Here is a 243,793-nt window from a genome sequence, read left to right on the forward strand (position 1 = left end):
CTTCCATTTTCACAGTTCCATTTTTACATTATTTCCGTAAGTTTAGGTAACAAAAATATGTGGTTAGATTTAGAAAAAACACCATGTATTGGCTTTAAATAATTATGATTCTTACAAATGTACAAAGTTATGTGACATTCATTACTACTGTAGCATGCCACATATACCAGCATACCACATTACCATTAAAATATCTCCATTGACTTTTGGTTCACACAGGAAACAAACAACTGGCTCCCAGGTAAAAGTCCTGTGTTTGTTTTTCTCATCCACCTCCACTCCCACCCGTCCTATACAGACTTTTTCACTTTTTATACAGTGGTAGTTGCCAGCAGTGTCAGAAAAAGCTGTCGCTAAGTGGTTATCATATGGCAGTGTCTGTGTGCATGGATGTCTGACACTAACATCCCCTGACAAAGTGGCGGTATTTGATGAGTTCAGTATTAGATGAGTTTGGGAGTTGCCAGTGGTGTCAGAAATAGCCACCGCTCATGTGTATCATACAGGCGCATAGATTGTCTGTGTGCATCGGTGTTTAACATCCACTGATGAAGTGGAGGTATTTGACAAATGCAGTAGTTGCCCGCAGCGTCTGAAATAGCCGCTGCTAAGTACGTATCATATTACCACGAGGAGTGTCTCATTGTTACCGCTACAAAAGGTGCGTTTTTGCATCAGTATCTGATGGCAAAAATAAATGACAAAGCAGCAGTCTTTGATGTGTTAGGAGTGAGACGGGGCAGGAAAGATCAAGGTTGCATAGGCTACGTTCAGGCTACAGGCAAAAGTGGCCCAACTCAGATCAACTGACTTAGATCATTTTTAGTGTAAAAAACAGCAATCGCATGGAATCAGACCTTTTCAATTCTGATGTAGGCATTTCATATATGCTCCCAAATCAGATACACACACACACCTATGTGGAAGTCACAGCCATTGCTCTATAGGTGTCATTTCCACACAGGATTCTGGCGACATGTCGCATGACATGTCATTTTTTTGAAATGGCTGATTCTGTCTTTTTGAAAGCAAAATTTGTCAAAAATGTTATAAAATAGGCTTGCACCCAGAAATGTTGAACATTGCAAATTAGAGCATGTTCAAAAAGGTTTATTTGCACAAAGAAAACATACAGTGTAATGTAAACATTAGGGCTGTACCCAAATATTCGGATATTCAAATATTCGTTTCTATAGGTAGGTATTCGTTATGAAAATGTGGTATTCGATATTCGTTTTTTTATTTATTTATTTATTTATTTAATTTAATTTAATTAAAAAAAAATTTTTACATATTTTTTGGTGCTAAATGTAGTCTTTTTGTTGTTGGTAAATGCAGGTTATCAATAAAAATCAAAATTTTTAAATTGCATTGTTGAGCACGGCACACTTGAGTGCATCCGTCTGAGGCAGCGGATAAATGCCAAGTTTTACCACTTTATCACTATTCCCTCTAACTTGTAGCTGTTTTTTTTGTTATCTTTTGAATTTAATATGAGTTATGGAACCGTTTTTTGTCAACGTTTGTTTCCCCTGTTTTGTACAATAAATTATTGTTTAAAGTTTCAACAAGTTTCTTTTGTGCGTGACACAAGTGTGTTTTGAAAACGGCCGCGGACTGTCACCTGCTCAACGCATCAGTACCTTCAGATGCCATGACAGTAATAGATTATAGATTAATAGATTATAATATTAATGTCAAAATATCATTTACAGACCGATTTAACAGACGATCACTGCTGCCCGACGTTACGGGTCGACCTGCACATCACTACTCAGCTCAGTCTATAAAGGCTGTACACAGCAGTAAGGCTATAGACATTATATTCTATTCAGGCCGGCAAATTAAACAGGATGACTAGCCAATGTGAAAATCAAAAGAAAGCATAGAATAATGTACTGAAGGAGACTGTTGTGCCATCACATTTTTTTGTGGTTTGAGAGCATTTGAGAGACCCTTATCTGCTGAGACTTTCCCCTCTGCCTATAATTTCTTATTTTCTTCTCATTTTCTGTGTTAGGCATGTTTGTGGCTGTGTACCTGCCTAGCACTCAGGTGAGGTCAGAGCTTGATGAAAAGCTAGTGATGAGGTGCCAGACTGTAAGCAGCAGGCATCCAAGAGAAACAGCACTGAAAAAAATGCAAGTATAGTGAGGCAAAATGCCAAATGAGAATGAATCTGCACAAGTTACAATATACAAGTGTATTTCAAAATAAATTGCATTACAATCACTCACAGGCTTTTACTGTGATATTTAAGTAATACATGGAGTTTAACTGTGAGAACACAGTGAAATACAGTAATTCTACAGGAGCATATTGCTAAATCACAGTAATCAAATGTACAAAAACAGAAGTTATAGTTAAATTCACTAATTTACAGGAATATACTACTCAGTACATTCAGCATGTATTGGGCTTTAACTATGAGGTTACAATTAAATATAATTTTACAGCAGCATACTGCTAAATCACAGTAATATACAGGCATAACTACTGTGAGATCACAGTATACAGCTGTTATTTCATACCAATTTGCTGTACAAATGAACAGTAATTTACTGTGAAGGTAATACAAAAGGGGCTCAAGAGCTCCTACGTTTGTTGACGTGGCTGAGATAACATAAAAAGAAAGATGCTACAGGATAATACATATTTGAAAGCAATATAGAATGCCTGGGAGCCTTTTTTTCATATTTTCCATAATATTGTTATATTTTGAATTGTCACCTGCTGCCTGAATTTTGTCTTTTCCTTAACATAAATAAAGACATTTCCACCAAAGATGGCGCATTAAAATTCACCAGAATGCAGGAAATAAAGTTCAGATTTCCTGGTGGAGGAAACCCAGAGCCTTAGACCCACAGACACACTGCACAGTGTACAAGTGAAAAACAGCCCCACAAAGAGAGCAAAAGTGCCCACTCACCAATATCTGCAGGAGGATTATACGTCTGTTGTTGTCATTCATGGCAAGCATTAGCAAATCAATGATGCAGTGTTTATAGATTTAAACAAGGATAAGAGGATGTATGCTGCTCAGTATTGTAATGGAGGAAGATGAATTCTTCCAATTATTTATTTCTTTATCTTCTTAAGCACTTTTGTCAGTTGTAATTAGTCACTGGATTTACTCACAAGGGCCACTTTGGAGTATTGTCATTGTTTAATCACTTTAAGAAAGTTTTTGGGGAAAAGTTACACATTTCTTAAGTAAATATGTGTATTCTATTCTTCCTGATTAATTGAGGGAAAAAAATGAGTTACATACACAGGGAGTTTGCACCACTAAAGTATAGTATAAACTATTGTATTTTTACATTTTTACTCCCGGACCTTGTCACATATGACTCTGTTCAGAAAGGATCTGCACTCCTCTGTAGCTCACTGTGGCTAATACCTCTTAATAATACTAAATTGTTTTTCAGGCACTGTAAGCATGAAACCTTCATGTCAGCAGCATCATTTGTTTTAGGTTTTGAAAAGCAAAAATGGTTGATTTATATTTTACAATCTAATGCCCCATTCAGACAGGATTAACATTAGAGGGGGAGCTGGGATTGAAATATTTAGTGTGTTCTTTGGTGATTGAACTAATTGTTCCAAATGATTTTTTAACCACTGAGCAATTACAGGATGTGGTCTGTAATTGATTTGGACATTTCACAGGACAAAGCAGGAGGCATCAGTAGTTTTTCCAGCCCCCTTTAGATGAAACCACAACCATTTCCACCAAGGCCAGATGATTGGCTGCTAGTGCTGCAAGTTGTACTAGCTGCAGCATGCATGGCACCTTGTCAAACGGCACAGCTTGAGTTTATCAGTGGCTCATCGCTCTCCTTAGAGGCATGGGTTTCGATGACTTCCTACCTCCTTTATGTATGTATGTACATGTACATGTACATGTATGTATGTTATGTGTTTTGTTTAAACAAAACACAGGTTACCAAGTGTGGTAACTACCACAACAAGTATGACTTTTGGCAAGTTTATGGATCCTGATCGCCCTCCTGGAGCCTATGGGATATGGCAAGCCATTTTAACATTTAATCGCTAGACTGGATATTCATTACTGATATCTGCAACATAATTTTGCCTAGTCAAAACTCTTATTCAAGATATCTGTAATTAGATTTTGCCTAGTCAAAACTCGAATTACAGATATCTGTAATTCAGTTTTGACAAGTAAGATTCAAACTATTTTTGCCATTCATGTGTATGGGATTTGTCATTATAGATATCTCCAATGTAGTTGCGGATATCTGCAATTGTTATTGCGGATATCTGCAACTGAATTGTGGATATCTGTAATTCCAGTTTGAGATATCTACAATTTAATTTTGACTAGTCATAATTCAAGTTCAAGATATCTTTAATTATCATCAATTGAAGATATCTACATGGTCCTTTCTAGATATCTTGAATTGAGTTTCAGATAGTCAGAATGACGTTGTAGATATCTTGAATTCGAATTATGACTAGTCAAAATGACGTCGTAGATATCTCAAACTGGAATTATAGATAGTCATAATGTAATTGTAGATATCTATAATGACAAACCCCATACACATGAATGGCAAAAATAGTTTGAATCTTACTAGTCAAAACTGAATTACAGATATCTGTAACTGTAGTTTTGACTAGTCAGAATGACGTCATAGATATCTGTAATTCAGGTTTGACTAGTCAGAATGACGTTACAGATATCTGTAATTCAGTTTTGACTAGTCAGAATGACGTTACAGATATCTTAAATTAAAATTCATACTAGTCACAATGACATTACTACTAGTCAAAATGACGTTATAGATATCTATAATGGTAATTCCAGATAGTCGGACTTAGTGATTAAATGTGAAAACGGCTTGCCATAGGAGCCAGTATCTGCAAGCTGGTCTACAACAGTGGACCCAGGAAGAATCACCTATCACGGGAGTTTACACAAATCAGTTATTTTAGCATACGTCCCTGGCCCTGATAACGCATTTGCAACAGAACGCATTGCAGATTGTTACAGCAAAGCTGTAAATCGCAGCAGTGATCAGCCTGTGTTCCTGCTAGGGGATTTTAACAGATGTGATGTCACCACCTTACTCCCAAACCTGGAACAGTATGTTTCATCACCCACTAGACTTGATAAAACGTTAGACCTGTGCTTTGGTAACATAACGGCTGCCTACATCAAGTCAAGCCCCGCCCACCACTCGGTCGCTCAGATCATAATGTCATTCTGCTGCTTCCAAAATACTGGCAAAAACTGAAGACAGACAGTATACAAACAAAATACGTTAAGGTTTGGAACAATGACACCATTGAGACGTTAAGGGGCTGTATGGAGATCACAGAGGGCTGTGATGGGGACCTAAACCTGCTGACAGATTCTATCTCCTCCTATTTAACTTTCTGTATGGACACTGTCATACCATCAAAACAGGTCAAGCTGTACCCAGACAACAAACCTTGGGTCACATGAGACATGAAACACTGTCTGAATAACAAAAAAGCAGCATTCCTACAGGGAGACACACACAGAGTCAGAGAATTAAATAGTGAGTTGAGAAGGATGACCAGGCTGGCCAAACTTCACTATAAAAACAAAGTGGAGGAAAAATTCACCAATGGCAATGCAAGGGAGGCTTGGCAAGGACTCAATACCATGATGGGTAGAGCCCAGAAACCAGCCCAGATCCAGTGCTCTGATCCTGCCACCTTTGCAGAGCAGCTGAACATCTACTACAGCATATTCAACAAATCATCCCACCACAATGACTGGAACCTCACCAGCACCTTCTGTCAACCAACTGCAGTGGATAAAAGCAAGGTGACATCCATACTGAGCCGCATTAACAGCAACAAAGCCTCTGGTTCAGACAGGCTCAAAGGTAAGATGCTGAGGGAATGTTCTGCTCAGCTGGGTGAAGTCATCACTCAGCTCGTCCAGCAGCTCCTGGACTCCAGCTGTGTTCTTCAGGTGTGGAAGGAATCCACACTTGTACCCATACCAAAGAAGTCCAATTCCAGGGAGATGAAGGACTTCAGACCCGTGGCACTTACATCCATACTTTGTAAGTGTGACAACAACCATGGTGGCAGATGATCTTGATGGCCTCCAGTTTGCCTACAAGGCAAAGCGGGGGGTTGGAGGATGCCTGTCTGACTCTCCTGGACACAGTGAGTAAACACCTAGACGTCTGGGCTGTGTTTTATCCCACATTTTATTTTCCATCTACACAAATAATATAACCTGCAATAACAATGGCATGTCCCTTTTTAAATATGTGGATGATATGGCCTTGGTGGCCCACATTAAGGATGCGAACTCTTTGTCTGCATACCACCAGCAGGTGGACACCCTGATGTCCTGCATTAAGGAGAGCTCCTTGGAACTTAACATCTCCAAGACAAAGGAGCTATGCTGTGCAGGAAGGCGAGCACCTGATCTTACCCACCCTCTTTTTGAGCCCATGACGCTGCAGGGACAGGCAGTGGAGCAGGTAGAGGCATTTAAATACCTGGGCATAATGGTGGACAACCTGCTGTCCTTCTCCCAGCACAGTGACTCTGTAAGAAGGCACAACAACGCCTGTTCCTGCTAAGGAAGCTCAGGAGCTTTGATGTGAGGAAGGACATTTTAACAGCCGTTTACAAGTCACTCATTGAATCGGTCCTCACTTTCAACATCACATCCTGGTTCAGCTTCATCTCTGTCAAGAACAAATCAAACCTTTCCCGGATCATCAACCAAGCAAGTAAAATAACTGGCAAAACTCAGACTCCATTATCAGAACTTCATACCCAAGCAGTCACACGGAAAGCCAACCTCATCACAGCAGATCCCACTCACCTCCTGTACAAGTCCTTCCAGCTCCTACCATCAGGTCACCGCTATATATCTTACTAGGTTTTTAGGAATTGTGTGTTTCTGTGTTGTGTTGTTAGTTGTATGAGCAACTTCTAAGATGATTTTCTGTCACGACAGACAATAAAGCTTTTGTGATTCTGATTGTGTAGCTGTCATATTTTGTGAAGACAGATCTGTAGTGGCTGGACTGCCCTCGACTCTCCATCGATAAAACAAACTGTCTGGCTTTGTAGTCTTCGAGCAGTAGGGAGTGAGGCAGAGGGACCATGGGGTACATCCATAGATGCTCTATCAAGCAGCAGTCTTTTTCAATGGCACTGATAAGAGCAGGCTGGCAGCCACTTGTCAGGCCTGAACATCTATATCTATCAGCCCACTTTTGTCATGCAGAAGTGGGTGTGGCTTCATCTTAAGTGGTTTGAAAAAACAATAGATGCGTTAGAGGAGAGCTGAAGAGAGGGCAGGGAGAGAGAGAGGCATAAGGTAAGGATTTGGTGTCATCCTCCTTTAGAGTTTTAACTCAGTCAGATCTTAACACACAGATGTGAAACACAACATGTATCATTCAGGTGTGACTTACACTTCCCAGCTGGCCACCAACATGGCTAGAAGCTGATATGTGGTTGAATAGGTTGTGATGTCTGGTGACCACAATTTAATGTCAGGACAACATCTAATGCCAATGTGAATGTGACATAGAATACTGACCACATATTATGTTGATATTATGTTGGTTTTAAGTTGTGTTGTGAAATAACCAAAATCCAATGTCTTCCAGACATCTCACACCAATGTTATCTTGATGTAGAATACCGGCATTTAGTCGTAAGGTGCGGAGAACAGAGCCAAACATCAATATTAATGTCCTCAAAAAACAAAATTCTAATGTTGTCAGACATTTAAAACATTGTAAACCTGATTTCATTCCAACCAAAATTTAACGTCTGTCTGACATAAGAGTGTAACCTTTTTCTAACATCATATTGTCGTCCACTGCCAGCTGGGTTCCTAAGGATATCTATCTGAAATTTCATCTGGAAAAACCTCCATGAACTGCTCATGAATCTTTTTTTAAAGTCTGTGGAAACCCAAATCCACAATAGCCTTCTAACTATGTAATTTAGGGTCTTATGTACATAATATTAAACATGTAAAACAATTAGAAATCTGTTTCCATCCAAATTCAAAATATCTGTCTTTTAAGTTTTTGTACATTCTTGAAATTGGGTTTGATTTGGCCATGGTTATCTCTGAGATTTATTACGCAATAAATTCCAAACCAATCATAAATCATCAGTCAGTTGTCTCATCCCGCCCCCCAGTGGCAACGCAACAAAACCTTTCTGCTCCAGCTAAATCGAGAGAGACGGCCGGCCGGCCGGCACCGGTCTCTCCCACTTTGACGGTCGGTGTGTGTGTCAGAGTAAAGACATATTTAATCTATTAAGACTGGATGTGTTTGAATGAAAAAGGCTATTATCAGAAAAACGGAGCAGATTTATGTTTTCAATGAAAACGTATCTCAATGAAGAAAGGCAAAGTGCTAGCCTCCCGTTGTCATTCATCTCAGCTAACGGCCGGGCTCAACCGGGCACGTCTGCAGCGTGAGCCCCGTAGCAGCTCGCCCCCCTGTTAATCAATTACAGTGGCTCCACCGGCAACGGGAGCCGCGCAACAACTCTATTTTACGCGGCTCTTCTATTGTTTATCCGTGACACTGTGTCCGTGGCGGACATTTGAAAGCGAGTAGATGACAAACAGTACAGTAAACTTGTAGATAACTCAAATATATGTAATAACTTAGGTGGAAAATGCTTTAACATTTCATGCAGCCTACATGCAGCCTCTCGGCTCAGCAAACGGTAAACAACCCCGCTGGCTTCTCTACGTGACGCTTCCGTACGCAGTCAGTGGAGCCCAAATGAATACACCGCGACGCTACGCTGTACGTTTGCAGCCGGTGGAGCCTGGCCGTAACATTGCATATAAAAGTTATGCTAACTATTCTACGAAGTAACATTAATATGAATCACAAAACATTTTGAAACTTACCATTCAGTGACCACCTGAAAGGAATCATTTTCAGCTTCTGCTTCGTCCTCTGAATCATCAGAGGGCTCAAACATGTACGGCTGGATTAAATTTGTGGCAGCCATTGCTGAGCCAGGGAGATGTCAATCAAAACGAGGGAGCTGTCAATCAGAGCGTTATCTGCCACGCCCACTCAGTCCTGGCAAGTGGTCTAAACAGCAAAATGAGCTGTTTTTAAACTAGGTTTTCTAATAGTTATTAATGGTTATTTTCACTCAGACTTTTGTGGATGATTAATGAGACACTCGACTTTGATGTAATATATGCATTTTTGCTATTTCAAGCTGTGTTTCCAAAGGCTTTAAAAAAAACTGAGAATCATCACTTTTTTGATAGCTGTCTGTACATTCATGGGTACATTGTTAACAAGAACAAAGAGCTAAAAAGGCATACTTCTAATCGTGCCGGTTTGCTAAAATTATAAAAGAACATGTAGCTCTTTCTGAGGAAAAAAGTCAGAGATCCAAAATTCAAGGATGTTTGTCCAGATGTGATTTAAGGACCAGGGAGTTTACTACAAAACTGGAGGTAATTGCGGCGGTAATTATTAGTGAGGTGGTGGTAAAGAATTATCCACACATGCACTACACCGAAAACACTGACCAGTGCATGTAATATTAAAATCCCCTTACTTCTCCTACAGAAATAGATGTAGTCTGAATGGGGCTCAACACATTTAAATTTCTCCAGGTTAGCTAGCCCCATTTGTGACCTCAACATGATTAAAGAGAGAATGTTTGTTCAGGGTGATTATTTAAAGCCAACATTTCCACAGACTCTGCAGCCACTGTTGGGTCTGAGCTGAGAGGAGCAAAGCAGAGGCACAGTGTGGAAATATCTGATTAAAAGTTTGGCCCTCGGGCTAACAGGCAGGAACTTAACACCTTTATTGCACATATATAACTTTGATGCAACATGCTATGCTAACCAGCCACTTACTGTCTACTTAAAACATTAATAAGCAGTACACTCTAGCTTCTTGGCTCAGTGTAGGGCAGTACACCTGTGTCATAGGTAAAAAGATGCAGGAAAAATCTAACATTAATAAAGACTCTTTATTTGGACATTATGTGTCATGAAGCAAACAACATGTGAAGCTGTATGTGAAATTACTTTTTGTCATGTTCTCAATATACTGCACTATAAAAATGATACTGTTGAGACTGAGCAGTATCAAAATACATAGCTCCGATATGTGATATCTGAATAGCGGTTTCATTGTGCTGTTATGTTGAGGCTATAGAGAAAAGGATGTGTTGATAGCCAGTAGTGGGAGGGCTTTGTTTCTATTAGCATTTTGGGTTTCAGTGTTCTCTGGGAGTTTGCCAGTGTGTCTCCACAGGGAGGAGAAATTCACCAAAACAAGTTGTTTTTGTAGTGCTGCTGTATTTCATTTTGATAAGAGAAGATGTGTGGGACTGACAGCATGAATACTAATAAGAGTTATTTTTAACTGTTGTTGATTCAGTTTGATGTTGATGTAAGATCTGTTTCCTCAAAAGGTTCTGAATTTGTTGTGTTAGGTGAAAGCATCGTTTTGACAGCTGGATCATGTATAATGCACTGGATGAAAGGTCTATGGAAAGAGCATCAAATGTGCAGCATACTTAAAACATCTTTAGGGCCTTGGTGCTCAGTGTGGGGCTAATTGTGGTTTAGTACTGTGCTTGTGTGTTTCTTAAAGAACATTTTGTATTTAAACTCCCAAATTGCTATATGTTTGGCTAAATACAAAAAATGTTATGCCTTCAAGCCAATGGTAACCGTGGCGATCATTATGTTTTCAGGTTGTTCACCAGTCTGTATGTCCATCCATCTGTTTGTCCCACTCTCGTGAATGTGATTTCTTATTCTAATTTTGCACAAACATCCACTTGAATGTAAACATGAACAGATTTGATTTTGGTGGTGATAGGTCAATGGTCAAGGTCATTTTGGCCTTGTGTGTCTCAGTCTTCTGAATGCGATATCTCAAGATCCCCTCAAAGTAATTTCTTCAAATTTTGCACAAACGTCCACTTGTACTCAAGGATTAATTGATCAGATTTTGGTGGTAAAATGTCTGAGTTCAAATTCACCAGGACCTTGAATCTGTCTCATTCTCGTGAACGTGATATCTCAAGAGCACCTTTAGGGAATTTCTTGAAATGTGGTCCAAACATCTACTTGGACTCAACAATGAACTGATCAGAATTTGGTGATCAGTGGTCAAAGTTCACTTTGAGATAGCATTTGTCTTATTTGGTGAACATGATATCTCAAGAGGGCCTTGAGGGAAATTCCTCAAATTTGGGACAAATGTCCACTGGAACTCAAGAATGAAATGATTAGAATTTGGTGGTTGAAGGTCAAAAGCCAAGGTAAAGTGCAAAACACACCGTCGCCATACGCCGCGCGTCAAAATGCTGCTCGTCAGAACGCCCGCCTCCATTATATTTTATGAACCAACCCACACTGGCGCCAGCCGACACACCGCACCACTCTGCTTCAGCCCACTGCTCTATTTCCAGCGCGGTTGGCGCTCATGGTGGCACTGCGAGAAAAGCCTTTTATGTACGTTTCGGCCACCGTAGTATCAACTCCGGTTGTTTCAGATTTTTAATAAGACGACTTTGATAAGAAACTCACCCGTGAAATCCAAGTTGTTGTTGCCTCAAAGTTTTTCCTCCTCTTCTTCCGTTACTAGCAGTTGGCAACCGTTGGCAACTAGTGTAGGTACAGCCACCTAGCGGGCTGGGGTGGGAAATACACGTCGATGGTGCCGCTGCCAGCGTGTGTTGGGGGGCGGCACTTGACAGCCACAGCGCCGCGCCGGCGGCAGTGTGTGTTGACACAAATGTCTATTAAGATAGAATGATGAAGTGACAACATTATATAACCAAAGGGTCATCTTCACTGTGACATCATAATATTCTCCCAAAAACTTTTTTGGCCATTACTCAGCATCATATCTCAGGAACAGAAGGGGAGACATTTGGTCAGATAGTGAATTGTTGACTCTAATCTTGGGTGTCCACCTTGACACTGTGCTGACTGTATGGATCTTCTGTGCTGCAGGGCTGAAGATGTTTGTGAAGCATCCATGTTTTCACAGACGTGGATGTAAACTGTAACTGCAACTTGATGGGTCATGGAGGCATACAACCGTGAGGCAGTTATTCTAGTTTTTACATCTTTCTTTTCACTGACCTTCTCTGTTTTCCCCTTTTTTTATCTTCTATTCCAGGAGCCCAGCTCTGATTGGCTGCTTTGTGGTCGATAGGAAGTACTTTGAGGAGATTGGCTTGCTAGATGAAGGTATGGAGATTTATGGTGGAGAAAACGTGGAGCTTGGCATCAGGGTGAGTTGCCTTGAGAACTGGTATCTTATTAGCTACACAGCCCCACAAACTCCATGAAGTACAATATATTTCTACATCCCAGCTACAGCCCTGTGCTATATATATTTAGAATATCTGTAACAGTGTAAGTGTAATTTGTGCCCTGTACACCACAGAGACATTAACTATTGTCACCATCCAAATTGAAATATCCTGAATAGCAGGCATGTCAAGCATACAGAAAAAGAAGCGTGACCTTTCCTTTGACAGAATGGGGGCTTTATCAGTCATTCACATTATTCATTCACTCTGACTCAAGCAAACTGAGCTCATTACTAATAATGTAACAAACGCCAGATAAAATTGTGATTTCATGTAATAGAATTACCTTCAAAATGAGTTTTTATGCCTCCGTGCCAGCTAAAGCCATGGCTGAATATATTATGTTTCAAGTTGTCTGTCTGTCTGTCCATCCTTCCATCCATCCTGTTCTTGTAAACACAATGTCTATCAAGATGCCTTGAGGAAATTTCTTAAGATTTGGCATAAATATCTACTTGGTCTCAATGATGAATGATGAATGGTGGCCATAGGTCAAGGTCACTGTGACCTCACATTTGTCTCATTCTCTTGAATGTGATATTTCAAGAATGCCTTAAGGGAATTTCTTCGAATTCCACTTCAAAGGTGGAATCACAAGTCATGTTACCTCAAGAATTCATACGCTAATTATGACAACATTTCACACAAATGTCCAATAAGATAAATTGGTTGAAAAAGTGTTGACATTATATATCCAAAAGGTCAAAGGTCAACTTCACTGTGACATCATAATGTTCTGCAAAAATACTTTTCTGGCCATTTCTCAACACCATAACTCAGGAAAAGAAGGGGAGACATTTGGTGAGACAGTGAATTTGTGACACTAATCTTAGGTATCCATCTTAAAAAAACTGTGGATATGTACTGTATAAATGGAATAGATTTTCGCTGCCAGGCTGAAGAAGAAATGTTAAGCATCCATTTTCTTCACAGACATGGATGTATACTGTAACTGCAACTTGACTGGTCAGTGGAGGCGTACGTCCACTAGGCGGTAATTTTAGTCTTTTTTTTTTTTTTTTTACATAATGTGACATATATTTCATTATGCTGAATGTAAATTTTGGTCTCTGGCAGTAAATGGTATTTAGGTATTTAGATCCTTTTTAGTAAACTTAGTTGCAGTTATTAGCAGTCACTGCAGGGGTTTCATCTCTGATCTGGTCTCTAGAGGCAGAGGGCTCTGCAAAAGCACCACCCTCTTGAGACTGCAAAGCAGTCCCAAAAGGACGCAACTGTTGGAACAGCTCTGAGCATGAACGGACACAAGGGACATCTGAGGGAAACTGCTGACTCAGGCTTAGCGCAGAGTGATTCACAGTACAGGTGTGATTATCAGCCCAGGCCTGACTGACGCTGTTCTGAGTCACTGGGCTAAGAACGCATCAAACTGAAAAATGTATAACTCTCTCAGGCTTGACCATGTCAGGATCAGATTTAGTGGACAGCTGTGGACAATCAATGCCAGGAGAACCTGAAGAGAAATGGCTGAGTGATCACTGTACTGTGCCCTCTGTCCTCAAAAAGAAAAACTCATTCTGCAATGCAGCCACACTGTCATTGACCTTTCCCTTCTTGTGTCCAGTTATGAGGTGCTGATCATTACCCAACTCCCAAACAATGATTCCAGTTCTATCCAGTGTCCAATAAAAGACACTCAAACTATATTTATCAATAAACTGGGAAAAAATAGAAGAAGATGAACCAGAAGACCGCAATTGAGGCAATGGAGGATGAAGCTTGTACTGAGCTATGGTGAAACAAGCTAGAAGCAAATACTAGAGCTTCATATATTTGTGATTTAGAAATCAAAGTCTAGCAAACTCCCTTTCCAAATTTAGTATTTTACTCCTAATACCTCTGAAATATTGATACTGAAAATAGAGAAATTAGATATTGTGACCTGTTGTTCTTGTGACAATTTTATGCCTCCATGTTGGTGATAGCCATGACCAAAGGCAATTTGTTTTTTGGTTGTCTATCCATGTATCCATCTCATTCTCATGAAGACAATATTTCAGGAATGCTTTAAGGGATTTTTTGTTTTAATTTGGCACTAACTTTCCACTTGGACTTATGGATAAACTGATTAGAATTTTGTGGTCAAGGGTCAAGGACACTGTGACCGTGCATCCGTCTCATTCTCATGAACATGATATCTCAACACCACCTTGAGGGAGTTTCTTCAAATTTGGCACGAATGCCCACTTGGACTCAACAATGAACTGATAGTATTTGGTGATCAAAGGTCACTGTTACTGCACAAAACATGTTGTTGGCCATAACTCAATAATTCTACACTAAGTATGACAAATTTTCACACAAATGTCTAATAATAATGTCTAATAAAAGGATAAATGACAAAGTTATTTTATCTCCAAAAGGTCAAAGGACAACTGGACTGTGACATCATAATGTACTGCCAAAACACTTTTCTGGCCATTATTCAACACCATAACTAAGAAACAAAAGGGAAGACATTTGGTTGCTGAACTGATACTGAACTGGTGACGCAAATCTTTGGTGCCCACCTTGAAACTGTACTAAGTGTATAGATCTTCTGTGCTGCAGGTTGAAGATGTGTGCTATGTTTCAACAACAACAACAACAACAAAAAAAAAAAACACTGAATACCTTTTATTAAATTCCTTCAAAGTCTTCATGCCATATATTATGAGTCTGGACAGACATGGATGTGAATTGCAACTTCACTGGTTGATGGAGGCATACAACTGCAACATGGTAATTCTTGTTTTTGTAATTCAAATGGGACCTCCTGGCCTCAATACCGCCAGATTTTTCTCTGGCCCAGCATCTAGTGTCCATTGAAGGTACTGCAGCTTAGGGCACATGTACACTGGTTGTATGATCTGGAGAGATTTTAAACCTATACTGCCCTATCCACTCTGCCTCCAAACTTCGAAATACTATCCCTGGCCATGGTGTGGACAGATTGATGGCAAGACTTGTCATTTTCAACCTTGGCAGCATTTGTTGAAGTATTTCTGGAGCATTTTTGATGTTCATCACTTGTCCATCTAATGAAACAAATATAACAATCTACTCCTATGATTTTTTTTCGTCTTATTGTCAGCCAAAAACATAAAGTAGACCATTCAACACCAATGTTTTTCAAACTCTCTGTGTATAGCTGAAAGTATAGTGCCTTTTTAGTTTATGCCACATTCACCTGTTTACACTCACTCACACACCAATGACACAGCTTCGGTTGTGCACATGACAGTATGGTATGGTAAGATTGGGGAAAGAACTGTTGTTATGACAATTATATTATGGTAAGGTATGGTTAGAATAAGACTAGTGCAGCACAGCCCTGACCTCCACACCCTTACAAGCAGCCTTAATGCATAAAGAGCTTCCTGCATTGGCACTGAATGTTGGCACTGGACCTGCTCTGAGTCATTTTCTTTTTTCTTTGGCCCTTAGTGATATGTAATCTTCATAGGCAGCCAGTCAAATCACACAAATCTCCCACTTTCCATATGGTGTGAAGTCAGTGACCATATCTATAATGACCCTGAGGAGCCATGCTGATGTTGACAGGACAGCTTGTTCTGAGAACAGTGATGGCCAAATGGAGGTCAGATAAAGTTTGGAATGAGGGCATGGAAGCAGTGTTATCAACTAAACACTTTTTTCTCTATATTTGGCAACTTTAAAGACCCCTCTAGCAATTTTCTTTTTTATCATCAAATCAAGCAACTTGTTGGGCAGAAGTTAACTTTTTTCCCACAAACAGAATGTTCTCTCATGGCTGTGACTCACTGCTTGGTGCTCACTGATCATCAGCCAGAAATGAATTTGAATGAGCTGTGAAAGCACGACCCTAACAAACTGTTCCCTATTGTTTTTGAGGGGGGGACATCCTCCCCTTTACAGGAGGGAGTTTTTTCCAGGGTCTGGAACTTTCTTTTCATGACACTTAAGTTCCACAGTCTTTACAAAACCCTAATGAGAAGTTTTTGAAATTGGAAGTAATATATATTTATTTAAAATATTTCATATTTCAATTTGGAACTTTAATTAAAAAATAAATGTAAATGCAAATTAGCACAGGATGTATTCTCAAGACATCTAGGCTCTTGACTTTTCCAGCAGGCTTTAGCTGCTTTCCATTTAAAACAGGTGGCAATACGACATGGAGGCTTCACATGCACTTAACAGCTGAATGAGTTGGCCATCTATCATCTATCTGGTGGTGGACGTTTCTTGGTCAGGGTGGAGATTGGTGAATGCATCTTTCAGTTTCCCCAGTCATTTTCTGCCCCAGCGCCCAATATACAGAGGCAGTAACTCAGTCCATAGGGACTTGGCCTGGGAACCAGAGGGTCGCCTGTTCAAGTCCTGTCCTGACCAAATACAGGTCAGGACTGGTAGCTGGAGAGGTGCCAGTTCACCTCTGGGGCACTGACGAGGTGCCCTTGAACAAAACACCAAACCCCCCAAGCGCTCCAGGCGCCTGTCCATTGCAGCCCATCGACATCTCTCCACTTTGTGCACATGTTTGTGCGTGCGTGTGTATTTCGGACCTGTGTGTTAATGACAACAGAGTAAAAAAATTGAATTTCCCCTCAAGGGGATCAATAAAGTATATAAAATAAACATTAAAAATAAATAAAAATAATCCCTGCTCATGACAATTTAGATACAACCTGGGTCACAACCTGGAAGTAAAGCATACCACAGTGTTGGAAGGGGTACTTTTAGAATGCTTTTCAGTACATACCACATTAGTTTACTCAAAGTAAATAACATATTCTAAATATGACTTTTGGAATGTTTCAAAATCGCTGATTTTAATGGGTCTCATATCTTCATGCCAAAAAAAAAAAAAAAAAACAGACTGTCCTTGCTGTGCGTTTTCTCTGCTATTGACATATAGCATGTGCACGGTACACACTTTTGAGAATGTGTTGAGGTGAAATGCGTGCCTCATATGAATTTTACACCATGTCCTGACAACAGACGAGCTTCACTTTCTGTTAACGCTGAATCTGTTAAATATGCACTTTTGTTACATTATGTAAACAAACAATGACAGAATCAATATGAAGCAAAAGTATAAATCTTGTTTAACATTACCTATCCGCTGTGTACTCAGCTTGACACGTAACCACATAAAAGATGGATCAGTGTTTTCTACATTTCTGCTACTTTTTAAATGGAAAACACTCATTTTGTATTGTGATATTTACTGGAAATTACATGCAATATAAGCAACAGCAAGTAGGTTCTCATTAGGTTATTAATGATGGTCATTTTACCAGATAACTCCTCATATCAGTTTCACGAATCAACCATTCTTCATCTATTGCAAAGCTTTCAAATCAAGATACAGTAATGATTAAAAGGGTATACTGTACAACAAAAGTTAAGTTTGAAACAACAAAGCTGCATCACTTTGTGACCAACTTGGGCATTGCAGCAAAAAAACATTGCAATCAAACTGATTTTGTCGCTGATGCTTGCTCGTGTCACACTCAGTTGGGACATGGACATGGAGCAAATACAACAAATTAAAAAAAATCCCTTCACATATGTTTTTTAAAGTCAGTAACTGTATTCAGAATATCACCAATATAAATTGTGACAGTATGGAAAGCAATTACTCATATGTTGTGTTTAAATACATAACACCTGTGACACTCTACTTGTCTCCCTAACTTGTTCCTGTTAAATTTCCATTCACCTGCACCCTGCCAGTCAGTCACACCCCTTTCATCAAGCCAACTCTACTCACCTGTGCACTTCTCATCAGCACTCCCTGCATATAAGCAGCTGCTGCTTTCCCCTCAGTGCCAGATTGTTCTTCGACTACGTGCAAGACATTCCAGCATTCACTCTTGGCTTGATTCCCCGGTACTGACCCTGCTTGTACCTGACCTGCCTCCGTCATCTCTGCCCTGGTAATTACCTTAGCCTTCTGTCTCCGACTCCAATTATTGTCTGCTCCCTTCCTGGTTCCTGTGTGCTGGGCTCTGTGGCTGCATGGTGCAACGCCAGTTATGCTTACCTCAGCTCTCCTGGTTTGGCTAGCTAAGTCAGTCTTCACTCCACTACCAGCCTCACAAGAGACCCACCTATACTCACTGTACAGTCCACAGTTCTCAGACTGCTCTCAAGTATTGCCTGCCTGTCTGACTCACTCACCACTGGAACTACAAGCAAGCTAAACTCAAAGACCCGTGAACTGTTGCATATCTGTGTGAGCAATAAAAGTCATTACCAACTGTCTACCTGCCTCACTGTGCTGCATTTGGGTCTGCACTCGACCCCTGACAACATTCAATGGACAGCAACAAGTGATACATTTTTTTGTGCTTTATACTGTCTTGTATTTTTTTTCTATACTTGCCCAACAGCACATACCTATAGCCCAGTTCAGACCAATGATTCGCGATTAGACGAAACTGTTTTAGAATGTTGCAGCGGTGTGAGCTGGCTGGTCTGAGATCGACTCACGCCTGCTGATGTTGAATCGCTGGCACCTTGTTTTGGAACGTAGAGCACGTAACCTGTTTTACAACCAAACGGCTTGTAATGGAGTCTGCCAGTCAAGTCAAAATGACTGCAGATGGGGTGTGTGCTTGCTGCAGCAAGTGCTCCCTCCCCACCGAGCCCTCTATTTCCATCCTCACAGTGCCGGTATAGGACAGTTGGTCGCTGCTGTTGCTCGCTGTATGTTCTTATGCCCCCCCCACACACACACATTGTCATTGACTTATTAATTGGAGCTGGTTATTTATATTGTGGTGGTGTATTTATTATGAATATAGTCCATCACCATTTCATCACTACTACAAATGCAACTGTAGCCAGTATCTCACTATCCTCATTCACATTTTAAGAAATTACAGATTATATGCAGCCACAAAATAAGCCTGAAAAGCTGGATATCACAACAGAAGTACAGAACGTTGTTGCATAGAGAAGATACACTGTCTCATCTAGTTGGATTGATGTGAACTGGCAGGTTTTTAGAACGTAAGAAAGTAATTTCCTGTTTCAACTTGTCTTGTCATGAATCTTTGGTTTGACCTGGGCTTAAATGTGATGAGTTTTTCTTAAGTGAACCTACCCTTACAAAAAGTGAAGCTCAGCTGTTTATTTAGCCTAGCAATATCTCCGGACTATAGCAGCTGCAATGGACGACTTTGAACGCAATTTTGAAGAGTTTCTTGTAGCGGACACAGACCCAGAGCCATACCTGTTTGAGCCGGAGCATACAGATGAGAAACTCCATGTGTTTGATGCTGAGCAGGCGAGAAGAGAGGCTGAATGCACAGAATGGGATTCGGTGCTACCATCGCTGGGGAGATATATCACCAGGAGGAAAAGTGCCGCAGAGAGTGCATCACAAGGAGTGAAGTTGTGTCTTCTTTTCCTTGCAGATGACGGTTCGGGTTCATTCTCCCCTGTTGCGTGGTAAGTGTGGTCCATTCGCAAACTTTATAACTAAAAAAACTTTTCACTACTCTCTATCGACGAGCTACTGACACTCTCTGCTGTTTCCTCCTCCTTCTTCCTTCCTTCCGCTGTCTTCGTTGGTTCATTTATACACGCAAAACGCGCTCTCTGGCTGGCTGGATTGTCCGCTCGGTCTGCGGTACATACATGGTGGCGCAAGATGGCGACCTCTCTAAAGCAAGGCCCTTGCTGTATATATGCATAAAAGCATAATTATAAGGCTACAAAAACCAAACAAATTTTATTTTATAGCGATTATACACTTGTATAAACATATTAATGGGTAGAAGATTCAGATTCAGATTGACAATAAACCATGCCAAATATTACACACTGGCCCTTTAAAGGAGACGCTTGTCATGTCTTTGTATGCGCACTGTCCGTGGTGCTGAAATCCCCGCTCCTGCTGACAGCAGACCGGGGGAGAAAAAAAAAAGACATTTCTTTGCTCTGTGCTTTTAGAGAATAGTCCCACTGTGTTTGCAGGGCATATCAGGCTGTGTGATTATGCACAAAAATTGGTTTAGAGCATTGGAGCAATTTCATACAATGTTGGACATTTAACGCCCCCCCCCGAAAATACTTCCGCTGTCCATGGACATAAGGCTAAAATATCCACAAGTGTTTCACTGTAATTGTTCTACCTGAAGAGGGTGTATGAGCTAACAGAGACCAGTGTGTCTTGTGTACTGGACTGGACAGCAGCTGGCACTCATCTAGTGGTCGCACTGTATAGATTTATTAGGCTACATTATAATTAATTATTTGTTATTAGTGAGGATCATTTTAGATGTTGCTTACTGTTTATAGCCTGTACTATTTACAACATCAGCATATAGTTTGTATTCACAAAATACAGTTTGATATTCAAGCAGATGCGCTGGATAAATAGTACACAGCCTATAAATAGTACACAGCCATGGTACTGACTCAGACAGTGACCTGTCTAAGCTTTCAGCGTGGGAAATAATTGTATGTCGAGCGCACATTTATCTCGTGCTCGATTTAACTTATCTCGTGCGCACAAGATACTATCTCATGTACTCGAGTTAGCTTATCTCGTGCACTTGAGTTAGTATCTCGTGCACACTAGATAGTTTTTTTTTTTTTTTTCTTTTTTGGGGACTTTAGGAGTTCCGTACAAACATAACATTTCATTATCAAAATTAAATCACAACCATCAGCAGAAGATGGGTTTGGAGGGTATGATTCTGCAGTAGCTTTTTGCATGCGTGCATGCGTGTGTGTGTGTGCGCGCGCACGTGCATGTTTTGCAACGTATGCCAAACATTTTTTACATGTACAGTACTTAATAATCAATACACTTTGGTTACTGCTTTGAAAATGCTGAATGCAAGCCATATCGTTCCACAGGTCCTGTAAACAGCTTTATTTGTCCCCAGTGAGAACAAATTCACCTGCATTACACACACAGTGCATCTAAGATGATTGCCTGTGGATTGTGCATGTATGAATTTCCTATTGAGACAAAAAACAAAAAAAAAGAGTCAATGCAGCAGTGAGTTTGAAATACTGTTGCACAGATCATAGTACTGCCAGTCCAATCACCTAACACCACTTCATTTAATTTTCTCCACACCATGGACAGCCAGGCTCTCTGGCACCTCGGAGTCTAGCCATATCCCCATGTTGTTCAAATCATAACTGAACACGAGCTTGAAACAAGCAAGTTTGTTGCTCAAGGGCATAAACGTGAATACGAGGTGTTTTACTGATGTTGTAAGAAACTGTACTTTCTGTACATTTCCTGTGAAAACAGGAAGTATATTTCGAAAAGACACGATGCTTGCAACAACGGACTCACCCAGGATGCATAACTCTTCACATTAAAATTGACCCTTGTCTGACCCACCTATTGACGTGGGTCGCAGAGCTGAGTTGGTCAATGTGGGTTAACCCTTTCAAACACTAGATCAACACTGGTTCAACCCTGGTTAAGCCCTCAGTGTGAAAGCAGTGAAAGGGAGTAGGAAGCAGTTTGGTTCAGTCATGTCTGAGTGACTGCAGGAGCTGGCAGAGTTCAAACAAGCAAAGGATACTCATAACATGAGTTATGGCACACTAAATATCCCCTTTAAAATGGCTTTGACCTGATATCATAAACAGTATATGATGTCATGAATATAAATGACTACATCTGCCAAAGGCTTCAGATGCCCCGTTGTTTCTGCACATTGTGTGTCATTGGCAGTAATGTGTCTGTCTCTGGCTCATAAAAAGCTCTTGTGCAGGGCCTTGACTTTCTCCATAGGAGCCTTGAATGTCAGACCTCTACAGTCAAGTATTACAAGTCCAATAATGGCTTTCTCCTTAGCTCCTCGCTGGGCAGTGACCATCAGTGCCTTTGCAAAGTGCAGAGAGGTGATTCTCTAATATAAAGCTCTTTTGGCAAATAATTATTCTGTTTAAGTCCCTCTCCTCCTGTAGAGACAAATTGCTTGAACACCTGTTGACATTGGCTTATTCAGCGAAGCATAAGCAGCAAGGCTGTGAACAGACGCTCTCTCTGCGGGAGGACATTCACCATTGCCGCCTCAAGCCCAGCAGTCTGTGTGTCTTTGACCCACATCTGATGCTCCCTCCAGCTGTCGGCAGCCCTGCCCACATTACACTTTAGCCTATGCGCTGAAAGAGGGCCAAGAGTCATGCACAGTGCTGCAAATCGGTTGCCCTCTGTGGCTATGACAACAAACACTGAACTGAAATGAACTTGTTTTAGTGGAGAGACACTGCAAAGCCACTGTTGAACTTGTTGTGCAGTTGTTCGCACTTCAGGATTGGTTCACGGCGGCTAGAGCTGGACAGATTTACCCTTGTCCATCTGTGTGTGAGGTTTGTGAACGGTTGAAAGGCAATCAAAGGTTAGCAAGAACATCAGCCAGAGTGTTGACATTTCTTTTCTTCCACAAAAATGGGTGCCAAGGGGTATTCGAAGTCAAAACCTGACATCAAATATAGCCCCAACAAGCCCACGGAGGCACACAGACACAGACACATCAAGAAAAAGTTAATATTTCCACTTTTTTACTAAAGTATAAGACTGCACTGCAGAAGAGTCCTTTGCAGATCAATGATTATGTAAATCAGCAGTGATATTTTGACAGAATCAGTTCTGCACACGTGTCTCAAGGGCATTTCTCTCACTAATTCATCATGTGAGTTCAACCCAAGGTTTAAGTCAGAAAACAGCCAGTTTGTTCTATTTCCATCTCCCTCACACCGAACACAGGCGCCTTTTGTTATCAGTGATGTGATTTTTTTTCTCCCAGTTTCTGCAGAGGCGCTCCGCATCTCCGGCCTGAACGCTCCTATTGTGATAAAGATTGCTTTTATGGGGCTTCATCTGTGCTGTGGCGTAATATTGTGCATATTTAATGCTCATTGTCTCATGCCATCTTTTTTTATCACAACGGGCAGTCGTCCTCTGCATGATTTATAATTCACAACTTCATTTTGTTGTTGCCTTTCGCCTCTCATTTTCTCATTAAAACTTTTAAAAACACAAGTCCACCAGTGAGATTTGTTCTGCATTAAACCAAAGAAGACAGACTGAGAGACAATTAGGGATGTAAATGAGCTCTGTTTTGTCTGGCTGACACACATACAAATCAGCCAGACACAAGTTCCAGAAACTGGATGCCAACACACGAACATAAATTGCAACAACTCAAAGTCACGATGATGCACCGTGATGTGTTTTGAGTAAAAGTTGGCACATTACCCAGTTCTATCCCACAGGATAATTCTTTTGATTTAGATAGAAGATAACAAAACAAAATTACAGTGGCAAGCAGCCATGAAAGGGTCCTCACACCTTTCCGCATGCTGGGGTTGTTGGCTGGATGCCTGTTGATGTGGCTGTGCATTTCCACGAGTACGTGGCGCTGAAGATAACTAATTCCAAATTTTGTATCACTTCCTATGTACCATGTGGTGCTAGAGAACGTGTGCTAATTCTACATGTTGTTACTGTACCTCAAGTGTAGACCACTCAATGAAGATTTCATGTAAATCACATGAAGTTTGCCAAATATGGCTGACTTCCTGTTGCCAGGAGGTGGTGCTACAACTATGAGTCAATATTGACATATAGATGTTCTTAGGCTGAGACTCGTGGGGCAGATTGGACTGTGTACATTCAAGTTACAACAACATCCTGCTTCACTGTAAAATGTGCAAAATGGCTGCCATGCCATAGCTATATCTTCCTCAAAAACTCAACATCTTCAGAGTAAAGCATTATCAAGGTCTTGCTATTCTGACCATATTCATTCGATCTGGTAAACCTGGTAGAAGGAGTACATCAGAATGTAAAACATGTCATTTCCTGTTGCCAGTAGGTGGCGCTATGATTCTATCTCAAGCCCTCAGAAACAGTGCCAGGATTTGAAGCTATTAACATTAACAACATCATGTGATGCCATGGGGCTCGCAATACCTTTTTTCCATGGACTCACATAGGGAAAGAGACACCTGTCAATCAGTAGATACATTTAGTAGCAATTTGGAGCATCACAACCTCCGTGAAATTACTTGTTTTACTACAGGGATTTGATCCATTCAGTCCGAAAACATTTTGAAAGTCTGTAAGAGCCACACAATTAAGTCATTTTATTTCCATTTAGTTAGCGGAGGGCTAAACCTGATGGTAGCTGCTCAGCTGGCAAAAATATCTACTGTTCCTCCTCTATGGGCCCAACGATGCAGAAGAACAGGGTAATTTTATATACAGGAAGTCAAACGTTTTTGGCATCATGCCCCACTGAGCAATTTTCATAAGTATGAACAGGGCCCTGCCTCCAGTGCTCTATTTAGCTACCTTTATACATCCATGCTCTAACTTAATATTGGTACACATATGTCTTAAGGCCAGGGCTCTTACCAAGCATGACAAATTTGGGGTTGATTTTACAATGTACTTGAGCCACAACAACTTCCTGTTTCATGGGGAAACAAGAAAAATGGTTGCCACCCCAACACTGTCCTGGGAAGACTCCCAATATTGACCACGTTTGTAGTATTTCTGATTAATTCTGTAGGAAAAGAAAAGTACAGTGCCAGGAAATGTCATAAACACACATAGGGTGAGGTATACCCTAAATCCAGCAGGTTATCAGCTATTCTTAATTTACTGTACAATTTTAGTGTATTTTTGCCAAGGAATGTAATTTAGGGAACTTCTCTTAAAGAATGAATCAGATCAACCTAAAATTTGGTCAGTACAATCTTGAGACCATAACCATGAACATTTGTTAAAGTTTGGATTTTCATGAAATGATATTGCCATTTGCACAGTAAATTCAAAATGGCTGACTTGTTGTCGGGTTTAGGGTATACCTTGCACTGCTTTCAGTGTTTGGGCCCTAAAAAGTAAAGGCTTTTGGAGAGGACGACTCAAGACGCTAAGAGGCTGTTATTCTCTCTCCCCTTTTTTCACTTTCTTTATCTTCTCTCCATACTTTCCATTTTATCTCTTTTTGCCTTTATCCCTTCACCTTCTCTGTTTTATGTTTCACACTCTGAAATCTCCTCTTTCTCTTTCTCCTCACTGTCCGCTTTTTCTCGTCTCATTCTCTATCTTGCTCTGCACACCCACATGCTCAGACATAGATTGTTATGCTCGAAGAATAGCTCCTCATACTCTAACCCTGTGTTGTAAATCCTTTATAGAGAACGTTGAGGTATTTCTGAGGGAAGCGTGTATTATCTTAGAATTTGGCTCTAGTTTGTGCTCCTGCCTGGGCGCTGGGCCAGTGGTACAGTTTTTCTGTTGTTTTGCGGTAGCTCTTTGCTTTGAGAGGATACAGGGAAAGAGGCTGGCCGCTAGGAGGGATTATAGTGCAAACACACAAACAAAGTGAAGGACTGGAATAGAGAGAGCAGGTGTTTGTTTTCAAATCAGCATTCAGCATTCCAGCACTTGTCTGGTAGGTACACTGAGCTCCTAAGGTGCCCGATGCAGAATTTTGAGCAGTGATATCATGGAATTTAGCAAGGTTTACTTCAGAAATGTTTTGCTGTGGCAGAGGCATCAGTTCATCAAATATTGCAGTGGCTACTAGAAAAGGCTATATTTTCTGGAGAAAATTGACATCTGCTCCCTGCTGAAAATTTGCAGTTGAAATATTTAAAATAGTTTCCACAATCAGATGTTGAAGTGGTGGTTGAAACACAGATGGTGAAAGATTCTGAAATGGCAGGTAAAATATAAGAGCTGAAAAAAGTTGCTGTGTTTTTGTGAAAGAGTAGAAAACGACTGAATTTCAAGTGTAAGTGCTGACTACAAGCTGGGATAGACAGTTTAGTTTTAGCATCACTGGGCAAAAAACTCTAAAGAAAAAGAATAAAAACTTCGAGCATATTGTAATTCAAGAAGTGTGAGAGAACACTGCACTTCGAGCCAGAAATGATTAGTTTTGGCCAAGTTACTTTCAGAAAATAATGTATTACATTTTACTATTTACCTTCATTTTAAAGTAATCAATTACTAATAAAAGGTAATAAGAAGAGTGCCATGTTATCTAATCGCAGTTAATTAAAACACCCTAAATTGGTACATATCCCACATATTTTGAAAGGCTTTGATCAAGTGACCAGTGCACTGACAGGGGTGAACAAGGAAGCAGTCTCGAGTGGTCTTGTAAGGAGGCAGGTTAGGGTGGTGGATGGGTCACAAAAACCCAGACTTTCCCTGGTGGGTGTGTGTTCACAACTGTGTGAAATTTTGAGTCATTTTATGGTACATCCTCACCATGTTTATTATCCTAAACCTAACCACAGTAACATTACTTGCCTAAACCTAATCATTGTAACTTTATGTTAATGCATTACTGTACTTGGTGCGCTACAGTAATTCGTAGGATATCATACAAACTATTGTGTGTGCATTTTTGAAGGATATTATATGAATCGTTTTGTGAGGATACGTTGTGCATTCACATGCAGTGGTTACCACATTGTAATAACACTATTGTGATGTAAAGTACAATAGCCTAGATGTTTTTTAATAAGCAAATAACCTTGGACACAGGGATGTGCAGGCAGACAAAGAATCACAGTCTGATTAATTATGACATAGGGATCAATATTTGTGGGCCTATCATATCAGACACAATAAACAATTGCTGACATCAGATAAGCATAAGCAACGGATTGCATGTGAGCCCGTCACTATGACGAGCGCAAATTAATACACCGAGCTAGAAGACCCACCTGCTGGTTCCTGGTGTGCTGGTCAGCTACAACAGCACCGGAGAGAGTTTAACATAAGAAGGGGGGCGGTTGGCATAGCTCCTCCGTAGTAGAGAATGTGAATGGAAAAACATCCAGCATGCTAACGCACCTCTGACCACATTACCCAGATGTGGTGATCACTGGAATGAGGCAAAAGCAAACCGGAGCCCAACTTCTTATCCCCACTGCTTTCAAGCAGCCTTGAGACACAAAAGCAGAGCAGGGTACGTTGTAGACGTTGTAGGTATATGAATAAAAACATATTAACACATAGTACGGCATCACCTCAATTTGCTGATTATTGGCACCTCTATAATGTCGCCCATAATGACATGACAAGACACCTAAACCCTAGGGGAATTTTTTCTGGTGACGCAGTGGCGGAGGTGGTGGGATGTGGATGAATGAAAAAGTAAAAAATAATAAACAGTTTATTTTGGGTTCTAACACACTATGCTACATTTTGAATTTAAAGGGGAACTAATGTTTTTTTCAACCTGGACCCCATTTTCTGATCTACTTTTGTCTAAATGAGTGATAGGATGTTCAATATTTGACATTTCTCCAGTACCAAGCTAGGGCTGACCTGCCTGCAGCCCGTGAGTGCGCGTTATATGAACTAATAGGGCACTCAGACAGCATCAAACAACGTCAAAATGCGTCCACTAAAAGTGCATTTTATTCACACAGATAGGCTCGGATTGTTAGTATAATTATCCAACAACATAACGGAAAGGAGAAATGAACGTCTATGTTTACCTTTAGCTGGATTCGGACATGTTCCTCTGCCTGTTGCTGCTCCCTCTCTCTCTCCTCATCCGCTCTTCAGTTTCAGTGAGTTCTGTGTCTGTGTACTCAGTGTTCAAATAAATACGGGCGGTCATCAAATTCAGATGGCTCATCCAGATCCAATTGGTCAAAATCGGGTAAAAATTCCTCACCTTCCCCCATCTTCTCTGTATGACATGATAAAGGCCTTGAAGTTTTTAAAGACCTGTATAAGGATGGTATTTTTTCTAGCTTTGCAGACTTTTCAAGTGAGTTTCACCTCCTACCTTCTCATCTCTTCTGCTACTTTCAAATTAGACATTGCATAAAATCCTTGTTTCCTTCCTTTCCTTCTCTACCCCTGAGTCAACTGTTGGATGAGTTTCACTGTTTTGACCCCTTTCAAAAGTCACTACTTTAAAAGATTTATGGCACTCTCCTCTCCTACGATAGTACACCTGCTACTGATGTTAAGGTCGCTTGGGAGCATCAACTTGGGTTGAATTTGGATGATTCCTTGTGGGATGCCGCCCTTAGTAAAATCACTCCATCTAATCACACTCCACTTCTCCAAAGCTTGATTGTCTCATATCTACCCTAATATCACCAACAATTGTGACAAATGCAGTGCCTCACCCTGTTATTTATCCCACATGTTTTTTTCTTGTCCATGATTGTCCTGTTTTTGGCAGGACTACTTCCATACTATGTCAAAAATTCTCTTAAGAACTATAAATGTCTCTCCCCATATTGCCATTTTTGGGTTTCCCAAGGACTATAACTGATACACCCCCCAACAATTAGAAGTTCTAGCTTTTACTTCTTCACTGGCAAGACGCCATCTTCTTCTCCACTGGAAGTCTACTACAGCTCCCTCCAGCACTCAGTGGCTCAGTGATATCATGTCCTTTCTAAAGCTAGAGAAGACTAAACACTCAATCAGAGGTAAATCTGATCACATTTAAGTGGCAGTCCTTTCTTACATTTTTTAACTCTCTTCAATCCCTGTCTCCCAACTGATGGACCCTGCCCCACCCTCTTTTTTTTCCCTTTCTTCCTTTTTATTTATTTATTTTTTTTATAATTTTTTATTTCTAATTCTCTTTTAAATTATGTTTCCCTTTTTGGTGGTTTAACATGATTGGTATGATTGCATCTGTCAAACTCGACTCTTGTCCATTAGGATGTACAGTACTTTGTATATACATTATTATTGTAATCAACATTATTGTGTTTGAGAAAAAGAAAAAACTGACATTCATTATTGTACTGACACTGCTCTGTTTGACCATGTGCTACACCCTTTCATAAATATATTAATAAAAAAATGCAGTTTATGAGCTTTGATTAACATAGAGACTCTGCTCTGACTGGATGATTGCATAATTCTTGCAAATGGTATTAGAGCACTATTAGGGGGCAGAGAAGCATGATTTTTTTCACAGATTATCTGTCTCATACTGCTTTCAGGATAAAGTGACAATTATTTTAAAAAACAACATTTTGTCATCTTTGCTAAAAAAGATACCAACTGTAACTGTAGGTTGAAGGCTCAGTTGAAATCTGAAATCTCCAAAGGGGGATAAATTGGGCTGGAAGAGTCACTTGAAGTGTGAGTGAAGTGAAAGCGGAAGTGAAAGTGGAACTGTCAGCTGAAGAGTTAGAAATGAATGCAGAGATGTCAGCTGAAGAGGGAAAGATGAAAACACCTTAAGTTTCAGTGGAAATAACTTCAAGATAATAATGGCATCTGGTCACTTTCACTTGGCCACACATGGAGCTCATTTACCTATGAAATGCCCATGTTTATATATCTTAAACATTGTCCAACTAAAATCTATACAAAAAAATAAAATAAAGATACAACTGTCAAAGCATCCTAGAGGACTGCACACTTGTGTTGCATTCGTGGGGAACTAAATCTGAATATTATTTCATATTTCTTGAGCCTGTCATGAAGCTAGCTAGGCCTGTGTGGATATATTTGACAGCTCCCATTTTCAACAAACTGCAAATCAGGGGAAAGAAAGAAAGAAGCATACACAGTGTGTTGCTGTGAGACCTTTCATTCACACTTATTCTATCAAGCAGGCTCAGTCCCAGCAAGGATTAAATCCCCTGTTCAGAGGATAGAAGTTTAACTGGCATGTAGTTGGCAGGTACTGAAAATATCCATATCTTTATTTAGGGTCCCTGCAGTCACTAATGTGTGTGTTTGTGTGTGTATGTAACAAAGGTGTGGCAGTGTGGTGGCAGCGTGGAGGTCCTGCCCTGTTCGAGGATTGCACACATCGAGCGTGCCCACAAACCCTACACAGAGAATCTGACAGCCCACGTGCGTCGTAATGCTCTGCGGGTGGCTGAGGTCTGGATGGACCAGTACAAGAGTCACGTCTACATGGCCTGGAATGTTCCACTACAGGTAAACAGACAGTACATGTGTGTTGGGAGTTTGACACTGATTGTAATTGTGTGTGGGAGGGGTGTGTGGGTGTAATTGTGTTTGGGCTGTAACGTTTTTTGTATTTGTGCTCAACTGTCACAATATGCCACGGTCCGGTGCATACAGCCACATGCATTATACACGGTAGTTAGACTAATACATGGAGTACTAAACCAAAATTCACAAACGAGCCTTTTGACTTAAAAATATATATAAAAAGTGCTCTATGTGCTGGTTGAAAATCACACATGGTGACAGAACATCTTACATCAAGCTTGTTTATGCAAAAAAAAAAAAAAAAAAACATCTATGGTGCCTCCACGCTGGCAATAGCCACGGCTGGATTCTCATTAACGCAATATCTCAAGAACGCCTTGAGGGTATTTCTTCAAATTTGGCACAGACGTCCACTTGCACTACAAGATAAACTGATTACATTCTGGTAGTCAAAGGTCAAGGTCATTGTGACCTTGTCTGTCTCATCTTCTTTCTTTCTTTCTGTCTTTCTTTCTTTCTTTCTTTTTTATTTGGCTTAAATGTCCACTTGGACTCAGTGATGAACTGATTAGATTTTGGTGGTCCAAGGGTCACCGTGACCTTGCAGCTCATGAATGCAGTATCTTAAAAACATATTTAGGGTGGGGTTTTTTTTTTCAGTTTTGGCTCCAACATCCACTTGGACTAAATGATGAAGTGATTCGATTATGATAGTCAGAGGTCAAGGTCATTGTGACCTTGTGTGCATCTTGTGAATATGATATCTCAAGAATACCTTGAGGGGATTCTCTTTTTAAAATTTGGCTCAAGCATCCACTTGGACTCAATGATGAACTGATTAGATTTTGGTGGTCAAAGGTTACTGTGAACTTGAAGCTGTCTCATTCTCGTGAATGCAATATCTCAACATAAACCTCAACACCTTGAGGGTATTTCTTCAAATTTGGCACAAACGTCCACGTTTGGTCAAGGATAAACTGTTTAAAACTCAGTGGTCAAAGGTCAAGATCATTGTGACCTTGTCTGTCTCATTCTCATGAAAGTGATATCTCAAGAACACCTTTAGGGAATTTTTAAAAAAAAAAAAATTGCTCAAATTGCAATTTGGCTCCACTTGGACTTAATGATGAGTTGATTGGATTATGGTGGTCCAAGATCACTCATCATGCAATATTATCTTGTAAATGTGATATCTCAAGAACACCTTGAGGGAATTTCTTCAAATTTGGCATAATCATCTACTTGGACTCATCAATGAACTGATTAGAATTTGGTGGGGGGGAAGATGTGTGTGAAGTATCCAAGTTTTCACAGGCGTGGATGTTAATCGTAACTTCAACTTGAGTGGTTTGTGCAGGCATACGACCATGGGGCACTAATTCTAGTTGTTTGATAATGATGAATTGTCATTAGATTTGGTGAGAAGTGTACTATGACTCTAAACCTTAAGTTTAGGACTTGGGACCTATCAGTCTTGACCTGGGACTTGATCTGGGACTTGAGTGCAAAGATTTGAGACTTACTTGTGCCTTGCAAACAACAATGTGGTCTTTTATACAGAGAGATGGTAATCAAATGTTTATTTATTCATTCATTCATTTCTGATTAGATTTGTCAGCACTCGCCCAAAACCTGAGGTCCTGAGTAACATCTAAAAACTTTTTAAAATGTCCTTGGTTCAGCCTCTCTTCACTGAATGACGTCCACTCCTTTCTCTCTGTGTTTGCTCTTTAAACATGTTTTGCTGTCTTCCTGCTCAGTTGTTATTTCGAGCTTTGAGTCATTCGTAGGACGCAACAGTGCTGACAGAACCCTGAGGCCTAGAATTCTGGACTTGTTATTTTTGATTTCTTGGAACATTAGAGATTGGGAAGTGAAGCTTATTGTACTTATTGGGTTGCTAGAGATTAGAGTAAAGGTCAAATACCCATAATAAAAACTCAAAAACTTGCATTTTCTCTCTCTCTAGAATTCAGGAATAGACATTGGGGACATCTCTGAGCGAAAAGCCCTGCGGTCCAGACTCCAGTGTCGACCTTTCAGCTGGTTCCTCTCCAACATCTACCCTGAGCTCCGATCCTACAGCAACACCGTTGCTTACGGAGTGGTGAGTTCAGTTTTTTCTTTAGTTCTTAGGCTTCCTAAACATATCCTGTCTGCATCCTTGATTCAAGTAAATTCATTTATCATTATGCTGAAACATAAATTGCTTGTGAATTAAAGTACACTGCTGTTCATCTGATATTGCAGCCCACGGGAATAAGTCCACAAAATCTGGATGCCAGCTCACAATTTGAGAAACACTACACCATACACTTCCCCACTCAGTCCCCACTGGTTGATACACATACAGAAACTCCTCAGAGCAGAACAAAAAATATTCACCACTATTTGAATTCATAATGAAACAGGAACAAGACAGTCCTTGAACTTCAAAAATTAATTTGCCTTTGTTGTGGCAGCTTGCCAGCAAGGAGTTTTAAATATGTGTGAACATATTTTCATTTGTCTTTTCTCTTGTCACACTTCAGCCAAAAGGCAAAAACATTTTTCAAAGACCCTTAATTGTGTGCTCCCACAATTAAGGTTTTTTGTTTTATTTTAGATAAAGCTTTGCTCTCATATTTTTGAATGTTGCTATTGCCCTATTTTTTCTTCTTGTTGAAACTACACTTCTACTTGTGTCACAATATTTTTTTTAACTTTTTATGGGGGTTTTTTTTCATGCCTTCATGTCTGTGATAGCCGATGTCAGAAGTATTACGGCATAGGGTTGTCGAACTTGCGTCCTACCCATTCTCTTGAACATGATATCTTAATAACGCCTCACAGGAATGTCGTCAAATTTGGCACAAATGTCCACATTCACTCAAGGATGAAGTTATTAGTTTTGGTAGTCATAGGTCAAATGTCAAGGTCACTGTGACCTTGTCTGTGTCATTCTTGTGAACGCAATATCTCAAGAATGCCTTGAAGGAATTTCTCCAAATATGGCACGAACTTCAAACCAAGGATGAACCAATTCATCAGTCAGTAAGGTCAAGGTCACTGTGACTTTGCATCTGTCTCATTTTTGTGAACATGATATCTCAATAGCACCTCGAGAGAACCTCTTCAAAGTTGGCACAAACATCCACATTGGGTCAAGGATAAGCTGATTAGGATTTGGTGGTCAAAGGCCATTGTGACCATGTCCATTGCATTCTCGTGATCACAGTATCTCAAGAAAATCTTGAAGGAATTTCTTCAAATTTGGCACAAACATCTACTTAGTCTCAAGGATGAACTTATTAGAATTTGGAACTCAAAGGCCAAGGCCACTTTGACCTTGCGCTAGGCTCAATTTGTAAATATTATATTTTAAGAAGGCCTCAGGAATTTCCTCAAATTTGGCACAGATGTCCACTTGGACTGAAGAATAAATTGATTAGAATAATGTGGTCAAAGGTCAAGGTCAGTGTGACCACAGAAAAAAAATGTTTATGGTCATAACTCAAGAATTCATATGCTAATTTTGTGACAAAACTTTACACAAATGTCTAACAGAATAAAGTAATGAATTCTAGTTTCTAGCATAACATACCGAAACCAAATGGTCGCGATAGCTCAATCAGGTTGAGTTAAGTTCAACACATTTTTCATTAAGCTATAGTGACTCAAAATGTGCTCTCCCAAACTGTTGAGCCAAATGTTAAAGGGATACAGTGCCCTCCAAAAGTATTGGAACAGTGAGGCCAATTCCTTTATTTTTGTTGTAGACTGAAAATATTTGGGTTTGACATCAAAAGATGAATATAAGACAAGAGATCAACATTTCAGCTTTTATTTCCAGGTATTTACATCTGGATCTGATACACAACTTAGAAGATAGCACCTTTTGTTTGAACCCACCCATTTTTCATGAGAGCAAAAGTATTGGAACATGTCACTGACAGGTGTGTTTTGTTGCCCAGGTGTCTCCCAATTACACTGATTATTCAAACAATAAATAGCACTGAATGTCTGAGCTCAGTTTCAGATTGGGTACGATAGATTTTGCCTGTGCAGACTGCATTTAGAGGTGGAACCAACATGAAAACCAGAGAGCTGTCTGTGGGTGAAAAAGAAGCAATTGTGAATCTGAGAGAAGATGGACAATCAATCAGAGCCATTGCACAAACATTGGCCATAGCCAGTACAGCCATTTGGAATGTCCTGAAGAAGAAAGAAACCACTGGTGTACTAAGCAACAGACGTCGAACAGGTAGACCAAGGAAAACATCAGCAGTTGATGACAGAAACATTGTGAGAGCTGTAAAGAAAGACCCTAAAACAACTGTTAGTGACATCAGCAACAACCTCCAGAGGGCAGGAGTGAAGGTATCACAATCTACTGTTCGCAGAAGACTTCATGAACAAAAGTACAAATGCTACACCAGAAGATGCAAACCACTCATTAGCAAGAAGAATATGAAGGCCAGGCTGGAATTTGCCAAAAGGTACAGAGATGAGCCTCAAAAATTCTGGGAAAAAGTTTTATGGACTGATGAGACAAAGATTAACTTTTTCCAAAGTGACGGAAAGGCGAAAGTTTGGAGAAAGAAAAGATCTGCTCATGATCCCAAACATACAAGCTCATCTGTGAAACACGGTGGAGGTAATGTCATGGCTTGGGCTTGCATGGCTTCTTCTGGGACGGGCTCTTTCATCTTCATTGATGATGTAACACATGATGGCAGCAGCAAAATGAACTCAGAAGTCTACAGAAACATTTTGTGTACTAACTTAAAGAAAGATGCAACCAAACTGATTGGGAGATCCTTCATCATGCAGCAAGATAACGACCCAAAACACACTGCCAAAACAACAAAGGAGTTCATCAGGGGCAAGAAGTGGAAGGTTTTAGACTGGCCAAGTCAGTCTCCAGACTTAAACCCAATAGAGCATGCATTTTACCTGCTGAAGAGGAGACTGAAGGGAGTAACCCCCCAAAACAAACAGCGACTGAAAGAGGCTGCGGTGAACGCCTGGAAAAGCATCACAAAAGAAGAATGTGATGTTTGGTTTGGTGATGTCAATGGGTCACAGGCTTGATGCAGTTATTGAAAGCAAATGATTTGTAACTAAATATTAAGTCTCATTCACTTAAATCTATTTTAAGTTTATATGTTCCAATACTTTTGCTCACCTAAAAATTTTGTGTTCCATTACAAATAATGTTATCTTCTAAGTTGTGTATCAGATCCAGATGTAAATACCTGGAAATAAAAGCTGAAATGTTGATCTCTTGTCTCATATTCATCTTTTGATATACCAAACCCAAATGTTTTCAGTCTACAACAAAAGTAAACGAATTGGACTCACTGTTCCAATACTTTTGGAGGGCACTGTATATTCCCATTACTCGCTACAATGGGCGGGGAAATAAAATAAATGAAAATCAATACATACAAATATTGTTGATTTCTTCCCATAGAAACGTCAGATTAGCACTGTCAATCAGCTCCCCAAGAGCTGCCGTTTTACGTAAAATGGAGTCAGTGTAGACTGGATGACAGGGCATTAACATGCAGCTTACGTCTTGCTTCCAATGGGAATTCCCACTGAGTCTGTGTGTCTTTTATCTGTGGTCAGAAATATTCTATAGAAATTATTGTGTTTGGATGGAGACAAAAAAACACTCTGTGTAGCTTCGTCTGTGCGCCTTTACTGAACTCACGACACCTCACACTTTACGGCACACTGTACACAGTGCAGTGAAAACTTAAAGGCACAGGAACACAATACTGAACGTCTTCAGACATAACAGAGATCATACAAAAATTGCTCAGTTATGGTAACGTGATAAGCACCAAAATAGCTCTGAAGTAGCACCCCTCATCATGACTACACATTTCCATTAAAAACCTTACTTTTCCAAGTATTTCAAGCTATAAAACTTTTCCATTAATGCTGAGTCTAATTGCCTGCACAACACGTCATATATGCTTCTCTGCTCTGAGAGCTCACTTCAGATGACAGCAGCGGGGTATTGAAAGGGTGAACCTTTTTTCGCCACTTAATTTCTGCATGGCTATTCCTCTCTTCAGCTAATGTCTGTGGGAGGACTTTGCATAATTGAAAAATGACAGTAATCTGTTGAAAGCTGAGCAGAATTATCCCACCGCCCTAACTGCCCCTGCTGATAGAGGAAGAAAAATGAGTAGTCCTCAGCTGAGTCCAAGTACTAATCATTTATTAATTTCATTTTTTGATTCTGGTTTTTGATTGCAGTCTCATTTTAACCTTTTAAACTTACAACACGAGTACAGAAATAGTTTGAGTCATCTGTCTTCTGCGAGCCTGAGTGCATGCTGAAAATAATCACCACACAACCTATTTCCTTCAGGCTGAAGAGGTCTTATTCTTTCAGCTTTATTGACTCTGTATGACTTCAAGTGTGTCACTGAAGAGGAAAAAGATGTTATGAATTGATTGGGGGGGGGGGTTATGTTTCAGACATTAGTAGCAGCAGCTGAGTCTCGAGCTCTGAAAACAGCTTCCGTGTCACCTCTTGTGTTTGTTGTTCAATAAACACTTCAATCACAGTGCAAGCTGGATTCAGTTATTTGTTGACACTACTGAGCATGTGCGGGGGCTCGGTTTTGAATGCGTTAGATGAAAGCGTTGCCACAGTGACATCTGAGAGATTTCGATATGAAGTTTACATATTTGACAAAAACAAACTCTCATAGGAGATAGCAGTTGGAGAGTGTACAAGTATTCTAGTGTGACACCATCTGTGGATGTTGTTTACACACTCATCTCTAATTTAACATGAAACAAAAGGCTGGAGGAATGCACTGCCTCACACCGTCTAAATACTGACCAAGAAGGGGTTTATACTAATATTTGTCAAGCTGTTTTCAACAGAAGACATTCACAGTGACCTGAACTTGTTTCACCAGTTTGACATCAGGTTGGTGCAGAGGTGTACTGGGACAAAAAGTTGGCCAGGCATTTTAGCTCAGACCGGCAAATATAAGTCATATATATGTATTATGTGATACACAGGTGTAGGTTTCTTTCAACATTTGAGGAGACACATACTCAAGAGTAACGTACAATATACATATATGTATATATATATATATATATATATATATATATATATAACTCATTGAGTCATCACTGAATATGATCCAAGCAATTGTTACCTGTCCCTCAAAGTGAGAAATGTAGTCAGTAGTCAGAGCTCTGGATGTTTTTGGACAGCAGGGCTGCCCAGATTGTCCTTTAACTGAAGGACCAGACTTCGAGCTTTTGTTTTGACAAGCTCTCACCTTGCTGTTGTGCCCTTGAGCAAGATACTAAACCCCCACCAGCTCCAGGACTGCTGCTGTGTAGCTGAGTCTGACCCTCTCTGTGAAATGGGGCAAGAGGAAAGAGAAATTCCCTCTGGCGATCAATAAAGTATCAGATTATTGAACCACTGTAATAAGTGTGACAGCAACTTGAGATATTGTGAAATAGAAAGCTCAGGTCGGCCCTCAATAGTGGATCAGGAACAGTGCAGAAGCCCCCACAGGAGTGTATGTGATGTGACTGCAGAGGAGCATGTAGAGGTGGAGGGATGCAGCAGGTGAACTGAGGGAGAGATGTAGTCAGCCATCTATCTAAACAGGGACAGTGGGACAACTTTGATGAGACCAAGTATTCAACAGTCTTTTTCCCCTCCTGTTCACTCATCATAAACTTTGAATATTTCACATTTGGGACTCGGTTTAGTATGAGTCTGGACCCAGCGGAGAAGCAGCCAATAAGCCTTTTCATTCATCTTTGAAAATTAATGTTTGTATGTTTGCTGTCGTTTATGAGGAATGGTAAGGGAGGCCCAGGCTCCGCACACAGAGGTTGAATAGATAAACAGGCATTTCTATTCAAACCAGCTCTTTTAAAGGTCACTTGAATGGCAGACTTAAGGTGGCCACCACAGAATATTTACAATGCTTTGGAAGTAAAGGTGCAAAACGTGAGACTCTACAGCAACAGATCCTGAACATTTCAAAGGCACATTCAGTCTTTCTGAATGTGCAATCAAGTAAGTGCTTTCACTAAAATAACACCAATCTTCTTAACACTATTGCTGGAGCTGTTATTAATAATGCATTAGTGATTATTTTCACCTTAACACTAAGAAAAATGAATTGATTAGGGGTCCCCAGCAGTGACAAATCCACAGATAATTATTACCCACCTCTGAAGCTCTACCAAACTTTTTAGCCTCTTTTATTTCATGGTTTTGGTTTTACAGCACATACGGTTTGGTATTACTGTTACGGCTGTCATCACCTTGTTTCCAGCAGCAGGACAACAGCTGTTTTCAGGAAAAGCTCTGATAAACCTACTGTACTCTGGCCCCCAGCACCACACAGCACACACACACAAAGCCAATGAACATCATTCTCAGGAATGAAGACAAAAAGAGGGCAAAAAATGCCCGAGAGCATTGGGCTAACATCAATCAAGTGGCTAGAAATATGACTCCAATGGAATGATAACATCCTTCCCTGTTGGAAGGATTGCTTCGGTAGGCAACTTTTTGGTAATGCAAGCAGTAACTGACAGCAGCTTGTCTGTCAGCTTATTTTAGAGTTCTTTTGTATCCTAGTGGCCAAGCATCATTTTTTAAGGTACAGAACAAACCTCCTGACTTGACTGGAATAACTTGAAAACTGTAATTAAGAGAAACTTGGTAATGTTTAATGGATTACTCTTGCTTGTATTAAAGTCATTTTGTGTTTTGTGTGGCCTGTAGTTGGTGGTAAAAATTAAACCTGTCATATTTTTTAGCCAATTGGAAGTGGCAGAAAGACATTAAACACAACACTGACATCAGCACTTTATAAATTAGTGTTAGCAAACATTTGCTTTTACACACACAGCAGACAACCCCGGTCTTACTCCGAAGTTGTCTAATACAGGTGCTTGGGCAGTGACTTCCGGCATCAGACACCCGCAAGAAAAAAACATCGTCAACAAGATGTGCGACCAATCGTTGTTATTGTGGAATGGCACCTGGCAGCGTCAGTGGGAAATGCAGTGGGACAACAATGTAAGTTAAGGGGACAAAAGTTCATGTAGGGCAGGTAGGAGCATTGGTGGATGGGTCCAACAACCACTGACATTCACTCGGGAGGCTAGTGTTCGCTTTCCGTATGATTGTAAAGCCAAACTCTGTTCTTTTTCCCAAACCCAACTACGTGCTTTTGTTGCCTAAACCTAACCATGTGCATTTGTTGTTGAAGAAAAAAAATAATTTGCAGTGTTGTACCGATGTAGTGCGTTTATTTTGAAAGCGACTGTATGCAAACTGTACATTGCCTGTGTCCACACCACAAGAACTAGGAACAATCATTCTTCAGAGTAGGTACTTTCCCAGCATAAGTGGAACCATGAATGATGTAAGTGTTTGATGACTGGTCAAGAAATAAGTGTTCGTTGGTCAGACGCAGCCAGTGCAGCACTGGCAACCACCATTTTTAAAATCGTTAGACGTGTTAACAACGGACAACACAAAACACCAACAACAGCTTGTAACAAAAAAATAGTAGAAAACACAAACAAATGAACTGACAATGAAGTCCAGATTTTACTAAGCATGTTCACTGGTGGAAATACAACGCGATTTTGACTCTTAACAATGAAAGAGGTGTTGCTACACCAACTGCTGACTAGCTTACAGTACGTTCTTATTGGTGGTGTGAAGGCAAACAGAAAAAATGTCCTTGAAGGTGTGTAGCTCTCAGGGGAGCTCCCCAGTGGGCAGTTCCTCTCAGGTAGTAGTCCATAGAACTGTCTGTAAACACCTTTGGAGTCATGTTTCTGCCACCTGGTGAATGTAAATTGTATTTAACCTCCTCCTTTCAGCTCTCCACCAGAAAATTCAATTATAATACAATTATTCAACGTTATATCTCAGGAACAGAAGGGGAGACATTTGGTCATATACTACTGTAAATTGATGACACTAATATTGAAACTGTGCTGACTGTATAGATCTGCTACAGGGGTGAGCATGTGTGTAAAGCATCCATGTTTTCACAGACATGGATGTAAAATGTAAGTGCAACTTGACTGGTGCCACGGGGCGGGATTTCTAGTTTGGTACCATTTCGCTGTAAGTTCCAGGCGTAAGGATGGGAATTGAGAACCGGTTCCTGTTAAGAACCGGTTCCAACTGGTTCAATTCATCGACATCATTAGCCTTTATGCTTAACGATTCCCTTATCGATTATTTTCATTACGCCGAATTTTTACGTAGATGATGCACGTCACGCTCGTCAGTCAGCAGCACATTCAACAACAAAGAAGACGTAATGGCGGACAGACAGAAGCGGTCGAAAGCGTGGCTTCACTTAACCAAAAAAGACTCTAACATGCAATTTATGCAGCACCATAATTACATGCAAGGGTGGAAACACCACCAACATGCTGAAGCATTTGTCGTCGCGTGGCATTAAATATCAAGAGTGCCATGTGTTCGACAATCTCCGGTCAACGAGAGCAGAGCAGTGCCAGTGATGTCCTCTACCTTGTTATCGATAGCACTACACATTCAATGGAAGATTCTGTAACTTAATTGACGTAGATGAAAACAAATGCTGTACAAATATTTTTTCATTTGTTCCATTTTAGACAATAGCGGTGGACTGAGTATTTCTGCTGCCTGCAGTGTCGCTCCCCCAGCTCCACGTCCACGGGCAAAATGCCTCAACAGAGATCTAGGATCCAGTGAGCATGTAGGACAAAGATTTTAATTTATTTTTATTTTTTTTATATGTCCAGAGATCTAGGATCCAGTCACCAATTTCATATTTGTTTACTTACACAAGCACTTATCTCTTGTTTAGAATAGAAACTCAATAAAAATTGAAAACCTGTAAGGTCTACTTTTTCTACACAGAAAATTCACAGGAGGAATCGATGAGGGAATCGATAAAGAATCGGATCGATAAGCAGAATCGATAATGGCATTGATATCAATAAAATTCTATCAGTTCCCATCCCTATCCAGGCGTGTTGTAGAAAGTGGAGTTACAACACTGCAGACTACTGATTGATCAGAGAGAATCATCACTTGCTAGACATCCTGCACAAACCCACCATGTTTAAATAGTCAAGCTACCACAATAGCAACTGTTATTTGTTTTTATTCACTTGACCCAGATTTTTTTCAAAAAATGGCAGCCCACAGAACTACGTCATATGCTTCACTGTACAATTTACAAAAAGCAGGTGTTTCTCTGTGTGCTTGACATTGAAATGATTCAGCAAGTGTCATGCTGAAAATGATGTCATGTTGATGATGATGTCATGGCAGTTTCACACAGCTTTGCTTTAGCAATTAGCCAAGAATCCCACCTTCACTGATGGAGTGTTATCAGCAGTGGAAAACAAACAGAGAAAAGTACCTGGTGCCAAAAGTGAGTCGAGTTGAGCCAATCCATGCAGTGGAAATGAGGCATAAATGTCAGAGATAAACCTTTGCTCTACTACAACACAGCCAAAGTAAATGAACTTGTAAGTTCAGATCAAACATTTGAAATAACTAGCAATAACCGAGTTGGTCACATTGAAAACATTACAGCTGAAGTCATTCAAACACCACAAATGTAATCCAGGCCAACTCTGACCACTGTTCCAAACCAGAACTGACTTTGTTTGATTTTGAATTTCAGACTTGGCCTAAAAGAGTGTCTAGAAGAAAATTGCAGTGATTTTCAAAAGTGGTTCCATGTCTTTCATTCTAACTGGAGCATGAGAACCAACACATCATCATTTTTTCATAGCAGACTTCTTCCCATTCCCTTCAAGCGGCACTTGTGACATTTGACCTTCTCTTCAAACTGCCTGACACAATCTGCAGACAGAGACATTGATGGAAAAGACTCATTGGCCACGCAGATACAAGATTTGTATATGTCAGAGAGTTCCCAAATCAGATTCTCTTTATGTTCTTTTCTCAGATAAATATTTTTAGGGTGAAGGGTTCTCCAAGCTGTTTTTTTTAACTTAACAATACAAAAAGAACCAAAATCGTAAAGTTGAAATAAACCTGAAATTTCCTTTAGAATATACTTACATGACCCTTTATAGTAATGTCTGAAGGAACAAGGACAAACTGGAGAAAATTGATTGTCCTGTGTTAATTAACATATAGGGTATTGTACAATTAGCCATTAATTCTCTGTGGAATGTAGCCAAATTAAAGGAGTAACATGCCATCCAAAAAGTACAGATGCTTTTCCTTTTTGAAATATTACTCTGCAGCTCCCAAAACAGCTGAAGGTTAGTGCAAAGTGTTGTTATGACTTTCTCCTGGCAGGCAGTAATTAGCCTGCAGTGGTTCCATTTGTCTTCACTTTAGCCACACAACTAGAGCCGTGTAGTGCACTACTCAGTCATAATGGAATAATTAATAATGCAGAGACAGAGAGAAAGACGGGGGGGGGGGGGGGAGAGAAAGGCAAACTTAGTTGCTTTCTACATATATATGAAGTTTTGAAACTTTAAAATCACATTTAGAACTGAAACATATGTAGGAATATTTAGACATTTCTGAAATATGCTTCGGGGCTGAGATGAGAAAATGATATCAATCTTGTGTCATTGTGGTGATTATGGGGCTGGAGTCTAACTGTGTTCAGCCTAGCTTGGCAAAAAGCTAGAAGTGGGGGGGGGGAGCTAGCCTGGTGGCATTTATTGTTTGTCCGACCCACTTTAGATGACACCACACCCACTTCCACATGACGAAAGCAGGCTGTCAAACATCAAGGCCCAGTAATTGGCTGCCAGCCTTCTCCTAGCCAGTGCCACTAAAAGACACTGCTACTAGTTAGATAGGGCACCCGGGGATGTACCCGGCAGTCCTCCGCCTCTCATTGCTGCTCAGAGACTGCAAAGCAGGAAAGTTTGCTGTTCCGGTGGGGAGTCAGGGGACAGTCCAGCCACTGAAGGTTCATCCCTGCAAAATATTACAATAGTTGCTTGGAAAAATAGTGATATGGATAGTTAAAGGGAAACTTTTGCAGATTTTCAACCAGCTCTGTGTCATTGCAGCATGCATCTGTGTGTGGGAGTATTGGGTGCTCATGGAACAGGGGTGAAGACAAACACCATTTATCTGCACATACTGCACACATTGCCCACACTGCGATGAGAGAGCTGGTTGAAAAATCTCCCTGTAATGGCTGTACCAACATAAATTCAGCCAACGACTGTTAATTACTAAAACCAGATTCTCACAAGGTAAACAAGACACATAGATGAATAAAGGAGGTAGAGGGGCACTGAAAGCCAACATTCTGCCTCCAAGGAAGGGACGAGAGGGAGTAGAGTTATGTAGTGTTTTTTGTAAAAAGTAGTGTTCAAACCCATGGACTAGCTGAAGCTATGCCGTTTCATAGGGCGTCCAGTTATAAGACGCCTCTTTGAGCCAGCACCCTATTTCCTGTATGCCACAGCAGTAGCCAGTCATTGGGCCTTGACATCTGGCAGCCTGTTTTCATCATGCAGAAGTGGGTGTGGTTTTATCTAAAGTCGGTTGGAAAAACGATCTGGCTCTGTACGAGGGAGACAAAAAGATCTTCAAACACCTCTAAAGGCCTTTACATGATGGGGACATGACCACTAAATGACACAAAAATGTGAAATACTCACTTGTGAATATTTCATATGCAAATTTACAACGGTTGCAACAGGTGCGCCATTGTCATAGAGTTCCACAATACATCTAACATGAATAGTTGATGTCTTTATTCCCTACAGCAAAAGCTCCGAAAAATCAACCTTGTTCTGAAAAGAAATGCCATTGCTTCGCACATCAAGTTCTTGATGTGTGAATAAAATTTCACCAAACGAACACCCACAATGTATAAAGGCCTCAGAGCTGAATAATTCCCCTTAAGTAACCCTAAAATTATTTTTTCTACATTGTTTATGTAAGGGTTAAACAAAAAGATGGAAAACTCACACCGCTTTACAATTGATGGTAGGTATGATTTTAGCATCTAGCATAGCTGTTCAACTCTGCATCCAGTGTAAGTGGCTCATTACTTTCTTACTTTAACTACCAACTCAGTGTACAGACATCAGACTGATACTGCTCTTTTCATTCCTCTCTCAGACAAAAAAACAAATGTGTATTCTTGCGCAGATATTCAATTATTCCTTCAAAGAAATCTGAAGAGTAGTTGCTATTAGTCTGTAGATAGTCTCGCTCACCAGACCTTTCTCAAGAAAAGAAAGGTCTGGCTGGGCTGACTCTCAATGTGAGATTGGAGGAAAAAACGCCCCGGCTGCTTGTACTTCTTTCAACCAATCACAGTCGTTCTGGACGGTGCCACAACAATGGTGCGCTTGCAAAAATATTGCCAGGGGGAAACAGGTTTTGGTGTAACACGCCCACAAAAATATCATCTACAGGACGCGAACCATGGCAGAAAAATGGCTACATCCCCGCAAGATCAAACACTGCAAAAGTTAGTAAAGGACGTGTTGAAAATGGTTGAAAACTGCTACACAACTGGAGGTGGTAGGGCGGGACTTCAGCGGGTGGCTCGTTCCGCCCAATGAGAGGCTGATCTCTGCAGCGAGCTTCCGCCCACTCAGACTAGTGTGCAGATGTAAGTGCCAAGACTGCAGCTCCTCAAATGTCCACTTGAGGCTGGCTCCAGGAGCGAGTCAGTCCCCATAGACCTTCATGTTAAAATGCCCAACCTTACAGCAGAAATAAACATGTTTACAGCCTGGTACAAAAAAAAACAGTTTTGGTCTCTCTCGCTAATTTCTACAATCATGACAACTGTACAGGGGGTCAAATTTTATATCACTCACCTGTTTACAATATTTTAAGTCTTAAAATCATGCATAATCAAGGGCTTGGTCATTTAAGTGACAGGCTGTCTGTGAGGTGTCACCACAGTGACTCAGACCCACCCCTCATTTCTCCAGCTCCAGTCTCTCATCCAAATAACTTCTGGCTCCAAAAAATGACCACTGAAATGATGAACTTGAGGCCTTAAAAACAGGAGACAAACTAATTGGTGACATCATGGTGGTTTATATGAAGGCCTTTCAAAGGAGATGAGCTGCTTTTTTTTTTTCTTCCCAATGTTTTTGTGATGAAATCACAGGCTGTCGAGCACTGACAGCCTGAAATTGCGTTAGTTAAGGAGAGTGATTTGTTTAATAGTGCCGCAAATTTTATGACTAAATGTGTGTAGGGGAGAGGGGTTTTCTTTTGCATTCTACTGTCATAAGTCATATGTGCGCTTGTTAAATCCCATCTGTTTAGAGTTTCATCATAATTAGAGATATATAGGATATATCAATTTTTCATTTTCACCCGGCCTCCCCTCACTTTGTTTAATCTCTTTTCTTTTTCCAGTTGAAAAACAGTCTGAGAGACAACCTGTGTTTGGACCAAGGACCTGACACTGACAATGTTCCCATCATGTACCTCTGTCATGGTATGACACCGCAGGTCAGTGGGCTCTCATTCTATTCTTTCTATTCTATCCAGTCTCTTCAAATACATGAAAAAATATCTAATAGCACAGAGGGATCTTAGGAGAGGTTGTCAGCAGTAGATAATTGGACTACTTCACTGTTATTTTAAACGAATGATTTAAAAAAGAGTAACCATTGCATAAAGTTGCATTAGTAGTTGCAGTAGCAGAGATGGGTGAATGATATCTCTTTATTCTCTACAAAACAGAAAGGCTGTATAAGAATACATACAGTTTGTTGTCCTAGTTTTAAACAGTTATGCATGAAATAACAGGGGCAGCAGTAGCTCAGCTCAGTCCATAGGGACTTGGGTTGGGAACCGAGCCGGTTCAAGTCCCCGTCTGGACCAAATGCGGAGCGTGGACTGGTGGCTGGAGAGGTGCCAGTTCACCTCCTGGGCACTGCCAGGGTGCCCTTGAGCAAGGCACTGAACCCCCCAACTGCTCGGGGTGCCTGACCAAGGCAGCCCCCTCTCTCTGACATCTCTCCACTTTGTGCATGCATAGGTCCTGTTTGTGCATGTGTGTGTATTTCGGACCTGTGTGTTAATGACAACGGAGTGAAAAAATTGAATTTCCCCTCAGAGGGATTAATAAAGTATATAAAATTAAATTAAATTAAAGTTAAAATCAACCTATTTCCATTGTTATGAAACATTTCATTGATATATTATAACTGAAAAGTTTTTTATGAATAATAATGAGCCAAATTATGTATACAGTGGAAACTCAGCAACATTTATGTTCATTTAGAGTTCTGTCTGTGTCTACCTCATGAATGACAGAATGACAGTCCGACAGTAACTCAACTTTGAGATCTGTTTTGGTCTCTATAAATGCCTGAGGGAAATATTTGGCACTTAAGCTGTGAAATGCTCCACTAGTTGTTAATATAACTTATTCTGCATGTTGTTAAGTATTGGGCAGGTAGGGTACAGTTGGTTTATAAGAGCTTTTTTCTGAAAACAGCCTGCTGGTCCCTGGAAACGATGTTGATAAGAGCAGCGTTGTGGGCCATCAACACCAAAACAATTAAATAAAGGTGCTAAAATGCTTTGACAAGCTAAAGCTCTATCTATGCCAATCCTCAATGCCTATGTGCAGTTTCATATAGATTGACCACATCAGTGAGTAGAAAACCGTGGGACAGACAGAGTAACTGACTGACAGAATGACACGCTGATAGTTTCCATGATTATGTACAGCATACCATACCATGACTTAGTCATACCAAAAATTTAGAAAAAAGAAAAAAAACAACATTCGGCCACAGGGGGAGCCACAGCGATCGGTCACATTTTAGCCATTTTTAAGCATTTTTCTGTTGTTATAGCGCCACCCAGTTGCCAATTAGAGTTAAATTTCTCCAGTCACCTTGAGGCGTCCTGTTCTACATATCTACCAAGTTTAGTAAAAATCGACATGGCGGTTAGGCCTAAGTAAGAAATTGGCTCTCTAGCGCCCCCATTTTGTTTGATGGGGTCAATAATGGAGGGGTCCCCTCAGATTACGTGTGGGTCATATGCCTACAAAGTTGCGTGGTGATCGGTGAAACCCTTGAGATGTTATACACCTTCATGTGATGAGCCACGCCCTCCGCAATATTCATTGCCTTATAGAAGCTCAGTTTTAGTAAGTTTTCCAACTTTTGCCAAGAGGGAACTTTAGATATTGGTCCCTAGATTATGTTCCCAGAGTTTCATGCAGATCAGTCAAACTTCCTAGGAAAAGATCGATTTTAAGTGTTTTTCAAAAAATTCAAAATGGCAGAAAATCTATATAACTGGAAGTTATGGCTTCTTGTTGCAAATTTGTTCCTCATGAGGAGAGGCTTCTCTGTGCAAAGTTTCATGTCTCTACGACATACGGGGCATGAGATATGCCCATTCAAAGTTTGCAACTTCAGTTGGTTGCTATAGCGCCCCCTTTGGCCATTGATGTAATATTACTTCATTCACATCCTCCCATGACCCTCTACCACTGTGCCAAATTTCACATGGATTGACCAAGTCAGTGAGAAGAAAAACGTGGAACAGACACACAGACAGAGTTTTCCTCATTATATAGTAAGATTCTCCTTGAGTTTATCAAAACAAGCAACTGTATAGTTTTACACTCTGTTTAAACTGGAGTATGGTGAGGGACTGCATTTCTAGGATTTGGGGACATTGAGGGTTTAGCCTGAACCTCTGTAAAAGGGTCTGGGGGATACTCCCTCGGCAAGTACTTTTGATGAACAAGCTATATTTATATGCTTTTTATACCCCGAGCTGGTGATAGCAGTAGCAGGAGGCATTATGCTTTTGGGGTTTTCCATCTGCCGGTCTGTCCATTTGTACATACATACATACAGCTTGTTTATAATTTTTGTCATCATCAGACCACTCATTCTTCCTGCCATATCGGGTTACTTTAGGTTGATGTCACCATGTTACCAGATCTCAGCAAGACATAAATAAGTAAAATGTGAGAATACTTGACAAAAACAAGGCCCATGTTAGCTGTGGAGTTAGGGGAGCTGCTAAAGCCAAGGAATGGGGAAAAATAATGAGTGCTGTTATTGCTAAGTCACCTGTCACTGAAATAAAGAAGGAACGGTTCAATATGAAAATGACTTAAAAAAACATTTCACCACAGCAAGGCGATCGATGCCTGCAACATGAGGGGTTCAAGGGGAAGTCTCCACCATGGAGACGGACAGCAGAATACATGTCATAATAGATAATGTTGCACTTTCAGAGCAACAGAGGGTATTCCTCTGGACAGTGTCTTGCATAAACCTGCAAGTGAAGATTCGGCCAATAGGCCTGACATTAATGGTAGGCTATGATGTAAAATCATTTCTGTTTTTTAAATGTATACAAGGAACCACATAAACATTATCAGCTGGTATAAAAGAACATGGGTTAGAAATCAAATGTATCTCCCTCTGATCCTGGCTCTTCTTCCTTTGTCAAAATGTTGTAAATGTAAGTTCATTAGAAGGAACTGTGGAAGTAGAAGGCAGGAAACAATTGCATTCAAAAATCTTTTATTAAGAACAAGATCAGTTAGAGTCTGCACCACAGGCAGGACCATCTGATGATTAGTGTCACTTAAGAGCAAATCTATCCATATGAGTGGTTCTCTCTAGGCTTATCATTACTGTGCTGTTGTTTTGATGAGGTTGGGCCACAATCTAAAGATAAGTTGAGCCTCAATATACTCCTTTGTCACCTGAGGAGAAAATACCAGACTATCTTAAAGAATTACTGAGTTTTGTAAGTTGTTGAATTAGGGGAAACGTATAAACTTGGTGAATCACTGATTACAACAAATTCAGAATTGTTTGCCCCTCCTTGTGAATTCAGCCACCGCGGTGTGAGGGTTGTCAGAAAATATCTGGGGCAGCTGTGTTAATGCACGCCATTTGGGGGCAGCTGTGTTAATGCACGCCATTTGGTGGCAGTATATTTTGGCCTTGAGGAGAGCAGGAGGCAGCTCACAGAGTGGAGCTGTAGCAACTCGAATTCAGCCTCTGGGGGTCTGATCCAGATCGTCCCGACTCCCCTGCCAGCAAACTTTGTATTATTGCAGTTACACAGGTTAAGGCTCATTTGTGCTCCCTTTACAAATGAAAGTAGATCCGTCCATTTCAAACATTGTAAAGGTCTCTGCTGTCATACTTGCACGCATCCTTTATGATGGCATTAATGGCAGCTAATAGATGGCACTAGAGGGCAGAGTAAAAAGTTTCACACAACAACAAACAAAGTGACAGCGGAGGAGGTCATATTAATGCACCTTTAAATGGAGGCAGTGTTGTAGATGCTAGCGGTCTGTGCAGCCATTATATACAACCCAATAAGTGGACGGAGAATTCTTTTCACTATTCTCACAGTATATTACGATACCGATTGTTCCATTCTGCCATTATTTAAATGTCTTCATTGTCTCCTACGGTCATATCTTGCTTGAACTACGCTATACTGTCCCCATGATCTCCGGTGGTGCTACTCCGTTTCATCTGTATCTGTAAGCTCTCAGAAACGTGCACAAATGCGGATGACAGGAATGCAGATTATGGTCAGAAGAAGGCTCCGTCTGTATCTAACGTCGAGCATAAACGAGCCCTAAGACCCATTGCTGCTGCTGGCCATCAGCCAGCTGTGAAAATTGAAATTTGGATTTGATCTACCTGGGCAGGCTGCCCAGGTAGAGCCTATGTGCTGGGACTGAACCTCGGACAGCTCCGACCCAAAGACTTGGATTATGAATAGTCATTCAGACCTTTATTTTATGTAAGAATATTGGTTTGTAAAGCTTAAAACATTCCCAAGTCAAGAGGAAATTGCACTGTTTATGGTTAGTTAATAAAGTGAAATAGTTTTGAGAAATTATGGTGACTCTCTGCATATATTGGCATCAGTAATGTTGAGCTATGGGGGCCTGTAATTTACATAAAAGAAAAAGTCACATTTCCATAATGAGTACGCTGGCTAATTAGAGCAGAGATCTAGAAGGAAATGCTAGCTGGTAATATATCACTATGCTATAATAATGCTGCTTTGTCATGTGCTGTTTTTCTTGTGGAGCTAAACTCTTCAGCCTTCACAGCTGAAATATCAGAGAAAGTAACCCTGGAGTCACTGAGGCCAATCAACAACTCTATCCGCCTTCTGCAGCTTTAAAGCCATTTAAGTCTAAGGGGCAGTGGAGGCTGCACTTATTGCCCCTTTAATGGAGGCACTGAAAACCACTTTAGACACCAAGGGAGTGTGACTATGTATTTCCACTTTTCACCACTTTGAAATGCTCTGTAGCTTGACAAAATTAAGAATTCATGTTTGACTGTCTGCATTATATCCCGGCTGCCATTAAGAAGCTTGCATGATTACAGCTAGATTGCACTCCATTCCCAGCCCCGCATTTACAAGAGCTTTCTAAGGACACTCCAAGCCTCGCCTCCATTGTCGGTAAAGTTAATAGCTTTGACCGGCGCCTTGACGGCAGAAACATCCAACTCTATCTGGGTCATACTCAGCAATCCAGCATCAGCTGCTGAAAAAGCTGTGCTGGCGTTTCTCTCTGTCTCTCCTGTCTTTTTGCCTTCCATATTTCCTCTCTCCTGGAGACAGCACAATCAGCAGGTGCTGATAAAGAAATTGAGTTGTATTAGTACATTATTATCTCCCTCACTGTCTTAATTTATTTATTTAAACACGAAATTGACATAGGCAAGGCCACAGTGAAGGGTCTTAAACTTATTCTATTCACAATAAGAAGTTTCATTCTGAGTGTGCTGCTGTTTTGCTTAAACTGGGCGTAAAGCTTGAGACACTTTGTGAAAGTTTTCACACTTGTGAAAATGTGGATAGGACAGACAGATTGCAGGTAAATGTATTCAGTATGTGGCAGAGCAGATTGTGGGCACTGCCCACAGTGAGGCCTGAGGGCCCATTTTATTCCTGCCTTCTGGGATGAAGAATGATGCAACTCTATTTGCAGTTTATTCATCTGGCCTATATGGTGCTTATTCATTGAAATCTGGGTCCTTTGTCCTCATAGAACAGTGTGTAAGATTTAAGGAGATTTGGTGGCATATAGCGGTGAGGATTGCAGATTGCAACCAGCTAAAATTTCTCCATGGTGGAATTCCTCCATTGTTCATTGTTCAGGAGGTTTTAACTGTGAGTAGAAATATCCGCAGACGTCTCTTCCTTTCCAAAACAAACGGAACAGGTAATTAAAATTGGTAAAAACACTGAACAAAGTAGTTTCACATTACAAATCAGTGTTTCTCCTATGTTGTTCAGTGCATCGCAAAGGGTTGAACAGCCCAGCACCTGCTGATGTGTGCTCACCTTTTTAATCTGATAACTTAAGATCCAGACATTCAGGAGGTTTTTACCTGGAGCCGAATTACAAGCAGATGTCTCTTCCTCTCCAAAACAAATGGACTCAGTGATTTAAATGGGTAAATACCCAGTTTCATGTTTTAAAAAACAGTGTTCTCCTACACTCTCATTAAGGAGGGGCTGCTAAGCACCATTGCCGACGCAAATGTGCAAATGGCCTTGTCTAGAGCCAGCATTTGGTTTGTCCGTTCTGGGCTACTGTAGAAACATTAAGGCCCAAACAGACTTGGGCATACTATAAGCGGAACGGACTCCGCGAGGAATGTCCACAGTCATTCGGGCTTCCATAGTCGAGCGCTCTTCCACGTTGTAGTTTCCTGTAAAAATGGCCGTGAAAAATCCCCGTGATGTGAAAAATATGTGCCGAGCAGTCTTTTGTGTGACACTGGTGCACGGAGCGGAGTCTGCGCAGTCGTAAAATCTGAGCTTTTAGTCCGGGACTCCGCGAAGTCCGCCGGAGTCTGTTTGGGCCTTTACAGTGCAACATGATGATGTCCACAAACAAGGACCCAGTTCCTATGTAGATATAAATGGCTCATTCTAAGGTAACAAAAGCACAATGATTCTTATTTTCAGGTGATTATACACTAAAGAAAACATACTCATTACATTATATTCCATTACAGCCAACGCATGCCCCTAAATTCTACACATTGGACCTTTAAAACTCATATTTTAAGACCCAAGCTAGTTCAAAGCCAAACATGTGCCTCTCCAGTTAGTGTAAGTGAACAGATATTTAGCAGCAGCTGAGTTATTTTGAGATATTAAAGGCAGAGCAAATGAACACATAATTTGTTTACTCGTGTTTAGGAGGAATTTCATCTTAAAAGAAAAATGACTTCTAGGATGACAATTTACCCACTGCGCTGTAACATGTCTCCAGATAACAGGGGTATTTTGGGGCTTTTATGAGGCAAAGTCAAGATAGTACCAGAATATTACTGCACAGTGCCGGATCAGCAAGGGGAACTAATCACTTTATAGACGAAGATATTTGGGCTTTTAAAATCATAGGTGCATATACATACATCACGCTGCACATGGAATGAAATGGAAGTTATTATCTATCCTGTATTGCTTCACTCTCACAGTCATTTGTGCATCAATGATCTCTTGGCATTAGTCAAATGAATTTTCAGGTCTCTGTGACTAACCCTGCTCAAAACTGACACATGGTAAAACAATTTCAAACTTGGTTTTACCACCAAAGCTGCTTCATTGATCTTGAAATCACTGGTGAATGCCAAAAAGATGCCATGTTTAAAAGTTGTGAGACTTCAGAGATAAGCAGCCCCAGGATGCAGAGCAAAAAGCAGCAGGAACTGTTTCATAGCCAACATCAAAGGCTGAAATATTCCTCTGGTCTTCTATCATGCCTTTATCGCTTTTCATTCTTTATTCCTGTGGAGTATCTTTTGTAATGTTATTCCCTCCAGTCCTTATTCCCCTTTCAAATCCTTTTATTCTGATTCACCCAATCCTTTAGATTACTTCTGGGTTCTCTTCCTTCTGAATAGAACCAATCCATTTCAGTGGGTGTGTGTGGGTGTGGGTGTGTGTGTGCTTGCGTGCACATGTCCATGTCCAATGGGATGGATGGTGATGGCTTTGAATACCTGATGAACTGTTGAATGTCAACGATGCATAACGTTCCTCAATTTCCTTTTCAGTCACTTCAGATGAGGGAGGGAAGCCTGGAAGGATATGCAGAAGAGCATGAGAGAGAGAAAGAAAGAGAAAGAGATAGAAATCTGTGTAAGTGAGGGATTTCATTTGCAAATGTTCAGTTGAGCACTTCTTTACAAATGGCAGTAAATAACCACCACTATCAAACTCATGCCAACATCGGGTGAAACTGAAACTAAACGAGACTGCTGGGTCTGGATTGAAAGTCTGTCCAATATACAACTTAAAACTAACTTAAAAGGGGGAACAGACTTCAACACAATACCGGCATGTCTCCCTTGGGTTTCATTTAAGTGACGTCATTAGTCACCAATGTCTGTCTGCAAATATCAAGCGTGTTCAAAATATATCTTAATTAGAACAACTAGCAATGACTGAATCTGAAGACTTATGATCAGAGTTGTTACATCAACTTTATTTACATATCACACATCATAATTTCTGTCTGCCAACACCCAACACCAACTGATCCAGACAGGAGCAAACCCAGTTCAACATGGTCCTATCAGTAGCCAGGCCCAAATCACATTCATGACTGGCTCAACAGTCATAATGTGTGTCCACTCTAAAAGACAGTTTTTTTTTTAAGATAAGATAAACTTTATTGTCCCAAACAGGAAATTTGTCTTGGGCACATAGTGCAGCATAGCTACATAGCCGTTACAACCATTATACAAACAAGACACACAGAAGACAACCAGGTAGTACGCAAGGCGCAGATTTGAATAACATAATAGTGTAATCAGGACTACTAGATGAAATAAATACAACAACTTTTTCATATCAGGTAAGGCTAAAATGATAAAAGCTCCTTAGGGTTGCACTAGCCCAGGAGGTAATCATAAAAAGTGCAGTAAAAAACCTGTAGTATAAATAATGCAAATAAAATACAGTAGTGCAAATTAAACTGTCGCAAATAAAAACTAAAGTGGCAGTAGGAACGTACCAAGTGTGCAACAGGTCAGTAGTCACAATAGCAGCCCTGCTCTGCCAGGGACACACCGCAGGGCCAGCAGATGAAGAGAGTGGCATAACCACAGGAACATTACAAAATTATTTGTAGGAAACGAGCATGAAAACCCCAGGGTCAAATCCATTGTTAACTATCCTTATCATCCTCAGTGTGCTTTTGTATGTGTTACTCCACACCGTCACATTGTAGAAAATCAAATAGCCCACACAAATGTACCTCCAGGATGTCGTGTTATCTGTAAATGCTGAAAATGTCTCTAATAAGCCATTATAACATCATACCAATATGTTCTCTGCCTCAACCTCGACTGTTTATGAACAGGAAACCCATCTTTACATTATATTTGGTCATTTGAAGCCAATGCAAGAGGTGTGTGGGTGACAACATTTATTTGACAAAATCATGAGAAATTGCAGTGCAAACTAAGCAGGCCAAAGAAATCTGATCTGTGCCTCAATATTGGTGTAGCCCTGCTAAAAAGATTGGTTTGTGGCTGGATCAATAAAGTCTGAAAATTAGACCTTTGAGGCTATTTACCAGGGCAGCATTCATGTGTGTGTGTGTGTGTGTGTGTGTGTGTGTGTGTGTGTGTGTGTGTGTGTGTGTGTGTGTGATCCTTATATTGCTGTCTTTGTGAGGACCTGTATGACTCTTTTGCAAAATGAGGACACACTAACTAGTCCTCACTTCTTTGCGAGGTTATATTGGGAGTAAAGTTTAAGGTGAAGGCATACTGATATGCGGTAACAGTTTTTGCAGTTGCCAAGACACAAAAACTGGTACTTGGTGCCCAATTATTTACACCACTAAATCATGTAGCCTGTTTATCAAATATGCTACACCATAAGCACATTAACTTAACGCCTGTGTGTGTTGTTTCCTAAACACTGCCATTGAAATACCACAACCCTTAATTATGAATCACCTGCAACCAGAATGCACATCTGAAAACACCTGAAACAGTTCCATCACTTACAATTCAGAGGCTGACACTAAAAATTGGGTTCAGGTGGGCTCTTTGATTAGCACACCAATGGTGGCCTATTTTGGAGAGAGTGTTAAGGCAAATTTAAACTTGTGTGTCAGCTCTATGAAGAGCCTACCCCGTTTTGAGCATTTATACACTTGCAGTGGTGTGTCTGTGTAGATCTGCAGTTAAACCTCCAAAACATTGGTCAGCAGTGGGGTTTCTGTGATGTGGTGTAAAGTTAAGTTGATTCAGAACACACATTTAACATACACATGGCTTAATAGCAAAAATTTAAATAACAATTACGCAAACTGGCTTCATTATTACTCACAGGATTCACAGACAAAGCACTTGTCCTTTGCTGGACACATTTGACCCCCAAAAATACGTTATTAGCACAGGCCTATGACATTTTAAATTGTATAAATTAGCTTTGCGGCTAGCGGAGATTTTCTCTACTCGTATGAAGCCAGGAACAACAGCCACATTAAACAAAGGTAATGTTACAAAATTTGGTTCCATTGCACAAGGTTCACCAAAAAAACAACTGACTTATACTAAACACGTTTTCCCCACAAATATACCATGCTAATGTTATTAGCACAAGCCTATGGCATTTTAAATTGTAGAAATTAGCCTAGTGAGTAGTCGAGATTTCCTCTGCTTGTGTGAAGCCAAGATAAATCACACACAAGACTTAAAATGCTATCGTAAGGAGGTTTTATTGTCTTCAGAATTTACTGGGTTTTTTTCTGTGAAATAAAGTAAATAAAAGCTCCATTCCCACAGAGGGAAATGGTTTTCAGCTTACAAAAATAGAGCGGAGGTCTGGGTCAGAGAAAGCAGCACGATTACAACCTGTCCTACTAATGTAAGTAAATTTCTGTTTGTCATTTGATATGCTGAACCAACCTGTTCTCACTCAGAAGTTGTCGAAAAACCGGTGCTTGGTCAGCAACTTCCAGCGTCAGACACCAGAGAAAATAGCTGTCCTTTCACATTGGCATGACACATGACTAGCCTGGTAGTGTCAAATTTCCTATGAACATGGAAGTGTATTTTGAAATCAGACAATGCATGCAACAGGCTGAAGTTGTGTCCCAGAATGTCAACAACTTGCGCACACAGGCTACCTTGCACGTCGTATCTCGATGTAGAAAGTCCATGATCAAACATTGAAATGTGACAAGGGGCCTCATTTATAAAACTGTGCACAGGAAGGTGACTAAAGGTGACATATGAACAAAGCACAGACAGTGTTTACACACAAAAATATCCTGATTGATAACACAGTGCACACGCATGTCCCACGCTGGTTTCCCTCTATAAATCATGAGTTTTGTGTCTTGCCCCACCCATAGATGCCTAGAAATGGCCAGTGAAACACCCTGAATCAATATTCCTTAACAAGAAACTGCATGAAGGAGAGCACGGCAAACACAGCAAGAAAAGATGAAAAACGAAACTTCACCTTTGCGTTTAAAAAGGGGGCTCAAGATCAGAGTGAGAATGTGCAGGTTGAAGTTTGCCTCACCAGTTAGTCATGCAGTAACATGTGAATTTAATGTGTTAGATTATGCATTAAGCCATCATGGAACTAATGATGGCTGGTAGCAACCAAAAGCAACCTAGCTCACTAACGTTAGCTATCGCTACTGTACGTTCACACCAAAAGCTGCCAGAGCTGCAAATGCGACAGGTCTAATTCATTTTCAGTGGACATGTGGCGACTAGAGGCGTTTTGAGCTGCAAAAGCGATGAGTGGCGGCAGTTTGGCAAATTAAGCTGCAAATGAATGTTAAAGACTGGTTAACTTTATGCAAATTAGCTATGACGCATTTGAGCTGCAAATGACAGGCAACCAATCGGAATCTAGTGGAACCCAGAGAACATCCTCAGAAACTTTTAGTTCCTACCACACATTCATTCCTACTTCAAAACAAGCAGCAAGCTGTCAAACTGATATATGTTCAGCCTGAAGTAGCGCTGGAACCTCTCCCCATCCAGCCGCAGTTCCCGCACCAGCAGATGATATTCCCCATGCTGTTCACGGCCCCGGAGGATATCGTGAACCCAGCCCCGACGGCAGCTACGTCCACGCAGCTTGACAGCACAAAGTACAAGAGTGTCTTCTTCTATGTTGAATCGCACAAGTGCACATACCTATACAATTTCTTTGTGTTCTGGAACGCTTGTTATTAGCGGGAATGCAATTAATTTGCTCTCCTTACTTCCACTTTAACTACTTGCACTGTAGGCACTCGAACCCAAACCACTGACAGTGTTTTCCCTAGGTTTACAGCTTTGGGGGGGGGAATAACTAATCATGAATGAGCGACTTGGGCTGATTTCGCTGGCACAAATATTTTACCAGCGGCGCTGCTAGAGCGAATTCAGCTATTTTGCAGCTCTGGCAGCTTTTGGTGTGAATGTACAGTTAGCCTTCCTCTGTATAGTAACATTAAGCCCTAGACAAATATAAGTTGTCAGTCCACTTTTGTTCAGGTACGACTGTTGGTAAAAGAAACTTAAACATCATCATATATTAAATGTGTACAACAGGTTTAAATCAAGCTGCTCTCTCATCTGTCATCAGTGCAATGCATTTTGGGTTGCATACTACTTTTTGCAATGTATTTTTGGAAATTGAGTCCTCTTTATAAGGTATAAAGAGTGGAAAGATAAGTGAAAATATAAGAAATTTAACAAGAGTATTTACAAATATATATATATATATATATATACTAACCTAAATAGATAGTACATAGAATATATACAGTCAAGGTGAAATGGGGTTATTGCACAAGTTAAATTATTGCACATGTTGACAGTGGGTGAAATAGTCTCAGGGCCACTCAGAGGGAGGAGTTGTACAGTTTGATGGCCACAGGCATCCTGTGGCGCTCAGTGATACATCTTGGTGGAATGAGTCTCCCACTGAAAGTACTCTTGTGCCTGACCAGCACATAGTAGTCCAAGATAGTTCGTAGCTTAGACAGCATCCTCTTCTCTGACACCACCATCAGAGAGTCACACTCCGTTCCCACGACGTCACTGGCCTTACAGATCAATTTGTTGAGTCTGTTGGTTTCCGCCACCCTCAGCCTGCTGCCCCAGCACACAGCAGCATAGAGGATAGCACTGGCCACCACAGACTCATAGAAAATCCTGAGCATAGTGCGGCAGATGTTGAAGGACCTCATGGCGCATTCCAGGCAACCCGTAACTCATGTTTTTACAGCTTTCTACCCGTGAAAGTGCACTGGAACGGCAGTCAAACCCGTAACTTAACCCACCCATGAACTTGTACCAGATCAATGTACTCCAAGTTACGCTTTCTGACATCACACAGCCCTCTAAACCAATGACCGTACTCCTCTAAACAACAATGGCAGCTCCATGGATGCGGTGTTGATGTAGGTGATACACGGTGAGAAAGACAAAAAATAACCCTAAAGTTATAAAGTTAACGCATTATTGGCAGCCGCTCTAACAGCTAGTTTCCAGTGCAAGAATATATCAATACAAAATACATTTCCAAACACACAGATAATGTAAAATAAAAGGCATGATAGCATCTGTGACCTTATGCGCCGTTTCTCCTCCTCCGTTTCGCTCAAATGGGCAAGGAACCGACACCTTCAGTGATAGAAGTGATCGTAAACAAACATAAACCCCGCACGGTCCGCCATGTTGCTTTGAGAGTTTGCCGTGACTTGTCTGGAATGCTATGAAGTCGTGAGTCGTGACTTGAAGTGGTGACTTACAGGCTCAGAAACTTGCCTGGAACGCAGCTTCATTCGCCTCAGAAAATAGAGACGGCTCTGGCCCTTCCTGTAGAGAGCGTCACTGTTCTTAGTCCAGTCCAATTTATTGTCACTGTGTACCCCAAGGTACTTAGTCCTCCACAATGTCCACACTGACCCCCTGGATGGAAACAGGGGTCACCGGTGTCTTGGTCCTCCTCAGATCCACAACCAGTTCCTTTGTCTTTGCCACGTTGAGCTGCAGATGGTTCTGCTCACACCATGTGACAAAGTTATCCACAACAGCCCTGTACTCATCCTCATCACCCTTGGTGATACATCCAACTATAGCAGAGTCATCAGAAAACTTCTGAAGATGGCAGGTCTCAGTGCAATAGCTGAAGTCCATGGTGTAGAGGGTGAAGAGGAAGGGAGAGAGGACAGTCCCCTGCGGGGCCCTGGTATTGCTAGGCCAGCAGTGTCAAATCTGTTAAAAAAACAGATTCAGTTCATTGGCCCTGTCCACGCTGCCTTCAACTCCTCTGTGGTTGTTGGTCCTGAAGCCAGTGATGGTCCTCATTCCACTCCAGACCTCTCTCATATTGTTCTGCTGGAGTTCAGCTGAAGATGTGCGAAGCATAGCTGACTCGTGTAAAATTCTACAAATGAAAGTAAGTGTATGATATTTATTTATGTTAAAAACTGATAGAAGATTTAGATGATTAAAGAGAGGGGCTGAGTGTTCTACCCTGCTGCTTAATGTGGCACTTCTACAAAAACTTTTTTGTAGACTATAAGGCTTTGGAAAGTCAAAGGAATAAGTAGCTCCCCAAATGCAGTAAATGACATAAGGATTAATTAAAGCAACACAATGGAGGATTGTGCTTTTTACCTCATGGGGTCCCCTTACAGAGGAAAACTGGTATTGTTACAACTGTCGCAAAAATCTTTTTGCGCGTGCATTTGTTGACAAGCCAGTGATACCGCTGAAGTTCCTGAAGCTGGCCGTGTACCGCGTGATCATCATGTCTTCAGAACAGGTAAAGTAGCCTTATAGCATTTTGTACATACATGATTAGGCCAATTGCTTTACTTATTTATTCATTTTCAAAACTCAGAAATGAGTTGCTCTCTGTATGTCAGGGCTGACCTCCTCCTCACAGCACGCGCGCACGCACATATACACAAACTCAACAGAGTGAAGTCAGACAACAGCAAAGAGGCCGCGGTACAAATGAAGGGAATATAACTTCAGGATTACTTGTTACGTAACTAAGTGCAATAAAACTTCTGCCAGCCAAGCCAATACTTTATCATTACATGTGATCAGCATGTAGAAAGCCATATTTCAATCTGCTCTGTCCGCAGTCTCTCATTCACCACTATTATGATTTTACGATCGTGGTCGACACAAGCACATCGTGCTAGTGGTGCGAACAGCAAACTGTTAAAAACAAACTAAAATGAAAGCTGTCTGTATATAGGCTAACACTTTATCTTAAAATGTACCTGAGGCAGCCGACCTGCAGACAGTGAGTCTCCTAAGTAGAGGGTGTCATCCAACCTATTGTGAGTTGATGTACCATCACAAGGATCTTGGATATATATTTTGAGGGCTCAAAAACTCCATTGTGTTGCTTTAAGTTATAACAAAGAGTTAATAAACATTTCTGACAGCCAAACATTTAATTTTCCAAAAGAGTTTCATCAATCAGGACTCTAAGAAAACTTGAGGATGAGACCGGAGTAATTCAGTTATTTTCAATGAAGGGGCAAAGAACAACATTTTTTGTTTTTGTTGTGAATGTGATCAAATCTGATATTACATGATGCACTTTCATCTGTCATCCAGCAGAGTTTCGCTGGCTGTTGGGCATTTGCTTGAAGTACAGGCTGTAATCCAGCGTTTTTGTGTTGAATTTTATGCTGCCACTACAAACACAAAAAGTATAAAAGCAGATCAAGAGACAAAGCCACCCCTCTCTCTTAAACTGAGAACAAAATCTGATCAAACTGTAAAACTAGGCAGTGCTGATTGAATATATATCAAGATTATGTTACTGCATTGTCTATTGCCTACACTGTTTTTAGAAACTAATTTTAGTACTGTGGTCAGCTGTAATAGAGAGAGTTTGTGAATTGGAAGGAGGCGTCATACTGTGTGCTACAAAGTGAAAACTGAGGCTGAAAAAACTGTGAATGAATGGTAAAACAGCGCTGATTAAATATAAAGCAAGATTCTTTTGCCGTGTTGCCTGTTTCTCAACTCAAATGCTTTCAGAAACTAGCTTTCTTTAGCTTCCTGTTTAAATGCAATGTGAGATTGTTTCTTGTCAGCCAGCAACATTTGTTTCAATTGGATGTGTTGACATAACATCACCCACCAGCGGGACCGTTTATTAGTCTGGTGTGGTGCAGTACATTCTGGACGTTGGAGCTTTCTTCCTTTTGAGCAAAGGCTTCCTTTTTTTCTGTTTTGTGGTCACATAGCACCAATTTTAAAAGTATTTGCATCTTTCTACTGCATTGACATTCTAGTTTTATTAAAAGGTCATCTTTCCAGCAGTGAAATACTTCTTTAAGTGATCAGTTGTTTAATTGGAACTATTTGGAATTTCTTTCTAAATCAGAGTTAGCTTTTTTTCAAAAGTACAGGCAAATTAGCATGTGAGGAAAATAAATTGGTATCATCTGCAATATGTACTGAGAACATAGAGGATGATGCTGCAGCCAGGTTACTTACATAAATAAGAAATAGGAGAGGTCCTAAAATTGATCCCTGTGAGACACCACATGTTATACTGGCCCTATCAGATGTCCATCCATTAATCCATTCCAAACAAGCATCTCCGGTGAAAAACCCGGGGGGGGTAGTCAGGTTTTTTTGACCCATCCTCCACCCCAACCTTCCAAGCTTCCTTACAAGACTGTTTAGGACTGCCTCCTTGTTTACCATCAGCGTATTGGTCACAATATCACAGCCTTTCAAAATATGTGGGATATGTACAAATTTTGGATGCATTACTTATTACTAGATATTGTTAATGGTAGTAGTACTTGGGACCAGAGGAGGTATTGTAAGTATTTTTGATTAAGAAATTTTTTAAACATCCACTTCTTGACTTCACTTAAGCAGGACATAAGACAAGGAACATTGTTGGTGCCAGGCTCTTCTGTTTAGAAATGAAAATATATACTGTGTTAATGCATAATTTGCCAGAGTAGAATGTACATGGTAAATAAGAGGGGACCAAGGATAGACCCCTAGGGGACCCCACAAAAGGGAGGTGCATGAGAGACATCTCCAAGCAAAATACAGGTAGAGAAGGACCAGTTTGACAGATGGGAGAAGAACCAGTCCAGAACCACATCACTTATACCAACAAAGTTTTTCAGGCAATAGTAAAAAAAAAAAGAAGAAGAAGAAAACGAAAAAGAAAAACGGTAAGATTACAGCTACTAATTAAATGTAGTGGATAAGAATTCTCTCAAGTATAGTAATAGAATGTGTGAGTGTGTGCAGTGTTGTGCCAATGTGTGGGTGTGTGAGTGGGTGTCAACACAGTGGAAATTACCAGGATATTGGGCTTGTAAGTAAATTAAGGTAAAAATGAACAAGCTGCAGTCTTGTAGCAGATTCGATTTGTAAAAGGCTAAAAAAAAACTGCCAGGCCTTGATGAAGAGAAACCTAGTTGTAAAACAACTTTGAAACACAACCTTGCCACTTGGAAGGCTAAAAAACTTTTCTCCAACAGTGACTTTACTTACTTTAAGGAGACTTTAGAAGACATTGATTTATTATTGTAAGGAAAGTTGGGAGTGTATTAATGATTTAAAAAAAAAAAGAGTTATTTCACCAGGGAGTCCCTTTGATACAAAGAAAACGCAAACCAATTACCAGACTTTAAAAACTTTTGACAAATAGTACATGTGTGTTTGTCAGAGGAACCCAATTACTGACCTTTCTAATAATTTAACCTTTGACAGAATTGATCTGTGAAGACGTGTTTGTTGGTGTCTAGTCATCAGTGGGAAAGAAAAACAATCACACCCTACTTGTGGGTTCAAATTCCATTTACGTATTTACAGAATCTTATTCCAAGGTGTGAATTTGCAACGAGCTTTTACTCTCACAGAAAATAAATGCAAAAGGCACAACAAGCAGTAGAGAAGAGCCTGCCGGTTAATTTTCCGGGTCATTAAAAGGCGGTGGTTATAAAATACAGATATTGAAATGGCTGTCGTTGCACTGAAGTAAAGCCTATTAAAACTGTGACCAATCTGATCAGTGTGCGATACCATAATGAGCTCTGTGTGTGTGAGTGAGTGAGTGAGTGAGTGAGTGAGCGAGCGAGCGAGCTGTAGTAGGAGCAAGAAAGCTTTTTTCACTTTGTTATGTGTATCTATAAATAACAGCTTTTCTGGAATTAACCTCATTGCCTGCTCTCTCTCTTAACCTCTCCTCCTGTAGCTCTTTCTGCTCCACTCGACAGGAAGAACCTCTTCATTATGTACTGAGACAACTTTGCAGCTGGTGCTGTTTGTGTGTGTGCGTGTTTGCCTTTTCCTTCTCATCACCAGAGCAGATGGCTGTGGGAAACACCATTGATTAGCCTGTCTAACTACATTCCAAGCTTTCAGTAATAAGCTCACCAAGAGCATATAGTCATTTTCATAAAAGATGTCCAGGGAGAAAACAACTGGGTCTGTCTGTAAGCAGCCCAGTCGCCAGAAGAAAAGGTTAGTATTGTATATGTTTCTGTAAACCATGAATACATTATGTTTGCATGTTTCACTACCATCATATCAACGTTACTATAGACGTATATGAGCTGACTTGGAGGATGATGTGACACCAAGGTGAGACAGCTGCCAAGCAGCAGGTCAATGACCAACAAACAACAAAACCAGTTGTTTTTTAGCAACCTGTCGCTGTCCTGCACCTTTCTAACCCCCAAAAGAGGTTAAAATGCTCCTGTTTTTCCAGCAGCTTTTACAGCCCCGAACATGGGTGTTTTTAAGGGACACATCACCGTGATTTATGCGGCTTTTTAACCTTCAAATTTGGATGTTTTTTAGCAAACTGTCACTGTGTTTCCAGTGGCCGTTTAATGCCCAAACATGGGTGTTTTTCAGGACCCATCACATTGTTTCCTGTGGCTTTTTAACCCCCAAATGTAGATGTTTAATAGGGAGCTGTTGCTGTGTCTCCAGTGGCTGTTTCACCCCCAAATATGGGTGATTCTTAAGGGACTCGTTGCTTTTTTTCCAGCGGCTTTTTAGCCTCCCAGCACGGGTGTTTTTTAAGTGTCTCGTTGCTGTGTTTCTTGTAGCTGTTTAACCCCCAAACGTGGGTGTTTTTTTAGGGCACTATTGCTGTGTTTCCTGTGGTTTTTTACCCCCAACCTTGGGTGTTTCTTTAGGAAACTATAACTTTGTTTCCAGCAGGTTTTTTGCCCCCAAATGTGGATGTTTTTTAGGGACCCATTGCCTTGTTTGCAGTGGCTATTTAGCCCCAAAACATAGGTGATTTTTGGTAAACTGTTGCTGTGTTTCCTGTGGCTTTTTAATCCCCAAATGTGGGTGATTTGTTGACGAAACAGTGCTGTGTTTCTGTGGCTTTTATACCCCAAAATGTGGATGTTTTTAAGGCTGTTTTTTCGACAACTTTATAGCCCCTAGTCATGGGTGTATTTTAATGACTGGTCGCTGTTTTGTCCATACTGTAGGGATTGTGTTACAAAAAGTGCTTGTTTTTACAGAAACATTGCTGTTTTTTCTGCTGGGATTTTAAGCCAAAACATTTGTGCCCACACCTAACCACACGTTAACCACAGCATTGTTGAAATATAGTTTTCAACATATCAGCTACATGATAATGTGCAAATGCAGCCGAAACATACAGTGCCTACATGTTTTCCAGCAGTTAGGTTGGGTGCCCCACAGGAAAAACTTTAAATGTATCACTGTGAGACTTGGGGGGTTCCCTTGATCCAGTACAACAGAATGTATCGGCTTGCTAGAAGCAGAAGTTTGAAGTCAGCTGCCCAGCAGATAAAGAGAACTGCCCCATAGGTATATGTTTTGAGGAAAATTGAGCAAAACAGAAGCTCCCAGGCTATATTTTTTCAGTACCTGGATATCAAGAGACATTGCCAGTTACAATAATTAATATGAATATTTTCTGAAACAATGAATGCTCCCTGTATGATGAATCTTTGAAGGCTTTATGAATACAAAATTGTGAGTTTCTAGTTTTTGGGATGAATGCCTGTCGGGTCATCTGAAGTTTGAGTCTTGCTTGACATAAAAGCAATTAAAAGTCCAGTTCTAGCTCTCTTTTAGAGGACACCTCTCAACATGTAGCATGCACTGTATGGTATACGTATGGTGCTGTGCATTGACAGTGAACAACTTTTGTTTGAAGTATGTGATAGCACTGAAAATTATTGATTTGATCACAACACAGCACGCTGTTTGTCTTAACAAAGACTTAGCTCTGATCAAATTGTCTTCTGCTGAAGGTAGACATTAAATACCAGAAAATCAGCCAGGCTTACATTTTTTCTTCTGTCCAAGCTTGTAAATGTGTACATCTGTCAGGAGAGATTCCTATCTGTCTAACAGAGCACTGTGCTAATCCTTCTATTAGAGGTTTTAAGAAGCCGTGACAGGAGAGGAGATAGCATTAAGCCCTCTCTGTTGGGAATGAGCTTCAATCTATTGACAGATGCGTGTTTAATCGCTCTTATTAGCGTACATGCACATACACAGAGAAACCAAAATCTCACTCAGATGCATTCTCACATACTCAACTCATACACACATCAATCTGCTCTGTTGTCTGTCTCAGGGTGTTTTTAGCAGCAGCTTAAAAGCTCAGTGACTGGTTCACAGTGTGATAATGGCTCCTATCTAGAAATGTCCTGTTCCTGCAAGACGGTCATCATTCTCATCAATTACCTCCTCAGGGCTTCCACACACTCCTCTGCAAACACACACACTCACAGACTCTGAGCACACAGCCAGTGTTTCAGTTTGTTCTGGGGAGTGCTGTTCTGTACTCACTCTGTCGTTTCTCCTTGTTCTCAACACTTTCTGCTTGTTTGGATTTCGTGTCAACCTTGATCCTTCTCATTTGCTGTACTCATGTCAGGTTGTCTGGGATTCTTTGTCTTCTGACGGTCTGTTCAACTTGGGGATGAGCATGGCTCATTTTATGGTTTGAATTTCTTAAAATACTTAAGGTGTGTTTGCTTTACCTCTGTAGACATTTTTCCAGCTTCAAAACTGGGCCAACATTTGCATTCATTACCATGTCCTTGTGTTTTGTTTCTTCAGGTATGCAAAGTTTCCTCAGCTAATATTTAGCCTGAATCTACTTTTCCGTCCCTGACCTCTCTTCTCCCTCCTTCTTCACTTACCACTGAATATTTCCCCCTCCTTTTTTCTCCTTTTTGTTTTTCTTCTTAATTAGATCAGTTACAGGTGGCCTGTTTGTTTCTCGCTACATTAAAGTGAGAATGTCGTTTAGAGACCTGGTACATTTTGCAGGTGAAGTAAAAAAAAAAATACACTTAACATTCAAAAAATACCCTACTTACACTACTCTGCTAATGACCATATTCTCTGTAAATATAGACTACAACTCGACATCTGCAGAAGTGCATTATTATAAAATGCTGAAGTATCTGCTGTCTCAGTTTTGGTTCTGTGTATTTTACCAAAGAGAGGAGAGAATTGTATCAATCGTGAAGAAAATATTTGTACCCAAGATGCTTGGCATGCAATGTTGCCCTCAGTTATGGGGTGCCACAGGGGCCTATTCTTGGACCACTACCGTTGCATTACACATAACACACATTCTTTCTAATCTGTACTTGAAACCTGAACAGTGTAATCTTTGAAAAAAAGAAGTAACAGATTATTTATCTTATGAATAAAAGTTTATTTTCTAAACAATGATATGCGCCATTGCTCAATTCAATAAACTCAGGGACTTAGCAGCTATAGCAACTCATATGCCAGAAAAAAATTTGTTGGCTCATACACTATGTCATTTAAGAAACGTCAAAAGACTATGTACGAAATGTGTAACTGTAATGTATAGGTAGTTTTCAGAAATGTATAGTGCCAATGGTTTTCCTCTGTTTCCTGGGCTGGCTATAGCCTTACTTGTTTTTGGTATGACCAGGAGCTTTAGCTAATGTTAGGTAATGTCAGCAAATTTTATATAGATAAAGCACTGTAACTGACATTACCTTGTTGGCTCTTGTGTATTTTAGTTTATGATACCCAACATTTTAGCATGTCCCAAATCAACACTTGAGTGGCTTTACAACAAAAGTAAAACACACCATACACTGTACCTCACCTGGAGACACGTTTGTTGTTTCTTCTAGTGGTCCTGTTCCACCAGCTCTCAGTCAGGTCACCTGATGATGCCTTTAAACCAAATAACTCACAATCATAGGCTGTATATGAAGACGGACAACAAAGGAGCATCCCAAAAGTAAAAGCAAAACATGTTCATGGCTACAGTATAAGCCATGAACTCTGCCCCTTTTATCTTATTGGATGTGACATGGGCAAAAAAAATCTGAGTAGATTACATATCAAATAAATTTTCCCAAGGATGGTTTCTGTCATTTTAGGTAGTTCTTAAACTGCAGATGTATGTTCAATTGTTAAGTTTGGTTTTAATAGTGAACAGTGATCTCTACTACACAGACTCTAGCTCCAAATGCTGTCACCAGCACAAGAATGCGGCTGCCATATTCAGGATACTTTGGCTCCTTTTTTGAACAATTGGAGAAAGTGGAAACAAGTCGTCCTGACAACCTTCCAACATGACTTGTTAAATAGTACATCTCAGAGGTGTGGACTACATTCACGTGACTTGGACTCAAGTCCAACTGAAGTCTCAAACTTGATGACTCGACTTGATCAACAAGAATGATTTGTGACCTCACTTGGACCTGACTTGAAAATATTTGATACTTTCCCCCAAGCCCAAAGATTGAAAAGTATTTTATTAAAAAATTGTATTAAATCCACATTGTTTGAACCAATCCAACAGCATCCAATCAACTTGCAGGAGAGAACTGTGAAGAACTAACGTTACATTACTGAGTGCCAGTTGGGAAAAATTATGCCAAAGATAATTTTGTACAAAACTAGGCAGCTGTCACCAAAAACAAGTTCCACTATGCAAAACATCAAAAATTAGACATAGACTATATACAGTGGTGGAAAAAAGTTTTTGGACACCCCATGCATTTGTGAAATATTGCATTAAGAATCACTCTTAGGTCTTCAAGTGCAATTTCTTTTAGTACAGTCACAGCCAAAATACTAAATAAATCCAAAAAAGCCATTAAAAACTTAAAATTGATTGGTTCCATAAAAATACATAAGAAATTTTGAGTATTGGGTCATTTTGGTACCAGTGATGAAGGTCGTTCTTTTTATTAAAAGACACAATTTTTGTTGCCAAGCTTCATGTCTACATAAAGCCAGCACATTGGAAAGTTCTTCAGACACAAAAATGGCTAAAACAAGGAACCTAACGCAGGAAACATGCCTGAAGATAAAGATTCTCAGCCAGGAAGGGTACAGCTGCCGCCAGATAGCCAGGAAGTGCAGATGCAGTCCTTCAGCAGTTGGATACACTCTGCAGAAATACAGACAAACCAACAGCTTGGAAGACAAACCAAGATCTGGGTATCCAAGGGTTTCTTCAGCAAGAAATGACCGCATCCTGATCCGCATGTGCAGGCAAAACCACCGAATGACATCACAGAAGCTTCAGCAGCAGTGGTCAAACCAAACTGGTGTCCAGTGTTCCACCCGCACTGTATGTGGCCGACTTTTAGATCATGGCTTAAGGTCCTACAAGGCTATCAAGAAGCCCCTGATCAATGAGAGACAGAGGTTAGACCGGCATCGTTGGGCCCAGGCACACAAGAATTGGACAGCCAGGAATTGGAAGAAGATTTTCTGGTCAGATGTGTCCAGTTTCCAGCTTTATCTTCCTCCTACTAATGTGAGGGTACGCAGAAGGCCAGGCGAAGCATCATCTCCAGCATGTACAGTACCTACTGTCAAGCATGGTGGAGGCAGTATCATGGTTTGGGGATTCATGAGTGCTGCTGGTGTTGGTCATCTCACTGTCTGTGATGGCACATTGAACTCTACCAAGTATTGTACCATTCTCGAAACCCACATGCTCCCTTCTGCGCATGCACTGTTCCGTCGAGGTAAAAACTGGATGTTTCAACAAGATAATGCCCCTTGCCACACATCCAAGGCCAGTAGAACTTGGCTGCAGGAGCACAGTATCCAGGTCTTAGAGTGGCCAGCTCAGTCCCCGGACATGAGCCCCATTGAAAATCTGTGGTGGATTATCAAAAGGTCTGTTTCAAAGTATAAACCAAAGAATTTAGAAGAATTAAAAGCAGTAATTCAAGAAGAATGGGACAAGATTACCCCTCAACAGTGTGAAAGGCTCGTGGGGAACATGCCAGCCAGGATTAGAGCTCTACTACGTGCCAGTGGCAGGACTACTAAATATTAATTTGATGATGTGATGGTTTATTTATTTTTTGATCAGTTTTGAACACATTCTCTGTTATTTGTTGACTTTGATACCGACAATGTTGAGAACTGACATATTGAAACTGTCAAGAATTTAGTTTTGTTAGTTTTTCTTGCAAACAATAAACAAAAAAAATATAATTTGTATTTGTTTGTATCTGTCTAATGCAGCCACACCTTTTGAAACACAAAAAAGATTTTTCCACAAATATTTCATGATAATATTTGAGATTGTGTAAAATTTTAAGGGTGTCCGAAAACTTTTTTCCACCACTGTATATTATATATTATTATTCAGTTGTTAAAAAGACATTGCCTTTGGTGAAGAGCCAGCCTGTTCTCATTCTGACGTTGTCAAATACCACCACTTTGTCAGTGATTAAGACATCAGACACCAACAGGAAGAGCCAGCTTTTACAGCATTAGGATACGCTGCTGAGTGGCATCAGCTTGAAACACTGCCAGCAGCAACATAATATAAGAACATGGGATGTCTCCACTGGGCGGAAAGGGAGGGGGGGTGGATGAGTCCAGCAAACCTTGGACTTTCAACTGGGAGCCCGCTGTTAGCCTCCCAAATGAATGAAAACTGGTGCTTGGTCAGTGACTTCCGGCATCAGACACCAACCACAAAAACGTCCTTTCACATCAGCATCCCTTGTAAGTCTGAGGAGGGCAGGTGGGAGGGTTGGTGGATGGGTCCAACAACCACCAACTTTCACCCAGGAGAGCAGTGTTTGCTTCCTGTATGATTGTAAAGCCAAACCTTGCTTTTTTTTCTCCTGACCCTACCACATGCATTGTGCAAAACATAATCGCATGCATTTGCTGTTGGAGAAAAATACGTCAATTTGCGGTCTTGTACAGACGTAGTGAGTTTATTTTGAAAGATACTGTATGCAAACTGTATATTTCCTGTGAAAACTAAAGTATACTTTGAAAACACACAATGCATGTAACAGGCTGAAAGTGACATGGCGTCCCAGAACATCAGCAACCAACACACCCAGGGTACCTTGCACGTCATTTCTTGATGTGGAAAGTCCATGACCAAATGTCGATATGTGACAAGGTCAGAGTGAGAATGTGTTGGACAAAGCATTGATATGTGACAACTTGGGATTAAAACCCTTTGGAAGAGCACATGATGACTTGTTTAGGACTTGCAACTTGAATTTTAAGACTTGGGACTTGAGTGCAAAGACTTGAGATGTACTTGTGACTTGCAAAACAATGACTTGGCCCCACCTCTGGTGCATCTACAGTGATTGTATGCATCAAGGAAAGAAACAATACATAATTTGTGTAGTACCCAGTTCTTCTTTAGATTGTTTGATGGTGCTGACATATACTTGCATATAAATAAGATTTAAGGACATTAAAGTTACTGCTGCTTTGTTAGCTTTTTTTGTTGTTGTTGCAAAACCCCAACTTCACTGGTTTGATTCCAGCTTGCAGCCTTTTTTGCATGTTATATCCCTCTTTCTGCCCACATTTCAGTCTGACTCTCCACTGTCAACTATCCAGTGAAGGCAGAAAAAATGCCCCCTTAAAAAAAGGAAAAAAAGAAAATTCTCACAAAAGCACAGCAGAACTGACTGACATTTTGATGTTTCTCCATAGCTGAAGATAAAAGGGTCTTCCTCTCAGCCACTGAGGCTGAACAGAGGCTCTTGAGGGTCTTCATCAGACATGTTAGAAAAAGTCCTTCCCCCTGAGTCTCTGTTTCTGTTTTCCAGCAGAATGTCTACTATACAAGCTCGCAGCAGCTTCACCTGGGAGTACTAAGTCCAACGATTGACGATGATGACAACAAGTGTTTGGTGGATGTGAACAGCAGACCTAGGCTGCTGGAGTGCAGCTACGCAGCCACCAAACACATGAAGCTCACCTGGACATTCACTCAGGTAAACCACACTCAAACAGAGGACCACATCTGTACATGTTCAGTGCAGTCTTTGCAGCCAGACCTTCCATGCACCAAAAGACAGAATAAACTCCAGCTGTGTGCATGTTTTACCCCCGTCAGGCCCTCTGGTTAGATGTACTGTATGTTGCCTTTGATCTTATTGGTTTGCTGTTTGGTATTCTGTATGTAGCTGTAACTTCCTGCTGGTTGTCTGCTGGACCAAAGCTGCGTGGTTTTAGAGTGCATTTCTTAAATAATTGAGTAGGATTCATGCCTCCTCCTGTCCACTGTGTTTCTTCCTCTAAGAGGAGCCTCTTCTGGGTTCGTTAAAGCATGGATCATTCTTCTGTTTTTTTATGCGATAGGGGTTTTTAAAGCACATCTACTTTCAGTAATGAGCTTTCATACATCCACAGTGTCTGACTTTTAACAACCTTCTGTCTTATTTTTAATCTTCACAGTTTTAATGTTGTCTTAGAACGTGACAGATAAGTGCAGGGAGCTGGATAATTAGTATAAAGCAGACACTACTGTATTCATGCCTTAGGCATCTCTGGTCTGTGTGTGTGCATCTGTACGAGACTGTGTGTGTGTGTGTGTGTGTGTGTGTGTGTGTGTGTGTGTGTGTGTGTGTGCACACGCTGTTTTCTTTTCCCAGACAGACTGAATAAGAGGCTTACACTATCGTCTAGATCCTCTCTCTCTCTCTCTCTCTCTCACCCATTGTCCAGTGTCCTCAGAGAACAATACCTCACCATACTTCAGCTCTCCAGTTTCCTCATTGTCTACAGCAACTGGACACACCGGCAGGGAAACTTGCCCTAAGCACTGGCCAGAATCAGAAATCTCATTTCTAACTTATGTCAGAAGTCAAAGCGATGAAACCCATTAGGTGCATACCACTGGGGTTTTTGGAAAGAATACTCCATTTTCTTCATAAAAGGTTGGTGGAGTCAAATAAAGCCCAATATTGAACTAAACAGAGCACGCTAACACAGACGATGAAATATTAGATGTATCAAAGATTCAAAAGGGAAGTGAACGTGAAATGAAATGAAATAATCATATTCGTCAGGTCAAACTAGTTCTCGATCAGAGGAAAGGATTAAAAGTTCAAGTTAAAACTTGCGTGCAAAGCAAAGTAATCTTAGGGTTGAAACCTGGCAGCCCAGTCACCAGAAGAAAATTTTGCCAGTGCACTTTTCTGCAAACCACCAACATGTTTGCACATTTTATACTTATCATATCAACATTTCTTAAGTTATGAGCTGACTTTGTCATCAGGAGGTGGAGGGGATGGTGGATGGTGTGTCTCCTAGGCAATATGCCTGCCAAGCTGCAGACCACTGTTCAAGAGGAACAATCAACAAAACCTGCACTTTTTTAGCAATCTGTCACTGTGTTTCCAGCAACTTTTTAACCCCCAAATATGGGTGTTTAAAGGACTCATCATTGTGCTTCTTGTAGCTGTTTAGCCCCCACACATGGGTGTTTTAAGGGAACTGTCGCTGTATTTTCATGGGTGATTTTTAAGGGACCCATGTTTTTCCAGCAGCTTTTTAGCTGCTTTAGTTTGGTGGAGTCAAATAGAGTCCAAGATTAAACTGAACAGAGCAAGGTTACACAGATGATGAAATGATGTATCAAAGATTCAAAGGAAAAGTGAACATGAAATGAAATGAAATGAAATAATCACATTCCCCGTATCATATCAACATTTCTAAAGTGACGTAGTTATGAACTGACTTTTCATCTGGAGGTGGAGGAGTTGGTGGATGGTGTGTCTCCTGGGCAATATGCCTGCCAAGTTGCAGACCATTTTTCAAGACCAACAAACCGATCATGATTGAGTGAGTTACTGCTATGTTTTTCAGCAGCTTTTTAGGCATCAAACATGGGGTTTTTAGCGGCGGATAGTGGCATGAAACATGATTGTTTTTTACAGAGACATTGCTGCCCCTACAATTATTTATTACAAGTATTTTAACCTAAACATGATCTTCCCCTAACCATAACCAAGTTGTGTTTGTGCATAAATCTAATCACATTAATCACAGCATTGTTGAAAATTTAAAGTTGCAATGCATCTACTACATAATAACATGCAAACGTAATGTATCTGTGGTTTGCAGAAATGTACAACTTTTTTTTTTCTGGTGATTGGGTTGACTCTGGCTCACCAAGTACTGTTTTGTAGCTGTTCAGAGAAGGTCTTGAGTTTTCCATCTACCATAAGTAGAATATTGTTTAACCAAGCAAATAATTAAAGACACTTGCACTGTTATCATGACTAATGACTCGAAGGCACATCCACTCATTCATGGTAGCCGTGTAGAGGTACACTATCATATGCAAGGTAATTTATACTAATCAGGATCCTAGCAACCAAATCAGATTAGATCAAATAACATGCATGCATTGTCTTACCAAGTGCTTCACTCCATGAGTGTATACTTCTAATGCCAACAATCAGTCCTGGTACTGGCCTTTAACAGGGTGGACTTTTATGATTATTTTTCTAATTTAATTATGGGAATGGTTTCAAACATAATTTAAGTCCAAATATCTAGCTGCAATTATACGAATCATCGCAGCAGAAATACAGTCTGTACCCAGAGGGCTGCTGGTTAGCCTACAGCAGGACAGTGATGGTTTGCAAACCAGACTCCATGATTAGCCAGCCAACAACTGAAATGATCCTAATACAAAATGAATTATGTTAATTAATGAAAACAACATGATTCCATTAAAAAGCAGCAGAAATTATTACAGTAATATTTCTAATAGTCAAACTAACCACAGATAGGTGTGTTTGCGCAGTATTTTGTGTTTATGCATGCATACATATTTATAATCTTGAGCACTGAAGATGCGTAGGAAGGCCATAAAGAATGTAGGCTGAGGAGCTGACACACAGATGAAGGCACATGGAGATGAGAGAGGAAAGAGGCAGGAAGAAGAAACTCACAGGTGGAGACGGACAAAGAAGAAAAAGTGTAAAGATACAGGCAGCAGAAGACAGAAGGAAGAGATGAGAGCTAGAGAAAGGGAGGGTGAGGGAATATACAGACAGATCAGCGGTGGAATTTAATGAAAAGGGAAGAGTCAGAGAGAGGCAGTGCTGGAAAGAAGCGAAGTGAAGGAGAGGCGGAGGGAGGCAGTGTTTCATGTGAAGCGGGCAGTCAGTATTTGTGAATTATTGATAAGTAGATCTTTTACAATATTGAACTGAGCTTGACCCCAAAGGAGCAGACATCAATAGAGAGAAAGACAGAAGGAAGAGAGTGGGAGAGGGAAAGAGAGAGAGGGAGATATTGCCTCACAAAAATCTGCCAAGAGCAGGTAGGATTTTTTTTATAAATCAGCTGGTGTTTTCTGATATCAGTGGGTTTTCTTTCATCTGCTATTTATTTTGTTGGTCTGCTTTTATTTGTCCCTTGATAGACACCACTTACCTTAAGGTATCCCAATAAAAAGTTTCATTTTGCAAATGCTGAGCACTCACCACGGTTCATTACATGCAGTGCAGAACAGAACACAACAGTGCTACAAGAGTAAGGAGCAGGCTGACTCATAGAGCTTCCTGAGGGAGAATGGTTAGCTTGCAGACATCAAGAGAAACAGCAACTCTTAGTATCGATCACAATACAGTGTATAAATCCAAACAGAGAAGCACTGGAACAGCACTGAAAATACAGCTGATAAGAATAATTTACATGCTTTATGCACTCCTCTACTGTTGGATTGAGATTGACCTCCTTGAAAAAATGACCACATAGGTCGTTTGTACAAGCAGCTTTTTAAGACCCATTTTTACATTTATTGTTAGGCAGGGATCTGTAGTGTCTGTACTTATTATTAGTGGAGCAAAGGAGGAGGTCAGGTGATGTAGTAAAACAACTGTTGTATCCTCATAGAGCACCTCCTGTTAGGAATGCACAGTATTGGATTTTTTTTTTTGCCAATATATAACAACTCAATTGACTGATAATCAATACCTAAATTTAGTGATCATTAAGTCTCTTCTGTAGTAGAATTAACATCATATTATGCATGCATACTCTTATGGTGATGGCCCACCAGCAGATGGAGACATGACATTGAATTCTTTTTAAAGTATAATATTCATTTATTGTGCAAAATAAGAAAAAAACACGCTGGCCAATTCTGATAGTTCATTTAAAAGCTCATATCGGCCAATATTGATGACATGCCAATATTGGCCAATATCAGTGATGTACCAATATTTTCAGCATGTTGGCTGATTTTAATATTTAATTTTAAAACAAATATCGGCAGATACCGATGACATGCCAATATTATTGTGCATCCTTACTTGATATGATTTTCTACACATTTGCAGCCCCCCGAATGATGTTACATACTTAGCATAAAGTTAAATACTTAACGTAAAGTTGGACGTTAGGTATAGGCAAGTAAAGTTACTGTGGTTAGGTTTAGGAAAAGATACCTTAAAATGACTCAAAGTTCACATGGTTCCAAACACCACCCTCCTGGGTAAAGTCCTGGATGAAAGGGGTTTTTTAACTGGTTTTGTGACCCATCCATCACCTCAACCTGCTTCCTTATGAGGCCACTTCTCTGTTCACTACAGTCAGCGCATTAGTCACGTGATCGCAGCCTTCCAAAATACATGGGTTATATACGAATTGCTCATAATGACTTGGGATATGTACAAATTTTGGCGCTTTTCTTTTCATAGGAAAATGTACAAACAGTGCATTAGAGCAGCCTGAGTATGAGTACACTCAACAATGCATTACGTGGTGGTGGGCACAAAATGTGTTAAAATTACTTGCTGGCAACATGAAAACAATGCAAATGTAAAGTCAATGAGGATTTTTTCTCATGGTGGACACACAAATTAAATATAAAGATTTATGGGTCAAACTGCTGCAAGTTTGCCCGTTTTGGCCAAAAACAACTGACACAGGCTACACCATCACTGAACATTTTGCTGGTAACTGAAATACACTGTCAGTAGGTTTGGGCAGTTTCTAATTTTTCATACCTTCATACCTTCCTGAAATTTCACCTGGGTAAATATTATATGACAGTATTAGTGTGTGGCGCCATCCCTGCCCCCACAGGCTACTTTTCCCAAGATTTTTTAAGTTTTACATATAATATATACACAATAGAAACTTGCACAATGTAAAAAAAAAAATAAAATAAAAAAGTAATATTCCTTCACCCTTTTCCTTATTAAACAGAGAAATACAACTGTGCATCTTTTAATCCAAGTTTCTCTCTTTACCCAGACTAACACTAACATTAGCTCAATTGCCTAAATTGTAGACCACACTTCATTCAAACTGCACACAAACAAAATCAAAATCACCAAAACCATCTCACTTAGTTTTGTTCGTCATCTAGTTAGTCAGTAAAACGTTCAACAACTCTGGTTTGGTGGAAATAAACCCTTCATTTAAATATGCTCTTTTACCCGTGGTCTCTCTTTCTCTTCTGTTGCTGGCTGGCAGTTTACAGTCCTATAATGTTATCCCTACCACCAGCTGCCTGTTCCACTGGTAGAGACAAAAGACTGACTTCTTATGGTGCCTGCTGTGCACTACGTATATAATGAGTTTAACAGGGATGAGCATCTTTATGTTTGACGGTATTGAAAATCACACCATCAGGACCCTTGTTGTTAGTAACCATTTTGCTGATACGTTCAGTATCAACTTTTTGTGACCAGATAATTAGCAATATTTCCACATTTTGTCAATAGAAATTGTTTACCTCAAAAGGTATTAGCTGTTTGAAATTAGTTGTATAAACGTGATTACTAGAAGACACGGCTGAATTTTGCACATTTTGTGCAAACCACCACGCAACACTTTGTTAAGAGGTCATGCCCATTTCACATTTCTGTGAGACTGTGTGAAACCAAAAGTCAGTGTTGATGTTTTTCTTGTTATGTAAGGTAGAAACACTATGTAACATCATGTGACGTAGCCTACATACGTAAGTTAAGTTAAATAGCAAACTTATTTTCTTAACCCAAACCACGATCTTTTTTCTAAACCTAACCAAGATGTTTTGTTGCCAAAACCAAAATTGTTATCCAGGTGTTCTGGATACTCTGTCCATTAACGGTCATATACAACATATTCTGACATTTAGTTATGAAGACGTGTTAATCTACTGCCACTGGTAGAGGAACTAATTTAGGAAACGCTCCTGTGGGTTGTATTAGAGGGTATAAACATAGAACCTGTGTGGGTGTACGGGTTGGTTGACTGGTTGTATTTTGACATTTTTCACAGGATAGATGTTGTTTAAACCACACTGTTTATGAGAGATCTGTGTAGTTTCACTGATGTTGGATCATGTTCAACTCTTTATAATCAGTAATGTATAACTGTTCCCAGATGAGCAGCTACTTTCTAAGAGTTTGTGAACACTGCAAATACCAGCTCATATTTTCTTTACACTCTGCACACACAGCTGTGGTTTGAGTCAATTGCATTTTTGGAAACTTTTAATCAGAGGCTGTGTCTGATTTAATTGTCAAACTGGAGTTATTGACTTTTTGCAAATATAACTTTATGCTCTGGGGGGGTTAGACATTTAGAAGGTACACTGTTACACCAACTGGTTTGCGAGATCTTTGAATTTCAGTATCTCAGAACTGCATTCTCTGCAGAAACCCTATATTTCTAACCTCATGAGTTCTTAAAGTTTGCCAGTTAACTTTTGTAAGAGGCATTTTGCAAGGCTGTCTTTTCATGTGCAGCAACTAAACACAGCGCACAGAGTAGGCTAGATAATTCATTAGTGTGTTCATAGGTGAATTTAGGCCATATTTCCAATTGGGTCCAATCCAAATTTATTTATAAAGCACATTTAAAAAGAACAACAGTTGACCAAAATGCAGTCAAAAAATACCAGAAAGTTAAAAATAAATAAATAAATAACAACAACAAAGTAGCAACACAAAGACCAGTTTAAAAGACAAAGAAAAATGATATAACAAGGGAACACTCACAGCTAGAGAAAGGAAAATATGTTTTAAGACAGGATTTAAAAACAGGCAGTGTAGAGGCCATCCTTACATGTAGAGGCAACTTGTTCCAGAGTTTGGGGGCTGCAACTGAAAAGGAGCAGTCTCCCTATTTTTTAGTCTGAAACCCAATTGTGCAACACATTCTCACTCTGACCTCGTCACATATCAACGTTTGGTCATGGATTTTCCACATCGACATATGATGTGCAAGGTGCCTTGGGTGCATTGGTGGTCAACGTTCTGGGACGCCATGTCATCTTCAGCCTGTTACATGCAATGTCTGTTTTCAAAATACATTTCTATTTTCTGGCTCTACTCGGACTTCTGTCACCTTAACTGTTATTGCTGTCCCACCGCATTTTCCTCTGATGCTGTAGGGTGCTGTTAAACAACAATGGCGACTGACTGCATATCATGCTGATGTGAAAGCACAGCCTTTTTTGTCTGTGTCTAATGCAGGAAGTCACTGCCCAAGCATAGGTTCTCTACAACTTCAGATTGAGACCAGCATGAATTGTGTGCTGCTCTACTGTTGGACCTGCTATGAACAAATCAGTCTGTGCAATGAATGAAATTACATAATAGCACCTGTGTGATACAGCTTTGTGAAATACATGCATAATACATAGTATTATATTGTGTAAAATAAAAACAGTAAAACTCATCTCTGATTAAATATTCACAGGAAATAATCTGCTCAAAAATTCATCCATATTTATATTTTTTTTTTACACAATTTGCATTCACTGTTTGGGTTAATTGTACAGTTGATCAGTTGTTCTGTACTATTATTGTTATGCATTGAATATAATATGAAATATCCATGTTACTGTGTCAGGTGTTGTCAGTAAATTCAATTATAACTCAACTCAAAAAAGTTGGGAACCACTGCCTTCAAGCACCTCAGTGTTGTACAACATTAAGTCCAAAGGAATCTAATTCTCGACTGATATATAGAACAATAAATAGACCAAAAAAACAATGTAAATCCTCTTTTCCACCATTAGGATTGTGAACTACACATATAGCCTATCAGGCACATGCATACACAGACTGCAGGTGGTGCTTAAGCACTTGCCCTCTTGGTCTGACTAGATAAGTGCCCTTTTGCAAGACATGTTTTTCAATTTCTTTTTTATATTTTAGTTGTGGGAGAGTCATAAGCCCTGCCCCTTCTCACTCTGACTTCCCCTGTCCTAGCCACCACAGTTAACAGACAATACAAATATGTATAGTATGTGTCCCTCCTTAACAATGAAGACATAGTAAAGACTCTGAGTTTATTTTGTTTGTTGGCCCCAGACCTGACTGTGTTTATAGTTGCCAGCCAGTAGAATACATATAATAAATTCACATATAATATTGTAGGTGTAGTGAAATTCGAAAATTGTGATAAGTGACCAGTTACACTATCATCATTTATGATAACAAGAACCAACCCTATCTACATTAGCTTTGCACCATGTCCTTATGTCTCCTATCCTGTGATAGACTTCCATAGACTCAGATGTTACAGGGCTAGCCACTGCCTTGGGTCCTGGAGGCAGCCAGAGGTACAAAGGCAAAAGGCTGAGGACCTCCATGATCCCCAGGCTCACTATCATCAGAGGGATTTTATACAATTCTCAAAGTTCTTATTTCTTCAGTCTAATTAAAATGAGTTTAGTTATACTGCATGTCTAATCATTGGACATACAGTATAACTGAAGTCGCTTTTAATTAGACTCTAATGTAATTAGTCTAACACCGGTTCTCACATCATTTTAATCATATTTCATAGCTTTCAACAAGTGTACAGCTGTGTAGCTCTCACAGTGTAGTCCCAGCTCATTCTCACTCCCAACTTGTCAAATACCGCTACTTTGTCAGTGACCTGGGCGTTAGATAGCAACACACAGAGGCACCTTTCATAGGGGTATGATACACACTGGGCTGCTGCCAGTAACAACTGAACTCATCAAATACCGGCACTATGTTAGTGGATGTCCGCATTAAACACCAGTGCACAAAGGCACCTTTTGGGGTATTATGAAGCGGCAGTTTGTAACACCACCAGCAACTGCCATGGTATAAAGAGCTAAAAAATCATTTTAGGGCAGGCAGGATGGGTGGTGGATAGGCTGAACAAACTCCGGACTTTCACCTGAGAGGCCCAAAAATCAGCGGAGTTATGTTAATAACGTTTTTCACATAACGTTTGTGTGATGTGGCATAACGTTTAAGCCAAACTATAATGTTTTTTTAAAAACCTAACTACATGTTTTTTTGCTTGAACTTAAGGGAATTAAGGTGCATTGTATGTTTATTTTGAAAAAGACTGTATGCATGGAACAAGCGTAAAATGAGAGGCTGTCCCTGAACATCCCAAAACTCACGCAGGAGAGTACCTCGCGTCATATTTTTGACAATTAGGTCCACTGACAAAGAGGCGGTGTTTGATTAGTTGAGATGAGAACGTGTTCTTAAAAAACTTTGGGGCTGTTTAGCTTTGTAGTTTTGTTATCACTTGTATATGGAGAAATATTATATATTAAACAGTATATTAGTCATTCAGAATGTAATTATGATAGATAAAGGAAACCTTTGAAGCATGATGTAGAGCGGAGATGCCTTACTGTTGCTGCCACACTTGTGTAAAGATAAAATGGTTGTATTTTAGCGCAAGTTTAGCTTTTATATGAACTGCATTTGCACAAGCACTTAATGCTTGGTGCTCCAGTGTTCTACTCTCTTTGTCTTCACACAGAGCTTTTACTTACCACATCCTTTGAGGTGAATGACTTGGTGATGGAGCATCTGGCAGACAGATTGCCTGACTGGATAGCCTACCTGCTGACTGGCTGTCTCATGGTTTTCTGGCTGACTGGCTGTCTGACCAACTGATTAACTGGTGTTCCCGCCTTAATAGCAGGGAATCAATAGTGTGGTCCAACTCTGCACTCTGAAGACTGACAGATGAGCTTACTGCTGGACTGAGGATGAGGTGTGGGACAAATGCCAAATATTTGCCTGTGTATCTGTGCATGTAAAAAGCTGTGGGAACAAGAATGTGTATGTGTTTGTATATTCCCTAACTCAGCTTCTGCACACTTAGTGTGAGCTGTACTCCTCAGGGAAGCACAGGCTTTTAAGTACACTTCTTAGAAGTCACTTAGGAGGTCGAACAGTTAGAGGAAGCCAATTCACTGCTTTCAGCAGAGTGAGGTAAAAGATCATTGTGATTACTTTAGTGAATCTTAAGTTCCTCTGTTGTGCCATACACAGTAAGAGACATCAGCAAAGTCCACAATGATGAGTCCTTCCTGCTGTAGTGTCCCATCAGCAGCCAACTGCAGCAGGCAGTGTAAAAGATGAAATGTCACACCTAGTATTGCAGAGCTCATGCTGTTTCTGACAGGAAAAAAATGTGGAGGATCATTGTATTTTATGCAGTGCAGTTATATAAGGCTGTAAAGGTAATAGCCTTAAATTAAAAGGTTTGGAATTATATCTTTTGCATAGCTTTTAACAAGTCTGGTCCACACTGGAGGTACCTGTCAGCACACCATTGGCAAATCATCACCATGTGAATTTGTTAAAGCCGATGCTTTAGCAACAGTGGCTTATTTACGCTGTCAGCATATAACATTTGCATTCATATGGAGTCATGTTTGTGTCCACCTGACAAATCTAAGTCCAATATTTACTCTCCGTTTAGCTCTATTTTGCTCATCATCAACTTTCATTCGCAGGTCATCAAATACCGATGCATTATCACATCCCCTCCACGTCTGATGGCGATACACAAGGCACCCTTTGGCATATCTACATGACATAGATAAACCCATTGTTAACACTAGGCTTATGTTGTGAAATTGTTGTGGTTAAGTTAAAGCTACTCTTACCCTTCTTGCATTTCACACAGCACTTAGAAAAAAATTTAACATCCACAACTCCCACCTCCCTCCAAAGTCCAATACCCCTCCTCCTGCAACTCTCCCTCCGACCAAAGGGCTACTCTCCCCTCCTCCATTACGTCCTCTAATGTCTATGATAGACGTAGGCGTTGGCAAGGTAATGTTAGATACACTGAAGAGGAGAGCGAGTGTAACATTACAACCAAGATAGTCAAACGCAACCCTGGAGTTTTAAAACTCAACCGGAGTCAGTGATAACTGATGAGTTTTAGAATAAGGTTACAGTGCTAACGTTAGATAGTAGTGTTAACGTTACTAGTAAGGGGAAACGCACAAGGAAGATAACGTTAATGTTTCAGAGGCTACGCTACAGTAGGCTAATGTTATCCATTAGCAACTGGATGCTATGTTGTCATATATAATGTTATGAACTGAACTGAACTGAACTTCATTTATCATTTTAATTCGCAGCACAAAAACAAAATGACATTTTGCGTACCCCAAGCAAAAAGAAACAACATTCAAAAGCAATTTGTGTAACATATAAGAAAGGACATATAGTGCAATAGTAAGATGAAAAGGGTCGACATTCCACAGTCGAAGACTCCACATCCTGAGAGCAGAGCTGGGAGATCCTCGTCACATCACTGCACCATGAATTGTTTGTGTATATTGCCAGACTGCCACCACGGAGCTTACCAGATGATGCAGCCTCCCTGTCTGCTCTATGTAGTGTTAGCCCCGTTAGCTCAACACCGGAGTCTGATATGTTACCATTCATCCATGTCTCAGTGAACACAAGGACGCAGCAGTCCCTCACTCCTCGGTGAGTGGATCTCCACAGTCGGATGTAATCCATTTTTGTGTACAGCAAGCGGACGTTCACCAGAAGGCCACTGGGAACAGCTGGTTTGATGGTGTTAGCTCTTAGCCTAGAGCTAACCACTCCGCGCTTCCCCCGCTCCCACGTTCTGTCACAGTGCTACCAGCATCTCTCCGTCGGGACAGCTCCAGGCGAAACCACGGTTATCTCAGGGCTAGCTCGATGTAGCAGGCCAAGCTTGTTACACATCCTGAGCTCTCTCGGTTGTAGCGTTAGATCTCTGCAGCAGTTTCCAATGTCTGTTAGAAACTTGTGACTGTATTGCACTGAAGAATTTACTTCTTGTTGCACCGTGTTTACAGTTTATATCCACAAGCATCACTGTTACTAGTTTATATCCACAAGCATTCCTGCTACTAGCCGATTTGTTGTCTCACAGAGTCAGGCGGGGGTGGGGGTGAGATGTTACGTCCTGAGACAGACAGGACAGGAGAAAACTCCGACCAATCATTGCATTCGGTCCGAATGCAATGATTGGTCGGAGTTTTCTTAGAACCATATGAGAATGGTATAATTATGAGTTTTTATTTCTGATGGAATTCACTTATAATTTAGTGTACAATCAGCTTATTAATAGCATTTTAACCTAAACAAAGAAAAGTGTAAAATTTCCAGAAAGGTAAGTGTTGCTTTAAGGCAACAGAATTACTTGGTTAGGTTTAGAAAAAATAGCATGTTTTGGGTAAAATAAACTGAGCATAGTGTTAGTTCAGGCAGGACATGATGTCAAGTTCAGTTCACATCAGCCACATCAGCTGATTGATTGAACGGAGTCTGAACCTGATAGACCAAATGATTGTTTTTTGCCAATTGGCAAATTTCATTCAGAGTGCCCTGTTTAAACTGCTTCAGCCTGGATCCTGTTGCTGCTACCTCTGCAAGATACTTTGCAACCTGCCTCCACCCAGCTCCTCCTTTTCATGTTATGTCTGACTTATCAATGTCATTTCTGTTTGTCATTGATGCTGCCCTGTTCTGTTCCCAGGAGTCTTTGCTTCTGCTCTCCCTGCCTTAAGCTTTTCATGAAGGCACCTGGAAGGGCAGATGGTTGTGTTCTCTCGGCCTAAGGCTTTCCACATAGGTGCATGGAAGGGCAGAGAGGTGTGCTCTCTCCACCTTAGGCTTTCTGTGTAGGTGCGTGGAAGGGCAGAGAGGTGTGCCCTCTCTCCGCCTCAAGCTTTCCACATAGGCATGTGGAGGGACGACCCTATGTAAATTACGTAAGATTTTGTTAAAACAACATTGACCTTTGGTTTCACACCGTTAGGGGCAATAGCAAGTGAACCCAAATGCAGACACGAGCGGGAGTCAGGAATCAGTTAATTGTATTTATTGCAGAGCCAGGGATACGGGGGTTGGAGGTTGGGCAGCAGGTTGGGGAGCGGATCCAGAGGAGTTGAGGGAGAGCATGGTCGGGGACAAAGAGGTATAATGATGGCTGAGCAGTTTGGGTAATTCCAGTGGGGATGAGGAGGCTGGGCCGGAGTCAGGAGTGGTGAGACTGAAGACACACAGGGGCAAAAATTAGTCACAGGAAAAACTTTCAAAAAACAGAGCACAAATTCAAGGCTTGAGCGTAACACTAACTATGTAGAGATCACGATCTGGCAGGGTGGAGATGGCAGAGCTGAGTATAAGAAGAGGTCTTGATTATGGCAATGAGGTGCACCTGGTGGCTCCGCCCTGACTCCGGCATACCTGCAGACACACACACATACAGAAAGAGAGAGAGAATGGGGTGGGGGGGGTGGCTACTGTGACGTCGTTCCAGGGGCCGATGTAACACACACAAGACATGAACTGTGCTATCCTGGAAGAAAATCTGGTTTTGTTTGACCCATCTACCTCCCCTCCCACTCAGTGCGGACTTTCTAACTGTTTATACTATGTCAGTTTCTCTCAGTGTCCAAGTATTGTGGGGGGTGGGTTTACATTGGGTTAGTGGAAAACCCAGTGCGGCTCATAAAGATGCTAAATAGTGGCTTCTGCGTTGGTACCACACGCCAAGGAGTGTGACAAAGTGTTGGTATTTGACAACCTGGGAATGAAAATAGGCTGAAATACTTGAATCCGTAGCTGTTAAATGCTTCACTATATTTAGCAGCTAGTTGCTAACTGTGTCTGTCTGCCATTCAGTGCTGGGCAGGAAGTGTTCAATAGGATTTTACAACTTATTCACAAAAAACAGCTGCCTGTCACTGGAAACAATGCTGATATAGAGCCATAAGAGTATATCAAAACAGTAACACTGTGGGCCGTACAACCAGAACAATGAGTGAGAAGAAACTAATAGGCTCCATAGAGCTGACTAAGCTGACTAACCCCTTTCTTATCACATTATCATGATCCATTATCATGAAAAGTACTCATTGGAGCAGCTTCAATATATCTTGTCATGTAGGCATATGAGCAGACTTACTGTCTTTACAATGATGTATTTATCTGTAGGACGCCTCTGCATTGTCATAATGAGCAGGATTTGCTGCAGCAGAAATGGACCTCCTGTACTAAACTAACGACCGTCTCCATTGTCGTATCAAATTAATACACCTTCACGAAATAAAACATGAGAAGTCTTAAGGGGGAAAAGGGCTATTTCACACAACAAATTTAATAAATTACTTATTTTAGGGCTGTGACCGAGTAATTAAATTGATCACAAACAATGTCATACCATCAGGATCTGTCTGACATAGTTTACAGTGATTGATTGATGAAGAGGCATCGACAATTACCACCTCCATTAATTTCCATTCATCCCAAATACATTTTTTTTGTAGACTTTGTAGTGGAAGTACTATCTGTCCAGTCAAGATGAAAATTACACTATTTTCCCTGGAGGCTGACATTAACAAATGTAAACATATAATCTCAAAGTGTGTTAACACATTGGAACTGACATTACAGATACCAAATACAGTGGTTAACCTAACCAGACCTCAGGTTGAATGATCAGACTTAACCCTGCATCAGCTGATTGCTTTGGCCACTTTTGTTTTCTGTTCTTATCTCTTACTATGTATTGATTTTATTTTCTATTTTCTCTATTGCTGTCCTTGTGTCCCTGTGACAACCAAATTTGCCCAAATTTACCAATTTTTTTTTTTTTTAAAGGTTTATTGTATCTCATCTATCTAATGCTTTTCCAGTAACTCAGCTTCATCTCTAATGAGGTGCCAATTCTGTCACTCACTAATGAAGTTTCTGAACCTAATAAGCACTTGGTTGTGAAACAGTTGCTGTCAGTAATGTCAGCAAGCAAATCATTTGCCTGATTGTGTTTTAGAGAGCCCATTAGCTAATGTGAAGTCTGACAAAGTCTTTTGTCCCTTGATGCAGATGAAGATGTAAAATATGGAGAGGCAACAAATGCAGCAGTCATCAACAAACCTGCAGCACTGCACAATACGATTAATATTTAAAGGGACAGTTCACCCCAAGATCAAAAATTAAAAAAATTCACAGTGGTACTGCAATTTCCTTGTTCCATCACATGATGCCAAGGGGCCCAAAAATACTTTTTCCCATAGACTTAAATTTGGAAAGAGATGTCTGTAAATCAGTGAATACATTTTTTGAGCGTTACAACCCCTCCAAAATGTCTTGTTTTAAAATTATGATTTGATCAATATGGTCTTATAATATTTGGTAAGTCTAGAGGAGCCATACGACTGGATTACTATATCCCCATTCAAGTTGGCTGAGTGTTAAACCAGAAGTCAGCCATTGACCATTGGAAGTTGGCTACTCGGCTGCGCTTGGCCATGCTTGCAGGCCGTACGTCTCTAGTGTGCCTGCTCTATGGGCCCCAGAGTGCGGGAGATCCGGTTACTCTCATACCCCGCCACTGAGGAATGAACGGGGCATTGCCTTCAGCACTGTATCCAAGTCTCTTGATACATCCTTGCTTACCCTTCTCGCTCTCTCTGTTTGTCATGAAGCTACTGCTGCAGGAGTGTGAGCTCCGCTCCTGGGACAGAGTCACACATACAGTGAGGAGAGCAGCACACGGAGATGGTCCTTCAGTGCTGCGTTGAATGGCAGCCCCCCCCACCCAACTCCCCTACCATTAAAAACAGATTCTAATTCTGAGGGAAACATTGAATGCTTGTGATAATAGGCCTAGATTCTGAGAAGGCTCTGCAACTATTTCTGCAGTTTTCACTTGCCCCAGCAAATTAATTGCAAAAAAAAAATCACAATATGTATTGCAATTTTTTTAAGATTATTTTGGGGGCTTGTATGCCTTTATTTGACAGGATAGATCATGCGTGAAAGGTAGAGAGTGAGGGGATGTCATGCAGCAAAGGGCCATGGGCCGGAAACAAACCAGCATCCACTGCAGCAAGGACACCGCCCCCGCACATGGGACGCCAGCCCCACCCACCAAGCCACCGGGCGCCCCTCGCAATCTTTTTGTAGCAAAGTTGGGTGCAATCAGACATTTCAGGCCACAACAATTCCAAAACAGTCCAGATTGATAATAGCATTGTATGTAAGAGGAAGAATAAGCAGTTTTTATTTTGGAGTGAACTGTCCCTTTAAGGATGATAAACCGGCACTTTCATCTGTTGAAACTGTCATTAGATCAGCCTTTCTATTTATCTCTCAGCCTCTAAAAAAGATAATATACTTGCTGATTGATTTTTAGAGGCATAATTTCCCGCTGCTTCACACCATCAGCTCTCAACCCTCTGCACTCTCTGTGTCTCTCTGCATCAGTGTGTGAGATCATGTACATGTGTGTATGCAATGCATGTGTGACACCAGAGTGTGGACACTTTGTTCTATCAAGTGATCACACCTTCACAAGCCAGCCAGCCGATATGTAGGTAAACTGCTCTGTGCAGAGGCAGCTGTGCACACAGACAAGCAGGCTGAATGGATCAATATCTGATCCTGAGCTAAAAGCCTTGAGTAGAATGCGATGGTGGTACTGTTATACACAGGTCTGGTTTTTGTTGTCTTTGTAGTGTCGTCAACTGTTCTCATACAGAATGTAGAGTTAGCAGGAAGATTCAGCTCATTTAGAAACACTAAAACACAGTGATATGCTCTGTTCTCCTCTCAGGCCTCTACTGATGGTCATCCCTGTGTGTGTGTGTGTGTGTGTGTGTGTGTGTGTTAGTGGAGATGTAAAGCATATTGATTTTAAAGCAAAGCAGCCTTCCTAAAGCCCACAGCCAGTTTGACACAAAGTGCTTTAGTCTCTCTCAGGGCTCAGGCTCATTAAAACATATTACTGTTCTTGCCACATAACTAAGGACCTAGTTTCAGTGCCAGCCTATTGTTCAAGAAACTAAGATGTACACACAAACAAACACACAATGGAGAGGTAGGAGCTCATATGAAATGATAGTAAAGCAAGCCTCTTATTTAAAGTGACACTGTTTGGAACAAATACAGTGTGCACACACATAGATACCACACAACCACACACAGACACAAACTCATGCATGCACATATTTTCCATTCCCACACCATCTGCCTCAATTCAGTTCACTTCAGTGTGCTTTGCTGGCACAAATATCAGATCAGCAGTATAGCCAAAACAACTAAATACCAGTGGATCAAATAATAAAATCTCTATGGAAATCAAATAGGGTCAAAAGTATTGTAGCTGTGTAAGAAAATATGAATGTAATAAAACATTTTGTATGAATACATTCAAATGTGTGAATGGGTAAAAATGTTTTGTTTGGTTGAATTTAAATGTTCAGAGTTGATTTTTTTTATTCTGTAAGGAGATCTGTGGGTGTGCAAGATATGCACAATAATTTCCTGTGTGAGTGCATTAATGAAATTTAAAAAAATAAAAGAATAATAATTACAGTTACACATCAAAGGTTTACACTTACATGTTTATAGTTTACAGGTACACATTAAAGGTTTACAGGTATGCCAGATTCAGACTACATGAGCAGCCCAATTATAGCCAACATGGCTGTCGTACAGTCGGGCTCAGATCATAAACAACAACGAGTGTTGTACGTTGTTTTGTCTCGGGTAGCTTGTCATTGTAGACCACATTGTGTAGGATGCCTTACAATGCCCTAACACAAAGCCTAGCATGTTTTTCTTATTGTCGTTCACAAATTCTCCCGTCACAGCCGTCACTTTGACTAACAGAAACATGGAGCGATCTGCTGCTATGGACAGCTGTATGGCAACAACACCCCAGCCTTTTAGATATTTCCTCTATAGGGATGTTACCACACAGAGTAAAAAAGGAAAAATGATGGTGTGAAACAGCACAGACACTTTAGCAACGCGGTGAGTCCTGCCATTAGCATCAAGCTAGCAAAGAATGTTATTCTTTATAATGGAGAGGGATATAAAGGAATAAAATTCACAAATAGTGGCGGGGCTTTTACTTACCACAACTGCAGAAGCTACCAGCTTCATTTGAAACAGACTACATTAGAAATGGGCTTTTTGTGGGAATGGGACTTTTTACATTCCTACAATAACAGTTCAGCTGGCAGCCATAGTGACTGAAATAATAATAATAACAATAAAAATAGGACTGGAATAACGATGACATCACACGTCATGAAAGACGACCAGTGATGATTGGTCGTGGACCAACGTGTAGTTTGTCATGTCTGTTGGCCAAGTCACGGCACAATGTTATGACTCCATAATTGCCAAATCTGACATAGTGACCGTCGAAAAAGACAACAATGTCATGTAGTCTGAACCCGGCATTATTACAGTTACATGATTACGGTTTACAGTTAAACATCAAAGGTTTGCAGTTATACATCATATACATTTGTAGTTACATATCAGACTTGCAGTTACACATTTGAGGTTTGTTGGAGGAAAAAACTTAACTCCATTGAATGTAATCCAAGGTTTACAGCTATAAATCAAAATTACAAGTACAAACACTTTTGTTCCACATTTCACGCTTCCTCCTGAACAGCCAATGGGGCATTGTTACCATAGGTCCATTAAAAGCTTGTAATTTTCACCAAAGACGTAAATATATGATAAATTATAGCTGCTGCGCAATGGATGGGGCCGGGCAGTTTTAGGCAAAATTAGGCAATTCTGAGCAACAAGCAGAGTGTAGGAAGATGGAAAAAAAGGTGGTATTCTAAGCATAAGAGACTATGCTCTATCTCACTGAGCTAATTAGCAAGAGAAAACTCTGCGGTATGTATGTTTAAGACTTCTTCTAGCTCATTATACTGATAAGAAGTCATAATCTATTTCATCATAAAATACTGAATGTGTGGTATATGTAAAAGCCCATGTGAAAAATGTAATACACACACACTAAAACAAAGCCTATCACAACATAGAAGTTACATCATATAATTCTGGCATGCCCTTCAAATTGTGGATGAGTGGCTGAAGTGATCAGACTCATAATATACAAAGGAAAGAAAAAACTCAAGAACAAGAAAGTAAGAATAACATTAACTGCTAGCAATTATGAACAAACTGGCCTGATCTAGCTTAAAGCTAAACATTATCCATGGTGACAAAGATGAAAACATTTTTTAAAACGTAAAAGTAGCTATTGGATAGACTCTGCATATTGACTGATAGCTAAGCCAAATAAACAGGGAAAAGAGACAAGGGATAACAGAGAAAAGTGTTGATAAAGAGTATTTGTCTCTCCACTAAACTGCCTGGATCAGAATTATTTTAACCTTAGTATTCTCTAATCCACATAGCATGATGCCTGAACATAGGACTTTCACATTAGAATGTCCGTTCTGCCTTAGCTGAGGCTTGAACTCACAACTTCTGAGACTGAGGTCTGGCTTCTATCTCACTGAGCTAATTGGCAAGTGACAGTTCATGTATGGCTTCACAAACTGACTAGGCAAAGCATCAGGGTGCCAGACAGTAGCCATCCATGCCATGGAAAAGCAAATTTCAAAGTGAAAGTTCCAAAGCTGTAGCACATATGGTTGATTTGTTATGAATTTTCAAAGTTTTGAAATTTAGAGTCTTGCTGTAGCGCCACCATCAGGACTATTGTCTTGTGTTTCCAGTTGAGGACATCTGGCATGGGACTGGACCTTCATGAAAAGTTTGGGTAGATTTCTCATATGGAAATGTTGCAGGAGCTGAGGCTTGAACTCACAATCTTCAACACCAAGAACTATCTTCTATCTCACTGAGCTAATTGGCAAACAGAAATGTCACATGTAGCTTCACAAAAATTCAGTAATTAAGACAAAAATCTGAAAATACACAAATTGCATCTAGACAGCATGAAGATGTTGGTAATTTGTTTGTAACAATGATTTATTGGCTCCGTAAGTGAAAAACTGATGTTTAAAAATGCCATTTTTGCATTGACTCCAATTGTTCGCATGAGAGCAAAATTCAAAATGCTGTAAAAAAAAAAAAAAAAAAAAAAAATCAGTTTTTGAGATAAAATTCTGATACTTTCCAAACATCATCTACCATGACTCCAAAATTTTGTCATTTTTTTAATGAACATTGAAAATGTATTTAGCAAGAATTTGCAAGTATATGTTTACGGTACCATTTACAGTCAAACATTTTGATGCACTGTAGGCTCAATTTTCGATAAATCAAAAATCTGTGTGGACTGTCAGTATCTAGTGTGACCACCATTTGCCTCACGCAGTGCAACACATCTCCTTCGCATAGAGTTGATCAGGTTGTTGATTGTGTCCTGTGGAATGTTGGTCCACTCCTCTTCAATGGCTGTGTGAAGTTGCTGGATATTGGCAGGAAGTGGAACAAGCTGTCGTATACGCCGATCCAGAGCATCCCAAACAAGCTCAATGGGCGACATGTCTGGTGAGTATGCTGGCCATGCAAGAACTGGGATGTTTTCAGCTTCCAGGAATTGTGTACAGATCCTTGCAACATGGGGCTGTGCATTATCATGCTGCAACATGAGGTGATGGTCGTGGATGAATGGCACAACAATGGGCCCCAGGATCTCGTCATGGCATCTCTGTGCATTCAAAATGCCATCAATAAAATGCACCTGTGTTCGTTGTCCATAACATACGCCTGCCCATACCATAACCCCACCGCCACCATGGGCCACTCGATCCACAACGTTGACATCAGCAAACCGCTCACCCACACGACGCCACACACACTGTCTGCCATCTGCCCTGAACAGTGAAAACCGGGATTCATCCGTGAAGAGAACACCTCTCCAACGTGCCAGACGCCATCGAATGTGAGCATTTGCCCACTCAAGTCGGTTATGATGACGAACTGCAGTCAGGTCGAGACCCCGCAGAGGGCGACGAGCATGCAGATGAGCTTCCCTGAGACGGTTTCTGACAGTTTGAGCAGAAATTCTTTGGTTATGCAAACCGATTGTTGCAGCAGCTGTCCGGGTGGCTGGTCTCAGACGATCTTGGAGGTGAACATGCTGGATGTGGAGGTCCTGGGCTGGTGTGGTTGCACGTGGTCTGCGGTTGTGAGGCCGGTTGGATGTACTGCCAAATTGTCTGAAACGCCTTTGGAGACGACTTATGGTAGAGAAATGAACATTCAATTCACGGGCAACGGCTCTGGTGGACATTCCTGCAGTCAGCGTGCCAATTGCACGCTCCCTCAAAACTTGCGACATCAGTGGCATTGTGCTGTGTGATAAAACTGAACATTTCAGAGTGGCCTTTTATTGTGGCCAGCCTAAGGCACATCTGTGCAATAATCATGCTGTCTAATCAGCATCTTGATATGCCGCACCTGTGAGGTGGGATGGATTATCTTGGCAAAGGAGAAGTGCTCACTAACACAGATTTAAACAGATTTGTGAACAGTATTTGAGGTAAATGGTCTTTTGTGTGTATGGAAAATGTTCTAGATCTTTGAGTTCAGCTCATGAAAAATGGGAGCAAAAACAAAAGTGTTGCGTTTATATTTTTGTTCAATGTATTTAGCATCACAGAGACTTGTGGTCAGTGGGATGTTAGGATTCTTAAAATAACATCTGTGCAGATGTGAAGGCCTGACTTTATCTGAGTGATCTTAAATGAAAGATGTCTTGTATTTTTTTCCTTTGAAAATATTAACCTTATAGCCAGACACAATTTATGTAGTCTATGCAGCTGAGGGGACAGGTCTGCTCTGCAGCATCAAACTGATATGATGCTGATTTATATGAGAATTCATGAAAAATTGAGGTTGAACCATGAACATAAAGTACAGATAGCCTGTAAAGCATTTTAATAACTCAATCTACCATAATGAAAAAACAATATGAGACTGAGAACAATCTAATATATGGGTCAGGTAACATTTTTAATAAATCGACATACTATCGGACAGGATGTGAGTGTTTCTGTGACTCCCTGCTGCCACCTGCTCTCATCTACTTTTCAGGCGAGGCGCAGTTCATCTCAAACATCCCTATTGTGCCAATATTAAACTGTAGGCAAAAACAGTAACAATGAGACTTTGCTTAAGATTTTGGAGCTGAGGTTATTTTTGTAGCCATCTAACAACATTATCTCCACTGGAGAGAACATTTTCATAATATTGTGTAGCCGGATGACGCGCCATTCTCAATTATTGAGACACAACAACAATCACTTAAAAAAAAATTTCTCACAGTTTCAAAACCTGTCAGCATTTTAAAACTCTTGGCTCAGCTGCTAGCTCAGGTTAGGGAAAGGTATCTTATGATATCTTTTTTTTTGGGGGGCATTTTTTGCCTTTAATGGACAGGACAGTTAAGTGTGAAAGGGGGAGAGAGAGAAGGGGGGGGGGGGGGGGGATGACTTGCAGCAAAGGGCCACAGGCTGGACTCAAACCCAGGCCGCCGCGGCAACAGGGGTGCCTGCTCTACCACCAAGACACCAACGCCCCATCTTATGATATCTTAAACAGTATGGCAAAATCAACACTATATGTATATGACAATATAATACGAGTATGTGTTATATGGGTAAATTAATTACTGACTGTTTTAATAGGAAGTGGTCATGGCATAAGCAGGATCATTCCTTCCCAAGTTTGTACATTCCATAATTGTAATGGATGAAGCAAAGGCTAAAAACTACTCAATGTATAAACCAGAATAAAACCAGATACACCTGCCAGCCATTAGTATTCTCTGTATCCATGGTATAACAGTCAATAACCTTTTTTGACTAAAGCTTGAGTTTCTTAATCTTTTATAGCTTACATCCCACCAGCTGCTGGATTCAAGTTGTAAAAATTATGAGCCAGTTTACAGCAAAACCACACAGGCATATCATGGGTCAGACATGGCCAGTAAATATTTGACCTTGTGATTTGAATTTCACAGCCTATAATCACAAATTAGTACCAGTTAAATACAGTGAAAAGAGGGCAAGAGACTACACTGCACCAATCTTTGCACCAAACTTTCAGATCCTACCTGTGAATAAGCACCTCATTCATCAAATATACCAACATACAGATGCTTCAGTAAAAAGTATAATGTATTCAAGCCAGCAGTGTCATGCAACATTTTGAACTGCTTCTTGAAAATCTTTTTTTTTTTTTACTTAACTTATTTAGAACCCAATTATGTTCCAAACACACACAATGCAATAGCAGATTTAAAATCTAACGCATTCAAAAATAATAATTAAAAAAAATTTAAAAAAATATTATTAGGACACATTGTTGATATGTGTTATTTCAATGTCAATTTCAATGAACAAAGAGTCTGAATGCAGAAACCAGCTAATAGTAAAAATGACTCTAAATGGTCTTAGCAGACTTTTTTCTACAAAAAATAGTTATTTATTTTTCATGAATGGTTAACTCATATCAATAAGCAACAAAAGGACCTGTCATCTGCCATCTGTCACGGGTAATCTTTAACTGCATGGTCCACTGTGGATTTCGAGGTGTGTTTACGATCATTGTCCTGTTTTAGAGGCCATCCTCTCTTCATCTTCACCTTTTTTACAGATGTTGTGATGTTTTCTCCCAGAATTTGCTGGAATTTAACTGAATCCATTCTTCCCTCTACCTGTTAAATGTTCCCTGTGACACTGGCTGCAACACAAGCCCAAAGCATGATTGATCCACTCCCTGTTTAACAATTGAACAGGTGTTCATTTCATGAAATTCTGCACTCTTTTTTTCTCCAAACCTACCTTTGCTCATTGCGTCCAAAAAGTTCTATTTTAAGTTCATCAGTCCACAAGACTCCAAAAAGCATCAGGCTTGTTTAGATGTTCCTTTGCAAACTTCTGACACTGAATTTTGTGGTGAGGACACAGGAAAGGTTTTCATCTGATGACTCTTCCATGAAGGTCGTATTTGTACAGGTGTCACTGCACAATAGAACAGTGCACCACCACTCCAGAGTCTGATAGATCTTCCTGCAGGTCTTTTGCAGTCAAAAGGAGGGTTTGATTTGCCTTTCTGGCAATCCTACAAGCAGCTCTCTCAAAAGGTTTTCTTGGTCTTCCAGACCTCAGCTTGACCTCCACAGTTCCTGATAACTGACCTGTCTTAATTACATTATGAACTGAGGAAACAGCTACCTGAAAACACTTTGCTATCTTCTTATAACCTTCTCCTGCTTTGTGGGCATCAGTTATTTTAGTTCTCAGAGTGCTAGGCAGCTGTTTAGATGAGCCCATGGCTGCTGAATGTTAGGACAAGGTTTCAGGAGTCAGAGTATTTACAAAGCTTTGAAATTTGCATCACTTGGCCTTTCCTAACAATGACTGTAAACAAGCTGTATTCCGAACAAACTAATTAAGGTCTGAGACCCTGGTAAAAGTTGTCTGAGAGCTCAATTGTCTTTAGGTGCCCAAAGTTTTGCATGGTGCTCCTTTCCTTTTTTCACTTTTCACTTTTTTTTACAAATTGTAAAAAAAAAAAATAATAATAATAATACACAAATCTTGCTTAAAATCTTGAAAAGCATGTTTCATCTTTAACTTCGTTCCTTTACGAGATCAGTTCATCTTCTACTCAATTGACTATTCACAACAAACGAAATGTTGACCAAGGGCGCCCAAACTTTTGCATGTATACTGTACAACTGCGAGGTGAAAAGTCTAGTTATATTTTGAATTGTCATCTGCCACCTAGGTTTTGTGTTTTCCTTTACATAAATAAAGGCAGACTTTAAATCTGTGCCGAGAAAATCACCAGAAGGCAGGAAACAAAGTGTGTAATGCTCACATTTAGGAAATGACCCTTGGAACCCTGGTTAATTGTTCCAGTGTTGAAATTAAGCCTATGCCCTTGAATGCACTCAGATGTGAAAATAATGGATTTGGCTGAGGGAACACAACACTAAATGGAGTGGCTTCTTCACCTCTCTCATCCATTATTTTCACGACCATCATCATCTTGTTGTGCATTATTGCTTGTGTCCTGCAAATCTCCCTCACCTTCTCTTTCTCTTTCCCATTAGGGTGGCTCCATCCAGAATATGGAGTCTCTGCATTGTCTGGAGCTGGTGGAGAGCAGACAGTCAGAGTTCAGCTTTCAGCTGGTCATTCAGGACTGCACAGATCAGAAATGGACCATCACGAACATACTGACTGTCCTGCCACAGTGAACACACTGACACCAGTCGGCTAATGGAACACCTTTGTTGTGATGGACTGCTCGAGTCAGTGAGGAAGTTTGAGGACTTCTTCTGCTGACCCAGATCAACAATCAGTTGTCACAGATTTCTGGTGGAGGAAAAAAAAATGAGTCCAGTTAGAAATGGGAAAAATGCTGAAGTAAGCAGCAAAGTACTTGTCCAAAAAATGAGCTTTAATATCAGACCTATTTTTAAGGAGAATCTGCATAGGAAAAGATGTGCTTCAATCAGACACGGACCATCAGTAACCTAATAACCGTTTTATACCAATGACCTGAGAGAAGAGACACTCACAGATGGAGCCGGGGCTCTTAAAATGTCCCTCTCTGCAATCGAAATGAGAAATATAGCTGCTTGTTTCATGGGACAGGCCCATGAAATCATGTAAGCACTCTGGTTATTGCAGGAGCAGTATTTTGGGTCCCTGTCCACCTTTTATGATTGGGCCTGTACTCCTTCCGTCTCAACGCACAATCACTATAACAAATTGAGTGAGTATTGGTTTCAGTATGTTTGTGTGCAGAGGGAGAAATGCAAGGTGAGTGACTGAACATGCCGCAGAAAAATCTAGCAATTTTACAATGCAAACAGGCTGATTTGTTACACAAATTATGTGGAGGAGACAGATTTCAAGTTATTACTGTTTGACTCAGACTGTGGGCAGGACAGATGCTGCAGATTTCCTCATATCACAAAAAGGTGACAAAGTGTCGTGGAGAATAACCAGTGAGTGATAAAAACTGACATTGTGATAGAAACTGTATTCCTCAGAAGTTTCAGAGTGTGCTGTAGAATTAATTTGATCAGAGGCGGAGCCGTCCATCATGCTGGCAGGCGCCATGTTTGTGGACAGAGCAGAAGATTAATCTGAACAAGAAGATTTTAGATTTCCTAGCTCCTGTAACACCAGCACTTAACACAACTTTGGCTCATGCAGCATTGGTATTACAACCATTCTCATTCCCAGGGTGTCAAATATGGCAGCCTGGTCGGTGGCCCTTGGCCTCTATTACCAACACACAAGGCACCTTTCAGCTAACTCCAGTGTGAGACTGTCTGCAACAATAAAGTAGTAGAGAGTCAGAGAAAGTCCGGACTTTCACCCAGAAGACCAGTGATCGTGTCCTGTGAGGATACCAAAAGTCAACTTGAGTTTTTATGCTTCTGTGCTCGTGAGAGCCATGGCCAGAGGGTTGTCCGTCCGTCCATCCTTCCGTACATATATACATAGATACATACATATGTGTGGATATATGGAGAAAATTCCCATTTTCATGAATTGTGGATTTATCAAGTATGACTTGAGGGTATTTCTTCACATTTGGCATGTCCACTTGGACTCATAGATGAACTAATTAGATTTTGGTCAGCAAAGGTCAAGGTCACTTTGTCCTAGTCTGTCTAATCCTCATGAATGCAATATCTCAGGAGCACCTTGAGGAAATTTCTTCAAATTTGGCACAAAAGTCCACTTGGGCTCAACTACATACTGATTAGATTTTTGTAGTCAAAGGTCAATGTGACCTCATAAAACATGTTTTTGACCATAACTCAACAATTCGCATGCTAATTATGACAAAATTTCCCACAAATTTGTAAAATGATGAAGTGATGACATTTTGTATGCAAAAGATCAAAGGTCATCTTCACTGTGACATCATAATGTTTTCTGCCCATTTTTCAACACCAGAACAAAAGGGGAGACATTTGGTCAGATACTGAATTTGTGACACTAATCATGGGTGTCCATCATGAAAGCATTGTCCACTGTAATGTATATATAAAAGTCTGGACGGACATGGACGTAACTCTAAATGCATCTTACAGAGTCATACAACCACGGGGCGGTAATTCTAGTTTACGTCAAGTAACGTAAATACTGGTGTACTTCATGTGATATAATCATCACATTACTGTAACAAATGTAGTTATTTTAATCCAAATCATAATCATTTTTCTAAACCCAAAGTAGTTTTTGTGGCGGAACCTATGTTTCCTGTGAAGACTGACAGGATTTTTTAAAGAGCAGAAATTGGCACGAAACTGACACAGAAACTGTTAGAGGAGTAGCAAATTTTTGTTTCTTGGGATATTAAAGGCATGAATTACCCTACTCTCTCTTTCCCTCTCTCTCTGATCGGCTTACCCTGACATTCTTATTCTGTTCAATCTCAGTCCTCTTGCCTAAGCCTAACAAACTCAACCAATGAAAGTGACAAGTGCTAGCCAGTCAAAGAATAGGGCAGTTTTTGCCTTTGTTATCCTTGGAAACCCAAATTCGCAAATGGGTAACTACACCGTAATAGTTTGAAGCGTAGGGCCATTAATCACGCTGGCATATATGATCTGCTGGGAGAGAGAATGTGTTGGCAACCATATTAAGCAGACCTGGCTGAAAGAGGAAAGTGATGCAGAAACCCCAGCACAGCTCTGATTTCAAGGCAAGAACATCTGTCCAAAAAACTGGGTAAAGTTCTTTCAAACCTGTGAAAAGCTGAGGGTCAGGGTTGTGAAAGCTACTGCATTAAATATCATGTTCTTGGGGGGCTGATATGACAAATAAGAAGTTAAAGGAAAACTCCACCCTAAAATACTTAATCCACACTGGTGTTTTTACATATTTTGCCCATTTTAAATGTTTTGTGTTTAAATGTTTTATATTGAGTGAACCAAATACTATATATTTCAAAAGAATCAAAGGCTTGGTTGTCCTGCCATAACAGAGATAATAACATTTACACAAGAATATGTCAACAATATGTAGCACAGACTGTATACAACCACACAGTCTCGAGAAGATGTCTAATCAGACAAAATAATTACAGATGCCGGCAGAGGTGTAAGATGGCTGTGTCGGAGCAAAAACTCAAGTTCAGATATTTACTGTCTTATGTCAGAGGTCTCCTCCTTCAAAGTCCTCCTTCTGAATTTAAGATCCAGGACTGTCACCATCCATAACCTCCACTAAGAAATACAGCATTCTTTTCCCTCAGTCACCCCACTCACTTTATGCTACACTGATAATACTTCATCCTAGTTGGATGATCACCAAAATAAGCTTAAACTGGATTTACACCAATTTTCAAAATTCAGGCAGTCCAAGAATATCAGTAAACATGTAAACACAACTCTCTCACAAATCCAAAAATTAGAGTGCTAAAACTAAAGTTTGTGATGTCATTGGGTGTCATGGAGCTGCTCCATAGACAGCGAATGGTGAAATATGTTCTAGATGACACTGGGTGCGGTTACATGATGGCTTCTCATTCGGAATGAAATAAATCTGAATGAAATCATTCAGAATTAAAGTTTTTCCAGGTAGTTTACATGGGAAATATTCATTCCTAATGAGGGTTTACACGGGAGATCCGTTTAATCGCCTTTATTCAGATCTGCGCAAGGTTTGGGTCAGGGGAGGTTTCTGATTGGATAGGGGGCAGGGCGGATGTTACGTGTTTACGTTTACTGGAAGAAAACACTGTAGTCCTCGCTCCGGATAACAAGATGCTTGACGACGCCGTTATTAGTGCCTTTTTCAGGCTTGTTTTGCTTATATTCTTGAAGCAGCAGTACTACAACAACCTTGTTCTGCTAATGCTTCGTCTGTTGAGGAGGAGAAGGGAGGTAGAAGGTCGAAGAAGGGAGAAAGAAGACCGTGCTGTGGCGAATGGAAACCGGTTAGTGCAACAAGTCGCGTGCGCGCCATATATGTCATCGCGCCAGAAGGGCAAGGAAACGAGAATGCGCAGAAAGACTGGAATGAACTTAAGAGGAATGAGTGTATACAAGTGCGAGAAATTCTTTCATTCGGAATTAGAAACAGAATATTCCAGCCCCTTACATAGGAATGAATTTTCAATCGCATTGGCCATTTTCATTCAAAATTAGGTGTTTACAAGATCACTTTTAATAGGAATGAACTTTCATTCTGAATAAAAAGGGAATTAAACTGTCCATGTAAACGCACTCAATGAAAGCCCCCCGGGGAACGTTCTGGGTATGTATGTGTACATTTTTTTGTTTCAGAATTGAGAACACTACAGTAGAATAAAGCTCATTTGGGGTATAAAAAAGAACCCAAACATTTTGTGGGTCCAAAAATCAGGCTCTCATTCAAACTCCCATTCAATTAGGCAGTTTCAAACTTCATTCTTTGTGACCTGGGTGTTCAGTAAGGGGTCTGCGACCCCTAGGGGTCCTCAGAATTACTGCAGGGGGGTTGCCAAATCATTGTCTGATAATTTAATTTTTAAATTAATTAATTAAATATGGAAATTGCCAGAGTTTAACATTGGTTTTTATGCCTGCATGCCGGCCATGTGGGGAGGCCATTAGGGTTGTCCATCCATCCCATTCTCTTAAACATGATATCTCAAGAACACCTTGAGGAAATTTTCTAAAATTTGGCATAAATGTCCACTTGGACTCAACGATGAACTGATTAGATTTTTGTGGTCAGAGGTCAAAGTCACTGCGACCTTGCATCTGTCTCACTCTCATAAACACGATATTTCCAGAACACCCTAAGGAGTTTTCTCCAAATTTGGCATGAACGTCCACTTAGACTCAACAATGAGCAGATCAGAATTTGGTGGTCAAAGGTCAAGGTCAGTTGTGACCCTGCATCTGGATCATTCTTGTGAACTCAATTTTTCAGGAAAGCCAAAAGGGAATTTCTTCATATTTGGCACTTACATCAACTTAGACTCAAAAATGAACTGATAAGAATTTGGTAAAGTAAAGATGAAGTGTTGACATTTTATATCCAAAAGGTCAAAGGCCAACTTTACTGTGACATCATAATGTTCTGCAAAAGAAGAAAAAAAAATACTTTTCTGGCCATAGAGTGTGGCAGGAATGAGTCCTAAAACTCAGAAATGAGTTAGCATTTTACCACTCACAGTTCTGTTGTCTCAGAGTCAATAGGTTTTTTTGATTGGGTTTTGGTTAGATGCCTGAAATAAAGTCTGGGATTAACACAAGCGTTCTGCAACATAAAATATGTCAATACATAAACCACTAATGAACTTTGGAGTTTCTATGAGTGGTAAAAAAGGCAGTTGCCAACAAGAGGCTAAGTGAGACTATAGAATGTCATCACGCCGAGCCGTACCTAGCATGACTTTACAGTCTTGTTATGGTGGTGATGTCATGTGACCATAGTGTAGTTCATTTACAGCCTGACATTAGCTTTTTACTTCTGGCGATTGCATTTAGATTTCAGTAATCATGAAAATGGTGTTCATTTGTGAAGATTGTCTTGCTGAGTAAAACATGAAAGTATCAAAAACGTTTGTTGTCGCAGCAAACCCCATAGGCTTTTTGACAAGGGAACTAGTCATTCCTGGAGCGCTCCATTATTCAATGTCATATCTCAGCAACAGAAAGGGAGACACTTGGTCAGATACTGAATTAGAGACACTAATCCTGGGTGTCCACCTTAAAACTGTGCTGACTGTATAGATCTTCTGTACTGCTGGGGAGAAGATGTGTGTGAAACATCCATGTTTTCACAGACATGGATGTAAACTGTAATTGAAACTTGACTGGTTTGCAGAGGCATAATTCTAGTTACTGCTTTGTTGTTTTTGTTTGAGTGCAACTTTTTAGTATTAAACAAAATACTGCCTTTATGAAGACAGCCAAAAGGCACACACGCAGTAGTTTAGGGGAACACGTCACAGTGTGTCTTTAATGAATCCTCTGTCATCGCAGTTCAGTAAGAGGTGCAGGTAAAGCCTGCTAGCCTTCAGTCCTCCGAAGGACATATCTTTTTAGAGGGCACCAGCTGAAAGGGGACCCAGCTTGTCATTACATCCTCCACCTACATAGCTGCAACAAGGTCAAACCCCTTCTGTGTGGTTTGTTAAAAGGTAGCCTGGGAATTGTAGGACATCACAACTGAATTGATCAGAAGTAGGATCAGATAATGGGTGGCATAAAATAAATGGATTGAATACAACAGATGGATGTTATATCATCCATAACAGATGGACGGTATCCGACAGTGGATGAGCATCCAAGGAGGGATTTTTCCTTTAAAATTTTGCTGCTGCTTTGTTCCCTTAAAACTCTGAACCATGAATATTCACCAGGCAATAATTCAACAAAGGGGATTGTGAGCAGGTAAACTGTCAATTCTACACCTCTCAAATCTACAACCAACCATGGGGGGCATGCGAAACTTTGAACTAACAAATGTAGCTCATCCCAAGAAATACTGCACCCAAAGACATGAAACTGTTTAATTGGTCAATCTTGAGTGCACACGGGGGCAATTTTAGCACAAAAGATGCTGGAGATAAATTATTAGCAGAAACAATGAATGATTTCTTTGCATGGTAATAATTTCTCCACAAAATAGAACTGATGTGCATGCAAAAAGAGAAATATGGCACCCAAAGGCATTTGATTAAACAATACAAGACATATATGTGGGTCTGACTTATGAAGTTAAATATATCTCTCAATTCAGAGCAAACGATGGGGCAATTTTGGCACAAAAAATATACAGAGAAATTACCTTCTTAAATAGAAGACTTTATTTCTTTTAATATAATTTATCCATAACATATAATTGTGTTATGTGCCTGGATATTTTTCTGTGCTTAAAATGTTCCAGTGTTTGCACAGAATTGAGGAACAAACATAAGTTCACATAGACTGGGCATGTGTGACTGAGATTTGAGAATGTCTGGATGCTTGTTTTATGTTTGAATACATTTTTGCTTTTGCTGATTTGACACCTGCATAATACTACTGTTGAATCATTTGCTCTACATTTATGGATCTCCAAAAGTTACACACTGTCATAAAGCTCTGAATTAAATATAACTGTTTTGCAATCGATTGCCCAATTATTCAAAGCCCCAGCCTTCAACAGTTTCTATCAATAATTCAACACAAAAACAGGATGAACCTATTCATTATTAATCCGGCTATTATGTATTCAGAGCTTTCCTTTTTCAATCACAGCCCACTGAGATACCAATAACACAGTGGTAAAGCATTGTAACTTGTGGAGGACTGGAAGTGTGTGTCTCCTATCGGCTACTGTGTAGCATCTGTTACCAAACCTTGTGTTGATCTTCTGTTATTTTTGTGGCTCAGGTTTGTAGATCCTGAAATTTTTAAAAGTATCTCAATTTTTGGGAAGCTGTTAATTTATGAAGTCATGAAAATGTCCATGCTATTTTATTAGTGTGTTTAAACTGGATATTTATAAGTACCAATAGTAAAAAATGATAATGGCAAAACTTGTCCTGCGTTTCTTTTTTAACCTCCGCTTACAATGAATGTTCAGTCACTGATCAACACATCTGACACAGTGGGTGTTGGGTTAGCAAATGGCATACAGACATGTTGAGACAGTGCAGCAAATTAAAGGCCTGTGGTGGAAGAAGTAACACCATTCTCTACGTAAGTAAACGTAGCAAAAGCAATTAGATGCTTTTTACACCCTGGTGTTTATTCCCAGGCATCCAAGAAACGGGCCAGCTGTTTTTGAATTTTTTTGAAATTACCAAACAGTAATTTGGTGCCCCCCTGCAGTAACTCTGAGGAGGCCCAAGGGGGCATGGACCTCCTTTTGAAGACCCAGGCATTAGTTTGTAAAGCCCAGTTTCCAGCAAACACTTTTGGTATGGTACCTTTGGAAACAAAAGTAACCCTTCAGACATGGGACCAAGACTCTCAGCCTGTCTAGCGTTTCCACGACAAACAGTCCTCTTAAATGTGGGCAGGATTGTTGTCACTCACTGCTTAATCTCTCAAGACAGATTCTGCAATTTACATTGTAGAATCTGTCAACAGCCCTGTGTGAAAAATGACTGGGGGGGGGGGGCTTTGAGTTTGAACGATGCTGCACTTTAGCTTATCACAATGGAGGGGGCGTGGCTGCGCCGTGCAGGTGTCCCCAGGAAATGTGTACCTACAGAAACAGCAAGCTCCGCGTCCATAGTGACTGCTCCACCTAAAACGCTGTCTCATCAATGTGAAAATTTTTTTTTTTTTTGCAGCGGATATCTTAGTTACAACATGATTGAGCTAACTGGAGTAGTTTCATGTCGTATCTGACAACGGGAGGCTTTAAACAGATGATGTCCTGATGTTAGCTTTGCTAACTGTCCCTGTCAGCTGCAGCCACTGATGCTTTCTAGACATCGTGATTTCCCATAACTGAATAAATACCACACACAGCAACACAAAACTGCTTTGCTAGCTCAATTATGTTGTAACTAAGATATCCGCTGGAAAAAATATTTTATTCACGGGCCGTTTAATGAGTTATTACCTTATTTTTATAGTCTGTGGTTATTACAGAAACCTATAACGGCTAATGTTAACAGCTAACAGTTAGCCCAGCTAATCTACGATAACCATATTAATTACAAAACACAAAGATAGTAACGTTTGTTCAATCATTGTGTTTATAGACTTAACAAGCATCAGATTAGTCTACACGGTGATATAGTGACGTGAAAAATGTGATATATAGCTAAACTCTGCTGGTTTTCTACCCGAAGTATTTGTAAACAACACGGCGATTCCCTGGAGGCACCGCCGGAAATGAAGGGCGTGAGCGATCACCGAAGCCCGAGGCACTTCCATTAGTCGAAAACTCCGGGCTGTGCCTCCAGAGGTAAAGGAAGAAAAAAAAAGTTTTTCTTTTCTTTTTTTTTTCTTTTTTTTTACCGATGGATTTCCAGATTGCTCACTGCTCCATCCAGCACTCACCGTATTTCCTCATCACAGCACCTTGTTTATCGTACACTGAACAGGGCTTGCATGCCGACATTGTCAGAACAAAATAGAACAGGGTGCAGTGAGTCTCGATGGACTATTTAAAAAAAGTGGGTTTGTGCATTTAGTCTGCTGAAGTAGCCCACAGGAACAACGCTCCACAATGCTTTTTTTTCTCCAAGTGATGATTAGAATACATGCAGTTTACATAATCTGGTCAAAATAAACATATATTTTTAAACGCTTGAAGATCCACTCATTAATAGAAGGGTATGTCACCCAAAAGAGACAACAAAAAGGCTGGAAAGGTTGGTCAAAGTTATCACATTGAAATTTAAGGTGTGCTGATGGATTCATGTCCTCAGTTCATGCATTGAGTAACATAACAAGTAAATGTTCCACCTTAAAAGTTGCCAGCAGTCGGCTCAGTCACTTATTTTTTTCTTATCCTACAGCAGCTGATAGAGACAGCAAATCATCCTTTAATTTTATAGTTACAGTTTACTGATATATGTTAGACTTGCCACGGTATGAACAGTGGTTGCATTAGCTTCAAAACCAGCCACAACTCAGCCCTGAGCAGAGTGACCATCCTCTATTGACCAGTCAACAGACTGCAATGTCCACAGCTCCACCTTTTAGTACCAGATCTGTGCACTAGGTACCCCAACAGAGGAAACGGAGAAAAGCGTACCTAACTGAACGGATCTGTACTGGACTGCTTACTGGAAACTGGGCTTAAGTAGCATTTTAGTGCCGGTCAAGGTCACGGTGAAGTGAATTTTGACTATAACATTAGTACACTGTTAGGTAGTTTAATTAGTACATCATCATTTCTACACTGATGATTTGTTAAATCTTACCTGCATTTATCATGATGATGTGGAAAAACTCACTTGATGCATTTTAGTATTTTTAAATGATGCTTCAATGCTGCAAATACCCAAAATCATAAATGTGTTCATCATTATTTACTCTGTGTTCGTACTGAAAACAATCTGTTAATCAAAGAAAGATTACAGAAATGTCATCTGGTAGAAGAAATGAAAGAAGTTTCCATTCAAACCACCTTGTATTCCCATAGTAGCACCATCTTACAACTCAGGAAGTAACTCTTCCTTTCAACACGTTTTGAAGCAGGTGAAGAGAGGAAACATTGTGCAGTGCTTCTAATCAGTATTAAATCTTAAGTGTTTGAAGTCTCATCCAACCTGTGTCCTTACAGAGTTGTTTGTCTACATCTACTAAATGATATATTCATTTCAAAGATGCAGGTTGTAAATAGGAGCACAGGCATTTTCCTGAGTCTGCCTCTCTGCTGAACTTGGAGTTTCATGAGTATCATGAAACATGTATGAGATGGCACTCTCCGAGTGCCGCTAACATCAATCCCAGTAATGCTGCTGTTTACTCTCCCACTGTCTCATAAAAGTCATCATTTGCATGCACACACACACACATATACACACACACAGACGTGCACACATTTCATGATTAATGTCTCCATTTTACAATGAGGAAATGAAACAAGTGGATGCTAAATATGATTGATGATTTCTGAGGCACTAACGATGTTGGGGGCGAAGCATTCTATGCAATAGATTTACAGTAATGTCATTATAAAAAGGTAGAGGTGTTCCACTGTGTTACAGATTAAACTGCACATATTCAGAGAGCTTTAATACCTGTGTCTTTATGTTGGAACTATTTTCAGACATTGTGGGCAACAAAAATCACGAGGGGGACTGATACTCATCCACCAGAATTTTTTGTCTGATTAAAATATTTTGTGGGCATTTCATTTTTGTTTATCTTTCTTTTTATAGGTAAACAAACTCTATGACACTTCCAATCAAAGTGTATTTCCTGTATGCATATAAGGGAAAAAAATATAGGCATTTTTCAGTTATTACTTTAAAGGCACAGTTTTACACTTCAACTTCAACTTTATTTTGTCCCTAGAGGGCAATTAGTTGTACAGCAAGTAAAAACACACATAAAAAAGCATGAGTGAACACATAAGAATATAAATACTCTAGTCTCACAACTGGGGGGAGGAGGGGAGAACCAAGTTCAGTGAGCTGAAACAACAGTGGACACTGGAGTACAGCCATTGCAATGTAAGAAAAAAAATCTGACAAAAGCAACTGAGAACAAGGGTAAGTACAGTGCATAGTGACCCTGCAAGATGATTAAGATGGATTAGAAGATCAACATCTCTTCATCGTGATGCTGTTTTCAACATCAAACAACCCTGGTATCCATACATCTATAAAAAAAAAAACATGGTCATCAACAACAACCATCAATATCAACATCACCAACACCTGACCTGAGTCAGACTAAAGTCACATAATTGAGGACTTATGACATAACTTGGACTTGCCAGCTGTGAGATTGGATTTATTTAGGGTGCTTTCACCTAACCCGTTTGGTTCTGTTTAAACAAACTCAGATCCGTTTGTGCAGTTAATAAAGTTCGTTTGGGCTGGTGTGAAAGCTGTCAATCGAACCCTGGTGCAGACCAAACAACCTAACTGAGACTACTCAAAAAGATGCATCTCAGTCTGTCTCCAAACGGACTCTGGTGCAGTTTGTAGTGTGAGAGAAAATGAACCAACCACAGGATTTTATATGATGTGATTTTAGCCTGATTTCAACAGCTAAACCAATAATAAATCCATCTGCTGATTGTGAAATCTCTCCGCGATCTCATAACTGATCCTGATAAAGGCCTATAACCTGTTTATGCTAATGCATACATGTAACCATGGTAACACATATGCACGCCAGTGAGGGTATTTTCCCTGACTAAAAAGCTGTTAAGTCTTCCATCATTGTATCTGAGTCTATGTACTTTGTCTGTTCATTAGGTCCATTAAAAAGAGTGTGACAGTGATTCAACAGTATTAAGCCCTGAGTCAATACTGCACAAGACGCCTTCTTTTCATCCTGTCTCTATGTTAGTTATTATTCATAACATGCCATTGATTTGCAGTCTAATAATAGCCTCCTAATAATGCTTACAGTCAGTTATTTCTCTATGAGCTCTTTGTGAAACCAAAGAACATAAATATAAACACTTCAGAAGCATTTAAGTGCTGCTACATAAACTTCTGTCAGTCACCAGAATTTGATTTCCCCACGTGGGTCCTGATGATGCAGGATGACAAACACCAAACTGTCCAGTCAACTAATTACTTGTCAGTCAGTAGAACTTCATTTCTACTCCTCTTTGAAGTTTGCAAAAAGTCAGTGTGAACAGGTACAGAACCAAATCTAAAATGCAACAATTCATCCTTTTTTCCTCTGGTGTGACCAAATGACCCCAACTACAGGTGTGAAAGGAGGTGGCTGAGCCAGCGGCTAGTAGCTAACAGTGTTAACTCCATAAACAGGGATAAACAATGTCAACAGTGCTAAGAGAGCTAATGGTGTTAACCAGGGTGGAACCAGAGAGTCGGTGCTACACTACCGCACTGGAAACGTCCCTATATCAAGAGTAACTGCAGTGAGCTCGCCAGTGACATACACACATGTACTAAACAAAAAGAGCTGCCTGCTGAGAATGACTCACCAGCAGAATTAGAATTAGAATGGACAACTACCTCTATAAACCAAACCTCAAAATTATGGGCATGTCCTCTGGGATTGTTCTTTTCTTTTCTTTTCTTTTCTTTTTTTGGCTTCATAAACATACTCCGAATGCACACATCATGTTTGTAGTTCATTCTGAGTCATAGCTCTAGCTGTCACAACACTAGCTTACACAAAAACCACAGAGGAGCTAGTATACAACACACACCACATTGCTGCTTTATTAATGCTCTGAATGTCACACACAGAAAGGGACATTCAACTTGCTTTGGGGAGCCACTTCTGCAATATGACAGGAGGCTAGGGGCCAGTTAATAAACAAACATTAATAATTAATATAGAAATAATTAGCCGGACCTCTGTTTGGGGTTCCGGAGGATCCTCCCCTGGCACTTTTGATAAACAAGCTGTATTTTGATGCACTCTGGTGTTGTATTAGTATTCAAACTGCAAAAAAATCCCAGTGTGAAGAAATGTATTTTCATTGTGAATTATAAAATGGTCCAGGCACTCTAGGGCCAGATTTGGCTCGAATAATTTGAGATTGACTTGAGTCTTGCTTTGACAAGACTTGGGACATAAGTAAGATTTGGCTCAATCAACTTGAGACTTGACATGGACTTGCTCCAAAGGCTTTATTTTAAGGGTCTTTTTACTGCTAAAATTTCCCAAAAAAGATGCCCAAGTCACTTTGCATTGCACCACTGCTAAACCTTTGACAACACTTGAGACTTGGCTTGGACTTGTCTCAGCTGACCTTACTTGCTCCATCAAGACTTCAGACTTGTTTACAGTTGTCTCATTTGACTTTGTCTAGAGACTTGGTTTGAAAAGACTTGAGACTTCACTCGGTGTTACTGACTTAAAGCTGAAGTAGGCAATTTTATTTTGGCCTCACTGCTCAAAAGTCTCATATTAAACTTTGAGCATATTGTAATTCAAGTTGACTGAGAGAACACTACACTTCTGCACCTCATCTTGGCTCTGTTTTCAGGCTTTAGAAAATCTAGTCCATGACAGTAGACTTTAGCCAATCACAGGTCATTTCAGAAAGAGGGCGTTCCCATTGGCTGTTCTACAAATGCAGATGCACATGCATGTCCCTTTGGTAAAAGCCTAATTCAATGGCAGTAAATGTATGTAGCAGGTGTATTAATGGAAACACACTGAACATGATAACGCCAGAGTTGCGTATAACGTGTTACATAGTTAGAGTACTTTGATTACTTTTTGCACTTTTTGCATGAGTAAACTAACGCGTTAGTTTTCTGTTTGAGTAATCAAATACTTATGTACATTTTCAAACAAGACATCAGTTACTTCCGTTACTTTTAGAACGCTGGTCCTTCAGCTCTGAAACAGCAACGGCTGTCGTTTGGTTCTAATAACAGAGATAACGTTAAACCTATCAGTCTGAAAGAAGCCACGGAGCTTGTGGCTCACTACGTGGTCAGAGAAATGCTGCTGTTGTCTACGGTGGAGTCGGTGGAAAAGGTCGAGGAGGACTCGCTGACGGACAGGTCAGACTCAGGACTTGTATTATGCCTGGTACACACCATACGACTTTTCTGCCCGTTCTGAAAGTCACTATGTCACATTACACGATTGTGGAGTCATAAAATCGTGCCGTGACTTGGCCGACAGACATGACACACTACACGATGGTACTCACCAATTTTCCCTGGTCGTCTTTCACGGCGTGTGTGATGTCATCGAGTTGTGCTTGTTCTTTTTTATTACTTTTACTATTATTTGAGTCACTGTGTCTGTTCATGTGCCAGCCGACATGTTGTTGTAGTCACCTAAAAGCGTCAGCAGATGGCAGGAGCTACATTTGAAGTGCCATATGTAAACTATCAAGCTACTGTATCCTCCACAACCAAGTTCCTACAAATGTTTCAGAATAAAAGCCTTTTTAGCAAATGGAGGGATTCTCTAGCCGAGGTTATAAGGAGCTTTTAATTTGAAACAAGTGTTGAGTTTGAAATGACGGTGCAATATGTTAACTTTATAAAGACAATGGAGCAGATAAAAAGTAAATATATAAACACACAGAGGGATTAATAAATAACGGACCGTCTATAATGTAGTTTGTTTCAAATGGAGCTGGGAGCCTCTGCAGTTGTGGTGAGTAAAAGCCCCGCCGCTATTTGTTAATGTTATTACTTTATGTCCGACCGTGAGGATGTAGCTACCATTGTTTGCTAGCTTGATGCTAATGACAGTAACGTTAACTCAGCGGGTTGACAAAGTGATTCTGCTGTTTCACACCATCATTTCCCCCTTTTACTCTGTGTGGTAACATCCCTAGAGGAAATATTAAAAACGCTGGGGTGTTGTTGTCATACAGTTGTCTACAGCAGCAGATCGTTCTGTGTTTCTACTGGTCAGAGTGACGGCTGTGATGGGAGAACTGGATCTCAGTGAAGGGCAAGTGGTCCATAACTTTAATTTTGGAGACAAAAAAATATAGGCTTAGCACCCTGTGGTCCATTGCCCAATAGGAAATGTAGAATACTCAAAAGTACTTTAAAAGTGCTTGAGTTACTTTCCTCAGGGAGTAACGCAGTAAAGTAACTGGTTACTTTTTAAAAAAGTAACACAGTAAAGTACTTTGATTACTTTTAAAGTAAGTATGCTGTAAAGCCCTGTGAGGCAAATTGTGATTTGTGATATTGGGCTTTATAAATAAAATTGATTGATTGATTGATTGAAAGTAACCCTTACCCAACTCTGGATAACGCACAGTGCAGCATGACCCAGATGTGCCCATCACTGGCACCCTTCTATAATGTAGTCTGTAGTGACATGACAGGACACAATAACCTTCGGGGAATATTTTTTCTGTTGGCACACTGTCACAGGTGGAGTGGTGCGGATCAGTGTGGATGCATGAAAAATGACAACAATAAGCAGTTTATTTTGGGTGGTAAAATGTTACGTGACAATGTAAACTTAATAACACCCAAAATCCTGTTGGTCACGTGTTATATTACTTTGTTCCTGCTAAAAAGTAATACATCACTGTAATGCAATACATTTGTGACGCGTTGCCCCCAAAACTCGCAATATAGGCAAATGCTAAGGGCGGCGTAATCCACAGGGGGCGCCTCAGATGGGGGAAGGAAAAAACAATTAAAATAAATAAAATAAAATAAATTTTTTACTAATACTATCACTGCTATTATTTTGAAATATTACATAAGGCCACAACAACATAACTTCATAGCAAAGCATACTAAATAATAGAGAGGCCTTTTTTCTGCCAGGGGTAGGCTGTTGTGTTGTGTTGTTGTGTTCATGTGCAACTTTGGCTGAGTCACAGGCAACATGAGGCAATGCAACAGTCAGCTTTGGTTGCCACTTGTTCTTTGATGTCAGTTTGGTCTGTCTGGGCCTTAACTTAGCTTTGTCACAACTGATTTGTGACTTATTGTCACAGACCTGAGTATTGGCTTTGGCTTCAACAAGACTTGGGATTTAAATTTGACTTGAATTTGGTCCACACAGTTTAAAAACAGCTCTGTTTAAAGGTCTCCTTTACCCCTGAAATGTAAAAGAATATGTATGCAAGTCAGGAGTGCTTTAAAGAGATGCTACGCCCCTCCATCGGAAAAATGTCTCTGGGTTTCAGTGCAAGATTTTGGTCTCTCATGATGGCCTGAATGCTCCTGGGAAAAAGCTGCAGACTGAAGAAAAAGCAGTAAACTCTTACTGGTGCAGTTTGTCCTCTGTAGTTCAGCTTAACTGGGGGCAGATGTGTGTGCCTCTGCAGCCTCACAGCCTCTGAGGATACATTAATTATCACCTCCAGGCAACATTCTGCTGTCTCGTTAGACCACTGAGGAGCTGGATGGACTCTCTGTTTCTCTCAGTCCCACTCATTCCCTCCTTTACACTCTGTCATTATCCTCTCTGCTGCCCCTCCTTCTTCCTCGCACTCCTCTTCGCTCAGGCCTCTTCCTTCCCTATCATCATTTCATTTACCCCCCCCCCCCCCCTCCCCCTTTTTAATAGATACCATTGTAGAGAGGATGCGTCTTCACTAAGAGGAATCCATCCTTTAACACAGTGCCTCCTTAAAGGATTACAGTGATGCATGAGCAGGCATCAAAACAGCTTTACGCTTTGTCTCTATAAGCGATAAAGCATTTCCATGGATGACTAGCTATAAAAGCTGAAACCTGCCACCTATATTGTTTGGGGGAGTTACTATGAACACCTCATAAACAAGTCTCATAGCCTCTCCTAACATCAAAGGCACTGTAAAGTTAGCACGTCCAATGAGCCGTGAGCATGCACAATAATAAACACACACACACATCCACACAACGCCGTAGCACTAAACGGCGGCTGAGTGATTAAAGACAGTGAGGTATTCCAAGGCCTCGACGGCAGCGGTAATGATGCAGCGTCAACATTTGCTCACACCTCATTGGCTCACGCTTCTGCTGAGCAACTGCTGAGATTTAATTGAAGGGTACACTTCGTTAACACTGTTGCCAGGTGACCACGGAGGCCTAATTTAAGGGCAACGCTTCATCGGACCTGTGCCTGTCCATCAAACAGGTGCATTAGCAAGAGCTTAGCTCTTTTATCTTTGTTGGCAGTGTTGCATGCAAGTGTGGGAGGAAAAGAGAGAGGATGAGATGGGGGGAAAGGAGGGAGGGGAAGAAAAGTAGAAAGAGGGAAAAGATAAGGGGTGCAGGGTGCAGAAAGAGAAGGAAAGGGTATGAGAGTGGAGGATTAAGGGTCCACGGGAGACAAGAGAGACGGGAGGAGACTGAAGTCCTTGGGGATCTGATTATCAGATTAAGCAGCGAATGCTACATCAGCAATATTTCAGTGTGGAAATGAAAGCTCTCCTGGCAGGAAAAGAAGACCAATCTCCTGTTTCTAATTGGATAAAACCTATGCTCAGCAAGGAAATGATCAGAAGTCAGACTCAGAGCAGAATGACATTGAATTCTCAGACGTCATTCAGATTCTCATTTTGTGGGATCAGTTCCTGCGGGTCGTGTGTAGGGAGCTCAAGAATACATTATATGAACATTTTAATTCTCATTCTGTGTGTAGAGCAGAGATAAAATTCAAAGTATTAGTTATCATTGCGGTTAGGCAAACATAACTTCAGCTTGGTGAGTCCTGAGGCAGGTAGAAAATGGACTTCTAAGTGGATTCCTACAAACAAGATGAGATAATAAAATGTGGAAATGAAGGCTTTTACTTTGTTAATGTAGTGGAAACTGGGGAGGGATAATTTGCATTAGCATAAACTCTGTATATGGGTCAATGGTAATTAGACTAATGAGTGAAAATATTCTATTATGAAGTGAAGGCCTGTGTTAAGGTGTGTAGCCTTGATGGAGTCACTCTGTCATTATAAAGCACACTGGGCCTCATGCAAGAAGCCATATATGAACAAATACACAAACACATTCCTTTATTTTTGTTTGTAGCCACAATTTGGTCTTATTTTATTAGGACCTATTGATTTCTGCTCAATTTTTGCTCTTTTCTCAGGCAAGAGAAATTTTACTAACAGAGTGAACACTTATTAGAGAAAAACATCTAATTTTCAAAGTCCACGTATTGTTGTCCAAAACCAGGAAACAAATGTTTTAAATGTGAGGAACATTTTAAAAAATCCAAATCCAATTGGATTAATTAAATACAGGGCTAAAGAAATACTGCGATACTCCATTGATCCCAGTTACTAATTTCAGTTACTGCACGCCCCTCTACTGACCAGTGGTGAAAAAGTAACTAAGCACATTTAATCAAGTACTGTATAGGGTACACATTTGAGATACATTTACCTTACTTGAGTATTTTAATGTCATGCCATTTTCTATTACTACACTCTAAAACAGAAACCACTGATTCAACCTAAAAAAAATTGAGGTCCAACTCTGGCATTATTGAGTAAATCCTATGGGTCTTTTATGATCTGACAAAAACCAATTATTTGAGTACAACCAACATGACTTGCTTTGACCTCATTCATTTATTCATTTGTTTTCTGTAACAGCTTATTCTATTAGAAGTCATGGGGGGCTGAAGCCTGTTCCAGCTGACATTGGTCGAGAGGCAGGATAAACCCTAGACACACACTACGGCCAATTTAGTCACCAATTAACCTGCATGTCTTTGGACTGTGGGAGGAAGGCGGAGTACCCGCTGACATGGGGAGAACATGCAAACTCTGTACAAAAGGGCTCCCCCACCCTGTGGTTCAGGCGACAATGCTTACCATTGCACTACCATGCCGCCACTGTGCCTGGCTCAGGAAGCCTGAGCCAGCCCTAACTATGAGCTTTATGTAGAAGGAAAGTCTTCAACCTTCTCCTAAATGTGGAGACAGTGTCTGTCCCCTGGACTGTAACTGGAAGATGGATCCACAGAAGAGGAGCCTGACAGCTGAAGGCTCTGGCTCCTATTCTACTTTTGGAGACTCTAGGAACCTCAAGTAACCCTACATTCTCGACGCGCAGTGATCAAGAGCTGGCTCAGGCTAAGAGTAGAATTAAGACTTTCCTTCTAAATAAAGCTCGTAGTTAGGGCTGGCTCAGGCTCGCTTTGACCTCGAAAAGCCTAATTAAGTTGAACCAACTTAATGTTTATCCAAAAGTTGTGGTGATGTCTTGTAGTCAAGTTATTTTATTTAAGATAGCTTACTTAACTTATTTTAATTCAATCCTACTAAAAATGTTAAAAATGTTTTAGATTTTGACCAACTTCTTAAAATAACTGTCAACTGACTAAGACATGTTAACAAGCTGAAAACTTGCTGAAAAACTTATTCATTTTAAGTATTATCCATTCACCCCATGAATCATTTTTAGAGCACACTACACTTGAGAGTGAAATATTGTACTTCTTACTCCACTACAATTATTTGGTAACTTTACCACTGCTGCTGGCACAACCTTTACAGTATCACAAATGTTTTTGCCACTGCTGGGTTTTTTTATTTTCCTGTAACACTGGAAAATCATATATTTACTTTGTTTAGGCTTATTTAACAGTGCATGCTTCTTCTTCTTCTTCTTCTTCTTCTTCTCTCCAATTCTTGGACATGTGCCAGAGTCTTTGCACACAGCACAACACCTGCTGTCATATAGTGTTCAGAGGGCGTAACAGTTTACTGATGATCAAATGGGATTCCTCATTCAGAACACCTGTATAAGAGCAATCTTGGATGTTTAAGAATGTTTGGTGCATCTGGAATTGACTTCACTTTTTTTTCCTTCTGACAGAAAATTAAGAGAAACTATAAGAGAAATTTGAGAGAATGTTGCTGCATGAGGCCCATTGAATCCTGTCTGTTCGCCATAATGATAAGGGAAAAAAAAGCAAAAAGAAGGATTGAATATCACCACCAGGTTGTGAAAGCTCTATTGAGCCTGTCACCGCTCTTGAAGACATCACCTCAAAACAAACCAGGAGAGTAAACCTGAAAAACACAGCCTGAAGCAGTCTAAGAAGTCATCACTGAACATTCTTGTATCGATAAACAGGTGAAATGGCTCTGAAAAGGTCAGCAGAGGTGTGGGATTGATGAAGGCTCTGTCAGATATCACTAGGAGGAGTGGGCTTGATGGAGGATATGTCAGAAGACGGCGTGCAGCCCCTCGTTCTGCTGCTGAGCGCACAACGCCCGCGTTGCTGCCTTCCAAGCACAGGCTTTTTCTCCCACATGTAGGGAACTACAGACAGGCATGAAAAGAAGCTGCTGTGAATCGTGCATCACTTCACTGCCTGTGAGGATCTCCTGCATGCAAAAAAAACCCACACCATGGGTGGAAAATACAACACATAAACATTCCTCCCAACTAGTACACAGGGCCTTATATAGTATATAGCAATTAAAGGCAAAATTGCTGGTAAGGTGCTGAGCAGCATTCATGTTGATGGCAGAGATTATGAGAGCTTCTTCCCTGCCCAGAAAGCTTAGAAGTTATTAGTGTTGTAACAACCCTGGCAGGGACCTGCTTACTTTGCTGCCAAGTCCGAGCCGCCTGTTGGTGAGGGGGCTGAGCTGTCACTGGGGAAGCATGAAGCCTGTTTGGACTGGACTCCCAGTCAGTTTTTTTATGCTTTTGAGATATGAGTCAGGACGCTGTGACCAATGGCTTGAAACTAGGTCTGTGCTCAGTTACTATACTCTGTATGTGTTATTGACGTCAGTCCATCAGAGCTAAAGCAGTGATTCACACCATCATCCTTGTGTCAGCATTTACCCAACATGTGCAGAAACAGGATTCTGGCACATGCAGCATCACACTATGTGCTTCATTGACCTCATTTACATATAGGCCTAACACAGATCACAGGTTACAGGTCATTTAAATCTAAGTAGTGCGTCTAGGCTGCTGGAAACGCTGACAGAGTGTCAACAAACTACAGTGTCATGTAGGAATAGTTTTCTGTAAACCGTACTACACCCACCAACCATATGACTGCACAGAAGCTAGCATTACAGCTTGTGCTAGGAGGACACCAGTAATGTTGACGTCTCACACTGTCACAAGCACGAGCCTCTCATCTATGAGTAAATGCATGCTTCCTTCTGCGCAGTGATACGGTTGTAGTTAGAGAGATAATAGTGCTGATGTGGAACTGCTCACAACAAGGTCTCTGGGTTATCTTGAGTAACCAGGTCATGATTTTGAGGAACTGCTAATGGGGTGACTTCTAGCTAACTTTCAGCTCTTTGCTGCATGTTTCTCTCACCACATTTACGTTTATTTCGGCACTGTGTCCATGATTTTCGAAGCCTCCTCTCGGATGCATGCTGCTACTTCCTGATCACTACCGTTTTATACAGTCCCAACCTCACATGCACACTATTGTTGGCTCCAAGGTTGCAGCACATAAATGTCCAGAACACAGAATAAGAAAATGCAGTTGGAGGTCAGAGTCTCTGCCAATAAATACAACACCAAAAACATCTAGTGAGTCACTGGAACTGACTCACTTTAACTTTAATTTTTAACAGGTGTTTTGGGCTAGAAATGTGATTTCATTACAATTCTTCTGATTTTTTTCTCACCAATTTATGACTTTACAATCTCAGAGAGCATTCAAGTTTTTCCATCATAAATGTACAAGCTTTTTCTAGTAAATTTACTACTTTAATCTCTGAAAATATCTGGTAAATTTACGACTTTAATCTTGATAATTCTGAGTTTATTACCCCTTCTTTCCTGGCTCAGTATTTTTTTATCATACAATGACCCTTATACGCCGTCATAAAACTGACTGTAATGTAATAATATTGTTGTTTGGGGTTTTTTTTTAGATGAAACCAGCCAGCAAAAGTGGCTGTGCAGCCATTTTGCCAGCAGTTGACATTTCTGTTGTTCTCTGTCAAGTGGAGGATGCTGTCTTAGGCGTGTTTGAAACAGTGTTCACTGATAGTAAATGATAAATGGACTTGCACATTAACCCATTCACACACTGGTGGCTGAGGCTGCCATACAAGGTGCCACCTCCTACTCAGTTAAACATTAACATGCACTCAAGAGCCGATGGCACAGATACCAGGGGAAATTTGGGGTTCAGTGTCTTGCCCAAGGACATTTTGACAGGCAGACTGAAGGAGACAGGGATGGAACCACTTCTGATTGGTGGAAGACCCATTCCACCTCCTAAACCACAAAGTTATATTATTAGACTGCTCTTAAAAAAATGTATCCCCTTTATCTGGGCATTGCGTGACACTGTTTGGAGTGAACCACACTATTTACTGTTGGATGAGATATGTTGGGTTTTTTTGTATGCTACAAATGACAACTATCAGTATGATTCTGGAACAAAACTATATAAACCATAACAACTATAAAACTATATAGACCTACCATATAAAAATGAATATAAACTTGAGTTAACTAGTCTTAGTTTTCTTGACATATATTATGTTCCCTCCTAATATCTCTCTCTCATCACCACTCAGAAACTTCATCCGCACCTCAGAGCAGTGTTGTGTTAAATTGGATCAGAGCATCAGGACGTTCAGTGGCTGACTGGTTATGTCCACATTCCTCAGAATACATAAGCCAACTCTTTTTTGTTTGTTTGTTTTATTGTTTGCCTGCAGTTGGCTCTAGTTAGATCCAACTCGGGTGTGAAGGTAAATCTGAAAAATACTGTTTTCATGGCCTTGGTGTGTTCAGTCAAAAGCATCTTGAATTTAACTGGATATGTTTGGGGTTTTTTTCAAGGTGACTACTTTACTTTGCACCTAAACATCAATAATGACCACCTACAAACCGTGTAATTATTTGCTCTACACTACATTGCATTACTTTTTGACTTACACACGTCATCCTCTCTCAGTATCACTTCAGCCCCAGTGCTCTGTGGAGCATGTCAGAGATGATGGATACCTCTCATGAGTAAACAGACCTGATGAAAAAAGGTGCACAACTACAGCGCTTCACCAGTGTATTCAAGACCTGGCAGCTAAGAAAAAAAGGAAAAAAAATTATATTAGCAGGTCTGTGAAGTAGCGAGCAGCAGGATATATTACAGCTAGAAGCAGTTTTAAAACAAGTTGGGGCCCTGCCAAGAAAGTCTCAGAGCAATATCTTCAGCAATATGGATGGGGGAATGCATTCTGCTCCGGCTGGCACGGGGCTCTCTGACAATATTTAATATGGTATAGATATAACCTGTTGGGAAATCAAGTGCAGGATGTCTATGGGGCTTAAATGAAACTACAAACTTCAAACAGTGACTGATGTGGAATTCACAAAATATGTACCTCCATTAGTTTCTACCACTTAATACAACCGATATGGTATCTTTGGTTTTTATTGTTCTGAGGGAAATTGACCACAATACTTTTTTTTGCAATATATTAATGAAAGAAATAGAAGCTGATCAAATCAATGCAGTTCATACTGTTTTCATGTATTTTTTTCATATTCTGGTGCCACACACGCACAGGTTGCCTGTACTGAGGTGAACAGTGCAACACTGCCACCACATGGACAAATGTGGAAACAGAAACAACAATTCTGCAGCTCATATGTATGGCTCATGGTTCATACAAAAAAGAACGGAGGGCAAACAAAAAGCTAGAGGTCAAAACTACTTATTAAATTCAGTTATTTACAAATCGTGAGCAACATCAGTGATGTATGCCAGTGCCAAGGTGAAGGGAAAACAGTGCAAGACAATGTAGCAAAGCAAACAAACCAGGAGACCATGGGAGGGTTAGACACAGAGAAAGGCTTACTGAACCGTCCAGCTCTGTAGGCTTGCCTCAGCCCAGGTGAGCCGACTGCACATGGGAGAAGTTTGAAATCTATTCATTTCAACCCAAACCACGTTTTTTTTGTTTTGTTTTGTTTTTTAACCTTGACAAAGAAAGTTCTTTTTGGCAGAAAGTCTACTGGGCACACTCCTCCAACAGAGCAGATTGGAGCAGGTTGTACATGTACGTACACATTTATAAATGCTTTTACAGTGTTAACTCCCAGATATCTGAGAGTACACAAATCCACTCTCAGATACATGGAAATTGAGGTGATAAAATACTCACACAGAGGGGGAGATATAAACACCATGCTCCTTAAACAGGAACTGTTTTGGATAAATACATTGGGAACACTGGCCCCTAAGGGCCTCAATGAGGAATTTCACATTAGACCGTTTCTGTTATTCTGTAATTCTACATTCTGTTATATAAGTGTCTTTCCATGCGTTTCCATGTTTTTCTAACTGGTGTTATGTATCCACTAAAAACTCTTTTAAGGTTAGATAAATAGACAGAGGTGCCTCTAACAGACAGTATTCTTATGGTGGCTATTCAGTCTGAGCTCTTGTGATAATACTAACTATTGGGGATACATGATTTGTATTTGTATATGGATGTTTGTCCTCATGTACCTCTATTTCTATGTGTGGCCTGACTGTGTGTGTATATGCGCACAGTGTAATGCATTCTGCTGCTGGTGCAACTTTGACATATCAAGATGTGTTTGTTAGACATATGTATGACGGCCTCTTTTCCAGACAACTTTGTAAATTTATTTATATGTGAGATATAAATTATGTACATGCTGGTACTTTCCCCTTACATATATTTATCAAAAGTAGCCTTGGTATGATATTGGGGCTGCACATGTACATATATATATTCTCTTGGTTTATTTTTATCATGAATATGGGCAACAGGTGTGGTATGTCATATCATACATCATAAACTGGTTCAGGCACCATAGGTATTTAAGATGGTGACTTTCTGTCATTTATCAGAGGTCTGAGGAAGAGCTGTTGGCTAAAAATGTCACTCTCCTTCTAAACAGGAGCTGCTTGATGTGTGGACTTATTTGTTTTCTACTTTGTACTTCCACCAGATGTTTGTTTGGTCCAGCACCTCATTCCATTGGATATTTGGATGTGTGTGTTGTACTGTTTTTGCAGTGTTGGGGAGTAACCATGCGGGGGCGTACTGTTGACGGGACTTTGACAGGTTACCCTTTGATGACTGCAAATTAAAAGTTAAAAGTTGATGATGAAATACTGAAGTTTAAAAAAAAAAAGGCCTTGGACTTTAACATATGCTGTGCATGCTGGTTAGTTAATGCGAATGGTTTATTTTAATGAGATATCTAAAGTGATTTTGATGAAATATCACTATTTTAAGCTTGGATTTGGTTATGTTCTTTTATTTCTAATAGAAATGGTTGTCGCACAAGATGTGTCCAATGAATGGAAATTTGAAAAACCAACAATCATTTCTGTTTTTACAGTTTCTGGCTATGATAAAGGCAGTTTTTTTTTAATCTGTGGTAAATTAATCAGAAATAGAATTTTTAAAAAAAAAAAAAAAAAAAAAAACCTCCCCAGTGCTTTTTTTTTTTTTGACATGCCTCCCCTTTTCTTTGCACCACCCCTCCCCCCTCATAAGTAACGTAAAGTGTCTTAGCTACATCACTTTGATAAAATAGTAACCTTACCTTACACGATAAATTTCTATCTGTAATCTATTACATTTCAAAATGAAACATCTCAATACTGGAGAGGTGACTGCTAAATAAGTCAACAGCGGAACTAACGAGAATCGTTTTCAGGAAGAGGACTCATATTTCGGTTACACACTGTGTGTGAAGGTGCTTCCTGCTTCCTGACGGGGAGTTTTCGCCAGCTTGTTGAACAGTTTTGGTCATGTTTGGGAATGTTTTGAGCAGACTGGTGACAGAAACATTTAGTGTTCAACGCTATGTAAGGACTGTAGCTGTATTACAGAGGGTAAGAGCCGCCTCTGTGCCGGTCAGGAGCTTCTCTGATGTGAAGGACGAAGTGCAGCAGTCTTTTGACACCTCCCTGCTCGAGTTCCTGGTGTGTCCGCTGTCCAAGAAGCCGCTGAGGTGAGACACACAGCGTTACAGGACAGCCCAAATGTAGAAGAAGTAGTGACGCTCCGATAAAAGCTTTGGGGCTAACGTTCTAATTTTACCGGGGAAGAAAGCCTCGAGGCTTCGGGCTACAAATACAATCACTACAGTGATGTCATGTAAAACCTTCAGCAGCACTTCAGACTTGCAGCCGAGGCACTGACGTCACCACACACACCTCGGTGATTTGAATAGTTTTGGCCTCATATCCGTGCAGTAATGGAAGAAGTGCTGCATTAATTAGACATGGTATTGTTCAATATGTTACAGTTACCTATTAGAATATTACTTGAGTAAAAGTATCTGAAAAGTTCTTAACTATCAAAAGTAATATAATATTAAATGTAGGCTACTGAAGTATTCAAAGTAAAAGTACCAGTAAATGCTGTTAATGAAAGAGCAAGGGTCAGAATTTTGATCCTTCCCATCCTTCCCTAATTTGTAGTAAGTATGCAAGATGCTTAGGGGAAATGTATTGGATTACATTTACATTTTTATTTGTTCCGCTCATGTCCATGTGCAGCCATCAAAATCACAATGAAAACAACTCTAATACATATTTCCATGACTGAAAAGGAGCAGGGAGAAGAAAACATTCTTAGTGTACCTGCCCCTCTCTCAAAACACAAATGATCACAAGAAATAGATGGTCTGTCAGTTATAATTGATAACCAATACTTACAGTAACTTCAGAAAGAAAGAAAAATAAATAGAGAAGAATCGAGAGCCATACACACTGTCCCCTTCAACAAGGAAACAGCTTTTAAATGACAGTTTCATGTAGTCTAATTGTTATTTCGTTTTACATTTTCTTGAACTGAAAAATATTTAGACTACCCTTTAAATCATTCTGTAGAGAATTACAGTTGAACACCCACTACTGAAGTACACATCTGTTTTAACAGCATACATGCAAACTGGTGTTTAAAGTGAAATTTTCCTCTATGCTCCTTGTCGTCTAAAATAATAAACAAATTTTGTAAATGTTCTAGTAACACTTTGAATTTTGCTCTTAATAATGCCTGTAACTCAACTAAGTCTTTACATTTCGATAGTCCTGAGTTTTATAGTAAATATGTAGTCTATATCAAAAGTGGTAGTTGACAGAAATATTAAAACTCAGGTGTTTTTTGGGAGTATCTGCACTTTATCTAAGTACTGTTACATTACACCACTGAGTGAACCTTACTGGTGTAGTTTAGGCCCAGTGTAGGCTCATGGGTTTTACCCTCATGGTTGATCTTTGTGTAACATGTCAAATGAATCAGAATCGTAATTGGAGAATGATGCTGATTTTATTAGCCTACATAATTACTTAGTATCAGAAGGAAATGTTCTCATGCTTATGGTTATGGATTTCCAGGACATCACAGTAGGCGTCATTTCCATATTCCCTAATTGTTCCACTCTCTTCTTATCCCACCAATGTGTCTATATCACATACTATAGTTTTTGTTTGGCTGTAAAACTTTAAAAACTGTCAAAGTGAATTAAGCTCTTATGTGTCTGGCACATCAGAAACTTTTCAGTCGAAGTACTCGGTCAGTGTGGCACTTTATTGTTCGCCTTCTGGGGTGTTGGAGATGTCAGACATAGAGATGTCTGCCTTCTCTACAGTATAATGGAACTAGATGGCACTCAGCTTGTGGTGCTCAAAGTGCCAAAAAAAATAAAGTTCAAAACCTCAACAGCAATGTCTCTTTCAGAAATCTTGACCTGGTAACTAAAGATAATCCACAGACCTTGTGCGGAGTTTCATGTAGGAACTATATTCTTTTTATCAAACTACACCCTCAACTATATCACCTCGCAAAAGAAAGCATGTATCTACTCATGGAAAGGGGCTGACAGTGTGAGATGTAAACGTTAATGTTTTCCCTCTCAGCTAAGCTGTAATGTTAGCTAGCTAAGTGGTGTCAGGTGAGCTAGCAGTAGACACACGCATCCCTTTGCACATTGATACGGTTGATGGGTGTAGTTCGATGGAACGAAAATAGTTCCCACATGAAACTGCTACAACGAGGTCTGTGGATTATCTTGAGTAACGGGGTCATCATTTCTGGAAAGAGACATTTCTGTTGAGTTTTTCAAATATATTTTTTGGCACTTTGAGCACCACAAGCTGAGTGCCATCTAGTTCCATGATATTGGATAAAAGGCAGACATCTTTGCTGTCGATATCTCTGACACTTAGCAACTCACACCAAAACAACCTGGACAAATAAATAGAACTACAGGTTAAGAGGAGACAAATGTATTTTTGATTATGCGGTGAACCGTCCCTTTAAAAAAGTGTTACACTAACTCAGTGGGGTCACTACTGTTGCTAACAATTAAAAATGTAACCTTTGCACGTGCCATTGAGTGATCACTTTTGGTAACGGGAATCGCTATTGATTAGTTCGGTTTTCATTTGCTCCATGGTAAAAACACCTTTTTTCCTCAGCTTGCATGTATTAAATGTTACATGCTAAAAAAATAATTTTGAATACATCACAGCATCATTAAGTGGTGTGCATCATAGAAGAATTATGTTGCTCTTGTCCCTCCACAGGTACGATGCTAAGACCAATGAGCTGATCAACGAGGAGCTTGGTATTGCCTATCCCATCATTGACGGCATCCCCAACATGATCGCCCAGGAAGCCAGACTCATACAGAAAGACACAGATAAAGCTACCTCGACCACACCAACACAAGGGTAGAAGCTCTATCACAACACCTTCAGCTGACCCAAGCAAACACTCTTAGTGTTTTAAAGGTTGTTGGACTGAGTGAGACAATTCACTGTCACTGGATCCCCCACAGCTCAAATTGCAGCTCAGTGAGAACTTATACTGCATTCTTGCCAGCTGGCTGAAACTTCATGTAATATATCCCCTCAGGTATTTATTTACTCCTGTAGCACCCTGTGTCAGAACCCATCTGCAGGCATGTTCTCGCTGTCCATGATGGTGGGGCTGGTCCCAATAGTGTCTCTGTTTGGTTTGTTCTACTCTGCTGCGGTGGATGAGAACTTCCCTCAAGGCTGCACCAGCAGCAACAGTCTGTGTTTCTACAGCCTGCTGCTCCCGGTCACCATCCCTGTGTACGTCTTCTTCCACCTCTGGAGCTGGATGGGGATCAAACTTTTTAGACACAACTAGGTTGTTCTGATTCTGTTCTGTTAAAGGAAAAATCAGCCTTAAATTAATTTGACAAAAGGTGAAAACAGAATGGTTTGACATCACATCAGCACATGACGAGGACAGCTACAGTGGAGTTTATTAGCAGTAAATGTTACTTTCTCTGCAAGCACTAGATTGACATCCTGCAGGAATACACATTTTGAATGAGATACCAAGGATACAGACTCATTGTATTATGAGGCATAACTACACAGGGCAGTTTGAAGGAAACTGAATGCGACAAAAATCTAATGCAACTCTTTCTGTTAAAACAGATCAGTTTTAACCGTAACCATGGGTGGATTTTAACTGGTTGCTACATTTTAAGGTGGAGGGCAGCTGTGTGTAATAACTGGGGCTAATATATTTATTTTTTCCCCTTTTGAATAGTGGTTATCTGGTTGCTTTAAGTACAGCGTGCTAATGTGTTGTAGTCATACCAGCTAAAAAAACAAGCCCTGTAGACAAGTTTTGGTTGCTTCACTGTTATGCTCTGAGTCGTCTTGTGTTAATTCCAACCCTTAATGTAGTTCACATTTTTGAGCAGAAATGGAAGGTTAACTAACTGTTTATGACATGACTAATTCCATGTGTACATTGCTATGGAGGTGAAATGAATAAAAAGAATAGTAAACAACTTAATATTGAAACTTCACTGTGTCATTTTACTGTTAACACTTAAAGAACACATGTAAACAACTGGTTCTGCATAATAAATAAACTTTAATTGATAAAAGACTTTAATTGATAAGTCTTCAACACAAAACAACACACCACAAACAAAACTATGAACTACAATTCGATGTCATAGTTTCCTGAAAACATCAAAAACATTGAATAAAACTGGTATTTGAGGAAGTAACAACCTATACCAACATTACAGGAAAGTCTAACTTGAAAATTCGAACAATGAACAAATACATGAACTCATCATGAATACTAAGAGGTTTCTGTGATTCTTCTCCAGAAGTTCATTTTGGGACAGTTGGTTTGGTGTGCCAAGGCCTTTACTTTCACTTTCCCCAGCAAGTATGTTTACAAACATTAATGACAATCCTGCCTAGTACACCTTTAACATCACAGCTCTCTACACAAAGATTCTTATCTCTCAAGAACAAGGTACAGATAAAGTTTGGCATTAAGAACTAAATTTTAATTTGCCTGTAAATCTGATGCTTGGCTGATCTTAAACCCAAGCCACTGAAATACTGCTCCACACATTAAAGGATAAAGGATTAAAGGAAATTAAGTAAGAATGTGGCAGCCGCTGACTGCAGGTTTGTGTCAGGAACCTTAATTTCCATGCTTTCATATGACCTCAGTGCCCCTTCCTGCTTTTAACCTCTCTGCCCTGAGCGAGTTTCATCAGTGGAGACTCTGGTCTGGGTGACCGTCCCTCTCCTTTTGTCTTGAAGAAGAAGGATTCATTGAGTCTCATCTGGACTGCCCTCATCTGAAGAGCAAAAAGTCAGTTTGTTACTTGACAGTGGCGTGTACTTAAATGACCGTTCTTGCAAATTATTCTGACAAACACAAACACCTTTTTTGCAACTGATTAGCAAGCAAAACAGTTTAAAGGATAAGGAAAAAGACCAAAACACGTTGAGTCCATACGTTCCCTCCTTCCTACTCTGTATGTGGCTCTCTCAACCACAGGCCAATTTTTTATGCCTCCACGCCAGGGACAGTTGTGGCCAGAGGCATTATGTTTTCGGGGTGGTCCGTGTGTACATATGTCCCATGACTGTAAATGCGATATCTCAAGCCTGCCTCAAGGGAACTTCTTCAAATTTGGCACAAATGTCACTATGAACTGATTAGTTTATGATGGTCATAGGTTAGACCTTGTCTGTCTCCTTCCTGTTAATGTGATATCTCAAGAACACCTAGAGGGAATTTCTTCAAATTTGGCACAAAGGTTGACTTGGGCTTGAGAATGAAATGGTTAGATTTTGGTGGTCAAGGGTCAAAGGTCAAGGTCACTGTGACACTGGCTGTCTCACTCTAGTGAACACAATATCTCAAAAACACCTTGAGGGAATTTCTTCAAATATAACACAAACGTTTACTTGGAACTGATTTGATTTTGGCGGTCAAGGTCAATGTTCCCTTGCATCTGTCTCATTCTCATGAACACAATGTCTCAATAACACCTTAAGGTAATTTGACACAAACCTCCACTTGGACTAAAGAATAAACTGATATAAAGTTTGTGTTCGAAGGTCAAAGGTCAAGGTCAATGTGCCCTCACTACATATGTTTTTGTCCATAATTCAAGAATTTATTAATTATGACAAAACTTCACACAAATGTCTAATAGGATAAAATAATGAAGCGATGACATTTTACTTCACTGTGGCATCATATGTTGTGCATTAAACACTTTTCTTGCCATTACTCTATGTCATATCTCAGGTACAGAGGGGGAAACATTTGGTCAGATATTGAACTGGTGTCACTAATCTTGGGTGTCCACCTTGAAACTGTGCTGATTATATAGATCTGTGCTGTTGGGGGTAACAGAGGTTACCACTTCGTATTTATATCCTCTGCTTATGTTAATAATAGCGTGATGATACAGAACAATTAAATAGCCTAGAAACCTATGGCCTTGGACACAGGGACAGGCAGGGGAATATTATGACTATTCTCAAAATCTTGATTTTTTTTTTCTTTAACATGGCCCTGATCCTCCTTCATACTTTTCTCCTCTGTAAACTACATTTGACAGAAAGAACTGACTGAATTCTAAGAAAAAAATATCAAAAAGGTCAGAATATTCTAGACTGTGCAAGACACGATATTTGATGCCTTCACAGGCCTGGGTACGTGCAGTGAGCAGTGAGAGGAGTATCACCTGGATCAGGTCTAGCTTGCCAGTGCGACAGGGGGGTTCGTCTTCACTGGAGACTGTCGTGTCTGCAGACTTGGCCTCAGACTCTGACTGGGGGCTCAGCGTTGTTTCACCTTTACCTTGTGTGCTTCCAGAACAAGGCTGTCGGCCAGAGGGCTCTTTCTTTGCCTCTCCATCTTTCGTGTCTGAGGAACAAGATGGGTGCAGGCTGAGCTCTTTGTGGTTGTCACTCTTGATCTCTTCTTGTGAAGTCACTGACAAACATGTCCCGAGGTTTTGTCTTGCCCTCTCTGGCATGCTCAGATCCAGCGGTTTCAAGTTCTCAAAGTGTACGCTCAATCTTCTTTTTTGGTAGAAGTTGAGGTAGGAGGAGAGTTCAGTGGTGAAGAAGTTTTCTGTCTGTGTGGAAGTGCTTGTCAGGGACATGGGGGGCAACACCGCTGGCTCATCTGACAGATATGAAAGAGACTGCTTTGACTTTACATCACCCAGGGAGGGCTTTACAACAATTGGCTCATCCAGGTATTCATTTTCCACACTGGGTGTTTTATGTGCAGGGTGTGCAACTTTTTTCACCTGATTTAGGTTTGTGTTTAACTCCATCTGTGTCTCAGAGAAGGATTTTGCCTCCTTGGGACTCTGATGTGCTTTGTTTAACCGCTCCTCTTCCTCTGTGAGAAGCACCTGTACTGTCTTTGGCTGTTGCACCTGCTCGTTTGTTTCTCCGTGGTCCTGATGGAAATGTGAGTCATGTGGACATTTGTATGATTGGTCGAGATGCTGTTTTAGCCATACTACAGACGTGTCCAACCTGTTTCGTGGTGCAAACATTTGAGGACTTGTAGATATGGCTTGGTCGCTGGCTTCCCCACTGGAAGGTTCTGAGGGCGACACTCTGAATGTCTTCTGGGTGATGAACAGGTCCTGGCTGTTTATATCTTCATTGGTGCACTGAGATTCATTAGCATGTGTTTGACCCTGGCTGTGTCCTGTCACTGTGACTTGTGAACAGCTCTCAGCATCTCTCACAGCTTCATTCTCCAAGAGGATGCTCTCTATGGGAGAATGCTGAGATGAAGAGCTTAATTGAGGATGTTTGGCACATATGTAGACTGGTGATAAGTCAAACGCCACTTTCTTTTTTCTTTTGGTTTTCTTCTTGCAGTCTTTGCCAGGTTTAAGCTTGTCACTGCTGTGTGGAATCAATGTCCCAGGCTCCATTGTAGGTTTTAATTGTACACTGCTGCCCTGAGGAAATATAAAACTATCATCTAGTTCTGAGTGCAATCTGTTTTTCTTTTTCTTCTTTTCTTTTTTAGCTTCTCTATTTTCTTTCATTGCTTCCTTAAATTTTGAGCTTTTCTTTTTCTTTTTCTTCTGAATGTTCTCATCCATTTTCATGGCTATGTTGTTTTTGCAATTTGCATTTTTCTTGTCCTTTTTGGATTTCTTTTTTCTTTTTCCTTTCCTAGGTGTCCAAGTCCAAGGCTCCCAGAAGAAGTCTGTCTCCTCACTGTCATCCATGGGTCTGTTCAGCAGAAAGAGGATATGTAAATACACTCACTTAAATGAAAGAAAATACAAGATAACAGATGGTTATGCTGCCATATATGCTAATATATAGAATTTCTCTTAATACCTTTTTCTGTAACTACTTCAGTGAAGCAGTGGTATGAGATTTTCATAGTATGTTAACCATCTCAAAAGTATATGGTATAAAACTATTATCAAAATTGGATCATAATTAAAACTAGAAACTATTTTTTAATGGAAGTATGTGTAATAAATCTCCCTTCTGAAAAATAAACAAAACAGATGTGAGATTCTCTGTCCGGCTGTATTCTTTTTCCAATACCGTAGATAAGCAGATGTACACCGTATGATAACCGGCAATGTTCAGACCACGGTATATCTTGAAACCGGTATACTGCTGCGACCCTTAACTTCTCAAAGGGAAACTTTGCCAATTTTCAACCAGCTGTGTATCATAACTATGAGGGTAATATGTGTAAATTACTTTGGTAAACTTTCCTCCATCTAACCAGCACCCAGATCACCCTGCCTCAGCTCCCAGCTCAAATCTGCCAGATGATGCAAAATGTGGATCTTCTCTGGCTGTTGCTCAAACTACAGATTGTACTTCCTCATTTTTGTATGCACCATGCCAGCACAGGCACAGATCGTGTGTTCCAATACCCATACTACCATAGTATAAAATATGCCAGAAGGTAAGTACATCCCAATACATAGTATGTCAAATGCAATATGCCAAAAATACCAGAATGTTCAACTACATCCGGTCTGATTTTCAGTATGCAAGCCAACATGCTTTTCTGGCTATTCTGACTCTGCACAGCGGATGATTCATCACACTGACTGAGCAGCAAATGGATGACAGCTTGAAAACTCATTGACAGCTGAGTGACAGCTGTCAGAATTTGCAATGACAGATGACAGTGCATTCCAGTAACTGATGAGCAGTTGATCAGTAATAATAGGAGTATTGATTGTTTCAGTGAACAAAATAATCAAAAATATTACAAACAACAATGGGACATAACTATAAAGATAACAGTGACAGATAACTGCAGATGTAACTTCACAGTCGCAGATATAATATGTTAGAATCTACAATCTGTGCAGTTATACCAACTTAGAGTTTAACTACAGAAATTAGTAAGAGAAAAAAGTAAGAGCAGCAGAACTCGCCAGGTCGATCTCCGTCTCTGGCGAACACGATAAGTGGCATTTGTTTCATCTCAAATGTAACAGATATAAAAGCAAGAGTGTCAAAGTCCAAGGCGTAATGTTATGAGAAAATCGTATGTCTCGATTGCATACATACTGCATGCAATGGTACGTACTTTTCATAGGCAGCTGCAGTACCCACTAAAAGTAAAAAAGAAAAAGTATGCGATCTGGAACTCACCCAAAGAGTACAGAAGTGGATCAAGAGAGAGAGAGCCACCTCTGTTTCTCTCTCAAACTTAGACCAAACTCTTATTAAACTGTAAAACTGGGCAGTGCTGATCAAATTCTGTGCTGCTTATTTCTCACCTCAAATGTTTTCAGAAAGAGTTTAATGGATATGGTAGTTGTAAGTTTTCTACCTCTTGAGCAAAAGTAAATGACACAGCTCTTTTTCTCTGTTTTCTCTGGTTATGTTGCACCAATTTTAAAAGTATGTCTGTCTTTTTACTGCATAAACAGCCCAGTTTTATGAAAAGACTATTTCTAGAAGTGAAATGCTTCTTTAATGTTGTTATTTACTAAACATATATATGTGCAAGCATCTCTCACCAAGAAGCTATGTGCCAAAACACTGGTGTCATACCCACAGAGATGTCTTGTTTTTGCAGTTACAGCCTTATATTTCTGGGATACTTTTCAACTGACAGATCTTTCCACACCTACCAGACATGTAATTACAAATAAATAGAAAAACTGATAAAAGTGATCATGTACAGAACCACAAAACTTACTGTTTTCGCTTTACCTGCTTTTATTTTTTTGTCATTGGTTTTATTTAGTGGGACTCCTTAGTCCATTGTTTTGCTTTCTGTTTAAATGTTGGTTTGTCCCATCTGTATCTATTACCTAGGTCTTTTTTTATGTCATTGAGGGAAGACTAGATATCAGAAACACCACTCAATATGTATGTATGTATGTATATTGTATGTATAATAATAATAAAAATTGAATTTGAACTTGAATTCTGCTACGGGAATGGAGATAATCAAATGTCACAATATTTTTACCAAATACCTTGATATCAATATTACACCTATACTGTAGGGTCGACTATTGGTGCTTTAATCAAAATATTTACACATTGTGGCTTTTGATAACCATCAGTAATGTGGATAGAATGGCTAAATAGGTAAAGGCAAATAATAGAACAGAAACGCCTTTAAAAGCAGGAAAAAAAGATATACAGATATTACAATATCTAAAATCTAAGCCGATATCTAGTCGCATATCATGATGTCAATATAATGGTGATATATTGTCCAGGACCAGCCCTAGAAAGCCCAGCCCAGGAAAATTGCATATTTCAAACGAGTGCTCAGATGCTTAGAAGTAGTATGTTTGGTGTTGCTACATTAACACAGTAAGATAAAGCTGGAGTTGGCTGCTAAACTTGACCCTCACCAACATTTTAGCGAGTTCACATCAATTTTTATAACCATTTGTTATGCTTCTCCACTCATTTATTCATGGTTTTCCTTTCATTTGTCATCTGTTTGTATGTATAGACACTGTAGTTTCCATCCTGCGTCTGCTTCTGTGTATTCACTTGACCAGCAGCTTTATGTTGCTTTGTCTATTACATGAATTTGCATGCAATTTAGTTGTGTAAGAGCGTGCCTATCAGCAGATCTTTTATGCATAACTGTCTGAGATGTGTTCAGGGTCTGTATTGGTGTTTTGCTCCCTACTCGAGTTTTAATAAACAGGAATATTTTGTTTCATGATCATGCCCAGGCACAAGGTGACAGACATGATGAATGTGCACTGCTTCTGTAAAGATAAACTCAGTCAAATGATAACTATACTCTATAGGAAAGATCAGTATATTCTATTTTCCCGAGGATACAAACTGTTTGCATAATGTTTGATAAAGATTTGTCTTTTGACTCTCATATTAAAAAAAAAACTTCAAGTTGCACTGGCGCCCTGTAAAATCTAAAACTGAATTTATAATCCCTCTCCTCACAGAAAGCTCTAAATGGTCAGGCTCCGTCATATCTTAGAGAGCTCATAGTACCCTATTATCTCACCAGAACATTGTGCTCTGAGAATGCAGGGTTACTCGTGGTCCCTAAAGTCTCCACAAGTAGATCAGGAGCCAGAGCCTTCAGCTATCAGGCTCCTCTTCTGTGAAACCATCTTCCTGTTTTTGTCCCGGAAGCAGACACTGTCTCCACATTTAAAACTAGACTTAAGAGTTTCCTTGTTGATAAAGCTTATAGTTAGGGCTGGCTCAGGCTTGCCTTGGACCAGCCCCTAGTTAGGCTGACATAGGCCTAGTCTGCCGGGGGACCTCCTGTGATACACTGAGTCTCTTCTTTCTCTCTCGCTCTCGCTTTCAGATGCTTAAAAGTTGGTTCTTCTTCATTTGCTGACATTCATGTCCTGTTACTGCATATCTATCGCAAACTTGGCTTCTTCTACAGAGCCTTTGTGCTCCACTGTCTCACAGGTTCCCTCGATTCGCAGATATGCTTGGATGGTGGATCATAGTTAAGCTGCTGCCATGGTCCTGCCTGATGCCTGCTACTACTTCTATTATTATTTGTCATACTTCTACCATTAATTTATGATGTTTATTGACACATCTCATTTCTACCATTTTCCCTGGTTAAGGTTTTTTTGGGGGAGGTTTTCCTTTTCCGTTGTGAGGGTCCAAGGACAGAGGGACGTCCTATGCTGTAAAGCCCTCTGAGGCAAAGTGTGATTTGTGGCTTTATAAATAAAACTGAGTTGAAATTGAATACCCATAACAGCTCTACTGGCTTTTAATTCCAGCACTGTTTATCTATGACAAAACATTGGGTTTATTGAGCTCTCTGGTACAATATGCATTACAGCTTCAGTCTATGAGTAGACAGATATGGAAGATCACTTCCTATAGGTAAAACCAACCAAGGCCTGCTTTAATTTATTCTAGCTATCACCTTGAAGCAGAGCTGATACGGAACACATCAGGGTCACGTATGTTGGTTGCCTATCGGCACTAGCTAACTATTTTAGCGCTTTTTTGCTGTCTTGAGAGATAGACTACATTTAGATTTAAGACGCTAACACGCAAGTGGAGTCTGAAATAATGTAACTTAACTGTATCAAGTCGCAGAGCTGATGCTACTTTAAATACTTTTTGGTCCTTTTTTACTGCATTTTTCGTCATCTTTTACAGTTAAGTCGGGACTGAGAACTTGTGTCGCAATTACAAAACACAATGGTTTCAGCAAAACGAGACTGAAAACCTGACAGGTTTAGCTTGTATTTTCGCAGTTGAAAAGGGAAATGACTTTGTATCTTACCAAACGAGTAAGTTTGACCCATATATTTGCTGTAACATAAAATGTCATTGCACTAAAACGGTTTTTTTTTTTTTTCGGAATAAAAATTACCTCAGAAGGCAGATTCAGCTCCAGCCAGCAAACTCCACTTCAAAGAGACCGACACTGTTACTTCGAGTTCATGTTGCATTCATGTGCCTCTCGTAAGGCTCGGCAACAAGAGAGAGCAAGGACGTCCCTCAGTTGAAAGACGCAAGAAGCTTACAATATTTGAGGAGTTTTACAACTATAGAGTAGCTTTGAAGAAAGACAGGCAAAACACTACAATGTAAATTATTTATTTTTTTGTTTTTTCATCCAAGTACATATAAAGTTAATCCATGTAGACAGAATACCACGTTTTACCAAGACACCACCATGTAATATCTAAGGTGACGTATATAACATCTAGAGAACAAAATGTCTTCTCAGGCTCGAATCCTAGGCCAAAATTCAACATAGACTCTTTCTCTCTTTCAGAATTAAAGTAGTTGGTGTTTTACAAACTGTTCACTGTAGAACCATTAGATGTCGCAATTTACCATCAGCTACTCACTCAGACATAAGTCAGTGTCAAGACTGAGGTGATAGTGAGTGTGGATAAACAGTGACAGAATCAACTGACTGACATTTTATCTGTATCTATCTCTATGTAACATCTTTATACCATTACATGTGGATTATCAAGAGTTGGCAGGTAAATCTTTGAGACAACAGAGCAGACAGTTGTGTGGGCTACTTTGTAATCATTTCCTGTTCATTTTTGCACAGCAGAAATCTGTTAACTTGTTGCCCAATTCCATTTCCAGACATGTCTTACATTAACAGACAAAGCAGGGATGATTAAAGCTGCATGCAGGTGGAATGAAATTGATATACAATAATGACCCTTCACCATTTTTGACACATCACATCTGATCTTAGCCCCAATATATTATTGCAATGTGTCTGCCACTGAGTCTGCAAGATACAAAAACTGATTTTATTGTCTACATTTTGTAAAGCAGGGACTTATTTAAGAATGATGTACTTGCTTATGTCATGTGATAACAACTCCAATTACTTTATTTAAATTAATTTATTTATTCATTTATTTTTGTCACATTGGTATTTACAAGGTCAACAATGAACCTTAAAGTTAAGTTCTGTCCATTATCAAGAAAGTCCCTGTTTTAGTTTTGTTCTTAGTTGTGAATCTAAACTGATACTTTATGAATGTTGATCATTCATTTTCTGTTTTGTAGTACAAGTTTTCAAAATGCTGTTTTCACAGAAATTATCTTTTCATAGTATAGTGTTTTTCATATGGTGAAAAAGATGTCAAAAATTCAGACTCCTATTTTTGAGACGTTGTTAATACATTGAGATAATGTACTTTGTCTTTGCTGGGCAGTAGACACAATGGACCTTTATATAGAGGTTGAATTAGTCATGCTGGTTTTTGGGTTCTCTCTATTTATTTTTTTTAATCAGTTATTTAACAAAGTAAAAGTCAAAATTCTATTTTATTGCAAATATAGTTTATGTACAACTAGGAGAAGTAAAAAGAACAGGATATAAGATCAGCCTCCATGTGGCTAAATTTATCCTCTCCCTGAGCTCCACCTACACCTCATTGGGAGCCAGTTAAGCCAAGACACAGCTTTTTTTTTTTTTTTTTTTAGAAAGTCATACTTCGGAAACCATTTATCTTAGATCCATAGTGAATATTCTCAGTCATGCACTGCATCCTGAAACATATGCACATATTTTAGTTGCAGACATTACTGTCATCCTCTCACTTTAAAGACACTACAAGTAAAAACTGGCTCAACTCATCCCGTTCTTCCCCACACACACATATATACAGTATATGGCAATATACTAGGGGAATGAAAAGGAATCATTTGTTTTCTGTGGGTGTTTTCATGGGAATGTGGATCTATTCGATCAGTTTGGGGACTGCCTATGATTTGTATGTTTCACATTTTACATACGTCCGTCATGCAGTGTAGGACTCAGGTGGTCTTGGTCTTGACTTGGTCTCTTCCACTCAAAGTCTTGGTCTTTTCTCAATCTTTATCAAGTGGTAACCTCCGGGGCTGAAAAGTGAAGCCAAAACAGTAGTGCCAAAAACTGCAATTCCTCAAATGGCCATTTGAGGCTGGCTCCAGAAGCCAGTAAATCCCCATGAGCCTCATTTCCACCAAACACTTTTGATATGATACCTGTGCAATCAAAAGTAACTCTTCAGACATGGTATCTAGCATATGGTACTCTGTTGGTACCCCAACGGAGGGGTGACATAAAATGAGGACGGTAAGGAACAGTTCTTTCGGTACCATCTACAACTTTTCACAGTGGAAACAGGAAAAAAATGCATACTGAACTGAACTGAATCACATCAAACTGCTTGGTGGAAACAGGGCTAAGACCCCAGTGTTAAAATGCTCAACTTTACAGCAGAAATAAACATGTTTACAGCCTGGTACAAAATACAGTTTTGGTCTCTAAGGCTACTTTTAATACACATGACAACTGAACAGGGTCTGATTTTTTTATGTAAGTCACCCATTCACATTTTATTAAGGCCTAAAGTCACGCATAATTAAGCGTGGGTGACAGGCTGTTTGACGATAGTGTCCTTGGCTTCTCAGTCAGATCCACCCCTCCACAGTACCAGCCTCTCACCCAAATTTGGTCACATCTGGCTCCAAAAAACCAAGTTGATGACAGCCAAAGTGCCAAACTTGAGGCTTCAAAACAGAAATCTACATACAAATGGGTCACGTTCCTGTAGATACGTCCATTATTTTTACAGTCAATGGGCTTGATACACCCTGGTCTTGTCATGACTTGAGGCCCGTTTCCACTGAAGAAGTTCCTGGTACTATCTGGGGGGCAGGAACTACTACAGGAACGTCCTCTTGCTCGGCCCTCTCAACCGCCGTGTCTCCACTGAGAGAGCGGAGTAGGAGGAAGGTTCCTGTAAAGTTACCGGGTTCTGTATGTGACATAATCGTTGCGTGACCATTTTGCCTGGGGCGACGTAGGGGCGTAGGGATGCCGTTAGCCGATAGCAGTGTCTGCAATAACTCCGGTCACGGTCCGTGAAAAAAATATTTTTTCCAGCGGATGTCTTAGTTACAACATGATTGAGCTAACTGGAGTAATTTCATGTCATATCCAACAGCGGGAGGCTTTTAAGAGATGACGTCCTGATGTTATCTTTGCTGCTGCTGTTAGCTGTCCCTGTCAGCTGCAGCCACTGATGCTTTCTAGACATCGTGATTTCCCAAAACTGAATTAAATACCACACATAGCAACACAAAACTACTTTGCTAGCTCAATCATGTTGTAACTAAGATATCCTGGAAAAAATATTTTTTTCACAGACCGTTTACTGAGTTATTACAGACACCGCTAACAGCTAACGGTTAGCCTAGCTAAACCACGATAACCATGTTGTTATTTTTAAAACGTCACATCCCGCCTTAAGTATATCCAATTAGCACCAAGTAACCCCCAAGCCCCAAGTATTTATTTATTCAAGTACCAACGTATCGATACCCTGATGAGGACGGTCTAGTCATCGATATTCTTGTATTAACAATTAATCAAATGACTGCATGTATTATTATTTTTATTATAACATATATGTATTTTTTTTTAGGTTAACCTATCAGTGGGTTGGCGCAGCGTCTTCAGTGATGCAGGTACTGTGCTGGACCATTGTGGTGAAGAGAAAGCAAAACTTTCAGTTTACTGGTCCATCTATTTCCCAGCCCTCACCTGTGGTCGAGAGCTATGGGTGATGCCTAAAAGAATGAGGTCACAGATACAAGCAGCCAAAATGAGTTTCCTCTGAAGGGTGCCTGGGCTCAGCCTTAGAGATAGAGTAAGGAGCTTGGACAGCCGCAGGGAGCTAAGAGTAGAACCACTGCTCCTTTGTATCGAAGGGGGTAAGTTGAGGTCGTTTGGGCATCTGATTAGGATGCCTCTTGAGCACCTCCTGTTAGAGGTGTTCCATCCCAGAACACACTGGGGGGATTACATATGTCGTCCTGCCTGGGAATGCCTCAGGGTCCCCCAGGAGGAGCTGGAAAGTGATGTTGGGGAGAGTGGCGCCTGGAATACTTTGCTCAGCCTGCTGCCCCCACAACCAGGCTTCGGATAAGCAGTTGAAAATGGATGGATGGATGGAGGTTAGCCTTGAACCTATTCTGAAATGCTGAAGGCCAAAAACAACAAAAATAGTAGATAGTAATGGTAAATAATAGTCTTATGCTGAAACTTTGCCACATTCTGTAGAACCTTTGTCATACAATGTAGACGCTAAAAACTCTCTGCTATTTTTGTTCCAACCAGGAGTTTAGTGAGATTATGAGTAGGTTTTCTGCTGCCCTGCCGCACTAAATGACCATAATACATCTGTGGGGGTTGACTGGATGATTAACACATAGTGTATGACTCAGGGACTACTGTGCCACAGGCTAGGATTTCTGGCCCTTCAACTCACTGTCAAATCAATCCCCCACCTCTGCTCCGGGCGGAGGGGACTGGCTACACACTGACGTAGATGCCAGTAAACAGGAACAATGCGAACCCTGGAACACCTCTAATAGATGTTATTTTTAGCAGTTGGGTTTTGGGGTGTGATAGGATGCTGACTGAATGTACCTGTGTGTCTCATGATCTCAAGTTTGCTCATTTGAAGACCTATTACATTTTTCCCAAATCCATTAACATGTTGGAGCAGTAATAAGATCCATATAAGCTGTCATCTTAATGCTCTCACTCTGCTTCTAGATTACTCCTGTTGGGGGCATTTCATTTTCATCTGTGGGGAGTTTTCTGTTGCCACGGTGATCACATGCAGCCAAGCAGCCAAACTACAAAAGCTCAGAGGAAGAGAGGGGAAGGGAGGGGCTGTGTTCCCTTCAGGTGTTTAGTTTTTGAATTGCCTCCCTCTCCCTCACTTCTATGTGTACATTCATGTGGAAACATTCCTTAAATGAATCTTTCACCAAACAGGTCAAACTCATGACTGTTACAGCCTCACACAAGCTAATCCTAGCCAAATTGAAAGATTCTGAGTTGAAATATGCTGAGATGTGGGGTAGCTTCCTCAGATTTGTTAATGGAGGGAATCACTAGATAACAAAATGTAATATTGTCAGAATGAATGTATGTCATACGGCGTAGGCCTACTGTGTTTTGTGGGGAGGAGGAGAAGTGACCTATCATGCTGTGCTGGTGTGTTTTCCCTTTCTGTCTGTGTTTGTGTACTTTGTTACCTGCAGACTATCACATTAAAAAAATATGTTCTGTACTTTAATTTTGCAGGATGTCTGACAAAAAAGAGGGGTATAAATTTTCAGAGAGATAAATTTTTCTTTCCTGTCATGCATAATCCTGCAGGGAGGAGGCAGTGGAGATGGAGTTTAGAGTTTCTTCAGATATGTAAAAGCAACATGCAGACATACACATAACATATATGTGGCATGCAAAAGTTTGGGCACGCTGCCTGCTCAGTACTTAGTAGTGCTCCTTTTGGCAAGTATCACCATTTCTGAACACTATATGTAACCAGCTAAGATTTTTTTCAGTTCTTGTTTGGGGGATGTTAACCCATTCATAATTGCAAAAGGCTTCTAGTTCTGTGCGATTCTTGGGCCATCTTGCATGCACTGCTCTTTTAAGGTCTATACACATATTTTTAATGATGTTTAGGTCGGGGGACTGTGAGGGCCATGGCAAAACCTTCAGCTTGTGCCTCTTGATGTAGTCCATTGTGGATTTCAAGGTATGTTTAGGATCATTGTCCTGTTGTAGAAGCCATCCTCTCTTCATCTTCAGCTTTTTTACAGATGTTGTGACATTTGCTTTCAGAATTTGCTGTAATTTAACTGAATCCATTCTTCCCTCTACCTGTGAGATGTTCCCCGTGCCACTGGCTGCAACACAAGCCCAAAGCATGATAGATCCACCTTCATGTTTAACAGTTAGACAGGTGTTCTTTTTATAAAATTCCGCATCATTTTTTTCTCCAAATATACCTTTGCTCATTGCATCCAAAAAGTTCTATTTTAATTTCATCAGTCCACAGGACTTGTTTCCAAAAAGCATCAGGCTTGTTTAGATGTTCCTTGGCAAACTTCTGACACTGAATTTTGTGGTGAGAACACAGGAAAGGTTTTCTTCTGATGACTCTTCCATGAAGGTCGTATTTGTACAGGTGTCACTGCACAATAGAACAGTGCACCACCACTCCAGAGTCTGATAAATCTTCCTGCAGGTCTTTTGCAGTCAAACAGGGGTTTTGATCTGCCTTCTTAACAATCCGATTCCTATGAGCAGCTCTCTTGGAAAATTTCCTTGGTCTTCCAGACCTCAGCTTGACCTCCACAGTTCCTATTAAGTGCCATTTCTTAATTATTACGAACTGAGGAAACAGCTACCTGTAAACACTTTGCTACCTTCTCCTGCTTTCAGTTATTTTAGTTTTCAGAGTGCTAGGCAGCTGTTTAGAGGAGCCCATGGCTGCTGATTTGTTGGGACAAGGTTTCAGGAGTCAGAGTATTTACAAAGCTTTGAAATTTGCATCACCTGGCCTTTCCTAATGATGATTGTAAGCCATTACCCTAACAAGATAAATGGTTTGAGATCCTGGTAAAAGTTGTCTTTGGATGCCCAAACTTGTGCATGGTGCTCCTTAAAATAAAATTATACAGGGCCGCATGGTGGTGTAGTGGTTAGCACTGTCGCCTCAAAAGAGTGTTCCTGGTTCAAACCCAGGAGGGAGCCCTTCTGTGCGGAGTTTGCTTGTTCTCCTCATGTTAGCATGATTATTCTCCGAGTACTCCGGCTTCCTCCCACAGTCCAAAGACATGCAGGTTGGGGCTAGGTTAATTGGTGACTCTAAATTGGCTGTAGGTGTGAATGTGAGCATGAACGGTGTCTATCTCTATGTGTCAGCCCTGTGATACCCTGCCTCTTGCCCAGTGTCGGCTGGGATAGGCTCCATAAAAAATACAAAAATCGGACATGTATTTTTATCAGATTTTACAAAATAAATTACACCCCTGCCTGAAATATCAAGGTTCAAGGCTTGGTTGTGCTTTACTTAAAATGATAGTACATTTTAAGAGCAAACAGGCATACTTCTGGGACCACTACAGAAAATTGCACATGAAAATGTGACATCTAGGAATTAACATCATAGACTCTACCACTGATTATCTGGCCATAAGTGTAGCACATTGATCATTTACAGTCCAGTCATAGGTTTCCACCAAATCTTGTTATTTGTGAGTGGAAGTTTCTGAAAAAAAGCAACATAGTCTTATTTAAGATTAACAAAATAAAAATCAAATTGAAAGACTAAGGGAAATTAGTTCTCGTTCCTCCACTGGTTCCATTCAGGGTTCTTGGAACCTATATATTGGTGCTTTGTAGTAAACCAGCCCACATTTCTACCAGTTTTGCGCCAAACCACTGTAATCAAAGATGTGTCATCAACAGAAGGCATTTTACAATGAACAATCTGACTAAACAGTAGAAGCAAAATCGTGGATTACATTTATTACCTGCAAACTTTTGTTCTGTTACTACAATTATTTGTTTTTACCCAAAAAAACAAGCATGGACCAATTATTAATGAGACTCCTGAACTCTTTTCTTATCATTTCTCACTTGACTTATCCATTGTTTTCTATCCTCTCTCCAACCTGTAGAATATGACACGCCCACTGATGTTATAACAGTCGCACTTCAGATCAAGAACAACCTGCTTTTTTTTTTTGTTCCAGCTGAGAACCAACTTTTTGGGTTCTGTATTTATTCTACAGTTCAAAATTAGGTGTCGGAACCCAAACAGAACCTCTGTAGTGTTGGTGGAAAAGAGGTATTGGGCATAGTAGTTTAGCTAAATACAAATTTCAACATGCTCGTGGATGTTTAGCCTGCAAAACCTCAATTAACAGTCCAGGCTATTATTTGCTTAAATCGCTGAATTCAGCACACTTATATTTGGGACAGGCGTCTATAAGGGAGAAGCCTTTAATTCCTTTTACACACAACTGTTGCTCAGCAAAGATGGTAAAATATGATCAATTGTTTATTTGAACTCAAATGAATATTACTTGTATAAAAATTAGGCTTCGAATAACGTATATTATGTATCATTTATACATGTGTGTTATGACACTTCCTGCACTACGGCACTCAAGGAAAACAGCATCGGCATACCGACAAAACACCACTTAATCATGTTAAAACGATACCCACAACTTGAATTACTTCATATGAAAAACCTTTTTTGGTTCTTTTTATGATTGGACCTTTAAAGACTAAATAAATATAAATAACTTAGCAGCTAATTGAAGAATGGACACATAATCTGACTTAATCACAGTTTTAGAGGTAGGGAGTCACGACTTCTTTTTTTGGCCCTCTTGTTTACCGTGCTGGTAAATCTGAATCAATTATTCTTTGGTGCTCATAGTTTCAGTAAAGTGAACTGAATGATTGTATTGTGAAGAATCTAACCGAGCTAACGATGTGTAGCATGTCTACACTGACAAAAGTTTACACATTCATATTTGTAAGTGCAATCTATATAGCTATCTAACGTTAGCTCAAGTGGGTAGTCAACAACCTGGTTTTAGACATCCAAAGAATTTCTATGAAAACAAATTGCTTGGCAGCCAGACCAGGCATCTAATTGTGTTGGCACACCAGGCTAGTAAAAGAGACTGGGTGCTTAATTGGGACTAGACTTTTAATTTAAGTTTTATGGCATTAGCACTAAACACAGGGTACAGTTGAGGCTAATGAGAAAGTCTAATATGGCTAAAAACATTGGTTCCAAACAGTATTTTACACAATCCTAACAGCACATACATAGAATTACAAAAGAACATGTTCCAACATTTTTTGGCAGATACCAACACTTTCTTTGTTCTAGTTTTAGGACAGAGCTCATGGAGGTTTTAGATTCAAAATATCTATTAGTCACTGCTGATGATAACTCAATAATAATTGGAATGCAAACACAGAAACAGGGCATGATGGGCAGACAAATTGCTTTATATGTAATTTTTCCCATGACTCTCATTTTGTTGATCAGTTCATTTGATCAGCCCCGTTTAGAGCAGAACTCTGCAAATTGAACAAAATGCAAGAGGCAGATGGTTTATACACTTTAGGCTCGAGGCAGAGTTACTGCTTGAAAGCTGGCTCTGTGAAGCTGTGAGGGAGTTTGATTGCTTGTAATAACCTACTTCTATGCAGTCAGACCAGTTCAAATTGCCCTATGAATTACTTGTTTCTCTGATGCCTGATCAAAGCGATCAACCCAGCTAAGTGAAAGGAATTCAGGCTGTGGTAATGGTCTGGTGTGGAGATGTCTGGGGGTAGCAAAATAATGGTGCAGTGCCTTAAGAGGGAGTACCAGCCACTCTGCGGTTCTGGGAAAAGGGGGTCAGACTGCAGTGATGACCTGCCTGTAATGCACATGAGCTCACTTACTGTTAAAGTTGACCCTTCTCCCTACACCATAAATCCTGCCAATCGCATCAAACTGTGCAGTATTACTACTCATTGTCAGATATAGGCATTCCTCAAAATGGAGTGAGAGAGTTTGTCTTAATTGTGTTAGAAATGAAATTGTTAGTCCTTTTGTACTGCATTGTATAACCTATTACAGACACTGATAAATTGCTGAACACCATATCTAACCCTTTTGTTCTCACCTTTTCCTTTCCTTTACCTTTTCTAAATAGTAAGAGCCCATCTCAAATTTTTTTCATCCGGATTATGTATCCAGATTTATTTACCACTATACTTAAAGCTGTACTAATAATTATTTGTATATTAACAAAGAATCTCACCAAGCTGCTTAGTGATTTGCCTTGTAGCCCCTTCCAGCCTTGTGTCGGTCTACAATCTTGTTCCTGACGTCTTTGGACAGCTCTTTGGTCTTGGCCATGGTGCTGATTGATTGCTGCTGTGGACTGGTGTTTTTTTTATAAAGGTAACGAGTTGAGATTAGGAGGAGGCTTCTTTCTTAAAGGGAGAGGACTAATTTGTGTGCCTCGAGAACACATAACTAGTGCTGACTAGCAGAAGAGCACTGTCAATTTATGACCAATTGGCATCCATGAACATTCACACATGCCTAAAATCATATTTTCCACAGCATTCATGAACCTGGTGTAGATTTTTAGTACCAAGGTATTTTATGTGCAGATCTACTCAGAGATTTATTAACATTTCATAAATGACACCGATTGAACGTACATGGATAAACTCTAGATAAACTGAGTCTGCTGAGTCGGCTAACTCTGCTCAGTTGGGGTTTTTTAAATGTAAACGTCAGACCTAACATTGAGGGAAAGGTGGAGATGATAGGCACCATCTACAAGCAAGACCATCTCTGCTTCCATCTCTGCATCTATCTCTCCATTGGTGGAGGCACCATAGCAGGGACTTTCTAGAAAGTTGGTATTTCACTCAGATGGGTGTGGTTTTACAGGATGCTGCAGTGCACACTTCAGCGAGGTCCATGATCATTTAAATCCATGCTGTGAGTGCATCATCATCATACTTAACATGATAATATTTGCACCTTTTTAAAAACACAGAACAAAAATCCTGAATAACTATTTTTGGTTTGGTGAAAATGAGGAGTTGGACTGAGTGGGAAAGTATTGGCTAGTTTTATTTCTAAAGTGATAAGCAATATGAAGACATACAAAATACACTATTCATGTTTTCCTATAATTATATATTTGTTTTCACATCTATGATAATCTGCTGATTGATATAGGTAAAATTCTGTTTGAAAGTCTGCAGCAAAGTTTAACTTTGGTCATGGCTGGATAAGTAAAATCAAGCAGGACCAGTCTTCCCTCAAAGGCATCTCTGTTGAACTGAAAAGCACAGTGCACGCTTTACACAGCTAGTTATAAAAATTCAAAGATGCACATCCAAGCATTTCAACAACTTCCAGAGACAAGTCATTTTGTAGTGCATGGAGCTTACATCAGGGAAACCACAATGAGTGTAAACCATGCTTACAGGAGGCAAAGGGGGGCTAAATTCCACTGCACACATTATAGGAACTGACGGGATTACATTCATAGAATTGAGCCTTACTGTAAATGAGTACATGTGATTGATTGATTGATTGATTGATTGATTGATTGATTGATTGATTGATTGATTGATTGATTGATTGATTGATTAATAATTGATTTTCAGTAAGCCAACTAAATCATTTTCATTCATCAGTGTTTCTAGAAAAACCACAGAACTTTAATTACAACCTATATCTGTAATGACCTGCGCTTCTGTATTCCAAATGCTCTTTAAGTGACTTGAGACGAGCAGCATTTGAGCAATGTTATTTATCTTCTCTGTCAACCACCTCAGAACATGCCGTCACCCTCTATAAACGTCAGAGCCTACCCTGAAATAGCAGTCCCCTTCTCCTTATTTACTCCCCTGGAACTATTCTTAAGTCTTGGTGACCAGCTTGCCTTACTGATGCACCTGACTTGGTTAGTAGTGATGCCCAGCAAGTTTGCAATTCCTTTGTTGACAGCTCCACTTAGCATAGTGGCTCTTGATATAAAGATGGATATGTTACAAATTATTTTGCCTTTATGGGATACTATTTTACTTTTGGATGATGAGCTCTCTCTTTGTGTAGTTGTGGGATTGCTGACTTTGATTTGAAGTCTCTTGCCGTGTTGCATTCCCACACCTTGTTGCCTGTGCATGCCATAGGGAACATGCTTCACATGAAGGCAGCATGAGGTAATGAGGAAAGCAAGGTTTAGGACCTAAACTCAGGTCAGAGGTCGATGTGTTCAGTGGGTGTCATCTAAACAGGCCGTGACCAGTGTAGTCCATTATAGTATCACGGCAAAGCAGGCAGAGGTCAACGTCTCGCAGAACCCCACCGATAACCATAAATCTTGTGAAGCTGGTATGTAAACAACTTTAATCACTGAACACTTGAACCATTTTTTATGTATTAACAGGTGCAATGGCTGCCTTCAGAGGATAATCAGCACTTCTTGCTTTAATGTCATGCTCAAACTTGATGGTTTATTCACAGTTGCAAACTGCTTGAATAAAACATTTTTCAAGAGAACCCTAAAGAACTGAGGAGCTGTAAAGCAAGATCTACCTATGTACTATGCAGATACATTTTAACACATTTCTAATCAAATCCTCTTAGCCTTGAAGTTCCTTATACATCTTTGAGTTGCGTGGCACGAGGTCATACTCTGCCTGCTGTACTGATGCCATTATGTTCATTTTTCCTTGTGGGAACGGAAGGAGGAGGTCTAAGCAGGACAATTGATATGTTTGGACCCATCAGGGATGATCGCTGTGGCTCAGTTTACACTGCAGCTTTAAAGCTTTTATGGTCTGCAATTTGCTTAAATCAAATTACACTTCTATTTTCTTTCTCTATTCGAAGCAATGCATCACTCTACAACTGTAGTATGAGGTCTCATTTAAAATGTTTATAACCTTTAAATCCATTTCATCATAGATTAAGGGGCTTGGTGTTAACAGAGTCTCATAACAGCCGTTCCCAGCTCTGGCTACATTTAGAAAACTCATACCCTCGTGGTTACCTCATGCGTAGTGTGTATGTGTGTGTGTGTGACCATAATAAGTAGTAGTCTTTCTAACATGACCTATGTGGTCCTGTGTATTTGATCTTCCTCGGGACACCTGTGGCTGAAGGCTGAGGGGGGAGAGCTTGACCCTGATGCCTGAATGACTGATAGAGAGGGAGGGTTGAAGAGAAATCCATAATACAACACCATCACATGTTGTAAGGTTAAGAACAATTTCTAAATGTTTTATGATTTGTTTCATTTTGGAGTAAAAGGTTAATGGTAGCACAAATCACTTTTAATAGTTCAAAATTTAAAATTTGTCTTATAATATTGAACTTAACTGATACCATCAATTGAATTCAACCGTTTTTTTCTCAAAAGCCTTCAGGAGTCAATTGACCCAAATAACTCAAAGAAATAATTTGATTTATCAGATTTGCATATTTAAACATAAACCAAAAAAGTACCATTTATGTAATAAAATCAAATAAAACTGAAATTAATGGACTAAGATAATCTATGTAACTCATTGAATTTACCTAATTTACTTTATCAAAGTTTATATTATATTCTGAGTATATTCTCAGTCTCTGCAGAAAAATACAGAAATATTAAGGTCCGTTACTTAAGTAAAAGTAGTGATACCACAATGTCAAAATGCTCTACATGTAAAATTAGATAGTTACTTAGGTAAGAGTACAGAAAAATGTCAGCAAAATATACTTCAATTATCAGATCATCATGCAGAAAAATGCTCCCTGTCAGACTTATATTATCATATAATACAGTGGCATGCAAAAGTCAAAATTCCGTTTACTGTGAATAGTTGACTAAGTAGAAGATGAAAAGACATGAAGTTAAAGATGAAACATGCTTTTCAACATTTTAAGCAAGATTAGTGTATTATTTTGTTTTGTACAATTTTAGAGTGAAGAAATGAAAGGTGCACCATGAATTAGCTTGTTAGAGCTGTGGCTTGTTCACAATCATCATTAGGAAAGGCCAGGTGATGCAAATTTCAAAACTTTATAGATACTCTGACTCCTGAAACCTTGTCCCAACAATCAGCAGCCATGGGCTCCCCTGAACAGCTGCCTGCACTCCGAAAACTAAAATAACTGATGCCAACAAAGCATAAGGCTATTAGAAGATAGAAAAGTGTTTTCAGGTAGTTTTTTCCTCATTTCACAATATAATTAAGAAATGGCAGTTAACAGGAACTGTGGAGGTCAAGTTGAGGTCTAAGAGACAGAGAAAACTTTCCGAGAGAGCTGCTCTTAGGATTGTTAGAAAGGTAAATCAAAACCCCATTTTACTGCAAAAGACCTGCAGGAAGATTTATCAAACTCTGGAGTAGCGTACTAAGAACTGGCCATGCAGGGTACCCAAACTTTTGCTTCAGGCCCTTTTCCTGTTATTGTCATTTTGAAACTGTAACTGGAAATAAAAACTAATCTTCTGTAAATATTACAGAAATGTGTCAGCTTTAACTTCATACCTTTTGGAGATCAGTTCATCTTCTACTCACTTAACTATTCACTGTAAATGACATTTTGACCTGGGGAGCCTAAACTTTTGCATGCCTCTGTGTGTCTTTGCAATACATATTACTGGTGCATTAGTGGGTAAGTACTATTTCATTGTAGGAGCATACAAGTGCTTTAAAAGTAGAGCATTTGGTAAATGTAATTTGTTAAAGTCCATCACTCCTCAGATTTAGGGTCCTTGTATTGTATATTGCTGCATTTTTATCACATTGTCATGGCTTAATGTTACACTTAAATAACTTAAAAAGTTAATAACATCAAGTCACCATTAATAATGTTAGTAACATCTTTGCTTGTCCTACTTTGACAAGTTAAAATGTCTTGTGAAAAAAGACCTACAGAGTGCGGTCAATGAAACTAATTTCGTGTTGCTCAAAGCATAGACAATGAAATCTTGATCGCAAAAGTTATCACTGTGAAATGTTTTCCAGCTCCTCCTGGGGGATCCAAAGGCATTCCCAGGACAGATGAGATATATAATCCCTCCAGTGTGTTCTGGGTTTGCACCGGGGCCTTCTACTAGTTGGATGTGCCTGCAAAACCTCTAATGGAGTGTGCTCAGGAGGCATCCTGATCATACGTGAACCACCCAAGTGGCCTCTTTGGACACGAAGGAGCAGTGGCTCTACTCCGAGCTCCCTTCAGATGTCTGAGCTCCTCACCCTATCTCTAAGACTGAGTCCAGCCACTTTACAGAGGAAGCTCATTTCGGTCGCTTTTAACTGTAATCTAATTATTTCGCGGAACCGAAGCTTATAACCATAGGTGAGGGTCGGAATGTAGATGAACCGCGAAATCAAGAGCTTGCCTTCTGGTTCAGGTCTGGTGCAACGGCCACATCACGCTAATTAGCTGTCCATCTCATTCTCCATTTTATCCTCACTTATGAACAACACTTGGGGCAGTAACTCTCACCCAGCCCAGTGGGGGCAATCCACCATTTTCCAGCAGAGAACCATGGCCTTACGCCAGGGCCACACTGCCTGCGAAGCGCAGCGCACCGAAATTCTCGCGCGAGCCAGAGCACCTCCATTCACATCAGACGCGCATATCTCCGTGCCGGTCGACAAGCGATTCTGCTCCCAGCTGTTGTTTTCCCATCATGGGTAACTGCCTGGCTTGACACATTCGCTCGCGGCTCGCGCAGAAAAAAGACCAGATGCCGAAATGATCACTGCAGGGCCGGCGGCGGAGCTGCGCGGCGCGGCTGGTGTGGATGACACAATCGGTCAACATGGACGCCGAAAGGAAACTGGCTTCACTTCTCTGCGCTTCGAGACGACTCGCGGTGCTTCCGCGGGCGGTGTGGCCCTGGTGTTAGACTTAGAGGTACAGACTCTCATCCCAGTGGCTTCACACTTGGAAGCAGACCACCCCAGTACATGCTGGAGGTCACAGTGTGATGAAGCCAACACAACAATATCATCTGCAAAGAGGAGAGATGCAATTCTGAGGTCCCCCACGCTGTGCCTTGAGCATCTTTGAATGAATATTATAAACAGAATCAGTGACAAGGGACAACCCTGGCAGAGGCCCAAACCCACTTAAAACATGTTTGTCTTTGTGCTTTGTATGTGGACACAACTCTCACTTTGGTTAACAAGGACCTTATAGCCCAAAGCCACAACCTCAGTACCCCCACAAGACTCCCTGAGGGGACGCAGTCATAAGCCATCTTTAAGTCCACAAAACACACATATACTAGATGGGGAAACTACTGAAACCTCTCCAGCAGCTCTGCAATGGTGAAGATCTCGGCCACTGTTCCACAGCCAGGATGTAATGCACATTGTTCCTCCTGAATCTGAGATTGACAATCGGTAGGAGGCTCACCTTCAGCACCCTGGAATAAACTTTCCTACCAAGGCTGAGCAGTGTGATTCCCCGATAACTGGAGCACACCCTCTGGTTGCCTTTCATAAAACTGGGTCTGCCACTCCACAGGAGGTCGACCTCCACGCGACACTGAGGCCCTGTTTAGACGACAACGGTTTCTTTAAAACGGAAAAGTCTGTCCTTTGCGTTTTAAAAAACTTCTGCGTTTATATGACGACATTATTGAAACGATCCCCGTTCACACGGAGCCGCAAAATCTACTGGAAACCCATGCCTACTAGTATGCATGCCAGGCCAATGGGTGGCAGTGTAAATTTGCAAAGCAACACCACGGCATGATGCCATGCGCCTGCCCTAAAGCACCTTCCTCTACAACGCAGTGATTACAAACCAAAACAAAGAAGACACACTGGCGAAAGCATGCACAGATAACTTTGTCTGGATGGACGACGAGGTGGAGTTGCTACAGTAACAGATCTGCACTTCACTTCAAATCAACAGGGTGAGCAGCACAAACAGAGCTCGGCATTGCTGTTGTAACGGTCGACTTTCTCGCGCATGCCTAGTGACTGGAACCGTAATGCGCACATTTCTGTCCATTCTGACAGTCACTATGTCATATTATGCAATTCTGAAGTCATAAAATCGTGCCGTGACTTGGCCAGCAGACATGACACACTACATGATGGTCCACACCACCATCTTTCATGACGTGTGTGATGTCATCTGGTTATCCGTGTCCTATTTTTATTACTTTTTCTATTATTTCAGTCACTGTCTGTTCATGTGCCAGCTGAAATGTTGTTGTAGTAACATAAAAAGCACCACTAGATGGCAGAAGCTACATTTGAAGTACTGTACGCAAACATGCAAGTCACAACAAGTTCCTGCAAATGTTTCACAATAAAAACCTGTTTAGAAAATGAAGGGATTCTCTCAACCGAAGTTAAAATGGGCTTTTTTTTAAAAACAGATACAGGAAGTGTTGAGTTTGAAATGATGGCGTGATGCGTTAGCTTTATCAAGGCAAATGGGAAAAGATAAAAAGATACAGAGGGAATGATAAATATCGGCCCATTTATATAATGTAGTCTGTTTCAAATGAAGCTGATAGCCTGTGCAGTTGAGGTAAGTAAAAGCCCCACCAATATTTGTTAATGTTATTACTTTATGTCTGTCTCCATTATAAAGAAATAACATTCTTTGCTAGCTTGATGCTAATGGCAGGACTCACCAGGTTGCTAAAGTGCCTTTACTGTTTCACCCCATCATTTTTCCCCATTTTACTCTGTTGTGGTAACATCCCAAGAGGAAATATCAAAAAGGCTGGGGTGTTGTTGCTGTACAGTTGTCTACGGCAGCAGATATCTTTGTGTTATTGCTATTGGTCAAAGTGACAGCTGTGATGGGAGAAGTCGTGAACGACAAAAAGAAAGTCAGACATGCTAGACTTTCTGTTGGAATGTCGTGAGGCTTCCCAGACGTGGCGTTGGTTGTCGTTAACTATGACACACTACATGAGATGAAACAATGGATTATCACGTATGACACTCGATGTCGTTCACGATCCATGCTGACACCTTACAATGCTGTGTCGGGCAATAATTGGGCTGATGTTGTGTAGTGTGAACCAGGCATAAAGGGGATGTGTCGGCCGGGTTAAGGAGTTCCACAATATGTTCTTTCCACCGCTTGACAATATTCCCAGTTCCGGTCAGCAGTTTTCCTCCCTGCTTTCACTTCCTGAGGTGTCACACAGTTAGCCAGAACTTCCAACCAAAAGTCCTTCTCCATAGCCTCCAACTCAAACTCCTCTCACACCTGATTGTTTGGCCACAGCCACAGTTGCAGCCTTTGTGGCCAACCGATACCCATCTGCTGGCCAAGCAACCAGATGCTTGCTGGCCTGCTCTCCTTCCAGGCTCAAGGAGGGGCCCCAGTTTCCCCATATTTCTGCTCCCATTTGGCTGATTCTTCAGGGTTTCTGGCCCCTCCCCTTAGACCACTGTGCCTTGGGAGAACCTACCAGGAGTTATTTGACAACACAGCTCAGGTCAAAGGAACACGCAAACCCCTCCACTACATTAAGGTGGTATATAGTTTGGAATCAGTGTCTCCATTACTTAGCACGGCCACTAGGGGAACACAAGTTAGATTTTCGATTGTAAAATGACCTTGCAGTACATATTGTTGTCACTGCTCTTTAACGATATTATTTTACAGGATCCTTAAAAAAATGCTTCAATATGCATTTATGTGGTGGCAAGGTGGAGCCGTGGTTACCATTGTTACCTCACAGTAAGAGGGTTCCTGGTTTGAACCCAGGGTGTGGGAGCCCTTCTGTGCGGAGTTTGCGTGTTCTCCCAGTGTCAGCATTGGTTTACTCCGTGTGCTCCAGCTTCCTCCCACAGTCCTAGGACATGCACATTAGGTTAATTGGTGACTCTAAATTGGCCATAGCTGTGATTCTGAGCGTGAATGATTGTCTGTGTCTGTGTCAGCCCTGCAATAGTCTGGTGGCCTGTCCAGGGTGTACCCTCTTGCCTGATGTCAACTGGCATAGGCTCCAGCCTCCCGTGATCCCCAACAGGATAAGCTGTTGCGGAAAATGTATGAATGCATTTATGTAAAAAAATTACTACCGATCACCCAGACTCCAATGTTTCCAAACTACAGTTTGTGTGTGTGTGTGTGTGAATATGTGTGAAATGACTCTCTCCTATTCTCATTTCAACAAGCCTTGCAGTTGAAAGAAAAAAGTACATCTAAGTCATGATTTTCCAGATGTTCAGAGATTCTCAAGTGGACACGTACACATGCGCGCACACCACACAGGCCCGAGACAGTGACGGCAATGGCATCACCCACTGACACACCTCCTGGGCTTCTACTTACTCTTTGATTCAGGAAGTTTTCTCTGACGTCAGGTCAGTGTAAAAGCTCTTTTTTGGGAGGCAAACTCATTTAAACAATGTTAATTCTTGAGTCAAGTGCCTATGTAACCAGGGAGACTCCCAAATGGTCAATGAGAGTCATAAATCCATCCAAATGTTGGCGCTATTGTTGTGAGGCAGGCTGGGAGTCAGACAAAAAAGGTCACATCAGATGTGGACTAATAGACCTGGCCACTCTTCTGAAGTAGGGGAAACATAACCGGGAAGCATGCAAAATTGAAAATGTGGAGGGTTTTAGTCATGGAAACAGGGTCTCTTATGTAACCAGCGTCTAGTAAAAAATGCTATAGTCATACTGTGATCACTTTTATTGTAATAATTAATGTTTAAACACGCGTGTGATGATAAAACAATGTAGTGATACTATGGGAATTAGATCAAATCCCTGTAGAAATAAATAGATTTATGACAAGATACTAAAGAAATTCCTTTAAGATTTGGAACTTTGATGTGTGTGTGTGTGTGTGTGTGTGTGCGTGCGTGTGTGCGTGTTTGTACATGTAAGGTGGGTGTGAAGGTATTTGGGTTCAACATGCAAAGCGAGTAGTTTGGTCTGGTATGACGGTGGTGAAAGCCTGAAGCTCAGAGGAGGTGTTGTCATTCCTGTCCTGCCCCCTCCAGGAGCTGGACGTGTGACATCAACAGCAATAATGAAGGCAGCTCATCAATGGCTGGGCCCAGGGGCTATAAAAAGAAGTTGGGGGAGTTCAGTGCTCATCATAACTGATTGGAGCTAACCACCAAACCCGTCTGACTTCACTTTATATCTCTGGTACACAACTTTTACTTTTATTACACTGAGGAGAAGCCACCACCAGAGGTATGTTCACCTTGTTCTACCATATAGTCAGACATGTAGGCCGAATAAACCTGAAGTTTATTTTTTTATTTATTTTAAACAAATCAGCTTTTAGGCTGATATTGTGATATTTTTGACTGTTTAATATGTGAACTAGGAGAATAAGGTATAAACAAATACAACTTAATTTGAGTAAATATGTAATTAATTTTGGTCATATCCAGTAACCTTCTTGCTTATTTTAGCACAAGGCTGAATTTAAAATTTTAGTTTATTTTATGGTAACAGATTTCATGTTGTGAAACCTTTTAAATTCACAAAAAAGACTTTTTTTTTTTTTTTTTTTAAATTCATTTTTCTTTTACCAGATCATCATGGTCAACCTGCAAAATCTGGACTTTAAAATTGTGTTCATTTCCCTCTGCATTTTAAACCTCTTCACGCTCCATGAGGGGCGCCCCCTAAGGTAAATCCCTCCATCATTATTCCTCATTCAGATCAATAAAGATGACCTTAACTAATACAAGTTAATTACCTCATTTAACGCTCCTTCCTATCAGCACAGTCTGCTTCTGCTATGTTACCAGGCAAACACATTGGCCTAATCCAAACTAACGCACAACCTATTTCATGATCCCGTGAGCAGAAAAAGGACGGTGAGTGAGGTCCAGCTCATGCACAACATCGGGGAGCTCAAGCAGGTGCAGGAGCGTCGGGAGTGGCTGCAGATGAGGCTGCAGGGCATCCACACCGCGCCGGCCCGGGGCAGCAGCGGGGAGGCGGACCGAGCGAGGAGGAGACTGCGTCCCGATGAGCTGCCCGACCTCAGCGACATGACAACGGAGGACATCCAGTACGCTCTGAACCTATTGGATAAACTTCTCAAGTCTAAGCAGTCTTGATTTTCGTTGATTTCATTTGACCTTTTAGAGTACTTTCAGCACACGTTTTATGGACCTGTTTTTTTGGTATAAAACGTCTTATCGTCTAAATGTGTTTTTTTGAGAATTTCATTTTTATTTATTTTACATTCATACAATTTCATTTTAATAAATGAAATTGGTAGACTATTTATGAAATTTATAGAGGGAAACTGGCTTGACGAGGCAACAATTTCACGTTGTGTATGCACTTTAATGTAACAGGTGGTGTGAACCACTCCTAAAGCTACTTACCTTATCAAACTGAGGGAGATGAAGAGTTGGACCAACAAATGCACTTAAACAACAAATGAAAAATATTTTTTATATGTCTTTAACTGTATGAAATGAGCCCTTTATTTTTATAAGTAGCATAGGCCTATGTGTTAGGCATGTGTGATATGTATAAATAAAAAATGAATAAATTAAATTGCTTTTAATGCTGTCATATTGATTGCTTATTTATGCATTCAGAAATGTATGCCTGCTGTTCTCTGCATTTATGCTAAAGTAGATCGTTATTTTGTCTGCCTGTGCGCACGCGAGGGGGGTGGGGGGGGGGGGTGGGGTGGATTGTCCCTTGGAGTGTGCGGTTGTCTCGCGATATGTCTAACGCGAACTCCGCTACCCCCAAAACCAAAACAAAGAGTCCACTGCCAAGTATAACTAGTCCATGCACACTGGGGGGTTTCTTCGAAAACCTGTCTTCCACGAATCTATTGCACAACGGACTGTTTCAGCAACCGGACCAAACGTCAACCCGGAATGTAACATTAACGCAAGGAGGTAATGGAAAGTTGTTTTAAACTCTCCTTTATAGAGCCAGCTAGCTAACATTAGCCGCCTAACGGCTAGCGGTAAACACTAAATTACCAGGCTAACCAAAAAGTCTGAAATCCTCTTAGCCGCTCTAAAGTCTCTTCAAAGCACGATGTCGAGTGGCTTCTTGCTTTTTAAATCGCCAGGAAGTTCATACACAATTACATTTCAAAAGCAAGAACGGCATAGTTTAATTTTACACGGTATCAGTATTGAGAACTGATGTCCGAGGTAGAATAAATGTGTGTCAGTATATTTGCTTTAGTGCTATCTGTTCAACTCGCTACTACTACTGGGATATGCAGGGTTAACGAGTAACGGTAGTGGCAGTTCATAGTGCTGGACTGTAACTTACTTCCAAATTGGCCAGTTTGTCTAACATGAGGAATCATGTTGTTAGAAAAGATCCTTAGCGTTAAATTTGTGAGTATCTGTTTCATGTTTTTAGTTGATGTAGCCCAGCTAACGTTAACGAATGTTTTATTAAGCTAACATAACAAGCTCTCTGCTGAGATGGAAACACAGTTGGTCACACTTAAACATATCTACAGTATATTCACTGAACGTGTAGGAACACAAATGCAGCCTACTCACTGCATTCAAATTAATAAAACACTATGTACAGTTAAATTGTACTCCTCCTCATATTTAGACGTTGGTTTTTCTTTGTGTCAACAATGTTCACCCTGTGACTGTTTGTATGTTGTTTGAAGCATGATCGCTGTGTAACTGAATACACCACAGCCCTTGTTGTCCAGTGGATAGATCGAGGTTGGTGTTGCAGTGCAGACAGATGTCCCGATGGTTAATCCCACACTGTGCATTATGGGAATTCCTGTTGACTATTCCTCTAAAAGATAAAACTATGGTAAAGCCGGAGGTGACCTATTGATTCTCCATCTGGATCATGACATGTAAAACGACTAAAGACTTGACCTTTGTAGAAATGACTGAGTATGCTGTTGATGGTGACAGAGGTGGTAAAACCACTTTAAATTTACAAGTGAATTAAATTTAGAGCATCTGCCTTAATGTTTTACTGTACAGACTATATTTTATATATTATTATTTCTATATTTTATTAGTGAATGATAGAATTATTATTTTTTAAGCTATGTGCTTCTTATGTCCTGCTAGTTTGTAAGAGTTAATGTAGAATGACTTATCTTCCAATGTAAAGTGGTAGGCCACCCTGTTGTGTCACAAGGGTGAAATAATCTATACATTTACTTTTGTAGGACACAGTTTACGAATAGGGTTGCAGTGATTTACAGATTTGCAGTGATGGTTTCAAGGTATACCGTGATATAAAAGTTGACAGTTATCATACTGTGCATATTTGCTTGACTATGATATTTTTATAAAATGCACCTGGACGGAGAATCTCCCACTTCCATAACCAACATGGTTTTGAGTCTCAATTATAGTAATAAAATGTTTGTTCAACCAAAAATAACCCTTCAATTTTCATTCCTTTAAGGGTCATTCTGACTGATTAGAATACAAATTCTGTGATATCATGAAATTGTGAAACCACAATATTTTCTGAGATGGTTATTGTACCGTGAAAATCTCATACTGTTGCAACCCTAGTTACAAATCAACCAGGGCCCTTGAAAGCAATGAGTAAGTTGTAGTTGCTTTGTAGTTGTAGTTGTAGGTTTTTTGTTAATAAACACCACAAAATGCATCTCAGGACTTTAGCATGAATTTCTATCAAGAGTCACAGATGACTCTGACAGAACAGATGTACAGTAATTGGGTAATGATGACAGTAGGCAGCCACAGCTTGACCACTGGGCTTTAAATCATCAAAATATATCTAGGATTGTCAGGTGTTGAGGTTTGTTCTTATTTATATTTCCTCACTTTAGTTTGTGTGATTTGTTTCAGTAACTGACTGAAGATAAGATTCATATTTATTATTCATAAATGATTTTCACACAGGGCCTGATGTGCAGTGCTTTGTTCTTTTTTAGATTCTATTTAAGTTAAGTCATGATGGTTATATTACGTGTTTACAAGGCTTGAAGTCACAAGGTATAGTATAGTTCAGTAAGTTCAGTAGCTAAATAAAGGTATGTTAGTCATATCAGTTCATGCATCAGTTAATCTCATTTCATCATAACATGTAGGCTTGGCCCACATGAAAGAGCAGTTGCAGTAATGTGTTGGTCATACTATAGAATGATTTATTGCTTGTGGATAGTGGATAATACAGAAGATAAGGTTATCATTTTTTAATTGCAGATATATTATTTTACTATAATATTCAGTCATACCAAGTGCTGATGCATCCAGTCAGGATACTCTCAATGGTGCACCTGTAGAAGCTGCAGAGTATCCTGGAGTCCATATGCGGCCTCCTCAGCCTGCAGAGAAAGAAGAGCCTTTGTCTTGTTGTCTTTGTGATGGTGAGTCCAGGGGCCTGTATCACGAAGTGAGATCAACCTTTCCTGGGTTACCCAGACCTATCCTGGGTTGACTAACCCTAACAATGGCAATCAGGATAATCGGTATCACCACGCTGGATATCAACTCGGTAACTCAACCCAGAGTTGCTTTATCAAGAGCCATGAACGCGCACACAGCGGACCAATCACAATCATGAGAGAAGTGCAGCGTCACTGAGCGCCACTGAGCATCCTCACAGAGCGCCGTATGTGAGGGAAAAAAAGTATTTCTCGTGAGGATCAGAGATTAATTCTACTAAAATATGAGGAGGGGAAAAAGCAACATTACAGAAAAGGCCAACACCGTGGCAGCTGCAGGAGGAGGAAACATGCGTGGCAAAACATAATGGGATGAATAATGTTTAGTTTTAGCTTAGATTAGTTTATTTGCACATAATGTTAAAAATAAAATTTACAAGATTAAAAAAAAGAAAAGTGCCGGAGAGGTTAGAAGCCACTAAAAGCTCATCAAAGAAATTCCCCTGTCAAAACATCAATGAAATCACATAACAGAGAAGAAAATCAAACGGGTAAGGAAAGAAGAAATAGAGGAGGAGAGAGGGAAAAATCAAGACAAAACAAGGTAGCAAATAAAATGATGTGTAGGTTAAATTATTCATCACTGGTTCAAGTAGCTACAGTACCTGTACCTGTATATCTGACACTGATCACACCCTTGAATCCCATGAAATCAATGCTGCGCAGATGAATTGCGTGTATTACAATCATTGTCTAACATCATTGCGTCTGATAAATTGGTCTTCTTTGTCATAACGTTATATATGCTACAATAAAGCTTAAAGCTGACGCCACAATTAAATCATATCAACACCAAATTGATAGTCTGAATACAATCATCCTGATATTGAGCTGTGTTAGAAATTAACAGCTGTGCAAAAATATACCTAGTCTCCCTCTTTAAAAAACAAAAAGGAAAATCCCTCAAACACATGAAGTGTAGACACGATAGGCTACTTTCCACATTTCCAGCAGCAAAGCTGTCAATTAGGCCCATTATCTTTAACAGGGATCATTTCCTCCAACAAAACAAAATGTTGCCACTAATTAATGGTGCTATTAAGTGTCCGCAAATGATCAGCTTCTTTCTTATGAAGGGGTGGGATGAAATTTCGACTTCTTTCCACTCCTTTGTGAACAATCTTTTCATTGTCTGTTGTTGTTGCTTTCTTTTCTTTTTTAATGTTCAAAATAAACTTTCAAATCAAAATCAATCAAATTAATTAAACTTCCCGTCATGACTGGGCTGCATTTCTGTCAGCAGAGTCATTTTTTTCCAAACAGCTGATTGGCCAGTGGGTGGTGCTTTTTATAGGATCAGATTCAACCCTGAACTTACCCTGCTCCGGAGCAGGATAGCCGTTCAGAGTAAGTTACCATGGTGATCTACCCCGATAAGAACTGAACCGGCTTTGTGAGACTGAAAACCCAGGGTTAACCCTGAAGTTACCTCGCTAAGACATTAATCCTGCTTCGTGATACAGGCCCCAGGTGAAGTTCTCACTGATGTGACCCTGAGGAACCTAAAGCTGTTGATTGTTTTCACATTGACCTACTGATGGTGTCCTCCTCCCTGTTGCTTCCTGTAGTTCACAATCAGCTACTTATGCTGCACTTCAACTGCATGGAATGGCAAATCTCTACTCAACTCGACTCACTCTTTTTTGGTTTTTCATTAGCAAATGTTGTTGATAGTACTTGTTTTTTTTTATACCGCCCCAGTTGAAGTTATAAGTGAGCTGAGCTGGTACTAGGAGGTGAAGTTCAAACACTGCAGACCAGTGATTGAGCCGAGAGAACCATCACAAATATCTTCACTTGTGCAACACAGGACAGCCTGCTCAAATCCACTAAGCATAAGTCAATAGTGACTGCAGTTTTTTTATTCACTGACCAAAATTTGAAAAAAATGGCATCTCACTAAAATACACAGTATGCTATGTACACTGCACTGCACAAATGAGGAATTGTAGAAGTTCTTGTTTGCCTGCTGATGAAAGGATTCAGCAAGGGTCACATTGAAGATAATGCAGTTTCATGTGGCGTTGCTTTCTTACTGAGGGTAAATGATAGATGGACTGCATTTATATAACGCCTTTCTACCTTTACGGACAAAGTGCTTTACAATTTGCCTTTCATTCATCTAGTCACACACACATTAATGGCAGTGACGCAGAGTCGCCATGACAGACACTGGCCCACCCATTGGGAGCAACTTGGAGTTAAGTGTCTTGCTCAAGGACACTTTGACAATCGAACAGGAGGAGCCACAAAAATGTGCATGGGGCAATATCTGCAGTGGAAAACAAAATAAAGCTCTGTACCCAAAGTGAGGCGACTTGAGTCGAGCTGTACCGTGCAGTGGAAATCTGACATTGGTTTTGTAGATGTTGAGCTAGAGGTTGTTGTCTTGGCACCAAGGTGTCAGGGCTCTAACCTCTACTCTGTAGGCTGTCTCATCAACATTGGGGATCAGGCTAGGCGATGGCCATGTAATCGGCAAACTTGATGATGTTGGAGTTTTGGGCGGCCATGCAGTTGTGCATGAACAGAGAGTGCAGGAGAAGGCTGAGCACACAGTTCTGAAGGCCACTGGTGTTAAGAGTCAGGGTGGAGGATGTGATGGTGCCTATCTGCACAGCCTCTGCTCCACCTGTCAGGAAGCTCGCAATACAGTCACAGAGTTCAATTTTGTTGAACTTCGACCCCGTTTGACGCTGACCTTTCCATGTAGAGCCAGTCGAAAAGTACCCCGACGTCAGCGTTAACGCCAGCTTCCATAGGAAAACAATGGCACAGCAGGCATCAAGAGATTTTTAACGCTGGTCATGTGCAAGCGCCTTAAGAAGAGCATTCTTGTGTGTGTTTCTCTTGTCCAAGTGGGAGAGGGCAGTGGTTAGGACTAGGGTGATGGCGTCGTCAGGTGATCTGTTTGGCGTGTTAACAAATTGTAGTGGGTCCAGTAGGTCGGGGAGGGTGGAGGTGATGAAGATTGTTCAACTACTCAAAGCACTTCATGATGGTATAGGTGAGTGCTACTGGGCAACAGTAATTAATTGAAAATGTCTGTGAAGACATCTGCCAGTTGATCTGTACACATCATCAATGCTCTTGAAGTATCTGCATACATTTGTCTTGGATATTATTAGTGGGAAGGGGTCCTGGACCTCATCTTGGTTCATCTGGGAGAGATGCAGACATTACCTTAGCAATGCTACGTAAGGTAGTATTTTTTTTAATTTTAAGATTGTTTTTGGGCTTTTTGCCTTTAATGAACAGGACAGAGTGAAATGGAGTGAGAGAGAGAGAGAGAGAGAGAGAGAGAGCGAGCGAGCGAGAGCGGGGGTTGACATGCAGCAAAGGGTTACAAGACAGAGTCGAACCTGCAACCGCTGCAGCGAGGCATCGCCTCTATACATGGGGCACCGGCACTATCCGCTACGTTACCGACGCCCCACGTAAGGTAGTATTATCACCATAAAGTTATGTTATCGGTTATATCATGGTCTGGGTGAATACACGATTCTGATTGGCTGCAGTGTGTCCATTAAAAACTGATAATGGACACCTACCACATAGTCCCGGTGAAACTATTTATACACCATTCTAAATTAATACGCCGACTACATTATAGTATCAGTATCTGTAATCTGTTTACAATTAATTTACAATACTGGGAGTAGTCTGTCAGTGCCTCACCCTCTGAACACCACAAGGGGGACACTGCAGCACACGCTGCAGATACTACACCCCCCCCTTGGACTTAAGGAATCATTTCACATCCTGTCCGCTATTAACTCACTATTTCAGGCTGCGGCTGACAGTAATGTTACGTATGGCGTATCATTTGTTCGTGAAAATCTTGATAATTAATTAATAAATAATTAATTAATAATGACATGGCTGAATAGCTACCTAGTCTTGTTGTTAAACATACTGCCAATTTATATTCTCAGTTTGTCAAGTGTATGCAATGTTATTAAAGCTGCAGTAGGTAGAAAGCCTGAAAAGGGTTGATTTTTGAGTCTTATCTGAGTTAGGTTTCGTTCGTCTCCGCCCTGAGCCCCTCCTACCAGACGAGCACGCGAGTATTTTATCCTACTTGGTTCTATTTCTCCCTCTCTGGGAGCCTTGGCTCTCCCTCACCACGCAGCAGCCCTCCCCCAGTCCTCCATCGCGGCCCTGCACATACTCCCAAGCCTCGCTCTCCCTCACCGCGCAGCAGCCCACCCCATCCCTCCCTCGCGGCCCCGCACATATACCCCCGAGGCTCGGCTCTCCCTCTCCGCGCAGCAGCCCTTTTTTTGGGTTTAGCCGTGTAGGCAGTTGTAGCCAATGCTGGAATATCTATTTCACCTGGTGCACTGTTCGCCATTGCCGCTTGCTGTCCCCTTCTGCCGGCGGCACGGGAACGCGCATATGCAGTAGAACAGCCAACCAGCTGACCTTTGATTGGTTGATGCACATCGACATGATACTGATTCTTTAGAGGCTGAACACAGAGCCACGGTGAGGTGCAGAAACCTATTGTTTGTCTCAGACCACTTGATTTACATTATGCTTAGAGGATATTATAAAATTTTTACTCAGTTATACCAAAACAATGTTGCCTACTGGAGCTTTAACTTTGAATCTTGCTAGCATAACATTAGCTTTCTGGCTAATAGCTGGGCCAAAGGGTTCCATGAGCTGGGCGGACTAGAATATCTCCCGTCGCCAGGTCGTATCTAAAGCCCCTTTTACACTGCCAGATTTTCCGGGAATGTTGAGCTGATTTGCCGGCCAGCTGTGAGCGTTTATAAACACAGAGGCGGAAAGGCGAGTTGATCCAGGGCGCCCAATTTTTTGCCTTTCACAATGGGAGGGGCTGTTGATGACTTGTGGGACGAGCTGTTGATGACACCGCACATGTGACCCACTGGTGGTGCATAAACAGGAAACAGCTGATAGCAGGAATTAGCAGCTAGTAGCAAGAGGGAAACGCAAACCTGACAGACACTGTAGGGATGAGCAACTGGGGAGACAAGGAATTGAGCACCCTCCTTGCCCTCGCAAACAAAGAGGCCATTAACCGTCAGATGACGGGGAGGGTGAGGAACGGGCCCGATTTACGAGAGAATCACCTCCTGACTAGCCGCGGCATTCCTCCCACGTCACTGTTTACGTCACAAGCTGAGCCACACGTTTTGTTACTTGTTCACGCTCCCCATTGCCCCGAAAAGGGCGCATTCTGTATAAACAAAAGTAGGTAGGCGGCAATTTTCCGTGCTCCCCAATTTTGTTTTTATACTGCCAATGCTGAAAAAAGACTGATTGGGCTTTCCTGCAAATTTGCACAATTCCTATCTAAAAAAGGCTCAAGGTTCATCCTATTTACTGGAGTAGTGAATAACATTTCCATTGCATAAGAACCTTATTGGGTGGTAATGATTTTTCCAGCTATTAGGTAAACCCTCAGGTGTTACCAAGGGAACCGAGTTATGGCTCGTGAAAAACCTGGGATTTTGACTGCAAAAAGCATAAAAATATGAATTAATATTCTTACTTTTTTCTTTGGTGAGTGATCATGCTATAAGTGGGATAATGCACTTTGAGGTATTCATTATCACTTTTAGACGGCCTTTGCCAGTGATAATGGACATCTCGTCAGGCATTATCCCATACTTATAATGTGACATGTTGATGGCATAAGGTGTTTTGTACTTGCACTTGTTATCATAATGCTGAAGGAGCAGAGAAAATTAGGGTAGCATTTGAGAAATCAGTGATATTCCTTTAGGCCTGTTTTTTTAATGTATGTCTGAGATTAGTTTGTATACTCAACATTTTTTATCTCCTATATTGAGCTTAGGCAGACTTGTGGAACATTGTTTTTTTTCTCTACCTGTATAATATTCTAAAAATTGGTATTGTTGTATTATCTCTCCCTTTTATTTATTTTCCCCCAGTCTTATTTTTCGACAAGTAAACTGTCCTAGACAGTCTTGCAGACAGAGCCATTCAATAAGTGCCTGTTTGATGCTGCCTTTAATAGATGTTGGAAATATTGCAACTTTGTGGTCAGCATGCATGTCCCTTGTGCATAAAAATATGCAAGTCTGACTAATAGCCTACATGGGTTTTCTTGGCATCCTTTCCCTAAACGTTATTTTGTCCACTGCTCTCTTCCCATAATATTTTTCCGCAAGCCTATAAGACGTTTAATTAGGGTTCTTTTGAGAAATGGCGCTAAAGGCATCCTGCCGGATGATATAAGCAGGATCTGCTTTGTTGTTATTAACGACTAGCGTCCATGAGATGTACCGCTAGCAAACGGAGCACTCAGGAGTGGGAGTTTACAAAGCAGCACGTGAAGGCAGCATCGCTCTGATTCAGTCAAGCACGCGGCCATTCACAGTTTAAGGTCCCTCCGGTGACTCTGAATGACTAGCCGGTGTGCGTCTCCCCCTCGCCGTTTAGACATATTTAAAGCTTTGGATCGAAGCGGTGGATTTTACCGGCGAGTTAAAGTCCAGGTTGAGTGTGTGGAACGATGCTGATGAAGTTGGAAAGTAATGAGCGAGGATGCTGAAGCTGCCGGAAAGCCCGCTTTGTTCGGAGGAGCGCAAGGCTTTTGTGCCGCTGTCATCCCGCAGCTCATCCCCTGCTGCTTTGTCTTCACTTGGCCCTCTGATACCGACCGGTGGGTGCATGTCCGCTTTCAAAACATCGGGATTTTAGCTCTGTCATTGTGCTACAGCTAGTACCCGGCTCTTGGTCTAATTTACTGTAATTATAATAATCACCTAGAAAGAAAATCACTGACTGTATTATTCTTGACGGGACTCGTCTGACTCTGGTACTCAGTGGAGAGTAAAAAGTCATCTCACGATATTTAATGGCAGTCTTTTAGATTATGTTTAATATGAGAAATTCAGAATATGAAGGTCCTATACATTAATTTATATATGTATACGGATCTTTATTAATGTTATAATGGGGTAGGTAAGGGGGTATTTCCCTGTTAATATCCAATACTCAGCATCCTTTAATGGATTTCAACCCAGACTGCTGCAGAGAGCAGTTTCTCTGCCCTTGCCCGTCAGTGTGTCGGTGTCAGCAGCCCCTAAATAATAGATGGGACCCTCACCCCTTGGGGCTCTCACCTCATGCTTTTAATAGACTGCTAGAATGCCTTGCATCTTCATCTCAGTTATTGTGTCTTTGATGGGTTTGGTGAACTTGACTTGTGTTTAACACCGTAAACCTGCACCCAGAGCCTTTGTAAGCACCATAGGCCATTGCCCCTTTCAGCAAAAGAAAAGGGAAATTGTGATATCGGGGGTGGGGGGTGGGGGTGCCCAGTAACAGGAAATTGGACAAGTGAAATATTAGCCCCCTCTAGTTCTGTCTGGCTGTGTGAAATCTTGGCTGCTGTATCTTGGCCGCATTGCCATGTGAAAGATGAGAGGAGCTGCCTGCCCTGAGTGAAATATTGCCTCCTCAGTTCCTTTGTTCCCTCTAGCCTGCTGGCCTGGCCCGCTGGCTGCGTGCCTATTTGGCTGGAGGACCCACTTTTGTTTTTATTATTCCATTTATGACAAGCATTCAAATCCCATTGGAGATAAAACATGCATTTGCTCTGTCAGACACCAGTGTAAATACACAGACAGCATATTACTATCAGTCATATCTTGGCTAGATCACTTAGGCTAATCATGGCAGTTTGAAATAAGAGACCTAGTTGTTTATAACAATATTCTCCTCAATATAATCAATAAAATGCCTGACTATTGTTGACTATGTCTTTCTGTGAAAAGCCTAACATATTGTTTTTTCTCAGCATTTTCAAAGACAGGTAGTGTCTGTTTATATAGGCTGAGAGAAGTTGTCCGCTGTGTGTGTCAGATAGCTCACCTGAACACATTGAACCACAAAGAGAGATGTGTGTTGGTGTGTGTGTGTGTGTGTGTGTGTGTGTGTGTGTGTGTGTGTGTCTTTCTTTCTGTCTGTCTGTGTGTGTGTGTGTGTGTGTGTCTGTGTGTGTGTGTGTGCATGTACATTTCTTCCTTTCCTCAGCTGCTATGGTGACCCTTGTCTTCAAGGACATTGCTAGAGTCTGCAGCTATGCTGAAAAGCCAACATGTTATAAACAGAAAAATAACAGGGTCTTGGTTTACTCTTTGATTAAATATTACCCTTTTGAGTAGAGTTCAAATTTCAAAGTTAACTAACACTATATATGTTTTGGCTGCCCAATATACAAAAAAAAAAAAATAATCGTCAGTCACGGTTTTAGTGGGTCATTTTTGCATTTCATTTTCACCAAAAAAACCCCACAACTAATAATGGTAATGAATTATCTTTTACTGGGGTCTGTACCAAACAACCGTGCTCCCTTATGTCTAAAATATGATTCATAGGCCTGGGCATCTCTGTAGCACCATATCAGTTGTAACTGTATGTTGTGACACATTTAAAAAGACGAAGAAAAAAAAACAGATTTGGATATTGCCATTTGCCATATTAGGATTGTTTTTTATAAATATTTAAATTGATTGTGCAGTCTTGATATGCAATTTTAATTTGACATTAAATCAATGTGTTGTGTAAAAGATTTAGTCTTAGCCATTATGGAGCACCATCAAACAAAAATGAATCTGTGACGTGTAGCTTAGGCGTTTGTGGGAATTTAGGGTGACATGCAGTCATCACACGGTGTTGTTGATCTGTTTATGTCACTTTGCTGGTGTTGCTATTTCTTGGGTCTGCTCTGTCTGAGTCTACCCATCCAATTAGCCACTCAATCAGTCAGCTGGCCATCTACCCGGCTGTCCAGCATGTTAAGATGTCAGCCAGTATCCAGGAAGGCTTCTCTCATTACCACCCCTTCACTGGGCATGGTGCATGGAAACAAAAGACTAAAGTTTATCAATTCTTGTTCAATAATGAATCACTCACCCTTGGGTTTAAGAACTGGTATACACTTGATTTATTCTGTGTAAAAGTATATAAAACCTCCATGCCAAAGCTGCCTCAGCGCGCTGGGTCAGGGCTTTATGTGGTGGTGGTTTATTTATGCGTACCTGGTCATGTGCTCTGCGGAGTAGAAAGCAGTACTCTGGCTCTTTTTACATCACTAAGTCCATTTTTATAAAACAATAAAAAAGAAGCCTCTCTCTTTCTGTTCTCCACCCCTCCTTGCTCCCATTTTCCATCTCTCCTAGCCTTCAGTAGATGGTCATCATCATATTTCATAGCAGCTTCTCTCAAGAGAGCTAGGCTCTCTTCATTACTGAGACCTGGATGTGTTTCTGGCTTATAAGCTCAACACTATTGATCAGATAGCCAGTTAGACTGGTGCAATGGAAGTGAAATGGATACATTTATCAACAAAACTACAGCGATGTAATTTATCATAATACAACTAAATAATATTACTGTAATAAAAATAATGTAATTATAAAGGATTTGGTACCATTAAGCCCCTTTCATATATCAATACCAAAACCTTAAGTATCTGGTGATGCAGCATGGTCCAATTTTTTATTCCTAAACAAGCAATTTGTGTAAGGCAGTTCTGTGTTATTGTTGTTCATCATGTGATTCGTTTGGTTACTTGTTTTCGTAGCATGTCACCAAGTGTCAATCTCCAGGACTGAAAAATGAAGCTAATGCCAAGTGCCAAAAACTGCAGTTCCTTTAATGGCCACTTGAGGCTGACTCCAAGAGCGATCAATCCCCATAGACCTCCATGTTGAAATACCCACCTTTACAGCAAAAATAAACCCGTTAACAGCCTGGTACAAAAAATGGTTTTGTTTGTATCGTAAAATTTGCCCATTTATGTCAACTGTGAGGGGGGTCGATTTTTATATAACCTACCTGCTTCAATGTTGTTAAGGCTTAACATTACACATAATTAAGGGCGGGAATAATTTGAGTGATTGCTGGGTGCCTACTGTATAACAGTTGCTGTCATGGCAACAATGTTGGTAAGGTAATGTAACCCTGGCATAACCCCAGAATCACAGAGTATAGCCATAACTGTAGCTATTGCTAATTCGGTGTGTTTTCAGTTCATGAAAGTTAATTGTAATTTTTTAGTTGCCTAAAAATGTCTTGTTCAGTGTTTTGTTGCATTAAAAAACCTCTAAAGAGTTAAATATTCTAATTCTCCAGTAAGTACAGTTTGTTTTGATGGTATTAATCTTGGTTTTTTTTGCTAGCCAAAATTAGCATTAGTATTATCACAGTTAACCACTGCTGAAAATGCACTATGATAAATAATGGCTCATTCCATTTCCACTGGGAAATCCAAATTTCTGGGTTCCCAGCCAGAACACCCTCTGAAGTCGGATTTCCTACTTGGAAAGTAGGAAGAACCTTACCTACCTCAACTTCAAAATCCGAGATGGCTACCCTGTGTATCAACAGTGGTGAAAGTTGTAGTAATATACTGTTTATCAGCACTTCTGTCTTTGTTGTGTCTAGAGTTGCAGCGGTTTACTGGTGTACTGTGGGATGAAAATTGATGGTCATCATACAGAGTACATTTACTTATCTATGGGACTGAAAAAAAATTGGATGGAGAATCTCACTTGTGCATTTGCATCTCTTTTCTTCCTTGACTGCCTGTCGGACTTTTACGTTCTTTCATTAAAAAAGATGGTTTCATATTTCAAATTTCAGTAATATAAAGCATTTGTTGAAACAAAAAAACCATCTGTTTTTATTCCTTAAAGGGTCATTGTAACCGATAAAGATAACAGTAATTGTATAATACCATATTTTATGAAATGGTGATATTTCCCTTGAAGATTATTTGAAAATGAAAATCTCATATTGTTGTTGTCTTACACACAATCATGTCCAACCTCTATTGATGGACATGTTGCTACAGTGTTTGTATGTGCAAAATATAATGTAATGCATTGTTATCAACTGATACTTTTAAAACGTGTAAACTGACAACTAGTATTTATAACAACTTCTTAGTTTTCCAACTTCTTGTACTAGAGCGCTGTCAACTCCAGTTTGACGTCATTCCCAGTTCCAACTTGTGAGTTAATTGAGTGCAGCATAAACTAGCAGCTAGCAATTGGGTTATCTCCACCCTCTCGTCCAAATATGATCACCTCTGGCTCCAAAAAACCAAGATGGCTATGTCCAAAATGCCAGACTCAAGGCCTCAAAACAGGAGTATGCAAAACAATGGGTGACATGACGGTGGCTATGTCCATTATTTTACACAGTCCGTTGATGTGACCATCTGCATTTACTTAATGTTACACGTCAATTACGCCAATAACCAGTCCAGTATTAAAGTTAAATCAATTCTTATACAGTATAACTGGTTCAAATATTACCACACACACAAGCATGTCTAATGCCGTCACTTTCATGTTCAGATCTTAATTTATTTTTCAGATATTTACTATTTGATTTGCGTATTTCAACTTGTCCATTTGTAATGGCATTATATGGCTATCAAATGCTGTAGCATCACCTGCTGTGCCTTTGAGCCTGTGCATTATTAAATTACATGACAGAATGGAAAAAGATTTTGTTTTGTTTATCAAAATTAAAACCTAAAAGCAAAATTGTCAGCAGAGTCAAACCATTCACATCACTTTTTGTATTGTCCTCAAATGAGTACATGTATGTGCATCGCTCCTGTGCATTAATGCACACATGCGAGTGTGTTTAAGTCCTTTTTTAAATGGAGAGCAGATACTGTAACAGCTCTCTCAGGACTGCTTGTCTGTCTCTGGAAAAATACTACATTACAGCAAACCACTCCAGGACGCATCACTTGCTCCAAGGCAAGGTGGGGTGGTTTTTACCTATCAGTCAAAAAAATGTCTGAAAAACCAACCTGTGGAGCGAGTAAACAGTCAACGCCCATTTCTGTTTGTTGTCCTGTATCTAAGTGAGTTCCGCTTACTCAAAATTGTTTCACATGGATTCACAGTCTAATGGATGCTGGGGTGGTGTGTGTATGTAGCTGCAGGGTGAGGTTGGAGTTTGGTGTTAGCCCTGTTCTTGCAGCACTCTGCTCCTGTAAGGGTTCACATGAGTTGACTGCAGACTTTTTACAGGCTCTCTTGTCGTTCCACAGCTCAGCGCTCTAAAAACAAACCATTTACCCTGAGCGAGCTCTGCACAACTGTGTGTGTGAGTGTATGAGGGTGCTTAGAGAGGATCTAGTCAGTGCACCAAGTAATCTCATTGTTGCATGAAATCATGCATCAGTGCTTTGGTTTCTGCATGATTAGCCGTGTCATCCCACTTAGACTTGAAGTTGTGACCATATCAAACTTTTATGGCAGTTTGGAATTCTGTTAGGAAATTTTTGAAATGACTGTGTCCTTCATGGGCACAATAGCTTGAATATCAACAGCACTAACTTAATTTTAAACACAGCTGCAGGAAGAACAAGTTGACTAAGCCCTTTCACAGTCAACAAAATCGAAGCTGCAAAAAGAAGCAAGCGGGTTTCAGGCAACCAAACATTTCAGCTGTTTTAATTCTGTTTATAGAAGGAGTGAAACCAATCACACACTTGTTTCATCATTACAATGTATGAAGCATTTTTATAATTGCACACTTAAAGTCTCGCCCTTTGCTCCCTGTTAATCTGATGTGAACGAAATGTGGTGGCTATGTCAAAGACTTAATGCCAGATGTCTCCACTGAGTTCAGTCAGGATTGCTAAAAACAACTTGATGTTTGGCCCATTTCCTTCTAAGCTCCACCCTTTGTTAAGACTTTTTGATTGATGGCAGCCATGTTTTTTGACTGATCTTGCTCATTTTTAGTAGGGTTGTGTATCTTAGTCCCACAAGACTGTATGCCAAATTTGGTGTTAGTAGAGTCAAAGTCCCCCAAAAGGTCTATTTCTTACTGTTTTTCACATTATGCACATTGGCAAATCAACAAAAACGTTTTGCAATCTGATTTTAAGTTCAGAAGCTGTTTAGTTTAAATGAAAGACGTGCTCAAAACTTTGATATTCTCTGTGTGTTCTCTCATTTCTTCCTCAGTGAGCGGCAGTGTGGTTTGTCAGTATTGGACTGCGACCACCAGCAGCAGCAGCAGGTCAGGACCATGAGTCTGTATGGGGCTGGGGGTGGTGCCAGTGGCGGCGCCGTTGGCGGGGCGAGAGAAAGAGGAGGGGCAGAACATTACCGGGAACAACAGCGGCGTTCCAGTGACCGCTCACGCGACTCCTCCCATGAGAGAGGAGAGAGCCAACTGACGCCCTGCATCAGGAATGTCACGTCTCCCACTCGGCAGCATGGTGAAGAGAAAAGATACAAGACGTTATTATTAGTCTTGATCACACAGTCCCAAAAGTCAAAGTTTACTCGCCCAACCATTAGGTCTCAATCTCCTAATGACATGTATGTATATGTTTGACTGAAAGCTTGTGTTGCTGGTGTTCATGTGTCCTCCTCTCTCCCACAGACCGTGAACGTGGTGACGGAGGCTCCTCCTCCAGATCCTCCAGTCCACGTCCTCCCAGGGTTTCTATTCCCTATTCCCACATTGGAGGGGCCCTGATCGGGGGCCACATACCTCGGTCCCTGGGTCCTCCTGGAGCAGACCACCACTCTAAGACACTGGGTCCTGGATCGTGCGATATGATCTATGTGTATGACCTCAGCAGTAAAGAAGGCCATCGCAGTGGACTGAGACTGGGAGAAAGAGTAACGCTCATTGTGGATAACACAAGATTTGTGGTGGACCCTGCCATCTTCACAGCTCAACCAAACACCATGCTGGGCAGGTAATGACTGAGAGATAGATTTAGGCTCCACACTAATACAATTTTGTTTTAAAACACATAACTCGTGCTAAATTTACGCAGAGTGTCCACACTATCCTGGCATTTTGGAACCCCTAAAACAGAGACATTTGAAAAAGCTGCTGGCCTGGTTTTATTTTCAAAACTTCAGGGCCAGGTTTTAGTCTGGATGAGCTGAAACAGAGACTTATGAAAACAATGATGTGGAAATCCTTTTTCACTTCCTGATATGGTCTGTTCAGTTACAATGTGTCAAGCCAAAACATTGTACCTTTTATGTTTTAAGTTTCTTGCCAAAAATTACATTTTATATTTGAAAACATAATAACAGTGTTACAATTTACCTTCGCCTAATACTCATTTTTACTGAATAGTGCTTAACCGGAGCTTAATGTAACTCATTGCAACCTTCAGCAGTTAATTCCTGCCACCGGCAGCTAACAGCTAACACTAACTAGCTCTTCTTCCGCAGATGTCAGCAGTGCTTTATTGATCACAATGTAGCATTGTCAGGGAAATAGTAGGGTGTGTCCCCTGATGTGTTGATAGTGAGTTTACTATGTACTTTTGTTTTGACAGCATCCTGGGTAAGATCTTGGCTTGTCTCAGGCACGTTTTCTATTGTCCCTGGGACGACGGGACACCATTAGTCTCGAATCCTGGTATTTAGTTTGTGTAAAATTGATGCGGCAAAACAGAAAAACATCGGCCACTGTCACCAGTGAATGTCATCTTATTTGGCTGTTGGCCGATGGTAGTCAGCAAGGTCAATGTCGGCCGACAAATTCGTACATCCCTTTTCTGTAACTAAGAATCCAACTGCAAACTAAACAGTCAACTTTCTGTTTACGTCACCACACGCACGCCCAGTGTATGTTAATGGAGATGTGACAAACGTTGATAGGCATATTATTGTTAAAACAGTGTTAAAACGCTTGTGTGTGGAGATTGGTTTTGTTTTAAAATGAAAACGTTTCAGTGTGGATGCGGCCTTGATGTAATTAAAGAAGTTACTCAATAACTTAAATGTTAAAAGATCATGAAATGTATAAAACAGTTTGCAGCATAACATGGTGAACAGTCTCTAATGAGTCTAAACAGTAAGTCTGCTTTTGCTCTCTTCATCTTTCACTCCCATCTACAGTGCCCAAAAACCAAAAGCTTTAACTGTATTGTTGAAAGAACAGAGCCTCCTCCTCTTTCATTTTATATTCTTCTTGCATGTCCCAAAGCGTTCTAGTGGACCTTTGAAATTTGATCAAAGGTTACACTTTATTTGTGTAGTCAACCTACAGATAGTTAATAGAGTATTTGTAACAGCTCATTAGTTGAGATTTAACAAATCAACTGTTTCATTTTTACTGTAGACATTTAACTATAGAGTAAATGTAACTATTTACTGCATATTATAAAATAATTTAGTTGAACCTGAATTATTTACTCAACCTATGCAGCATAGGTTAAAGGGATACTTTGCCAATTTTCAACCAGCTTTGTATCAAAATGTGGGTAGTGTGTGTAAATGAACGGTGGTAAACTTCCCTCCATCTAACCAATGCCTAGATATCCGTCCTTGCCCCCTGGTGAAACACTGCCAGATGAAACGGATTATCCGGCCCAGTTTTTTGGGCTCTCCTGGGCTGTTGCTTGAACCACAGGCTGTATTTCTGCATTTTCATATTGTCTGCCACTTTTACCGCTACAGCAGACATGAAGAGTACAAAAGCAGAAAAAGAGACAGACCTGCCTCTCTCTCCTCCAAACTCAGACCAAACTGATCAAACGGTAAAATTAGGCAGTGCTGATTGGATATCAATTAAGATTATGTTACTACATGGCCTATTTCTCACCTACAATGTTTTAAGAAACATATTTTAGTGTACTGTTTAGCTGTAACATGAGATCATTTGTTGTCAGCCTGCTGCCATGTGGAACGAACAATTTTGCATTACGTCACCTACCGTCAGGGGCATTTGTTGGTCTGATGCGACACAGTGCATTGTAGTAGTCGTAGGTTCTCTACCTCTTGACCAAAAGTGAATGCCACAATCCTTTTTCTCTGTTTTCTCTGGACACCAATTTCAAAAGTATTTGAGTCTTTCTACTGCATAAACAGTCCAGATTTATTAAAACACCATCTTTCCAATGATGACATTCTTCTTAAGGTCAGCAAAATTATTCTGAGAATATGTAGGTATCATGAATTATACTCTACAGATAATCTGTTTAATATCTACAGACAAAGCAAAACGGTTGAGTCGTTGGATCTCAACTAATAAGCTTTTGAAATGTTACAAATACTCTATAAACTATCTGTAGACGGACTATTCAAATAAAGTGTTACCTGACCTGGTTGCTCACCCTGCAAAATGCAGTGCTGAGTCTGCCAGTTCTCTCAACAGTAGAGTCGAGAGCTCAGGTGAAGTTTTGTCACACTGTGTCTCAACACTCTTAACAATAAAACAATAGATGGTGTTTGTATGTAGTATATATAAAAACATGTTAGTTTTTAACAAATGAAAATTCAGATTGCACCTTTTTATGATGACTAATTACACCCATTTAGAAAAGCTGATTGCAAGGATCTGTTGAAACCAAAACTTCACTGTCTTCGGAATCTTGAATGTACTGTTCCAGCTTTGAAGCTGATAAACAAACAGCAGCGATACAAATGATGATCACGGGTCTACTCAGCCGTCCTTTAAGTTTGTTCTGATACTCAGTTTGTTCTATCACCCGCGATCCCAAGTTAAAAAAAAACAGCTGTCTTTTTTCTCTCATTTGTTGTTTGTTTCAGGATGTTTGGTTCTGGGCGGGACAACAACTTCACACGACCCAATGACAAAGGGGAGTTTGAGGTGGCTGATGGCATCAGCTCCACTGTCTTCAGAGCCATTCTGGTGAGAAGGCTGAGTTTAGTTCTTAATCATTTTGTTATTTTATATGGACAGCATACATTTTTAAAAATATTTATCCCTTTTATTTTCTCCCTCCTCTCTCTTGTTCCCAGTGAGTTTAGAACCCTCCTGAAACAGTCTGCATCTCTTAATGTTTTATTCACTTTACAGTTCTCTTGCACCCCATCTCCATCCATCCTTCCATTGGTACTACATAAAGATACACCTCTCTCTGTTCCTTTTCTGCCAGTCTTGTTAGCCTTCATTGGTCCATTATTGTTGCTCGCACGGACAGGGATGTTCAGCTCAGTCTTTTTGGAAGTTCTGCTGTTTGGATTCTTCAGCTCAGCTATGTAAAGAATAATATACAAGTGCTTTGCCTTGTGTGTTCATCACCAACTGCACTACCTCTGAAGTGTACAGTTTTTAAGGTCTGGACTATAACTCCTGTGGAAATGAACACTTCTGGCACATTATGCATTTTTTCCAGACTAGATCCCAGCTGTTTTTCTTTACTCCTCAGTGCGCAGTGTATCTACCCCCAAATTTCTAAGTTTGAAAAAATATGTTTTTTCAACATCCAACTGGAAATCAGTTGGATATGATGTTGTGTTTTTGTTTAAATATAATAGAAAATGGCAGTAAAGGACTCTCTTTGTGGTATCAAAAAAATGGCATTGAATGTCGCTATTTTTTAGGGTGTTAAACAGAAATTAGGAGTCTCAGTATCGTATCAGTTCCTTTTATTTTAAAGGAAATCAAGTAAGGTAAGGGTCAACTATATATCTGAAAAGATATATTATTACTGCTCGTGGACTACTGAAGTTGATTGAAGTGAGACTCAGCCAAAACTCTTTTAATACCTTTTTTCCTATCAAACACTTATCCATGCTTGAAAGGTGGCTGTTAAAAGTTTGTGGTTTTGTGATTTTATAAAGGACAACAGCTGTGATCAGCATGAAGTTATGAGTTACAGCAGATACTTAGAACAGATCCTGTAATGAGCAGTACCTTTGTTACTGGCAGCTACAGCAGTGCCCGTATTGTTTTCAGCTTCTGAGTCACTGTGTGTGTGTCATCATGGCAAAATGTACCCCTGGTGACACCTGTTGTAGCGGGAACTACCACAGAAACGTTTTGAGTTATTTGCCAGGTGTTTATGTCATCTGTCTGTCTGTCTGTGGGCAGATTTTGTCAAGGCTATAGCATCACAGCTGTGCAAGATGATACAGTTAAACTCTACAGGTGTGTAGTTTAGGTCACAATGAAGGCTGAGTTTTAAGATGAGTGTGATCCAAGCAAGGGCACCAAAATGGGGGTGGGGGTGGGGGGAGTATAGCGCAGTTGGTAGCAGTAAGGTGTGGCTCCCCCGATACAATATTATTATCATATCATTATCTTATCTACCAAAAGTTTGATTTGTATTTTCAATATTACTAATTCATTTGATAAAAGACCAATACTTTGCGACCGTGTATTGATACGACATTGCCACACAAAATATCGTGATATAATCAATTTTTTCCCCCATCCCTAGTATCGGTGTATCAATACTGCAGAAAATGAGTGTTGAAAAAGTTTCATATATTCGTATCGATATGTGTCGATGAATCCATATTTTTGACAACATTATCTGTGAGAAATATTGTGATTGAGCCCTTTGGTATTTTTTCAGGCTAGTTTGTGGTGTGTTGAGTTGCACTGACTCTTTCATCACGACATGACTTAGAGAGGGACTGTTTAAACACTGTAAAGCTGAAGGGCACAGAGACCGCCTGTCAGCACATTCACTTATTAGTGCTGGCAGGAAATTGGAGCAGCATGTTGTGTTGCTCATGGGAAAACAAAACAATACTACCAAAGACGGGTCATCATGAGTGGAAATGCTTGTACGTGAGCGAGGCTGACACATCTATCTTACTATGCTACAGTACTTATTCTCCATGAATTCTCATCTCTAGCATACTAGTGTGTCCGGTAAACTGTGGTTGTTTCTGGAGGCAAGTCGACTAACAAAACAACACTGACAAAATATTGTCCAATCAAGCATGGTCAGCAGTCGCCCAGTGGGAACAGAAAATTTTCCTGAAAGCATGCATGGTGAGCTTTTGTTGATATGTTGCATCGAAAAATGGTTCTGGCAAGTGCACAACACTCTCCATTTGCCTCTGCTCTGGGTGAATGCATTACTGAAGGGCCAATAATTACTTGATTGTGGTTATGGATTATGGAGACAAGAAAGTGAGAGAAGTAGAGAACAGGAAGTGAGTGGTGCCTGAGTTCTCTGTGTGTGCCTGTCCAGTCTCTCCTCCTTGTTTCCATTGCAGCTTTAGAGAGTCTCCAGGGAAACGGCCACTGTGAGTGTCTCATTTGACACAGGCTGCACAGAGACAGCAGGAGGATGGAAAGTGGAGCAGGGAGGGAAAGTGACGTTGTTAGCATTTGCTTTCATCACCCTTTGCTCTCCACCCCTCCCCCTTCTTTTTTCTCCCTCTCTTTCTCCCTCTCTCTCCCCTGTGACGTCGCTGCTCTCCACTTTCATCACAGCTCGCTCTCCATCTCTGCCCCTCCTCTCCCTCATCCATCTTTCTCCCTCTCTCTCCCTGTCGCCTGTGCGAGCGAAGCAGCATCAATAATGGCGTCTTGTTTTTTCTCCCATGCTTGTGTGTGCGTGTGAACGGTCGCCATTCTGCCCGCGTATTCATTTGTGTGTGTGTGCGTGTGTGCTGCTGAAAATGGTAGGATTACTACAAGTCGGGGATAATCCGCTGCCCTGACGGCGTTTCCATTCCCGAGCTGAGGGAGGCATGTGACTACCTCTGTATCTCCTTCAACTACAGCACCATCAAGTGCAGAGACCTCAGTGAGTACACACAACTGTACAGGCGGCTTGTTTGGCTGTTGATTCGCTGTCTGAACTGTGTAGAACTGCAGTCTGATGTACATAGGTACTGGTTTTGTTGACATGGTGACGCGGTGAGTGTGAAGCACAGATCGTTCTTGTTATTGTCTTACCGCATTAGAGAAGAAAACAACCAGACTTTACCTGTTTTATTTTTACTACTGATTGTGGCTCTTACTGTTTATTTGATGGATATAGTCAGCTCCTAACCTGTTTGCATTTAGAATAAATGAAAATAAGTTTGCAGCAATATTACGTCCACAACACAGTGTTGTTGATAGACATATACACATTTTCTGCAGCTGTTTTTGTAAAAGTAAGCCTTCAGTCAGAGCTGTAGGCGCAAGCTTTTCCATTATCATCAGACATACACAGTAGATACCTGATTGTTATACACAGGCTGATGTAGCTGTTTGTTTGCATCATTGCTGTTTGCTTAAATTCACATTTGACGCACCTGTGATGTCACACTGTTACATGAAAGTGTCATGTTGTCAGTGACGCATATCTGTGTGTGTTTGTGATGTTTGTGTTGTAATTGTGCATGCTCGTGTCTCTTGTTTGCTTGTTTGTGTCTCTGAGTGTGTGGGAGGAGCAGCCTCAGCGTACAGGCTCTGTGTGTGTGTGTGTGTGTGTGTGTGTGTGTGTGTGTGTGTGTGTGTGTGTGTTTGATTCTAAGTAGGTCATGATTAGCTGTGAGATTTAATGCTTGTTATGCAGGCACAAAACCAACCCAGGCAAGTAGGTCTCACTCCTGTACCAACAGGATGTGGTTTTCAGGGTTTTTCATCTTTAGCTGCTGCTTTTTTAAATGTGGTTTCTGTGGTTCATTAGAGTCTAATTTCAGTCAGTCTCTGTCCTGGATAGAGCCACACTAAGGCCGCAGACAGATACCATGTTTTCTGTTTGTGTATTTTAAGAGTTTGCATTCAGAGGTGTATTGTATTTGCATTTATTTTGTTTAAGCAGCTTCACACAGGAAATATGTAGGTCAGAACTGGTGCAGTACTGTTGAATATTATCAGCTGTCGAGCCAGAAGTTTCCAGAAGTATACAGCCTCGCTCAGAGGAAGATAACAGGCTCAACCCCAAAACATCCCTTGCCCCTACCACTTGACCCTACTCGTCTGTTATGTGCGTTTACGTCTGTGATGAAGATGTCCCGATTCTTTTTGTGATGGGAGTAGGGCAAAGCATTACGCCTACATGGCCCTCAAAATGGAAGTTTTTCAGAGGCACACTCCACACCAAGTGTAATGAGAAATCATCTGCAAGATGGCTACAGGAGCAACAAAAGAAATCCACAAATGTATTTTCTTTATCAATGAAATTTTAAAGATTATGATTATCATAATGGGGGGGGGGGTTAGACTCCAACATAATAAGCTAACTTTACATTGTTTTTGCTGATTTGTTCATGACAGTCCCACATTTTGACATATTTCCACATTGCCCTCCTTTGATGGTACATGACACCTAAAACTTAACTTAAGTCCATCAGTGAAGTTGCTCCTCTGACATCAGTGCAGACGGCTAGGTAGCAGCGAAGGTTGCTACTGTTAGCCATGCTGGAGATAGCAGTGGTCAGAGGCATTATGTTTTAAGGTTGTCTGTCCATCCGTCTGTCTTGTCCTCATGAACATAATATCTAAAAAGAAGCCTTGAGAGAATTTCTTCAAATTTGGCATGAACGTTCACTTGGACTCAACGATGAACTGATTAGATTTTGGTAGTCAAAGGTCAAAGATCACTGTGACATCACAAAACTTGGCCATAACTCAAGAACTCTTTTGCTAATTATGACAAAAACTTTCACACAAATGTCTAATCGGATGAAATAATAAAGTGATGACCATCCAAATGGTCAAAGGTCAGCTTTACTGTGACATCATAATGTTCTGCAAAAATGCTTTCTGACTATTATTCAGCGTCATAATTTGGGAACAGAAGAGGAGACGTGATCGGATACTGAATTGATAACACTGATCTTGTGTTACCATCTCGAAACTGCACGTTACTGTGTTCCCGGGATGAAGATGTGTGTGAAGCATCCATGTTGAGCAAATCGCTTTTCTATCTCCATCAGATAAATGACAAATGCCATTGTGATAATACCATTGCTGTCGTAGTCCTGTCTGTTTATGTAAAAGCCATTGATGATGATACTGATGTCAGGGTTGTCCTATTTAATAGGGGAAGGTTTTAACCACAAGGGACTATCAAAAACAAGGGGTGGGGTAAAAAAGAAATGGGACTGGACCATAACCCACTGGTGACTGTCTCTTACCAAAACTAATTGTGCATATCATTGAGCTCTAACAAGCATGTTCAGTGCTTTTTTATTTCTCATAAAACTTTTTCAGACAGTTTTTAATCATATGACCTGCACAATTTGCCTTCTTCTGCACAATACAGACCCACACATACAAAAAGGTGCTCCATAATGCTGCTAGTGGTCAAAACTCTCTGTTAAAAACACTATAACAGCTCTATTGAATGTGCCATGTGATAATTGTTGTTACATTTCAAAAAGTATTTTATACACACTTAGTTACTCTGTCACAGTAATGTTAAGTTGTGTTTGATTCCTTTTTTTTATTAGGTTTTTGTTTGAGCTCCTGTGATCCTTTGTTTACATTTTAATGTTAAGAAAGGTCCCAGCAAAAATGTACTTGTGAAACAAGGTTACAAGAACAGTAGTGATTTATTTTCTTTAGTGGTATGTAACTGATGTACAATACTCTCAAATTTAAAATAGTACTTGGCTGTCCTAGTTGTTGGAGGACATGATCCAGTACAGTGTCCTACATCCTGTCCTTCTTCCTTCTGTCGGCTTCGCTCATCATGGATATCCTCCTGGTTTCTCTCCAGGCGCCCTGATGCACGAGCTGTCTAACGACGGGGCCCGACGTCAGTTTGAGTGTTACCTGGAGGAGATGGTGCTGCCGCTGATGGTGGCCAGCGCTCAGAGCGGAGAGAGGGAGTGTCACGTAGTGGTGCTGACTGATGACGACGTGGTGGACTGGGACGAGGAGTATCCTCCACAGATGGGAGAGGAGTACTCACAGAGTAAGAACTGCCTCCATCACTGATTCTGAATCTTTTTACACTCCCCAATTAACCCAGCTGCTCAGGTGGCCTGCTTTTTTTAGCAGTGTGTCACTGTCTTGGTAAGAATAATGTGAGTGGGTCAGGACCACTTCCTGTAGCTGCTGCATTCCTCATGTCATAGCTGATGATGTTTTCTGAGGTTGCCAAACTTGAAAGTGGAGTTATGAGCTGTTCGTCACAGCATCCATCCACCCAGGCTGTGACTGAGTAGATTAGAGTACAAAAATATATATTGGTATTACAAATATTACTATTTGCAGATCGCCATAGATATATAATATATATAATAGGAGGAAGACTGATTTCTCCCTAGGCATTAGTTTTAGGTCCGCACAGTTTAATACATGCAGCGTCATACTTGCATTTGTCTAGTTTTCTGTGTTTATCAAGCAGCTGTCAGTTATTCACTCAGTCTACAAGTGAGTTCATTTTAAAAAGAGATGAAAAAAAGCCCTGTGCAAATATCTGGGAAGCCTCTGGTATTCTTCTTTGTTACTTTTGACAACGATGATGACTAAGGCCCAGACCAAGGTGATTTACTTATTATGGTTTTAATGAATCAGGTGAACATAATTCCAGGGCTAAAGTATTTATTCTGAAGTAATCTCTCAAGACAGATTCTGCAATTTACATTGTAGAGGAAAGGAAGGAAGGAGGAAAATAATAATAATAATAAAAATCTTTTTTTTTTTTTTGGCTGGATTTCCAGATTGATTCTGAAGTAACTCCATGCTTTCTAAAATAGAGCTGCAACATTTGATCGATTAATTGATTAACTATGATTGCAGACTAATTTGATTAATCAGTTTGTTTGTTTTTTTTTCTTAAAGGAAAATAAGTCTAAAATCTCTAATTCCAGTTTCTTAAATGTGAATATTTTCTGCTTTCTTTACTCCTCTATGACAATAACCTGAATATATTTGGGTTGTGACCAAAACAAGACATTTGAGGACATCAGCTGGGGCTTTGGGAATCACTGATTGACATTTTTCATTTTTCTGACCTTTTATAGACAAAACAGCTAATCGATTATTTGAGAAAGATTAAACCAGATGAAACAACAATGAAAATAACCATAAGTTGCAACCCTCTTCTAAAGTATCAGGCTGCAGCGGCTGTTCTGCCTGTTAACAACCATGGGTTTCTCTAAATAGTTGTCCACAGATGTCAAGACTCAAAATAGTTCACTTCCACCAACAAGGAGAGGGCTACAAAAAACTTTGAATGTTTCAAATGACCTATTTTCACAGAAATGTTTTCAGAAGTTGGAGGATAACTGTAGAGAAAAATGTCAGGAGAGCCCACACACCACTGCAAAAGAGCAGCAGACATAAGTCCAGTTTTTCACAGGACAATACAAAGTGCTTTCAACAACAAAGACAAAATAAAGGCTCTTACGTATCCAAAAGAATACCTTGAATACCCGACACCTTTTGAAACAATGTGATTTGGACCGACACTCCTAACTGATCTGTTTGGTCACAATTGAAAGAAGTTGATGCATGTTAAGACAAAAACACTCAGCCAACTGTAAATAACAGAGGTGGATCCATTATACTTTAGGTTGTGTAGCAGCTGAGGGCAGAAGGAAATATTGTACAGGTAGAAGGAAGAATGAATTCCACCAAATATTAAGAAATCCTGGAGGCAAATGTTCGTAGGTCAGTCCAGACATGACAAGTTGATGTGCAATTGGGTGTTTCAGCAAGACAGTAATCCAAAGCATACCCTACATTTCAGTTTATTCTATTGAATAAATTTGCAAACCTTTCTAAAATCCTGTTTTCACAACATGTTCTCACTCCCATCACGTGAAATACTGACAGTTGGTCAATGACCACACATTCAAACTATAACTTCTCGGTACCCCTCCGAGTGTCAGTTTAGGACGCTCAGGGATGCCATGTCAATTTCCACTTGTTAATGCATAGTGTCCTTTCAAAATAAACTTCTGTGTTTACAGGAAATGTACAGTTTCTCTTTGTTAAATGCATACAGTCTCTTTTCACAATAAGCTTTACTTCATTTTTAGGTTTATAAAACAAGCAACACGTTCCTCCCTTCAACCCATGCAGACTTTCACACTTTTTATACTTTAATACATCTGTTGCTCAGTTTCAAATAATGACGTGGCTTGGTGCATCTCATACAGACGCTGAAGGGTGCGTTCAGTAACTGATGCTGAGGTCTGCTGACCAAGTGTCAGTGTTTTTCAAGTTGGGAGTGAGAAAGTTTTAAAGAATTGTGTCACGTTTGACTTTGTACCATATAAAGGGTCAGGTTAGCTTCTCTTCACTCAGATATTCTTTATTAAAGGTGTTTTGATCCGAGGTGCCCAAATATTTGCCCGACACTACTTTATCTTCTTCCTCTGTGCCATAGAGCTCCATTATTGTCCAAAAAAGGATTAAAAACACATCAGTGATCCACACTGTTGCACTGGCTGACATGTTCTTTCATTACCATGAACACACACACACACACACACACACACACACACACACTATTTTGTTTGAAATCAGTCCCACATAAACTGTCGTGCTACTGTAAACAGCACTAAATGTGGATCCAGATACTGAAAATCCAGAACAGAACGCACACATTTTCTTTCTGTCTCTGTTTGCTGGAAACCACAGTGGTCAGATCTTTGAGGAAATTACTGACCTTTTTTCCCTTAAAATAAAACAATATATATGTGTTTTTAAAGATGTATATCTTCAGTAGTAACAAATAGGGAGAGGAGTGAGAAGGAATCGAGGGACACTGAAGGCACTGATCTTTTTGTGGGATTTGTTGACAATAACAAAAAAATCTCCTTTAAGGCATGTGCTCGAAGTCATGCATTGGACTCATGTACTGAATGTCCCATTTTTCCTCAACAGTCATCTACAGCACCAAACTGTACCGCTTCTTCAAGTACATCGAGAACAGAGACGTGGCCAAGTCAGTGTTGAAGGACAGAGGACTGAAGAAGATCCGGTTGGGAATAGAAGGTAGTGACTCAGACTGTTTTCGTCTTAACGCCATATTGTCACCAAAGTTTGTGGCCAAAGTACATTTTTGGTGGCCCAATAGTAAGCTTATGTAAAAACAACAGTCTACTGAAAAGGCTTTTTAATGCAACTTAACACAGCCTCCCTTAACTGTGACACATCAGTAAATGAAATAATGATAATGAATGATTATATCTTTGTGAACTCGATAGTTCATCTAACAATCTCTTAGTTCAGTCTTTCATTTCCTTACTTTGTCATTATCATCTGTAGTTGTTAGTGGCGTGAAAACACCATTACAATGTTGAGGAAATACATTTATATTTATTTTGCTAGCGCTATAGAAAAGGAGTCACTAAAAGATACAAGATTGGTTTTAAAATAGTCCAGATTATATGAGTTAACTGCTGTTTCTTATTGTTTGTATATAGTTTATGTAAAGCACTTTGTAATCAATAGCTGTTGCTAAAGCTACATACACTTCAGTCAGGACCACTTTAGTCAAAGACGACTCTATTTCCATTTGCAGTATTATATTTGACAGTATGGCTCTGTTCTGGGGCCTCTCTACCTTTCTAGGCCTAAACAGAAAGACTAAGTTGAAGAGAGCACACCTCCCTGCCCTTCCACGTGCCTACGTGGAAACCTCAATCAGTTGATTGGGCTGTTTGAGCTCAGCGGATGTAGCTGGGATGTGAACTGAGCTTGATATCGTGTTGGGCTTGAACAAACACTATGCCCAATTTTTTGTCATCACAGTACAAATACCTCAGCTATGTACTTCAGTGCAGAATGCAGTTAATGTATCAGATTACTTAGTTTCATCTCTGACAGAAGTTTTTTAAAATGGAAAAACTGATGGACCATGTCTGTGACTTCAAACTCAAAGTGCTCTAAACCTTACCTCCATACTGCAGTCAGCTGAAGTGCTGTTATTTACTATAAACATTTTGTGTTGTCACATTAAATGCCTCATGTCCCTCTAATACAGAAACTTTCAGTCCTGCTGTGTTTAGCTTCATTAGCTGTTAGCTCTTTTAGCTTGGTTAGCTCAGTTAGCTGTTAGCTCAGTTGGCTAAACACACCACAGAGCTCTGCTGCCCACTGGCTGTTAACAGCTAACTAGCTCTCCTCCCATAGATGAAAGCAGGAAGACAAGCTCTACTATTGTCACTCGATTCAGTTTATCATTTGCTAAGCGATAGTTACATACATACAGAAACCCCTTCTGTCACGGGGGACACCAGGGAAGGTCTTTGTTCATCCAAAACTCATTTTTGTCATGTATCGTCAGTCTGGACTCAAAAGCCCTGGCTAGCAGGCAACGAGTACTGTCTGCTGAATGTTGAATTATAAGACACAGATAAATCTGGATGTTTGTGAAACTGTAATGTTAAATTGGTGAGGACTTGCAGTATGAGGATTTTTTGAATTCAATAATCTTATGGAGACACGCAGTCTCATTCTCAAGAGAGACGTGATAAAACTTTGTGGCCAAAGGGGGCCACCTACAGGCGATATTTGGTGACCACAATTGGCTGCATTTTGTGGCCACAGGCCATGGCTAATGTTGAACCTTGTAATATATGCAGTGGTTACAGGGGTCTGTCAGAGTTTTATCTCTAACTTCTGCAGATAACAATTGCATATATTTTGTAGCCTGGTACAAAAATGTAAAGTTCGGAGATTTGATTAATTTGTTAGGGCAGTCATGATTTTGCAAACGAGACATACCATTACCAGAATATAGCTCAGAGCAAAATATCACATTTACACAATAGTCACACTTTCGTTCTTTAATTTCTTAAGCTTTTTTTCTCCACAGTAGCCCAACTGTGAGAACACAACACCATTGGGCCCCAGGGAACCTTTCTGAGTTGAAAAAACAAACCTAGAAGGAAGAATATTTTTAGGTCATGGAAGCAGTTTCACTTGTTAAAGAAAAATACCGGACTTTCCCCCAGGACCACAGTGGGAAACGTTACCAAGCCTTTAAACATGATTTGGCATCAAAACATGTCCTCACACTGAGGATGATGTCAGCACCTTGTAAAAGTCTCACTGTCCTGGCCTGAGGCAAGAGTTTCCACAACACCACCAATAAAATGTTCTTTAAAAGTGTGTTTTCATAACAAGAGATGTCAAATCCAAACAGCAGCTCAATGCTAAGGGTGACTACAGGAAGAGTTCGCTGTTTCACAGGTGGTTATGTGCTGCACTGTTTCATGGAGAGGACCAGTTACTTTCTGGAGTCTTTGAAATAGTCGGACACATAATTTAAAACAAGAATTTTTATAAAGCTTTTACACTTGGAGTTTTGCATGGATTAAACAAAGAGTTGTAACATATCAGTTAGCTAAAGAGGAGCTCCCGAGCTGGATTTTGGACAGAGCCAGGCTAGCTGTTTGTTTTTGTTTCCGGTCTTTATGCTAAGCTAACTAGCTGCTGGCTTCTGCTTCATATTTACTGTGCAGACATGAGAGTGGTATCATACACCATAGCCCAGTGGTTCTCAGACGTTTTCCCTGGCATAACCACAATCTTTTATCTATTATTAACAAGAACAGGGGAAGTAACTAATAAAAAAAAAAGGATCCATGATCAGTTTTAGTGAAGTTTACTCTCCCTACATATATCATATTCATTCAACTTTGTTTCACTCCATATTTTTCTCCTGGTCATCCACAATCTACCTGCAGTGGCACTATGCCACCCCAGGGGGGCCTGTCTGAAAGTTTGCCTGACGTACACCTCATGGCAATGCAGACCTCCAGCCTATTTTTGTAAAATAACAATCAGTTCTCTCAGTGGAAATGGAGCTTTTATTGACTTTGATTTCACAGATAATAAAACAAGAAATTGTTAAGACAATAAAGCCCCCACAAAATAGCATTTGAAGTCTTGTGTGGGATTTATCCTGGCTTCATATTAGAAAAGGAACAGTGCGCTAGCTGTTCGGCTAATTTATGCAATGTAAAATGTCATAAGCTAATGCTAATAACAATAGATGTTGTATATGTGGGGAAATGTGTCTAGTCTGAGACAGTTGTTTCGTCAGGTAACCTTATGAGTTAAAATTGAGCAGAATTTTTGTAACATTGCTTTTGGTAAAAATTGCTGTTGTTCCTGGCTTCATATGAGTAGAGAACAGGTCCGCTAGCCACTAGGCTAATTTAAGCAATGTAAAATGTCACAGGCTAATGCTAATAAGCACGTTATATTTTTTGGGAAAACTGGTCCAACAAAGGTGACGTGTTTGTCTGTGAACCTTGTGAGTTATTTTGTACTTATGTTAAATATTGTCATTACAAAGCCATGTTTGATGTGTGTTTCAGAATCAGAGATACTTTATTGATCCTCGGGGGGAAATTGTTGAAGGTGTGGTAGTTGAATCAATCATACTGGAATTTCTCAATTATCTTATAGTATAGTGTAGTGTAGTATAGTATCTTATCTTATCTTAAACATAAATGTACTTTACAGAAACTCAACACAGTGGCATAGAAACCCCATTGCCCACTAGTGGTTTGGAGGTATAACTGCAGAGCAACTCAGACACACCACCAAACAGGTATATATGCTCACAATAGGGGTGACCTCTAGCTCACCTGGTCGAGTGTGCACCCCATAAAGGCTGAGTCCCTTGCAGCGACCTGGCTTCGATTCTGAACTGTGGCCCTTTGCTGCATGTCATCACCCCCTTCTCTCCCACGTTCACTGTCAGTCTTCAGCTGTCCTCTCAGTAAGGGCAAGAAAACACCCAAAAATAATCTTAAAAAAAAAGCAAATGCTCACAGTGGTTGTAGGCCACTTGTATAGAGCCTGCGTACAACGATAAATCAGCCTTAACTGGACAAGAAAGCCAAATGTCAAACTATTCCTTTAACTCTAACAAGAAAGCTGTAGTTGTTTCCTTAAATGTTCTGATTCATTATTCTCATTTTTTTCCAGGCTACCCCACCTATAAAGAGAAGGTGAAGCGGCGTCCTGGAGGTCGTCCAGAGGTTATCTACAACTACGTGCAGCGTCCCTTCATCCGCATGTCCTGGGAGAAAGAGGAAGGGAAGAGTCGCCACGTGGACTTCCAATGCGTCAAATCTAAGTCGACCACCAACCTGGCCGCAGCAGCCGCAGACATTCCCCAGGACCAGCTGGTGGTCATGCATCCTCCGGGGCCGCAGGTGGACGAGCTGGACACTCTGCCGCAGCCACCGGGCGTCAGCGACCCCCATCAGCTCGTGCTCGGACAGGGTCCCGAGAACAACGCGGGCCCTCAGCTTGCGCAAGGCTACGAGGGGCCGAACCAGCAGGCTCAGGATGCTCCGCACAGCCTGGCCCACAGCAACCAGCAGCACGGCAGCAGCTACACTCAGGCCACTTACCACTACGAGCCCGACCCAGACACACCGTCACCCTCTGCATGAGACTGGCTGCACACTTAATCCCTCCCTCCATTGCTGGGTACACACTGACAGCAACAAGTGCTTATATTCACATCGCCACACTGAGACAAAGTCAGAGCTAGGAGATGTTAAACTATTAAATCAAAACAACTTTCACATTGTTCTGTGAGCATTGATCGTAAAACGTGCAGTCCCCTCCTATACATGATGTAGGAAACTAGAAACAGTGACACTGATAAAGAAGCTAAGAAGCACAGACACCTGATTGGCATCAACAGCCAATAAGCACACAGAGTTCCACCTTTCTCACATGAATTCAAAGCACCTCCAGCTACTTGTTGCTTTCAGAGTGAAGGCAGACTTTGTTCCCCCGCTGCCCCACCGTCCCTCTCACCTCCTCCTCCTCCTAAGTGGCAAAACACCACTTTGCCTTCTGTTGCACCTCTGCTGCAGCCTTTCTCAGTCAACACAGCATCCGAATGAGCAAGAACCATCCGGCAGCCAAGGATGGACGAAGCACATCAGCAGGCCTCCTTACCCACCTCCGTTCACTCTGAGTTTATTTATCTGACCAAAGGAGAGTTTAGTTGCATTCTGTGAAAAGACAGTACTGTATTTCATTATGAAGCATGTGTGTGCGCGTGCATGTGTGTGTGTTGTGCTGCTGGGATACTGTACCTCACTGGGAAAGGTGGTTTTCAGTGCCTCTTTATAGTCAGTCTTTATTTGGAGGCTTGTTATTAAGTTGGATTTAAAGATCCACTTTTTCCAGCGTATGTGAAGGCCTTGATGAAAGGGGTTTTTGTTTTACACTCATACAGCAGTTTATAAGGAAATGCTTCACTCCCTTTGTTGATTTGATTCCTAGTTTATAATGAGTCCATGTTTTCACTTTGTTTTACTCCTGTTTGTGTCCTGGCTGACCTGCTCTGAAAACTCTGCACAGGCTCATCACTACTGCTGTGAGCACACAGGATGTCAAGACAGATGTTCAACACAATGTTTTTCTAATAAATGGTATTCACAACACTCCTCTTGGATGATTCACTTCCTTATGTCTATGTTAAAAGGGAACAAAAGCTGTGGTGTCTATGGAGCACCTAAAGTTATTATCTTCAATTCAATCAATTTTATTTATAAAGCCCAATATCACAAACAGAGGGCTTTACAGCATACAACATCCCTCTGTCCTTTGGACCCTCGCAGCAGATAAGGAAAAACTTCAGTGGGGGAGAAAAATGGTAGAAACCTCAGGAAGAGCAACTGAGGAGGGATCCCTCTTCCAGGACGGCCAGACGTGCAATAGATGCTGTACAGATCAACTTAATAAATTAACAGTAATCCGTATACTAAATGAGACACAGAGAGAGACAGAGATGCAGGGCAGACAATAATTACATTAGCTAGAATAACATTTTATTATAATAGTAACAGTAGTATATTTGTATATATATATGTATATATTCATATGTGACAGTATATGTATGTAACAGTGAGGGTCCAGAGGACAGATGGTGCCGGCCTGCACACAGTGCAGAAGCTGATCTGGTCAGAGTGGAATGACTCAGCTTTGAATCACATCATGGATATTCTGCATCCCGCTGGTGCAGCATCACCCACATCACTGCTCCATCATCACATCATGACAGAGGACATTACCAGGAGTGTTAGGAGCTCCTCTGTACAATACTGTAACTAGATGTAGGAATACACACACAGGCAGCAGAGATTCCTGTGCTTTCACCTTCAACCTCAAGTTCATGTACAATTCATTTTCAGTGTTCTCCAATTAAATTTGAGCAGAATATATTTGTGCAGTAACATAAAGTTAATGCCATAAAACTCAGTGGCTGTTTAAGTAGGTCATACCAAGATGCAGAACCAAATTTTTAAACTAGGACAAAAGGTTGATTTTGCAACATGTGAAAGAAACCTCCAACAGCTGGAGAAAACCCCATGTTCAAGTTCTACTTCTTTGTTTGTGGGTTTTTTTCCCCTCACAATTAAATTTTTTTACAGGCCTGAGCTTGATATTATATGTGCAACAATATAAGATTGAGGCAGTTGTTGGCAATGAGAATCGTCGGCCTCAGGCGCCCCCTCCGACAATTCTCATCAAATGCATATTAAAGAAAACCATGCAAAAAGACATAAAATAGCGTGAGCTGAAACAGAGGGCTAAAATATATACGCGAATACAATATTTTTTTAAAAGTAACAGAAACCTGTGTAGACACTTTTGCAAATTAATGATCTAAATGTAAATTACGGTAATATATTCACTCACTGGCCACTTTATTAGGTACTGCTGTTGCTTGTTAACTCACATAGCTAATTAGTCAATTGCGTTGCAGCAGCTCAGTGCATTAGGTACGCAGACATGATCAAGATGACCAGCTGAAGTTCAAACCTGAATAATTCCTTCATCAAGATCTCCCTTCATTTTTTTGAGCAGTGTACATATTTTTTGAGCATCAGCGGTGCATACACACACACGGCAGCGCAGAGTGTCATTCACTGACCTCCACTCAGCTGCTTGGTTAATAAAGAGGCTTGTGAAAGCAGCCTTCCTCTCTGTGTGCAGACCTGCCTGCAGCTGGATGGCAACATCACATATAAATACCACTGGGCTGCTCTGATTGGCTCAGAGAACAGATCAGGTGTAACCACAGTCATTAATGAACACACGGAGAAGACCTTCGCTCACTGAAGGAAATATTATGTGCAGCAGCTTTGGCTACGACAGGAAAAGAAGTAAAATCATGGAGGGGAAAAGACAGTTGCATGATGTAATGACAGAGTGATTCCATCATGACAGAAACAAATAATTTTATTTTAAAAATATTTCACTGCTGATACATACAATACACTCAACATACTCATATATATTTGCATAAAGTATACTCTTAACATGATAATATTTAAAGATTTGATACATTATTGTCAGGTGGGGAGGGGTATATCAACAAGGGAAACACTTTATTGTAGTGTGTGTAGCGTAAAAACATTGAAACAGAAAACCACTAGAACAGATACAGAGGGGACCTCGCCAGTTGCTGCCTGATTGGAAGAGGACAGGAGGGGGGCGGAGCCTGAGCTCAGCAGCTATTTCAATGTCAACAGTCCTGTTTCAAACCAACTGTGAGCACCAGTGGAGGGGTTTACACAGACGGCCACACAGGAACTGCTGCAGCTCTTTGACTTGCACCATTTTGCATCCCCAATCAGATAGAGTCTCATTTTAAAAGGCTGGCAGATGTTCAGCCGCAAATGGTTGTTATCAAACCAGAGATTCAAATCTCTCTGCCCATATGGAAAGAAATTATGTTTGCCCGGCTTTTGTTATTATTCTTAACATAGTGGAAATACCTTCATTACAGTATTGAGCACAGGTGGGGCCAAGTCAATATTCTGCAGGTTAGTAATGTGTTCACACTGGGTGGCAATAAAACAATTCACGTGAGTGAATTACATGTACAGTCAATGTAAAGACACGATTAAATGTGAATTCCTGCTGGGTGACGCAACGCAAATGATGCGAAATATGCAAATTCAGCAGCACGAATGAAGCGAGTAGCTTGTGTCATATGCTTATTTGCGAGTTGAAATATCTGAACTTCAGCGTCCAATTTGCACCGCAGTAGCCAATCAGCATTGAGATCCTCTGTGGATGAATGACACTGAGGATGTATCGGCAGAAGTTCAGTCATCGATTCAGCGATTTCACGCACAAATGGAGCAAGTCAACCAAAAATATTCTGCCATTCAAACTCGCATGAGTAATGCAACGTGAAAATGCACATCATGTTTGGTGTGAACACAACGTAAGTCTAAAGTCTTTGCACTCAAGTCCCCAGTCAAGTCCTAAGTCAGGACAGGCAAATCCCGAGTCAAGACAGGCAGGTCTATGGTCAAGTCCAAAGTCATAGGCTGCATCCGAACGTCCACCCTCTGGACTTGTGGACTGAGCCCTTACTGACTTCACTCATATGTACTGTGACGAGTTCATCACATAAAGTCTGCGAGAGCAGAGAGTGCAAGCCGCTGATAGACTGCCCTTGAGACTGTTCATGGAAATGTTCGAGCGACGATTACAATCTTTGTAACTGCTGTCAGATTCTTACTGCTCATCGGTCCCTGCAGATAACAAGACATGAATCTCATGTATAGGGTTGTTTTGTGACTGAACAAAATAAATTTCAGTACAAAATATAGAGTGCAGACATTCAGATACAGAGATGGTTGTGAATAAGGACCAGACTATGACTAAACAGACTGAGTAGGACTATTAGTTAGATCAGAAGATCTTCTTTTGTTGTTTTTCTGACTTTACACTTTACATTTGTAGTTTGTTTGAAGTTCTTGTATCTCATCTGTAATTTCTGACCTGCATGTTTTGCATACTTTTTTTTGTAGTCCACTGGATAGTTTTTGTATGCAAACAAACTTATCTTTGGAATTACTTTTTCCAACTGGCGCTCAGTATCATAACGTTAGTTCTTCAAGGTTCTCTCCTGCAGCCTGATTGGATGCTGTCCAGTTTGTTCCAACAACTCGGATCTGGAGAATTAAGTGTTGACTTGCTGCGACTAACATTAATGTTAATGGATTCAGGAAATGAAGGGACATGAGTTGAATTGTGACACACTTTTAAATAACATACATTTTAATCTTTGGGCTTGGCAAAAGGTATCAAGTTTTTTCAAGTCAAAAGGCTAAAGTCCCAGTAAAGTCATTGTTGTTAAAGTCCAGGTCGAGCTGCGAGTCTTTTTTGATTTTGTAAAGTCAAGTCAAATTTGTGACTTGAGTTCCCACTGTTGCCGCTGAGTGTTGTTACACGATGTCCTGTGTTCATCAAAGATGGTTGGTTATTTGGCTTTCAGAAAAACTAATGCTCAGCTCTGTGACTTGAACGTAACACATGAGAACCTAACACAAGATGCACAAACTGGGGATAAACTTATCCATACAATGCAGTGCGTATATTCAAAATGCATTGCAAAATGCATACAAATATGTAAAAGCTGGACACTTTACTATATTAATTAAATCTATTAACAATCTGTTTAAAGTGCACTTTCAGTATATTCCAGGACATCTTATGTTTGTTTCCAAATGCATGCACGATTGTTTTCAAGAGCATTTCAGAAATACATATAAAAATAAAGATATATATGTATATATATATATATATATATATATATATATATATATATATATATATATTATATATTTTTATATATATTTCCACAAACCTGTATCAACATTTTAAATATATTCAGTAAAATGCACTAATTTGGGAGAGTTCTTGGAACACCGACATTAGTTGAAATCAGTTTTACAGAATGGTACACTGTATCGAGGGAAAATTAATTTTCTTTCCATACAGGCAGGCAGTCGGACTTTGGAGTCCTCTCTCAGTATGTCCACCTCTTCTTAAACTCTGACAACAATGTTCTGTGAGCAGCAGAGAGCTGGCGAGGTGAAGAGGTTGTGTTGAGGCTATTCATTATCGTGGAGGAAAAACAGACACTGAAATGAAGAATTCCATCTGGACACTCCCGGCCATTCCTGCTGACTGTTACCTGTCGCAGGATGTGGTTAGCTTTATCCCTGTTACAAAGTCCTACTCTGTGGGATTTACTGTCGCCTCTGTCTCTAGGACATTTATCTGTTTCTATACTCGCTCCCTGTCTACATTATAGCCCTCTCTGCTCACAAAGTAGTTTGCATTGACAGTTCCATGTAGCCACAGTACATCTGTGTGTTATTAAGTGCTAAACAGACCAAATTTAAGAGTAACTGCAGGATTTTTTTTTTTTTTTTTTTAAAAATCCATACACTGTAAATCTGTCCGCAGAATTTTACTCCGAGGTATTTTTTCTTCCAACCCCTTTAAAAAAAAAATCAGAGGGGGCTGTTCGTTTTCAGTTTATGACTAAACTGAAGCCCAGGTACTGACGGATGTGTCAGGTCCATTTTTAAATATTACGATCACTAAGGCAAAGAAATTATTTCTGTGGGCCTGCGCTGAATCAGTCTGGACTCAGACTGACAGTCTTTCTGCATCACAAGTGCTTCATATGGGTATTGGTGTAGAGGGAATGAGTAGGTGGAGACCCTGTGACCCAGACCATCAGGTTTTTCCATTAGCAGGCTGATGCTAATGAGCCTGCTAACGTGTGAGGAGCAGACCTCAGTAAAATGGCAGTGAAGAACGTCTCCTCATCGAGGAGCACTTGAATTGTCTTGGTTTGCGGTTGAATTGCTCTTTTGAGAGAGACGTTGAGCGTGCCGTTACAGCCATGAACACACACCTGCACACTCAGCTGCTGCTTCAACCAAATTCTACTCACCTCATTTCTCTGTTAAAGGTGCAGTCAGCGATTCTTATCCAGTACACTTTGTCAAATTCTGTGAATATCTCCTTGCGGTCCACTAGCTGTCTGTTCTGTGTGCACGCTGGAAAAAAAAAAAAAAATCCAATGTTCAAATAAAGCCCTGGCTCTGGCCATGGAACACTATGCTGGCTACCCTCTGTCACATCCTCACCCACACACAGAGCAATACCGTGATAGTAACGAAACCTAGATAACAGCGGAGATATTAGTGCAGCTTCTTAGGGAGCACTGACAGGAGGGGTGTGTTTGTGTAAGTGTTGAGTTCAAACATTACAATCTTTCCCCAGAATCACTGACTCCACCTTTAAAGTCTTTGCTGTAAAAGTAGTCAGAGCTTCACTTCAGCTGTTAACTCTTCTCCTGCTGACTGCTTACTGTTAAAGGTCCAGTGTGTAGGATTAAGTGCCATCTAGTGGTGAGGCTACAAACTACAACCAAGTGAAACTTCATTCATTTGCCAAGTGTGTCAGAGAGATCAAAGGCCGATCAAAAAACGCAAATGGCCCTGTCTAGAGCCAGTGATTGGTTTGTCTGTTCTGGGCTACTGTAGAACATGGTGGTGTAACAAGGCTGACTCTGTAGACAAGGATCCGCTCCATATTTGGATATAAACAGCTCATTATAAGGTAGCAAAAACACAATAATTGCCAATCTGCCAATATATCCCTCTAAATCTTACACACTGGATCATTAACACAGCTGCAATGTGCAGTAAAACACATTCTAGAGAACAATGAGAGGTCTTCACAGGTCCAAATGCTTTCTGATGACTGAACTGGGTGCAATTATGTTCAGTGTAACTGTGTTGTGCACTGAGCCGTTGTACTGTGTAAAAAGATTTACATACACACATCTGCATGTGACACATACAAACTGATAATCTCCTGCTGATAATCACTGTCAATATATGTATATATTTTTTTAGGCAGCCAGAGTGTGAGCTGTGCAGTCCATAAATCAATCATTAGTATGTTCTGATCCTTTGTAAACCCTGGACAGAACAGGCTGTGTCCCAATCCCATACTACATGTTAACCACACACAGTATATACTGTGCATTCATTTTACTGCTTTTGTTTTTTAGTATGCAAGAAGTCAAGTACACAATTATTAAGATGTTGAAGTTAATTTTACCGCAACTTCAGATATGTTCTTTTATTTTCTGAAGTGTTGCTGGAGCTGCTTTACCATCCACCATTACTGGGGATGAGTAAGTACACCACTGTCTATATCTGTATCTGTTTAACTGACTAAATTATCTGTGACTATCTGTACTCAGAATGGGCGGAGTTTAGACTGTAAGTAGGTGGAGGTTGATCTGGACACAGGTGGCAGGTGACACAAGGTTGATATGGGTTGATCAGATCTTGCTGTATTTATTATTAATTAGAACAATATTGAGAGAACAATCTCAGAATTGAGCTTCAACCCAAACAACTGCTTTGAATTTTTCTTGGCTGTGAACAGCTCCTCCAGTTCTTTGTGCACTGAATTATGGGAGGTTAGTGTGCATCAACAGCACACTCTGAAATCAAGAGGTTTAATATGCTGACTGTTTTAAATGTACATTATCTGACATATTGTCCAATGTGAACACAACACATAGTGAGAAGCCTCTTATAGTTAGTGTGTAGTATGGGACTGGGACACAGCTCGACCCCCCAAGATCAGTGCTGAGCTGTGAGTTGGTTTCAATGTACTGACTGCAGCTGGAACTGCAAGTCAGGTGATGTGATGCACACTGGCCGCAACAGTAAATTCTCTTCCTGCCAGTAATGTGTGCAGGAAAGTCAGTTGACTGAGTCAGATCAGGACTCTGACTCACAGCTCTGTGGGTCGAGAGACATGGAAGTTTAAGTCCATATAACATGTTATATATATAACCATCATTTTGCGGCTGCCAGTGTCTCTACTTGGGCGTGTCTGTGTCGAATCACATTTTAGATCAGGTCTAATGACCCTGGAATATTCAAACAAGGTCTGAATGTCATCACAGTGTGTAAAATTAACTTATGCACATCATGTTAGGTGCTGTGCTGGTTCACTTCCGATGGGGCTCGTAATTTTGGACATCTGAAGACCTCTACTAAGCAAGTTCTATGAATCACTGGCTGCAGCAGCAAGCGCTTTAGGAGTATTATTTTTGGACAGCTGTATAATGAATCATCACAACTTACTTCTGACAGAAATACTGCAGGTAGTTTAAGGTGGAGCACTTTGTGTTTAAAACATTACTTTTAAACTCAGGAAAAATCCACCGTACTCTTGTGGGAAAATAGAATTGAATGAGGATGAGCTTCAGAGTAGCTTGTAGAAAAATTTGCTTATGTTGGTGTTAGTTAAGGAAACAGCAGCTAGGTGGCTTTATTTTTTGTTTTTGTTTTGTTTTTTTTACAAAGGATTTTGTCGTTATTTAAATGAACTGAAATACAGCTGCTTGTGGAATCATGTGGCTTGGGAATAAGGAACCTCTAAGAATATTCCAAGCAAATCTCCAGAGGATGACTGCTGTGTGTTCATCTCCTGTGTTGGAGATCAGCTGGCTAAAACAGCCAGCGTCCGCATCCTACAAGGAGAATTTACAGTTAGAGATGTTGAAAGGGCTGCGGCGGGAGGCAGAAATCAACACTCCCCACCCAACATCAAACTTCAACCACCGTCTGTGAATGTCTCAGGAGTCCTGTGTTGGTTGGGCGTTGGCTGCTGACCTGGTGAGGACAGGTCCCAGAGCCACTGTTAGACAGAGTTCAGTCCTTCAGTAGACGTGTTAGCACCGCAGTCCTGTAACTGGAGATCCTATTTACTCTGCTGTTGTTAGAGTAATGGTGTCTCACCGTGGCAATGTCTGGGAACGCCTTGTCTGCAGGCAACTGACAATGCAAAAAGAATCATCCTAACAGCAGGATCTTTATAGAAGAATCCCAGCATCTCTCGTCCACCTACAGGGAATGATGAATGAAGAAGTCGGAGTGAAATCTGAAAAGCAGTAAGAGCCATCCAGACTGAAAAAAAAAATCTTCTCATGTGTAGTACTTTTAGGAGAAATCTTCAGTATCTACAGCCTGTTCTATTAAACTATTACTTGCTGAGATGGATACTTTTTGCAGTGTAGTTGTGTACAGACGGCAGGAAACATGACAGCCAGAATCCAACCTGACTCAACTCTCTCCATCAGTGGCTCTGGTGCTAACAGGGAGTCTCCCCCTTTCCCTTCCAGCTTCCTCACAAAGGCCAGGGCAGGTCGCTGAAGTCGACGGGTCCACCCAGGCCAGCATCTGCCTCAAGCAGGGACATGATGACCGCCATGGCCGCCTCGTCGTTGCTGGGGCTGCTGGAGCCGGGCTCGTCCATGATATCTATACTCAGGTGGGAGTTGTCACCTGGACAGAGGATGAGTCAGTGTCATGAGTTTAGAAAACACCCAAGTATAAAGTGTGTTTGTTGTGCATGTGTTTGTGTCTGACTCACTCATGATGGACTGGTTGGAGTAGGGGTAGCCTACAGAATCAGGTCCAGGAATGATCCCTGTGCTCGGAAGCTCGGGTGTCCCTCCGTTCTGGATCTATACACGACACACATACACACACATATCAGTTGTGTAAAGACAGATCACTTTCAACCTGAGCTAACATTGTTTTCATTCTGTCCTCAGATATCTTTGTGTTTGTCCGCAGGACAGACACTAAGAGTGTTACCAACCATGCCTTTTTAATGTGCATTTTCAATTTGTGCATAAAAACATGAGTAGAAACAGCAAAAATGCAAAAAGGTGTCCAATTACTGAAAAAAGGGTGCTTGGAGGAGATGGAAATGGTGTACTGATAATAGGTAAATGCGACTAAGTGGAAGGGAATGAGATTCAGTGAATAAATGATGACAAGCAGTCATGATGTACCATTATTGCATAAACCACTGCAAGCTCTCTTCATAGTCTCTGACGGCTTTTAACAGCTTATGTATGCACACAGGGCTGTTAGCAGAACTCTTTTAATAGCAGCGCTGTAATATTAGTTATTCAAAACGGTCTATTTCCATTGTCCAGTGTTCTCCCTGTTATTTCATTGCTTTCCTTCGCTTAAGGTCTGACTGGTGCTCTTGTAACTACATCATCTTGCTGCTCCCTCTTCTTCTGCGGTGCCTGGACTGGAGAATTAGCGCCACCTACTGCTTATCTCAATTAACCATCTCCCAGTATTGGCAAAAAGTTGTGGACGGAAAAGCACAGGAATCTGCATTTTCTTTCTTAAGTATCAGCTAGTATTTAATCGTTCAGAGTGTTTAATTGCACCCGGATGAGGATAATTACACTGCAGCTATTGGGTTATTTACACTCATCTCTATGATGCGATGTTGGGCGGCTGTAGCTCTGGAAGTAAAGTGGGTCGTCCACTAAATGGAAGATCAGCAATTTGATCCTAGACTCCTCTGGGCCACATGTCGAAGTATCTTTGGGCGAGATACTAAACCCCAAATTGCTGTTTAAAACCGAGTAGCAGGCAGCACATTTTATGGTAGCCTCGGCCAACAGTGTGTGAATTTATGTGTGAATGGGTGAATGAGACAAGTAGTGTGGAATCATTTCGAGTGGTTTAAACACTAGAAAAGTGTGACACAAGTCCATTTACCATTTATTATCGATCCCACTGCATGCTGTGATTGGCTAGTCAAAGTCAGAGATGGGTGGGATCAGGGCAAAGAGGTCATTGTTAGGGAGAGTAGCCAATCTTGGATATTCTCTGAGATTAATGAGGTTAATTTAAGAGAAAAAAATCACCAATGAACTGCCAGAAAGTCAGGTGATGTAGTATAAAGAGCAACAGAGTCCACAGAGGGAGTAAGATGTGGAGACTGAAGTTTGAGTCCTGTGTGAGTCCATGTTGGCTTATTAATTTTAGACTTAGTCAACTTATTATCTTCAGATTTTAGGATGTATAAAGCTGCTGAATGCACACTGTGTGCACAAACTTTAACACAATAGCTGAACTGACCCTTGCTAACCTCATATTTCGATGTAGTAAGGATACTCACTGTCTTTTTTTAATTTTTCCCAGTGAGAAGCAAGCATATGTAGCCGCCTAGAGAAAAAGCACTGTGCCCAGAGCATGACATTTCATATGTGCTGCTAAAGCACAATTACAATTAGGGAAAGTGAATTTAATTAACTGCAATGGAATATAACAGGTAAACTCATTAAGTGAAGTAGCAAATAAAAAGGCAGAGTGTGAGCTGTGAGGAGATAAACTCCAGTCGTTATGTGTCGTTGTGTTGGTTGTGTCTTAGGCTGTGACATACACTGACATATCTTGCTGCATCTATGGCGCTGACACTATTTTCTCCAGGTAGATGCTGCATTTTAGTCTGGCTAAAAAGTGAATCAAAATCTTGGAGTTACATTTACTCTTTGTGAAGAACTTTGTTCTGATGTGTTCATATGTGCTACATTATAGCAGGAAATGTTGCTCTGTCTCCACCTGACTCAAAGTGAGAAAAGCCCGTTTGTGGGAGCAGATCGGCCGGGGGACACTGGATGTTGCTCGTTAGTATTGTGCTTTCATCACCGTACCATTAGAAGCTCATTGTTAACTGTGTGATCAAGCGCCCTGCCACTGCTTCTTTGCTGAAGAAAAATGCATTTCTCCACCATTTTAGTTGAGCAGTTGTGCTTATTTTACTTCTACTGTTACTTTATTGGGCACTGGTTTTGGCTTTTTGCTGCTTAAACTCTTAGTATCTTGTATATTTTGAACATTTTGATACTTGTACTTAATACTCTATTGTTTTAAAAACTGGGCCCAGTGTGTGACTCTGACCCAAGGAACCCTCTGGTCGTAACTGGTTTGTGTTACTGTAATTTGAAGCATTCTCTGGCACAAGAATTTCTTTCAGGATGAATTAAGTTCTACTGAACTGAATGTATTTTGCTGCTTTTGTCATTTTCAGCAAACATTAATTAGGCTGCCATGCAACACTGCAGTATTTCTGCATTCTCAGTCAACAAGAGGGAACAATAACTGTTCACTATTTCAGTCCGGGATTAAAAAAGGATTCACATTCAACAAGGTGATTTGAAACTGAAGTCAGATTTAATAAAATGCTATCAAACCTCAACCTCATGAAGGAAGCTCTGTGTGTATGTGTGTGTGTGTGTGTGTGTGTGTGTGTGTGTGTGTGTGTGTGTGTGTGTGCGCGTGCTACCTTCTTGCCCCCTGGGGAGCAGGTGTCAGGTGGAGGGGTGCTGGTGATGTTCAGAGGGCTGGAGCCACAGCTGGAGGGGGAGGAGCCTCGAATCCTGACAGATATGACACAGATGGTTTTAATGATTTTGGAAAAGGCTTCACATTTTATAGATTACATTTCCTGATCAAAAACCTGCAGTGAGTCATATTTTTTTTTTTACTTTATAACAGCTAAAAATATCCCCATCCTAAGACATGTGACCTACATTCAACAATTGTTAACACTTATACTGAAATTTGTCAGCGTTGCCATGACAATAGGTAGAAAGTCTATCCATCAGCGGAGACAATCGGTATAATTTTAGCAGCACAGCAGCTATCTGAGTCAGCGTTAGTCTGGGCGGGAGAGCCTGCAGTGTGAACACACTGTCCTATTTTACACTGTGAACAACTTCTGATACTCCTTCATTTTACTGTCTTGTGTTTTTCACATTATCTGAAATGATTTAGTACATAAAAAGTGAAATTTTCTCCAAAAGGTTGAGTCCTGCACACTTTACAAGTTTCCCATTTGCCTAGCACGTACAGCAGCTTCTGATATGTGACAAAGCATGGCATAATGTCTCTGTGTGTCGCCTCTATCACCATCATCTACTTTAAAAGCTAGACCACAGGGATTTTCCAGTGAAGGACCAACAGACTTTTTCAAATTCACTGCTTTCATCTGCTCTCACCTCTGGATCTCCATCACTTCCTCTGCAATCATGCGTCCAATCTTGCCGGCTCCTGCTCTCGTGCCACCGGGGATGCCAGGAACCGTCTGCAGCGCCCGCCTTCCTCCACCTACCAATCAACAGCAATCAGGATAAGGAGATTTGATTCATTGTGAAGAATAAATGATTCATTGGGGGGGATGAAGGACAGTGGTGGTAAATCAGCCAAACATGAAGGAGTTTTGTGCATTTGTTAAAAGCAGTATTTTACCCTCTGAGGTGAGAACACTGTCCATACTCTGTGGTGAGGCAGCAGATTGAGGGTAGTCTGATCCCTCCATCATAGGACACCTGGCGAGAGAAAACATACATATGGAAACATGTACTTTATGTGATGTACTTCTATAGTTTCACAGATGAGTGCTCCTGTCTACTTACGACACAACAGTGTTAGTGGAGACGATGTACTCCACCTCCTTGGTCCAGGGGTTCATGAAGCTGAACCATCGGCTCCTCAGCGTGATGAAGGAGCCGTCTTTGATCTTGAATTTGTAACAGTTGGTGTTAATCTTCTCTCTCATCTGCAGCACTGTGGACAAAAGTAAACACATACACATACTGAAGACTCATTTGCTTCATTCAGTCACATCACTATAACATCCACTAAGTTATACTTTGTATCTGTATCATCTGTAATGTAATGTGATTTTACGTTGTCATCTTTTAAAGATTTTTTGGGGCTTTTTTGCTTTTATTCGATTGTACAGATAAACAGGAAAGAGGGGACAGAGAGAGGGGACAACTTGTAGCAAAGGGCCACAGAGTGGAATCCAACCGGGGCTGCTGCTAGGGACTCATCCTGCATGGAGAGCACGCTTTACCAGGTGACCAGGGAGCCCATACATTCTTTGCATGATGCTGCTTTAGGCCCTGATCACACAGACACATTGCTAGAAACGCATCACTGGCTAAACCATTGTTTATTTATAGTGCGGCACTCTCTTGCACAGTGTGTCACTTTTTTCTAGTGATTTTTAGATGCGCAGAAAAGTTAAAATATTCTCAACTTTTCAGGACAAGCAGTGGAGTCGTATCACTCTGTTTATGTGGTTATTGATGCTGGTATGTGGTAAGAACAGTGGGACAAATGCGATGGAAGACTGATATTGGTGGTATTTAATTACGAATAAGATCAAAACATTATTCAAATCTTAATCGTGGAGATGGCAGGTGAATCTCACTGGTGAGTATAATATCCTTAACTGTGCTGATAAACAGGCTAGCTAACTACTTAGCTGTTGGACTGTAAGAGGGCTGTGGCGTATCAGAGAAGGAAGGGGGAATCATATCTCATGACAGTTTCATGTAGGCTTCTGTCTTTTTGAAGGCTGATTTTTTTTTGAAGTAGCCGTGTCTGTAGCAACACTTCTCAGTGTGATCGGGGCCTTACTCCTTATTCATTCATTCTCTCCAGACTCATGTAGGGATGACACCTGACGATGCTTCAAATATGCATGTTTCTGCAAAGAGGCTACAAATTCTATAACATGGATGCTTCACATACATCTTAACCCTACAGCACAGATTATCTATACAAGCAGCACAGTTTCAAGGTGGACACCCAAGATTAGTGCCACCAATTCAGTATCTGACCAAATGTCTCCCCTTCTGTTCCTGAGTTATGATATTGCTTTTGCAGAACATTATGATGTCACACTGAAAGTGACATTTGACCTTTTGGATATAAAATGTCATCACTTCATCATTTTATCCTTTTTGACATTTGTGTTAAATGTTGTCATTATCTGTAAATGAATTCTTGAGTTATGGCCAAAAAACAATTTGACCAAAATCCAATCGGTTCATCAGAGTCCAAGTGGACGTTCATGCCAAAATTGAGTAAATTCCTTCAAGGTGCTTCTGAGATGTAGCGTTCACAAGAACGGCACAAATGGATGGACAGACAACCCAAAAACATAATGCCTCTGGCCATGGCTGTCGCAGGTGCAGAGGCAAAACAAAATCTCACGGAAGGTACCTTGTCTGTGGCACTCTGCCAGGTGGCCAATGTCGTCCTGGTGGAAATACTCATAGAAGGAGGTTCCCAGCAGCTCCTGGGGCAGGTAGGCTAGGATGGCTGTGGCTCTGGAGGGACAGACAGACAGACACAGAGAAAGGTTGTGTTTACTTTACCTTCTGGTATGTGGCTCCTCACAACTGAGTAATAAAGCAAAGAAGTGCTCAACACGCTGATCTGCAGCAAAAACTAAAGCAGTTGGCCAGCAAATATATATTAATGTTAGCCGCATTCTCCAATTTTAGGATGTGTTGAAAATCAGACAGATATAGAAAGTATTCAGCAAGGAAAGACTCTGAAACTCCAATGTGTGTCCCCGCACACAATCATGTAAACTTGGTTTTTCATCCATTATCTATCATCTGTAAACTCTTCTTTTTTTTAAAAAGATTTTTCAGGCTTTTGCCTTTAATTGACAGGAGAGAGTGAAATGGGGAGTGAGAGAGAGTGGGGGGATGACATGCAGCAAACGGTTGTTGCAGCGAGGCATCACCTCTGTATATGGGGCGCTGGCACTATCCATGGGGTACACCCCAGACAGGTTGCCTGACTTGTTTTTCCTCAGAGGGAAATTTTAAAGGGACCACCTTCACAGATGGGTACATTGAACTGTAGGTTGTACAGCGTGTTTACTCCAGTGACCACTAGCAACCCTCGTCCCATCATTTTGCTTTTTCATATGTTGGTGGACTAGGGTTGCAGCAGTGGTAAGGTATACATTTCAATCTCAACTTTTTCTTTACTTTTTCTACAAACTTTCATTTAAAAATGTTTTCAAGTTTCAATTACAGTAATAAAAAGTTCTGATCAACCAAAAATAACCCTTCTGTTTTCAGTCCTTTAAGGCTCATTTTGACTTATAATTAATAACTTAATAATTCTGTAAATACCGTGATACCGTAAAACCGCAATATTTTCAGTTATCGTAGTGTGAAAACCTCATACTGTTACAGACAAATTCGCCTGATCTTAAATGGTCTTTAGACTGCGCTGGAGGCACAGATAACAATGGGCTGAAGAAACCTTCAGTTCCTTAAAAAGACTTCCCAAAAACTTTGGGTCAAAGCACGGTTCAGAGAAACTTTGGGTAAGTGGGAATGTGATAATGGTAGTGGTATGGTGCAATGTAAAACCAGGATCACATACAATCATGTAATACAGCCAAATGCCAAATGCTACTCTATCCATGTATTTTCAAGAGATCACTGTGGGTCTCTCTCCTGCTTTCTGATATTTTACCCAAAAAGACCAAACATGCTTCAGTACAGAGTGATCCGCAACACCACTGTTCACTACACACCCCAAAATGACAGCACAGATACGTTTAGGAAGATGTGGCCTCAAAAATCTGTTTAGAATTTGGCACCTGTTGAGCTTAATATTTCCATCATACAAAAAAAATCAGAAGCCTCAGTATGATCTAAGATAAATCCCACTGAATGCTCCCCACCCACTTTTTTTTGTCTCACCTCTGGTCGACGAAGACAAACTTGCCGTCGATTGCGTGTCGGGAGACGTATTCTGTGGGCTTCACCCTGATGTCTGCCAGGCTGGGTTGGGGGACGATGTGGGGGTGCAGGCGGCCGATGGCTACCAGGCAGCTCAGGTTACAGCCCTCGTTGTCTGGCTCGTTGTCCTCATCAAGACCCATCTTGGTGGGTGGCCAGCTCTTTAGGTAGCCTGTGCTGTGGATGGTGCAGAAGCTCTTACGGTCGGCTGTAAGGAGGGGAGGAGACAGGCAGAGAGACGTGTTAGACGGTATTATTGGAACCGGACTGGGACCATCTTAGTGGGATGTCATCCTCATGCTGTGGGGATGATGGGGGATTTTTACAGCTCAGTGAACTGAATGCTTTGATTTATGATTATAAAACCAGCACCCAGTGGTTCACCACATTAAAAACTGTTATAAAACAGGATAGAAACACCGTATGTAAGATTTTTAATGCTGTCTTGAAGAGTATGAATACACTGAAAGATTTCATTTCATAATTATTAAAAAAATTCTTTGCAAACTACACATGCAAAAAAACCTAAATACTGGCCCACTCACATCTTTGGGTGACACTACAAATCAACTGTCATCTGCTTTGTTATTTAGTTGCTTTATTTTCCAAATCTGCTTCAACATAGTCCTACTGTATGTTAAGATTCATTACCATCTCATTCACACACAGTTTATGTCAAGATAAACCAAATTAAAATGCATCTATAATTATTATTTTAGACTACTGTTAGAAACATTGTTTAATGCATTTTGACATTTGAGGAATTCTTCTTAAATTCCGTTAATTTTAAAAATAAAAAACCTAAACAAGAAAATCCTGATCCAAGCATTATTACACAACCACGCTTAGTTTCTATTTTAAAACTGTACTGCCGAGTGACATTATTCACTGGAGGAAAATTTTGACTTCACAAAGTAACCTCAGCAGTGTGTTGTGGATTTTCCCTTACATCATCAAAACAAAAACGATTAAAAAAAACCCAAAACCACAAAAACAAAAAAACAAAAAAACAAAAAACAAAACAAAAAACCTCTCTTACAAGATTAGGATACTAAATTATCTCTTTAATAAGGGACCTTGTTTATAAATGGTACTTTCATCTCCTTCCAATAACTATTTGAATCAACACAGCTGTTGACACCAGGCCTCAAGGAAGTGGGCCAGGCTTTAAAGACAATTTTTGCAGTTGCCAAAAGGTGGAATTACATCATCATATGAAGCCCTGTGGCCCAAAGAGACCCTTCCCTTACATGGCAAAAGAGGCATCTGTAAACAGTAGATATTTTTTAGTGTCACAACCCCCGGAAAAGGACTTGTTTCACTCTCAGAATTTGATCCATTCAGTCAGATAACATTTGGAAAGTCTAGAAGAGCCAAATGGTTGAATCATTTTATCCTAATTCAAATTAGTAGCTAAACCAGAAGTAGCCGGCTCGGCCAGCAGAAGGTTCCTGCGCCTGCTCTATGGGCTACACAGTGCGGAAGCAGTGCCGATCAACCGGGTAATTTTACACATGGCAGTTGAACTTTTTTGGTTTTAAGCGCAACTGAGCAGCTTTTATAGGAATTCTTGCACTCAACGTTCGTACCTGCAGCTAGCTTCAAGTCCATTTACTATTTCTGTTCTATTCTATATTTATTTTACTCATATAACTCAAGTGATTGCGTGTTAAGATCTGCTGTCACGATATTAATCTGAAAAACACTGATACCATTTTCAATGCCGCTGGGAAAAATTCACATTGAGGGCATAACATGTACATTTCTTATTAAAAGATAAATATAACAATGCTATAACACAACAATGACACCTTTTCTTGACCTGGTTAGTAGCAGAGAACAGCAGAATGACTGTTGAAAACATTAACAATAAGAGAAAGCAAGAAAGCACAGCTGGTACTGGTGTATCAATTCTGTGGGAAAATAGTATTGAGACTGTTTCAAATATTCAGAATCAATGTGTATTGATAAACTGATATTCTTGACAACACTATTGGGATCTTAGTGCTGCCAAAAAGTCAGTGACCTATGAGCAGTTCCATCCCAGAACGTATCCTGTGTAGACATAGACAGAGGACTGACATTGCTGCTGACCAGCTGCTTTCACTATGCGGACAGTGTTATTATGATTAACAAGGTACCTGCCTTCAAGTTTTGCCAAAAAACAAAATAAAACAAAACAAAAAAAGAAATAAGAGAATTGCCTCCATATCTCAGTGCCCTGTGAGAATGGTTTGCTTGTTGATTTATGTTCTAAAAATTCAACAGTCATCTGAAATGAAAAGCTATTGTATCACCGTGTGCCTCTGAGGAGTTCAGCCAGTTTATAACATGACTGAACTATTTTTCTCCCCATTGTGACACACAAAGCACAACATCAGAGGGAGAATAAAGTTTGTCTGTATGAAATATTCAGCTCAACAATAAAAAATTCAACATGAATGGTGACATAACCAATCTAGGTTGCGTGACTACGAATGGCCTGTGAATGTTCTTCTGACGATAAAGATACTTTTAAGTTTATATTCAAGTTCAGTGACTGAGCATGGTGACATGCAGCCTGCCATATGTTTGATATGCTGTCAGGCCACTGCAATACAGATGACACAATGAACAGGACAGAAAGCCCCAGAAAAAAAAAAAAACAAGATGAAGACTTGTTTGAGTGTCATTAGCAGACAATGGATTCATGTTGATCTGAATAATGTAGGATATACTGTAGCTGGGTGCACTATGGCTGAACTACAAAAGCTGTCTGAGGACTTTTTACATAACTGAAGTAGTTCAAACACTATGGAGCTGTATCACTTCAATAGAGGAGAACATTACTTGTTTCCTGTCTTTAATTCAGAATCCCCTGTATATCACTATTTACCAGGACAGTATATAAACGCATTAAAGGGACAGTTCAGATTTTCTTTGAAGTGGGGTTGTATAGGGTACTCATTTATAGAGAGTGTATTACATATAGTAGATGTCAGTCAGCATGCCCCCAGTTTGGAAAAGCAGGCTGGAGTACAAACACAGAAGCTAAGCAATGTACTGCTGTGGACAGCAGAAAAACATATTTTAGCCACCTAAAAGAAGTCCCACCTAAAAGCAGTTTAAGTGAAAACTATATTGAGAGCATTTTCACCACTTGACCTTGCTGTCGCACAACGATTTACAACAGGGAAGCCGTTAACAGCTTCAGATCCACATCTACGCTCTCGTCAAAGCCACCAGACTCCATTGACAAAGTCAGTCGTTTTAGCGTACTGAATACGAGAGCTGCTGGTCTCCTGCTGCCTCCATCGGCTAGTTATTCAGTGTTATTGTGTGACTTTGGAAAATCCGAACTAACCCCTTCAATGCTAAAGTCACACAATAATACAAACAAACTTACTTATTGAGATACTAATAGACCGGCACTTCCTGTGTTCAGAGATAGTAAAACACTGTTTTTTCTGAATAGAGTCTGGCTGTCTGACAGTGATATAACAGCTTCACTTCCCCGTCAAAAATCACTGTCTTATGGTAAAGTGATGAAAATATTCTAAATATAATATACACTTCAACTAATACCATTTTTTTTAAGTAGCTAAATTTTGTTAGGTTGCTGACCCCTTCACAGCAGTACATTGATAAGCTTCCATGGTGCTACTCCAGCCTGGTTCTCCAGACTGACACCTACTGTAGGTAATACACCGACTATGGAAAAGAACCCCGTATAGCCCCACTTAAAAAATCTGAACTGTCACTTTAAGAGTGAAAACCCGGAGCCCCACTTTCGATGTCATCTAGAACTTCAGTTTCTAAAATTGCTGCATAGTGTGTCCCTACCCAAAAAGTTATAACTGCATAAATAGTGTTTCTTCTGCATTCATCACTGCTGACCTTGTAGTGTGCAAAGCTGACTCAGACCTTACACCTAACTTGTTTGGTTTGGTTGAAACAATCCCTAGTGTGTGCCTGTTTAGTGAAGTTTATTTTGACTGCTGTGAAAACTGCTAGTTGAGCCCCGATGTGAATTAAAGAACCACTTGAAAAAAATGAGCGTCGTTTCACTTCCCAGCACTTTCACTCTGGTACTGTTTGTTTGTGGCTTGAAAGCAAAACAGAACAACCTTTGTAATAGTAAGTGCGAATTTAGGATCAAGTCAAACTACTGCTTACACATTCTTGAGAACTGGGACAAAACCATACTTTCATGGGTTTTTGATTTTTACTCTTAAATTAGGCTGAGGAAATATATTTTAAAAGATCAAAGCAAATTTATCAATTTAAACGCAGCTGTAGTGAGTAGCCACTTTATTTTTCAAAGTTGCTCAGAGTTCTTTTAATGCTAATCAAAATACTCATTAAAATCATAATTCTTATTTAGTTCTGATTTATATGGGCTATGGAGTTGACATGTTAGGGTTGAGACACACCCAATAGCAATATTATTTCAAGGATTAATAAAAAAAAAAATAGAAATCGTATCAGCACTTGAGCAGCATTCCTGCCTTTTTGAAAACCAGGAAGTGAGTCAGGAGGATAAAGCTAGGATAAAGCTAACTCCTTTTATACTTGATTAATTGATGTTTTTGTGGAAATCTGGTGGAGTTGACAAAAATCTAGGACACATCTGTAAAAGGTCAACATTTTCACAAAAATTAGATTTTAAAAGAAAGATGACTGTGGCAGTACATTTTTACATCGATGTTGTCTGTATGTACTGTTAGTTTTAGATTTTGAAGGCTTTCACACATTTCTTAATTGTTTGAAGTTTTGAATTCTTGTCTGGGCCCAGGCTGTTTAAGCAGATCAAAATATTTTATAAATCATATTTTTTTCATACATATAAATCCTTTATAAATAATGTGTTACCACAGAAATAAAATTAGTGTGTTGATAATATGAGTGGGAATCACCAGAGGATCCATGATACAATATTATCACAGTATTTAAGTCACAATACAATATTACTGTGATTTTAAATATGTTGCCATATGCTGAGTATTTTGATAAAATATTATGTCCTTAATGGAAAACCTTGTCAACATCATTTTTATCTAATAAGATTAAGTTTTAAGTCTGTTCATCTCACTTTAGCCATTGTTTTGCAGCAGCAAAATGTATCTAGTTAGGGCTGCTCCTAACTAAGGATTTTCCTAGTCGACCAACTGTCGTCATTACGGGCCATTAGTCGACTAGTCGCCCACATGTTAACGATATATTTGATCATTAAATTATATATTTTGGGCAGGGCAACACAATGGTTTGCGTTCAAGGTCTAAGACAGAATAGTATCAGTAACATTGTTAACACTGTGCTACATTACAGAGAAATACAAAACCATACTAATGAGCCTTCATTAATATCGGCCTGTATTTTATCTGGCCGATAAAGTGCACGTCACACACTGAGCGAGCCGCCTGTTAATGACACTGTCGGCTAAGCAGTAATGATTGTGCTAAGTGGCTAATGGGCATGTAGCTACTTACATGTTTCAGATGATGCCTCATGTTTGTAGTCGACCAATGATAGGCAAATGTTTGCCTGCAGAGTTTACATATCACTTTGGGTTCATCCTTCACCTTCTCAAAATGATTCCACACTTTGGATTTCCTGCCCGACGTGTTATTATGGGCCGAACACATGCTGCGTCTTTAACAGTCTGGAAAAGTCAAGGTCGGGTTCTGGGCGCTACTCTTGAGACTTTTTTGTGCCAGCTTTCAAGAGTGCAGCGGCAGGTTGCATCTGAGGTTGCGGTTTATAGGTGCTGTTCATAAATGTGTAGGCCTGTCGTCCATGGGACAGATGTAAAGCTTAGGCAGCCATGCACTAAAATGATCAACTTTTCCGTATTTATCAGACTGAATATTTACAGAAGAAAGGAAAGATATCTGTCATCTGTGATTGGTTTGTTAAAGTGACTCCTGCCTGACTGCTGAGCATGGCCTCTTCCTGTGTTCGTCCTTTCAAATTAAATTCCCACATGCTCCAGTCATTAAAAGGTTTTGATTTATTCTGACAAGGCGCAGCTCCTAATAGAGTCCCTCCCCTACCTAAAGTTTAATTTGTATTTGTAATATTGACAATTTATATAAAAAAAAAATGAATTTTGCCACACAAAAACATTACAATACTCTGCTGTATCAATGTTTTCCCCCATCCCTAGTTAATAGGTTATAACTTTAAATGTTTTTGTCATAGGACATCATTTGTCCCAGTTCTCAATAATGTGTGTACTACTAATCCATCCTCTGATGGTGAACTATCAAGAGAGCAATTTTATATGCAATCTGTACAAGCAATGTAAATATTAACACAACATTGTTTTGTAACCATGGTGACATGTATATAAGCATCAGCATAAGAGTGTGGGGACTTTCCCTGATTAATCGGAGCATGAAAAGGAGCCCAGTGTGTGTTCTGCTTTCAGCAGTTCCTTATTAAGTACTGCAGTTCAGTGAGCACACAGCATCTATCAGCCCCTGAAATACTACATTATACAGCATCTCTTTTTCTACATGTTTGTCATTATTCATAACAAAAGGTCAAATAGAGGTCCCAACTAATAATGCTTATAATCAGTTGTTTCATTGCTCTTTGTGATGAGGCTCAGGAAAAAGAAGCATGGCCTCATGTCACTGCAATTTGATTTGCACATATGGGTCCATGTCACACTGATGTAATAAGTCAGCATGAACATGAAATGGACGACAGCTAAAAGGCAATATGTGAGCATATTTTTTCTAATTCAATTTTTTTTAAAATGTTGAAACATCCCACAGCTAAGCATCCATCAATTTAACACTTTTCTGCCATAAACAGTGTTGTAGTGTTGAGCTAAATGATACAATAATAATAATAATGTTGGGTAAATAAATATATAAATACATGCACTTAAAGAGGCCAACTTCCTTTGTTGTGTAATGGAGATGTTCTAATGCTAACTGAGGTGTGATTCCTGGCTCTAATAAAGATGTGCCTCTAAAAATACAAGAAGAGGAACACCAGGAAAGCAGGGCTTTAGCTTTCATAAGAAGGTAACAAAGACTGAAAAGAAACAGTGGTAAGTATGTGAGGTAACGCTGCAGAGCTGCTTCAAAGGGGCTGCTAGGAGAGGCAGACTTACATCTAGGGCAAGAGGTGAACTGTGGGTGACAGAATTTGAGTTTTAATTCCTGTTGTAAAAGAAAAAACAACATTGTACCTTTTTTCTTAGAGCAGGTGGAGGGAAAGTCTTTATCCTCTACTTTGACAGAGGGCCTGTTACACTTCATCCTGCAGAAAAACGACCGTCTGGCTCCAGAACAGAGTCTAGATGGACCGGGGGTGATGTCTGTCTTCACTGGAAGACCAGCTGCAAATAGACACATACCAACAGTTAACATAACGACACATTTCAAAACTACATTTCACTTGTTCAAACATTACTCTCTGCAGTGTTGGCAGCTGAAACTTCTTTGATGACAGGCATAAAATAACATTGGGAAAAAACATGCTTGGGAAATGTTTTATAATAACATCTGCCAGTGTGAAACTCCTGCAGCCCAACTGTTGGCAACTACTCTATTTTCAGTGTCTGTATTTTAAGTCCTGAATGACGCCCATTTCAGCCATCTGCATCCATCCATACAGTCTTTGAATTGTTTTACTGTTAAAAAATGTATTCAGTTGATTCTAGCCTACCTCTGTAGGGGGGTGCTATGTTTGCACCATTTCCTTGTCTTAGCTTTTTACTTGCCTTTAGTAATGCTTCAAACAGACTTCCATCTCTTCTTTCTAAAATTGCTTTTGCCAAATTACAAAACTGAAACTCATATGAGAAGTACCACAAGCTGAATCTAGACCAGGCCCATTCAACTGTCAGCCTATGGGCCACATCCAGCCCAGAAGCAACCTGTGAGTGGCCAAGCATACATAAACCCGACATATGACAAAATATGTAAACTACATGTAGTGTATGGGAGTAGCTAATGAGTGAGCCATCTTGCTTCTTTCTCATCTCTGTTGAGACTTGCAGACACGCCGCAAACATCAGAGCAGAGTTGGAGAGAATGACGGGACCCGTAAGGATTAAGAAACACTGCTGGCTCGGCCTTGATGTAACTTTTTCTTTTAAGCTTGCTTTTCATTGTTGGTCTTCTTCTGTTTACTTGTCTTTTCCATGTATGTTGTACGCAGTTTTGTCATTGCTGGTGGTTGTTTCTCTGCTATGTTTGTAAACATCCTCCTGAAGCCCTTTACTGAGGATATTGAGTTTGACTGAAGCTACATCCAGGCCAACATGTTTTCCTTTTAAGACACTTAACTACTGCTACATTTCCTCCTAGCCTCAACATACTCCAGTGTTATGGAACAACTAAAACAGAGTTTTAGGGGTTCCACTTTTGGCAAAGTGTCAAGGCTAAGCATTATAGCTAAATCTAACTATCCTTTGTGATTTCATCCTGCGTGTGTGGTTGCTCCTTTTCCGCTATGGCTACCCCATGAAAGGTGCTCCTGGAATTTCTCTGATATGTCACTGTATTTGCTTTGCAACAACTCCCAATCTGTTTTCCACCGCCTTGATCACCTTATACTCATGTTTGTTACTTTCAGTTACAGCTCTACCTCATCATCAGTCCAAGCAAAGAAATCTTTGTTCTTACTTTTCGCCATCTTTGTAGTATATTCAGTAACTAAGCATCAATGGCACACCCAGTGTGTATGAATTGTTGTGCGATATGCAGGCATGTTAGTATAGACGGAGATTATTTCAAAAATGGTGCTAAAACGTTTGTGTGTATGGAGACAGTTTTTGTTATGCAATGCACAGTGGTAGTGTGGTAGCAAAGGGACAGCAAATTAGGATGCATGTTCAGGGTGGAGGGAAGACAACATTAGCTGAACACCTGATTCTGCACAACAGATGATGTGTTTGGACTTGCTTACTTTTAGCGTCAATGAGCCTCTCTCGTGGGGCCGTGTCTGAAGAGGACAGCTGCTCTTTGACCTTGGCAATGTCCTTGGGGTGAAGGTAGTCAAACAGGCTCTGACCTATCAGGTCATTCTGAAATAGCAGAAGACATCATATATATGAGTAAGAGACAAAGAGAGAATGAGGGAATGAAGTGAGGAGGGAAAGAGGCAGAAGACATGAAACATTATTGACAAGTAAAACTAAGTAAAAACATCTACTTCCATAAACAACTTCTTTCTTCCTTCTGTAAAGTCAGTGCTGTGATTAATGCCACTTTAATTATTTGATGTGGGAGCTTTTCTGGCAAAGTGCAAGGCCATTCAAATCTTTACTTTAAAACTGAACTGCTGACACTGACAGAATTTCCGTCTGAAGTTAGGAAGTTGCTCTGATCTGCTGCTTGAATTTGATTATTCATGGTGATGAAATTCCACTGATCTGTGAAAATCCTTTTTATCTTCTGCTCTGTAAATACAAGGTCAACACCGTTGACTATGACTGACAAAGTACAGGAAAGTACTAACCCTAACCCATACTGTAAGTCCTTCATGGCTAAATGCTTTAACAAGAACTTAAAGGGACAGTTCACCCCAAAATCAATAAGAATATTTTTTTCCCTTACCTTAAGTTCCATTTATTCATCTAGATTGTTTTGGTGTGAGTTACAGAAATCGTGGCCTGTTTACTCAAGACAATCCAAAAACCTCATTGCGAGCAGTGTCATGTCGGTATAACTTTCTTCCATCGAACTACACCTGCCAATTGTATCACCACGCAATATTAAGCATGTATCTTCTGCTAGCTCACGTAGCACCACTGACAGCTCGGCTGAGCAGACACCACTAAGATTACAGCTTGTGCTGTCACAATGCATGAGCCTCTTGTCCGTGAGTAGATGCACACTTTATTCTGTGCAGTGCTGAGGTTGGCAGTTGTAATTTGGTAGACAGAAAATAGTTCCTACATGAAATTGTTTACTACAAGATCTGTGGATTATCTTGAGTACCCAGAACATGATTTCTAAAAAGACACTTGGCTGTTTAGTAGGGGTGTGCCATACCATATTGCTCATGACAATACCGGTATAATTTAAATTCAAATTCATATGTAAATTTTGTTTTTCATTTTTAATATGACATTAAAATTCATATCATTAAATATTTGGACTTACTGACATGTTGGCATACTGTTACCCACAGCAACAACAAGCATGTCTGAAAGTGAAATTATTGCTGATTCAGCAGTGGTTACAAAAAGAGGAGCAGCTTCAGTAGTGTGGAATAAACTATGGCATCCTGAATGTTTTATGAACAGTCCCAGACTTCTCGGACTCTTCTAGCGACTTACCGCTCAGAGGGAACTCATTCAGTGGCTCCTCTGGCAGCAGCACTGAGTCTCTCCCTCTCCTCTCTCACTGTGCGCACACGGGAGTCATCAAGTGATTTTGTCAAACTTTTGGTAATGTAAAGTTACATGGCACTCACGGCTCGACACAAAAACTGCATATATGTGAATGTGCTACAGTTATGGCGGCATAACAGCCTGTCACATGTCTGTCAAATGTTTTTTTGGCACTTTAAGCACCACAAGCTGGGTGCCATCTAGTTCCACTATATTGGAGAGAAGGCAGACATCTCTATGGCTTATATCTCCAACAACTGCAACTCACACCAAAACAATCTAGATTGATTAACAGCACTACAGGTAAGAGGGAAAATATATAGTTTTGATTTTGAGGTGAACTGTCCTTTTAAGATGGCAAAAATTTCAGATCAACAGCAGCTTTCTGAGTGAAGTGTAGTAAATGGAAATGAGTCCCTTTTTCTCCAGTGCACAAACCCTGTCCCCATACCTGGCTGTAGTTGAGAATTTTGTAGACTGATTCGGAAACAAAGAGGATCTTTCCACGGTCACAGCCGACCACAAACAGGAAACCATCCGCAGCCTGCATTATCAAACATACAAAACAATGAAATAAATACAAGGAATTCCACAAATATATCTGAAATGACTACAGCCCTGTCTACATGTATACAGATATTTTTGAAAACTGATATTTTCCTCTACATTTTGGCCTCCCATCCACACACAAACAGATTTTTAGGTCATTAAACTCCAGTTACAGTTTACCTGATACATAAAACGTAGCGTTTGGGAAACAATGACATAATCTCCTCAATTCCTTCATGCCCATTGTTGCTTTGTGGATGAGCATATGCTAGAAATAACGACAATAATGATGGATTAACACTTTGCTTATGCACTATGAGCACTAGCTGGTCTAATGACTACTTAAACTTAGTATTGCTGCACCACTTCATTGTGAAACAGAGACATATGCTGCATTCAAGTGTTTTTCTCCACCTCAGCGTCTGTGATTGAAACTCCGCCAGAAACGATGGTTTTGGATCAGGTACGGTTGAAACAGCAGATGGTGGGACAATTTCCAGAGTGGGATTGTTGTTGATGCGGAGTGAAGGAAAAGTTTAGTATGTCCAGAGCTTGTCACTTGTATGTTTGAGCTCCTTCCTTCATCCTTATATCAAATGAGAATCAACAATGAAGAGATCTCTGGGCGGTGTTTTCAAAAAGGTAACATTAGCCTACACACTTTACTACCTCTGTGACAAGGTGAGACAGCTGAAGGCAGCTAGCACCAGCAAGCATTAGGAGTCATTTTTGTGTTCTAGTGTGGACGGAGATATTTTGAGAAACGAAGTTCGTGTGGGCAGAATTGTTTTTTAAAATGAAGAGGAAGAATATTCATTTTCAGAAATATCTGATGAAATTAATAGTAATCCTACTGTAATTAAGTGTTGGATGCCTGATCATTTGTACAGCACTCACCCTTAATATTAAGTGCTTCAGTTCATCGTCTGAGAGGAAGGAAGGCTTGTAGTTGGCCTCTGTGTATGGGTTGGCTGCACCTGCACACAACAATAAACACATCACTCAGACATGGAGGTATTCAGACTGCAGCTGCACATGGAACAGCTCACACAGTTTGTAGGCCTCCTTTAGTAAAAGTTAGAAGGAGCTGTCTTCAAGACAGCTGCGAGCCCAGAATTCTAGCTAAAAACATGCCTTACTAAAAATGTCTTTTGCTGTTGTATACGTGTAGATGGATTGTAGATCAGTACCACGTGAATCATTGATCATTTACTCGATTCAGAACAAACCTGTTCTCTTTTTCTGTAAATCAGTAAAAATGTCACTGATAGAGTCAGAGTTCGTCACAGTACCAACCACATCTTACCTAAACCCTCACACACTGAGCCATCTGCCAATATTCAGCAGTTTAACAAGTTCATCCTAACCTCTGAGTGTCTTCATGTGCTGGACAGCCATGCGCAGAACCGTCAGCTTGTCTAATTTGCGGGACATGGCATTACAGGTGGGTACCAGTGACGCCAGCTCGTCAATGAAGCTGTTCATCTTGTCCCTGCGGCGCTTTTCGATCTGGCTGTGAGCCTCTCTGTGGAGGGAGAAACATCAGACATGAACAGACAGAAATCATTTTGGTTGCATTTCACTCGTTGTAGAAAAGACAGAATACTAAAACTGCTCACAGCAGGAATACAAGACAAGGCAAGTTATCCTTCAATGGGCTGCATTCTGGCACTGTGGATTATCCATCAGCTCACAATCCAATCTAACATGATATCAATCATGGAGCTCAATGCTAACAACACGCTGCTGTCTGAAAAATGAAAGATGAAAAGCCTCAGTGTTGAGTCGATCCTTCAGGACTGTCAGTACATATCCAAGGGTCTGTCCAACTTTTCTGTTCTGTCTTTACTTGCTGCTACTAAAGAAAGACTTCTTGCCACGCAAGAGAAAGAGAGCTTGTCATTAGCCACTGGGTATGCTCTTACAGTCCCTTAGTTCCACATAATGCTCGGATCTATACACTTCAATGTATAAAGTTTCTTATTATCAACCTACACAAAGCTCTCTCTGTTCCCAATCACACAGAGGGACATTTAATTCATGTAAGGGAGACTGGAAGGCAGGGGGAATGAAGGAGAACAGAAAGGAGTGTTTATACCTGGCATTCTTAATCCGGCCCTGTTGATCACTGTAAAGATATAAAGAAATATTAGACGCAAAGCAGAAAAAAGGGAACGTTTCAGAGAGCATAAACTTCATGGTTTCATTTCATGGGATAAGAGATATTTTAAAGAGCCAGCAAAGGAAAAAGAGGGAGGGGACGAGGCTCAGCTAACCTCACAGCTTACTCACTCTCAAACTAACCAACGTCATTTATTGATTTAAACAATGTCAAGCTTATGCTCTAAAGCAGTTATGTAAAAATGTAACAATAGGAATAACACTCCACCCACTATGACACACCCAAAACAAAGACTGAAAGATTTATTGATTTTCCCCATCTGAGCAGAGTAAAGGAAGAATGAAGTTTACAGCGCTGAGAATTATATATATATATATATACCCTATATATATATTATAGGGTTAGTTTGGCCAAATCATCAAAAAAAAAAAAAACAGTTACTTTTAGTGATATCTAGTCATGCAGGCAGTTTGCATTATTTGCCCAGGTTTTTAGCTATCCATCTCTGAGATTTCTGCTTCCAAACCAATGCAAAAGACGTGAAGTGAATGTCACTGTGCATCATGCGAGGACAGGTTAATGCAAATGTTCCAAGTCAGATTCAGAAAATCGTCTTGCATAAAATTTGCCTTCAAATTGTTAACTTAATGAATGCCACCTGTTTGTGAGTTAGTCTGTATTCCTGAAAATCAATCACTGTGTTGCTATGTAGGCTGCATGGTTCTCTCTGTTTGCAGCCAACCATCATTCACAAAAATGAAAGCCCTCACAGTGCAGAGCCTGAGGTCCTGCTGTTGGAAATCAGTTGACAAAACCACGTTTAGCAATGTCTCGCTAAAGCAAAGCAGCCCATAACTAAGATGGGCTGCGGTCTAGACGTCATTTCTCACAAAGGAACATGTTCCATTAGAGTTGACGTTAGCAATGCTGGGTGTGACAGAGGATGTTTCCCTGGACAACAGAATGCATAACGACTCTCAGGCAGCTGAAGGAGTGTATGATACTTTAGCTAGTTGGCCTTTCTCCAAAGGTAATGGTAATTTAACTTATATATTTCAATCAAAATTGATTTGACCTTTAACTCTTGAGTATTAATTAATAAAGCACACATTTACTCATAATGTTCCTACTATATGCAGCCTTTATTTCATTCTGTTCAAGCTTTTAAATGTTTTTTTTTTTTTTAATTTCCATTACAACAACATGTGGACTAAGCCAAGAGCATCTGATGCTCCATGTCCTATGTACCTCGCTGGTCTCAGATGGCAGTCCTAAATCACAAATAGGACATTTCCTTCTTTTTCCATATAGGACCCCTTTTCTATCATCGCGTAAGACCCCTGACTAAGTGACATATTTTATACCACAATAGTCATAATTAGAATTATAACATTATTACTTTAATTTATGTTGTTGTAAGCTACTGTCATCACCGTCTGCATCTCTCTCTGTCTCTCTTTCTGTCTCATTGTGTCATACGGATTACTGTTAATTTGTTATGCTGATCTGTTCTGTACGACATCTATTGCATGTCTGTCCGTCCTGGAAGAGGGATCCCTCCTCAATTGCTCTTCCTGAGGTTTCTACTATTTTTTGGGGAGTTTTTCCTTATCCGCTGTGAGGGTCCAAAGGACAGAGGGATGTCATATGCTGTAAAGCCCTGTGAGGCAAATTGTGATTTGTGATATTGGGCTTTATAAATAAAACTGATTGCTTGATTTTATGGATATTTCTTATTATAATCAATGCATAACAACAACAGTGAATTTTAAGATTATTTCCTGTCAATATTGCATCAGAGCCCAGTTTTCCTGATATTTTTAGGAACTTTAAAAAAAAAAAAAAGAATTCTGTCCAAATCATACCTTTTTAAGATTCTTCAAGTCATACATAGTTACTAGGTTTCTTTTCATGACAAATCTAGTATTTTCTTCTCTCTGATGCATTGATCTAATAGCTCTCTGGTTGTTCTAACTGCGTACTTTTCTAATGCAGGACGAGGCTGTTAAGGAAAGCGTGAAGGTTCTGTAAATACACCTTGTGGTCAGGTCGTCAATGTGCCCTTATATTGTTGAAATTCTTTTACCAAGTTTTAAAGTTAATGCCTTGAAATCTAATCTAAACTTGGAAATTACAATTTAATTCATTTCCTTCAGAGGAATCAATGAATGCTGAGATAAAGGCCTACTGTGTACTTTTTTTCCTAGTTTTCTTCCTGCAAATGCATCATATGTGTATAAAAATAACATGAGAATCTGAGTTGGCACCACTGTATTATAAAAGTAACTGTGCCAAAATCCTCAAGCCATGAAAAAAAAAATTGAACTTTCTCTGTAAATAAGCAAGCCATACCGATCATGACACTGAACCAAAAAAAAAAGTAAATTAGAACTCATTGTATACAGCAAACAAGTAGATATGTCAACACGATTTTTTCTGCTTTGGTGGCAGACAGACAACTTGAACGCTTCAAGTACAACAGGCCTGGACCACATTTATCATGGTTTCTAAGAGAATATCTAAATTTGGAAAAACCTGTTAAAGTGAAAGTGTGTAAAGTTCCCCGAAATTACTTGTACATGCCACTTATAAACAAATCTGTTTGTACAAGTGGTTCTTCCATGATGCCTGTTACAGTTTCATACAGAAAGAAGAAAGTAGGTCCAATAAAAACTGCTGACAGTGAGGTCTGTGGAAGGGAAAGAGCTGGTGCTGATGAAAAGTTTAAATGTCATTTTCCATTCTCCTTCATTATATTGGTATTGTCAGACATCTCAAGGGATGGATCTTGGACAAACAAACGCAAACTATCTACTTTGATAGATTAACACTAGAGGTAAGTGAAAAAGGATGTTTCAGATGATGATCAGGTAAAACCAACCCTTTAAGTTGCGTTAACCCAATTTAAAAGGGACACTGGAAAATGTCAGCGACACAGAGTAAAATAAAACTACAGCAAATACAACAGTACTGGGATTAAAGCCCCTGCTTCATCACTATGGTAACAATGGCCTCTTACCTTCCCAGTTTATCTTTGTCTGGGTCCATCTCACTAAGAAGGAGAGACAGGAGGTATTAGTTTCAACAGGAACATTCAAATAACCACAGCACTTGAGAAATGTTTCATAAGGGTTCACTGGGTTCAGCAGCTTTGGTTTTCTATTCAATATTTCATGGTGCAAAATCAATTGTGTGTCATTGATATTTCAAATCTTGATAAATTAAGCTTTGGTCTGCAACTATTAACATGGAGTTTGAACTTACTCAAATGAGAAGCCATCGATTCTGCAAAGAAAAACAAAATTATTAATCAATTTCTGTTATTCAGGTATTCGGAAATGTGAGTATTAACAATTCGTAAAAGGCAACTGAGTGACAATCTTTAAAGCCCAGTTCAGACCAAAGGTGAGACGAGTTGAAACAGGCAACTACTTGCAATGTGCTGTTCTGCAGTGTTCTGAAAACAACAAAGCAACTTCATTACAAGCCCACTGGCTGTTGAAACAGGTGACGTGCTTTACGTTCTAAAACAAGCCGCTGCCGATTTGACCAGCTGTGCTGCAGGTGATGCCATCAGCAGGCTTGAGTCAAGCTCAGATGGGCCAGTTCACACCAGTGCAACTTTTCTCTGCAACATTCTAAAACGGTTACATCTTGTCATAAATCACTGGTCTGAACTGGGCTTAACAGCTCACGTATCTTTCTGTCTTTACTCCTTCCTCCCTTCTAATGGTGCTCTTCATTATCCTAACTTATGCTTCCAGCATCCTCTCTCCTCCTTGATCAGGAAATCATTCCCTCTCCATCATTATGGAAGATTTTCCAATCCCCTAAATGCACCTCGAGGAGATGAGGAGCAAGGAGAGAGAAGGCTTCTGGAGGAGTTTATCCAACACCTCAGTCTTTTATCTAGTGGTGTGACATATAAATGTCACACCACCACATGAGGCACAGAACATCATAAGTAACTGATAAGACTGACACTATGAAACCAAGAAATTCTCATTAGGCAGCTCAGGCTCCTCTGTCCTTACATCTCTTCCTCGCATCTCTCTCTCACATCCTCACTGTGAGAAACTAAGAGGCAAGAAAGAGACTTGGGCAAGGGAGGTGAGGAGACATGTTAGCGTACTGCAAAGTGCCCCTGGGGTTCTACTTTCCTCCTGTCTTTCTCTCCTCCCTGCCTTTTTTCCTCTATGCCATTTGTTGCCATGTATAATCTTTTTCCTCACTCTCCTTTCCTTGTTTCATCCTCATTCACTTATTTCCTCCCCTCCTTCCTTATCTCCATTTTTGTCTGTCCCTCTTTGTCTCCTCCCTGCTGTCCTTACTGGTAATCAGTAGTGCTGCCCTTCCTCTTGCGGGTGTAGTCCATGCCAGGTGTGCTGATGGAGCTGGAGATGAGGTCAGTGGAGCTGGGGGACATGAAGTCAGTCATTGTTGACGAGATGTCCATCCTTTGGTCTGCCATCAGGTCATCTGCGGAGCAAAGACAAAAACTTCTATGATTCAGCCTAACCCTTCCTAACTATCTTTTCTCAATGTAGCAGGTCCACTAAGAAATGGTGGTCTGTAAAACTCAGTTGTTTAATTACTTTTAAGAGTGGAAATAAAATACAGGTCTGTGTGATATTGTTAGTAAACATGCTCTCTCTACTTTGGTTTTAACTGTCTCACAACGTAAGGACTGCAGGCTCGTACATCAACAGATGAGGCTAACTCATAAACGCAGTGCAGTACAGACTGTTTCCATGGACATTAATTAAAGCACAAGTCAACAGAAGCAAATGTAAATTACACAGACAGGACAGTCACTCTAGTAATAAGTGCATGTTCAAATATGTAAATAAACCGCCGACTAATAACCAAGGCATGTGAAGGATTAGTCACATTATCTTTATGGACTACAGAACTTGCTAACAGAAATCCCTATAAAAGTGAAAAGGTCGAGATCAAAGTGGATTCCGGGTAAATATCTACAGTCTGGCAGGTTTCAGTGACGCATATTCCCAAGGAGGGGTCAAGACATGTGCTGCTGTAACAGGGAGTGTCCCTGTTTAAAGGCACAAGATTATGAAGTCACACTCACCACAGATGTTCATCACAGCCTCTGTGTTAAAATCATCTCCTTCCATCCACTCTTGAGCCCTCAACTGTGAACACAAAACATCACGTTTGCAATTACGCTTCAGTCCCAGCATCAGAGGAGTCATTCTGAAACTGTGCAAAAACTCTGAAAAATCATTACACAGACACACAGAATGAGTTGCCTGGACACAGGCGGAAAACATTGTGGCATCTAGGTCAAATGTAGAGGCAGAATGAACAGGAAGCCACTATTGTCTTAGTAACTGCACATATAGAAACAGTGTGTCACAGTTACTTTCTATGGAGATTTAGGTCATACCATATCAGTTACAAGGAGACACAAATCTAAGTAATAGTGACGTGTCAGGTGTGTTCCAATTCTCTCATTTCAACCCAGAAAAAGTATCTGAATTAACTTGAGGTATTTTCTCAGCTGAATCAGACCAAGTTTTATGCAGATTAACTACTTTAAGATATACTATACAGGATTTTCCTGAAAGTCAAGTTTTTCTTCGTTTATATCCATGTCTGTGAAAACATGAATGCTTTATACACGTTTCGCCTGGCAGGAAAGAGGATCTATGCAATCAGCACAGTTTCAGGATTCGTGTCACCAATTCAGTATCTGAAAAAATGTCTCCCCTTCCCTTCTTGAGTTATGACACCAAAAAAAATGCAAATATAGCAAGACGACAAGTGGGCAAAGCTTGCTCCAAAACAAGAGTGAATCTTGATTTGGCTTTCACTTTCGCTTACAATACTGTTTACAAACAGGAGCTGGCAATTCCTGCACAGTATACCTTTCACAGATAATGACAGCTACTCAAGACATTAGCCCCTTTCACACTGCCTCTTCAAGGTGGAAATATCACGCTGTAATGCTGCTTCTCTGTTCTGTATGAAAGGTCAAATTGCGGGCCTCGGAGGTAGTAACAGCGCTGAAACGACAGCTGTATAAAATGGACAGCCGGCAGAACAGATTCATGGCCGGCACAAATGTGACGTTTTGAAGACATTGTATGCGTACCACTGCCACAGATTTAAAAAGCAGCAAGTATTAGGGCTCTAAAGAGTACACTAAAATATGTTTCTATAAATATTTGAGGTGAGTTACAGTTGCTACTAGAGGCAGTAGGAGAACAGGAAGAAAATCATTTTCCAGACTATCTGCCTAATACACTTTTTTCAGAATATAGTGATAGTTTCAAACAATATGACTGTTTTCTTTTTTGTTTGTTTGTTTGTTTTCATAAAACTTACCAACTGTATCTTTAACTTGTACATGCAAACATAACTAAAGGGGTGTGATTGGTGTATTAAAACAATGTATAACAAGTTAATTTAGCAAAATCAATCACTACCCACCACGAATTTGCTTAAATTGCCTATATATTTCTATTAACCCTGTGGCTACTGCAGCAGATATTGATCTAATGGTGTAATCTCAACAGATGGTTGATTTGACAAATGTTCAAATGTCAGCATAGAGCTCCCAACTTGCAAGTGTTAGCAGATAGTAGCCAGCAGTAAAGATTTACAACAATGAATTTCATGGCTTGTCATACTCGGATATATGGATGTATAATGGAGATGGAAATGTACTTACAAAGTCCCTAGTGGGCACTGGGCATTACTTTGAAAACTAACTAACTCTGCAGTTCAATCTAGCAGTCACCATGTTATTTCCTTCTCAATCCTCTGTCCCTTGTGAGCAAAAAACTGATGTGCATTTTCACACACACTGGCAGTTTAGTGATGTTTTTTTTGTTACTCCAGGAGGTAAATGGCCATTATTAGCTTTCAGGAAAGGCTAGCTGTCATTATATGACCCAATAACTTAGTAAAGTGGGCGCAGACTGCAGGATAATCAAGTACCATAAATCTCTGTATTTTCTGTTCATGCATTCAACTCTGGCAGTTCTATTATGAGTCAGACTGATGCATAAGATCAGTAGGCAGCCTTCCTTAGTTCAAATACACCCCACTGAAATATGTGTGGGAACTGCCTGCACACAGAGCAGAGAGCTGTTTCACTTACCTGGATAGGAAACTGTAACAGGCCTCCTGGACAGGCCGGGTATCGTCTGGATCAGTCTGGTCTGCTCCGTTCTGATCTGGTCTCAGTCTGGTTTGATTCAGTCTGACCTAGTTTCATCCGGTTTGATGTGGTCAGTCTGCCCCAATATGTTCTGATTCTTAAGCAGCTGGTGCAAACTGTCTACACCTAGAGAGAGATGATGAGAAAAGTCAGGCAAATGCAAATCTGATTTTCCACAAATCTAAAAATGTCAAATCAAAAATAAATTCATAAATAAATTCTAAACAAGACCACATATGTACAAAACATCACAAAACTTGATTAAAATTAAAATGTAGACCACGAAAAACAAGAGAAGTCCTCATGTTCACGGCTGCAAACCTGAAAAATGGCAGAACTGAATCTGGGCTAATTGATGATTATTAATGCACAGATAAAAGCTAAAAGATTTTCTTTATTCTCCATTGTATGCAAACCTTAATTTGAATGGTAGCTGCTCTTCGTTATAAACACCTCAGAGGGTACTGACAATTTCCTCATTAGGACGAACTCACCCTGCCATTTATAAATGCTAGAATGTATAGTTTTAAATGACCTCATAATCTTAACTCCAACAGCACCTCAGTTACTGCAGTCACTGCTGACAGCTCAGGTAGTTCTGACAACAGTAACAGTAAGGGCCATAATATGGCCTTGCTATGGCTGCCAAGCTTTCCATTTTCACAAAGCACATACACAGGCTCAAAATTCATTACAATTTCTGATTCTCATTTATAGCCAATGATCACTGATTTTGTCAGTGACAATGACAACTGACAGAACTGATCAGCTCTAACGAGCTAATTAAGCTAATGTTAGCTCCATGAGTTGGTTGAAAATGCTGTCTCCAGCTTAGTTTGTTGTTTCCAACTGATTAGTATAAAACAGGGATGCACCAATTCTGAAATTCTGGGCCAATATCTATACTAATATTTAAAATCACAATTTGACTGATAGCCAATATTGATGTTTTTATATTGCTGTTTTTTAAAATGTTGTTGTTATTGTTATTTATTCACCCTTTTGTACCAAGGAAACAAAGAAATCTACTAGTGCTGCACAATTTGGTAAAAATGTGCGATTGTGATTATGGTGGACAATATCACGATTTGCGATTGCGATTGCGATTACAATATAATTACAATAAAATATAATAAATAAATGGTATCATGAGTCTTTTTGCTTGGTTCATTGTTTCCCCTACATTATATTAGGGGGGCTCTGACCTGACATAGTTATTGTTATGGACAGACAGTGAGTCAATGACCATCAACAGACTGAGCACAGTCAAACACGCTGCTCACACAGCAGCGCAGCGCCAACTGTACACACAGCGGAGCGAGCATATGTTGCGTTCAGGCGTTGTCACGTAAATGACAAATTCCAGCACGCCATAGCACAACACAGCAGCATGTCATGTGGGCCGAACCCGAGCAAAACTGCTCAATTTTTCATTTGTTATGGAGTCCATGATCTCCCTGTGACACTTACAAATGTTTGCTTAACTGTGCTTGGATGTTGTTTTATGAGGCTCTGGCGGCTTTCAGTTGTCTCTCTGTCTTTAACGTTACATGACTCGGCTTTTTCTCACATGCACTCTTCCTACTTGTCCCTGTGCTGTGCTGTCTCAAGTGCTGATATAGATTGGTTGTGTTGCCGCGGGACGTGGCGACTTTAACTTTTACACTTAAACAGCACGTCTTTCTGTTCAATGTCGCCGTACCTGAATCCAAAGTATCGCCATGTAACAGACGTTTTTTCCGCCACCAACTCAGCCTGTTCATGGTCGTGCTCATGCTCTTCTTCAGCGTCTGTGTTGGTCACTGCTGCACGCTGGCTGTACGCACCAGGATAGCTTGTGGGCATGATGTCAACAAACTCCACACACTACAGGAGAGGTAGTCACGTTCACAGGCACACACGTTAACATTTATTTAGCCTACATTAAATCGCAAATCACAGCCTTTTATGCGGTTATGTAATCGCACACCCTGACATTGCGACTGCGATTAGATTAATTGTGCAGCACTAAAATCTACACTATGAAACTAACTGAACTGTTAAGTAATTCAGTAGTATCTATTTTATGTAAAAACATCAATAAATTTCTCCTTCAAACAGCTGTATTTATTCAAGTTTCTCACCAAAAACTACATTAACAAGATTACGTGAAAATATCATGAGAAAAATACATTTTGCCTTCACCAGCTACTAATTTTTACTGACTAGGACTTAAAAACATCATAATGCAACTCAAGTCAACCTCTGTTAGTTTCGGCCACCAGCTGCTAACAGCTAATGTTAACTAGCTCTCCTCCTGCTGATTTTAACTCGTATTCGTTGTTCATGAAGTACATTATCAGAGAAAAAATAGGGTGTGTCCTCTGATATGTCAATAGTGAGTAAGCTGCATCCTTTTATTGCGAAGACATCCTGGGGAAGACCTCTGTTCGTCGCAAACACGTTGTCTATTGTCCCCGTTACGCATGCTGCTACTATCCATCTTGTCACACAACAGTGAGATCACAGAGCCCATTTACCAGACTGTCATTGTATTCTACTTATACCTGCTCATTAATTTAAGTTTGTGCTCGTTAATATTGAGCACTGCTTTTTAGCCTGCTCAAAATTGATGTGACAAAACACAAAAATATCGGCCACTGCCACTGGTAAATCATCTTATTTGCAGAGGTCAGTGGAAGTCAACACGATGCAAATCAACCGGTACCAATATTCAGCTCATACATCGGTGCATTCCTAGTTTTAAATCTTCAGTCTACAGTTAATGATGTCATAACCCTGTTTGGCTGCTAAGCTTAACTACTTGCTAACTACTTAACTACTAGTTGCCACGATTTTCGAATAGTGTTTTTGCTTGTGTTGCCCATCCCTAATAGTTAGCCAGATATGCTGTTGTGTTGTATGTTTGCAGCTTAGAGCAGGTAAACATATTGTTTAATCCAATGTTTTTTGTCTTTAAAAGGCTAAGAGAAGACACACTTGAATGCTGAATATCGCTCCTACCACAGCCCCACATATACTACCTTACCATGGTGAGAAATTAGAGTTTGACAGCAGCTTTGTCTAATTATGGTTGCAAAACTATGATTGAACTATGATTGGGGTTTGGGAAACAATCAATCAGTTAGACAAATGGTCAATTTTGTGGCACTTACACTTCACTATTGTGTCAATTCTGGTGTGAATTTTGGGTTAGTCAACTAGGAGTCATACTTGCCTTGATTCTAATTTTACATGAAAACATGACAGGTTGTTTGGGGGTATTATTGGGGGTCTGCAGATGACATCTAAAAGTAGTAGGAGTAGTACACAATAAGCAACCATAGTTATCAGGTGCATGCACCAATTTGCTAGTTGGACAAACCAGAGGCAACCTAATCGATTAAAAACAATCTGAAATACAAGTACATAATCTCACATTCTTAAAATTGTCCGACTTAACATTGTTTATTAAGAAAATAAAAGCCAGTCTGTAACTGTGGCTGAATCCTGTCAGAAAGCTTGGAAAAAAACGCTTTGGTGGGTCATCTAAATGTTTAAAGTCCAGTACACACAAATGCAAACCTCAAGAAGCCCTGTTGAAGTGGCAGGCAGCGGAGTTCTAGGTCAGGACAGGCTTGGTGAGCCAAGCTGGGACAAAGCTCTGGGCTAGAGGGGGAAAACCACTATGTCATGATTGAACACTGAAAGGAACTGGTGCTGGAGTGGAAACTGGGTCAGCCAGTCTCTATGGTCTCAAAACCAGCCAGCCTCAATTTCCATCCACCACCTACTTCTACTTCATCAGTGAGTCAGCAAGCCATTCAGCTTTGTTTCCCTGTTCTACACTTTACACCCACTCAGACAGTCAGGAAGCAGCCAGCAAGCCTGTTCATGAACCGAAGAAACATCCGGGCAGCGAACCAGCTGCCCAGTCACCAAAATCACAAATACTTCCACTCTGACCAGTCTTGGAAATAGTTTTGGAAAGGTGAGACAAGACTTTAGTGATATTAGTTCGAATAGCAGAACATATCAACATTTTGGGAATGAGGGAATAATGTTGTGAAATCTAGAGAAGTTCCAATACTATACCAATACCATACTACTAACCCATTTCTGTGTCAAAGTAAGCCAAATAAAATGAATAAAAATGGATTAACAACTTTTATATCTTACTACACAGATGTGTCTTGGGATGGTCACTTTAAAAGGTCACTTTACATTGTGAAGTTTTGAGGGAGTGTGTCATTGGCATGCTGACTGCAGGAATGTCCATATGAGCTGTTGCCTGTGAACTGAATGTTCATTTCACTACCATAAAACATCTCCTATGTCTTTTTTTGGCAGTACACCCAATCACAGACCATGTGTAGCCACACCAGCTCAGGACCTCCACATCCAGTGTCTTAACCTATATATCGTCTGAGAACAGCCACAAACAGCTGATGCAACAACTGGTTTGCGCAACCAAAGAAATTCTGTAAAAACTGTCTCAGTTTTCCTCTCCAGATTCTTGACCTGACAGCAGTTTGTTGTTGTAACCAGCTTCAGTGGGCAGCTGCTCACCGTCAGTGGCGTCTGCCACTTTGGATTAGTCTTGTCTTCACAGATGAATCCCGGTTTACACTGTACTGGGAAGATAGCAGACGGCTTGTATGGTGTCATGTGGGTGAGCGGTTTTGTAATGCCAATAGCCATCCACAATTTTGCTACCATTTATCGTGAAACCCTATATCACATTCGGAGAAGCCAATGCATCCTAGTTACAATCTAATTCATGTTTTAGTGTTATGCCGTTTATGGACACAGCCAGAGATTGACACAGAAAGCAGCCAAAGGAGATTATCTCAGAGAGCAAGATAAAGAGAACAAACTACGACATGTGTTTGCATCACACTGCATGAACTCTTGTCCATCAGTGTTCCTCCTAACAAGGTCACTGTAAAATGCATTTGAAATGTAAAATGATACTTGTGTACCGGGTGGGCAGGGTTGGGAATCACAAGGCAACGCACAATACAACACAATCAGCAGATTTTGCCCATAGCACCAGTATCACAGTACAAGCAATTTTGCAATATGCAAGGTCATCTGTAAAACATCCTGATATCCGAGTAACTTTAAAGGTGCTTTCAGACAGCAAGCAGTTACTGCAGATGCTTTCATGGTGTCCAATAGAAACATAGCGGCAGCCATGCAGCAAGGAGAGAGAGGCCAACTGCAGCTCTTGTGAATGCGCACAGCTCTTTGCTGTTGCATTCAAAGTTTATGAAGGTTTGCTCTGTAACCAGGCAACCACAGAAACTACAGCAAAGTAAGCAACACGGGCTGATTTTACTGGCATCTTCTTCAACAGAGAACAGACAGATCAGTTAAGAGAAACAGTATTAGAGCAACATCAGCTACAAAGTTTGATTATCTGGTCTGAGACAATAAACTTTAATGATACTAAGCTAAACTTGCTACATCATGTCATTTTGCTGATAATTTTCTCTACTCTAAACCCCAATCTGCTCCGTTTAGCTGTATGATGAGATTATAGTCTGTGATTAGTGGATAGGCCCCACACACACACACACACACACACACACACACTTTTGTTTCTGCTGCTGGTTGAAATCTGAAGGCTGCTCGCATAGCGTGCTGAATGATTTAAGCCTATTTTGCTCGCTCAAAACTATTTTTAGTCACAAATGCGAGTGCGGTGACGGGCGGATCGCCACACTGCCAACATTTTATTCCACCCGTCACGGCACACTGTTTGATTGCGTTATCAAAACACGCCGCTATTATTCAGCCTTGCTTTTAACTTATTCCATCAAATACCGAATGTGTGTTTTTTTGCAATATTCAGCCGAATATATTCAGTTACCGAATATTCGGTGCATCCCTAAAATGTTTTCAAAGACATTTATGTTTGCTTGTATTAATACATATCATATACAAGTATGTTTCCTTGTATTAGTTTGCCCTCTTGTGGACATAATGTGAAAAAAAAAAATTCAAATGGTTCGAACCTATGAGTTATTTTTAGAGGGAATATTCCAACAATTTTTGAGCAATTTTGACAACCCTAACACACACACACACACACACACACACACTAGAGCACAGCGCTCGGGCCGCATTTTCCTGACCAAATCCAACCCGAGTCCGAGACAATTAGAACTAATTTTTAAGTCCGAACCGATCTCAAGCCCGACGCAGTTTGTTACCTGACATAGTTATTATTATGGACAGTGTGCAAATGACCATCAAAAGGCTGCTGTGGGGCGTTGGTGGCTTAGTGGATAGAGCAGGCACCCCATATACAAGGTTGTTGCCGCAGTGGCCCGGGTTCGACTCCAGCCTGTGGCCCTTTGCTGCATGTCATTCCCTCTCTCTCTCTCTATCCCCCCTCTTCACACTCAACTACCCTATCAATTAAAGGCAAATGCCTTTAACTTTACGCACAAACATGCCGCTCATACAGCAGCACAGCACGGCACTGTACACACACTCAATTGGAGCGGAGCCTGTGTTGCGTTCAGGCATTGTCACGTAAATAACAAATTCCAGCACTTGAACAGGACATAGCACAAAACAGCAGCATGTCAATTGGGCCGAAACCGAACTCGATCCCAAAATGAGTCGACATCGGGACAACAGCACATTAGATGCAAGCTTGACTGACACACACAAGTTTGTTCTAGACCCCAAAATAGATAACATCTTTTTAGTGGGTAAAAATTTATATCATGTCTGTAGGTATGATACATATAGAAACATCTTGGGTAGTGTTATGGATAATACTAAATACATCTTTCCATTGAATCATTACATTAATAGAGTCTTCCCACTTTTTCAAGGTATTAATTGGATTATAATTATGTTGTCCGTAACTATGTTATATATGTATGTATGTACAGTACAGGCCAAAAGTTTGGACACACCTTCTCATTCAATGTGTTTTCTTTATTTTCATGACTATTTACATTGTAGATTCTCACTGAAGGCATCAAAACTATGAATGAACACATGTGGAGTTATGTACTTAACAAAAAAAGGTGAAATAACTGAAAAAATGTTTTATATTCTAGTTTCTTCAAAATAGCCACCCTTTGCTCTGATTACTGCTTTGCACACTCTTGGCATTCTCTCCATGAGCTTCAAGAGGTAGTCACCTGAAATGGTTTTCCAACAGTCTTGAAGGAGTTCCCAGAGGTGTTTAGCACTTGTTGGCCCCTTTGCCTTCACTCTGCGGTCCAGCTCACCCCAAACCATCTCGACTGGGTTCAGGTCCGGTGACTGTGGAGGCCAGGTCATCTGCCGCAGCACTCCATCACTCTCCTTCTTGGTCAAATAGCTGTAGGATGCTGTGGTAGCCATGCTGGTTCAGTGTGCCTTCAATTTTGAATAAATCCCCAACAGTGTCACCAGCAAAACACCCCCACACCATCACACCTCCTCCTCCATGCTTCACAGTGGGAACCAGGCATGTGGAATCCATCCGTTCACCTTTTCTGCGTCTCAAAAGACACAGCGGTTGGAACCAAAGATCTCAGATTTGGACTCATCAGACCAAAGCACAGATTTCCACTGGTCTAATGTCCATTCCTTGTGTTTCTTGGCCCAAACAAATCTCTTCTGCTTGTTGCCTCTCCTTAGCAGTGGTTTCCTAGCAGCTATTTGACCATGAAGGCCTGATTCGCGCAGTCTCCTCTTAACAGTTGTTCTAGAGATGGGTCTGCTGCTAGAACTCTGTGTGGCATTCATCTGGTCTCTGATCTGAGCTGCTGTTAACTTGCCATTTCTGAGGCTGGTGACTCGGATGAACTTATCCTCAGAAGCAGAGGTGACTCTTGGTCTTCCTTTCCTGGGTCGGTCCTCATGTGTGCCAGTTTCGTTGTAGCGCTTGATGGTTTTTGCGACTCCACTTGGGGACACATTTCAAGTTTTTGCAATTTTCCGGACTGACTGACCTTCATTTCTTAAAGTAATGATGGCCACTCGTTTTTCTTTAGTTAGCTGATTGGTTCTTGCCATAATATGAATTTTAACAGTTGTCCAGTAGGGCTGTCGGCTGTGTATTAACCTGACTTCTGCACAACACAACTGATGGTCCCAACCCCATTGATAAAGCAAGAAATTCCACTAATTAACCCTGATAAGGCACACCTGTGAAGTGGAAACCATTTCAGGTGACTACCTCTTGAAGCTCATGGAGAGAATGCCAAGAGTGTGCAAAGCAGTAATCAGAGCAAAGGGTGGCTATTTTGAAGAAACTAGAATATAAAATATGTTTTCAGTTATTTCACCTTTTTTGTTAAGTACATAACTCCACATGTGTTCATTCATAGTTTTGATGCCTTCAGTGAGAATCTACAATGTAAATAGTCATGAAAATAAAGAAAACACATTGAATGAGAAGGTGTGTCCAAACTTTTGGCCTGTACTGTATGTGTGTGTGTGTGTGTGTGTGTGTGTGTGTGTGTGTGTGTAATATATATATATATACACACACATATACACATACAGTACAGGCCAAAAGTTTGGACACACCTTCTCATTCAATGCGTTTTCTTTATTTTCATACTTTTGGCCTGTACTGTATGTATGTATATATATATATATATATATATATATATATATATATATGTACGCACATACATACATACATACATACATACATATGTAACATGGTTACGGACAACATAATTATAATCCAATTAATACCTTGAAAAAGTGGGAAGACTCTATTATGTATATTATATTTTATTATTATTATTTATTTCCATTCATCCCTGATTGGTCTCTAGTCTAGTATATGGGCAGCATACTAATTGTTGTCTTGGTTTATTTAGCTATAACCTTTTTCCAAACATTAAATATTGATACAATAATAATTCCCTCCTCTCCTCTACTCCAGTCACCTAAGGGGTAGGTGATTGCGGAAGATTTCAAAAACAGCGTGCGGAAAATGGCAGAGGGAGAGCGAGAGAGGTTGGTCTGTGTGTGTGTGTGTGTGTGTGTGTGTGTGTGTGTGTGTGTGTGTGTGCGAACTCCACCACGTCCGATGTTACAGGATACGACACAATGTGACAGTCTGACGCTTGCTTGCTGTAAGGACCTATCTCACCCTTCTCACCTTGGCAGCATGTGAAAACAAAATGCTTTTGTCATGTCTCATGAACAACAGAAACACTATACACTATCTTATGTTCAATGTGCTAACATTATTCTCTAACCTTACAATATCACAAATGGTAGAAAGCAGTGCACCCCCACTGATCACCGGGAGGTGATGTGAGAATGAAAATTTAAGTTGACAAGGTAGGATTATTCACACACACACACACACACACACACACACACACAATAAATCAAACCTGTCAAACAACTGTGAAATACACTGCATGCTCAACATTATTACGTTGAGAGCTGCAACAAAGAGAGAAAGTGCGAACTGAATCCTAGTGGGTCACATAATTCCAATGAAATACATGGAGTTCAAAAGAGTTTCTCCTAATAGTTTTTCACTTTAGCAACACATCTCTGTACCATTATCACACAGGATGTGTCCGATCTGCTCAATCAAAGCACATGGCCAATAATACTGGCTTCGGCCACCTCCTAGCAGGTATTAAATACGCCAATATCTTGCCCTGTATGGCTTGGCTCATGGGGGGATCAACGCCTCCGCCCGCTCGACACAAGCATACTCGGGCGTACTATAAGTGCGCAGAGGGGAGTCCGCGCGGTCGTAAAATCTGAGCTTTGCGCGCACAGGGCTTGCGGACGTCCGCTTTGAGTCCGCGCGGACCTCCGCGGAATCCGTTCCACGTATGTTCCGCCCGAGTATGTTCAGGCCTTAACGTGCATGTCGCGGCGGAGCGGTGAACAAACCAAACAACACAATGTCAGGAGAAATTGAAAAGATATGCCGTCTATGTAAAGTCAACTTACTAATTAAGGAGCCATTACATGTTCAAGAGTTTTATAAAGCTGCTCAAATGCCAAAGAGGCTATAAGTGAACGTTTCAGCGGCAACGCATAATGACCACCCCCCCCCGGGCTATGACATCGTTCATCGGCGATTTCACTAGATGGCGATAGGACAATAGGATATGGACAAGATCGCCCAACTCTATTCAGCAGCAGATTATTCTTTACAGACAATTAAAATAATCACCAAAATTGTTTGTTAAAACTAGGGATTTTAATGATTATCTTTAGAGTTCAACCCAGTTATCAGTTTGGTGTATTACTTGGCGCCGATAGGATGTTTTACAAACTCATTGTCAGTGGAACCTGGCTCCAATAGTGGCTAGGGATGCGCTCGATTAGACGGCATGAGAAATATTAGTCGGTTAAACCTTTAGTGTTTTATTCATGTACAAGGTCGCTTAACCGTTATGCAGCCACATGCCACTAGTGGGTGCTACAGAGCCGTCAGACAGCAGTCTCCCTCCCCGTGGTAATGCTTGAGTAGACTGGAGTTTTAAAACACCACAGTGGAAAATCTAAGAGACGTCCTCTCACAAAACCAGCCCGGTTTGGCAGCACTTTGATCTAGAAAATGAATTCAGCAGCAATTAATCTTTTTAAAGATGTTATATTATTTAATAACTTTAAGTGAATGTTGTCATATAATGTGCAGGGTTTACATTCATACTAATTATAAATTAGATGTTGTTATATTAAGTGAATTGCTATCATTTCTGTTGGATAAGCTGTAAGGTTCATTGTGCCCCTCATTTTAGAGGCAATTTATCTATTTTAGGTGTTATTTTAGTGGTTAACTTTTGACTGAGTTGGCGTCATATTCACATTCATACCGCATGGCGCAAAGTGTCTCATACTTCTTCAGCATTTAAAATCCGACATGGTTGTTGAAGATTGTGACTAAAGGCTTCAAAGAGCTTTTAATGCACACAATCATTTTTGGGACAATGTTTCAAATGCTTAACAATAAATTGTGCTAAATTTTGACTGTTTTCTGAGTGTTTTCCTTTTTTTTTTTTAGACTAGTCTTAATTAAAATTTTTGTTAAGTCGACAGGGAAATAAGCTGCCAGGAACATCCCTAATAGTGGCCAATGGCTGTGTAGCCTCCACTAGTCAAGCAGGGCTGTACACAGGGCTCCAGCAAGTGTGCTGGGCTTTGAAGTCAATGATCATAGTGGCCAGACAGTGGTACTGCAAATTTCCAGGTTCTGTCACATGACGCTCTGCTGCCCAAAAAAAAAACAAAAAACAGTTGACCTACATAGTGAAAAAGACATCTGTAAATTAGTGAATACATTTTTTGGGTGTCACAACTCCCGCGAAATGACCGATTCCAATATCAGGATTTGATTCATTCAGTTTGATAACATTTGGCAAGTCTAGAAGACCCAAAAGATTAAACTGTTTTATTCCCATTTAAGTTAGCAAAGTGCTAAACCAGAAGTTAGCCACTCGGCCTTTTGGCAATTGAAAGTCAGAAAATCACTCCAATCTAGATTTTTTATGATTAGTTTGATGTTCAGTTCCAGCTTTATACATTTATTTTGATATTTATTGCTTTGAGTTTAATATTCAGTGCCTAAGATTGTTTTACTCATTTATTTTATTTATTATTCTTTCTAATTTTTATTTATTTATTTATTTTTTCGCAATTTGGGGTGGGGGGCGTGTGTTTGGATTGATCAGTCAAATAATTGGGTACTGGCTTTTCCATGCTCTAAACTACCGTTACTATATCAGCCATTAAAAATCCACCATCAGTTGACCTCTAATTATTTTGATCTCTATTTTCTTACCATTGACCATGAAGGACTGGACTAAGTAAGATTATATTAAACAACACAAATTCCAGTTCCACTTCCAACCATGGTCAGAGCCTGTGATGCAGGCACTGAGCCAGTCGTTTTCCATATGCCAGGAATGGCACAGTTGAAGGTGTTGTTTACCTTGATGATGTGTTAGAAGTATGAGTTCATCCAAACTAAAGAAAGCAAACTATGGCCTACAGCTCGTCATCTAATAAGCTCACCACAGCTGCTGCTTTTGTTCTTACTTGCAACCCCTTGCAAGACTGACACACCAAATTTTAAATCAAGGGGGGCTTACATGGAACAAACGGCCCACACAATCAACATATGTACATGCACATATTCTTACATAAAGGCCTGTAAAACTTAAAGGATTTCGGGAAAAACTTTAAGATATTGATACCATGTCATGTCTGTCAGGCAAATGCAGAGCTATGGTCAGTAGCGAGCTAAGTTAGCTTAGCACAAAGACTGGAAACAGGTGCAAAAAATGTAGCCTGACTCCCACTACATCGAACAAAATCCACTTACCAGCACCTCTCACTAATTGACATCTTGTATGATAATTACTACAAAGAAGAAGGGGCTGGGTTTTGGCCCTGCATGGTGAGCCTCAAATAATTTGTCTTCCAGTTCAATGTGCAGAAGTATGTATCATCTTTTGATTTACTTGGCCATTCGGTGGACAGGGTCCTACAATCCATGATACACCATTATGTGTGTTTTCATTCATTATGCTTGATTAACAGCCTGTTTAATTGACATGTCTCTGACTCTTCTGTTCTGCACAACCATTATTCTAAAAGGTGCAGTCACACTTTGTTACCTATTCATTTTGTCAAGGAAGAGGCCAGGACATATCCACTTCCCGTTATGGGTTGATCCCACCCTGTTTGCATGCCCACAGTTTATGCTTATAATCCTGCCCACCCTATTTCTTGTCCTTACCGCTGTCACGTCATTACCGTGCCACTAAATTTTGTCTTGTGAAACCTGATCTGCTGGCAGCACACTGACTTTGGTTAGCTCATGTAAATTCCAGCACAACTTTGCCTACATCAGCCAGAATGACTGAAAACACCTGTGTTGACTTACACAGCCATGCACTTGCATTTATACAGAAGGGGTGAAAATCATCAGAGGATTCACCATACAATATCATCATCATACTTAAGTCATAATACAATATTATTGCAATTTTAAATATGTTGCGATATGCTGAGTACTGCGATAAAGTATACATTCTATATTCTTATCTAATAAAATAAAGTTTTTAGTTCATCTCACTTTAGACATTTTTTTTCCAACAGCAAGATGTATGTAATGGACTGAAAAAGCAACTGATTATATTATTCTAGTAGACAATCTTAAGCTAAATTTGTATTTGCAATATTAATATTTTACATAATAAAAAAAAATCGATACTTGGCACTGTGTGACAATACGATATTGCCACACAAAAATAGTGTGATACTATGCTATATCAATCCCCCCCCCCCCATTATATAGATGAATTCGGCGAGCGATTTGTGTATGCTGCCAACTTGCAGCGGCGCCATTACAGCGGTGACATGTGTCAGTCCTCAATTCATTATGCTGTCATTGTAAACTTACTCTCTGCAATGACAGCATCATGAATAGCTGAATTGATGATGTTAGACAGTGGCCTCTGGTAACTGATGAAGGTATCTTAAATCAATCAGAGACCTGTAATTGCCGTTTTTCTGGTCATCGGAGCCCAGGCGATCAATAAAATATTCTTGAATACCTAAAACAAAACACAAACATGTGTTGTTGTTGTATTTAGTCACGTAGCCTGTCCATAATGATTAAATGTCACGCTGCTAGCTTGCGAACGTCAGCACATGTAACGTATGCTGACGTTATATTACACAGTGTTTAATGATACATTATCTCCCTATTACTCTAATCTTTCCTGCTTATCGCTTAACAAATGATTAATTTCTAAATTAATATCGATGCTCATTTAAGATACCTTCATCAGTTACCGGAGGCCACTGTCTAACATCATCAATCCAGCTATAAATGATGCTGTCATTGTAGAGAGTCAGTTCACAATGACAGCATAATCAATTGATGACTGACACGTCACCGCAGCAATGGCGCCGCCGCAAGATGGTGGCATACACAAATCGCTCGACAAATTCGTCTATAGCCTAAATATATATGACTCTAATACCTAATTTACATGCGGTTTTCTCTGCAAGTAGCAAATACCTGCTGCTTGAGTAAGGCTTTCATCTAAAAAAATAAACATGCATTTTGTATTTTGATAATAATAAATCAATTCTTGATCATTAATGCGGCTGACAAGCCCCTCAAGAAAACGGCTAAAAAATCTGCATCCACAGTGGCAGTTAGTGAGCAAAGCAATACAGATGGCAAGGCAGGCATCAAATATCACAATGTTTTGGATAAATATATCAGTATCGATAATTTGGGAGGAAGCAAAAAAACTTGAGTAAAGATTTGCTGGATAAAACAGAAGAACTCAATCATTTCACTGAGCAAGAACAGTCTGACAAATTCTGAAAATTGTTTCCTGTATCTGTAATGTATCTATTTTGAGACCAGAAAAAGACAACTTTCATCACATTACGATACATTACGGCTCAAGGGTAGCACAACATAAGACTATAGCCTGCCATCACCAGAACTTTTAGATACATTAATTGACATTTGAAAGAAAAAACTTTAATGGAAACCAGTAGTCTTCAAAGAAATGACTATTTTATTGTTTCCTCTTTCTGATAAATATGATGGTAAACCACTGCCCTTCTGAATCATCACAACAAACTCGTCTAAATGCCTTTATGGCAACATCAATCAATACTGATAAGCACTTATGTAGGTTGCTACTTGTTTGTGAGCAAAAATAACACTTGTCAGTCTAAGTCCGAAGTTCACACCAGATGTCTTTCCTGCCATGAAATGGTTAGTATATGAACTACTGATAACACTACTATTGAGACAGACTTATGAGAACGATTTTTGCCGAAAAGAGAAAACACAAGTTGCACATTTAACAGTCCATAAAGAGCAACTACAACATCTCAACATAAACATAAAAGAGACTGTGGACTGTAATTCAACAATTGCCAGAATTTTTCACATCAACGATCCTGAAACGAATCAACAGAGCCTTCTGGATAAGACTGTGTTCCAAACAAAAAAAAAAATTCACTGCTTGAGGATTCATGCTGATGACTCAGAAGATTAAATAACAAAGAGAAGCAACTATTTCTCATTCTGTTAGAGGCACCCCGGACCCCTCCTCATGGTTCTCTTCGAGCCCAAGTTTGGGATCCCCCGCTGCAAATCATACAACAAACGGCAGTGATTGTGCCTGGTGCACAACGTAACCAAACCCCAAAGCCTAATATCATGATCATCTTTTGGCAACCACTGCGGAGACTGCAGAAACCGAGCGGTCGCCACATTTCCACTGCCAATGCCAACACTGTGTCACGATATTTCATAACCAAACATGTCCCTGCTGTTTCGAAACAGCTAACTTACGGTCTCTGCACGGGCTGAAACCACACGGTAAAGTGTCATTTGAAGAGCTGTGCGATGAGGACGTGAATGTTATCACAGCAGGACGGATGCTGTCGAAGAAACTGTGTGCCAGATATCCACCAAGGCCTGTTTACATAGCTAGCGTGATAGCATTGGATAGCATTGTTCACTTAGTCGCTCGCACTTAGGTCACATTCAGTTAACATTTAACAAGCCCAACGACCGGTACCTACCTCTGCACGCGCTTCCTTCGAGCCCCGGTAAATGCCGACATCAGTTAATGCTAGTCTAGCATACCGGGGGCGGTTTCCCCACCTATTATCCATAACAGCATTTGGTTCCGTTGACTAATATTAGCATACAGCTGCTAGCTAAGGAACGCTAACTGTCAAGACCTGGCCAGCGAGCTAACGTCCCTCCTCCTGCTCTAGAAAACCACACTGACAAGACCACAGAGCTGGGAAAACATCGACGATACCCATCATGGATTAAAACCTAGCAACGTCAGCGACATGCAATATCGATAACCCGTAGGCATGTTTTCATTGTATACTTACAGTAGGTCCAATGAGGTTGGTCTATCCATTGAAAACCGTTCGTAATATGTAATAGCAACTCACAGAACTGTGACATAAACGATTTTCGATCGGTGACCCAGTTTCTCTTCACCGTCATGCCTGTCGGACCACTAACCTAGTTTTTCAGCCAATGGCGTTTGTGCCACCGCCGTAGGTGCCGCTCTAGCCAATCAGACGCAAGTTCAGGCTGGGAAACTATGATGGACGTAGTAATTGACCAATGAGAGCCAGTGTCGAACGGAATGCAGAGGCTACTTGTGTGTGAGAGTGTGTGTGAAGAACACTGCATTACGAGACATGTGGTAGGCGTAGGAGCATACTGGCCCTGTGTATTTTTGTTGTGTACCTATTGCCTCCTCACACTGTATTTTGACACTTTGAATTGATTTATTAACTTAAAATGATATGATAACCAGGTCTCTTCACTTAGCGAATCCAGACTATATGAGATATATGATATGAGGGATATAGATAGATAGATAGATAGATATAATATATATATATATATATATATATATATATATATATATATATATATATATATATATATATATATATTGTGAGGTACTGTCCATTATTTTGTAAGACAAGGGGGGTAGCTGGGGTGTGACTTCTTCTTGTTTTGTTTTTTATAACTCTCCCTGAAGCTAGAGACATTTTTCTTGAGCCTCCCTAAGTGACTGGCAGTAAATCCATGCCATAAATGAGTTATTAGATATTTAAAACGTACTATTTGAGGTTTGAAAGTTTAAAAGTTGAAGACGGAAGTCTAGAGTTGTAAAAAGCCTCACCTTTTCAGGCTGCAAACAGTTTATTTTGGTCAAATTTTAAGTGACATATAGCATAAAATAATTTTGATAAAATATCACTATTTTAAGCTAGATTTTTTTTCTGATGGAAGCGTCTTTCGCTGATGATGTGTCCAAGGACTGTCATAAAAATGATAATCCATTTATCATTTCTGTTTTTACAGTTTTTGGCTATGATAATTAGTGTAATTTTAGTGTCATTTTTAATGCCTTCCCTGACCTTCAAGCATGTTTCTTTTTTTAAATATGCAGTCAAATAAACACAAAATGCAACCAGTTAAATTTGTATGCCACTCCCCTAAGCCAATAGAAAAACATAAGTCTCTCCCAAGTGCTTAAAAGATTTGACATGCCTCCCCCTTTTGCATCACCCCCTCCCCTCGCATAAGTAACGGACAGTCCGTAAGAACACAGTTAGTGTAATCTGTTGAGAAAAATGTGTTTATGGTATTTCTTCACTCCTTCAGTTGGGTTTTTCCTTTAATTTGGCACCTGTGTAAACACTCAGTGGAAAGCATTATGATGCATTCCATTAATGAATGCATCAAAGAGCATAAGCATATTTGAGCAAACTCTACATAAACAATTCATCAAAATAAACTACCATAACCCTCCTCAAAACAAGAGAGTGAGTTACATTTCAGTGTTTCGTTATTTCAACATTTTCAGTTTGCTGGTTTGTTCATCTGAGAGTGTTTACTCTTTCCTTCTTTATGGAGTCATAGAATAATATTGCATTCATTCTGTAAAAGGAAGAAAAACGTGTGACTCACAAAGTGCACTGTTATAGTAGACTACACAGTGCCATAGCCTGACCTTTATTACCACTAACATTAATACATGAATCTAGGTTGATCTCTAGAGATGAAATGAAAATTATGATGACTGGTATTCATTTAAACAATATATGAACATAAACACAATACCAAAAAGTGTTGTGGTGGGAAATTAATAAATGTACTGTATGGGCAAGGCAACATTTGCATTTTAACAATTTCCTGTTACTAAATGATCACATAAAGTACACAATAGGAAATTAAACTTTATTAATTGTTATTGTGAACCAATTTGTTTTCCAGATTCTAAAACAAAAATTACGTGTTCAGACCATTTTTGTTGTGAGAGTTGATGGTG

At 40.4% G+C, this 243,793-nt stretch overlaps 7 protein-coding genes across 10 annotated transcripts in view; 5 read left to right on the forward strand and 2 right to left on the reverse strand.

Moving 5' to 3' along the window:
* Positions 1-104,241, forward strand: part of galnt18a (UDP-N-acetyl-alpha-D-galactosamine:polypeptide N-acetylgalactosaminyltransferase 18a) — a 311,892-nt gene extending 207,651 nt beyond the window's left edge. Inside the window, exons 6-11 of one of the 2 annotated variants that reach the window (XM_049574447.1) lie at positions 12,180-12,294; positions 30,122-30,307; positions 32,295-32,432; positions 45,735-45,830; positions 71,467-71,634; positions 96,818-104,241. In XM_049574447.1, coding sequence (XP_049430404.1) covers positions 12,180-12,294; positions 30,122-30,307; positions 32,295-32,432; positions 45,735-45,830; positions 71,467-71,634; positions 96,818-96,964 — 850 coding nt within the window. In that variant the 3' untranslated portion in view covers positions 96,965-104,241. The remainder of the gene's footprint in view (positions 1-12,179; positions 12,295-30,121; positions 30,308-32,294; positions 32,433-45,734; positions 45,831-71,466; positions 71,635-96,817) is intronic. The other variant, XM_049574448.1, reaches the window with a different exon arrangement.
* Positions 104,242-122,449: 18,208 nt separating this feature from the next.
* LOC125887577 (protein preY, mitochondrial-like) lies at positions 122,450-125,671 on the forward strand. Its single transcript, XM_049574537.1, has 2 exons — positions 122,450-122,715; positions 125,297-125,671. The coding sequence occupies exons 1-2, from the start codon at positions 122,513-122,515 to the stop codon at positions 125,445-125,447; spliced, it is 354 nt and encodes a 117-aa protein (XP_049430494.1). The 5' UTR covers positions 122,450-122,512; the 3' UTR covers positions 125,448-125,671.
* A 4-nt stretch (positions 125,672-125,675) lies between these two features.
* Positions 125,676-126,551, forward strand: LOC125887579 (phosphatidylinositol N-acetylglucosaminyltransferase subunit Y-like). The gene has a single exon (XM_049574539.1). The coding sequence runs from the start codon at positions 125,676-125,678 to the stop codon at positions 125,886-125,888; it is 213 nt and encodes a 70-aa protein (XP_049430496.1). The 3' UTR covers positions 125,889-126,551.
* An 89-nt stretch (positions 126,552-126,640) lies between these two features.
* si:ch211-176l24.4 (uncharacterized) lies at positions 126,641-134,994 on the reverse strand. The gene is made up of 3 exons (XM_049574458.1): positions 134,898-134,994; positions 128,767-130,291; positions 126,641-127,362 (listed from the first exon to the last, which is right to left on the reverse strand). The coding sequence occupies exons 2-3, from the start codon at positions 130,285-130,287 to the stop codon at positions 127,228-127,230; spliced, it is 1,656 nt and encodes a 551-aa protein (XP_049430415.1). The 5' UTR covers positions 130,288-130,291; positions 134,898-134,994; the 3' UTR covers positions 126,641-127,227.
* Positions 134,995-151,867: 16,873 nt separating this feature from the next.
* pth1a (parathyroid hormone 1a) lies at positions 151,868-155,790 on the forward strand. The gene is made up of 4 exons (XM_049574538.1): positions 151,868-151,959; positions 154,407-154,605; positions 154,953-155,050; positions 155,231-155,790. Exons 3-4 carry the CDS (start codon positions 154,959-154,961, stop codon positions 155,484-155,486), a joined length of 348 nt encoding a protein of 115 aa, XP_049430495.1. The 5' UTR covers positions 151,868-151,959; positions 154,407-154,605; positions 154,953-154,958; the 3' UTR covers positions 155,487-155,790.
* A 338-nt stretch (positions 155,791-156,128) lies between these two features.
* Positions 156,129-189,910, forward strand: LOC125887539 (BTB/POZ domain-containing protein 10-like). Of its 2 annotated transcripts, none has more exons than XM_049574457.1 (8): positions 156,129-156,290; positions 171,820-172,076; positions 172,244-172,565; positions 175,381-175,483; positions 178,223-178,343; positions 181,254-181,451; positions 184,376-184,486; positions 188,438-189,910. In XM_049574457.1, exons 1-8 carry the CDS (start codon positions 156,178-156,180, stop codon positions 188,908-188,910), a joined length of 1,698 nt encoding a protein of 565 aa, XP_049430414.1. In that variant the 5' UTR covers positions 156,129-156,177; the 3' UTR covers positions 188,911-189,910. The 2 variants fall into 2 exon arrangements, with proteins under 2 accessions (XP_049430414.1, XP_049430413.1); XM_049574456.1 differs by lacking the exon at positions 156,129-156,290 and adding an exon at positions 165,191-165,476.
* A 1,716-nt stretch (positions 189,911-191,626) lies between these two features.
* Positions 191,627-241,964, reverse strand: arntl1a (aryl hydrocarbon receptor nuclear translocator-like 1a). 2 transcript variants are annotated; one of them, XM_049574434.1, is made up of 20 exons: positions 241,830-241,964; positions 225,897-226,082; positions 223,860-223,923; positions 223,102-223,249; positions 222,035-222,055; positions 221,790-221,822; positions 218,747-218,776; positions 218,016-218,173; positions 217,546-217,625; positions 216,551-216,643; positions 214,671-214,788; positions 212,947-213,096; positions 205,725-205,971; positions 204,217-204,323; positions 202,617-202,767; positions 202,450-202,529; positions 202,200-202,308; positions 201,485-201,578; positions 198,758-198,851; positions 191,627-198,669 (listed from the first exon to the last, which is right to left on the reverse strand). In XM_049574434.1, exons 3-20 carry the CDS (start codon positions 223,903-223,905, stop codon positions 198,512-198,514), a joined length of 1,917 nt encoding a protein of 638 aa, XP_049430391.1. In that variant the 5' UTR covers positions 223,906-223,923; positions 225,897-226,082; positions 241,830-241,964; the 3' UTR covers positions 191,627-198,511. The 2 variants fall into 2 exon arrangements, with proteins under 2 accessions (XP_049430391.1, XP_049430392.1); XM_049574435.1 differs by lacking the exon at positions 241,830-241,964 and adding an exon at positions 241,506-241,686.
* Between the last annotated feature and the right edge of the window lie 1,829 nt (positions 241,965-243,793).

Source organism: Epinephelus fuscoguttatus, linkage group LG4 (genome assembly GCF_011397635.1).
Source record: "Epinephelus fuscoguttatus linkage group LG4, E.fuscoguttatus.final_Chr_v1".
NCBI classification, from domain to species: Eukaryota; Metazoa; Chordata; class Actinopteri; order Perciformes; family Serranidae; genus Epinephelus; species Epinephelus fuscoguttatus.

Bases quoted from the DNA above. Each gene is read 5' to 3' on its own strand.
- LOC125887579 (XM_049574539.1), top strand. From the start codon at position 125,676: ATGTTCTCGCTGTCCATGATGGTGGGGCTGGTCCCAATAGTGTCTCTG.
- arntl1a (XM_049574434.1), bottom strand. From the start codon at position 223,905: ATGGAAGGAGATGATTTTAACACAGAGGCTGTGATGAACATCTGTG. The intron at 218,777-221,789 runs GTAAGAGGCCAT...ATATCTTTACAG, and splicing joins GACAAAGATAAACTGGGAAG to TGATCAACAGGGCCGGATTA. The intron at 205,972-212,946 runs GTACAATGTTGT...CCCTCCTTACAG, and splicing joins CACCTGCTCTAAGAAAAAAG to CCGACCGTAAGAGCTTCTGC.
- LOC125887539 (XM_049574456.1), top strand. From the start codon at position 165,349: ATGAGCGAGGATGCTGAAGCTGCCGGAAAGCCCGCTTTGTTCGGAGGA. The intron at 175,484-178,222 runs GTGAGAAGGCTG...TGAAAATGGTAG, and splicing joins CTGTCTTCAGAGCCATTCTG to GATTACTACAAGTCGGGGAT. The intron at 181,452-184,375 runs GTAAGAACTGCC...TTTCCTCAACAG, and splicing joins GGGAGAGGAGTACTCACAGA to TCATCTACAGCACCAAACTG.
- LOC125887577 (XM_049574537.1), top strand. From the start codon at position 122,513: ATGTTTGGGAATGTTTTGAGCAGACTGGTGACAGAAACATTTAGTGTT. The intron at 122,716-125,296 runs GTGAGACACACA...GTCCCTCCACAG, and splicing joins CTGTCCAAGAAGCCGCTGAG to GTACGATGCTAAGACCAATG.
- pth1a (XM_049574538.1), top strand. From the start codon at position 154,959: ATGGTCAACCTGCAAAATCTGGACTTTAAAATTGTGTTCATTTCCCTC. The intron at 155,051-155,230 runs GTAAATCCCTCC...TCCCGTGAGCAG, and splicing joins CATGAGGGGCGCCCCCTAAG to AAAAAGGACGGTGAGTGAGG.
- si:ch211-176l24.4 (XM_049574458.1), bottom strand. From the start codon at position 130,287: ATGGATGACAGTGAGGAGACAGACTTCTTCTGGGAGCCTTGGACTTGG. The intron at 127,363-128,766 runs GTGATACTCCTC...TTTGCTCTTCAG, and splicing joins GCAAGCTAGACCTGATCCAG to ATGAGGGCAGTCCAGATGAG.